The sequence below is a fragment of the Drosophila suzukii genome, chromosome 2R, assembly GCF_043229965.1.
Source record: "Drosophila suzukii chromosome 2R, CBGP_Dsuzu_IsoJpt1.0, whole genome shotgun sequence".
NCBI classification, from domain to species: domain Eukaryota; kingdom Metazoa; phylum Arthropoda; class Insecta; order Diptera; family Drosophilidae; genus Drosophila; species Drosophila suzukii.
In genome coordinates this window covers 18,161,019-18,387,458 of record NC_092081.1, presented here as the reverse complement: position 1 = coordinate 18,387,458, position 226,440 = coordinate 18,161,019, and the positions used below count along the sequence as shown (strand labels likewise).

General features: G+C 40.8%; 25 protein-coding genes, 1 long non-coding RNA gene and 1 pseudogene across 56 annotated transcripts; 13 read left to right on the top strand and 14 right to left on the bottom strand.

Moving 5' to 3' along the window:
• The first annotated feature begins 3,631 nt into the window (after positions 1–3,631).
• LOC136116662 (uncharacterized) lies at positions 3,632–4,262 on the top strand. Its single transcript, XR_010653704.2, has 2 exons — positions 3,632–3,770; positions 3,833–4,262. It is a non-coding gene; the product is annotated as an uncharacterized lncRNA (long non-coding RNA).
• An 8,930-nt stretch (positions 4,263–13,192) lies between these two features.
• retn (retained) lies at positions 13,193–38,298 on the top strand. Of its 2 annotated transcripts, none has more exons than XM_017074589.3 (11): positions 13,193–13,864; positions 24,772–24,938; positions 25,003–25,153; positions 25,673–26,033; positions 26,098–26,213; positions 30,687–30,759; positions 34,229–34,412; positions 34,764–34,911; positions 34,990–35,489; positions 36,085–36,713; positions 36,964–38,298. In XM_017074589.3, the coding sequence occupies exons 1-11, from the start codon at positions 13,778–13,780 to the stop codon at positions 37,299–37,301; spliced, it is 2,754 nt and encodes a 917-aa protein (XP_016930078.2). In that variant the 5' UTR covers positions 13,193–13,777; the 3' UTR covers positions 37,302–38,298. The 2 variants fall into 2 exon arrangements, with proteins under 2 accessions (XP_016930078.2, XP_016930080.2); XM_017074591.3 differs by having other exon boundaries at positions 13,194–13,864; positions 26,113–26,213.
• Positions 38,299–43,580: 5,282 nt separating this feature from the next.
• On the top strand, positions 43,581–66,104 carry Pde8 (phosphodiesterase 8). Of its 10 annotated transcripts, none has more exons than XM_017073836.4 (20): positions 43,581–44,031; positions 44,533–44,669; positions 49,472–50,137; positions 50,196–50,280; positions 57,213–57,328; positions 59,295–59,351; positions 59,432–59,637; positions 59,777–59,836; positions 59,896–59,950; positions 60,031–60,129; positions 60,267–60,377; positions 60,456–60,625; positions 60,705–60,915; positions 61,892–62,032; positions 62,095–62,193; positions 62,251–62,499; positions 62,571–62,793; positions 63,370–63,527; positions 63,593–63,863; positions 63,923–66,104. In XM_017073836.4, the coding sequence occupies exons 3-20, from the start codon at positions 49,862–49,864 to the stop codon at positions 64,063–64,065; spliced, it is 2,730 nt and encodes a 909-aa protein (XP_016929325.2). In that variant the 5' UTR covers positions 43,581–44,031; positions 44,533–44,669; positions 49,472–49,861; the 3' UTR covers positions 64,066–66,104. The 10 variants fall into 10 exon arrangements, with proteins under 10 accessions (XP_016929325.2, XP_036669456.2, XP_016929323.2 ...); XM_036813561.3 differs by having other exon boundaries at positions 43,583–43,878; positions 61,865–62,032; XM_017073834.4 differs by having other exon boundaries at positions 43,583–43,885; positions 61,865–62,032.
• A 997-nt stretch (positions 66,105–67,101) lies between these two features.
• On the top strand, positions 67,102–68,442 carry St1 (Sulfotransferase 1). 2 transcript variants are annotated; one of them, XM_017072443.4, is made up of 3 exons: positions 67,102–67,519; positions 67,575–68,105; positions 68,164–68,442. In XM_017072443.4, the coding sequence occupies exons 1-3, from the start codon at positions 67,185–67,187 to the stop codon at positions 68,327–68,329; spliced, it is 1,032 nt and encodes a 343-aa protein (XP_016927932.2). In that variant the 5' UTR covers positions 67,102–67,184; the 3' UTR covers positions 68,330–68,442. The 2 variants fall into 2 exon arrangements, with proteins under 2 accessions (XP_016927932.2, XP_016927931.2); XM_017072442.4 differs by having other exon boundaries at positions 67,170–67,519; positions 68,179–68,442.
• Positions 68,443–68,895: 453 nt separating this feature from the next.
• Positions 68,896–70,143, top strand: LOC108008751 (sulfotransferase 1E1-like). The gene is made up of 4 exons (XM_017072649.4): positions 68,896–69,191; positions 69,251–69,708; positions 69,766–69,838; positions 69,894–70,143. The coding sequence occupies exons 1-4, from the start codon at positions 68,923–68,925 to the stop codon at positions 70,033–70,035; spliced, it is 942 nt and encodes a 313-aa protein (XP_016928138.2). The 5' UTR covers positions 68,896–68,922; the 3' UTR covers positions 70,036–70,143.
• Positions 70,144–70,528: 385 nt separating this feature from the next.
• LOC108010154 (sulfotransferase 1E1-like) lies at positions 70,529–76,227 on the top strand (annotated as a pseudogene).
• l(2)efl (lethal (2) essential for life) lies at positions 72,627–73,543 on the bottom strand. Its single transcript, XM_017074987.4, has 3 exons — positions 73,489–73,543; positions 72,987–73,374; positions 72,627–72,910 (listed from the first exon to the last, which is right to left on the bottom strand). Exons 2-3 carry the CDS (start codon positions 73,372–73,374, stop codon positions 72,735–72,737), a joined length of 564 nt encoding a protein of 187 aa, XP_016930476.2. The 5' UTR covers positions 73,489–73,543; the 3' UTR covers positions 72,627–72,734.
• A 719-nt stretch (positions 76,228–76,946) lies between the features above and the next one.
• On the top strand, positions 76,947–79,969 carry Pal2 (Peptidyl-alpha-hydroxyglycine-alpha-amidating lyase 2). Its single transcript, XM_017073821.4, has 6 exons — positions 76,947–77,524; positions 78,076–78,274; positions 78,336–78,449; positions 78,509–78,596; positions 78,919–79,018; positions 79,077–79,969. The coding sequence occupies exons 1-6, from the start codon at positions 77,100–77,102 to the stop codon at positions 79,378–79,380; spliced, it is 1,230 nt and encodes a 409-aa protein (XP_016929310.1). The 5' UTR covers positions 76,947–77,099; the 3' UTR covers positions 79,381–79,969.
• Positions 79,665–87,294, bottom strand: LOC108009452 (uncharacterized). The gene is made up of 8 exons (XM_017073820.4): positions 87,129–87,294; positions 86,654–87,067; positions 85,900–86,599; positions 84,744–85,717; positions 82,191–83,045; positions 81,936–82,130; positions 80,911–81,771; positions 79,665–80,854 (listed from the first exon to the last, which is right to left on the bottom strand). The coding sequence occupies exons 1-8, from the start codon at positions 87,174–87,176 to the stop codon at positions 80,225–80,227; spliced, it is 4,677 nt and encodes a 1,558-aa protein (XP_016929309.2). The 5' UTR covers positions 87,177–87,294; the 3' UTR covers positions 79,665–80,224.
• angel (protein) lies at positions 83,320–84,670 on the top strand. Its single transcript, XM_017073822.4, has one exon. It carries the CDS (start codon positions 83,449–83,451, stop codon positions 84,511–84,513), a length of 1,065 nt encoding a protein of 354 aa, XP_016929311.2. The 5' UTR covers positions 83,320–83,448; the 3' UTR covers positions 84,514–84,670.
• Positions 87,295–87,984: 690 nt separating the features above from the next.
• Positions 87,985–89,110, top strand: mRpL43 (mitochondrial ribosomal protein L43). Its single transcript, XM_017072581.4, has 3 exons — positions 87,985–88,220; positions 88,287–88,393; positions 88,711–89,110. Exons 1-3 carry the CDS (start codon positions 88,084–88,086, stop codon positions 89,043–89,045), a joined length of 579 nt encoding a protein of 192 aa, XP_016928070.2. The 5' UTR covers positions 87,985–88,083; the 3' UTR covers positions 89,046–89,110.
• A 593-nt stretch (positions 89,111–89,703) lies between these two features.
• On the top strand, positions 89,704–116,552 carry nahoda (DOMON-like domain-containing protein nahoda). Of its 2 annotated transcripts, XR_001767458.4 has the most exons (12): positions 89,704–90,383; positions 98,929–99,316; positions 109,204–109,274; positions 109,536–109,633; positions 110,109–111,430; positions 111,498–111,902; positions 112,432–113,004; positions 113,069–113,285; positions 113,352–113,572; positions 113,633–113,802; positions 114,037–114,360; positions 114,967–115,108. XR_001767458.4 is itself a non-coding variant. In XM_017074108.4 (11 exons), exons 2-11 carry the CDS (start codon positions 99,121–99,123, stop codon positions 115,615–115,617), a joined length of 3,924 nt encoding a protein of 1,307 aa, XP_016929597.3. In that variant the 5' UTR covers positions 89,705–90,383; positions 98,929–99,120; the 3' UTR covers positions 115,618–116,552. The 2 variants fall into 2 exon arrangements, 1 of the variants encoding a protein (XP_016929597.3); XM_017074108.4 differs by lacking the exon at positions 114,037–114,360 and having other exon boundaries at positions 89,705–90,383; positions 114,967–116,552.
• A 164-nt stretch (positions 116,553–116,716) lies between these two features.
• On the bottom strand, positions 116,717–118,899 carry LOC108009774 (uncharacterized). The gene is made up of 7 exons (XM_017074404.4): positions 118,579–118,899; positions 118,479–118,524; positions 118,273–118,421; positions 117,680–118,216; positions 117,412–117,460; positions 117,226–117,350; positions 116,717–117,171 (listed from the first exon to the last, which is right to left on the bottom strand). The coding sequence occupies exons 1-7, from the start codon at positions 118,784–118,786 to the stop codon at positions 116,786–116,788; spliced, it is 1,500 nt and encodes a 499-aa protein (XP_016929893.2). The 5' UTR covers positions 118,787–118,899; the 3' UTR covers positions 116,717–116,785.
• Positions 118,900–118,935: 36 nt separating this feature from the next.
• Positions 118,936–124,637, bottom strand: Nup214 (nuclear pore complex protein Nup214). Its single transcript, XM_017074403.4, has 8 exons — positions 124,490–124,637; positions 124,296–124,434; positions 122,519–124,236; positions 122,278–122,459; positions 121,875–122,216; positions 120,659–121,818; positions 119,122–120,595; positions 118,936–119,054 (listed from the first exon to the last, which is right to left on the bottom strand). Exons 1-8 carry the CDS (start codon positions 124,523–124,525, stop codon positions 119,030–119,032), a joined length of 5,076 nt encoding a protein of 1,691 aa, XP_016929892.2. The 5' UTR covers positions 124,526–124,637; the 3' UTR covers positions 118,936–119,029.
• Positions 124,638–125,612: 975 nt separating this feature from the next.
• ReepA (Receptor expression enhancing protein A) lies at positions 125,613–134,301 on the top strand. Of its 14 annotated transcripts, none has more exons than XM_017074293.4 (9): positions 125,613–126,008; positions 126,085–126,135; positions 128,437–128,509; positions 128,983–129,180; positions 129,248–129,361; positions 131,680–131,954; positions 132,484–132,610; positions 132,677–133,532; positions 133,777–134,301. In XM_017074293.4, exons 2-8 carry the CDS (start codon positions 126,104–126,106, stop codon positions 133,529–133,531), a joined length of 1,674 nt encoding a protein of 557 aa, XP_016929782.2. In that variant the 5' UTR covers positions 125,613–126,008; positions 126,085–126,103; the 3' UTR covers position 133,532; positions 133,777–134,301. The 14 variants fall into 14 exon arrangements, with proteins under 14 accessions (XP_016929782.2, XP_016929784.2, XP_016929783.2 ...); XM_017074295.4 differs by having other exon boundaries at positions 125,613–126,021; positions 132,680–133,421; XM_017074294.4 differs by having other exon boundaries at positions 125,614–126,021; positions 132,680–133,532.
• A 111-nt stretch (positions 134,302–134,412) lies between these two features.
• Positions 134,413–137,282, bottom strand: LOC108008568 (uridine phosphorylase 1). Of its 2 annotated transcripts, none has more exons than XM_036813764.3 (4): positions 136,589–137,282; positions 135,702–135,901; positions 134,851–135,534; positions 134,413–134,690 (listed from the first exon to the last, which is right to left on the bottom strand). In XM_036813764.3, exons 1-4 carry the CDS (start codon positions 136,593–136,595, stop codon positions 134,496–134,498), a joined length of 1,086 nt encoding a protein of 361 aa, XP_036669659.2. In that variant the 5' UTR covers positions 136,596–137,282; the 3' UTR covers positions 134,413–134,495. The 2 variants fall into 2 exon arrangements, with proteins under 2 accessions (XP_036669659.2, XP_016927927.1); XM_017072438.4 differs by lacking the exon at positions 136,589–137,282 and adding an exon at positions 135,967–136,122.
• A 155-nt stretch (positions 137,283–137,437) lies between these two features.
• On the bottom strand, positions 137,438–139,669 carry CNBP (CCHC-type zinc finger nucleic acid binding protein). Its single transcript, XM_017071993.4, has one exon. It carries the CDS (start codon positions 139,436–139,438, stop codon positions 138,935–138,937), a length of 504 nt encoding a protein of 167 aa, XP_016927482.2. The 5' UTR covers positions 139,439–139,669; the 3' UTR covers positions 137,438–138,934.
• Positions 139,670–140,688: 1,019 nt separating this feature from the next.
• Positions 140,689–142,125, top strand: LOC108010149 (PRADC1-like protein). Its single transcript, XM_017074984.4, has 2 exons — positions 140,689–141,069; positions 141,615–142,125. Exons 1-2 carry the CDS (start codon positions 140,774–140,776, stop codon positions 141,907–141,909), a joined length of 591 nt encoding a protein of 196 aa, XP_016930473.1. The 5' UTR covers positions 140,689–140,773; the 3' UTR covers positions 141,910–142,125.
• On the bottom strand, positions 142,110–144,668 carry GrlHz (Gustatory receptor-like Holozoa). Its single transcript, XM_017074983.4, has 4 exons — positions 144,519–144,668; positions 144,187–144,240; positions 143,973–144,130; positions 142,110–143,186 (listed from the first exon to the last, which is right to left on the bottom strand). Exons 1-4 carry the CDS (start codon positions 144,633–144,635, stop codon positions 142,172–142,174), a joined length of 1,344 nt encoding a protein of 447 aa, XP_016930472.1. The 5' UTR covers positions 144,636–144,668; the 3' UTR covers positions 142,110–142,171.
• LOC108008749 (serine protease grass) lies at positions 144,530–149,215 on the top strand. Of its 3 annotated transcripts, XM_070994579.1 has the most exons (8): positions 145,667–145,690; positions 147,304–147,506; positions 147,565–147,610; positions 147,683–147,804; positions 147,859–148,383; positions 148,493–148,541; positions 148,600–148,733; positions 148,793–149,215. In XM_070994579.1, exons 2-8 carry the CDS (start codon positions 147,335–147,337, stop codon positions 149,173–149,175), a joined length of 1,431 nt encoding a protein of 476 aa, XP_070850680.1. In that variant the 5' UTR covers positions 145,667–145,690; positions 147,304–147,334; the 3' UTR covers positions 149,176–149,215. The 3 variants fall into 3 exon arrangements, with proteins under 3 accessions (XP_070850682.1, XP_070850680.1, XP_070850681.1); XM_070994581.1 differs by lacking the exons at positions 145,667–145,690; positions 147,859–148,383 and adding an exon at positions 144,530–144,664; XM_070994580.1 differs by lacking the exon at positions 145,667–145,690 and having other exon boundaries at positions 147,341–147,506.
• A 41,992-nt stretch (positions 149,216–191,207) lies between these two features.
• Positions 191,208–193,299, bottom strand: LOC108008202 (serine protease 1). Its single transcript, XM_070994575.1, has 2 exons — positions 192,115–193,299; positions 191,208–191,871 (listed from the first exon to the last, which is right to left on the bottom strand). The coding sequence occupies exons 1-2, from the start codon at positions 193,292–193,294 to the stop codon at positions 191,681–191,683; spliced, it is 1,371 nt and encodes a 456-aa protein (XP_070850676.1). The 5' UTR covers positions 193,295–193,299; the 3' UTR covers positions 191,208–191,680.
• Positions 193,300–194,012: 713 nt separating this feature from the next.
• On the bottom strand, positions 194,013–194,976 carry LOC108008768 (trypsin delta-like). Its single transcript, XM_017072665.4, has one exon. The coding sequence runs from the start codon at positions 194,944–194,946 to the stop codon at positions 194,116–194,118; it is 831 nt and encodes a 276-aa protein (XP_016928154.3). The 5' UTR covers positions 194,947–194,976; the 3' UTR covers positions 194,013–194,115.
• Positions 194,977–195,400: 424 nt separating this feature from the next.
• On the bottom strand, positions 195,401–196,153 carry LOC108018558 (trypsin-1-like). Its single transcript, XM_017086111.3, has one exon. The coding sequence runs from the start codon at positions 196,151–196,153 to the stop codon at positions 195,401–195,403; it is 753 nt and encodes a 250-aa protein (XP_016941600.3).
• Positions 196,154–196,903: 750 nt separating this feature from the next.
• On the bottom strand, positions 196,904–197,653 carry LOC118876902 (hypodermin-A-like). The gene has a single exon (XM_036813050.2). The coding sequence runs from the start codon at positions 197,651–197,653 to the stop codon at positions 196,904–196,906; it is 750 nt and encodes a 249-aa protein (XP_036668945.2).
• A 479-nt stretch (positions 197,654–198,132) lies between these two features.
• On the bottom strand, positions 198,133–198,903 carry LOC108008522 (trypsin iota-like). The gene has a single exon (XM_017072392.4). It carries the CDS (start codon positions 198,901–198,903, stop codon positions 198,133–198,135), a length of 771 nt encoding a protein of 256 aa, XP_016927881.2.
• Positions 198,904–199,007: 104 nt separating this feature from the next.
• Positions 199,008–199,942, bottom strand: LOC108008521 (trypsin delta). Its single transcript, XM_017072391.4, has one exon. It carries the CDS (start codon positions 199,918–199,920, stop codon positions 199,117–199,119), a length of 804 nt encoding a protein of 267 aa, XP_016927880.2. The 5' UTR covers positions 199,921–199,942; the 3' UTR covers positions 199,008–199,116.
• An 8,927-nt stretch (positions 199,943–208,869) lies between these two features.
• LOC108010203 (uncharacterized) lies at positions 208,870–214,674 on the bottom strand. Of its 3 annotated transcripts, none has more exons than XM_017075046.4 (6): positions 214,508–214,674; positions 211,811–211,937; positions 211,324–211,468; positions 210,520–210,819; positions 210,016–210,130; positions 208,870–209,960 (listed from the first exon to the last, which is right to left on the bottom strand). In XM_017075046.4, exons 2-6 carry the CDS (start codon positions 211,860–211,862, stop codon positions 209,817–209,819), a joined length of 756 nt encoding a protein of 251 aa, XP_016930535.2. In that variant the 5' UTR covers positions 211,863–211,937; positions 214,508–214,674; the 3' UTR covers positions 208,870–209,816. The 3 variants fall into 3 exon arrangements, with proteins under 3 accessions (XP_016930535.2, XP_036669318.1, XP_036669317.1); XM_036813423.3 differs by having other exon boundaries at positions 214,621–214,639; XM_036813422.3 differs by lacking the exon at positions 214,508–214,674 and adding an exon at positions 214,469–214,487.
• Between the last annotated feature and the right edge of the window lie 11,766 nt (positions 214,675–226,440).

The following is a 226,440-nucleotide window of genomic DNA, read 5'->3' as shown; positions in this document are numbered from 1 at the left end:
GATAAGCTGGTCAAAAACAGAAATTCATAAAGAATATTTTTGTAAATTTAATAATTAAATATAATTTATACGAATAAATCATTTGTGCATTATAAATATACTTGTTTATTAAATATATATTAATTAAATTGGCATATGGGAATATCAGCTTTATAATCAGCACTTCAAAGTGTATTAAAAAAAGTGTAGGTCACTTAATTTCCATATGTTAGGGCACATTTTCATTAAAATAAATTATATTTCTTATAGTTTTTAGAAAAAATGTACAAACTATTCCAACAGTAAATCGATTAACTGAAGTCGAACTAGTTTTATTGACAATAGAGAGTTGGAATACCTCGAATTTCTTATCGGTTGACATACTTTAGTTAGAGTTAGGTTCAGTTAATTTTAACGCTCTTTTTGACTATTTAATGTTGGTTACTTTGGTTTGGTTTTAAAAGAGACCGTGCTCAAAAAACTCCTTACGCCTCCCCGGAATCACTGCAAATTGTATGTTGAATTGTGCAATCGTATTTTCCCAGGCCCCAGTAATTGTTGTGCACACACCCACGCCTCCCTTTACCCCTTTTTTCGGTGTGAGATGATTTCACGCAGTGCTAATTAATTGCCCAACAATCGAAGCGTTTGGAATGCAGCCCAAAAGAGTCTAAAGAGCGTGGGAACTGGCCGAAAAGTGAATGAAAAGGCGGCTCAAATCGGGCAGAGGAAGTGGAAGTGGAAGTTGTCGCCTCAGTTTGGACAAGCCGAAAGAGTTTTCACACCTGTTTGCGGGCCAATTGATTTCACCTTTTCCTATCAACTCGAATAAACTAGGAAACCTGGAGAGCTGAGAACCAAGATCGAGATTCGAGTGGAGGCAGCAAATTCAATTAGTAATAAACAAGACCTTGATATATGGTATGGATTTGGATGCCATATCGCTTGAGGCAGAATCGATCGAGGTGGTAAGTCCCGATTCCAGGATCCCGATTTGCAATCCACACACATGTGTGTGACTATAAAATTTATTAAAGCCCAGGGGCTGGACAGCAAATCAGATGCGTGGGCACTTTTCTCGCCCCGCATTTAGGTTTTTGCACTTTTGCAGTTGCGGTTGCAATTCAGTCGGAGCCTAATAAAGCAATTCAGGGAAATCATTTGGGAGGCCATTTGAAGTGCGCCTATTAAATGCGGCAAGAAATCACAGCCGGGGCGCAACAAGCTGTAAACTTGTTGCAGATCAAAAAAAAATGCTGCAGAGATTCGCACACTGGAACAGGGTGGCGGTACGTTGGAGGTCGGATTATTAGCAATTGTTTCTCAAATTAACAGATGCCTTAAAATAAAAATTTACGTGGCTCAACGATGAGAATATATCTTATTTTGAATCATTTTTAGTTTATCATTATTATAATTTTTGTGTTAGTAAAGTCTATAATATAATAAACAATATAAAGTCTACTTTTCTGAATAAGAATTTATAAGAGAATTCAAGCTTTATACCCTTTAAGTTTAATTGTGGTGACAAAACCTCTATCTTTCGCAACAAAATAAGATTATAAAACTTTAACTTTAATAAAAACGTTTTTCTTTATATTGTACTGAATAATTTTAGGGGGCGGGTACCTAACTTAAAATCAAAGACCTAATTAAATTTTACTCTGTTTCGGTGAAGTTATAAAATAATATAACACAAGGCATTCATACATTTTGTTAAATATTTCTTAATTTAAAATATACAATTTTTAAACAAATATCAAGATATAATTTATTTTGGGTTTCCATTATGGGCTTCGCTATTGATTTGACCATCGCTGTTTATAAATATTGAAAAGGGAGCGGCAATGGCAAAGGGCGAGGCACCAACGCAGCGTAAAGAGATCAAAATGAACTCATTTGGAGAGCCGGAGAGGTAGAATCGGTGGGCAGAGGCCCAAAGACCCGGGTCCCTGGAGTTGGCAGCTCCCCTCTCTGCGATCCTCGCTCCTCGATCCTCAATCCTTGGAGCAGTCTTCCGACTCCGAGTGCCCTGTGAGTCTGTGTAAATCATTGGGGGGCGTATAACGCAGCTCTTTGCTCTTCATTTGTTGTATTTTATGCGTACATGTTCGCGGAAAAGTCGTAAAATTATTAAAAATCGTTTAAGTATTTCGGCATCTTTCATCGCTGCCACAGCGGAAGCAAAATGCCGAATCTTCCCCTCTCCAGATTCTTCGGAGAGAGAGAGGGGGAGACCAAGAGTCGCGTCTACAACATTGTTTTCCACAATCATTCCACTGCTCCACCCAAAAATCCCCCAGCCATCGACTTTCCCCTGCCGCCTCTTAGTCTGCCAAACTGTGCGGGTGTCAAGTGATCGATGTGGTGTAGAAATTCTAGATGGGTGATACGAGGGGAATACTCAGAAGAAAAGGGCAACCGTCCCGCCCTCCGGCTTGTTAAATACATGTTATTAATGCTGTTATAAATCGATTTTCCCACTCTGACCCACTCTGATGTGTTCTAGTTCTGCTTCCCACAGATCCTATGCATTATCTAATGATTCTATAAATGTGTGTTAATTGATGATATTAGGGCCTTTGGGGCTAAATATGGTAAGAACCCGATGGTGTGTGGAACGATCTGACTAAATTATTTATTATACTTTACAGTTTGATGATGTTTTGTACCTATCTGTCAGCTTATTATTTATATTTTTGGATCAGAAGTTAAATTTGGTGAACTTGAAACTAGAAACTGTACTTCTTCTCTGTACTTTCTCCTGACTTTGCGAGACCTTAGACCATGCTCTATTATATTATTAAATAATAATTTATTCATTTTATTTCTCTATTATATAATTCTCATTTCTAACCTGGAAAAGGCAAGCGAAATGCGAGCTGTTGGCAACCCTGGGAATATCAAATGGCGATTTCTAGTCGCAAATTACCATGGAGTGAACTCTGTACCCGGTTGCTCGGTAGGTTACTTGATGGGCGAACAGTTTTGCGGTTTTTCGCCAGCATTTCAACCTCAGACACACTCGTCCACACACTCATCTACAGATCCATATGCGGTGTGTGGTGTATGCATAAACACGCTCGTACGTTTTAATATTTAGTGTTAATATGTTGACGGATTTCTGGTCATAAAAAATTTTGTGTGGAACGGTCCACGTCGTCATCCTTCGCCTTCTCCCCAGCCTCTCTCTCTTTTTCTCTGCCGCCTTCTCACTCGCTCCCACCGCCGCCTTACAGCCACTTGGCTATAATTTTCTTTAATGATGAAAGTTGGGCTCGAGTCGAACTCGAAGTTGAAGCTACAGAGAGAAGAAAATGTGCAATTATCTTATAAAAATAGCCTGTTTAATGCTAACAAATTGATTATCATTTACGTCAATATAATTATTAAAGAGCCATCTTGAACTATAAATTCAAATAATATTATTCTGTAAACTATGGGAACTTGACCACACTCTCTGCTAGCCATATGGTCACACTGCGTCGTTCGGCAGGTACAGTTGAACCAAACTATGTACGTTAAATCTGCTTCGTAATTAGACCCTAGAATATTTTAAAAAGTCATTATGGCATGTCACAAATATGAACTACATCGATAAGATCTTGCATTAAGCAATAAAAGTTTTCCAGTGTTTTCCTTTGTGTAGAACCGAAGTCGAACTCGGACGCCGAGCCTTGGGAGTTCATTAACATAACAAACATTGTGATGTTTTGGGGCCTGACTTGGGCCGAGCTTGAGTTAAAGTTAAAGCTAAAGCTAAAGTTGGGGCTGCAGCCAGAGTTGGGGAGGTGGAGCCTACGCATTATAACAATAGTACGAAACCTATTAACGACAACAATTTTAACTGCAGCTCCGACGAATACGAATGGCGACGGCATCTGCGACTGCGAATATAGCCGAGGAATAACTGAGGCTGGGAGTTGGGAGTCCGATTCGCTGCGCATCGCTGCATTTCATATTTCGCAAACGGCACGCACATGAAATGACATAAATTATGTGGCAATCAATTATCGAACTGATGATCGCGGGCAAAAGCGTTTACGGCAGCAGTTTAAGCTGGGCTTTACAAGGGGCGAGTTTTGGAGGGGGCTTGGATCCCCATCTCCATCTCCGGACCTATTTGCAATCGATCAGCCTCAGTGGCAAGAGCTATGGGCTGCTGTCCAAGTCCAACCCACCTTAAAACTCTCACCAGCAGCCAGCCTTTAACTCACATTAAAACAAAAAATCAAGAAAAAATAAACTCCGTTTTTGCTGCCTTTGTTTTTGTTACATTGTAACCTGAGCATGTGCTTGTGCATTTTTAAGCATAAAACATAAAGAGGAACGAACCAACGAAAAAGCTGCAAATACATCATGCATATTCATAGCCCAGTATGATTTTCCATTTGACAAAAAGTACAGCAAGCGCAATCGACCATTGAAAGAATAGTGGGCCAGGCCTCAAGGAAATCTTAGAAAAAAACTTTAAAGTAAAAATATATAAATAAAGTTATTGGGGCTTGAAGAAAAACCAAGTTTTCTGCATTTCAATACTCTCCTACCACTATATGTCCTACCACTAAAAATATTAAAAAATTGTCTTAAAATATCTTAGCATTTCATAAAGAAACCATCGTTCTTCCATACCAAAAATGTATTGATGAATACTTTTAAACACCTTTATAGGAGATTTAGGAATCCACAGGAAACCACTGAGCTATTAGAAACTGGTACACTTTTGGGTAATTATTTCAATTTTGGGAAATAGCCTGGAGATGTCTTCGCAAGCAACAGAGTTCATTATGTTTTCAGAACTCCAATAAATTTGTCAACGTTTTAAGTTTACCGATGCCAGCTAAGCTCATTCCTTTCTAACTTTCTCAGATCATGAATTGTGCAAGAAATCCTGACTGACTGACATTCGTTAATTTGAATTCTTTTTTCGGGAAGATTTGCTTTTTCGAGAAAGGGTTTTTTAGGTACCAAACTAAGCTCGGTTCCACGGTGCACATAATTTAGTGCATGAGTTTTTCAGCCAACCGTCTGCCTTCTTCTAGCCCCCTCTCGCTCTACGACTAGCCCCGTCTCACTTGCTCTTCGGCCTCCGAATGGATCGTATCAAGAGGTTCGGTTCGATGGATGGATGTAAAAAGTTATTCGCAGTTCGTTGCTGTCTATTATTTATTGCCGTTGAAACGACGACGTTTATTATAATTCGCATTTCGAAGTCTTCTGATTTTCGGTCTTTTTGTTGCCTTATTTTGCAGCTATTGTTGTTGTTGCTGGGGCCGAAGTTGGACTAAGGCGGCCATTTTCAACTGCAACATTTTAATATGCGGTTGTAAATTTAATACGCCCCGTTGTCCATAAACACATAAACACATATCAATAAGTGTAAAGGGGCAGACGGACTGAAACTTGAAGTATTTTTAGTTCGCCATTGTAGTTTTTGCAATTAATTGCTTTGTACATTAATTAAGAGACTGACTTACTGGCTGTGCAGCCATGACGGTTGGCGACACGAAAGGTCAAAGGCCGCTAATAGGCGTTAGACAAGTTAATTTAAATATCAGTCTGGGCAGATGTGCTATAAGCAGAACCACATAGCAGATGCAACCAACCAAATAAAATGGCAAAAATAGCATCTCAAATGGATTGGGGGCATTAAGGCTAATCGATGCTCATTATGCAAGCCTGGCAATACAACAGTTGAGAAACCAATTTAGAATTGTAGATAGGTGCAAAATAAAATGGCATAAAAATAATATACCTCTTACATTTGAAAAATAAATTATGAGACATGGATTAAAATCCCATGCTTAGAATATTTGGTATTAAGATAAATAAATCAAACTGGATTAAATACCAAAATACCAGAACATTCTCCTTTCTTAAAAACAATAGACATCAAAAACCGGTTCTGTGATATTTATATATATTTTAATATATACCCTTAAGTAAAAACAACAAATGATAGGCAATAAATCAAGCTAAGATTAGTAGCCTTCAAATTAATCTTTTTAAAGCAAAAATTAAAAAAAAAAACATTTCTGATAAATATATAAAATCATTAGTAGATTCATTTTGATACATAGAACATTGCTTTGAATTCTTAGCTACAAAATCTGTTGTTGTTCCATTCGGAAAATTCAAAACATTATGCGATATGTAGCGATTTATAAAAGTCACCGAAATTAAATGTGGAACTTGGAATGGACAGCAGCAACTGTTGGATTGTTTGATGTTATGCTATATGGGGATTTGATTTCAGATGCTTTTATTCAGCTGGAGAAAATTCTTAGTTTTTTGTGGGTGGACTTCCTGTTTCTCGCCGAGATAGATTGTGGAATGGATTAACGGTTGGATGGATATAGATAGATATTTGCAAAATATCTAAAGCCTTTTGTGTGGGCGCCGCAAAGTGTCAGCCGCCCATCAGATGAATTAATCAACGTGTGTCGCTGGCGCTGTCGTCAATCTTGTGTTTTTTTTCCCTCTAGGTCTCACCCGATTTGAATGGATCTCCGCCTGGCTAATTTATTTATTTATTTCGGTTTAGTTTTCGGTGCTTTTCTGCTTGTTTGCCTTGCGAATGGACGTCAACAGCTGGACTTGTTCGCATTCGATTCAATTTAAAATCTGATTTCCACTTCCACTCCCACCGCGTCCCCTATCGAAATAGTTTCGGCTCCTCACATGACAATGTGCGCCGTGATGAGGGTGTGTGCGTCACTCGAATCGATAGCACAACGTGGCGTATGCGCGATGTTTGCCCACGAATCCAATCCAAATACTTGGCCACTGCACAGAAGACCCGCAAGTGAGCGGGCATTATTATTGTTATTATATTTATATTGTCATTTGTCTTCGGCCAGCCCGATAAAAGCACAAACACTAAATATTCTAGGTAGAAGCGATGGTAAATGAACCCGCGACAATTCAATGTCATTATTGATGTCATGTGAGCATTGCTTTTGTGGACTTATGCTTTTATAATCGCCAATGTCTTTTGTCTTCGCTGGGGATAATGAAATTATTCTATACTTTGTTTAGTAAGTAAAGCAATATAAGAAATTATGTATTTCAATGGGTTCCCTTAAGAATATATTCAACAACCATGTTCTGATAGATAAACCAAATTCTTTCTCCTAACTGACTTGAAATACCAACTTATTAGAAGTCGATTTTTCTTTTTGTCCAAAATTTGGAATCAAAACATTTTTAAAATATTATCTAGTCTGGATACAGGAGAATCTTCTTTGATTTTTCTTAAACCTTAAGCTTATTTTGACCATATTTTTGTATTTTCTTAGCAAACTTTTAAAGACTCAGCCGAGGAATTAGTAAATTTAATGACCTTACTCCTTAAGATTTCTCACGAATCAAAAGTCAAGAATTGTGAGCAAAAAGAACGCAGAGTGGGAGAGAAAATAAGAATAAAAACAAAGCAAAATCAATCCCCATAATCCAATTTGGTTTATTGTGTGTTGGGCCAAATTAACCGCGAAAGATGTGTATGTAGCCGTAGCCAGACATATGTGGGAATATATATCTCTATAATTTATTGCATTTCAGCCCAGATCCGCTTCAATCAAATCTTTTATGTCAGAGATTAACGATTAAAGTCATTAGCAGTTAAGATCGAGATCAGTCAAACAGTTGATGTGTCCTACCAGTCAGTGGGAGCCAGATCTGAATGCTTATATACTATATAGCCGTATGGGCCATATGAGCGGATGGCATTTGTATAGCCAGACAAAAGGCAATACAGTTCATTCTTTTATCGCTTTTGGCATTTTTAATGCGATGTCTGAGGTTGCGGGCCTGAGGTAAATCTCGATGTTGGATGCCGAATGTTGAATGTTGAATGTCGGAGGCATCGTCATCGCCTTCAGTTGGGTTTATTGTTTCCCCACTCGGGGCAGGACGAATACGAATATTAAAAGGGCAGAGTTATAAAACATTAGCGCATATTAATCATTTTTCTTAGCCCGCTCTCTTGTACAGAAATTCCATTTATTCGTTTCCATTTCCCGCCGCAGATCTTGATGAGTTGCAGTCGCTCCAGAGCGAAATTCAATTAAAGTTTTTGATGTAACCATTCCGGGAATAAGTTGGGGAGGTGGTGGCCCTGTCTCTGTGTTCTGGTTCCGTTCGGTGGTTCGTGTTAGGCAGCGAGAACTGTCAAAATATTGACAGCGGCATCCGTTATGCTTTTTGCCCAAATTGATATTCTATTTTGGAACGCTGCCGCTCCCAGGCTCCTCCGACTTCATTAAAAATCGTGCCCCGAAATCGGGGGAAAAAAAAATCTAAATAAATATGATGGGTATGTGGCCGAGTTAATGATGTTAGTGAGACTCCGCATAATGGAGACACTCTTTTCCCCCTTTGACAAGCTCCTGACAGTTAGCTGCAGTTTATGAATGAATGTTGTGCGCCTCGTTTTTCGCCGATTACTTCTAACTGTCTATTTGTGGATCTCCATATCCACTTCCACCAGCTCGGAGCTTTGACTTTGGCCAAATTATTAATGAATCCAAACCGAACCGGTCCCCCAGCCAAAGAGTCTGTGAAGCTACGATCGGAATTCAATCCCATCGGATCCATAATATAACTAAGTATCATCAATTATCGCCGCCGCTCGTCGGTTCATTCATATTCAGCCCGCGACGATCGTTGGATGTTGATCTGGTCAATCAATTTGGCTTTAACCCAGGCTCGTTCTCCATCCCTACCTCTTTTTTTCTAGCCCGGACTCTGGGGTCTTGAGTTTTCAGTCTTGAGTCTATGCCCAGGGGCTAGGGGAACCGATCGACCGACAGGTAACGATTGTTGGTTCAACAGCTGAAAATCGCTTTCTCACACATCGATCGCTTGGTGGATTGACAAATTGCATTCCCTGGATTAATGATCGCCTAAATGGCATTTAATTAATTGATCTGCTGACCCCTCACCCTGTGTTGAAACTGTAAATTGCCGGTAAATTATATATAATTATATTCGCATTTTTTATCTACTCGGCCAGAGGGATGGGGGTATGCAGTTAAATTTGGATGATCTACATTCACAGCGGGAATTAATTTATGCAGTCAATTAATTAGTCATTAATTGTCTTTGTGTTTTTAAATATTTAATGATCGTCGGAAAAATGTTACTAGGTATCTTCTTAAAACAAGTAAATGGAATGGACAATACTTTCTTTTATAGTAATTAAATTTAAATGGTTCTTCATACCAAAAGATTTAATATTCCATAAATTTACATGATACAAAGTATTGATGAATTATTTATTAACCAATTATTAAGCAAACCACACTAGATTTAATTTATTACACGCCTTCGAGCATGTATTATTTTTTTTATGACGGTAATATTCATATTTCAAGCAAAACAGATGACTATTAAACACAAATCTATTGCCAATATATATTATAAGACGTATTTCCGATACTAGATATATTGTGAAAGTTAATTCCCCAAACTACCCGTCTATTTTTCGTCAGGTTGATTCCAGAGTTCTTTCGTAGGTAACCAAGTCAATATTATTATATAGGTTTCCATTCCGGCTATTGATCCAGCCGCAACACTTAGTCAGCGTATCGAGTTCCTTAAATATCATGGCCCGGGTTTACTGTGAAGTTCACACAAGCGAACAGATAAAAAACTAGAGGAACGGAACGGGGAAAATATTTATGTCAAATGTGTAATTCCCAAATCACTTAATACTCATCAACTAATGAGGCCTAAAAGCTTCGAGCGACGACGGATGTGTTGGACAATAACAACTTCAACTAATATCCATATATCTTTCGGTTCCATGTCTGTTTGTGTGGCGGTTTCTCTATCTCATTTATTTATTTTGAAATTGTTGCGAGTACGTATTTAATTTTTTGTATTCCCGTTCCCGTTCCCCCATTTCTTCCCTTTCCCCTCTCCAGCTAGCGTCTTTTTTCGGCTAAAACACAAAATGCAGGAAATGGACGTGTTGACAAATAAACGATGTTCCCCGTCCAATATTTGCCAATATGTGTATCCATGAATTAAACACAAATTTCACTTACAGGTATGTACGTTGTTAGAAAATCAAATAGGGCTTTAGAGCTTAGGGGGAAAAAGTGGAAAGTTTATAATGACAAATTCGTGCAAAATGTGACTTTTTCACGTTGGATTTTAATGATATATTCCAGGAAACGAGTATTTTTATGGTGGATTCCTGCATTACTTGAAATTAAATATATTCCTTAAATATTTTTAGCCCAACTCCCCTTAGATCGCACCCGTACCTCTTCCAAACATTTTGCCCCACGAATTTGACGTCGTCTCATTAGTCACATTTAAAATTGTATTTAATTACTTTCTCACTTCATCATCAGTCAAGTCGGTGGGTCGGACGACGCCTCGTCATTGGCGTTTCTCTTCTTCTTCCGCTGGGCGGCTGCCAGGGGGTGTTCTTGGTAGGGTAGCCTACCCTACAGATACTCAGATACAGATACAGATACATATATAGAGAGATACATGCCACAGCGTTCGCCGCTTGTTTGTTTCACAGACAAGTCGGGGAAAATTGATATACTCTGGTGCACGCAGAAAAACATACCAGAATAACCGTTTAACAAAGCCTTAAAAATTATAAGTTTGAAATAAAATTATCCAAAGATAGCTCTAAGAAATCCAAAGATAGCTCATCAGGACCCAAAGTAAAAAGCTGGACAGAACTTTTCAACTTGGAATTACCTTCTCTTCGTGATTTTATTTTATGCTTTCAATAATAGATTGTTTTTCTGATTGAATGGCATTTAAAACAGGTATTTGAAATGGTGAAATGCAAGTGATACATTCCTTTAAACAAAAATATTTTATAAACATTAAATATAACATTTTCAAAGAACTCCCCGATTTTCTCTCTGTGTTGGGATCCACTTCCGCAGCTCTTTCTTTCACTTTTGCCGCTGCCGGCGTCGCTGCCTTTCATCAATTTCAAATTAGTGAAAATCGAGAAACGGAAATTATTTACTATCTGGATGGGTGGGTGGATGTGGATGTCTGTTGGATGGGTGGCAGCAACAATCTATCCATCCATCTATCTACCGCCTTGGCCATTACAAGTGCAATTTATCTCGCAAATCATTAATCAAACCCACCGTTTGTTTTCCCCACCCACTGCCAACCTACGCCACCTCCTTTCACCCCCTATTTACCAATTGTTTTCCGCCTGTTTTTGTGTATTTATAGGCGAAAAATTTGAAATAGCACGAAGTAAACTTGGCCCCTCCCATTCGATTGGGAAAATCAACAGAAGTAACACACGACGATTCGGCAAATAAAAAGGGCGGCGCTGTTCAATTGAACCGCGTATAAAACATCATTGAAATGTGCGGCAGTGAGCCAATACAAGTGGGCAAAACTAAACACTAAGCTACAAAAATTTGGAGATAAATAGTGCTTTAAAGTACAGTTGCGAAAATAATAGTAAAAGTTTTACTGCGGCTATTTTGATTGGCGATTGAATACATTTTGTATTTTTTGTTTAAGTAAGACTATTCAAAGTAGAATCAAAAATCCCATTTAATATTCGGCTTAAAATCATGTAATGTTATTTTTTACAATTCCATATTCGTCCGCTCATTAAAATGGTAGTGGCACCATTAGTATCTTAAAAAATGTTAGACAATATTTTTAGGCAGCTTTTTGGGAGTTCTTATCGTTTCTGATGTTGTACAATAGGGAAATCGTTTTAAATTGGGGAGGTAACGTGCTAAATATTTTAGTTACAACTGATTTAATTAAACTCCAAAACAAGTAAAGCTAGATGAAACGACTTTCCAAACCGTTTCAATTTCTTTAGTTTCGAGTATCAATTATAGTTTGGAAAATTTAACAAATCGCATTGACATCTATTGAAATACTTTCTTTAGTGATTCTAAAGAAGAAATTATTAGGAACTTTATAAGAATTTAAGTCTTGCTCAAACGGTAAATTACTATATATACCTGTTAGAATGGCTTGAACCCTGTTACCAACTTTGTGAAGCAGTGTATCAACGTTTTCTCTCCGCAATCGACGGATACAGATACATGAGCACACCTTTGCCCCAGGTGTGTGAGTGTGCGTGTGTATCGAAACGAGCGAATAAGAAGGCGGCGTATTGTATTGCGGACGCTCTCACACACACATAAACCGGGCATTGCATAGATTGCGATTACAATTTTAATTTAATTGACCACCTCCCCGCCACCACCATTCCAATTGGGAATCGGCCATCTGATTGGCTGGGCGATTGAAGAGAGAGAACGAGTTCCGGTGGAGAGCGGGGTTGCTCATCCGCCCCACCCCCACCGCCTCAGTTCCATCGTTCCGCGAGAGCAGGCAAATGAGATAGAGAGACTGTGTGAGAGGAATTGTTTAATACTCTTCCAAAGGGTATGATCTGTTTTCCGGTTTGTTGAAACAATTGAAGTCCTATTAATAGAAATCAACCAATGAATATTTACTCTAAATTTAGATTTCCATTTGATTAAGATTTTGAATAAATTTTAGTTTAAATTGCTTTGACTTAACAAATTTATTTTATTAAAAAATAGAGTAATTGATTGAACAAATTTTTTTAATTGGAGGAAAGAACACCATTAGTTTATATTAATTGAAACATCAATATCGGACATCTATCGTACTGAATTTGTAAATCCCAAAACACTCCATAAACTTTCTTCTAACTTATTTACTATTATTAAAGCACTTTCTTATGGAGGCTAGCAAAAAAGTAGTTCTTTGACTAACCAATATATAATCTCAAAAATATATTCCAAATACAAAGTCCCTTCAGCTAAAATTTTCGTCCTCCTGTAATATCGTCGAAAATAAAAATTATTTCTGTCTTTTATTTTAAAGATCTAAAAAAAATTTTAATTTTATCTTTTTCGTAAAGGATTTGGAAACAATTTAAAATACCACATATCTACAATAACATAACCAATATAAGTTTTAAAAAAAAAAAAATTTAACAGTATACAACATGCATTGACAAAAATATTATATTGATACCAAGTAGGTGTTTTATTTTATCCGATTTCCGAAATACCTGTTTTTCACCATCGATGAGCTGAGAGATTTCGAGTCTGAAAGAGGAAAGGGGGTGGTGTTCCATTCCGTTCCATTCCCAATTGGATGGCTCTCTCGGCAGAGGTTGGCAGAGCTGCGCTGCCCAAGTATATAGTTTCTTGTTTGGATTCAGATCGATTTGGACTACGGAGTGGACGAGACCGAGACTCTATGCCCAATTTGAGTTCCGTGAGCGTCGATCGTGCGGTCGCATAACGGCTTTTCAAATGGACACATAACTTTTAATTAAATACCATCAGCCAAGTGGATTAATAACAATCGTGTCCTGTGTGTGTGTGAATGTGGTAATAAAAACTCTTGGTGTAAGATTAAAGTGAGAAAATAAACCCTCAGATAGAGCTTATCGCATTAAGCAACCGCAAATAATTGCAAATTCGCAGCTAAACAAACAGAAAGGCATAAAATCCAAGTTAACGGTTCTTGAGCGCAATCTCCTTTTCGCCAACAAGAATAAAGAATTATGTGTGATAGGGTAAGACGATCCTAAGATCATAAGAGATAACGGTTCGCGCGTACCAAAAATCAAATGCAAGCCGCAAAATTAATGCCGTTTGGAAGCTAAAAACACAACAAAAGTGAGCTGTGCTAAGATAATACATAACTAAGGAATTATATCGCGGGTGATTACCGATCCCAAGATCGCTTGTCAACCGGAATATTCGCTATATTTGTGGTATTCGTAATATTCGTAATGCAACTGCGAGTGCACCCTACTATGGACTGTAGCGGTCGTTCAACCAGCAATATTGAACGAGATTCTGATCTGGGAGACGATTTGGTAAGAAAAACTATATAAACACCATATTATAGATATAGAGCAACAAAGAATTCTCCACTTCCTTATTCTGATATCAATTAAATTTAATAAAAAATTGATTCTTGAATATCAGTTACTAATATGTTTTCTCATATATTATAATAGAATACTTTTTCCCTCTGGCTATCACGATCCATCAAAGTATTTCTCAATCAAAGTTTACTTGTCATGGTGATTAGTAACCAATATGGCATTTATAGCAATTTCTATCATAAGTTTAATTGGCATAATTGCATCAATAAAATTTTAACAATCGACAAGTATCCAATAAAGTTAATAATTCACTACCAATTTGTAAAGTACTGATATGATATAATGATGAATAAATATAAATAGTTGTTAAAAATTTAACTATGATAAATTTACGTAATTGTTTATTGTCCCTCTTCTGATGATTTTTACAACCATCATCTTCTAATGAAAAAAATATTTTCCTATAATTTTTTTTAGACACGCCCCAAGGTGTGTATTTCACCAAATGAAATTTGTCAAGCATCAAAATTAATAATGTATTCAACCTTTCATCTAGCCATTATATATAGAATTTGATTTGTTTTCCACTCGACCATGCGGTAATTTGAGTAACTAATGCATCAATATCCATTTGCCACGCGAAAAATATTATTTAGTCTTCTAGGATGGAAAAGTGTGACAACTGAAGGGAAAAAGATATACCAGATGCTATAAATCTATCTATAAGAAAACAGGGGTACAAAAATAATACTGATTTGCCGACGGCACGTGAAAGAAATCTTTGCCATCAACAAATGACGCAAAACTTTTTATGCCATCATGATCTCTTGTTTGGGTAGCAACTTATACTTAAGTTTTTGTTTTACTTTTTTGTGATTGAAACCAAAAGCAATACCTGCAATTGGACTCACATTGTTTGCAGATGATTCAAAACGTAATTATAATGTTAAAAAAATATGTTGATTCAATAGAGGCTGGGAGAAAGGGAATACGAAATCGGGGGGAAGATGATATTTTGGCGTTTCTGTTTGCCAGAGAGCCGTTAAAAGGTGACATGCTAAATGGTCGCATACAAGACGGTTATTATACAGACCCACTCACATATATACTCACACGTTGATCGAGCTAAGTGCATAACATACTCATAAACACAAATAGATTCATCTGTTTCGGGGACCGAGATCTTGGGATCCCAAGATCCCGTTCACAATTTCCACCGATTGAAAGATCTCTTTCAATTCAAGCTCTTTGATGGCGTTCATATGTAAATAAATTGTTCAAATATTTGCATTATTTGTTAGTACCTTAAATGAATATTAAATGGGTTTTATAGCCTTTTAGGCCTTTCGGCCATTCGCTTTCAGGTATATGTGGGTATATAGGTATGCAGCTTCATCGCATCTTCTTCAATTCAATAAAACTCTTGTTAGTTTTTTTTTTCAGCCCCTTTGTTTTTCTTTCATTTTTATTATTGTTAATAGACATTGCCGGCTCGATCAACAATGAGCCAGACTTTATACACTCACTGCCGGCCGGCTATTTACATAATTTTTAATAGCCTCGCTTTTGGCCAAGAAGACGGGCCGGGATGGTCTGTGCAAACAATCTCGGAACTCAGATCCATGCGTCATTCGTCATCTCAGTGATCAAACCTCGATGTTATTCCCTTCTTGGCTGGTGTTAATTGAAGGGTTCCTCAATTGAATGTCCGCATGTGGGTGCTGTTTAATTAACCCCACAAAGCCGACATGCTGGTGTCATTCGCACATCCGATCCGAATCGCGTTTCTATTCAAATCAAATCCTGCGGCCACTCGCTCGGATTTTCGACTCAAAAGTCACGATTAAACAATAATGTGGGCTGTCAAAAAGTCATAAATTCTCGAATGAAACCAAGTCGTGCCCAACGGTCCATGCCCCATGGACGATGCCCAGCATCGTCGTCATCCGAGCGGCACTTTAATTACTTGGGTTAAACGCAGAGTTTAAAATTATTGCCGAATTGCTGTCTGTAATTTTTGAATCGTTTTTAAATTAAATCAAGCCCGCGAACATGACTTGGGACAATTGAAAATCGCTCGCTGGCTTTCGATTCTTGATATTGGATTCTTGATTCTACGCGAAAGGGGATTCATTTACTGACCACTGCACGTGCTCCGGGCAGAGTTCCCACATTAAATCACATGGGTCTCGTTTTGGTTTGGGGGAAACCCCCCGAAATCTCAGTGGTTGTTAACGGCTTGAGTGGTGTTTGCTGGTGTTTGCACTGATTCACACTTTGGCTGGATTTTGGGCGGCATTTTCCATATTTCTTTATGACCATTTTTATGTGGTAGCCCGTAAGTTGGGAAAAGTTATTAATTTAATTATGGGATTTGGGAGGAAAATTTAATTTTATAGAGCTTGTTGAGTGGGTTTCATTTTTTTTTTAAATAGTTAAACGTTTAAGATATTTAAAAGCGATTACACTCGATTACTGTAGGATCAAAATTTATATTTAGACTGTAAGTAACTTCTATAGAACCATATTTTGTTGCTGTTTAATCAAAATAATAATAAAATTATGTAGTATAATTTTCTTTATTTTTAAGATATAAATATTCATATATTTTCAACTTATCTGGTGAAATATGAAACGAAATATAAAGAAAATATATAGCCCCCATTAATTTTGGGTGCTTAAATATGTTGTTTTCAAAATGATTTACCTGGTTCTGAGCAGGTTAACTGTTTCACACTTGGTTGATTGGAAAACGAGCCACAGTGGGCTGCTCACACCCTCTTCGGGCCCCCCTTCGAGACCCTTCCCCTGCGCCCCTGGCCGAAGAAATCATTTGGGTCGGACGGGCAGCGGCACCTGTTATAATTTGTTTGGCTTCTTGTACGCTGACAGGCAACGATTTTTATTAAATTCTTTCTGGGGGCTCTTTCTGCTCTTCTTCTTGCATAACCATATAGCAGGGGAAATATTTGATTAAGTATCTAGTGGGGGCCTTTGGGGGATGACATGTCCCTGACTCTCTCCCCTCCCATTTTTTATTTTTTTTTTTATTTTTCTTGTGGCGCTTTCAACCGCAATGACAAACGAAATTTGTTTTGCTTTTAGTTTCTTTGCGAGGCGCGAACTTGAAACTGGCCAAAAGGGGGGATTTGTCACGTCACTTGTATATATATTTAAAAAAAAAAATTGAATTTACTACAAATGCAATTTACGGCATACAAAACTGCATGGCGACAAATGTCAGAAAAACACATATAAAAACAAAACAAAAATTAAAACAGCGCAATAGCAGCAGAAAGAGCTCGTAAAAAATATGATTATTATTGGTACTATTACAGTTCGCGCTTTTCGTATTGTTTTTAATGAATTTATGAATTATTTTGCCAACCATAGCTAATAAAACTGTTAATTGGATTTTTCCAGTACAGCTGCCGATTGCGAAAAAGGGGCAAGAAAAACGAATTGCGAATCGCAAAACAAAATGTGAATTTGCGAGGGCACGAATTGCGAATTTCTGAAGGGGAAGAGGTTTGTGGGGTGTGTGTGTGGTGGAGTGGATAAAAAGTGTATTTATCATCGCGCTAATAAAAAGTTTGCCGTCTCTTTTATACCATATATCGCTCTCCCTCTTGCTAAATACAAACAAAAATGGGCGTGCCAAATGGCCAAGGAGAAAATCGCGTAAGCCTCAACAAATTGAATAACCATACTGGCAAACAAAAAGCTTAATTTAACACTAAAAACATCCTTGTTTAATGTTTGCCTGTTTTCCTTAATTCACACCTGAACACCCCTGGAATTTGTGTATAATGAAGCCAAACAAAAGCAACTGAAATCAATACGTAATTATTATCGATTCTTAAACGAAGTCTTTTTGTGGAATATCAGAAAATTAAATCATACAAATTGGCTGTTGTTCAAAAGGTAAAAGAATAAGCAATTAATATAGGTATGGTTGAAAAGTATTGGTTGCTAATGTGTACGAAGATTCATCTATACGATACCATAAAATTGCCTCTACCTTAGATCATTTTATAAATTTATTTCATTATATTGATCGATTTTCTTAGAGAAAAGTGAAGATAAGGGCTTATTTGATTCAATTATTATGTAAACTTAAATTTGAAAACAAGATACATTTCAAGATATAAGATATTTCGTTTTTTAAATGATTTACTTTCAAAATTGCAGTAATATTTTCTTTCAAAATTCTTTGGCATTAAAATAAGTACCAAATATTACTATTCAGAATAAAATAACAACACTCCCAATTGTTTTTCGCAAAAATCTATCAAAACCCAATATTTTTAGGAGACCTTTTTACCCCGATAACATGTTCTCTGAATCGTGGACCCATCACAAGCGAACTATTGTGCTTAGTAACATTCCCTGATTAACAATGGTGGAAAGTGCGGTCTTAGAAAACTTTCTTTATGTGGCGACACCCAGTCATAAAACAGAGATATATTTCGGGCAGGCGACTGTAACAAGCCTCGGTGCCCCCGCCAAGCCCTCCTCCGTTGGGATCCAATAAAGTGGGCTCTTTGGAGTCCAGACAGTCCGTCAAAAGACGAAGAGACCAAGAGGCCAAAAGACAGGCGGACTTGCAGGCTGGCCAGGGCAATAAAATAATGCAGTTTTTAATTATTGCCGCCTGCAATCGAAGCTAGACGCAGTGAATCCACCCCGGAGAAGGAAAAGGAGACGGAGGGCAGACCAAGCTCTGGAGCTCCGAGAAGTGCGACTTGGACTTGGTCTTCCAGTAAAAACTCCAGACCCAGACGCAATGGGCGTAGGCAGTTAGTGGCAGGAGGAGCAATTGTTCCTTACAGAGCATTAAAAAAAATGGTTGAAAAACTTTTTGATAAACTTTACTGTTCTTTAATTAGTTAGCAATTAGCAATTTCCAATTCTTTTTTTTAATATAAAAAAAAATTTCCTTTTGATGAATATACAAAATTATGAAGTTGTGATTACTGACAAATTGGAAAGGTTATTCAAATAGAATCCAAGTCTTATATTCCTTTACATTTTGTGTATGATTTTTTAATACTATCATTATTATGTTTTCTTGTTTGTTTGGCTTGCTGATCCCCTTCAAAAAATAATATTTTAGCCGCCCCCAATTGAAAATCCTGGCTACGCCCTTGGCAGACGTAGAACCCAGCCCAACTATTGCCGTTTAACCGTTGCGTTTTTCTCCTCTCTCCCCTGTTGTTTTTGTTGTCGTTTTTTTAACCGGTTTCGTTTTTTGTATTTTTTATTGTTTACGCGAAATTTTTCGTCTGCCCGCCGCGCTCATTTTACATGGGCGTGCGTGCCAAAAGGGATAAGGGGGTGTTATGGCCAGGGGGGTGGTGTACGTATGTATAATGTACAGCCAGCGCCATTATGTTTTGCCTGTGTATTTCTGTGTGTGTGTGTGTGTGTTTGTTGGCCCGTTTTTGTTGTTTCCATTTTTATATTTTATTCGCTTTATTTTTTCCGCTTCGACGCTTGGCGAGCGAATGAAATCGCGTTTGTACGCACACACACACTCGACCATTAAGGCGGCGTATCTGTGTGAGTGCGCGCGGGCATGTAGTACATGGATATGTATCTTTCAGATACGTTTTGCATTTTAATTTTATTTCCATGCTCTCGTTGCCCGAAGACCACGTTGCACATGTTTTTGTCCCTTTTTACACATTTTATTTTCAACTTTTTCCATTTTTTTTTTGCCGCTGGCTTGCAGTTCTTACCATCGCAATATTCTGCTGCAGTTGCATCGCGTTGAAATACATAATTCGCCACGGGGTGGATGCGTAAATGGGCAATTTTTATTTATATATATTTATTCAGTTATAAGATCCCAGCACATGTGCCTGGCGAAAACAGAAAAACTGAAAGGAGAGACCAGCTTAAGGGGTTGATTGGTATATAAAAAAGAACTCTTTGATGGCTTGTTAACGGTTCGGTTTTAAATAAATAATAATGGCTTAGAATCTTGAATCTGGCTTGTAGTCCAATTAGCAGATTTGTCTATGGATTAAATCCTTATATAGAGGTTCATCCCAGATCGCGCTTAATCTCCCGCAGACGTAAAACCCCGGGGGCAAGATGGAATGTATCTCTGAGGGGCATCATGTCATCCAAGATTATGATTTTGACAGATATGAAGATATGACATATGGATGCCTAGGAAACTATTTTTATAGAAGAGATATCTGTCAGCACATGTGCGTAACCTTACACTTTGGTCTGCCTGCAATTAATGTGTTAACTTAAAAGTTACTAAGAGGGTTCTAATTTTAATGATTAAATATTTGAAATAATTTATTAATCTTTATAATACTTAATTACATGAATACGACTTTATTTATAGGTATAACTTCTTTAAGATATCGGAGCATTTTTAAGGTTCTAAAAAGATATATTTTACTTAAAAACCATTTAAAGCTAGTACATATTTTTCAGAATAATTAAATAAAGTTTTTGATCACATAATAGGTATATTGTTTTTTAACCTATAACTTACTAAAGAGTATTCCTGTGAATATCTTTCCCTCATTTTACCTTGTTTTTAAAAATAGTTCAAACAATATGCACAATTACTCGTCTCAAGATTTGAATAAAGACGAACGTAATATACTTAAGACGCCAGTACGCCCCGAACTGATCCTCAAATGAGGGTCCCGGCGAACCCACTTGAGTCATAAGGACATTAGGCGAGTTCGGGCTAAAAAAAGGAAGAAGAACAACAGAAAAGCAAGGAAATTCAGTTGTAAAACCGGCGACTCGAGCCACAGATACAGATACAAATGCGGATACACATGCTCGCCGGCTCGTAATCTTAATCCTTCACACAATAAACGCCCCTTAGATGGGCTGCTGTATATGTACTTCATAGGATTCTCTCTTCTGGTAGCAATATCCTGATCCTGTTTGCCGGCAGCGCCCTTCACAGCTTCGTTTCAGGATTGTCGCATTATGGGTTTTCGAGCGGTCGCAGCGGTTCGTCCCTTTGTTTTAAATTAGCACGGCATGTTGCACATACGACCTCCGTCCGTTTGTCCGTCCATCTGTCCGTCCGCTTGTCCGTTTGTCCGTATCTGAAACCCTCAAAAACTGCCAGCAATTTCCTACAAATTTGTCATTGACAAAACATATCGTACAGCGAATAGAAATTAGGTAAATTGCATTTGTGGTTCTCAGTACTCAATGCAATGATAATAAATTTAGATAAATTATTTCCAGCTACTTCTATCGAAAATGTAATGTCAACACTAATTAGCGATAAAAAAAAGGGGATGAGGGGTGAAAACTGTCTGTGGCAAATAAATTAAATATTTTACCTATACAGGCCACTCAGATAGTTGCCTCCGTCTGCGTCTGCGGTGCATTGAAAGCTATTAAAGTAAATTGCACAGGTGCTGCCCCCTCAAAACCCCACAGACCCATACCCATATCCATTTGTTTTGTTTCAGTTTTGAAGTAGTATCTCTCTATCGCACATATGTACGTCGGAGTTTTCCTCATTGTCTGTGGGTCTAATTGCGATTTAATGTCTTGCCTTAGCAGTTGCAGTCTTCGGTTTTTAGCCAGCGATAACAGTAGCGTTTTATCAACGCAGAAATTAATGGAACTAGCGTGTCCCCCGACCAGGTGGGTTCCTATATAGCCACATCAGTATATATGTATATATGGCGGATAGTACACCTCCATTAGTCGAGTTTTTCTGACTGTGCGGGTGTTTTTCCCGCCATCCATTTCCATTGGATGTGACTTAATGCCTTCCAAGTGGAACACCTTATCGCTTCATGGTGATTTATGCGACGCCTATTACGACTATATAATTTTCCCGGAAGCTCTCCCGATATTCCTATGAAATTCCATATCTGAAAGAGGCATCGTTGTGGTGATTTTGATGCATTTCTTTCTATTGGAACCCTATTTCCAGGTATTTAAATTGGATCTCTAATTAAAAAATTCTCTTAAAGAAAACTTCGTTAATAAAGTTCAGAAATCTTGGTAACAGCTTTTTAATACTGTTTTAATGTACTTTAACGTTTACGAACTTTAAAAATAAAGTTGCGTTAATAAATAAGCGATTTTCCGGATATTTTGGTAAATGGTACTTGGCTTTATTTTCCGTATTAATGATACCCGATAATGGTTTTTATAATTAAAAGACCGACTTTCATACGTAAACCCCTTCAAAAACGAATGGTTTCTTCGGCTTTAAAATTCTCCCATAATTCCCAGAAGCCTACTTTGTTACCTTTTTAATGAATATTTTAAATAAATTGCATGTGTACGCTCTTTGAGCAGCCAATTGCACTTCCATCTGCCGATCCACTTGCAGAGGCAACATTAAAGCGGCACAAATTCGTTGTGCATTAATTAGACATTTTATAGGTGCAAGTTGGTATGGCCTGCATGCCGTTTTCCGTTGGCTGTTGGTTGTTGGATGTTGGCCATTGGCGGAGCACAGACCACAATTCTGTTTGGGCCTGGTCAACAGCCGACCGCAACTGAATCGCCGAGGTCCAGAGGAGCATGCACATACTCTTGGGTACATATATACATATATGGCTGGGCCCGAGCATCTGCCTGTATTTCGCATGGCTTCGATAAGTTACATTAATTTGATATACACACACTGGCAAATATAAGCCAAGTAACCGCCAAGTTGAGTTAACTAACCAACCAAGCCGGGTTAAGTCGAGTTCAGCTACCAAGATGCGAGGGGTGATCAATAAGCTTTGGGTTCCTTGAAAAATGTATTTAAAGAACTTTTTAAAATGAATAAATTTATTTAAAATGTAATATATTTTAGGTGTTATGTCGAGTTCAATAAACAAACTATTTTTATTTCTAAGTTTTTAAAGCAGTGGTCATCAGCAGAAAAAGGAATGGAGGCCTGCGGGATAGAATCACAGTGCATTTCTGTTATAAGGTGACCACTCTTGTAAAGCATTTTAAATAATATGCATTTATTGACTTAAAATCTTAAGAATATTACCCTAACTAACTTAAATTTATCAAAATTATTGACATCTTTTATGATATTTTCCGCACTTCAAAAATAAAATATTCCAAATTCCGCGTTAAAAAACCATTCCGATTTTGAAAGCCATTTTTTAGTGACCTGACAACATCACCATAATTATTTCGACCGCAACTGTGTGTGGAAAGGCACATGCAACATTTTCGCCATAGAAGCGGTATGCATTCGCGCCAACTTCAAAGAATTCCGGGAACTCGGTTTCTCTCTGGTCGAGGCATTGTCTATGCCTTGGTTTTGGTTGCATTTATGATTATGCCAAAGCGACACCAGTGTGGTACTGGTACACTAGTGTACCACTAGTACCAGTACCAGCAAAGAGCCAGGCGATAAATGTTGAACACACTCGCAGATCCAGCAAACATATATGCACACACTATATAAGACTGGCTTACTTTGTTTGGACCCCGGGTTGCTCCATCTCCACCTCCTTCTCCTGCTCCCCCGATGGTTGTGTTTAAATTGAAAATTCCCGATTTGCACACAGTCACAGATGCGCTTAATTTGCACCTCTCCAAATGCATAAAAACCAAGAAGCCGTGATGGAGTTGCATTGGAGTTTTACTGGAGTTGGAGAGCTGGCCACGGAGCACCATGGGTGAAGCTAAAGACCCAGTCGCAGTTGGTGACTTCAACACTCTCGGCCATGCGTGGCGGACTTCTTGGCAAAGAGTCACGGCTGGCAGAGATGGGTCTGCCGGCCAGGAGCGGAGCTGCAGGAATCCTCCCCCCTTGGAACCCCCTTGAGGGAACCCTCCAAAACGGCCCTGGAGTGCCAACGACTGATTGCCGTTTTGTGGGTCTGCCATTGTTAATTTATTAAGTGGTTACCTTTGTTGTCACCCCGCCGGAGGAAGTGGCTTTCAGTTGCTTTAGTTGCTTTCAATTGAAATTGCGCGGCGTGGCTTGGTTAATGTGGCTCTTAGCTCTCGGCACATGCCATAAACCAGAATCGAGGGGCCTGTGAGTCAGCCAGATGATCCCCAGCTAGACCAATGACCACTGCCCACGCGGTGTGATCCCAGGAAGATTCGAGTGTCTTAACATCGATTCTGATTGTGATTCTGATTCCGATTTGCCGCTTGACAAAGTATCTAAATTAACGCTAGCCCAGCAGGCCGCTTGTTGACATAAGCGCCGCCATTAATTCCCCATCAACTCTAAGGGGTTTCTTTGTTTTTCGTTTGGAGTGCACAGGAAGAAATTTAATACTAAAATTACATTAGTAATAATAATATTTTTATATTTTTTGATTCCAACAAAAGTTCAATCACTAAGTTAGCAGATGAGGTTAAAGTATAGGCCTAAGGTCTTAAAAACTTAGAAATGTTCTGTATTTTCCGATTTCGTTAGCAGGATGTAAATAAGCAATTTTTTAACTGTACACTAATAACAAAAAATTATTTTAAAAATTATTTTCTTAATATGAAAGTACACAAATTTAAGTTCTTTAAATCGAGATGAAGTTTGCAAGACAACTTTCGCTTCGTCATCTCTATTGTCATCACTATTTCATGATCGCTTCGCTTAGGAAATCTAACTCGAGAGCACTTTCGTCTTGATTTCAGGAATGTTTCTTCTAATTATCATATTAAGAACTTTTGGGCTTGGCTTTCCTCCGTTCTTAACTTTTCTGAGTGCAGATAAGCTTTGAACAGTCATGTTTATAATTTCCTAAACTGAAAAATCTGAAGGTTGTTGTTAAGAGCTATATCTGTTCCAAGGATTAGTAATTCGATTTCATAAGTTAAAAAAACCAACGTTAATTTTTAAGACGTTTCTTTGATTGCTCTCATTACTTAAAATACTTATCTAATTTCCAAACTATCTGTTTTTTTTCCCGGTGCAGTCACATGGTGATCGAACGGACGACGAGATGCGCGACTGCGACTCCGTGGATGGGGAGCACCATCAGCTGAGCGCCAAGGCGGCGATTGCGGCCCGCTTAAGTCACACAGTTTCCGGCGGAGGAGGGAACTTCGCCAGTCCCGAGCCACAGACCGAGTTGCCCCTGAGGTGAGTGACTGCTCCTGATTAATGTCCTCGATGCGGAGGTGCAATAATCCCCATTTTCTCACAGCCATCACCATCAACTGCCGCCAAATCATCCGCTCAACGCTCTGGGCAGCTTCATGGGCATCGGCGGTCTACACAGCATTCCAAATCTGCAGCACAGCGACGTGCTCGAGAAGCTCAAGATGCAGGTGCGCGACATGAAGGTGGGACTGATGGTGAGTGTCTATAATACAGTGTAATATATGATATGATAATACTAGCTTTAAAAAACATTAGACAAAAATATCTTTTAAAAGAAAATAGTCCAGCCTACTATAGTTTTGATTGATATATAGTTTAAAACATTACATTTTTTGATGAGATCATATATATATATCATATCAATATAGCGCTTTTTTATTATAGAAATTTTTCTTGTATTTTTTTTAGATACTTCTAATTTTACAAATCAAAAAAAATGGATTTAGTGTTAATAGATAGTCCTGGTACTTCAAATTAGTGCCTTAAAATGATTTATATAAAACCGATTTATCCTTGTATTTGTTGTAACAGATATGTGGTTTGAACATATTAATGACTTGATATTAAGTTATTGCTTGGGAAAAAACTTAAAAATTATTCAAGACTTGATTTACTTTAAAAACTGAAAATGTACAGAGAGTATGTGAGTTATAACTCCAAATTGTAAAGTTGTTTGAAAAAAACCCCTGATAAATCTGCTATTTTAACCGCAGGAACAGGATTACGCGGCTGCAGCTCATGCGGCGGCTTTTGGGGCCAATATGCTGCCCACGACCATCAGCTCGGGATTCCCGCTGCCCCACAATTCGGTGGCTGCGGCGGCGGCGGCTGCCTCCTTTGGCCACGTGACCTCGGCGCCCAGTGGTGGAAACGGGAACGGGAGCAGCTACAACGGGGGAACCACCACCACGCCCAGCTCCAATCCGGCCGCAACCAATGGAGGTGGCAGCAGCGGACCAGGAGGAACCGGAGGATCCGGCGGAGGTGGAGGTGGAGGAGGAGGTGGAGGTGGAGGAGCAGGTGCCCACCAGTTCTCGTTTGCATCCCCCACAGCAGCGCCGAGCGGCAAAGAAGGTTGGTATCTAATCTATCGCGTGGCAGCCGGCGATCCATTTGTGTTGTTAACTGTTGCACTCAGCCCGCCACTTTGCAGCCAATTCCGCATCCAACTCGTCGACGTCCAGCGAGGCCTCCAATTCATCGCAGCAGAATAATGGATGGAGCTTTGAAGAGCAGTTCAAACAAGTCAGACAGGTTAGTAGAGTTACTGGAGGAGGAGTAGAGGGGGTCCGGGTTCGAGTCCAGGTCCAGTCAATTGAAATCGACAAAACTGTGTGTAAACAAGATGCAGGCAAGCTATCAATTAACGACTAATAGCCAGTCGCAGTCCATTGGGAGAGCATCTTAACCCATTCCCATTCCTTAACCATACCCAATCCCAATCCCAATCCCACCTGGCCAAAGGGGCTCGAAACCAGTTGGAAGATGCTGCAGATCTCGTTTCGGATCGGCACGGTTTATGTTAGTGCCGCCTTGAGGCGTTCCAGGCGATACGATAGTTCCGGTTTGCAATTGAGCAATTAATGAAGCCCCTTTTCCAGGGCGTTAATATGGTGAGAAAATGCGATGGCTATGGGTAGCATCCCCCGGCATGTGAGGTCCAGATGCGATGACCAAGAGCAATTAGTAGGCCCAAAATCCCAATCCCCTCGCATTTTCGTATTTCTCGAGAGCAGTGCACAATTTTAGTTTGGTCCGGTCATTAAATGTGGTTGCCAAAATCGAGATACAGATACATATGCGCACTGTGTGAACCTCGACAGCTTTTGGCTCGGGTTTTTGGTCTGGTTTGGTTTGGTTTCGTTTGACTCGTCTCGCTTGGGTCATAAAAACCGAATTTCGATTAACTTTAAATGCTCTCACTCCCTTTCGGCCAGCGAGCTATCCATCAAACGGAGCCCGCATTCTCTATGCACTATAAAAACTTTGACCCTCGCAATGCAATGCAAAAGATACTTATGTATCTCGCGGCTGTGGCTATGTATCTGTAACTTCACGCTTAACACCTTCGCTTACACCGTGTGCGGGGCTCTTGAATGATGATGATGTGCTTGCAGAAACCGGCTGGGAAGGTATACCTATATATATATATACCTATATCTCCCCTTATTCCACCTCCAACTTGCTGTTTTTTCTGTAGGTGTCGAATAAATCCCTCGCCGCACATTCAAAATGGCTGTTTCGCTCTTTCATTAATTGTGGAAACGAGACGAAACGTTAATTATGTTAATTGAAGCGATAGCTGCGACTATGAAAAAGGCCATTTTGAAAGAGTATCGCACAGATACGTTCATTCATTCGCCGGCTACTCAGCCACTCAGCCATTTGCCTTTCCTTTCCCCAAATTCAAATACAAATACAAAAACGCTCTGATTTTAGTTCTCAGTCTTGGCCATCAGTCAGATAGTCAGCCAGTCACCCAGTCAGCCATCCATCCATCTATCTATCTATCTTTATATCCATCCATCCGCAGACGAAGACAACAAGTAAAACAAAAATATTATTTTTGGTACATTTCGCTGCTCATTTCTTGTATTATATAGTTTCTTTCTGCGGCTGCTCTGCTCTCATTAATCAATGTCAATTATCTGTACGTACTGAATAATTATGTTTAATTATAGACCCCAAAGCATTTTCCAATAATATTCTATATTTTATTTCTTTGTACTTAATTCCTAAGGCAGAAAATGTATAGATGTAGACTTGCTGAAGAATTCAATTGTGGGGATTGTGCAATTTGCTTTCAATCCAAAGTTTTTTTTGGCGCGTGTTTTGCCTTTTGCAATTAGCTGTTCGACAATTCACTTAGTCATCGTTGGGCTAACGTTCTAAATTCTTTTGAATGGCTAGGGAAAAATACAAAGTAAGAATTTGAGATTTTTATAAATTTGGTTTACCATACTGAAAGCATAAAACATAATTAATAACGTGCTCAATACCTTTAAGAAGTTTATTTTTAATTTGCAATACTTCTGGATTTTCCAACCTATAGATCCGAAAATCCGAAATAACATATTCATTAATATTTTATTTAGATACGAGCTAAAAGAAAATACAGTTTTTTTGTAAACTTAATAAACGTTAATAATTATCTAAAATGCCAAACCTTTGATGATAGACATGTAAACCAATTTCTTTATAATTTGTGTTGCGTCTGCAATTTAAAGTATTGTCAAATTGAAGCCTCAGCACTATCAAGATTTAATTATTATGAGAAGTCAGAGTGATAAATAAATTTTAATTGGCATTTATTCACTGTAAATTGTGAAACTTCATTAGCAGACGAATTCTCCAGAAAATTGTAAGAGCCAACAAATGGAATAAAATATAAAACACATCGAAACGGAAAGTCTGTTCAACACGTTTTTCGAGTAATGAGTGTGAAATTCTTGAATAAATATGCCGGCAACCTGCAGATGTGAATGTATCTGTATCTACGAGTTGCTTCTGCATTCGGCTCGAAAGATGATGTGTGAGTGCTGGCGGTCGAATTATGCACTCGATACGGCAGGATAACACTTAGGGACCAAAGGTCCTGCAACGGGATCTCTGTCCATATAAATTTTAATGTCCACTGCAGACCTTTTTGCATCCATATGCCAAGGCATCTGTATCTGTATCTGATAGTTATAAATTACACCCACACCCCGCACCGACACAGAAGCGAGGGCAGGCAAAAGGAATTGATCTGGCGAAAATGCATCGGGAGAATTCCCAGAATCAAGGATTCAAATTTCAAGCACCCAGGCAGCGGATTTGTTGGGCACCAAGACTAGGCGACAAATAAGTGAGATTATTTTTATAACCCGAACCCCGAACCCGGAATCCAGAATTCCGAACCCGAAAAACATGTGTGTGTGCTCAGGCAGCATCTTCGATAGTTATAAAAACGATTATGATTGGTCTACAAAAACCCTGTTAGGGGATAGAATTCCTGTTTCTCTGTTTTATAACTTTATTGCTACGGATTTGGGAGAGATATTGGTAGCGCTTAACGGTTTTGCGGCTGCTGTGATGCAAGTTAGGGATCGGAAAATCGGGAGAGATATTGGAAAATGAGAGGCAGGCACAGGTTTGCAACCCTTGTGTGTAAGCGGGACTTCATTTTATGATTATTAATACCGAATACCCCAGACAGGCAGGCAATATCGCACACAGATACAACACATATGTGTGCCTGTGTGAGTGGCTATTCAAATGTGTGCGTGTGGCAGCGGCAGCGACGCAGGCAGCATTTCGATCCAGACTCCTGCCACATATTTAGTTGATAAACGACCTTTGATGGCGTTGCATCGTCGCGTTGATCAATGAGATAAAACCGAAGAAATTGGGTTTTTTGTGCATCAAAAACAAGTGATATTTAGTTTTCAAATATACAAAAATCGGAGCTCAACAAGTGCTAACATGCTTATTTCCGAAGATCAAATACAGGAGGTACAGCCCCTATAAAGTGCAATCAGTGAAAAACAACAAAGCCTTTGAGGAACCAAACCAATCCAGTTGAATTTCAATTAATTTATTTTGTGTTTGGCTCAACCCCGAGCGGTATAAAGCCATATACATAAGGAGTTTTTTTTTCGCAATGCTCCTATAGCTCTTGTGGGCGTCGAGCATCATAAAAAATATCCCCAGCCCAGCCAGTTTGGGAAAGAAGCCGGCAGGAGGACTCCGTCTCCGTCCTAAGTCGAGGCTTCGAGTCTGACTTGGTTTTAAATCATTTATGCGAGGAGGTGGGGAGGCGAAAGGAGCTGGAGAAGGAGGCAGTTCATCATTCGCATTGACTTAGAATGTGCACCACGGATGGTATAGGGCTTTGGGTCTGGGTCTCCAACTTCACAACTCCAGCTCGGCGCGTTCGTTTCTTTCTTTTTGCAGTAGGCGGAAAGTATGATGAATTCCGAATTTGATGAGTTCACTCCGATGTTGTCATTAATTCTGAACATACTCGTACTCAAGTTGTGACTCGGGTTTTTCCTGCAAGACTTGGTTCCTGGTGGCAAAGGTCAAAGCATGAGCCGCAGGAAAACCGCAGCAGATAGCGATGATAAATAATAATGTATAGATGGCAGATACATATGTATCTATGTATCTCCCCCTGCCCCCTTCCCATCGTGTGTATATTTCTGGCCCTATCTTTATCACCTAATTATCCATTGTACGACTCACGCTCATTGAGTGCTTCACACTTTTACGAAAACCCAAAAGGAGCAGGGTTGGAGGTTAGGTCAGGGGATTGGTTCTCTATCAACCCCCAGCAAACAATGGGAAAACATTGAAGGGAGGGTTTGAAAGCGAGGTGGAACGAGCTAACACGCGTCTATTGTTGGCCCAACAAAAGGCCAGAAGTGAGCCAAAACTCCATTTTGTGCCAAACCATTGGCCAAAAGAGTCAAGTTGTAGGTTCTTTTGTTAGATTGTTTTGTTATTATTGCACCCTAATATGATTATAATAGCTCGTTTTGTGTGTTATCTTAGATATGATTGAAATAAGACTTTGAAAGAGTACGAAATTGAAATCGAAATGGTCTCTTAAAATATAAAACTATATTGTTTTGATATTTCCAATTCTTTAATTAGGTAGAAAGTTCTATAAAGATGTCAAAAACCTCTATAAGATTTGGAACTTAACAGAATTTCTTATTAAATCTATATTTCTTCTAATTTTAGCTCTATGAAATCAATGATGACCCCAAACGCAAAGAGTTCCTGGACGATTTGTTCTCGTTTATGCAAAAGCGCGGTAAGTTGCATCTTGCATTGAAGTTTTTCAAGGGGTTACCAGGGGTGGAGGTGGAGGGGGGGGGGGTCTATTGGGGGCCATATCTCGAATCTCGAATTTGCATATCCCTGGCCCAGATGACGGATTGCTGACTCAGCCAGCCAAGTGTTTTTGGGCTCACTCAAATTATGTTAATTGAATAAATTTCTCGGCACTTTGACGTTTAATTTTGAGGAGTGCGAGGGGGCCAAAAGGGGGAGCCATTAAAATATGCAGAAATTCTGGTGAAAAGGAAACCGAGGGACTGAGAAACCGGGAGAAGTAGAGAAATCATTTTGGTGGCTGACTTTTTGTCATTTTGTCACTTCAAATTACTGTCACACTCACACACGAGCAAAGGGGGTACCATATGCATATTGGTACTTAAGTTTTAGAGGCGACTTGCAGCGGCAATCGGAGCAAATGCCTATTTATACATGCGAGTATGCTTTCCTGCACTTTTGTCATTAATTATGGGCATTACCAAATGCGAGGGAAATCGGTGGCGTGCACCCAATACTACTAATGCCTGCCGTGACTGTACTTTTCCCAATAAATTACACTTCCTGTTGGCATTCCAAGTGCAATCATTAAGCGTCCTGTGGAACCCTTTAAATGTTGGGTGGAGTGTGTTTGCCACCATTGCCTGAAGGCCAACTTGAGAGGGCATTAAATTTGTTTGTATTTGCACAAGTCATAATCCTGAAGAATTGTAGGACCTATACTGTTGACCCACGGCAAACCTTTATAGAGGGAAAATTGTGTAAAAGCTTAACTAAATTTAACTACATTAAGAAATGTTTAAAAATTATGATATCAAGCAAATTTTTGGGTACGCTTAACATTAATTCTTTTAAAATTTAAATTGTTTTGATCAGATTGGTAAACAAAATTACAATTAAGAATTTTTTTGTATAAGTACACTTTTTTAGGAATGGTTATATGTAAAGTCTTCATACCTTTACAAATATATACTTTCAACTGCATAGATTTTATTTTGTTCTTGAAATGATTTCTGAATACCTTACCTTAATTCCTTGAATCACGAAATATTTAAACGATTCTAAAAATTTTAGCGCTTAGGAAAATATATATTTCTGTAGGAATTTCGCGAACCAATGTGAAAAAAGTGAGAAAAGAAAGAATAATTTCGCAAGCCAAATACATGTTTGTTTCATGCATTGTTTATTTATTTTATGTAATTCCGTATAAGTTTCATACAAAGTATATTAAAAATCTATGCTTTGAATAAACACACTTACACATCTATAGATGCGTAGAACATCTCTGGGGCTTGACAACTTAATGGATTTTAATCTGTCACATGCGTTCAAGTTTTGACATATGCATGCTCACCCGTCGCGGTCACTGTAAAGGGGGGGGACAGGGCAGGGGCGGAGGTGCAGGATGGGGAAAGGGGGTCGCCTGGGGGAGACTGTCTAAAGTGTCGTCCGCCATGAGAGAAGAAAGCACCGAAAAATGCGACTCGGGCCAAAAGTATTCCGTGTCCATATGTCTATAACCGAATGATATTGTACAATTGTACAACTAACTAACGGAAATTATGCCATACATATTTCTATATATATATATATATTTAGAGGTGTATAAAATAAATGTGGATCGCTTGCCGTGAGATGTTTGTGCAGCGAAGAGCGGCGCAATTCTTAATTAAAAGACGTCAATCACTTATCAACGCGGTCGCTATTTTCGTAAATATTTCCCAGTGCTCAACGCCCGGGCACATCCACCATCTGAGATCTGAGATTCGGTATCCAACGAGATCTGTGAAGCCCGGGGAGATCTGGGCCCCCGGACCAAATACGACTCCCTCCTGTGCTGGTGGCGTTATGATTTCAGACTCGATCAAGTTTCTTTTAATTTCCATTAAAAACGCCTGACAACTAGGAAAACAAATGCAGCCGAATAAATAAATAGATGTGCGCCCCCAAAAAGAGTTCAGACTGAAAGCAAACCTAAAAAAAATGTAAAAAGCTGCCAAGAAAAATAATAATAATAAGTCGTCAGTCGGCATGTGCGTGTCGGGAGGAGTAGCGATCGGTTCAGATATTCCAATATTGCCGATATTCAGATAGGATTGCACCGGGAGCCTTGGGCCCTGGATTTCGATCCGAGTTTAATGATCGATTCGAGTGACGGGCAGCCCGAGTTGATCATTAAATTGCCTTTGATTATGTGCGTCCTCCCCAGTTTTTTGTTTGTGGCTCGTGCAGCGATCGATTTGGATCCAATCTTTTTTTGCTCTTTGCACATTATAGTGCACACAAATATCCCGACTGGCAGTTGTTCATTTATTTTGTCTTATTCCTTTTTGATACGAGCATCACCTCGCCACTCAATTTGTTTATATGCATAAAAAACAAACGTATTTTCATTCAATCAACACGTCCATCAAAGAGTTTGATTGATTCCTTTCGGGCTCATAAAACACAAGGAAAAAGAAACCGAAAGTCGATCGATCGATCGATGGATCGTTGGATCCATGGGGCAGCAACAGGCATTCGGTGATTTGGTATATGGTATTTGGTATTTGGATCGTAAAAAAGAAAGGAGGCCGGGCAGCATTATACAAATTCGAATTACACACGTACAGAGCCAGCAATTATGCAGGTTGATCTGTTTTTTATACCTTTTCGTTTTGGGCCCTAAACGAAATGAAAAGAGTTGGGGATTTTAAGTGCTAAATGCGAAGGGGGTGCTTTAGTTGAAGGATGATATATTATTATGGAAAATTGGTATTTAAAAGCATGTGATTAGGTCCTTAAGTGGACGAAACTTTCTATACTATTTGATCTTGTCCTTAAACTTATCAATATTTATCTTCAAACTTATTAATTTGAAAAGAACCTATAACTTAACTTATTGACCAGGTATTATTAGTGATTTTTGTCTTGATATATAGAACTCCATTAAAGTTTCTTTCGGTGTGCAATAAAAAGAGGAAAAGCGTTCCAACGGCACGTGAAAATTTGAATAATACAATTTCAATAGCAAATAGAGGCAAATGCCAATGTGTATGATGATGATTAGCTGCCATAAACAGATCAACATATGTACAAACATGTGTATATGGCAGAGTACAGTAGTGTGTGTTTCGAATCGGGCAACAATTAGGATTTATTTCAGTTTTTATCGGCTTCGGTCTGCACTTTTCAGCTGCTACCGGGGCTACAAGTGTTAATTGCTTCGTGATCGATGAGTGGGAGTGGGATCGTTGGTACTGCTGCAAGCGGGGGAATCTCTGCACTCTTTGGGCAAGATAAATCTGTTTTATGGATCTTTAAATCGTGTTTTGCTTGTTGGTGCATTTAACGAGCTGGATGGAAAACATTGCCAAGTGCAAGAACAAGTTTCACAGCGCAAACAACTGAATTGGTATTCGAATGTGTAGTGTAGTAAACCCTATTTCCAATCTATCTATATATTGCAGGTACGCCGATCAATCGGCTGCCGATTATGGCCAAATCGGTGCTGGATCTCTACGAGCTGTATAATCTGGTGATTGCCCGCGGCGGTTTGGTGGATGTTATCAACAAGAAGCTGTGGCAGGAGATCATCAAGGGGCTGCATCTGCCGTCGAGCATCACCAGTGCCGCCTTCACCCTGCGCACCCAGTAAGTGGATATACCCCTCAATCCCTTCGATCCCATCCTATCCACCGGTGGTTACCTGCCACGTTGAGCTATGTCCAAGGCAAACACAAACACCATCAGCAATGCAAGATGCGGGGCAAACAGAAACCGAAACGGACAATCAAACATTGCAGCGATCAAGCAACAATCGATCAGTGATTCTCTCTCTCTGTGGGATCGTGATTTGTTTGCCTGTCGCTTTCGTATTTACACGATAATTCAACTTAAACAGGACATCAACGTGGAGTTTACCCTGGTGCATCTCCCTGGGCAGCAAAGACATCGCATGTTTGCCGCGCTTATTAATAATTTTATGCATCTCGCATCTTGCAGATACATGAAGTATCTGTACCCGTACGAGTGCGAGAAGAAGAACCTCAGCACGCCGGCGGAGCTGCAGGCGGCCATCGATGGTAATCGCCGGGAAGGACGACGCTCCAGCTACGGGCAATACGAGGCCATGCACAGTCAGATGCCAATGGTAAGCACTCAGGATTTTTAAGATCTTTTATAGGTCAAGCAATACCTGGTACTCATGTTCGTATCTCCCCCGCCATAGACGCCCATTTCGCGACCCTCTCTGCCGGGTGGCATGCAACAAATGTCGCCTCTGGCTTTGGTCACCCATGCCGCCGTGGCCAACAATCAGCAGGCAATCAACAATGCCGCCGCCGCAGCAGCCCATCATCGCCTGATGGGTGCTCCGGCCTTTGGTCAGATGCCCAATCTGGTCAAGCAGGAGATCGAGAGCCGGATGATGGAGTATCTGCAGCTGATCCAGGCCAAGAAGGAGCAGGGTATGCCCTCCGTGCTGGGTGGCGCCCATCCCCATCAGCAGCAGCAACAGCAGCATCAGCAGCAGCAACACCAGCAGCAGCAGCAACATCAGCAGCAACAGTCGCACCAGCAGCAGCAACATCACCTGCAGCAGCAGCGACAGCGATCCCAAAGCCCCGATCTGAGCAAGCACGAGGCACTCAGTGCTCAGGTGGCACTGTGGCACATGTACCACAACAACAACAGCCCACCGGGTTCGGCTCACACATCGCCGCAGCAACGGTAAGTCCAAACATTGATTCAAGTCTGATTGCGATCACTGGCAGATTTGCAAATGACGATTGCCAAATGTTTTCATTAGCCATAAGTGGGATTGAACCCCCTCCAACTGGTTTTCACTTTTGCTTTCCTCTGTGCTTAAAATGCGTTAAGAAAATAGTATTTTTTTTTTTTTTTTATTTATAATACTAAAAGATTGTCTGTTGATCATTATCCCTTAATATTAGAAAATATAAACTTAGAAAATAGTACTTTTTATTGATTTATCTTTATATTACTAAAAGATTGGCTACTGATCATTATCCCTTAATATCCCTAAATGAAATGTTAATTTTTTAATCAACAAGAAATCAAGACAACCTCGGTAATCCGAAGCATATATACCCTTGCAGCTTAAACCATATCATGCTAATAAAATCATGTGTTAATAATGATACCCATAGACCCTCTGCAAGGGTAAAAATCCGCCATCTAGACACCTGGCGCCATCTACCTCTCAAAGTTGCTGAGAAGAGCTGTTAAAGCGCCCTCTGCTTAATATGAAAACTATTCAGCAAAGACTCTAACCATTACCGTTTCTCTCCACTCTCCATCACAGCGAAGCCCTGAACCTATCCGATTCGCCGCCAAATCTCACAAATATCAAAAGGGAACGCGAACGGGAGCCCACGCCGGAGCCCGTGGACCAGGACGACCAGCCCCACCAGCCGCCTCCAGCCAAGCGTGTGGGCAGTGGCCTCCTGCCACCCGGCTTTCCCGCCAACTTCTACCTGAATCCCCACAACATGGCCGCCGTGGCAGCTGCAGCGGGATTCCACCATCCATCGATGGGCCACCAGCAGGATGCCGCCTCCGAGGGCGAACCGGAGGACGACTACGCCCACGCCGAGCACAATACCACGGGAAACTCGTCCTCCATGAACGATGACAGCGAGCCGCAGCAGATGAACGGACATCACCACCACCACCACCAGAGCCACCAGCTGGACAAGTCCGACGACTCGGCCATCGAGAACTCGCCCACCACCTCCACCACCACCACCGGTGGCTCGGTGGGTCATCGCCACAGCTCACCCGTTTCCACCAAGAAGAAGGGCGGCGGTAAGCCCCAGAGCGGCGGAAAGGATCTGCCGGCCGAGGACAAGGATACGCCCTCCACTGGCAAGCTCAATCCCCTCGAGACACTGAGCCTGCTGTCCGGCATGCAGTTTCAAGTGGCAAGGAATGGTGAGTTAATTGGGAAGAATTCGAAGGGGGATGGGGAAGGATTTAAAGGATTTATCCTAGACATGTGTAGGGACTATGCAATTTTATTTTGTATTTATCTAAAATCACAAAAGGGACTTTTTTTATTGGAAAAGTATTTATAATCAGAATTCACTTAAGGATTTATCCCAGAAATGTGTAGAGATTATTGCAAATTAAAATATTTTTTAAATATTTAAACACATTAATTTAAAAACCTTATCCTTTCCAGGAACTGGCGATAACGGCGAACCGCAGTTGATTGTGAATCTGGAGCTCAATGGCGTCAAGTACTCGGGCGTGCTGGTGGCCAATGTGCCGCTGTCCCAGGGGGAAACAAGGACGAGCTCACCCTGCCACGCAGAAGCACCCGCCAACGAGGAGGAGCACGACGAGGAGGAGCCGCCAAAGGCCGCTGAAGAGGATTCGGAGTCCCATCGATCGCCGGTCAAGCAGGAGAACGAGGAGGCCGACCAGGACATGGAGGCCAGCGAGGTCCTTGTGAACGGAGGGGCTACGGCGGGGGCTGGTGCTGCTGTCCCCTTGCTCAAGGATGCCGTGGTCAGCTAGAGAGGAGGATAACCGGACGGCAAGGAAAGGATAGGAATACCAAAGTCATATTTTTCAGAAAAATACAAAAGCAGTTCAACTCACAACACACAAGCACAGAGATGCCGAACCCAAATGTACATACACACGCGTGCGGCAGGAGCACAGGACAAGGAGCACAGGAGCAGGAGCAGGAGCAGGAAGGATGTGGCCATTGTGGAGGCAAGGACAAGAAAAGCGCATTAGGCGCATCGATGTCCACACATACCTATAATATGCAGCATTCATTCAGCACCCGTCCCCCAACCGAAACGCCGCCAGTAGAGGATCATACAAGAATATATATAGCCTATATATGGGATACATGTGTGCTCTATTTCCACATTTGCATAAAAGACAAGCCAGCGAGCGTGCAGTTATCGATAGCCATTACTTACATAAGCGAGTGCATCACTTCGGATACATACAAATATACAACCAATATACCCGTATATATATGATATATGAATTAGGTTACGAGTCCCACAAAACCAATTTGTTTTTAGCGTGAAATCTGTTTTATCCTCCTACGAACTTTTCCCTTTTTTTGTGTTAGGCTGCAAGGCTTCTGTACATATCAATCAATACTTAGCTCGTAGACCATATTTACTATATATTATATACTATATATATTATCGGAACCTAGTCTGTAAGAACACATTCACACATCAGCAAGCATACACACACCGCTAACACACTTGCATATCCATTATGACCGCATCGTAGACATATTTTAGACATAAAATCAACACAAGTAATAAGCATAAATGTATCTGTCGTAAAATTAAATTGCGCTTTTGGCACCCACACACGATTTCGAATTCGATTTCCAGCCGCAATTTCAACATAACAACATAATAATTACTCCAAAGCCAAGTGGATGGAAAGTGGCGAGCCACAACAACAAATTGATGAGCATATTCTAAGCATAAGCGTTCAATTTATTGAGTAATAATAAATCTATTTAATTTTAGTTTAATACGCATTCGAATCTTTGATGGCCCCTGGCTAATTAACGAACTTGGTCGGGGGCATGTACATATAGTAATTCCTTAGGGCTGAGAATAAGTGCCCGGGCAAACAGTATAAAAAGCACTTAAACCGGAAAACCATATATTTTGGTTTTTCTTCTTCGTGTTGTAAAACGAAAACATATTCTTGGCCCTGCCTTTGTTTTTCTGTTGTCTTTCGAGCCGCCCCCAAAAAAAATTTGACATGGCGAAAAAGTCATAAACACACAGAAGGGGCCGTAGATTATCATTATCATCATTGGAGGCAGCCCGCAAAATGCACACCAAACAAAGTGATGAAAAGCAAATGTTGTTGGAAACAATGGATGCGTGAAATTGTTCGCACCCGGAGGGCTGCGTTTAGCTTACCTTTCCCCACTTTCCCCCGGTTTTTCCCAGCCTTTCCTCGGGAATCCTGGCCAGGTGAGGTCGAGTGCTAACTACATTAATGCATAATGTGGTGGCTGGGCTGCGCCGTGGAAGGATGTGAAGGGAGCAGGATTCGGACCCATCAGCCTAATGACTTGCGTACACCGGACGCAGCCTGGCCGAAGGACCTTGATAAGTGGCAAATGCGTTTAGGGCCTTGGCCATAAACTGCTAAAGCTGGAAAGGGCTGTACGTAGACACGCCTGGAGCTTAACTTCCTGGTATTCCAAATCCAAGGCTACTGCTAAAAGTCGCCCAAAACTACTTAAATTATGAAGATGCATTTAAGCCTGTTTGACTAAAACACATTTAAAGTGCAGCACTTTAAACAACAATCAAATTGTCTCAATATGCAATGAAGGATGGAATATTAGACAGTAAGTTTGTAAGTTGTGGGCCTTATTTATGACCAATTTGGCGTTACTAAATCTTTAAATAAATTTTCATAGTTCTACCAAATTTAAGGGTGATAATAAGATTATCTTAGGCGTTACTAAAGCTTTCATTACAATTTCTTAGTTCTATTAAATTTACCAAATTCAAGGGTGATAATGAGATTATCTTGTTCTTCCCCCAATGACCATATCCAGGCTTTAATCACTAACATCAATCAGAAATCATGCGAATTTCATCCCTATTTTACCCGACTATCCCCTTACATAAAATTGAATATCAAGGACCTAATTAGTTTAATGCGCCTGGGTACAGATTGAATTTAATCTTATTCTAAGCCTAATCTTCGAGTAAATCCCAAGTCCAAAAAGCAACATAAACAGGTAGAAAGATTCTTGTTATCTCATTGGTAGCACAAAGCAAGGTAAATATCCTTAGTGCCATTGTATTGGCCCTATATTGAGTCAATTTGGTTTGGCATTTCAATAATTTTGATTAAGCATGCGTTCAGGTTGCACTCGGTATTACGGTTCCAATTAGTCGTCACATTTGTCACATACTGCGGTCATTCTGGGGTCCAGTTTCACTTAATTGCTTTTGCAGTTGCAAATTAATTAACCTGAATGGAAATAATAATGCCTGCTGTTAGCCCTTGGTTCAAAGCCACAATAAATAACGAAAAAATCAAAAATAAATTATTCAAAGGAAACCGTTCACGTGTTGAATGTGCTCAAATTGACCAACTAATCAGGTCCAAGGTCCGGCCTCCTGCTCATAAATCGTTTGTATTCTGGACCAGGGGTATTTTATATTTGCTGCCTGACAAAGAAAAGAATGAAAAACATTACAGAAATTAGCCGAAAAGAATGGCAGGAAGTCGTCGCTGACGCCAGGGAAATATATTTGTGTGCGGGCCCCAGAATTCTGCTGTTCAAGCTCAAATTAAAGGCCAATAATACAGTAATAAAGTCGGCAGCCAATCGACCTATGGACCACCTAAGCCAAGCCAAATCGAATCACCCAGACGCACGCACAAACGCACCTTGACAGGCCGCGCTTAAAAGTATTTATAAATTTTATATAATGTGCTCCCAGCGAGCGAGATACATCGCCATCCCCTGCGAGATGTACAGACGAGGTCAATAAAGTAGTTCCGAGGTCCTGTAACCAAGTGTGTTTTTGGGGCCAATGGGAGCTTTATCGAACTATCGATACGTTTAAGGGATCATTATATAAACAATTTTTTAAGATATAGAACCAAACATTTTAATTTTAAGCTTTAATAATCGTGCTTTTTAAAGGGGTTATTACAATAAAATAATTTTACTACGAGTTTTTGGAATCAATAATAATATTATCATTTTGTTTTGATATATTCTAAATACCATGAAATATTCTGAATTTATTGAGAGTAAAAACTTGTGTTCTTCAAATTGTATAAAGATACCTTTTAATAAAATTCCTTTTTTGCATACTTAAATATTTTATGACATTCTATAATCAACATTTTCGGATATCTAAACTTTGTACAAAAGATAGTAATTTAGTTAGTAGTACCACCGCACCGCCAATAAATAAGCCAAACCAATATAAAATAAACCAAACAACTTATTTATAAGCTTAGAGTTCCTATTATCCCGCCCTGCACTGTATATATGAGGTATGTACTGTACATAAAGTACGACGGCTTGCCCTTTTTGGCGTCGAGCGGGAAGTAACCTCTATTATTTACCAATACAAACTAAGCTTTAAAAAGAAATGTAAAATTACCCGAAGCGCCAGCTGGTTGGAGCGGGGGCTAGATGGTATAGGGGGTTCCTTGGCTCCAGACAAACATGTGTATAATGTGTTTAATACAACAATTGTGTGGCTTTTTAGTACGCCGCGTGCTGTGAGTGTGTGTGTGTGTAGGCCCTTGCGTATCTGTGTCTCACAAGCAACAGTTGTTTTTAGCGGGATTTTGAGGAGCATAAAAGCTGTTTTTGCAGCAGCGACGCCTGCGCCTTGGAGCGGTATGTTGCCTACTTTTGCGGGCTGGCCAGGTGATTGTGGCCATTCATCCCCCTGGATGAAGCTCCCCACCCTTGTCGGGGCGAGCTTTTGGTATCTCAACATTTGGCGGGCATGCAACAAGCGTGTTGTATCCGTATCTCTGTGTGTCTGTATCTGTATCCGTGTATCTGTATCTGTGTATCTGTGTATCCGTACACACATATTTGCTCAGCCTCAGCTGCGACTCCTGCTCAACATAAGCGCTCGGCTAAAAAGCACGAGGATGCGGAACGAAACGAGCCACACTCGACTTATGTACCATTTCGCACACTTGAGAGTTTTTAGTTCGGTTTCGGCAGAATTGATAGATACACGCAGCTCTCGCACCGCGCACAGCCAAATCCATATAGATATAGATACACATACCGATTTCGTCCCGCTTTGCTGGCCCAAAACCAAAATCAACTGGCCTGCGTTTCTCTATCTAGTGCCATCGGCCATCGGTTAAAGCCAGAAGCTGAAGAGCCGCACGCTTCCAGTGGGAAAACATTTCGCCAGTGAATGCACGTTGATTTTTTTTATCGGTCCGCAATTGTGATTTACCATACATACAGCACAGGGCACGGAAAATTAACCACCGAACTGGAGTGAACTGAAACGGAAATCCGAGGCGAATTAAACTTGGTTTTTTTTTCCCGGAGATTCAACGCAACTTGAGGCTTTGTTATAGGCAGGTAAAACACTATACCCCTCATCGAACTTAAAGCTGTGTGTATATTCCGGCAAGTACCAGGAATCCAAGTGCAAACAATGGTGTTTCCATATACGATGCTTTCACAGAAATCCCGACGGTTGGCCATTAGTTTCTGGTTCCTGGCTAATTGATAGAGGCGACTGGTGCTGACTGATAGGGGCACTTGGCCAGGACGAAAGCAAATGCAATTACAATTACCCCAAAAGAACAAAGAGGGAAGCAAAAATCCCATTGCTCATATAAGCTCATCAAGAAGTGCTCATGTGTACGTGCGATTGTGTTTGTGTGACTTTGCCGGGGGCTCATTCTTTCTATGAAGCTGAATTCTGGGATTCTGGGTTCCCCGATTGCGTGCAGACTCCATCTGGTGTACAAGCATTCGCCCGGGGGTTTTGGGGTCGGTCAAAGCCGTTAATGGAACGTCCAAAACGGCGATCCTTCGTTCTGTCAATTTGCCTGGGAGCCCGAATCCCCCATCTCCTCGACTGGAAAGTACCACCTTCAATATCCCATATTTGTTTGCTCCTAAAGCTGGGAGTAAGTGGTGAATGAGTGACTCACGGGCTCGCGATTTATTTGGGTCAGCTTATCTTACGATGCTATAAATGATTCATTGGCTTCCGTTTTTATATTTTAGTCCAGCCAGTCGTAATCTGCAATGTTCTGTAAACAATTGTTTGGGGACTAATTTGCCTTAATGATGTTATAATTTCAGTCATTAAGGGAAGCGGAATCGCGAAATGAAGCTCTTTAGTTTACAGCATAGTTAATTGAAATAATGACTTTGGAATAACCATTAAAAGAGCAACCAGAAAATAACAATTTTGCAACTTTAATCGAAAAACCATTTTAAAAAACATTAAAAGAAATGATGTTCAAAGGAAACGTAATAAACAAAACGGAATCGAGAAAGGGTGCTATCAGATTTACAGCTTAGTTAATTGAAATAAAGTTTTTGTAATGACAATTTAAAGTGCAATAAATAAATTTTACCTTTTTACACTTTAAAATTAGGAGATACTTTTGAATTATCAAAAGATAATATTTGAAAATATTTCGTTTGAAACCTTCAAGACTTGCTTTTTAAAAACGTATCTTCCTTTTCTGTGAATAACTGTATTCAAACTTTACTAAATTCATTTTGTTTTTATCATATCAAAAATAAACTAATTGTTTAATCATCAATCTCGAAATATGTATAATTTTTGAAAGAATCTTCTCGTTTAAAAAAACTTTTTTCAAATAAGAAAATAAGTCTTAATCGACTTAAAATATAGGAATTTTTCCTTGGTGACTCAAGGTCTGTAAAGCCATATTTGTTTTTGCAAGATAATAAAGTTTATGAAAGTGCGGAGCTTATATTTATGCTGGTCGCTTTCCAAAAAGTATCTTTGAAGTCGATCTATCGTTAGTCACGCGCTCAGCTCCAGTGAAGAGAGAGCTCGCTCTCCATGGGGCTCTCTCGCCGCTTTGATTTCTTTTCTTTGGGGCCCGCGGCTCCGGCTCTTCGCTCTCCGGGGCTCTCGGGGCCTCTCCGCTCCGCGATTCTGTGGCGACTTCTGATTCTTTCGGGTCGGATCGTACTGCCTGCCAAGTTCAGATACAGATACTAGTACTCGCACTCGCACTCGTACTTCTCCTCGACTGTCGCTTGTCGCTCGTTCGCTGAATTTTTGTATCTCAGAGATTGTTTTAGTTTTAGTTTTCCTTCCACATTTGATTCTTCTGTGTGTTCGCGTTCTTCTGGCCTCTGGGCCTGCCTTCATTGCCATTGTTTCTGTTTCGGTTCTGTCTCTGTTGAATTTCGTATCGTATCGTATCGTATCGCTGAGCGAGAAATCAGTTTGACGTTTTGCTTTGACAAGCAACCGTCGTCGATCGGGGGATCGTGGATCGCGGATCGCCGCTGAATCTCGTGAATCTTGGGCGTTCTTTTCTCGCCGTCGCCGGTCGTGTTTTCTGAGCAGAATTTCCACTGGCCGTAAGCGGTAGTATACCACCCAAAAGTTGCCCGAGTCCAAGTTGCACCACCCGCTGACCAGCGGCGCACCCGAAAAATATTTAGTTATCTCCGTGGCCGCAATAATCGACAATCATATTCCCCCGATTCCCCCGATTTGTGATCAATATATAGGTACTAGTGTGTGTGTTGTGTGTGGTGTGCCATATATTGGGGGTGCGTGTGTATTGTTCAGATTGAGTGTTGGCAGCAGCAGCGGCCGTAAATGTGAGCCAATTGTATCTGAGAGATACAGATACGTTGGCGGTGTTATCGCCGCTACTGCTGCTCCTACTGTCGTGACCGCGCTATTGTTATTATTTTTAATGCATTGAATTTGAGTTTTGCAGTTTACAATTCGGTGTATCCATATAATATATATATATATAATATATGTGGTCGATATATAGAGTCGCGATTGTACATATTTTGTTGTACAATATCTTGTGCGTCAACAACAACATCCGTTCTATGAACGTGACCCCCGCGCATTAAAATAAATTCTAATTTGTGGAAGAAAAGAGCAGCGACGAAAATGTTTTGTTATTGTTGTTGCCATTGCGATGGGGCAATATTTATTATGAGTGCGTGTGTCTGCCCATTGTGTTCATGTGTATTTGTTTAATTTATATCTAGAATCTAGAGTCTAGAGACTGATATAAATATTAAAATAAAAAAGAGAAGAAGAAGGAATACGTACACGTATATAAAATATCAGAAGCAACAGGCGGCGAGGCAACAACTACCAGCTAAACGACAAATTTTTGGTTTCGGTACGTCAACAGATAATGTATTGTATATGTACTTAAGTTGGACATACATTTTTCGGGGGCATTCGCTTAATTTGCGGCCATTCTCTGCCTACACGGGTTTACACAGGCCCAAAAGATACAAATCAGTGGGTGATGGGCGCTCCCCGTCAAGGAATACATATATCCTTAAACCCCCAAGCAAAATACACTAGCCACCTTGGAAGTGTCAACGTCTGGTCTTTGCCCTCCAAAAAAGATCATAAAATTAAATGAAACGAAGCAAAATAAAATTGAAATGGAAATTTTCATGCATCTGGCGTCGCGAAAACATTTTGCAGTTTCAAATTTTTAATTTAACTAACTCACCTGACTGACGACTGACGACGACTGACTTCTTATAGGCGCGACGGAGGCACATAAAAATCGCTTAAAATGTTGTGGGGGGCTGCAGGTGAGCAATGATGCCCATATTGGCCATAAACAATGTGAAAAATATCATTTCGTACTTATAAACAAGCGGCGATAAGTTTGCAAATTGCGTTCGCATTTCGCTTTTCGTGTTTTGCATTTTGCATTTCGACGCTGCCAAACTTGAAAACTTTTTTTATACATTTTTTTTTTGTTCGTCGCTTGCTAGTTTTTATTTCGGCCATATCCCGCGTGGACTGACCCATTTCGTCGATTATCTAATGGCTGTTGACTATATATACACACTCGCATATACGTAGATTTCTTTTCGTTTTCACTATCTATGCGATAGGCTGTCGCCCAATCAGTTGGCTGGCTTAATTAATTCTCGATTTTAACTGTTTATTAAAATGGATTGTTGGCGCTGGCAGAGGTGCCTGCCATTGTTAACAGCAAATAAATCCGAGCTGCTCGCGTGCATACTGATTGGGAGTTTCCAAAAGGTACGCCTGAAATGTTTATTATTACTGGGGTTATGCAATGCCACCCACTTTCGCCTCCCACTCCCCCCGAACCACCCACCCGAAGACTCGTAACCCCAAAAGTGCCATAGAGTCTGCAGTTCGTCCAACTTTATGCTCAATGTTTGCAATGTGCCATTTGATTATATGTACTTGTATTGTCAACTGGGGCAATCATCTATACAGCTGTAGTGCCTTCTCTTTCGTTTACGAGCACTCGGTCTCCTTCTAATCTTCCAGGTTGCGACACTAACACTACTTTTTCCCTGCTCACCCATCCCATCTCCATTTTGTTATATCTCACTTGAGATCGGCATTTGAAATGCAAATATCCAACTGAAGCAAACTCTTTGAAACAGCCGGAAAAGTCCCCATAGATATTGTAAGCAGTCGTGATACATATATATCCTCCCGTATACCTATGTATGTTGGGGCGCTCTTTCATGTTCATGTTATTAATTAGGCGGGGTCCAACCTTCCGCCTGTAAGCGATTAGTAGCTGTTCCATTGTGAGGCCCCAAGGCCCCCGATCTCGAGGATGCTACGGCCATATAGCGGACACTTGTGACGCACGTTCTGAACATGAAATTCATCGCAAGACCACCGGCAAGGTTGTCCATGCTTGGAGGACACACACGAGATAATAATGGGCCATTACGTTCTATATGGATCTACCCCATCGCTGCCCTTTTTGGAAAGAGAAGTCCATAGTCGCAAAACGTTTCATTGTTGCCACAGTTTTTAATTCGTTTTTAGTGGGTTCTGATATATATTTTAGAAAAATGTAATCTCATTTCAAATATATTGATATGATATAACATTTTAAAACCATTTTTGATCAATTTCACGTAAATTTTAAATTTTGGTAAAACAAATTACTAAGAATTAGAAAACCTACAATGATTTATTCCATATCTTAAAACATTTAATTCAAGCCCTCAGTTGAAAAACTAATAAAAGGGTGAAGTGTGTATTTTTTGTTGCCGCATTTCCTAATTAACTTACAACTGATTTTCTAGCTGTTTATTTTGGGAAGCAGTCTTGAATTATGGCAGGCCGTAAACTTAAATACTCCATTTCAACACCTGACTTCAAGTCAAATTAGGCACTTGTAATGGATCTCCGTAGACTATACATTATTCGCCAATTGTTTATAGTAGGCGATCGGATTCCGATTCCAATTCTGATACCGATTTGGATCAGTGTGTGCATGAAAAGTAAACAGAAAGCCGATGCCGAGTGATCGGCAGCTGCAAAACATCAGCAGGCAAAAACTATTAGATACAAAATTGCTCGAATGCGCTGCCCCATGTTCCATAGTCATCTTTATTTTTTGGTCTCGGCCAGCTTTCCTATATGGCCCGGCTCCGGCTGCCAAATACCAACGTTCTCGAGTACATATTGGTAGGAAATTCTATTAGGGGGCCTCTCGCACACAGGCGTCCTGATGATGCTATTATCCGAGTACCCACAAGCACCTGCATACTAATAGCTTCGGGCTCGGGCCAAACATCCGTGACTGGCTGCATCTAATGAGTTGACGTTCGGGGACTGGGTACTATGAATTGGGGACAGGGAACCGGGAAAAGGGACCGCTAATAGAATTTGGCACTCCTTGGCACTCGAGCTTTTAGTTGCATACCGAGAGGCGCCGAGGCGCCGCACAGGAACTCGAGGCCCCGATTATACGGCATGGCCTGGCAACGGGGCGGCTGAGCAATTGCAACTCGGCCTCCTTCTCGTTCTAAACAAATTATGTTACGTCCACAGCCTTCGTTATTTATTTGAAAACTTAAATGATGCCGAGTGTACGGCAAAAGGCATTACTTGTTCATTTTAATATGGTCGGGCTAAAAATAATTTGTTTAAATCAACAAACACACCATAGACTGATGTGTGTACGCGAAGCTGATTCTCGACATCTCTATTGTAGTGTTCTCATTGCTGGGAATGTGGATGAGTTTGCTTGGAGCTGAATCAGAATCTGCACGGAGAGAAAAAAGCTTATGGGAAAGCCGAGACTCAAAATAAATGTGGCCTTAGTTTACAAAGTAATTTGGACTTTGTTTCAAGAGCAAGGTCACACTAAACGCGGCTTAAGGAGTTTAGGGCAGTTACTTAAAATAAACTGGGCTACAAATTTTCAAATCAAATATTCTTATATAGCAAATTACCCCTTCACATAAAAAATTCCGAATGGATGACCAATTTCAGTGATATATCTCTCTCTGTACTTATGTTGCGCTTCTGTTCTTCCTCTCGCCCGTCTTCCTGTGTCTTCTGTTGTGACGCCTTTTGTCTTTGGACCCAACAATGCAAACGGATTCAGACAGTGGGACGACAACAAGTGTCCTTATGGATGAGGATGTGTTTATGTACGAATGCAGATGAAAGACAGCCCTTCCCTTTAGCAAGTCAATCAACGTCGCCGGGGATAAGGACTATCTTTTCCGCCGCACATCCCCCCTCTGGAATTGTTTTTCCTTCCCCAGAGAAGGGACATAAGACATTTCACTCGCAGGAGCCGAGCTCCAATTGCCACTTGAAGTGGGTACGACTTTCGGTGACTAATCTGAAGTGTTCCCATAGACCGTGCTCCCTAGTCCCCACTCCCTACTCCGCTCTCCATATCAGTTGATTTGCTTCTTTCGCTTTCGTTCGAGTTTTATCTAAATATTTAAAATTGGTTAGCAAGACACGAGCGAGCGACAGAGGCTTTTATATTTGCCTGCCCCAAGATAAAGCCAACTGACAGCCGGAATGAGAACAACAACAAGGCGACATCGACATCCCAAAGCTGTATTATATATGACACCCTCAAATCCCCACAAGTCAATTGTTTGATACGTGCCACCGAGGGTTCAGACTATCAAGTTCCGCCAACTTTCGGGACGCGAACTTAATATGGCAGGCAGGAGTCGAACTGAAACGCAAATATAACTCTGACTGAGCATTATTCATATGCAGCGAGTTGGTCACGTTCAAGGGCCCCTGTTTTATTTTTTGTACTTTCCGTACTTCTTCTTCTTCTTCTTTTGCCTTGGCTCCAATAATCATTGCCAATATTTGGGCTTTTATGAATTTATAACAACCGCCAAGAGTATTTGACAATTGTGCGGGTGCTCTGTCCATATTCGATGAGAGTTTCAATGAAACGCCTCTTGAATGGGGGGACTCGAAAATGGCTTTCGTAATCGAGTTAAAATACCAGATATGCACTGCACTCGTCATTTATCACTTTGGCTTATCAATGTCAATTAAACTAGTTTAACTAATTAAGCTGGGAATTATCAAAAAAAGAAAGAAAGAGCGGGAAAGCGAAAAGTTAATGTAGGTCAGTGCTAGCTAAATTACTGTGTTTGAGAGATGGGTTTAATAAGATTCTTTAATTACGGTTGCTGGTTCTCTTTGAGCATATTTAAAAGTTATCTACCCGGAGAAAAATGACTTTACCTAAATTTTAGGAGTTATCTTTAGAAAAATCACCTTAAAATGGAATCAAATCTCATTTAGGGTAAAATGAAACTTATAAACCATTTTAGGTACATTATCTTACAACTGTTGAAGTAAGAGTTCCTAAAATTTGGGTAACGCCAGATATTGAGTGTTTTCTGGGTGTAATATAGTACAGAGCAAATGTTCTTAAAGTATTTATGAGTTATTGTTATAAGTTAGTAAAAGGGATTTTATTATTTTTTATTACAAAACAGACTTATATTACTATCACTAAATTCAGCTTCTTATATAAGACAAGGGGTTATAAAATGATAGGAAATGCTAGTTTTAATAATAAATCTAACCCTTAACGACATGCAAATTATTCTAAAAAAAAGCAATTGCGCTTACCCGGTATTTCAATTAACCAAACCCCCACTTTCCGTTCCCCTTTTGCAGCTCTGCGGATCATGTGACCAGTATCTCTGCTGGCCATCAGTCAATCAATCAGCGGACCGCAGCCCAAAAATGTTTCAATTATGTTATCGCCAGCAACAACGACATCGTCCAGAATCGAAACCATCGAATCAGAAGCCAAGCCAAAACCAGAGCAGCAGAAACCACAAGGAGGCAGCAGCACTGCCAAGGTCGTCGGTGGAGCGAGATTAAGTTGTGCAATCCCGGGAATCCTAGTCCTCCATAGACCACAATCGGAACGAGAAAAGGAACAGGAACAGGAAGAGGAACTGGAAACGAAACTAAAACCAAAATCACAAGGCAACCGAGAGCAATTTAGCATAGCAACCGCAAGGGAATTAGCCAGGCCAGGATCAGAAGCAGGACTTCGCCATGGGCTGCTCGCCAAGTACCCTGCCCGCCCCCTCCTCCGCCTCCGCCGCTGGCCAGACGGGCGAACGAGGATCCCTTCCGCTGGACGCCTCTGAAAAGGATGAGAGTCGGCTGTTCTGCATCAAATTGCGGCGCAGTCGCCTCCGTCGCTGCAGCTGCGGGAACGTGACCTTGCAGCCACCCAGTGACGGAAATGGAAGCACGGCGGGGGATAACCTGTGTGGCCAGGTGCTCCTCAATCCGCTGCAGACCAAAAGCGAGGCCGACTACGAAAAGGTAACCAAATCCGCAGGGCCACCGTTCAGCTCAAGGAACTTTGTTTGTCTTCCACCAGCTGAGCACCGGCAAAAAGGACTCGATTGTAACGGTGGCCGCCCTGGGCAACTTTACACACAGCGTGGTGCGACGGGCCACTGGCAGTAAGTAATCCCCAAGTATTTACCATCCCCCCAAAACTTTAAGATCTCCGCAGTGGTAAAATGATACGAAAAGGGTCCACATCCTTTAATTCCTCCATAGAGTTATGCTTTCCCAATAACCACCAATTAAAGTTAGGATAAAAACAATATTAGAACTTAATATATTTGAGATAAATTTAAATTTCTAGACTGACAGTACTCAAAACATTCATGTCTAACCAAACTTCAGTAATTTTGATAGCTTTAATAAAAGTCTGAAATATCTAGATCTACGAATTTCGGTTTCCTTAAAATCAAATGTTTCCATATAATCCTATGCCTACTTATAACACCATGATAACTCATGATAGTTTCGTATGAATCAGTGAATCATAAAATTAAACGATCATATTTTTTCCGGTGCTTTATGGAAACATGATCCCTATTGGCAGCATCATTTACCTAATACCCTTTAATGTGAGGCATCGCTTAGGTTTCGTTTACCTTCATCACTCAATATCGGCTAACAATAGTGATAGGTGATAAGGAAGGCCTGCGATTGAGGAACTCGGCTTCTGTTTCTGCTTCTTCTAATCTGAAGTGAGGCTACTCCACTGTCAAGAGCTTCCGCTATGTTGGCTGATAGTACTCGTAGTGCCACTTATCAATGGGAATCTCAGATTTAGTTGCACGTTTCCTTTTCTTCGGATTTTCCGAAGATTTACGATGCTCCAAATTCGAGCCAATCAACTCAAGTGGCTGCCATAACTTAGGCTAGATAAAGCGGGATTAAAATTTATTAGCGAGTTATAGGGTATTAGTAGAAAGTTTACTTTTAGAATACCTACAGAATTTTGGTTAAGAAAACCTTGATATAATTTTATTAGGAAATGTTGAAGTAATGACATCTATACTTAGTTAAAATCAAATAGGTTGAGTGTGCATTTAATCCCAGAAGAATCCTATTAGAGTGCTGAGATAAGGAAATTTTAGATTATACTATAGGTTTTCCGTTGAGTAAACAATTGGAGAATGGATTAGCTGGGTATAGGAAACAAATTGTCAAGTTTCAGGGCGAAAAAGTTCCAACTAGTATATAATGTATTGTATAATCTTCTGTATAGGGTATTCGTAGTGCCTGGTGATCCCCGCTTTTGACCAGGTAACCCGATCCCCGACTCAGAAGAGTCAGCTGGCGCTTGTCGGAGATCCAAAGCGCAGCTGTTTTGTGTCTCCGTCCAATTAACAGTTCCCCGCTCTCCGCCCCACTCTCTCTCGCGCTCTCCCACCCTCTCTTTGGAGCTCTGGGGAGCGTGAGTGAGCATCGGTGAAACTTGATCGCGCTCAGTTTGCTGATCGGATTGGAAGGGCGGATGAGTGGGGCCGTGGGTGGGGTGGCAAAATGAGAGAGTCAGAGAGCAAGCTTCGTTTATCGCCAAAGCTCCCGCTCTCTGTCGGTGTTGCGGCAACAGCTGCTCGCCATTTATGGAGTCATTTGTTGTAGATTCTTTCGCCGCGTCGGTCGCTCAGTCGCAGTTGCAGTCGCCGTCGACGTCGCTGCAACACATGTGAATCCCAGTGTGTGTGCCATATAGAATCGGAATCGGAATCGGTATTACCATCCACTGATAGATAGTAACACGCTCCATGCAAATCCCAAAAAAATCGAAAAAATGAAGAGCTTGCCAGCTGCAAACTGGTAGCCACGAAACGCCATCTAATGATTTTGGCCAAGTCGTGCCTATAACACGCTATATCGCACACAACATATAGCATATAACATATAACCCAGGGCCAACCAGTCGTCGATCCAAAGCGATTGCAATTAAAAAACGCATAGAGCCAACTGGAAATCATGTACGCGCTGAAATTCGTTGGCTGCATTCGCCTCAGGTGGAAAAAAACAGCTTAGCGTGCTCTAAAATACAAAAAAAAAATATAATCGAAATACAACAAAAGTGTACATAGCCGCGCACGAAAAAAAAGTGTTAAAAATCAAAACAAACTTCACAACTAAGTGTGCCAACAACCGCAGCAGAAACAACAAGTGTAGCGAGTAGCGATCTCTGGATAGATTTTGTTTTTCATTAGATTTACGTATGTGCAAGATACAGATACGCAGATACACGGAGAGTCCCTTAATTCAGAACCCATTGAGTTACACACGGGGGGTTATGAACACCCAAATCGTACGCACTGTGAAAAAAATGCCAATTAATATGCAAAAATTCACATGACAATATCTGGTTTTGTGCCAGTCACACAGCCAGCAGCCGTATAAGAACAGAAGGAGAGCGAGATCGAGATCGAGATACGAGTATTACCAACTCACAGCACTCTTAAATTTTGGTTTTGATCAGGCCCCACATTTTAATTCAGCGATCGCAGTCTCTCACGATCAGCTAGTCTCTTTCTCGAAAACCCCAGCCCCGAACCCCGGTAAACAATGGAACACCCACGGAATGGCGCCAAAACATCAATCAAAGCCAAAGAAAACAAACTGAACGATCACTCGACTCGACGCTACTCGATTCATTATAGGCGGCTAATCCCACGCGTCAAAGTTCTGCAGTTTATCAGTATTCCCACTACCCATTGCCTCCCACCCCTCATAAATTGGGAAATTGAGCGATGACGGCTGTGTAGTCACCACAATATTTGCTATTCGCCAGTGCGATTCTCGGAGGTCTTACACAAATTACGTTCAGTTTAGCCACGTGAAGAGCTCTATGGGGAAGATTAGATTACCGCTGGATACTCCCTATCGATGTGGGTCTACTACCCCTACTTATTTTGGCTATATGTCCAGCTATCGCCAAGAAGATCGGGGCCAGATAACTAGCTAGCTGGCCAATTTGATTCCAGGGCCGTTCTAGCCATTCTAGCCATTCCAAGCCCCCAGATGTAGATTGTGCACGCGTTCGCCTATCTGTATCTGTATCTGTATCTGCATCTGGCCGAGAGTACCTGTATCTGTATCTGTATCCGAACCTGTGCCGTATCTCAGCCAACGCACACAGGCTAAACATCTGAATACTATGAGCAAACCTGCCTGATATTATCTTATCACAAATTAATTGGTCGCCATGACAACGGCCAAAGGCGCAAAAGGCCCCAAAACCAAAAGCCCAATGAGATCGGCCAGTGAGACTGGCCAGGAGCCCCTAATCCGCTCTTTGTATTTAAGCCAAATTCGCTGAGGGTTCATTTAGGGGGGGTTGAGAGGGGGCTTCGATGGAAATGCACCTGCCTTTATAAGGCTAAGCGCCTTATGTACGCCCCGAAAAGTATCTCACGGATTGAAATGGCGACAGCCCACTAGACCGTTAGTTTTAGCCGCAGCGCACACTCGCAGTCACCATCGCCACCGCCATCGCAGTCGCTGCCCATTTCTACGCGCCACTGGCAGTTTGAAAATCCGTGCGAGAATTATCATCTGGCAAACAGTTTTTCATACCGGATTAGAACGGACGTCGGGCTCCGCGTTTTATTTCCCTTATTCCCTATTTTGTACTTGTGCCAATTTCAGTTTTGCGCCACATCGATCGAGTGAAAAGTATCCCCCAATATATTAATATTTAATGAGCCCGCGTTCTTCCGCATTTGTGTGTGACTTTGTACTATGAGCAGCAGTTTGAGCCCAGTTAGTAAGTAACTTGGGCTGTCTAAGAGCTAAGAAAGTGTGTTAGTTATGGTTCCAGTTTTTTAAGGGGTCCCCCGAGTCATCCAAAGAGACGTCAGCGGCTGCTGGCCGCCGTTTATCTAAACAATTTATCGATTTTCGTTTAGATTACAACGCGTGTGCCCCTGCCTCCCAATCCGCTCCACTTTACTCCCAGGCTGCTCCAAAAAAAAAAAATATAACACAAACGATAAGATACACCCGACCCATTTGAATAAGCGCAAATATACTGTCCCCACTGGCGGTATATATACACTGATAAAAACATAATGTAGTAAATTTAAAGATTTTGTATTCTAATTACACATTTTATCCCTTTTTATAATATGATGTTAATTTAAAAATCCTTTTTAATGACTTAAGATCTTAAAAGTAAATATGACTAACATTGTACCTTATTTTTTCTAACCCAATTTAAACATTTTCAATTTAGATGATAGGTTTTTGTTTTTTATTCCAATATTTAATACAAAATTTTAAGTTCCATATTTAGTATTCCATTTTTATCAGTGTATATATACACTTAGATCTCGTACTGCTCCCCTAGGTATATAGGCCCACTCGAGGGGTACGGGTTCGGGTGCGGGTACTTACTTTCCGTACTTTCCCTGGCTAGTTTTTGTTTATGCCCCACTCGGGCTATTTATATTAAGTGTGCTGTGCACACATGCTGCCGTATCTTGTGCGCTATATGAACCACATATCCATGTATACATATATGTATATGCATGTGGGGCAGTTTATCATTACGCACTAATTGTGTGAAATCAATGCCGCAGCCAGATAAACAAACTATTGCACATAAATGACAATTAACATAATGCCACGAAAGTAATCCAAATTTGTGTGACTTCATTCGCAAAAAATACAGCAAAAACAAAGAAAAGGAACCTAATAACAAGGAAAAACAAAAGCGGAAATAAATAAAGAAAAGCGAAAAGCACAAACAAAATGATAATTTCCAGCCAGCCGAATTTGGCTGGATCGGCGACGACCACGATTACGACCACGACCACCAGTAGTGCCCACATGGGCCAGGAAAGTGTGCCCAGCACTTGCAACTGTGGGGGTGTGGGCGTGGGCGTGGGAGTGGGCGTGGCCCCTGCTCTGGGGACCAGACAATCCCCATCTCCAAGCCCAGAGACAAGCACATCGAAAACACCAGCATCTAGCAGGGATTCATTAACGCGTCCGGCCTCCGAGTCCGAGCTAAATGTGGGTAAGGTTCCTCCTCCTCCTCCTCCTCATTTTCCTTATGGGGTTTTCCCCGTTTAAGGAAAACTCTTCTGGGGCTCAAATTGAGTTTGATGATGTGGTTAACATGAGTGTCCCAAAAATGATGCCCTACCAGCTGGGGCTTTTGGCAATTAAAAATCAGTCTCAAAGTTTTCTTCATCAACTATATAGCATCTCTAATTAAAGTTGCCTGCCAAATGAATTTCCACCTGTTTGGTCAGCTACCTAACTTCAATTTAAAAGTTAAGCTTTCTAGTGGCACAAAATGGAAAAAATTATAAGCAAATTTCAGGGGATAAAACTGAATTCAAATGAAACATTCAAGAGGTGGAAAATAAAAATAAAGAAGATTCTATGGAATAAATTAAGCTGAGTGAGAATTAAATATCATGCTGGAAAAAGTTGGAATTAATTAAAACAGTTTCCACAAAATTTAATTCATCTGAATGAAGCAAAAAATGAAAATACTACAAAAACTGATTCAGTAGAATTAAATAAAGCTGCAGACAAATCGTTGGAAAATGCTAGAGGAAAATTATACAAAATACTTTTTGCAACTTTTTAGAATGAATGTGAATGTCTAGGAAATGTCAATAATTAATGTCCAGTTTTATTAGGCAAAATTGAACCAACAAATTTTTGGCACATTAAAGTTATATTTCATTTTAATATACATACCATATGGACATTTCCTATCAAATTAAAGAAAGAACAAAACCCAAAATGACTTGTTGATAACTTTAATTTGCTTGCCGGGAATCCGCACAAAAGCCTCGAACAAATTTCGTTACACAGAAAGTTTGTTTGGTCAATCATTTGGGGTCTTAAAAATTGTTTGGGCCTAAGCATACATAACTTGCGAGAAGCCACAGAATTTTAATTTCCCCCAAAACTTTGCGAAAGGAATTTTACTTTGCGAATGCCTGAGAAGGTATGGCAAACTCCAATATGGATTGAAATTTTCTGCAAAGATGTGTATAAGTAAACATAATAAGCAGGCAGATAGGTACTTCAATGGATTTTAGGGATTCTCAAAGGTTAAACAGAATGAACTATTGGTTTAACCTGTAATTTCATCTTTCCCATCATTTGGAAAGCTAGTTACCATGGCTTCCATTTGCGGAGGATTTTTGTTTTAGCCTGCTTGCCACAGCACAAAATAAAGTGGGATGTGATGCCAAAGTCCCGACCTGTTTCTCATTAAGTGAAATACAATTTGTGCGGCTTAGTTCCTCCGGGGGTTCCGCTCTTAGTGCCTTCGTTGACAGATAGGAGACCCAAAAACGGGGGCTTCCGCCCCCAAGGACCTTTGTACCCTTTCGCAGGCACATGCGTGTGTGCCCGTTTATAAAGTGTTTCTCAAATGCCAACGTTTATAATTAAATAAAACGTGCAACAAGAGGAATTAATGTGCGTGCGTGTCCCTGCCAGAGTGTTGGTATACGTATATGTATTGGTACACTGATAAAAATAGTAGTTACTCCAAAACTTTAAATATTTTTTGAATTTAAATTTTATCTTTTAAAGATAAGTATAGAAATAATAAATGGACCAGTTATAGTTAATTGAAAAATGTTTATCTTTTAAGGGCATTACAAAACAAGTTTATTACTCATACGTACTGTTGCCTTTGACAAAATATATTTTTTTCATGTAGGGGGCCTCAAATGAGAGAAAATTCCGTTTTGTCAAATTAGGACCTTAGTTTTTCAAACAAGAACTATAGCTAGCTATCAAAAAATTCGAAATTGCTTACAAGTCGTATGAATAATTTTCAGAAAACTATGGACCGCCCTTACCCTCATTTATTTTTACTATTCCATATTTTGTTCAGTGTATAAGGGATTGTGTGTGTGTGTGAGTTTGTGTGGTGACCATTCATTTTGATTGTGGGCGTGCTGTTGACAGCCACGAAGTATGCAACGCCCTGCGAGCCCTTGGAACGCCCAGAAATGTAGCATACTTTTCAGAGAATTTTCCCCCGCCTCTAAACGATTTTCCCCCTTTCTTGTACTTTTCCGCATTTTTCTCACAGGCACAGGCACATCGGGCACCAGTTCATCCGGCGGCGGGAACAGCCGTCCAGGTCACCGCAAATCATCGCTCGCCCTCGCCCTCACCCCGGAAGATGAGCCGATGGATGTCTACCAGGTGAGTAGTCGGCCACCCCGGGCCCAATCCCTATAGCCACTATGACCACAATTCGAGGGGGAACCGAACTGAACCACATGGTTGTTACGTCTTTTGATAAGGCATATTATCTTATCACAGGCGGCATAGTTTATAGAGAGCGCTGCGCTTTTCGGTTTACATTCGGCTTTAAATAGCCGCTCACCCATACAGGCCTCATGTTTTGCCTATAAACAATACGCTACCAGAGAAATCAAATCAATTAACATTGAAGGTGGGAAATCAAAAGGCAAAGAAAGAGATTATGCCCACGAATCGATCGACGCGACTCAGTCCGTTCCGTTTTGCTGTCCGGAGTAGTTTCGACCACAAAACCTGTGAATTGTTCAGAACCGATTCGGTTCCGTAGATACCGATCGAGATACAGATAGAGATAGACAGAGATCTCGATCGAGATTGTCGCATTAGTTGGGAGACGGCGTGGAAAAGTTGGAAATGCCACTCGCGAGGCGTTTCTATTCGTGTGCTCGTCTAGCTTATGCAAACAACTTGTTATTGATCTAAGACATTGGACCTCAAGTGGCGAGTGTAATTGTCGCTGTTGTCATTGTTATTGCGATACGGATTTCGGTGCGGATTGGTTCACTTCACGCTCTCTCTTTGAGTGGCCGAGTGTTGTTTTAATTATAAAACAGAATGCGCAATTGTTTGCCAAAATTCAGTAAAGTCTTTCGCCGCAAATCCTCCGCGAAGTCCTCATCGGCGGGCCGTGAGAATCCGTCCAGCGATCCGGACTCCGACGCGGAGCCCTATACCATATCCGATCGCGGTGGCGATAACCGTAATGAAAGAACCATACCACCTCCAGATGACGATAGCAGCCGGCTGATAAGCTCTGCTCATTTGGATTTCTCTATGGATTTGAATTTGAATTCGAATGGAGGCGGCGGCATTCGTCCAAAGAGCGAGGGTTCCTGCCCGGAAATGAAAGTGGAAACGATTGCGTCGACGACGACCACAGAGACTGCTGCTCCAACTCCTGGGCCAGTGGCCATTTCCCTGCCATTTGTGGGACGGAATTCGTGTAAAACGCCCGAGGAAATGGAGCTGGAATACGAGGCCAATGTGGAGGCCGAAGGTCGTGACATAATGACCCCCCTGCGCCGCAATACCAGACCATTGAGTGTGGCCTTCAGTGGTGGCGGTGGCAGTGGAGGACGCACTTCTCTGCAGCCGGAAATAGTCGAGGCCATACGCAGCCTGGACGTCCCAGCTCTGATGCTCAACAATCTGAGCCTGGAGGACAGGGAGCGGAGTCACCTGGTGGAGGAGGAGTCCCCCTCCTATGACCCCGATAACGCAGTAGTCCTTCGTCGCAAGGTCAACTGCCTGGAGCGCAAATCACACAGTCTCTACGAGCGACGATTGCCCAAGGTGCCGAAACTCCATCTCTTGGTGGCTGGAAAAAAACAATCAACGGAGGAGGAGGAGTTCAGGATTTTTCAGGTAGCTAGGTAGCATTCAGCTTTTCCCGGGACTTTCCAACTTTTCCCAGCTTGTCTCCATCAATCTGGCGCCTTAGCCCAAGTCTTATGTACGTCGTGATACATTTCCGATTACATTTTCATTCCTCTGATTGACACTGAGCTTCAGCTTCTGCGAACCAACCCACCTTCTGCGGATTTAATGTGTTCTCGTATTATAAATCTGCAGCACACGAGCGTGTGGCGCACATAAGTCAGAATCAGCAGCGAGCAATTTTATTTTAATTTATCATCATTTAAGCGACACGAACGACACACACGCACTGTAGCTCCAAGGATGGGTGAACAGATGTACAGGGAAACGAAGCCGGGTTAAGCCCTCTTATTTTGACGACAAAGCCAGAGGAGCTGCAGACTTATATTAAATTTTACACCTTGTCTCACCTGCTCTGACATCGCCCCCCCCCCTCGTTTTTTTCTTCTTTTTTTATATCCTGATGCAGCGAAATCTCATGGACCTGAAGTATCCAACCGTACTACCACCGAATCCCCCACTTAAGGTAAGCCCTCTTTGGACCACTTTGAACATGGGGCAATTCAATCAGTGCAATGGCTTTGAACCCCCCCACCCACACTATAGGCCCTCCTGGTTTTCCACAAATCGGACAGCATCTGCGAGGCGGTCACCGCGGCCTGCCAGCGCCACCAGCTGGACGTAACGCTGGTCAAGTCCAAGGAGGAGGCATTGGACACCCTGCAGAAGTCGTATGCCACCGCCCAGTGCTACCACCTAATCATAATTGATGCGCGTTCTACCAAGAACCTGGATGCGGAGCATATTGCAAGGTAAGGGTAAGGTTGAAATGAGTTTCGGGTCGTGTCTTTTTGGGTTCGCCCAACTTACCAAACTTAACGAAACTTTTTACAAACTTTTCCATTTTCATAAACTTTTCACTTTGCTATAAAACTTGCCTCTTCCCCACAGAACCATACGTCACACACACGGCCACCATTTAACGACAATAATTGCAGTCTGCAAGAAGAGGTGAGTAGCTGGGGCGGCAGTCATTTTCCGCTAACGACTTACGACGACTACTTTTGCAGTTTCTTCGAAAAGGATGATGTGCTAATTGCTCTATTGGACGCTGGCGTTAATAGAGTAAGTTTCCTTTAATTGCCCCATCACGGGCGAAGGGAAAACAGATGCTACAACATTGCCACATCTTGGGTATTCCACAGTGCGTAGCTGAGACGACCAACCTGGCCATGTGCAGTGTGGAACTGAAGCAGATACTGCACTCCATCATCCGGCCGCACAATGTCATGTCCACTCAACAGGTAATCGAGTTAATGTCCCTGGGCGCCCTTCGCAACTGCAAATTAATTCAATTAAATGGAAGCGCTGCCCGGCAGGCCAATGAAATTGCAAACCCGCTCAGTGACCCAAACCTCTCTGTTGTCGATCCCATCCCCAGGCCCTCTACACGGCACTCCATCGGCTAAAGGAGGTGGTCCTCATCACGGACGACTTGCTGAGGATTCAGTACGCCAACCGTGCCACCGAGAGGCTGCTCAACATGCGGCTGGTAAGTGGGAACGTGGGTAGTGGGTCCGGGGATTGTTTGCCATTGCGGCATTAATGAGATTTCCGCGTTGGACAACAGGACGAGATCATTAGCAAGCAGCTGGAGGACATATTCGTGTCGGACCTGTCCACCATCAGTGAGCAGTGTAAGAACATCAAGGAGTTCGACGGCATCCTGACGGTGCGCAGGAAGAGCCAGGAGGGTATCCCCATGCACGTGCGAGTGGTGCCAGTGGCCTGCATAGGAAGGTGAGTGACTAAAAGCAAACGCGAACGTCCATCCCCCCCCCTTAAAACCCTTCTTAATTGGCAATTTTCGTCCCAACAGCGCACCCACGCATCTGATTTTCAACTTTGATGTGCCCGGCGGCCAGATGGATTTCATAGCCACGCTGCCGCAGCCCAAGGAGGCGCCTCGGGGCTCGCTGCACTCGGTGCGGAGGTGCAGCTTCGATGTTCGCTCCATCGCTTCGGACGGATTGCGAAGGACCAGTTTGGCCAAGTTGACATCGCTGCCGCTGGAGGCCCCCATCACTAAAGTATGACTCTGCCTCACATTTGGGTTGTGGCTGCAGCACGTTGCAAGTTTGGGAAGGGCTTTTGGGGAATGCCTAAATTGCTAAATTGTCGTCCGTGCCTGTGCCGTGTGTCCTGGTCCGTGGTGTGGTGTGTGTGTGTGTGTCCTGGTGTCCTGTCATGCCCCGTAGCATATGCAGCAACAGCAACAGCAGCAGTAGCAGCAGCAACTGCAGCAGCGACAGCAATAACATTAGCAACAATATTTGCACAAGCACTTGCACAGACACAGACCATCACCACACACGCACATAAACGACACAGGCACCGACACACAGTGAAAAGCGCTGGGAAAATGCATTTTCCGGCTTGGAGTGGTGCTAACTTTGACTATCGCTATTTCGAGATGCAAAGAACGGCAGTCACTCTGCTTTTAATCATCCAATTAGGCACTCACATTTCTGTAATCTACTTAAAAGCATCTAGAGCAGATGGCGCCCAAACAGGGACCCCTAATGAGTTGCGACGCTAATTAATGATTTGCAACCTCCAAGCCGGAATAGTGCATTCTGGCTAAAAACGACCAAATGTGGGTCAATTTTAACCAACATTGCTCCACTGTTCATTCGAGCTCCTAATTCGTCATATACTTAACCCCAACTAATCCCAAATTCAACAGTAACAGCACATCTAAACCAACATGTTTATTCTCTTTTTATCTCTTAATTGTTATGTTCTCTTTTTTACTTTTATGTTTTGTGTACTCGAACAATGAACCAACTCATAAAAAATATTACCAAAAAAAAATAATGTACCAAACTGTTCGTTCGCACGTTCGCTCGCTCGCTCGAATTGCTCGCTGTGCGTCGCTAACCAAAATATATAAAAAAAAATTTAAAAAATGTACAAAACTCAAAACCAACAAACACAACCGAAAAACAAAAAATTCAAAACTGCGCACTCGCACATTAGATAATCAATTTACTATCACAAGTACAGGAGAATTGTTCGGCCGATGAGGCGCGTCTCATAGACAAGGTCTTGGAGTTCCTGAAGCGCGAGGGACTCTACAGTCCGCAAATGAAGGAGATACGAACGGATGATCCCATAGCCACCGATCTGATTGGTGCCCTGCTAACGGTGACTTAGAGAGCCCTACTAAAAATTCTTGTTTTTAAATATTAATTATAATATATTTTCAGGGACCCAGCGTGTACTCATCGCGCCGCAGCTCGAATGACTCCATCATACGCACTGGCAGCTCTACAAGAACTGCCACTATAGTGCCCGCCAAAATGAAGGTGGTTACTTCTTTGATTACCCATTATGATATAACACTAATTACATTTAAATTGCAGTCCAATCCCATCATTATGGAACTACTTGACGAATCTCTCAGCTGGGACTTTGATATTTTCAAATTGGAGGAGATCACCGACTACCATCCGCTGCTCTATCTGGGCATGGAAATGTTCCGCCGCTTCGACGTCTTTGCCACCTTGAACATCGATGAGAACGTTTGTAAGGCCTGGTTGGCCGTAATTGAGGCCCACTACCGCAAGGGCAACACATATCACAACAGCACCCATGCCGCGGATGTCATGCAGGTGGGTTATTTTACTACTGACCTTTCTTCCGGTATTATCTCGTAATATTCTGAACCACTTGTTACCCCTAGGCCACTGGCGCTTTCATCACCCAGTTGACCAACAAGGATATGCATGTGATGGATCGCATGGAAGAGGCGACTGCTCTAATTGCCGCCGCTGCCCACGATGTGGATCATCCGGGCCGCTCATCCGCCTTCTTGTGCAACTCTAACGACGCCCTGGCTGTACTGTATAATGATCTGACAGTGCTAGAGAACCATCATGCGGCCATTACCTTTAAGCTAACTCTGGGTGAGTAGAAAGAGAAAGGCATATTCTATATCAACGTTAAAAAAGAGTAATCCATGAAAAGATACACATATATTTTTAAGAAAAGTTTGAGTTAAGGCAACGTTGAATTATGAAATACATTTCTTAGACATTTAAAGCAACTTGAAGTTAGAGAAGTTCTAATTATGGAAGTTATACTTACTATACTCTCAAAGTCCGTTTAAATAACTTTTATGTCAAATTTGGTTATTGAAACTAGTATCCCAATCTCATGAGTCAGCCAAGATCGATTTATTCTCAAATTCTTAAATTAATGAGCAAGTACTTTCGGTTTCAAGACTATTTTCTTCTAGAAAAACAAAGTCAAAATATTTTCATCTCTAATTAAAGATCGCTTCATATCGAAAAACAAACTTAAAAGTTCTTTAGCTTTAACTTTAAGAACATTTCTTCTCAATAATTATTGAGAACAATCATTCTAATGAACAATGTTTCTTCTATTTTGCCTTAAATTAAAAATATTCAAATCTGTTAGCGAATAAAATATTTTTAAGTTTCTACCCCACTTATAATCTTGTTTATCGCATCTTCTTTTAGGCGACGATAAGATCAACATTTTCAAGAACCTGGACAAGGAGACGTACAAGTCGGCCCGCAGCACCATCATCGACATGATTCTGGCCACCGAGATGACTCGCCACTTCGAGCACCTGGCCAAGTTCGTGAGTGTTTTCGGAGGCGAGGAGCCGCGCGAGGTAAGACTGAATGCATACCTCCACATAGAATTAAAGATATAATAAAGATTTCAAATTCTCTACAGCACAATCCCCAGACGGATGAAGAGACGTCGATACTCATGCGCCGCATGCTGATCAAGGTGGCCGATGTGAGTAATCCCGCCCGGCCGATGCAATTCTGCATCGAGTGGGCCCGTCGCATCGCCGAGGAGTACTTCATGCAGACGGACGAGGAGAAGCAGCGCCATCTGCCGATCGTGATGCCGATGTTCGATCGGGCCACCTGCAGCATACCAAAGAGCCAGATCGGCTTTATCGAATACATCATACAGGACATGATGCACGCCTGGGAGAGTACGTTAGAATCTAGAGATCCCCCACAACCATATCTCATATCTAAAAATCCTTTGCAGGCTTTATAGACATGCCGCAGCTGATCACCTACATGCAGATCAACTACTCGCAGTGGAAGAAGTACGACGAGCAGGGCGTGAACACCCTGGCGGAGATCATGGCCAAGCAGCCGCCGGTGGGCAAGATGGCCAACTCCAAATAGCATACGGCCTTCCGGAGATTGTTCTCGGGTCTACTGAAGCCACTGCCGGCCCAGGCGCCGGGCACCTCCACGATTGGCGAGAACGAGATGGAGGACGTGCTCTAGTGACGGCGTCGAAGGTCCTGCGACGTCTGACTCCGGACCCGCAGTCTCTCGGCCTGATCCTCTCATCCCGGTTTGAAACCCATCTGCAAGAATCCGCTCCCTGGACTGCCCACACATATCCACATCTCTCAACGGACCAACGGACCAGGGGGGCGGTACTAAATGGTGTGCCAAGTGGTGTCACAAAAAGGCGGTATCATACATAAAAACAAAAACATAAAACACAACTAACTAAGGCAAACAAGTAAACAATTATTGGGCTGGACTCAAAATTAAATGTTTAAGATGCATCACAAGAAGCGAACTTTCTATTTCTATATAAATATACCATGTGAGTCTGTGTGTGCGTGAGTGTGTATGTCCCCATCCATCCCCTTATAAATGTGTATGTGTTTAGGCTAACAAAAGCAGACTAGCATGCTATGCTAGCAGGTTAGCAAGCTAGCATACTAGCAAGAAATCCCACAGCATATTGACCAGAATATATATATGGCGTGCGCTCAATTGTACCTGGCAACGGTATAACGTATAACAGTATAACGGTTCTGGTAACGCTATAGCGATATTACCAAAACCAAGTGTTACAAGCATGTAGTTCTCTCCCATCATGAAGACAATCTCTGTTGAATACTGCAAAGCCAAGTAAATATAGTATAATTGCTGTCCAAGTCGGAATCGTTGGTATCGGAATCGAAATCGGATTTGGGTTCGGAACGAGTACAAGGCCATAGCTAGACGAAGACTATATACATACACATAATGCGTGCGAGATCACGAGATTGAGAGACAAGCACTAAATATAAACTACTATCACTATCGACTAGCTAACAACAACTACAAGTAAAACTGAAACAAACTAATTCGAATCCACTCTTGAGACATATGAAATCCTATGGGGCCCCTTTTACTACCTAATTATCTAGTTACCTATTTTCCTAACTGAAGAAAAACGCGAAACGATGAGCTATCCTAATTAATACTATTAATGTTGTTTAGCTTTCTAAGCATACGGTATGAGAAATCAAACTAAACGCAAATGTTTAACAATTAAGTGAAATCCTTTTTGAAATCTTTTTATCTAATTGACTGAACAAATTACATTTACATATATAAACCAGATCTATTAATACGAATTGATAATACGTTCTTGTTATAACAAAAAAAAAAAAAAGAAAGAAAATGAAATGAAATGGAAAAGCAAAATAATATATACAATATACAATTTATACAACTTTTACGAAGCATATTATATATTTATATATGTCATACGATATCGGCATTCATTCACAGAGTTACAGTAATTTGTATGTGTTACCAAGGTGTTAAATCCCGTGCTTCAGAATGTTTTGATAGAAATTATATACACGTATACAAGTCCCTTGAGATCGACCTCCTGAACTGTGTAGCCAAGTCGCTGGCCTGGAATATCTAGAAAATCCCCACTCCCTAGAGGGTCGACCTTTGACCCAGCCAATCCGCTCAACCCGACCAACCACACAATCCACCCACCAACCCACATTTTCCGAACCCACACTTCACATCACCACTCTGATCACATTAAAACAGAAAAGAAAACCAAAACTGAGCGATAGGAGAATATAAATGTATATGCATATTCAGTGTTGTTAATATGTGTGTGTTTCAATTGTATGTATTGGATTAAATCGCGTAAATTACAAACAAGCAAAACTGGAATATAAGAAAACAAAATAATACGTGTTATGAAGAATATATGTATACATAAAATATATATACATAGATACGGTACTACTATATGTATGTTTCTGAACACAAAAATGATAAATCTTTACATACAACTATGTATATTTGTTACATCTGTTTGCTCCTTGCAGGTTAAGGATTATAAATGTTAAGATTTAGTCAAATTTATTGTAAAAACAAAAAACAAACACAAACAAGAAACAAAAACAAAATGCAAATAATACAAATAAAAATCCAACAAAATGGAAATTATCTACAAAAACGAAGCAAATGCGGGGGATTGGGTCAAGGTTGAAATGGAATCCTATCCCAACATGGTTGGAATGGCAAACTGTATATCAGAATCTATCTTCGATCGTAAAGCACCATTAATATTTCAGTCACTCATTTTGGCCATAATAAACGATTCTTATAGCTCGAGCCCAACCCTCTGTGAATTTTAACAACCTGTTTTACTGGCATTCTGCCATCTTAACGACTGCCCAAAAACGGTGGGCTTAATTTCACCTGGCCGTCTCAATCAAAAGGTAAACAAAACAAACGATCGTTTCCAGCCCAAAAACTTTCTTTCGGCGGTCCCAACAAAGAAAGTCTTTTGGTCTTCAGTCTTACAGCACGATCGATTCATGCAGCCCAGAAATGGTGTCGCATATGGACGCAAACGAGTCCGGTTATGCGTTAATTGCATAATGTCGCCTTGTATTTCAGCGATGACAGCGTGAAACTGGTATAATCATTAAAGTATATCTTAAAAATATATAAATAATATTTATGTGTCGACCGCTGTTGTACACTGTACTTGTGACGGTATAGAACGAGCAGTGCAATAAATTTGCTTAATGGAAAACTGACAACCCCTCACTTAAATTTAGATTATAATGAGCTCCCTACTGACACCTCCCCCATAAATAACTTAATTGCCAAAAATAATATTCGTTTTAATAGAACTCTAGATCGCTTTTACTTACAATAGTTGTTGTGGACATACATTTTAAACTATTTTTCTGTTTTAAGAGTATTTTTATAGAACGTGAAATTGGAAAAAAACCATTCTCTATATAACATTATTCATTAGTTAAAATAATAATTGGTTAATAATTTATTTCTCCTTACTGTTTTTTCCTACCCAAAGATCGTGTCACGCTGGTATCTCCAAGCTGAGAAAAGACCCGAGATTCTGCTGCCGATCGCTGGGTCTTTCTCAAGCAGCGTTTAATGCGGTTTCAACTGCCGAACCGATCAGTTCGATCGATCGTTTTGTTAAGAGTTTTTTGGTTACCCCAAAACCGAAGATGCCCCAGTCGAGTTTCTTTGCCAAGAGCGTGCCCTTCGAGCAGATCGACAAGTTGGCCATCAGTGGAGGCTACTCCTCGATCTTTGCCAGCAGTAAGCCAGCGGTTCCTGTGGTCGGGAATTGGGAGCAGCGCTTCTGCCGCCTGGCGGATACCTTCCAACCGGTCCTGGATAGGGTGTACGATTTCGAGGTTCGGGAGGATGATGTTTGGATTGTTACCCTGCCGAAATGCGGCACCACCTGGATGCAGGAGCTGGCCTGGTTGGTGGTCAATAAGTGTGACTTTGAGACGGCCAAGAGTGTGGATCTCACGCTGAGATCGCCCTTTCTGGAGTGGGTTACTGGACTAATAACTAAAGTGCATAAAACTAATTCAAGTCCTCCCCAGATTCAATGGAGTGGTGCCCAACGTACCACATGACACCATTGAAGCAGCAAATGCCCTACCCTCACCGCGTTTGATCAAATCCCATCTGCCCGCCTGGATGCTGCCCAGGCAGATCTGGAGCAAGAGGCCCAAGATCATCTATGTGTATCGTAATCCCAAGGATGCAGCCATCTCGTACTTCCACCACTGGCGTGGAATGGTGGGATACCAGGGCACCAAGTCGGACTTCATGCACTCCTTCATCGATGGTTATGTGAATTTCACGCCTTGCTGGCCGCATGTCCTGGACTTTTGGCAGCTGCGCCATGAGCCCAACATCTTTTTCACCAGCTACGAAAGGATGAAGGGACAATTGGGACAGGTTATAACAGAGGTGGCTCAATTCCTGGATCGCGAAGTCACTGAGGAGCAGATCCAACAGATGACCCAGCACCTATCATTCGAGAGCATGCGCGACAATCCCGCCTGCAATCATGTCAAGGAGTTCGAGAGCATGAAGGCAGCTGCTGGAAGGGATGTGGAGGAGTTCAGGTAGGTCTAAAGATAGCAAACCCAACGCCAAAGGACTCTCCAGGAGCTGGCTAATCAGCACTTCCTCCCACAGGTTCGTTCGCCGCGGAGTCGTTGGAAGTCACAAGGATGAGCTCACCGCCGACATCATCAGGGAATTCGATCTCTGGTCTGACATCAATCTCAGGGATTACAAATTGAACATGGATGACTTTGCCAACTACAGCAAATTCGCTTCCGCGTAATTCTCTCTAAGTAGTTTCGGTATAACATATCTTGGGTAATCTTTGTTAATAGTCTGTAAGCTGGGGTGATATATGTATAATAAATAATTGCTTTCATTATATACTATATGCAATTTAATGGTTTTATAAGTGAATTGTTTACATTCCTGGGGTTATCAGCACATTAAGTGGTTTATTACACCATTATCAGCAGCTACTCCAAAAGACTTGTAACATTGTAAATATCTATGCCAATGAGGCATGGGAGCGACCATTATTTTTCATTCTTATCTTGTACTATTTGTATATATAAATTATTGTCCCCGAACAAACAAAACCTGTTGATAGTATTTTTTCAGAGATTTCGGCCAACTTTGTTGCCCTATATCTTTCTCTGCTTGTTTACGTTTCCATTATCAACAGAAATGAGCGAAGCGTCCAATTAAAATGAAATCAAATTAAAACCAACAATAGCCACTGAGCTGAGCAACCTTATCAGAAAAGTGCGTAAGAGAAAGTCGCGCAAGGCAGAGAGACCTATTTATGTATCTCTTAAATACATTCCCAAATAAATTTGAATTTCAACCACGATACAAATTCAGTAGACTTCAGCCATGGAACGTGTTCAGGTCACCCCGCGGAGTTTTCCCACAAACCTCATAGATAAAGACTGGGTGAACCGCAAACATTTGTATAAAATTAACTCAGATCACTTTCTTAGTTTGGTGCATGACATGAAACTTAGAGACGATGATGTTTGGGTAGTAACTCTGCCAAAATGTGGAACCACCTGGATGCAAGAGTTATCGTGGCTGCTGCTCAATAATTTCGATTTTGCGGGGGCATTGGCCAAGGATCAAGAGCTACGAAGTCCATATCTTGAGTAGGTGTATCAGAATGAATTCTTAAGATACCTTAAAAGATGTACATCTCTTACTTAAGGTTTGGTTTCGCTTTACTTGAGGATGTGCAACAATCTTTCGGGCCTATCGAGGAATTGAAATCTCCGCGACTGATCAAATCGCACCTTCCCCTGGCTCTACTTCCCTCAAAACTTTGGGAGGGAAAGCACAAAGTGATCTATGTGTTCCGGAATCCCCTAGATCACTGGGTATCTCGATATTATCACGGTGTGACATTTGGTGCTTATTACGGCAAAACTTTACATCAGTATTTTGATGAGGTCATAGCCTCTGATGATTTTGCAACGGAGATTATTGAACACGCACATGAATTCTACCTACTGAGAAACGAGCCATGGGTCTTCTATACTAGTTTTGAGAGAATGAAGAAAGATCTGCGAGGAGTGATCAATGAAGTCTCCAGATTTCTAAACAAACCCGTTGACGAACAACAAATGGAGAAACTGCTCAAGCATTTGTCTTTCGAAGAAATGAAGAGTTAGTAAATTATAATCCAAAACAATTTTTATGTATTTAATCAAAATTGTATTTCAGAGAATCCAACAACGAATCATCTGTGGGAGTTGGCTCAAATCAAACACATAAATGCTCGGAAGGAGCAGCACCCGTAAGAAAAACTAATATTATTTTCTGAGACACGAGTAACATACAACAATTTGCAGATTTGTGCGACGTGGAAATGTTAATGGCTATAAGGATGAGTTGACGCCCGAACAAATTGAGAGGGCCAACATCAGTATACAAAGGATTCTCGCGAAGAAATCCGTGACAATGGACGAACTACTGCTCCAGAATGATCCTTAAAATAAAGATGAGACTAGAAGTACAAAGCACCGTAGGAAGCACTGCTAAGCTGAATGAATTAAAGTTTATAAACAAAACAATAAATGTGCTTTGCTTTTCTTATTAATATGATCATGATCTATTTTAATGTGGATAAAGGTATAATTGCAAACATATTTAAGGAATTACGTGTGGTATAAACAGATATATTAATTTAAAATATTATTATTCTTCAATATTGCTAAAAATCTTTACTTTAAACAAATTTGAAACATTTAGATTAGAAACCTTATTTTCATATAAGAATAGCTGCCATGGACAATAAATAAAAGCGTCCCGCTTAATAGAACAATTGAATTTTTGGTCAGCACTAGCAGCCAAGTTGATAGATATTCGTTCAAACCATAAAACCGTTATATCTTAAGATTTCTAAATAAGGAAAAAGCGCAAACAAACTTGCACTCTATCTTATCTATCTTATAAAAAATACCTACTATATGCTGATTTAACTGCTAGTCAGAAAACCGCAACCATGGAACGCGTTCGGATCACACCACGGAGTTACCCCACAAACCTTATAGCTAAGGACTGGGCAAATCGGAAACATTTTCATTTGGAAAAAATGAAAGGATTTATAAATTTAGTCCATGACTTGGATATTCGAGAGGATGATGTGTGGGTAGTCACGCCTCCGAAATGTGGCACTACTTGGATGCAGGAATTATTGTGGCTGCTGATCAACAATTGCGATTTTGAGGGAGCGTTGACCAAAGATCAAGGTCTACGAAGTCCCTTTTTGGAGTTCGTAATTAATATTTCCATTTTATATTGGTATTAATATTTGGTTTTGGAATTCTAGGTTTGATTTCGTCTCTCATGGAAATTTGGAGGAATCATTAAAGCGTGTGCAGGAATGCAAATCACCACGACTTATAAAATCACATCTTCCCCTGGCCTTACTTCCAGCAAAACTTTGGGAAAGAAAAAACAAAGTTATCTATGTATTTCGTAATCCCCTAGATGCCTGGGTATCCAGATATTATCACGGTGTTACCTACGGTGCTTTTTATGGAAAGACACTGCATCAGTATTTCGATGACCTTTTGAGTAACGAAAACTATGCTTTGGAAACCATAGAACATGCCGCCGAATTTTACCAACTCCGAAATGAACCATGGGTTTTTTATACCAGTTTCGAAAGAATGAAAAAAGATCTGCGCGGTGTTATTAACGATGTTTCCAGATTTCTGAACACGACTGTTACCGATCTGCAAATGGAGAGACTTTTAAAGCACTTATCATTTGAAGAAATGAAAAGTTAGTTTTAAAAATTGGTTAGTATTTAACTTAGAAACCATTATAACCATTTTCTATTGCAGAAAATCCTACAACGTATCATTTGTGGGAAAAATCTCAAGAAAATGGCGAAAATGCTGGCAAAGTGGACTACAAGTAGGAAAATTAAACATATTCATATATATTGTTATACCCGTTACTCGTAGAGTAAAAGGGTATACTAGATTCGTCGGAAAGTATGTAACAGGCAGAAGGAAGCGTTTCCGACCCCATAAAGTATATATATTCTTGATCAGGATCACTAGCCGAGTCGATCTAGCCATGTCCGTCTGTCCGTCTGTCCGTCTGTCCGTCTGACCGTCTGTCCGTCTGTCCGTCTGTCCGTCTGTCTGTCCGTCCGGATGAACGCTGAGATATCGGAAACTATGAGAGCTAGGCTATTGAGATTTGGCGTACAGATTCCTGAGCTTCTTACGCAGCGCAAGTTTGTTTCAGTAGACTGCCACGCCCACTCTAACGCCCACAAACCGCCCAAAACTGTAACTCCTACAGTTTTGATGCTAGATAGAAAATTTTAACTGAAATGTATTGTTCTCATCAATACCTATCGATTGACCTAAAAAAAAGTTTGCCACGCCCACTTAAACGCCCACAAACCGCGAAAACCTGTGACGCCCACAATTTGCATGCTAGATAAAAAATTTTAACTGAAATGTATTGGTGTCGTCAATACCTATCGATTGATCCAAAAATAATTTTGCCACGCCCACTCTAACGCCCATAACGCTTAAATCTGTCTACCGCCGGTAGGTGGCGCATTTTAATTTCGCTTTGCTGCTTGCATATCTCCATTTCCCTTTGAGTAACGGGTACCTGATAGTCGATGTACTCGACTATAGCGTTCTTCCTTGTTTTCAATATAATTTTACTTCTGATTTTTCAGTTTCCTGCGGCGCGGTAAGGTCAATGGTTACAAGGACGAACTTTTGCCCGAGCATATTGAGAAGGCCCAGTTTTTAATGCAAAAGCAGCTTGAGAAAAACAATGTTACTATGGAAGAATTACTGCTGAAAAATAGTCCATAAAACACTTAAAACAAAATCTATGCGATAAGATTGTACTCCTTGTTAGAATCTAGAGCAACGATCGCCAAAAGAAATAAAAAATAACTTTCGTCTTTTTTTCTATTATTGTCCCACTGATATGTAGATCGTTCCTATGGAAGATTTATAAATTGAATTCGTAATTCTACAAAATAGTAGCAGAAAATATGAGGGGAATCAGCCAAGCTCTAATATTAAGATCCAAATAAACCGTTTATCTTTAGTTTCGTTTTAATTGATATAAAATTTGTAAAAATCCAATAGTTAAGGCACACGTAGACATAAACTAACTAACACTCGGGGTGGTAAAAAAATTCAGCCTTAGGCGGTGGAGGTCTCCACCTTCCTGGCATTGTCCTCCTTGGAGGAGGGACCAGTCTGTGTGATCTGCACGAGGCGTTCAGTCGAGGGAGGAGGCAGCGCCTTCATGGGCGCCTTGATGGTCAGCAGGCCATCGGAAGAGAGGGAGGATGTGACCGAGTCGGGGTTGACATCATCTATAAGACGGATTTTTATTAATAAAAATATTTTCTATAATATAATTAATATAATCTATAAGCCCTTCGAACTCACTTGGCAGCTGATAGCGTCTGGAGAACTGACGGGAGACATAGCCGTGCTCGTCCTGCTTCTCCTCGTGCTTTCCCTCCACGATGACGAACCTGTCCGCAATCTTGACGGTGATCTCGGAGGGTGAGAACTGCTGGACATCCAGAATCACCTCGAACTTCTCGCTATCGATGTTGAGGGTGGATCCGGACTCCTGCTTCTGCAGGCTGTTCTTCTGCCAGGGGCGCAGGTATCCCGATCGGAGCACAGTGGGTCGGGAGTTCCACACGGAGGACATGAGGTCATCCCTCCTCAATCCCTGGCCAAAATGCTGGTCCAAGAGGCGCGAGGTGCGCATTGGAAAGTCGATCTCATCCCACCAATCACGGAACATCAGGGGCACTACGGACATCTAATTTGGTTAAGAAACGAATTGTTGGTGAGCTAATCACTTCACATTTTAATTCACTTATTATTTTTTTTTTTTTATATATTTTTTCTTTAATGGATATATCCTTCTTCGTACCTTTCTTTTATTTTATACACTTAGTTTAACACGTCTTATTCGATTCGCGGCTGCTGCGATTTTGATGGAGCTCCCAGAGCATTCACACTGTTTTATACCCTCAACAGACTGTTTACATCTTCCACCATGGTCTAAAAATATGAAATTTATTTCCCATCTAAATTTAAACGAGCGTCATTCCCTCTATAGAGAACATACAGAATGTATATATGCCAAACACATATATTTGGTGCGAATCTACGAGAGATTTTAGCTTGTTTTGTTTGGCTTCCGTGGGTGTCGGAGATTTGGAGTCTTAGACACCGACTATCTCATGTTGACCCCAAAAATATTCAATATATTCCATCTTACTCACTACAGACAAGCCTTTTTCGGAGTTGGATTAATAGTGTTTCTGTTTGTTTGTTCCAGAACAACCCTAAATCTATATTGTATATGCCAAAAACAATACAAATTCCCTTAATTTGTATGCACTATGTATTTTGTATACATCTTAGAATGCCTGCAAAAAATGCGAAAACAAAATGTGTTTCTGGAAAATGCCAGAAGAAATTTTTAGATTCTACGCCCCCAAAGTTTGTGCTAGATATAAGAAATTTTTTAGATATTTCTACCTGTCGAAACTGTTGATTTGACGTGGCCAATATGAAAATACTTTGGCCACTAAATGACTTTATGAACTATTTTAAGCAGCTGCCACTTTTGTTTATTCTTTGTTTTTCCTCTGCTGAGTCATGTCGCGTGCGTTTTGAATCAGACGAATCCAAATATAATGACGTATCTCAGAAGGTTGACAGACAAAAGAATATTATTTGAAATTTATATCAGCAATTTAGTTGAGTTAGTATCGCATAAATTAACAAAATATTGTTGAGATGAGAGTGCAATGTACGTCCACATTTGTATAGATATATTAAAGTGTAAGGGTCTGGTTCAAGGCAATTAAAGCATACCTTAATAAATGTATTACAAAAAGTGCGTTTTATGCTCGGCGCGTTGCCTTCCAAGTGTATCACTCATACGTACTGTTGACTGGCATACGTGACGTATGAGTAACTTTTAATTTAAATTTAATTTGTAAGTTTTCAAAAATATTTTTACACACCCTTGTAAATATTTAAAAGTGAGATTACAATTATATATTTTAGACCACCCTAATGTACAGATAAACATCCAATTTTTGGTTCGCTCTGCTTATTTTTGACGCGCTTAGTTTATTCTCATAAAAACATTTTTATTTTCCGTTGCTCTAAGTTTCAAAATATTAAAATCAAGTGATTGAATAGCAATATTAATCAATATATCATGAAATACATAACGTTTTTATATTGTTGTTATTATTATGCTGCAAGTTGCTTTTTCTTCTCTCCCTAAAAATTCTAAAATACTGAATTGTTATATTTCCAAAATGCAATGTTATGGTAGTTTAACAATCTATCTCAATTCCGGTTTGTAAATTACTTAGGATGTACCCCCTGTATTTTCTTATGTACCCAGTGCAGCCACACAGTGAGGCAATTACCTCTCTAAATGGGCCAAAAGCTCACCAACACCACTGCAGCACAGATGTGCAATTGCAATCGCTGACTGTGTCTGTGTGAGTGAGTCTGCGAGTGTGAAAGTAGTGAAAGCTGAAAGCCGAGGGCGAACGGGGCCAATACTTATGCTTATGCAAGCCAGCCGAGATGCCGACGCCACCGCCCAGCAGGAATCACAAAAACAGAAAAACAGGCGTCATTCAAGGCAGGACATGCGGCACGTGAAGTGTTTACTGTACTTAAAAAGCGGAGGATAAATCAAGAGGTCAATAAAAAAAGCTATAAAATGGTAAGAGAGAAATACCTTAAAAATAACACACTTACCAGATTTTTTTGCCAGAGGTTTCGAAATTACCTAATAAAAGTGTCTAAAGGTATGCAGTGAAAAAATTCAAGAGTTCCATCAGACTTTTAAACATCATAATATGGATTTTTTTGAAACCCTCGCATAACTCGATTTGTAAATTGTTTTTTTTTCTACTTTACTACAGTCTGCCCCCCATGTGTTGCCCGTGACGTCACGACTGTTGCTTCTCCTGGTGACTTTGTTGTTTTGCCCACTGCAAGCGCATCTTTCGAAGCGAAGCTACTCGGATCAGAGTGTCCATGGCTATATGACCGAGGTCTCTATAAAAATTACAGGTGGTATATAGCAGGGATGAGCTAACCGAATTGGTTTTATATTACAGCGCACTTGCTGGTGGAACGAGGTGTGCAAGGAGGAGTTCCAAAGCCTTTTTCGCTGCAAGTGCCCCCAGTTCTCGTACTGCCGGTGAGTTTCCGTTTCCGGCTTAACCCCCACCCTTGTAGCAGCGATGGAAATTAAATAAGCATTTCCGGATTCGGTTTGTGTAATTGCTTTCGCATTTTCTCAGATCGCCGGGACGCTACTATAATGCCTACTGCTCAATGACGGACACCGGTTATATTTGGACCCAGCCGAACTGGGATTGGGGGGCGTAGGATGAAGATACCCCGGATAACGCCCCCGCCAAGCCCCCGCACCGCCAGCACAGCTCGCTGTGACGTCAAAGACACTGACTGCCGACTGTACGCTTACAAAACCCAAAATATGAGGGGTTCAGCCCAAAAGGAACCCCATATCGAGCCGAGTTTTCAGGCCCTATAATGTAATGGGGTTGAGTTCATCTCCCCAGTTGTTATCGCTCTTCGTGCTGAATAAATGGTATCGAAAGTCGTATTACTTTTCGCCTGCACTGTTCCCGCGGGACTGTTGGAAAATCAATAAAGGCTTTCCAATTCACGACGGCTTGTGGCAGGGCCACTGTGGAAATAAAGACAGAAAAATTAAGCTATTCATTTCTGCACTTTTCAGTAAAATTTATTTTTCATTATTCTTTCTAATATTCTATAAACTGAAGGATTATAGTATAAACAAAAACACAACGAACATCGGTAATGATTTGCATTCAATAAAATGGCTCTTCAATTAACAAGAAGAAGGTTGAAAACATGCCTTTGTATCAAAACCTATCAATATTTTATTTTTAAATTTATATATTATTATATTGATTTTAAATGGTTGAGGGCTAGGATAGAAACAGACAATGATAGTAGTAGAATCTTTAAGGACCCTACTTTTAATATCTTAACTACAGGAATTTTTTAGAGTATCCAAAAAATATATAAGCCTTAAGTCCAAACTTTTTTAAAATTTTACAAACCAACTTTTTTATAAAAGATATTTTTTTTAAATAAAAATGTTGTACCTCTTGCTTTATATACAAATAAATCCCCATTATCTTGAAACTTCTCAAATTCATTGCGAATATTTTTTTGGTTGTTTTTTTTTCCAAGTTTTTCCCACTGTTGCCCCTTCAATTTGTCCCACTGTGCAGGACAAAGGCGCAGGCGTCGCATTGAAAGCGAAAATCGAACAGCGTGGGAGTTCGCGTGCGAGTGTGTGTTTGGAGCAGAGTCAGTTAATCTATTGCCAGCTCAACATATAGACACCGCCAACAGATGTTGGCAGTGCGGAAAATCGAGTGAGCGCAGCCAGAAGCCAAATCCCAGTTGTTTTGGTGACGAAGAAAATCGCAGGACTTCCAGAAAATGTCGCGCATCCTGTTTGCGGCACTGCTGGCCATAAGTTTGGGCTATGTGGCGCCCAGTAGCAGCAGCAGCAGCAACCACCTGCCAGCGGGATTGGCCGTGGATCTGGGGCCAGGTGTGAACCTCAACGAGCGCTTCTTCGACCAGGTGCGGGCACTCATCAAGAGGAGGCTCCAGGAGAAGGTCCTGGCGAAGCCGGAGCAGCAGGAGCTGCCATTGCCCCTGGCGGAGGACGATGCGGTGGCCCTGCAGAACCAACGCAGCTACGACAATGTGCCCCTTCCGGCCGCCAGTGTTCCCACTCCAGTGCTCGTCGAGAACTGGCCCACCGAGCAGCACAGCTTCGGCCAGGTCACCGCCGTGGCCGTGGATCCACAGGGAAACCCCGTGGTTTTCCATCGCGCCGAACGCTACTGGGATGTAAAGTAGGTCAACAGCTGTCGCTGCCTGGTAACAAGTGTCTATCCCATATGTACACAGGAAAGGGGAAGCCAATCAGTCCAGAATCGAAATTTCATAGCCCAGATTTTTTTCAAACCTTCCCATTATATACACAAAACAAAAACCTCTTCCTTAATTTTAGAAACTCCGAGCTAATACCGACTTCATTCTACATTTTAGGAAAAATTGCATTACACTTAGTAAATCTTTTTTAATTGTTTTTAAATTATATAAAAAATTCCCATTAGCTCCTAAATGTTTAGATGGTCTAATGTCTAAATTGCTATTAATTAGTAATTCAATGAAAAAAAGTACATCGGACTTCCGAATTTAGAATATTTTGTGGTATACTTTTAGAACAATAAATAAGGGATTCCTGCTACATATTCGTACATTCTTTAAAGATCAGAAAAACAATTCCACCCGTAAATAGGAAAAAGAATAATCAACCTTGTTATTGTTTTAAGATCAGAAAAATAATTGCATCCGTAAAGAGGGTAAAGATAAATCAACCTTATCTCCACTAATTTTTCAGTACCTTCAACGAGAGCAATATATACTACCTAATCGAATACGGGCCCATAAAAGAAAACACGATATATGTGCTGGACGCGAAGACGGGAGCCATTAAGTCTGGATGGGGATCGAATATGTTCTACATGCCACACGGCATGACCATCGATTTACATGGGAATTACTGGATCACAGATGTGGCCATGCACCAGGCCTTTAAGGTTCGAAAATGCTAGATTCAATTACTAAAATCTCAAATGAAATCCCCGTTTTCCCCATCAGTTTAAGCCCTTTAGCAACAAACCACTACTCACCATTGGCAAGCGATTTAGGCCCGGATCATCCGTTAAGCACCTGTGCAAGCCCACATCCATTGCAGTGGCCACAACGGGGGAGGTAAGTGGTACCTGTTGAGTTATTTTGGTTCCCGAACTCACCGACCTCCCAACCCACAGTTCTTTATCGCTGATGGCTATTGCAATAGCCGAATACTGAAGTTCAACGCCGCTGGCAAGCTGTTACGTACGATTCCCCAGCCACCCGGTGCGTATACTTAATATTTATGAGTGGGTCATATATTGATTTTATTAAAAACGATTTTTGCTTTTATAACTTAAGCATTGCTTTTAAAAATAATTTCAATAAAATTTCTCAACTTTTTTACAAAATTTTGTATCATGCAAAAATTTTATCAGTATAAATAACTTGAAACCCAGTTCTAGAAACTTACCTAAAACATTTAAATATTAGACAACTTTTTCGTAAACTAATGACTATCACTAATAGTTAAAAGGTTATAAAAAAGGTTTTTATTGCTTTTATATTTATAAATAAGTTTTACATTTTCTAACCACTTCTTCTGCAGAATTCCTTTCGCTGCAGGTGCCCCATGCCATCACCTTGCTGGAACACCTGGATCTCTTGTGTATCGCAGATAGGGAAAACATGCGCGTAGTCTGTCCCAAGTGAGAAAATCCGAGTTATCAATATCTTCAAAAAATAATCATCAAATATCTTTGACAGAGCTGGCTTGATTTCCTCCCATGGCGAGGGTGAACCGGCGGCCACCATCCAGGAACCGGATTTGGGCCGCGTCTTTGGGGTCGCCAGCTATGGCGACATAGTGTTTGCCGTAAATGGACCCACCTCCATGCTGCCCGTGCGCGGATTCACCATCGATCCGCGCACCGAGACGATCATCGGGCACTGGGGAGAGTTCAAGAACCCGCACTCCATGGCGGTCAGCGTCAACGGATCGGCACTGTATGTGACCGAGATCGGGACTAACCACCAGACGAATCGAGTGTGGAAGTATGTGCTGGCCTGAGCCTAATCCAAGACCTGACCCGCACTGCGCTCCTGCATATCCCAAGACCCCTAGATCCCACTTAATTAGTTATCAGCAGAAACAGATGGACACACAGAACCAGAATCAGACGCCGAATCAGACACAGATAATACAGAACCTAAGCATAAGCAGAGCCCACCCCAAAGTACAGTTTAACGTGACTCGTGTCAGATCAATAGAGAATAGTAAGTGCTTAAGTAATGTACAAGTTAAGTATGTAAATTGCTTGAAAACAATACCACAACAAACATAACCTCAGACTCTTATGTTTTGCACTGTAATGAGCAAACGAAATAACGAAATTACAAAGCAGCTTAAATAGTACATATACTTAAATGTTATAGTTATGCGTAGGCACTAACTAGGCACGAATGTGAGGATGTGGGGACGTGAGCATGGATAACCGATTCCGATACCGCAGATAACCGGGGGCAACCAGCAGCGCATATAAACATACTTGTGTATCATATTGTAACCTATATCAAATATATAATCGTATCTGTATCTTATCAACTTATCGTAGCCCATGTAAATTATGAATGTAATAAACTGTTGTTGTTGTGATGAACACAGGGGTTCAGATGGTTCAGATCCAATGACTATTTCCCCAAAAGGCAAAGGAATGTTAATTAAATAATTTCTTAGACATAAGCAAACAACGAGTATATCTAGCCCTATTTTAGATTTGAGTCGAAAGTTTGCATGGCAAACACACTAATTTACAAATTTTGGAAATGTTTGGGCAAAACTTAAGTAATAGCAAATATAAATAGAAAACTTGAACACATATTAAAATAAAAATTTGTAGGGAATGCAGCTGCTGTCAGGTGGAACTTAGCCAATGCCTGGCGAAATCCAGAGCCTCATTCAAGTGCGACAGCCATTCTAGGAGCTCCGGTTGAGTATCGGCAGCAAAAAACACTCCCGCCTCATAATCAGATTCTTTTCCCTGCACTAAAAAGCTTCTGGCCCGGGCACAAAGATCTCGTGGAGCTGCATCTATCAAGGATTGTCCGCATCCTGGCAGCTCCAATGAGAAAAGGGGTGAGTCATCTCCCAGATTGTCTTCATGTTGCCAAACGGATAGCCGAACGCCATCTAGGCTGCACCATCGTCGATTCCAATGGTGTCTGTTCTTCGGGTCCTGAACATTTAGGTAGCCAGTGAAACGGCCCTTGGGCAGTCGCAAGTCCACTCTTCCAGTTATGGATATAGCCGGACCTAGGTTCGTGGATTTGGTGTGTGTACTTAAGGGCAGTTGCCAGGATCGTGAGCTGCGCAGGCAGATCTTATCGCTGGATCTTGATTCGCTGGCCACCAGTTGGAAGGGAGCCAAGTCCATGGCGCGCAGCTTAAAGGAAGCATGCAGACGAAAGCGGGAGATGATCTGATCGCCAACAGAACCCGCTGAAGAGCTCGAGTTGGCGGAACCTAAATTCCCACTGCCACGTCTCTGTAAGGTAACCACTTATTAGGGAACTGCTTGCTTGGAGAACTAAAGCTACTTACCAACGACTTGGCAGGCTCCAAGGCAAGCGTGGAAACCTTGCGCAGGCGTAACATGAAGATCTGGCAGCGCAGCTCCAAAGAATCCGCCTTATCCCCACTATAGAACTCCAAGCCACAGTCCCGAAAGAAGGCAGAGCCATTCTGGCACTCCACCGATTGGGTGGAGCGGATGCGTCCCCCGCACTCAAAGGTGCAGATGTAATGGTAGTTGAAGAACATATCCTGGCTGACATCGGCCCTCACAGGCAGTTCCATGGCATCAATCAGAAGGCACTGAGATTGCCTTCTGGCAGCCAAGGCATTGTCATTTAATTGGCAACCAAGGGGAGCTGACTTTCGCAGGCTGGAGAAGAGCAGAAGTCGCTCCGCCTCCACCATCTCCGCAGAGATCTCCAATTCAGGCATCTGACGACATATACTCACAGCCTGAGCCAACTGCTCATTGGGGTTAAGGGACTCGTTCAGCAAGGAGTCCAGGTTGAAGCTGGCATAGTAGCTACTGCTGTCCAGCTCCCCGTCTGTTTGATTAGATTGGTCCCTTGAAAGATTGAGACTCTGAGTCAGTCGCTGCTTCTCCGCCAGAAAGAAGTCCTTGCCCTTGCGATAAGACCGACGAAGGGCATTCTTCAGCAGGCGGTACCGGGCCAGAGTGCTGACCGACATCAACTGACTTTCACTGGGCATGGGCACCGTCTGCATGAGCTCACCCAAACTGCTGCTGTTGTGCAGGCCAGGATCCTCTGCCTTCAAAGCCTCCGCCTGCTGGGGAGTTGTGGGGCAACTGAAGCTGATATTCTGGCCAAATTGGCGCAGTGGCGTGGCTGGGCCATCGTTTATATCAATTGTAAGATTGCGCGAGGGCTGAAAAATCAATTATTACTCAGTTTCAACAACAAGCTTATATTTCAAATGCGTTTCAGAAAGCTTTGGATGAGTACAGTGTGATAGTGGCTATTTACAGAAGTTACAATGTCGGATGAAAGCGAAAGCCTTAACCTCTAGTGGGAGTCAACAAAAATCTCTACCTTGGTTGTAAACCGCTGGCTCTGCTTCTTTTTCGGCGTACTCTGGTTAGCCGGCTCCGGCTCAATTTGTCCAGAGCCATAATCATTGGTCGCAAAGGAGCTACTGCCCGCCTCACCCAAGCTGTAATCCGCGTAGAGCTCCTCGTTCCCTTCATTGGGCATGTCATACGAAACGGAATCCGCATTGGAAATGGTCTGTAATAACAGCTTTAATAATATATGGTATTAAACATAAGCTAATTCATAGCCACTTACATTGGGCACTTTTTCCAGTCGATCCAGCACCAGTTCACTACGACACAGATTGTCCAGGAAGATCTCGCTGCGCTGCAGAGAGAGTTCCGACCGAGAGAGATTGCGATTCTTCTTGGGCGGTGAATGCTGCTCACTGATATTGTTCAGGGATTGATGGGCGAGGGGTGGAGACGACTTCAGCATTGGCTGGCGAATCACTGAGGACTCTGTGGTCTGACTAGCTGAGCAGGAGGATTCAGTGCCACTCGGTTCCTCGGGTAGAGGCATGAATTGAAAGAAGTTCCCGTTCTTCAGGGATTCGTGCAGAAAGTGACCCAAAGCCACAGGATGATTGGGAGCAGATAATTGAGGTTTAATTGGCGGTTGCACAGGCTGGCTAGATCCATTATCCATTATCTGCGGTTGAATAACTGGTGGCATTATCGGCGGTTGGATAACTGGAGGCATTGGCGGTTGGATAACCGGAGGCACTATCTGCGGCTGAGTAGCTTGCCCCAGTGGCTTCATTTGAGGCGAGTTCTTCGGCGTCTTCTGCACCCGGGCGTACATGGCGCTGAGATCAGCGGGTGATGGCGATGGATCCGGCATGGTCTCACTTACATACGCCGTGGAGCTTTCCGTTGGAGTCGGAGTGTGATTTACAACCTGCGCTGCGGTCCTAACCTCGTGATGCGGACTCCCTCTGATCCGCAGGCAATCCTCCTCGATCTCCGAGTAAATAGGTTCGCTGTCGAGATCGCGCTGTAGACGGGTGGTGGCCACAGATGTGGTGGCCAGGCTGCTAGGTCCATCTGTGCAGTCGAAGCTCTGGGTCTGAAAATGACTACGCTCTAGGGGATCGGAGCGGGAGCAGTCCTGGAAATAAATAAAAATAATTATGTTTAATATGTATATTAATATAATATATATGTTTAAAACTATTTTTCGAATAATACTAAGACAAACTATTATTATTGTTTTTTTGTAATTAGTTTTGTAATAAAGATTAAAAAGTTTTAAGAAAATATAAAAAATATATAGGCTTTATATGTTCCGTAGCAATGTTTTGAATTTCGATAGTCCGAGTGCCCCATTGTTATCGATATCAGCTGCAGTGCAGCCCAGCGAAGGAGAGCGCAAAACAAACTACACAACAAGCGAAAACAGCTGACGGCACAGATTTCCCCTGAAAATTCGGACGCCATCCGAAAACCATTGAATACAGAGGCATTTCACGGGGACCAGAAGCGCGGGCACATGGCGAGGAGCACTTGATGAGATGTACAAGTCCCTGATCCGCACCATTAAACACCAGGCCAGGTCACAGATCATCGGGCGCAGCAGCAGCAGCCAAACAAAAGGCGCCAACGGAAAACGCAAGCAGAAGGGGGAGCAAATGGATTCACGCTACGATTTCAACAGGCGCTGGACGCCAGTGGGGGATCAGCCTCCAGGAGTGGACCTCCCAAAATTGTCCACCCTTAAACTGGTCTCGTACAACATCCTGGCCCAGGATCTGCTGCTGGAGCACCTCTTTCTATACGTGGGCATCCCGCAGGAGTTCCTCACCTGGCGTCGCCGCCAGCAGAATCTTTTAAGGGAGCTAATGAAACTCAATCCGGACATCCTGTGCCTGCAAGAGATGCAGTTCGATCACCTAGCACCACTTGTCCAAGGACTGCGCATGGGCAACGGCAAAAAGCTGGCCTATGTGTACAAAAAGAAGACGGGACACCGTACGGATGGATGCGCCATTGTCTACGACTCTTCCAAGTTCGAGTTACTGGACCAGCAAGCTGTGGAGCTGCATGACCAGGAAGTGGCTCTGCTCAATCGTGAGAATGTGGCCCTGTTTGCCAAGTTCCGATTCAAAAAGGAACCAGACGAACAGAAGGAGTTTGTGGTGGCCACCACGCATTTGCTGTACAACCCGAAACGGAGTGATGTGCGCTGCGCCCAGGTGGGCAGAATGCTCGAGCAGCTGACCTCCTTCTCCACGGACACACCCATCATCCTAACTGGAGACTTCAACAGCCAGCCCGACTCATCACCCATTGAACTGCTCATCGGAAAGGAGGGGGATGTGGAACCCGCAGCTAACCCAACGCCTCTGCGCTTCGAGGTCCTCGATCCGGGTGAAGGAACAGCCTCCACATACCAGGACGACTGGATCACTGTGGACTACATCCTGCGCTCGTTAGGATCGCGGAGCAAGCACAAGCTTCTGCCCATTAGTGTCTACTCACTGCCCTCGATCAACTGCTGCAGCAGAGTTGGCCAGATCCCCAACCACTACCTGGGTTCGGATCACTACGCTCTGGGCGCCATATTCACCGTTGTCTAGTTTTTAAGGTTATCACTCGGACTCATCAATAAAGATACGAAACATAAGATATTACTGGAACGTCTGAGAACTTTTAAAGTTTTGTCTGATTTTAAAAAACTTGAAAGATTTAAGCATTTGTTTAGTACTTTAAATAAATAAAACTAATCAAAGTACACTCCCCACTGCTACTTAATGACAAGCCTTCAGTTCTCCTTAAATATATAGCAAAAAATAAAAAGAAAACTCACCCGGAAGGTTCTTAGTGCTCGCTCATCACTGGCCTCCAACTTGGCGCGAATGCTGCTCAGCAGATAGCCCATCTTGGTGATGGTCACGTCCTGATCGAGGTCCTTGTGATACGAGCGATAGGTTGTGGGTGCCGCCTCCGTTTGGAAATCCAACTTGCGAGCTCTGTTGGCACGCGGCAGTTTCTTCGGAGGCGTCGGAGCCTTCACCTTGCGCTCGAAGTCAAAGTAGGGCTGCTCGCTGTCTAACTGCTGGCGTGTGGAAGTGGTCGTTCCCGAGGGCGTGGTCTGCATTGGTGAGTGATAGCTGCCCGGCGGCGACTGGGAATGCAGGTCCAGCTGCGAAGTAGAGGTCTGCACGCCAATTGTGCATTGTGTGGGAGTGGCTTTGATCTGCTCCTCCATCGGCTGCTCCTCTTGATTCGACTTTTTCGGGGACACAAAACGCAGGATCTTCTTTTTGGAGTTATTCAGGAAGTTCTTGGACTTCTTTCCAAGGCTTTTCGGTTTGGTTGCCTTCCAGGGAGACAGATTTCGCCACTGCTCACCCCAGATGAACTTCTGGCTGGCCTGACCACCAGTGGTGTTAACTCGACTTGGATACTTGATGGGCGTGTCCTTGTGAATCATATTGGAGGCAAGATTCTCGCTCATACTCCCGTCCACAGTGTCAAGGGAAACTTTTGGGACTACAGGCTGGGGTTGTGGCTTAAGCGGCTGCCATCCAATTGAAACTTGTGGTTCAGCCGGCGTTTTAAATGTGCTGGCCGACTTTCCCTGATAGTTGAGCATATCGGTGATTTTCGGCTCTGTCCAGCCAATAATAATATCCTTGCTGGGCGCACTCTTCCGACTGCTCTCCTGCCGTATATTCCGGGCGTAATTCGAACCCCGCTTGGACTCCACCACGCGCTCAATGTCGCTGAGCGAGGGGCAGGTGGGCAGATGCTTGTGACTCTTGGGCTTCTCCACCTCGGCTAAATGGTGAGATAAAACTCATGAGGTCGAGGAAAAACCAAAGTTTAAATAAATGAAACCGTAAGCCAAATTTTTAGAAACAAAACTTTTTATTTGGTAAATACATTTGATTTTTGGTAAAATTAATTTTGGATCTAATTCGTTTTGGTTACGGTTTCATTGTCTTGGGTTGGCTACTTACCCATGGGAAAAGATCTACGCTGACTGTCCTTTCTGCGCGAAGGTTCCACTCTACTAACGGGCACCTGGACGCCTCGCTTCCGCAGGAAGTCGTCCAACACTCGCTCTGCCTCGCGCACAGAGGGGTTCGTCGATGTAAGCGAAGATTGCGAGAGCTTGCCGTCTAGACTTTGAGAGCCACGTCGCGGTGGCTTCGGTGGCGGCAGCTGGCAGTCGCGTGCCTTGAAGCTGACTTGGCCCTGCGATAGTCGCTTTTGTAGAAGGCGTCCACCTCCTCCAGAACTGCGTCGCGAGCGGGAGCTCCTGCGACTGGAGGGCTCCGTGACCAGCAATTCCTTTTCCTGTTCCTCCTCCACAGCAGATTCCTGCTCGCTGATGTTGGACAGAACAGGAGCTGACGGCTTGTAGGCTATGGGTTCGTAGGACTGCATTTTGGTGGTTTCTCTCAGGGTTTGGGAGTTCCTATAACGACAGTTGGAGCCTGAAAGCTTTTGGCGATTTACGCGCACCTCGGACACCACACAGTTATCGTGAAGCTCCTGGATGATGTGAATAAGCGGCTCATCGTCGCCGCCCACGGCTCTCAGGCGACTGACAGCGGTTAGAGGAGTTTTGAAGCTGGATTTTACGTTGGCCGGTTCGCTTTCACGACGTTGCTGCGCCTGCTGTGGCTGGCTACCCAGATTGTTCTGCTTGGCGGGCTGAAAAATGGGCGTTTAATATGGCATCTGGAGTGGGTTGGGGGGTGGGCCTACCTTAGAGCTCTCGGAACGCCTGCTGCGCCTGGGCAACCGCACGTGCTGGTCACGTGGCGGCGCCGTGGAGCCGCAATCCCCGCTGTCGCTGGTGAAGCAGTAGCAGAAGCCATTCTGGCAGGGCTTGCCCTTGCGCTCCTGCTCCTTGTTGCAGCGATTCTGGTTGATTAGGTCCGCATCCGTGGACCTGCGGACGCGGGGAAGCTGCCTAGGCATGTTGTTCTCGCAGTCGCGACTCTGCGTGGACACCCTGCGAATGCGGCGTGCACGGAACTCGTCGATGCACTCCTGCAGACTGAAAGACGACGTGGAACCGGACTCGGCGGAATCCTCCTCCTCCTCCTCCTCTTCGTCCTCCTCCCCCTCTTCTTCGTCAACTAGAACGTGTTTCGAGAACTTTGAACCTGCAAAAGTCTAAACACCAAGCTTCAGTTTACAGAAATTGCAATTAAATATATGTAGATTTAATACTTACGGTGGCCATTTTGATGTCGACTTGTGGAGCTGATAAGACCAGCTGCATGTGCTCCACTTTTCCACGTTGCACACACTTTCTACTCCGGCTCTAGTTCGTGGTTTTCCAATCAAAACGACGCCTCGCCTGCATCTGCATTTTTGTTTTCCCTTTTGTGCCGCTTCTTCTCTATCAAAAACAACCCTGTCTTTTGTCAGAGATGAGCACTCCGCTAGGAAAATAGGAGACAGGTTAATAACATTAATAATGTTAGTATATTTCCTTTATTTTTCTTTTTAATTGGTATACTGGGTAAGAATTTAACAATTTAGCATATTAACAAACATTAAATATTTGAAATGACAATAAATACTGTTCCGTCGAGCTGATAAGTCGAGCCATCTTAGATATTTTACTTTATGTTACAGGATGCAGGAGACTTTCAAAAACGCGATATACAATTTAAGAAAAACTAAATAAATCTGCATTGTTACCGTGTGCCGTTCTAAAAAAAACTACTTAGAATTTTGACAGAATTTGTATACTTTTTATGCAAAGATTCATATCACCAATAAAAAAAGCCTTGGTCTTTTACTATGTACCCACATTGAAAAATATACATATATAATTTCCTATGCTTAGTTGTAAAAAACTTACCATTCTACAAGTAAGGGCTTCCAATAGATTCTTATATTAATAAGATTAAAATACAGCGACACAGATATAAACATAAGTTATGATTTATGTAATTCAATTAATAACATAGTTTCTATAATGACTTTTACTTTAAAATTCAATTTTTATAAATAAATGTATGGCTAAAGCTTAAAATTAAAGCTTAAAATTAGCTAACTTGGCATCTCTGGCATACGAGAAACAGCTGTCAGCTGTTTGCGGCATGAGGTTACGTCTTCTCTGATTACGAAAAGTCTTAAAAATTAGTTTTATACTATTTTGAATTAAAAATAAATACAAAATGTCGAACAGCCACTTGTTCCTGAAGTCCGGCTTTCCACGGGCTCCCCTACAAAATGGATTGGGACGCTATGTCTGCCAGCTGCAGAGGATTACTCTGAAGTTCTGCAAGAATAATGGATCCAGCAGAGGCATGCGGTATGGAAGATCATTTAATTTAAAAAGTAATATTACTATTTTGTAATATATTGAAAAACTCCACAGCGACTTCATCGAGAACCACTTGGTGGACTTTGCCAAGGAGAATCCCGGTATTGTGGTCTACGTAAAGCCCAGACGCCATCGCACACCAGTTTTGGTGGGGGAGTATTGTGAGTAAACACTGGGGTCTATTGAAGCCAGTTAATGCACAACTATAAATATATTTTATAGAAAATAATGTAGTTATCCAGAAGAAGGTTCTTAACCCCTGTCATAGGTATAAACTATTTATTCAAAAATAATTTTATTGGTATTAGACCAATACCAAACTATTTCTATGTTCAAATCAATCAAATCTGGTTCTATTCTTAATATTTAGGTCCATATTTTTGGGAAACACAGAAACCTCTTCTCGCTGAATGAGATTCGTACCCCATTAGATTATGAAAATAAAACTGATTACTATAAAAATGTGTATTATTTTCAGTGAACGGCGAGCGTGAGTGGATGAGCTGCAGGAACAGCACCCAAGAGGAGATCTCCAAGTGGATTGACCTACTGAAGACCCAAAATGGCAGCTCCAGCTCACTGCGTCTCCGCAAAATGTGGCATACGGATGTGCCCTCCATCCAGGGCCCGTGGACACCATTCTTGCTGCGCTCACCAGATGCCCAGGGCCAGGTATATCCAAGTGAAGATGCCTCCAAGCCGCTAGAGACACCACAAACCGCCACCGAGAAGCTCATCGAACTATTCCGGCAGCAGCAACTCGAAGGTGGCAATGAAGCCCACGAAGTTCTTAACAAGAAGAGAGCTGAGTAGTAGAAAATAACACTTTTTGGTAATTGTTGCTTTTATTTTAATAATTAAAATCGGAAAAACTGAAATTATGCCTTCTACGCTCTATAATTGCAAATTGAACATTAAATAGGGAGCTTTGTTAGATTTTTTAAATTAACATTTGAACCAAAAAGGGGCTTTCTCTTCCCTGTATAAATGGTGTAAAGATAAAGAAAGGTTCTTCGGGTACTACAAGAACAACAGACAATTATTGGAACGTTTTTTTAATATTTATGTCTTACTGTAATATCTGAAGTGTATTAATCTTTGAATTTTGATTAGGATTGTTCTGAATCTTACATAATAAGGACAGAAGTTGTTTATAATTGAATACGGTGTAATCAAGTTGTAGAAAAACTTCTTCCTCAAGGAATTTACAGGCATCCTAAGTAATGTCATACAGAACGGGTGTATTTCCATTCAGTTTTTAACCGATTGCGATTCCTGGGGAAGTCTTTTTTACAATAGGTTCACTTTTTCCAAAAGTTTTTTCTGTATTTAATACCCTTACCCAGATATCAGCCGTCTTAAGCCGCTCTGTCCGCGTTGCCAGATCCGGCGAGAAAGACCCCTAGAGAGAGCTTTGCGTAGAGCTTTCAGGTGAGACCCGAGCTCGCCTCACCTGCTAACCCGATCCGATCTTCAGTTTCGATCGAGACGCACTTGTGTGCGGACGTGTGGTGCGCTTGGTCCTGCGATTTCCGATTTCCTGCTGAGCTCTGCGGTGTCGTCGCATATTTCGTGCCTTCCGGAGCGTGGATCCCCTGGATTTTAGCGGTCGTTGTGCAAGTGCTCGGCAGTCACGTACAGCCGTTGCAACAAAAATTCGAAAAAGTATAAAAAACTGACGAACAACAACCGCCAGAAGTAACCAAATCAATGTGGCAAATAGTGTACTTTCGATGCGCGCTCGTTGATTGATTAACACATCACCTCCTACACCTATACCGAGTACTTGGTACTGTACTCAGTACTCATTAATTTGTACTCGCTTCCCTGTGGGTGCAATCCGCTGGAATTGTAAACTTCGCGGTGTGCATCATCAGCGGAGAACGTTAAAAAAAATAAGTTAAAAGTGCCGCGGTTGCATTGTTTTGACTTTGATCGTGTGTCGTGCTCCCCGCAATCCGACAACCGCCCCTTGTCCCATCGACGGAGCGCGTGCGTGTTGTAACTTTTGATTAGCTCCGGTCGGTCTTGGATTCGGATTCGGATTGGGACTAAGATTTGGATCTTCCAGTGCGCCTGCATTTTTCGTAACTTATCACCGCCCACATCTAGCTCTGGCATTCGCCATTGCAGCTCGTTCTCTTTCTTCAGGTAAGCCAGGTTTCCTTGGAGGAACCATAAATGAATACATTTTCAAAGAAATATTGGTTTTATACAAGTATACAATACTAGGTTTCTGCTTAAGAGAATTAGTGTTCTTCCAAGTTAAAAAACAGTTTGACTTCTCTATAGCGTCTGCAGTTTTTCATTAATCGTTGGCATGATCATTATCCAAGTTATTTTATTAGGAAAGAAATATAAATAAAGAAGTTTTAGTTATTCCAAGTTATTAAACAGGCTGAGTATTATGTTGGGTCTTGGGTATTCCACAAATCGTTAGCATAATCCTTGTCCATATTCGTCGCTGTTCTTCATAATTAGTTCCAAGATATAGGATTATTTTATATTTTAAAATTTAAATAGAAAATTAATAAGAAAAAATGCATAATTGCGTAAGTTTATACTTATTACAAAATATAAAATCCCAATAAAAATTTAGAAGACACATTCATATACTTCCAAAACAGATTGGAAATGTTTTAAAATTGAAATATCATTAAAAAATTATAATATTTTCTTGGCGTGTAATTTTGGCTTGGGTTTGTTACCTTGTACATACATATACCTAAGACGTGCAGGAAGACCAAGGAGAAGAAGCAGCAGGAATGCTCGCTGAATTGGCAATGCAAACGGGCGCTCAATTTAGGAATTCCCTGCACATGCCGCAGCGGAAGATGGAAAAAAGTGAAATTCGCCCCGAAACCTTTGTAATTATAGACACTCACCATACGATCCAATACGATACGCACAGACAGTACAGTGCCAGGCATAATTTATTGCATATTAACGTTTGGCAGCTGACAGCTGCTTTTGGGATTGTTCTCCGGAGATCGATGTGGGATGGGGCCGTCAGAATCGAGGCGAAGCTGTGGCAGATGAGATGAGATCACTTCTAAAAACCGAGCCCAGGCGAATCGGCCAAGAATGGCCAAAACGCAAAAATCGCGTATGCGCGTATGTAAGTCCATCAATCACAGGCGAATAAAAAGAAATGTCGAACTCGCTCTGAGTCACCTGTTTTCTAGGTATCTTCTTGGCTTTCATTAGTCTACCTTATCCAGCAGCGGAATCTAATTAATTCTTCTTTGTTTTCATCACCTCGATAACTGTTTGTCTCCATTCCATTTGAGCCGCTTTGGCTAATGGTTGACCCTCTAAGCCAATCAGGCAAAAATGTTAGGTGTAGGTAGGTGGTACATGGAAAAAAATCCGTAGACTCGCTTCTCCATTATTTAAAATATTTATTGTCTGCATTCAAAAAATATATGCGTATCTTAACGATATGCCTCAAAACACTTTGCTATTTTTTTTAATTAATCCAAAAACTACGCAGCTTTTCAGACTTTGGCATCCTCAACAGTCTATAAAATCCTCAACAGTCTACATATATAAAACTTTCAGAACTAGTGAAGTTTGTTTACCCAGAATTATTGCCATCTATTTTTTTTGCGCTACATGTTAACAGGTATTCTGTATTATAATAAACTTCTAGTATTTGACAAAATAATCCTCTTTTTATTGTAAGCTCTTATATTTTTAGATATTACTCTTAACTAATATAAAGAATATTATAATACCTTATGTGAAAAGAAACCATTGTAAATTGCGGACCTTTCCGACATTGATACTCACAAAAGTGATCTCCACTCATAGGTCATATATCATATATCTTTAATGATGTATTATTTTTCTGTGTACTATCGATTTGACCACCACAGTGCCGTGTCATGCCAAGATTAGACCGCCGGAGAAACAGAAGCCTAGGCAGAAGTGACCTTGAGGGTAATAACTCCCGCGACTCGCGGCTCTCTTAGTCATGCCCGGAATGCAGCCGAGCAGCATTGGCAGCTGCAAAGGCCAAAACCGGATGGCATCCACATCCACATCCACCAACATCTAACATCTAATGGCCAACACAGGCACATGGCTTTGTGTGTGAGGTTGTGGCAGGCTATGTCTACCCACACCATGCAGGGTTCTCTTATTTTTGGGGGCATTATAAAAGTATTTACTGCCACTCATCTAAAGCTCTATTATTAACATACTTACTGGCCAACGAATTCCAGCGTCTAATAATAAAAAAAATACCAATAAGCCCCGAAAAATAACAGCTTAAAACAAAAAGCCATCAAAATACAGAAACAACAAAAAAAGTGAGAATGCGCGAGGGCAAACGAAACCAGAATCAGAATCTCGGGACGGGTTTGTCTAATGGTCGATTCGGGGGGTTGGGGATGGTGTGGGGTCCGCTTGGCTAAACAAACTGGTTGGTAACATATACTCGGCACAGGTGGGGGGACCTTGGAGCGCATCTTGACTCTTCAGAAGTAATTTGAACTGTCAAAGTCGGACAAAAACCAATTTGTAATCTGTGCACTTGTTCAAAACGAACCTGAACAATTTCGGCCATACTATATATGATATATATGAGCCAGTTTTTATAGCGAATATTTCGCATTCGTTTGCCAAATTGAATTTTTAAATTGTTTTTATTATTTTGTTTACGCTGACCCATGTCGAGATGCTGCGCGTTCGTTGCCTAAGTCTTTTGTATTGGGCCCAAATGGATTGGCATTTCAGCCGCGTGCTTTTCAATGCCGCGAATATTTGTAAGCGGACCGTGTAAATGGACATTATCGTACATCGGATTACGCAAAAGACCGTAACAAAACCAAACAAACAGCTGGCTTTAATACACTTTGCAATGCGTAAGGCGTCCGTCGACTGACCTTAGATTTTTATGGTAATCGCTGGCCAATTGCTCTCAAAATTGAAAAAACTTGGCCAACACGCCCCAAATGACACACAAAGGCCTCTGCCAAAAACTTATTTGTTGCTTTGCGAAAGTTATTCTCTTGATTACAAACAAAAGAGGGTTAAAAAGCATTTGCCGTTAACGACTTTCGAGCAAATTTTGTAAAGATTTTATACGGGTACTTATGTAAAGACCAAGCAGGTTTCTGCAACTCATTAATAAATTAACAGGTGGATGCGATTACGATTGTGATTGTGATTGTGAGCCGGGAATGTCATTGCGATCGTCTGACGCCAATCGCCGAGATGATTTTGCACAAAAGTAGAGACGGTTTAAGAGAGGGGAGAACATCCCACAAATGATTTAATGTTTATAAATACGATTTACGCTTCGATCTGATCAATTTTTATGGCCATCGTAAAAACGTGAATGTACTTGCAGCTACTGCAAAAAAGGCCTGACGATTGGAAATACCCTGATTTAATAGTTTCAATGATTTTTAACTACCCTTATTTGTTTTCTTTTTATGAAGCGATATTAAAAAATACTTGTATCGCATTAAAATTAATAAAGCACGTAATATATTATAATGATAAATATTTAAATATACAAAATAAATAAACATTCGTCTTAAAATTACTTTAATTTAAAGTAGTTTGTTTTTTGACTATTGGATTTGAGTAGTTTTTTAAGTATACCAGTTTCTTGACTTGATGGTTTCAATGATTTTATAGTAACCTGTAATATATATATTTTTTATTAGGCAAAGGAAAGTAAAAATAATATATTTTCGTATAACATAAGACAACATTCATTTAGGATCTGATTAATTTACTTATAAAGTAAATCCACCTAAGTGAGGGGCATACAAAAGCAAACCTAATAAAGCTGTCAGTGGTTTTCCTGCTCCTCTCAACCCGTCAGCCTTCTAATACCAAAGGCCCACTCAGCCGAAACGGCCATCATTTAATCTCGGTGCCTGGCCGTATGAAATACGATCTTATAGGCAAAGTTTACTACAAGTACTTTGGATGGCTCTCGCCAGTTTAGAGATCAAGTTTAACGGCCATAAAGCGACAGCAAATAAACGCTTGTTTTGTTGTTTGTTCGCTTGTTTGCCGCGAGTTAACCCTTGGATTCACCCTGAACCCGTAGGTGACCCTCCTCCACCAAACCCGTGTAGCTCGTTCTTGTGAAAGTTGAAGAAATCAAGAGCCGAACAGTGAATTAATTTAATTTCGGAAATACTTATGCCGAAAGCGAAAGACCCTCTGGAGACAAACTGGCTGCACCAGTTCGACGGGATTACACGGTTCCACTATGCTAATCAGCGGAAATTATATTGTTGATATATATGTCAATATATCGGAAATGTGGGGGCCTGAGATACACTACATTTATAAAAGCCAAATATGCAATCATTTGTCAACTTAGTGATGGCTTAATTTTCATAATTGATAGAAAACCATCGAAAGTGTCGGATTTTTTGTGTGCTTTTGCTTTTCATTTAGTTGCATTCCGAGGCATCCAAGTCGAAATCGAAGGTGAATAGAAAACAAATAAAAGTCAATGAAAAACTTGGATTCCGTCGCGGCAACTTTCACTGCGAACCGAAGATGTCATCGAAGCTTTGATAAAAAACTCCCCAATGGAATGGATTAACGAGCATTATCACTTTTCACAGCCGGCACCTTCATCCGTCTATAAAATCTGAAAAGTATTATGAATGGATTATAAAATGGAAAATCAATAAATACATTTTTCGTACACTTAGCTCCACTTAGTTACCGTTCGCAATATTTTTTTCTCTGTGCACCCAAGTAATTATAATGAGCCAACTCGGCACACATGTTTGTCAATCACATATTATCGACGACTGACTCCCCGTCCAAGTTCGGTGGCGGATTCGTGGTGCGTGACATTAAAGTTGAGAAATTTCGCGCAAATAGAAATCCAAACACGAAATGTTTAAGGCAAACAGCGTACAAAAAGCAGCCATAGCACTCGCATAACCATCATGACGAGCTGATTTTCGCACCGCACAGCAGCCGTAAGATCTGTTTGGCTCCATTCGAGTAGCCAGTCACATGGACCGTTAAGAGCCGCTGGCCAAAATACACATATCACCCATACGCCGGGTGGTGCGAACAGTTCGTCAAAAAGCCGCGATTAGAAAGTCAGTTGGCTGCGCCAGCTTGCTAATCATTTTCTAGATAATTTCCGTTTTTATTAGGCCATAACTTTTGTATAATTTCCTTTTTTTTATTAGGCCATAACTTTTGTAAATATTTTATAAAATCGTCAGAATATCCCCTCATTAATGTTTACCTTAAATCATATTTGTAAGATTTTTCTAATTTAAAAAGAAAACCCGTTCATAATATTTTAGCTCCTTAAACCTTTATAAATATAGGTTGGAAACCTTTATGAAAATTTCTTATACCAAATGGATATAAATAAAAAAAATATTTTCGTAAGTCCCTAGTTCTGGAAAAAAAATAAGTTAAAAACTTCTGCGGGTTTTTAAAAAATAAGAGTTCCTAAAGAAAGATAAGCCTCAAAATCTCTATAACAACATAAAAAGGGAATTTATTCAAGCTTCTTGAAAATTTCTCTTATGGTAATAAATTCTGGAACCAATTTTCATGGATTTCTGCGACTTCTTGAAAAGAAATTAATTCAAAAATATTCCTTCAATCTTTGAGGGTTCTTGAAAAGATCAAACAAAATTCCCGAACCTTTGTTTTTACCTGTTGGCTTAAATGAATCTCTATGTTTCTCTTCCTTGTTGGCCTCTCCCTTAGCCGCTAAGTGGTTACACAATCGCCAATGGCAAATGGCCAACACGGTCTCATTTAAAATCAATTTCAGCTCTTTTACTTAACCATTTTGTACTTATCTGGCCGAATTGCTGGCTGCCATGTTATTCTCTAATTTGGCTGGCCGAAAATGGAGCGTTCGCGCATAATAATAATTCCACTGAAGTATTTTGGTCAAGAGTGTGCCACAGATCGGGCTCTAGTTTCGATTTTCGGGGCTTTTGGGAGCGGCCAAAGGCGATACACTTGCCGCCCCAGAGTCCGAGTTTTGGCCGGGTCCGATAGCATCGATTTATCGTCGATCCATTAATAGTTGACTATATTTTGTTTTGGGGCCAGTAACCGGTTTCCGGTGCCCAAACAGAAACCGACTCAGTCACAGATACACATAGCGATACAGATACATTTGCAGATACAAATGCTAGCGTATTTTGAAAATCGTATCTGAGGCCCAACATGAATGAGCTTTTCGAATATTTCGTAACCAGTTGGACTGCATTTTTTCCACTCGCTGTCGCCGTGAATCGAACATGAGTAGCGTGGCCAAATGTTTATGTCCGCAGCCACAGTTGGCCATAATCGATATGTCGTAGGAACCGAGTCAAGTGTTCTTTTCATTCGAATCGAGTTGCGTTGCGTTAAGTTGAGGACTTCAATTTAATGGCGTGTGAATTGCATTCGAATCCGTTTCGCTCATGGAATTCGCTCTACGTCCGAGCCAAGTTCGTTAATTACATCTCGGTTCTAATTAGTGGAAATGCAAAGCACTCGAGAGGCAATTCAATTAAAGTAATTGCTCACCTCACCTAAGACTCTTAAGTCAGCTTTAACTTCCACTCCAGGCCCGAACAGTTTTCCCTCAGTCAGTTGGGTAATGAAGCTCGGTTTTGGCCAACTCATGACAGTTGACTTGGCATCACGCAGGCCCATTCCAAAGAATGGAGCTCGGAGCCCGGAGTTTCCCACTTTTCTTGGCAGTTGCGTCTCCAGCTGGGCGCCATTAGTTTGCTTTTGCCCCAAATGTGGGCAGATTGGGTTGCACAAAAAAAAACAGATCACTTTCAACCGTAGTTAAAGTTTAAGCTTGTATATATTTTGGCTTACAACTTCTAAGTTTATAAGCTAGTTAAATAAAAAGTTCTCCTTAGATCCGTTTTCTCAATGTCATGTTAGAGTTATAGTTGTTATCTGTCATGAAAAGTTAACATGAAGCTACATTTTTCGAAAGACAAATTCGTTTCTTTAATTTGATGTTAATTACAGATCTTTAAAGTGCTTAAAAGTGCGTTACTTTACGACTTACGTCGAATTTCTCAATGTCATGTCAAGGTTCTAGTTAGCCATGTGTCAAAAAAGTTAACAAGGAGTTACATTTTTCCGAAAAAAATGGTTTTTCAAAGTACTTCTAATATTATGAACGACAAAGTTTTGAAACAATTTTACACTGTGATAAAAGTTAACATGACATTGTGAAATCAACGCTTAATCAAGTAAGAATATTACAAAACTTTGGTTTTTTTATGAACTTTAAACAAACAATAATTGGGTTATTCTAGCTTTAATATATATATGAAATGAAATTAATTATAGATTATGTTTTTAAATATTTTTTAAGTAATCTGACCGAAAACCTTATAAAGTAAAGAGTTAGGAACGTCTGGTTTTCCACTAAAATTTACTATATTTTTTCAAGGATAGACCTAAGTTAATCACCAGAAATTCATCAAAACACATTTATGTGTGCAATCCAATATCCAATTAAAATTTCGACCTATAGTTCTAGCCCAGTTGCGAAGACTGCTCCAGATACCTGTTTAATGCGACTCCATTTGCTTGTGTGGCTCGTCTTAATTAACATTTTTTACATGCTTCTCGATTTTGTTTTGCTTTGGCGACTTCAATGTCAGGCCAATGTGGTCGTCACAGTCACAGTCGATGTTGCTGATGCTGATGTTGTTACCATTGTTGCTTGCTCTCAATGCCAGACAGTTGTTGGCCAGGCCAGCCAAGTTGGTCTAGAGTCGGGTAATCAAAACCAAACGAGGCGGTCACCCAAAGCGTCAGCTGCCGCCTCGGAAGTTGCTGCCGCACCGTTATGGCTTATAAAAATGTTTTGTATATAGCTTTTATATATATAGATATTTCTGGGGGTCTGGCATTGGACAATGAGTCGGTGATTACTGGCTGCCCGCTGCTTACCTGAGATGTCTCTGAGAAAAGTGGAGCACAGCCGTTCCCATTTGCCCCCAAATCGTGGAGATTTTCGCCAATCAGCCAGCCAGCTCCAAAAACCAACTAACACCAATTGTCGTTGATTTATCTTGGGGCAAGAAAACAGAGATTTCATGCTGCATGCAATTTGCTTGTCAAAACTGTGGCACCATTTTCCAAAGCCAAAGAATTGGCCACATTTTTACGCCCATTTCAACGCCATTTGTTGTCGTTTAGGCCAGAGCAAAAAAAAAAAGAAATAAAACCCAGAGCAGGTAGCTTTGGGCCCCTGATTTATGTCGTTTCATTAGACAAGCTTTTTTTTGGCGGTCCAAAGTATCTCATAGATTTTTGGAGTTTGTCTGTTTGGGGGGCAGCTGTCATTGGCTTTGATTAGTTTGTTGAACGCGGCAAGGCCTTCGATTTCACTCAGCTGCGAAGGCGTCGGATTTATAGACACATGGTAATTCCGATCGAGCATTGAACCGCACTTCAGGAGGATCGCCTCCAAGTATTTGCCTGTCACACTGGAAATCTGTGAAAAAATAAAAGAGAAACGTGTGTCTATCTTTCGACACTTTCTGCAAAAAGAAACTCTAATGGAATTGTGGGAAATTTCCTTGTCATTGTTTGGCCAATGCAATAAATCATTTTCACAGATTCAGATAGTCTAGTACCAAGTCTCCCCAAAAATTATGCAATTCTTGGCCAATAAATATTTCTATAATTAATATTTTTTTCCCTCTTTCAGAGTCAACTATTCGTCAGCTGAGATGTGCGTCCAATTAATTATATAATTTCCAAACACCGCCGAAATCCCCGCTAAAAATCAATTGCACAAAAGAAGAGAAAGAGGCGCTTGAATAGACACGCCAAGCGGTGCTAATGCGAAAGAAAACTCCCCGACAATCGTCAGAAATTGTAAAGAAATAAATTATACAAAATGTCTATAAATAATACAAGACATTCGCCATTCGGACTCGGAAGCGCCCTGCTGCTGCTCGCCGCCTGGTGCTTCTGCCAACTTGGATACTTCGGATCGGAGGCCCATGTGGCCCTCACCTATCCACCTGCCCGCAAATACGATCTGGACTTTCTGGACAATGCGCGGACAAAGGCGCCATGTGGCATGCCCAAAGGTGAGTGTTCTTTGTTGGGAAGTGACCTGGATTTTCGGTAGCCTAATATACATAAAAAATACACCGATAAATATTAGTGGGTAAAACCTATCTAACTAAAAAAGTGTCACAAGTTTTAATCAACTTAAATTCCAACTACTTCAGTAGGAGGTAATATTTTGTCTCCAAATCAATAGGCATCCATTGTAACACTTGTGGTATATTCTTTATTTATTTATCAATTTAAAATGCTCATATTTTTTACGATATTCTGCGGGGAGAACTGTCTTCAGAAAAGTGACCTCGATTTTGGATAACCTAAAAGACTTGAAATAAATACTAATAAATAATAATAAATTCCGTTCTCATTGATTGTATTTGATAAAAAATCAAAATTGTTGTGGATGTTGTATTGTTTACTTCTTATCGTCTGTTGAATTTTGAAAAATAACTTTAGAGATGCTAATTGTCTTAAACATGTGAGTATATGATACAAATATTTGTATTATTCATTGACTAAAAATTCCATCATGTTTATAAAAGCCAATAATAACAAAAAAACAACAATTTTTGACTGAAAATTAGTATCAATTAGGTAAAAAATAATGATTAATCGCATGGAGCTGTTTTTTCACTTCACCAAAGCTAGTACAAACACATCTTTCGATGCATATTATTTTGTTTAATTAGGTAAAAATAATGGAACAATTGTTTAAATTAATTTATTCCCTTGCAAATGCATTTCTCTGATTTAATTCGTGGGAAATAGAAACACAGCTGCTGGAACAGGAGCAATAATTGGCCCAGCTCCAATGAAAATGCATGTCGCAATCGCCAATTGTTGGCCAACTTTGGTGGGTTTACTCAGCTCGTCTGCCAGGCACGCTTTGATTATAATATTATGGCTTATTACGGCTGGTTATGTGCGCTTTGTTTGCCGACTGTAATTGGTCAAGCACGTTCAATTCACACAAACATCCAGAGATACAGTGCGTTTCATAAGCTCAAATGAGAGTTGAAAGAGAAGCAGGAAGTGCTGGGCAGCACCCAGCGTAAATGATCGTTAAATTAGTAATATATAATTTTTTGAGGTTTTTCCTTAAATTAATTGGTCAAACAATAGAAGGCTAACGACGAAGATTAATTTTTTCTAAGTTGAGCTTGTTTCTCAAGATTATATTTTTTTAGAATTCTAGTATCAGTAGTTTTTTCAAGATTAATTATTAACATATAAAAGCTTTGAAAAATATTAGTTATTTTAGATTTTAAATACTTTTATTGCACCTTAATTAAACCGATGAAATATTTTATCTCATAAAGATCTTCAACAATACGTGACCATATTCAGAAGATTTGAATTATAACTATAATTCATAAGAACCTTGCGTAATTGGCTATTATAAAAAAAAAACACAAGAATCAAGAATCAAGAATCAAAATAAGTATACCCACAAAAATTGTAGTGAAATGCCATCCTAAATAAAAAAGCCACCATATACCATACCATACCATATCAATAATAGATCATTTAACCAAAAGAATATTGTTAATAGTAAATAAAAAAGCACAAGACTATATAGAAATACAGTCGATTGCACCTAAAATGTTAGTTAAATAAATTCAAGTCATATAAGCTAGCATATATCACACCATATATCATACACCAAAGCCTTGAATCTATGGAAATAAAATCGATTTGTGCCATTCAAGCGGGGCTGCTAATGACTTACACCTGCGAAACGCACTGCATGTTGTTTAAATGTATTCATAATTCAGAGACGTGCATTTTGCAGCTGAAACACTTTTGCTTTTGCACTCGCTTGCATAATATCATATGCATATGCTTATGCTCCGTTGTTATTGTTATGGTTATGTGTGTTATATGTGTGGCATCTTGCTCAATGCTACTTTTGTTATTGTTGTTAGTGCTGCCTCAACTGCAAAGTGTTACCAATTAATTTGCATATCGCGAGCGAGAGAAGCAACTCGACCGCCATTCACTTGTTCGCAGGTGAGTGGAGATCCACAGGCAAAGAAATTGGGTCATACAAAAAATTATGAGCATTTCGATTATGATATCCGTTGGATATATTGACTTATGGGTGCCTGGTAAAATGCACTTTCGAAAATGAATTAAAATAACACCTCTCGAGTTTTGACATTTGATTGCGCTGATTTCAAGAGGGGCTAAGGGTTTTTCATTTTTTGTGGGATAGTCCCCCCATCGATAATGTTTGCATATCAATTATAGACAGCCGACAATTGCCTTGAGATGGTTGGTAATTGGCAACTGGCAACTGGCAAGAGGCACACGTGTGCCGCATCAAAATGCCAAATCAATTTCCATGGATATGTCCATAAAGTACGTACCTACATATCGAGTATATATACATACCTATACCTATATCGATTGTACAACCCGTTGAACGACATTTTTGTGCGCAGCTCTTGCCCATATTTTTATTTTCATTTTCAATTTCGTTTGCAGTTTCATTTCGCTTTGTTTTGCCCGGTCTGTTGTTGGTTTTTTTTTAATTATATATACGCGCGCACATTGCGTATACGCAACGTGGGCAACGGTGGCACGTTTAACCCATTTTGGGGCATGACAACTTTTGCCGTTTTCTGTGCGCTGCAGCTTGCCAAACGCGTCTCGAGTTGGCCAAAAAGCCGCTCTGAGCCATGGCAACTGCAACTGCAACTGCGGCCTACTGGCTGCCTTGATGATGATGTATGCACCGCCACCGACGAGAGCCAAAGTGGAATGCCACATGCTGCAAGTGAAAAACTTTCACTTGTGCAGTGCATTACGCCACACAGAAGTCGCCGGGGGCAGAGCCGCGCGATTGGCGAGTGGAGTGTAAAATCAGGGGTTAAATATTACGAAAATGTTAGTTACTCTATCCATGGTCGTAGCCAGAATGCTTTGGATTTGGTTGGGTTCAAATTTAATAATAATTATTTCAAAATATTGCCAAATATATTAAACTATTTTAGACCTTTATAATTTAAAAATAGTTTTTGTTACGATTAAGATTTGTACAATGATGTAGTATAGGACTATACACAGAGAGTACATTGTTCTTGAATTGAGAACATTTGGTATAAATGTTATCAATATTAGAACGAAATATTGAGAAAAGAAAAGATAAAATTGGTTATTTAACAACTTTTTGATAAGTAAACTTTAGAATCATTTTCAACTCAGATGAGAACATCGGAATTTTCTGTGTAGGTTGGCTGAATGGTTTTAAACTTTTCTCAGAACTGGAACTTAAAACCTGGCATTTACTTACGCAAGCAGTTTTACCCTATAATAGACAATGCTTGCTAAAAGCACAAATGTCTAAAAATAGTACTCTAATAAATGCTACTATTTTAAATTTTTGAAATCCCTTAACTTTAATATATTTTAAGTTTTCTAATTTAATTTAATTTATTATTTAATTTAATTTATTAAATAGGCAACCTTTGGTCTGTTTTTTAGTCCGCCTATTTAACTTAAAATAGGTTTTAAAATCAAAATTTGCCTCTAGTGTATTTGTTGATGTACATGTTATAGATGGCTAAACTATGGATGCGGGAATATACGTTTTTGATAAACCTTTAATCGCGAACATTGTACCCCAACTACATCTATGATTTATTTGCAGATTGATCGCTGTTTACAGATGTATCTTTGTATCTGACAGTGACAGCCAAATGAGGCTGATGTTTATACCCGTTACTCGTAGAGTAAAAGGGTATACTAGATTCGTCGGAAAGTATGTAACAGGCAGAAGGAAGCGTTTCTGACCCCATAAAGTATATATATTCTTGATCAGGATCACTAGCCGAGTCGATCTAGCCATGTCCGTCTGTCCGTCTGTCCGTCTGTCTGTCCGTCCGGATGAACGCTGAGATCTCGGAAACTATGAGAGCTAGGCTATTGAGATTTGGCGTGCAGATTCCTGAGCTTCTTACGCAGCGCAAGTTTATTTCAGTAGAGTGCCACGCCCACTCTAACGCCCACAAACCGCCCAAAACTGTGGCTCCTACAGTTTTGATGCTAGAATAAAAATTTTAGCTGAAATGTAATGTTCTCATCAATACCTATCGATTGACCCAAAAAAAAGTTTGCCACGCCCACTTTAACGCCCACAAACCGCAAAAACTTGTGACGCCCACAATTTTCGTGCTAGATAAAAAATTTTAACTGAAATGTATTGGTCTCGTAAATACCTATCGATTGATCTAAAAAAAAATTTCCCACGCCCACTCTAACGCCCATAACGCTTTAATCTGTATACCGCCGGTAGGTGGCGCATTTTAATCTCGCTTTGCTGCTTGCATATCTCCATTTAGCTGAGTAACGGGTATCTGATAGTCGAGGTACTCGACTATAGCGTTCTTCCTTGTTTTTTCTTAGCTGCTTTGATGCTGCTGCCCTTTCTGTCATCTTGCAACTGGTTCACTGGGCCACAAAAACGCAGGGATTGGAAATGGGACTTCGAGGTACTTGAGTGACTGACTGACTGCTGACCTCTGCGCAGCATCTAGCATCTTGTTTGCATTGTGTTTGCCCCTCGTCTAATCCGTCTCAATTTGTTCGTGTTTGACACTCTTTTCCACAGCCTTTGTCTCAGTGCGGCCACACGATTTGTTTTGATTTGGCTTGGTTGCTGTTGTTTCCATGTTGTTTTTTATGGCCACAAAAAAGGCGACATGGCTCGTAATTGTCGGCTGGCGTGCTGAGCACACTGGAATGGAGGTCAAGTTGTGGTCGCCTCTTGTGTCACATGTCGGCAGATGGAGATGGTGATGAACATCGCTTGGGCAATCCAATGGGGTTGACAACACATGGGTTTTGATAATTAGAAGAGCAATCAGCTCAATGCTAATGTCAATTAGTCAGCCGCAATTGCATCGACCGACTTGGGCAATATTCAATAAGCGCTGCCAGAGATTTATCACCGCAGTTGTTGCTAGAAAAACCAAAAACCATTTATTATACACAAAAAAAAAATAAACTTATTAAGAACCATTCATCGCAATGTTGCTAGAAAAACCAAAAACCATTTATCATACACAAAAAAAATAAAGTAAGAGTTTAATATTCCTACGGTAAACTTATTAAGTACCATTTATACCATTGAATAATTTAAATTTGATATTGAGAAGTGGTATTTCTAGAATTTCCTCTCTTTAAAAATTCAACCAAAACGGAAAAAAAGAAAAAGAGTAAGATTGTGCAAAAAAATACTGTGGATAAAAGCGAGTCAAGATATACATCTTTTTTATCAGTGCATTGAAAACTGTCTGAAATGCCTGAAACTCATATTTTAGACCAAAATCTCCTGCCTTGGCTTTGCTAAATCCTGCAGCAAAATGTCGCATTGTGAGCCATTTGGAATATCAATGAGAGCGCCGGGTTTAAATGACATTTAAGCCGTCTACACGGACCTCGCTACGTATACGTAATATTGCCCGGGAATGCATAAGTAGCCAGCACCACAGGCACATGCACAGCACAGAACAAGCTCATATATCTATCGAAATGCATTGTATCTGCATCTTAGACCGCTTGGATCCATAAATACCAACCGGCAAGTGGATTGGTTGGGATTGGATCGGATCGGATCGGTCGGTGGCCCCCTAAGGGGCTGGTCGAGACAACGTCACGAGCAATTAACTAAAGCGAAACTCCTTGACCACAGCAGCAGTGGCTACACCACAGGGAATGCAAATAGCTCCACTGGAAAAAAAAAACAGAGTACTATTAAGGAATTTTTAAGTTTTTAAGTTCTCAATGGTTTGAATTTCCCTTCCATTCCTGAAAACTTACTTTTCTGTTTTAATTTTTTTAAAGCTTTTACTAAACACAATTCAAAATAAAATCCAATCCAGACAAACCAATGATTTGTTATAAAATAAAAATATTCCAAAGCAGTTATGGCATTATGACAGTGGTTAATTCTTGACTTAAGAAGCTTAAGCTTAATTTTAAAAATGCACGGCAACCTATACAATATCTTTAGGCTTATATGTTTTGATTTACTATATAAATTAGCATTTTAATCTAGTTTGGGATGACTTTTTTTCTGAATCCAGTAAGTAAATAGAAATTTGACCAAGTGTCATACGGCCTTAACAAAAATGGATTTAAAATAAGATACCAAAATCTCTAGAAATATCTGTGATATGTATAATTGTTGTTATATCAACAGATAGAAAAAATATTAAGATTATTGAATGTATTTTTAAGTCTCTGAGATTCTAAGAATTAAATGCTTAATTATGATTGGTGTCTATAGCAGGTGTCTTAGAAAAATCCCTAAAAAACCTATTAAAACGTAAGATTTTCTAGGGTTAAAACTCGCCACATACTGATGTTTTATTCTCCGTGCACCAGAAGTACCAAAGCACTGCAAGTATCGCAAATATCAAGAGCTGCCAAAGCTGGAAATACGTTAGCCACTTGGTCAGGCTAATTTGCTGCAGTGGCGGCGGTGTCGAACGGTGGCAACTGGCAGCCAGTGTAGGGTTGCCAAAGCGAAATTAATTTTATGGCACGTTACTTATTCCGCTCCACCCGCTACCTCCCTTTTCGACGCCCCTTTTCTTCCTCCGCCCCTGTTTTTGGCTGCAAGAAATGCTGAAATTTATTGCCCTCCACGGCGCATGCGCAACGCTTCGTTAGCCGAGGCAAAAATGCTGCCTGGAAGTGTATTTGTCAACCTTTTGCAGTGCACCCTGTACAGTGGTCTGTCTGTATGGCGGAAGTCTTTGTTAACGGCTACGTGAGAGGCGTCGACCATATTGGGCTGTCGGTTTTTTGTATTTTCTTTCGTTTTTGCACTCATGCAATTAGAATGCATGCAAGCGAACATTCTTCTATCAACAACTGCAAATTGCCTTGGGGAGGATGATGTAATGCCGCCCATTATTAAAATGCTTGCCAGGTTCTCCTCCACCCAAGTCTAGAGTTCCACAAAACTACTGTTCTTCAGCTATTTATAATGGCTAAGGTTTACACAGAGGATAGGGATCATGGGATACCTACATCATTTGAAAAATCTCTTTTTTACTTTATATCTGAACAAATTTACAACTTTTTACCGAACCCACCTTATGAGAAAATTCAACTCGATTACATGCGCACAACATTTTTGTAACAAGAAGAAATAGGATATAACACAAATAATGAAGTATAATAAAGTTTTGCCTATAAAAGTTTGTTATAATACTATTCAAAAGCCCAAAAAGTGAAACAAAATGCATAACTTTTTTTGAATAGTACCTAATGAAACAACGTTTGTAAGCTGATTTAATGAAAATTATATTTTGTGCAAGTAATTTAACGTTGATAAGCTTTTAGAAAATGCAATTTAATTTTTTAAAATTCCTCCATCAATAGCCATATTTAATCAACACTAAGCCGAAAATTCCCCCCGCCCTCGATCGATGGAATTCAGTTTATGATCAAATTAGCCAAGTTTCCAATCAATTATAAACCGATTTCACGCGCATCTCCGCCAGAGATGAGGCGACCAGCCAAGGTGACCCCGACGATTTTCGATTTGAATCCAGCGGGACGGACTTTCGAAATGGCCAGACATCGCTGGCGAGTTCAAGCTCAACCAGCACACAGATACAAAATTTTGAACAGCCTCCAAAAACAAAATGCAAAGGTGAACAACTTTCGCGGGCCTCATGCTCATGGGAAATATGACGGAGTAGAAGCAAAAACACGAAAAGGCGTACAAAATATTAACCAGACAAGTTCGACCGATCGGTCCAAGCCATGGGAAACCTACAAGAAAAAATGTGGAAAAAATCACCGAAAAAATACAGTAAAAACACCTGCTAATTTGGTGCATGGATTCAGATGCGATTCAGATTCGGATACAGGTTTACCGCCCCTTTTCGGACATAATTTGTATGTTGTTTCGATTTATTAATGGGAACACTTGATTTATCCACCGATAGTCGCTTAACCCATTTCTCGATCTGGTTTGGCGGCTTTCCGTTTCGAGTCAAAACAAAGCGAAATCTTATTAAATCATGGGAAGCTACACTGATAAAAAACTAGAGTGGTTTAAATAAATATCTTCATATTGTATATATCAAATTGCAAGATTTATTTTGAAAGGATTTTAATATAAGTTGAAAATATTGCATAAAAATGTTACGTCAATGATTCTATTCAACATTAATTCCTTAATTGATTATTTCCATATCTAAAGCAACACATTTTTATATGGAAATAGAGTAACTTACTATGTTTTTTAGCAGTGTACGTGTGTGTGTGGTCTGTGGCTCTGCGTCAGGTGCAATCAAATGTTAAGAATGCACTGATCCGCATTCGATTCAAACTGATTTCCATTTCCCAGTGGCCCAGAAAGCCAGCCAGGGAAGCCCATTTAATTTCCAGCTGAGTGGAGCTGATTTTCCTCTAATGATTGCGCAATAGAAATCAAAAGTTTTACCGCCAAGAATGAGCCTCTAGTGACCCACAACTGGTAATAGCTGGTTCCTATAGAAACCTATAGAACTTTGAAATACCCTGAAGACTTGGCTCTAAAGAAGCGGTGTATCTAATAGATATACCTTGGGTTTTTTTGTGCGGTATGAGTATAGCTAACATGTCCATCGCTTCGAATGTCAGCTTATGACCATATTGGGATGATCAAATGGCAGCTGCACGACCATTGAAATCGAATGATTCAAGTGGTTGGTCAGTGGTTTTTATGTTCCCAACTCGAATGACTTTGGCTAACTTGGCTGTGCGATCTCGTGCCAGCCGAGTAATCATAATTTTCAGCTTCCTTATTGGCCAAGACAAGACAGACGCGGGGACATCGGGAAAGTGACACTCCTCCTTTCGCTTTCGGAGATCCAACATCGCTATAAACGTTTAATGGCCTCAATTAGCGACTCGTTCGCCGTGTATTGGCTGCCAAACGATGTGCGAGCTGGCCATTGATAGCTCCTCTTGTCTGGACACGGCGAAAAAATATGATGATACTCAATCTTTGAGCACCTTCTAGAAAATGCAATACTTTTCTAGAAAAATATCAAGGTATTTTATTGGCTATAATAAATATAGCGTCATTTCTCTAAAATGCATCATCATGTATTAAAAAATATCTACACAAGAAATATAAAAGTTATAGACACCTATTTTGAATAGAGATATGGTATATTTAATATGAAAACCATTATGAAATACAATTATGATAAATATGGTCAAGTGATACCGGCATAAATTTCGTCGAAAAAGTCGGGGCAAACTAATAAAAGGCTCTACTGAACAACATCATCAGTCAAAGTTTCAGCAAGTGTCATTTGATTATAGGATCATATAGAAGGTTTTAAAATGATATTAATGGCATTCTTTAGTCCTTCAACTCACTTTCGGCATCAAAAGTAATCCAAACTAGTCCTTCAGTTGACAGTGTCTAAAAACAAAATACCATTTATAATGCTAATTTTCTAAAAATAAAGGATTGCTAGTGATTTTTGCTTGTGCAGCTGCATTGGGATCCCTGTCCCTCCATTCAGGTTGTAACTTTTTCACAGCTGGTCAGTGGAATTCAGCGAAGATTACCGCATGATTATGCAACAGACGAGTATGAAATTCGTCTGGGCAGGTTCACAAAGATGTTGGGGTTGGGTCTCAGCACATACATATAAATATCTATAGCTGTCATGCACAATTTGCCAAGGGGGAGTTGGGTATAGGTATCCAAGATGCAGGTGCACTCGATGCCATTCAATGCAGAACCAGTCCGATTCCAGACGGGGGAAACTGGATTTAATTATGCTCATGTGACTGGATCTGGGCAAATAAATAGATGGCCCTGGACTGGGCGACTGTCACATGTAATCACCGGCCCACTGATCACGCTCTGATTTCCTAATTCCAGGCTCCATCCGCACATCGCTGCTCTCCGGCACGCAGTTTAACGTCACCTGGCATTTGGCCTTTGCGCACAAGGTAAGACTGAATAGATCCATTGCAATGGGAGCAGATACGCCCCTTTTTTTTGGTGGGGGGTTCTTATCGCCAGGGGCTAATTAGCCGAGAATCCATTCTCGAGCGATTGCCTCACATGCACGCAGTCAAAGTCAAACCCTGCGACTAGAGATTCCCATGTTTCTGGCTTGGCTGCACGACATCGTCGCATCACAAGTTCTCAGTCATTGTTTTGGCATAACATAACCATAATCATAATCATCATAATCGCTTCTTTTCCAGGGCGGTTTTCGGTTGCAACTACTGGATGCCCTTGATCGACCTGTCTTGGACCTAACGCCCCATGTGAATAATTCCGAATTTGTGAGCACTGATGTCACGTGAGTTTTAAATTCTAAATTAACCCGGGAAATTTGGTTTATATGAATTAAAATCAAAGAGTATAGATATGTTTTTATATATTATATACTCTTGGTAAAATTTTGATTAGCTTTGTCAAATCGTAAAATTGTGTACAATAATTTTATTAAAACCGCGAATTCTTGAGATAAGTGCTGTTCGACAACTCAATTATACACAAAACCGCGAGTTCATAGCCAAAAAGAAAAAATGTATTTATGCAAACCAAGTATTCCGTATCATTGTAAACATAAGTTTTTTTTTGATAACGGAAGAATACAACGAACAGCGAATTCTTCAGAAAAAAAATTTACTTTAATAATAGGTACGACTGAAACGTTGTTGAAATTAAATTCATTATTCTTTAAATTAAAACAAATTGATTTGACAACCCTAGTCCTTCTTAGTGTTCATAATATTTTTACCATCTGTATTAAACATCTGTCATTTTTTTAGTGCCCAGTCCTATCAGGTGAAGATCCCAAACGACTTCGAGTGCTTCAACTGCACCCTCAGGCTGCTTCGCCAGGCGGATGAGTGGTCCACCAGCTATCGGTTTTGGTCCTGTGCCGATGTGGACATCAAGCTGCGCAAGGACTTCAAGGAGACCTGTTCCGGAAATGGCAAGTACTTCCCCTCGCGATGCAAGTGCGAAAAGAACTTCTACGGCCCGCAGTGCCAGTACAAGGACGAGTGCTCCGCGGACGCCGACTGCGGTGTCCAGGGCAAGTGCGTGGATCTGGGTGGAAGCTCGCTGCCCCGGCAGCAGTGCTACTGCAACTTTGGATGGTTTGGAATTGGATGCAACAAGCGATCGCCCTACAAGACGACCAGCCTCGACCTCTCCTCGTACTCGAAGAAGGAACTGTCGCCCGACTACCACGTCTACTGGAGGCTTCTTGAGGAGCAGAAGGAGATCGAGATGGTTCTGAGGGTCAACAGCACATCCTGGGTGGGATTCGGATGGAGGCCGCGTGGAATGACACCGGAGTGCAAGAACTTCCCGTTAGTAAGGGACATTGGGGATCTGACCACGACGTTGGAAGCCTCTGCTCCGGAACCCAAGAGCGAACCAGAACCTAAGAGCGAACCGGAGCCCAAGAGCGAACCGGAGCCCAAGAGCGAACCAGAACCCAAGAGCGAACCGGAGCCCAAGAGCGAACCGGAACCTAAGAGCGAACCGGAACCCAAAAGCGAACCAGAACCTAAGAGCGAACCGGAGCCAAAGAGCGAACCAGAACCTAAGAGCGAACCGGAGCCAAGGAGCGAACCAGAGCCCAAGAGCGAACCAGAGCCAAAGAGCGAACCGGAGCCCAAGAGCGAACCAGAGCCTAAGAGCGAACCAGAACCTAAAAGCGAACCGGAGCCCACTAGCGAACCAGAACCTAAGAGCGAACCGGAGCCCAAGAGCGAACCAGAGCCCAAGAGTGAACCAGAACCTAAGAGCGAACCGGAACCCACTAGCGAACCAGAACCTAAGAGCGAACCGGAACCCACTAGCGAACCGGAACCTAAGAGCGAACCGGAGCCCACTAGCGAACCGGAACCAAAGAGCGAACCGGAACCTAAGAGCGAACCAGAGCCCAAGAGCGAACCGGAACCCAAGAGCGAACCGGAACCCAAGAGCGAACCAGAGCCAAAGAGTGAACCGGAAACGCAGGGCGCCAAAACCAAAAGAGTTGCTGGGGACTTTGCCCAAAAGCAGGGCGTCTCCTCCGTTTCTACTAGTGTTTCCTATCGCGTCAGCACCAAGGCGGATCGTCAGCGCCGTGAGGCAGGTGAGGATCGATCATCCTAGTCCCATCCTGTCAAATTTTTATCCAATTCCCGTTTATTTCTTCACAGAGTCACCCAAATACCGACTCAATCCGTATACACCACGCCATGACTTCAACGGAATGGACTGCACGGACATCGTGATCGGAGCAGCTCGGGGATTGGCCAGCAGGGTGGGTGACTACTACAGCCGTGATAGATCCACGCCTCGCACCGATGAATTCTACGGCGGCAAATCAAATCTGGCTTTGGGCACCGGCTTCGAGGAGAACGGCGTTACCACGATCATCTTCCGTAAGAAACTGGTGGCCAATGAGCCTACCGACCACACCTTGGATGATGCCCTCACCCATGTCATTTGGGCCAAGGGACAGGAGACACAGTCCTCAACAGTCAAGAACTTCTATCAGCCGGATGAGGTGAAATACCATGGCGGTCAAATGCAACGAGGCGTAACCCAAATCAATTTCTTTGGTAAGTAATCTTCAAGTGGCATTCAATTTATTCATCCTGCCGGACCTACAAAGATATTTAAATGATAGACACCTCACCAAAAACTTATAAGATCAACAGTCTTAAAGGATCTTGGGTTTGTTTTTAGAGTTGAAGATATCTTGATAGTGATCCTTAGTTACTTTTTGGAGATGAAGACATCTTAAAATAGAATGTGATTTTGTTTCTAGGAATGATATTATTCTGAAATTGAGAAGAAAGTGGACTTGATTTTTCGAGACAAACGTAGTTTTACAAACGAAGAACCCTTCACTTGATTTTGAGAATTGTAGATTGAATATGTAAAAATCGAGAGATCCTTTTTCTTTGGGTGTATAATTATTTACAGCTGAGCTTCCATAACTCGAAAATCTTTAACTCAAGGTCTCTATAAATCGAACATGTTTTAATGGCAACTAAAATGATAAGATGGTGCCACCAGAATATCTTCAAAATAAGTAATCAGCATAATTTTACAACCTTTTTTCTCCAATATCTCTTATTTTAATAGAAAAAGAAAAGTCAGCAACAAGCACGGACCGTAATGACCTGGGCACCAATATCCTGGACAACGACTGCTTTGGCCACTGGAAGTATCCGTCTAGCTGCTCTCCCCAGGAGCACACCTGCGAGTACTACGCCAGCTGGGAGACGGTCGGAAAGGGTGACGAGATGCGTTGGCACATCGAGACGTCGAACACACAAACCTGGACGGGAATCGGCTTCAGCGATGACCAGAGGATGTCCCAGACCGATGCCATCATTGGATGGGTGGACAGTCGCAGCGGAAGACCCTTCCTGATGGACACCTGGGTGCTGGGCTATGCTCCGCCGAAGCTGGATGATCGCCAGGACATCTACAATGCCTCCGGACGCATCGAGAAGGGAGTGACCATTCTGGAGTTCAACCGCAAGCGAGTTAGCAATGACGAACAGGACCTGTCCTTCACGGACGACCACTGCCTGTACTTGTTCTTCCCGGTTCTCGGAGGTGCCTTCAATGTGGTGAACAAGAAGATCCGCAAGCACGAGCAAGTTCCTCCAATCTCTTCGCAACGTGTCTGCATCAAATCCTGCGGCAAGGGTAAGGGATCCTAAGAAGAAGGAAAGATAGAAAGCTAAACTTATTTTATTACACTTTCTAACAGAACTCGAGTCCGTTTTTGTGGGCACCAGCACTCCGGCTCCCAGCCGCCTGGTCTACGCAGTGGCCGTAAAGCTGATGAACCTGGGCGAGTCCTATGAAGCTCCAAAACCGGGAACTGTAGAGTTCAACAATCTGGCTGCCACTATATCAGATTCATTCAATGGCATTCTAAGTTCTCAGACTGGGTATTATAAAACCGAGATTCTTGGTTTTGAAAAGTACGTGAGCAAAACTAATTTTAGGTTTTTATAAATATTCTTAAAATTAAATTAATTATTTTTTAGGGAGGGCAGCACCATGGTGGCCAAGGTTCAGACCATGTTCGATAAGGGGGATGTGGAGAAGAAGCACGATTTGGAGACCAACGAGGTGGACAAAACTAGTGAGGCAGCAGCTCAGAAGAACGCCGAAAAGATCCGATCGGCTCTGAAGGATCAAATAGCCACAGGACGAGTGGGTTCTCTGACGGTGGATCCCCAATATCTGGACTTTGAGGCTTTGGAATGTAAGAATTCGAAAATGTAACATGTATTCTTCGGATAATCAGTATTTTCCCTTCTTTTAGACAAGAGCACCTCTGAGCCCAATGCCAAGGAGACTCTACTCTCCTTCTTCGATCTCTCCGAGACGCGATTGTACATCGTCCTGGGCTTAATTGCTGCCCTGGTCCTTATCGCCTTAATCCAGGCATTCTGCACCATTTGGAAATCATCCCGAAAGAGCAAAAATACCAAGGTAGGTTCAGAGTTTAGAACCCGATTGATTGGGTCAGCATAAGCTCAGCAGACACAGAGAAGACAGATCCTATCTTTCAAAATAAAGAAAGTAGGAATTATTATTTTCTGTAACATTTATAACACATTTCTTTGCAACAAGTTCCCTAATCGATTGAATTCCCCTCTGTGTCAGCGAAGCTTCTGTCACTCCTTTCTTATTAATCTTTCCCCATTGTACCCGTGTCGTTCAAAGCTGGTTTACGTAATACCCGAAGAGTGGCGCATGTACCAACAGCGACAGCACCAGCGCTACTATCAGCCCTCTAGCGATCTATAAGACTATAATCTACAAATCAAATTCAGATCAGATCAGTTATACTCTAGAGTATAGACAATCCCACTGCCCGATCCACCTGAAAACCGAGCATCAGCTACAACTGCCTTAAGCGCATTTACGATATAATCCAAAATACCGAACCCATCTTATAGTTAGTTTAAGTACCGGAAACCTCTTGACTATGTACTGTATCTGCATCTGCGTAGGTGCCGCGTTTATCAAAATTCTATAACTGAATGGGTAATTCAAAACTCTATATTTTCTGTTGTGGTATCTGTTGTGTATTAACCTTGTCACCTAACCTAAAAAATACAAAAAAACTCACTCTGGACGGTAATCTTTGATCTCTTTTCTCTCCCCTTCTCTTCTCTGACTGTCTCTTAACCTATTTCTGTGTTTCCAGTTCGTTCTAATATTCCACATCCATTCGAATTTCACGTAATTTGTGTGTGGTTTTTCCTGGCCAGTCAGCATTTGATATGTGCTACGTAAGACCCCAAAAAATTCTGGAACCTTTGGAACCTTTCTTACATAATTCTATATTATACCACTAGCTGTTTTTCCATCTTTATTAAACTTCACCGACTTTTAACATGACCTTTATTTTGGCCATATCTTACTGGTTTCATATGGATTTAAGATTCGGCTTAAACGCAGGCACAAGGCACATTTGCAGAACAGTAAAATACAAACAAAATATTATAGATATTATATTAAAGTAATGGTCCACCCAACAAATCCCAAAATATACCCACACCAAATGCTGACTGGCTGAGCACCAAAAACCAAAAAGAAAAACCAACGAAATTACCACTTAATCATGCTAAAATCTCCTTGTGCTTCCAGGAGAAACTCATCAAGAACTCACCCTGGAAGGAGTTCGCCTCGAACACCAACTACGCCTTTGATCCTTATGGCGAGACGGAGGAGAAGAACATCAGCAGCAGCACGGCGGGCAAGGAGAAGGCCCGCCACCGCCATCAGTCGACCACGAGTAGCCAGCAGACGACGCTGCCGATGTCCCATTCCCCGACCAGCAAGTCCCAGATGTACTACGAGAGTCCCAATGGCCAGGGCAAGAATGGAACCAACGGACGTGCCACTCAGGAGAGCAGTGTGGGCGGTGCAAATGGCGGAGGTGGAGCACCCTACTCCAGGAGTTCCTATGCGGAGCGAGCCTACTCCCTGCCCCGGCAGGCGCACCACTACCAGCAGAGCCCGGCCAGCATGCAGCCCTCGGGTTACTATACCCATGACCGGCGTGCCGCTCGCCAGGGCAGCCGGGACAGGGAGCGGGAGCGGGAGAGGGAGAGGGAGGAGGAGCGTCGCCATCGCCAGGATCGCGATCGGGACTCTGGCTATGATCGGTCGCGAGATGATCCGCGACAGAACGGTGGATCCGACACACCGGACTTCTACTTCATGCCCTCGCAGCGCAAGTATTCCGGGGAGGTGGTTCGCGTCTACGTGGACTACAACAAGGATCCGAAGCACTAAAGCTCAAAACACATCTGTCTATTTAACGCTCGTTTTAAGTTCTACCATTCTGTACTCCGTCCATCCGTTTGAAGTCCGTTTCAGGGCCACACAGAAAAAAAAAGGTTTAGCTTGGGGTCAATCTGATATTTTCGGCTTTCAAGATCACCCTTTTAGGGCCAATTTCTTAATGTCGTGTTAATTTTTGTCACTGAGCTAAGCTGCCGATTATCATTTTGTAATGAATATCAAATAATCTTAGCGAGAGCCAATAGTTTTGCTTGAACTACCTAGCTCTTTGAAGATTTTTCCTTCGTAATATTCACATTATATTGTTAAAATGAAATGGTCTTACCGAGCAGCTTAAGTTCATGTTAAGTTTCTCTGACAGAACCTTAACACACCACTGATAAACCGGCTCTTAAAGGTTATTTTTTATAACATCAACATGTTTCTTCGAACTCAGAGTACACTTTAATTTAACGTTTATCAAGCAATTCACATATTACAGAAATAAAATGTTATATTCTTCGGTAGAATGGTTTCCCACAAGTCCGAATCAATATGAAAAAATCCACTTGACCTCGATATAAGCCTCATCTGTGCCCTTTAGTTTCCCCTGAGCTCTCCTTAGTTTCGATTTTGCCATAACGCAGTTTCGCTGCAGCGGCGTTTCCAGGTGCGCAAGCTTTACCACAAAACGCACAATGCATGATTCCACAACTTAGTGAATTGTAAATATTTTGAATAGACATTAAAGCTCTTGCTACATGAAACAAAACAAAGCCACACACAAATCACACAGAATTATAAAGCAAACTTTGCAATTAGGTACGTGCATTCAGAATGTTTTCGCATTGTCTTATCTTAAATGTGCAAAGAAACATAGTCACTGTATTTAATCAAATTAAAGATACGCATTAAGTATACATAAATAAAGTTAAGTACATTAAAAACCCCACTGACTTTTTATATTTAATTAGAGGTGGGAAGCTACATATTATGCAGAAAACTGAAAATTTTTCTATTACCCATCATACTGGAATAATTTAAGACTTTTAACTTATCCTTAGGCCCTGCTAAGGAAAAAACATAACGTTTATACTTCAAAGCAGCCGTATTATTAATGTCCTTTCTAAAATTTATTTAATGTTTATTGCTGAAAGCACAATCGAGATGTTCGTTAAAATTAATAATACTTAATTATATTTGCGAACCACTCTGTTTGCCCCATAACGTTTGTAAAAACGTTTATTCCATTAGTTGAATAGCTGACAATACCGAGCAAAACGAACCGTTCCATATTTCCATGCATAATCCTTTTTCCCAATATGTCGCCAGGATTTCCGTATCTGTCACTTATTCCGCGAGGAGTTTCCACACAAAATTGATTCGGTCCGATTTGCCTCTGGATTCTGATTCTACAATCGTAGGGATGAACAACGTCGACGTTAAACTGAAAAATTCTAGGTACTCCATAGACAGGCACATAGTCGAATACAATAAAAGGTATAATAGAAACGGCCGCCTGCTGGTCTTTTAAATTCGCAAGCATACATATCGGTTTCACTCCATCTGCAAAATAGGAATTCTATGGTTCTATGCGTTTATGAAAACAAATGATTTTACCTGGGCGCGTTACCCGTCGATTAAGTTTTAGCAAAGCAATTCCATTGATGGCCGTAAAAAACTCTGGGTTCTTGAAGATTCCTGTAACTCTGTATGCTTCATGCCTTCCCCTCACAACAACTTGTCTATGTAATATTGTTAGCTCTTAGTTAATTAACTAACATGCAACGACTTACGACTACTTACAAGGAAGCAACATTTACTGGCCAGTCCCAGGGATTTGTTAAGACAAATTCTGAAATTATAGTGTTAGCAAGTGTTATCGTACATATCAATCGGATCTTTAACTTATTAATTTTAACTTGAGGTTTAAATATTGATTTTGCTAAATCTGATACTGACAACTGAAACTTGACACGAACTGAACTGGTGGTGCTCTAAACGCATTAGTTAGCTTACAGATTTTAACCTCAAGTTAACTTGAGATAAATAAAAGGAAATAACCGATACTAACGGTCTGTGATCATCACTCCCAGGGCCACAAAATTAGGTCCATAAATGTCTGCCAGTAAATTCGATGCTATGGTACTTCCACCGCAGTCTTTGTACAACCACTTTTGGGGCTGTAGGGCGATTGTATCGTCATCCGGAGTGTCATACTTCTTAATGGTAGCCTCAATCCAGTCCGCATAGCTTGTGACATCGGTATAAACTCCAATTCCACTACAAGTCCGCCCTCCAAAGCTCACGATCCCGAACTGAGCCTGACGACCGTATCTATCAACAGGGTTGATCAATGGACCACCAGAATCGCCCGAGCAGGTGTCTCCGTATAAGGAGCCAGCACATAACTGCTTGGAAATGACGTTCACACTCAGACTTTGTTCACACGTTTCTCGACGTAAATTGTCAACGAAGATGGTTTGAAGTATATCGCTATCCTGGCCGTCAAGTTTTGTTAGTCCCCAGCCAAGGGCTCTGAACCTGGCCATTCTGTCCACTTCGGCTCTAACATTTGTATCCAAAATTATGCAAATTGGTCGAATGCCAACTGCAAGATTAATAATTATAGTTAACCTCTCTCGAGTGGCCAATCCGTTTACATACAATCGTAGACCACGCTGCTGTCCAACTTAAGCAGGCCTATATCATTTCCCTGTTCAGGTAATCCATTGAACAAACGATGGTTTATTCCAGTTTCGACATTTTTTTGAACTGTTGGTTCAGTTTTGTTGTATGCTCCCAACCTCACATGTCTAATCCCGAAACAAATAAAATTCAGCATTAATAAAAATAATATGTATAGTACTTACAGGCGAACTTGACCATATATGCAATGGGCAGCAGTTAGCACAAAGCCTGAAAAACAATTCTATATTAGGAACCAATCTTGTTTTTTATAAAAATACGTACGTTTGTGTATCAGCGTGCCACCACAAAGAAATACATTACTTGAATTATATACGGCTGCCATCCAGGCAGAGTGTTGAAGAGTGGCATTTTGGCCTTTGAGGATTTTCGGTACAATTATATTTCCACACGGCTCCTCCAGAAACTGAGAGGACCCTAGGCGGCCTAGGAACCAAGCGAGCAAAAGAACCCAAGCTATATGTGTCTGCATCTTACGGCAAGTTTGAATGAAATAAATCCCACATTGGCGATTTCCGCAAGGGAGACCTTAAGTCACTCATTTTATGGAGGGGCTTATCAATTTATTACTCACAGTGCACAAAAATATGCAAATTGTTTTCAGATAAGACTACACAGGAATTTTTAAAATTTTGCAGATTTTAATGATGCTATATATTTTAAGTGGTAACCTTAACATCCTCTAAAACTGAACAAACAAAGTTACTTGAACAACTCAACGATAATTCATAAAGCTCGATCTGAAATGAAAAAGTTATTTATCGCTTAATGCTATGAAGTGAAAATAAAAATGCTGCATTGACTCACCCTCCGAATGCTGGTTTCTGGGTATTGGAGTTTCCGGTCTGGGCCAGATTTCCGAAGGAGAGGCCAGTCTCCTGGCCACCCAGTGTTTCAAAGATATTTCCTTGGGCCGGCTTGGGTGCAGCACCGAAGGCTGGAGGTGAGGCCACAGGGGTGGCCGCGCCGAATCCACCAAATCCCTTGGGACTGCCAAAGGTGGCTCCTCCCCCGAAGGTGGGACTCGCTCCGAAGGCCGGCGATCCAAAAACTGGCTTGGCTCCAAATCCGCCTGGTGCCGGCTGTTGTTGCGGCGTTTGAGGCGACCCAAAGCCCGACTGGGCCACTGATCCACCGCCGCCCTGGGCAAATCCTCCTCCGAAGGCACCCTGAGCAGGAGCTGTCTGCGAGAAGGAACCAAACCCGCCGGAGCTGCTGCCGCCACCAAAGATCGAGCCGCCAGAGACAGGCGAAGCTGTAGCTGGAGCAGGGGATCCAAAGATTGAACTTCCACCGCCCCCAAAAGCAGAAGCTTGCGGAGTGCCCACAGGATTGGAGAATATGTTTCCACCTGCTGCCGGTGATGCTGCCGCTGGCTGACCAAACACACTTTGGCCGAAGATTGAGGTACCTCCAGCAGCTGGGGCACCGACAGGACTCTGCGGATTGCTTCCCCCGAAAATAGAGCTCGATCCAAATGGTGAATTGGATCCACCGCCGAAAATAGATCCTCCGCCTTCGGCTGCAGGCGCCGGTTGTCCAAATACATTTGGCTTTGCAGCTTGGCCAAAGATGTTTCCGCCGGAGGCCGGTGCTGCAGTTGGGGGACTGCCGAACGGCGAAGGGTTACTAATGGCAGCCGACGCAAAGAGACCCGTGGGAGGGGCAGCTGGTGCTGCCGCAGCAGTGGGATTCGGAGGAGCAGCTCCAAAGACACTGGTCTCCGGCTTAGGTATGCTGCCGAAAATGTTTCCACTCGGAGCTGTAGTCTTTGCAGACGTTTGGAAGGGACTGACCACAGGAGCCGCTGTCGATGCTGCTGCTGCAAAGCCGCCTCCGAACACTGAGGTTGACGAGTTACTGGTTGTGGATGCGGTAGAGCTGGTGGCAACCAAAGGAGCAGCAGCAGCAGTAGTAGTTGGCGCAACTCCTGCGCTCAGGCTGCTAAAGGCGTTAGAGAAGGAGAAGGCGCTGCCAGGAACAGCGCTGCTGGATGTTGCTGTTGCGCTAGTTGTGGCTGGTGTCGCTGCCGGGGGAATGGCTGCTGGACTAGCTGCTGCAGTCGTGGTCACAGTTGCAGCTGGTGCTGCCGTTGTTGTGATGGGATCCGTTTTGACTGCAGTCTCCCCAACGGTTGTAGCAGCTGCTGTAGTCGTTGCAGGTTGAGTGATGCTGCCAAATAGTCCCATCGCGCCATCCCCAGCTCCTCCGCCAAACGAAAAGCTGCCAGAGCCCGAACCACTGCTCATACCTCCAAAAATTTTGGCTGGTTTGGTCGAATCTAAAAATAAAGATAACAAGATATGTAACTTATGTATTTACAGATTTGAAAATAAAAGTTTACCTGCTGGGGTGTTTGGCTTGCAAATGTTTACAGAGCCGAAAAGACCGCCAGTGGGATCTGAGTTGGTGGTCCCTCCGCTTGCCGTGCTTACAGGAGCGTTAGTTGAAGTGGTGGATGCAATTACAGGCGTTGGTTTGCTGGTGATCGAGGTGGTGCTGCTAGTCACGGTGGCTTCACTGGGTGTTGGTTTGGCCACAGCTGCCGAGAACATGCCAAAGGGAGCAGGTGAAGCGGAAGTGGCTGCTGCAGTGGTTGTGATGCTAGGAGCTTCCGATGTCGGAACGGCAGGGGCGGTTCCTCCGAAGCCAAGGGATGATCCCAATCCACCAAAGCTGAACGGAGAGCTGGAAGCACTTCCCACTGCTCCACCTGTGCCTGTAAAGCCTCCAAAGCCAAAGGATTTGCTAGCAGTGTCTGCCTTTGGTGTTTGTGGCGCTACTTTTGCTGCTTCCGGTCCAGCTTTCACTGGCTTGATTTCAAGTCCTGGTTTTTGCTCCTTAGGCTTAGCTGGCTCTGGAGCAGACTGTTCTTTTTCAATCGCTGGTTTCGGTACTGGAGCCGATTCCACCGCTGGCGATCCTCCGCCGAATGAGAGCGCCGATTTGGCACCACCACCACCAAAACTGAAGCTGGAACTACCGCTACTCAGACCGCCAAACATGGAGAGACCTGGCTTAGCAGCCTCGCCAGGAGTCACAGTATTTGTTGTAGGAGTCACAGTAGAGGTCTTCACAAACGGGCTGCTCTGGCTGAAGGAGAATGGCGTCGACACAGGGGTCGCCACAGGAAGGGGTTTTTCCGCAGCCACCGGCTTAGATGGCATCGGTTTTGGCAGCTGAGGAGCCACTGTCGGCAGATTCTGAGGTGTGGGAGCAGCCGCTGGTGCAGGAGGTGGAGCCACTGCTGCTTGGGTGTACTTGTTGGCCATCGCTGGCTTGGCGGCCGCCTTTTTAATCAGCTCCGCCCTGCGCTTGGTTTCCAAAATAACCTCCGACTTGAGTCCTACGCGATCCGGTCGCTGGGGACAAATAATATTGATCTTTTGCAGTTGGACAACCTTTCGGATCTTCTGCAGCCTCTGATGCGTAAGTTTGGCTGCATTGGAGTCCACAACCTGGCTAAGACTCATCGAGAGAATGGAGTCAGCCAGTGTTTCAACTCTACAGAAGAAATTTATGATTATATTTAAATCAGGGAGATGAAAACTCCTACTCACGCTTCGTTGGTGCGGGTGCGACTGTTTTCCTGGTCGAGAAGGGCGGCCTGAAGTAATCCGCGCTCCTTGAGCTTTGCTTTGATGTTGTTCTGCAGGATGCGCTGGTCAGAAGCGAGGTTTTGCAGTCTGGTCAGCCGCTGGTAGATGCCCTCCAAGCATGGCATGTGCATGCGGGACTTGGAGTTGCGACGCACCACATCCTGGAACTGCTCCCACTGCACATCGACATGCTGCTGGGCGAGACGCAGCTGAGCTTCATTGGCGGCCACGTAGCTCTGCAGGCGAGCCAGCATTCGGCGGCCAGCGGGATCGCAGGAGCTTGAGTTCATCAGACGCGTGATACTGAAATTAAAGAGGACTATAAATTGTGCTTCTATAGTACGTATAAGAATATGTCACGCACTCTGGTTTCCTGTAAATTTCTAGCTTGCCACGGCACTCGGCTACGATGGCATAGGCCTCATTCAGACCCTGCCGCAATCCCTGCACATCCAACTCAAACTCTACATCCTTGGCTTGTTCGTTCAGCTCCTGGAGGTCATCCAAGCGCTTGGCAAATACCCTTAAAGTTGATGGTGCTGCAATCTGCGGAATTCAGACCAAACGTTTTAAACAGAAACAAACAGAAAATAATGTTTACTTACGCCTTTGAGCAGCTCACTGGTCTGATCCTTCTGCTTTTGAATATCCTGGCTAAAGGCATCGATTTGCAGGGCAATCATGTCCTTGATAATAGGCTCCGTATCATCTGGCTTAAGGGTGCTCTCTATACTTGGAGGTGCAGCCGGTGGTGCTGCCTTCGAGGCCACCGGTGTGAACGTTGGAGGAACAGTGTACAGTGGTTTGTTTACAGGAGCTGGAGCAGCTGCAGGAGCAGCAGTTTCTGGAGCTGCGACGCGGGGCGCCACAGTAGAACCTGCTGGTTTGTTCGCTGCCATTCCGCCAAAGGCATTCGTTCCGGGTGCGGAGAACATTGAGCCCATTGCGGCAGTCGTCGCTGGCGCTCCAAATCCACCAAACGCAGTGGATGGCTTGGCTGGAGCGGTAGTTGGAGCTCCAAACGAAGGAGGAGCACCGCCAAAGGACAGCTGCGGAGCAGGAGGTTTGGCTGCAGTTGCACCAAAGCCTGAGAATAGCGATGGAGGCTTATCTTTCGAGGGAGCCGGCGTTGAAGTAACCGTATTCGGTGTGAAGGCGAACGATATGTCAGAGGGAGCAGACACCGCAGGAGTTTTGGGCGGCGGACTTGCCGCCACAGCCGGCAGCTCCTCCTCTTCATTGGGAAGTAGCGTGTTCAGCGGCCTGAACTGACCCGAAGTATCTGCCACTGGGGGAGGTGGCGAGCAAACAGACACCGCTGTCGGCAGCATGTTCAGGAAATTGAAGGAAAGCAGGGTTCCATCCGAGCCCAAAACGTGCACCATGGGCATGGTCTGCAGCTTTTGCTCATTAATGGTAAGCTGGTGCGTGGAGGATGTATCGTAGGCAAAGCCCAACGGGAAGGTCTCCTCCTGGTTGCTCTCACTTAGGGGCAGCTCAATGCGCGCCTCATCCAGCAAAGTGAACTGGTGCCAGGTTGGTGTATCGCCGGCCTCCAGGGTTCCCATGACGCCCACCTCCACGCCATTGGCCGAGACTACGAGCAGCAGATTCCACGGGGCCACATGGCTAAAGATGAACTGATGGTTGCGCGGACCGTTCAGGCTGTAGCAGATGTCGTAGTAGTTGATATAACTGGGTGCCCCGGCCTTCGGGGCATTGAGAATGTACAGCGAGGGATTGCAGTCCTCGCCGTGCTGCAGGAAGATCACCGCAAACTGGAACGTTGACAGCCATTGGATGGCGATGGTGTCGAAGGGGGCGTCATGGTTGTTCGGTGGGCACAACAGCGTCTTGGCGGGCGTCAGATCCGGCTTGAACTGCTGCACCTTGCCGGCGGGAAAGCCGAGAACGATCTGTTTACCCTTCGGCGACCAACAGCCGCACTTCACCTGCTGGCTCTTGTCCAGCGAATGCATTTCAAAGTTGCCGGCCTCTTTAAGAGCATACATGCCAAGGGCTCCGTTGCTCAGAACGACGGCCAGGCTGTTGGGCAGCACGGGATTCCAGAGTATCTGGACGGCGTGCACGTGGTCCTCGGCCGCCAGGCGGATGTTGTAAACAGGACGAATGTCCGGGGTCATGAAGGATTGCACTGAATAGATGCTGAGCAGGCTGGTGCCGTTCTGGGTGTGGTTCACGGCCAGCAGGTTGCCATCGGAGCTGCAGGCGATGTAGTTGGGAACACTGGGCAGTGGTACCAGTCGCGCCTGTGGCTGCTGTCCCGTGCTCTTGGCATTGGCCAGATCCTTGGCCACGATCACTGCAAGGGGATGGGGATTTGGTTTAATATATATGTACAAAGATGGACACCTAGATTACCTTTCAGTTCCGGCTGGTTGGGATTCCCCGCAAAGAGCAATCCCCGGCTGCTGGAGATCGCGAGCAATTTCACATTGCTGCGAAGGTCGCCGCATTTTTTGAACGCCACGAATTTGTCGTGCAATTTAAATTGAAAATCCTGTGACGAAATCATTGTAACTTTTGATGTATGATTCACATGTTACTTTGCTCACCTGTGTGTCCCTGCAGGCGGGTGCGTTTTGCGCCATTTTCGTCGTTTTTCGCTATTATTTTGCCTATTTCGCGCAGTTTGTTAAAATTTCAATTTGAGCAGTGGTATGGCTGCAAGTCAAGAACAGTAAAAACGCAGATAAACAAAAAGCGCGCCACTGTGCATACGGTCACTCTAGGGAAACTCACCACGGAACAGTTTCACCTCACCACAAACACTTCTTTTTGCTATATAGTTGGTTCAAAGTTTAAAAATCCATTATAGGATTAAATCAAAATAAGGTTTGCCAATAAATTGAAGTATTGAAGAGTTATGCTCTAAAATCTGAACTATATGCAGATCAAGAGTTACTTTTAATACCCCCTTCCCAAAAAGTCCATCCGTTCGAAACGGTTGGGATTTTTGAATGTGAAATGTGAAACTCCGTTTCCCACAAGGCACATCCGATAACAGCTGATCCGAAGACCTGTGGCTAATCAAGCCAAGCCTGTTGCTTCTGCGCCTTCCAATTTGTATGTTTCACTCTCTACTGTCAAGAACAAGAGCTCAGAGTTGCACCGAACAAACATCGCCTTTCTATCGCATAAAAGAGTCCGTCAAATTTGGATGGGGAACTAAATGGAAAATTTTCGGAACGGCAAAACCTTATGGACCATCCTTTCAACGGATGGTGGATGATGGGTGGGAAGATGCTATATAAGATGGCAAACTATATATACAAGATTAATGCTTTGAAAAATTAAAATATGTATTAACAAAGTTTGGTTATTTATAATTCAATTCTTTATTGTAAGTATTCGTTTTAAGTAAGTATTCCCTCACTTGAAATTAAAGTATGTAGACACTACATTGGAGAGCTCTTAAATTTTAGACAATTAAATTTGTATGGAACCTTTGACAATCAGAGCAGCAGAAACAAAAAAGGACACTTCAGTAATCTAAAGTTTTTTGGAATACCCCATCTGTTTCGAATAATGTGAAATAGTCTGGATGTGACCATATCGCTGTGGTATTTGGTATTCATCAGGTTGGTATTTTTTAGTATTTTCTGACACTTACGGTGGTTTGTGTGGTTTCAAACACTGTTGGCGCTTCGCCCCGTCGTTTCTCAACACGAAAAACACAGCAGCCAGCTTTGTTGTTGTTCATCTGTCTCTGTCTCGCAAGCGTTGCTTTTTTTTGCCTGGGAATTAAACAAAAGCGATTTGTTCGCGGGCAATGCATTCGCAAAAGTGGGCACAAAACATCGGTTGTTCCGAGTGAAAATGGAGATGCACAAAGCCATGTAGTTGAAACCGAGCTAGTGAGTCGCAAATTATCCAGTGGCGACGCAACAAGGTGCTAAAAATTGCGTAGCCAAATAATTTCGAAGTCCTGCTGCACAAATCGTAGTCACCCACAAAAAAATTATTAAAACCAAGTGAAATAGGTGAAGTTTAGATAGTTCGAAATTACCCGGAGTGTCGTCCAAAAAAAACAGAAACATATAGCACACGCGGAAATAGTCGAGGAATTTGCAGGTGATAATTAAGGGTGAGAAGGAAGAAAGGATAACGGAGTACACCTACGTAATACCCTGTATTTTTCTAACCCTAGAACCAATAAGACCTTCAAGATGATCAGCAGCCTGTTTTCGCGGCTCATAATGTGAGTAATCAGTGGTAATCGGTTACCCCAGAACCAGTAATCCCCAACTTCATGACCCCCGTAAGCGAGCAGAGCGTGAGTGCGAGTGAGAGCGCTGCAGCTGCTGACCCCCAAATATCAGAAAATTATACCAACTTTTCAAGCTCGGCCTTCAGAATCAAGAGAAAAAGCACCTACGAAAGTCAGAGTCGTCGATTCCAAATGGTGTGGGCGTCACGCTTCTGATTATTTGTGTATTTCCGTGGTTTCTCGATTGGTTGTTTGTTTATTAATCAGCTGTCGCCGTTGCGCCGCAAAGTACCGTTCACTTGTGACGGTGTGTGTGCGCGTAACCCTCAATTGAACTCCTAATTTGGAGTTTCCACTTTCCGAGGCTCCAAGTCCCCGGGTTTCCGAGGCCGTCGCACTCGTCTCGCCCGATTTGGGTGCAGAACATGTGCATATAGCCGCGATACGGGGCGACCCGGCGACTCTCTTTGTGACTCCATTGTTGTCAATATTTATAGATCGCGGTCGAATTGGCAAACCTAACGATTGCTCATACGCCACAGTGGCGGCCAAGTTGATAGCTGCACTTTATTGGGACATAGAATACAGTCTTCGTTCGACACAGTCAACTAATTAAGTGTAGTAAAGAAGTTATGGGTTTTACACTGTATATTATTCTAAAATACAGGTAAAGTTGGAGATAGAATACAGTCTTCGTTCGACACAGTCAACTAATTAAGTGTAGTAAACAAGTTATAGGTTTTACACTGTATATTATTCTAAAATACAGGTAAAGTAATTCGAACAAAATTTTAGATATCTTGTTAGTATTTCAAGTTTAGGTACTTAAAGATTTTAAAAGTTAGATATTTTTGTTACTAAAATTACAAAAATTTCGCCCTAATGCATCAGCATTTATATATACATATCTAAATGCAGATAAGTAATTAAACTACTTCAGAATACTTTTAAAAGTTGATAGCTGCACTTTATTGGGAGATAGAATACAGTCCTTGCTCGTTACAGTCAACTAATTGAGTATCGTAAATAAGTTATAGGATTTATTGGTATTCTATATATTACTATAAAGTAACGGGAAAGTATTTCGAAAAAAATTAGCGGTCTTTTATCAGTAGTTTCGAAAAGAAAAAATTTACTTACACAGAAAGATAATATAAAGTTAGATGTTTCTTTTACTAAAATTACAAAAATATCGCCCTAATGCGCAAGCATAAATATATATATTTAAATCCAGATGAGTCCTTTAAATACTTCAGAATATTTTTAAAATGACTAACTTCCTTTTTAAATCGGTATAATACTTAAAAATATTTTTTGAATTAATAATAGCCGTTATAAATCTGTAAATATAATTTAAAAGTTTTCCAACGAGTATATTATTAAAGACGGTAATATAATTTTAGTCAGAAAGTTGAGAAAAAAATTTAAAATAATTTTTAGTTATAAACGGACAGTTTTTACGTTGTATTAAATAAAATCTTTCGAATGCTTTTCTCACAATGTTTTCCAAATTTGAGCCCAAGAACAACATTAGAAGAATTCCCTTACATATTATTTTTGAAGATTTAAAGATCTGACTTTGAAGTGCTAGATTTCTAAACACATCTGTCGGTCGGAACTGCGGCACATTCCTCCGTGTAAACATTGCCACGGGCTGCCTCTCTATCGCCAGTTCTCTCTCGACCCGATCGCGGGTTTATTAATAGACCCCCCGCCTGAGCGTTAGACGCCGGATCTCCGATCTCTGATCTCCTCCGGCAGTCTCTGCTCGGCGTTCAAGCGGCCAGGAACAGCGATCTGCTATCTGCGCTGCGGGCAATGCATCCCCGTTGCCATGAGGCCCATCTATCAGCAGGAGCAGCCGCTCTTCTACCAGCGGCCAGCTAATCTCCGACGCCTACGTCATCCGCCGGGCACCGTCTACGGTCGCAGCTATTCGCTCGAGGATCAGCCGGAGGATGTGATCCCCGTCTATCCAAAGTTTATCTACGCCACACAGCAGCAGCAGCAGCAAAGGGCTCAGTATCCACTGTACCAGCTGGGCGACTCACTGAGCTCGCTGGAGAGTGATTTCCCCGAGAATGAGTACAGTGGAGCCTACATAGTTGAACCGAATGTTCCCCCCACGCCCAAAGTGGTCCAGAATCTCAATGCCCTAGGGCGACTCTTGGAGCTCCTGCAGCGCTGTCCTCTGCCGTGTCTCTCCTTCAACACCGCCTGCATCTGCTCGCTGATCGTCATATTTCTCGCACCGCGCACTTGTGCCCAGAGTTTACTGTTTCCCGCTTTCAGATTGTTCTGCGGCACCCTGTACCCGGCCTACGCCTCCTACAAGGCCGTCAGGACCAAGGATGTCAAGGAATATGTGAGTCTCTATATCGGAACTTACTTTAAAACCTAAAAAAATAATATCTCCCTTATAATCACTTATAACATCAAGTAATAATATCTCTTAATTTGTTTAATAGCAGACCATATATGTATAGTAATAATTAGCCTCCAAATTACATTAATATTTCAGATTTCATTCAAAATCATTGCTTTAAATTGTATTTTATTATTATAGAGTACTTAAATACATTTTTATAAGCTTAAAAACTTAATGTAATATTTACTCCGGTATAATAATTTATTATTCCATTTCATATTTCACTTAATGGGTATTTAATACCCCTCATCTGACCTAATTGGTCATCAATTTGTCAGATTTCATTTAAATGATGTGCTATAAATTGTTTTTTATTATGAGAACTTAAATACTTCAAGAAAAATATTAAAAATATGACCAAGATTCCCTTTTTACAATCATTTTATGCCTTTGTATGTATCTCTCTTTAGGTAAAATGGATGATGTACTGGATTGTCTTTGCATTTTTCACCTGCATCGAAACATTCACGGACATCTTCATCTCCTGGCTGCCGTTCTACTACGAGGTGAAGGTGGCCCTGGTCTTCTGGCTCCTCTCGCCGGCCACAAAGGGCAGTTCGACGTTGTATCGCAAATTCGTGCATCCCATGCTGACGCGCCACGAACAGGTGGGGCCTAAAATCTCAATTATACATTGTATCTCTCTGTACATCTAGAATTACTCTCTTTGTTTAGGAGATCGACGAGTACGTGAACCAGGCCAAAGAGCGGGGCTATTCGGCGGTCCTGCAGCTGGGCTCCAAGGGAGTCAACTATGCCACCAACGTCCTCATGCAGACGGCCATTAAGGTAATCCTCCCCACACCATCCACACACAGCCCCCACTGACACACTCCCCTCACCCAACCAACCAACCCATCCACCCACCATCTCGCACACTCACTCGACTCATTTGGCCATTTTTCGATCGCCTCCAGCGTCGTTGCATAAAATGAGCTTCAGCTGTTCTATATTCGAAACATTTTGCGCAACACTCTCGCGTGCTCATCTTGATCATCATCGCCAAACTGGTCAGCAAATCCGCAGCAGCTCCTCCACCAAGAGAATCATCATCATCACCGCCTGCATCATCAGCTCGCCTTCTCTTTACATTTACTTTTATTATTATTTAGTTTAAACGTCTAGAATTGAATGCTCTTTTGTGCCATTTGCGTGTTTCTTTCGATTTCGATTTAGTTTGTAGTGTGTTTCTCTTTGTGTAGCTAGATCACTATATACACTATAAGTGATATACGCCGAAAGATAAATCAACATGTTGAAACGATGTAATAAAAACAAAAACTGAACAAACCAAAACCATGCCAAAGATCCCAGATACCCGTCGCAATTCACAGCTGTTTGTAAACAATTCAGATGTGGGCCAAGACACTTGTGGGCAGCAATCGATTGTATAGAATCTGGAGGGCAGAGGTGCATTAGTTCATAAATAAATAATGCCCGTTGATGTAGGTCAAAAGAAAAGAATAAACGATCTGAAAGGTGCAAGTGATTATGATATATAGATTAATTTCAACATTCCAAATGGTTAGCTCACAGTGAGCTTACAAGTAAATCGAATTAATCATACGCTTTCTGGAAATCTTGAGCTTCGTTCTTTGGTAGCAGACAAAGGAATTCGTTCATATGTATTTTAAGGAAGATGGAAAGTTTATGTTCTTATAATACATTTGATACTCCTTTATCCCAGCTAACTAGATTTTTTACAAACAGTTGTTCCTCCTATTTCTGAACTTTTTTGTGACAGGAAGAGTGTCCTAATACTTGATACTTGAACTTGATTTGTTTGGTTGTTGAACCTGAATATATATATAGTATTCTATTACATATTTCAAAGAAACAAAGTGGTAGGTTTACTTATGAAGTATATAGCGAATTAATCATCAGAAAGGGAGCTGAGCTGATCTCCTTTGTTCCTAGACAAAGAAACTTGTTTTCCTTGGAAACAAAGACCAAATGTACTCTTTCAAGTAGGTATACCTACATTTGGGTCCTCAAATAGAGTCCATTGTGCGTTGTTTATTGCAAAGACATCTGCCGGCACTCCTTGGTTCCACATTTGCATTCCGCTGATTTCATTGTCCCCTTCCCAGTTGCCCAGTTGCACAATTCTAATTCCAATTCCGAATCGCCTCTAGGGTAGGGCATATAAATATAAATAGATAGATAGATACCGGGCATGAGACAATTCTTGAGCGTGTGTGTATGTGCCTCATTTGACCCAGCTGCAATTCATTTCAATTTGAGACTTTTGCGTTGCCTCTATTTTAATTAACTTTTTCGTTTCTTCACTTATGTTTCTTTGCATTTAACCAAACCACCAATCAAAAACAAAACGATCAAAATCCCAACTAAACGCACCTGCCTGCACCGCTCGATTGCAACTAACCCGCTAACTGCTAGACCTATGCGCTGACCACGGCTCCATCGGTCCACGGACGTGGCTTGCATAACTCCCATTCGGCGGACGAGCTGTCCCGGGGTCAGGACATGATGGACAGCACGGACAACTGGCTGCCGCGTGCCAGTTCCCTGAGCAGCATCGATAGCTACACGGAGAACATCTACGAGCCGAGGGGCGATACCAGGCGCCTGGTCATCCGTGAGGTTTCCGAGGAGGTGGAGCAAGAGGATGAGCCCATGGGTGACGCCGGAGCAGCCCGTCTGCGTGACTTGCCAGTCCGGAAGGCTCAGCCACGTCGAGCCGCCGGCACCGCCAGAACTGGAGGCAAACGTGGCCAGAGGAGCAATGATGCAGAAGCCACCGGCAGCTCTACCAATGTGATCCGTTCGCGCCGAAAGCTGCGCGATCCCACGCCCGATGTGGACGTGGAGACCTACTAGAGATGGCCACCATCCAACAACAGATACTCAGCGAACGATCGAATTTTAAGCACTCAGCGATACACTCACATGTCCACATCACCATAACCCTGTCGCCCACTTGCTGTTTTAATTTTTTCCAATCATGTATTATTGCTATGTTTACACCTAAGTTTTCGACTAGTTGTAGTTAAAATTAAATAACTCAAATGCCAACTCTTGTGCTCTACTCCACCAACCATGACCAATCACGACCATCTACTTGACATCATCTTTCTATCGTGAAGGGAGGTGGCAATCTGGTGCAGACGATCAAGCGGAGCTACAGCCTCAGCGATCTGAGCGAGCCCGATATGCATCGCACACAGGACGAAATGGACGCCGTGATGATGTCCTCGATGGCCTCGTCGGCGGTGGTCATGCGTTCGCCATCCACGGGTGCTCGTCTCCTGAGGCCAAGGAATCAGACGCCAGTGGGCAGATCCGGCAGCGGCACCCGCCACTCCACTGGCATGTATTTCACGGAGGTGGATGTGACCGCCAAGAATGCGGGCGATTTCAAGTGAGTGTCTGATCATAAATAGCAAACAAGAAGGTACCACAAAAATTCAGAGTTGTAGGGAAATCACTTATAATTAGTTACATTGATCAGAAAATCAATATTGTATGGTCATCTAAATGATCTTTATAGTTATAATTCAAACATTATTCAATATCATTTTATTTTTTTTTAATAGATAATTTAATGTCAACCAATATTTAAGCAAGGAAGAATATTTAAACCAGACACTTAAACAAAGAGTTTGTTACTTATATTGATAAGAAAAGTTTATAATATTTGAATATTTAATATTGGTTTTGAAGCAATTACTTTTTCACTAAGGGTTTACCATTTACATTGATCAAAACAGTTAATATTTTAATACTTCATATTATTTATGGTCCTAGAATTTTGAAATATAATTATAATATTTAAAGACAAAGATACGATAAAGACAAGATATATCTTTGTATCTTGACAATTATTTTTTTTGTGGTATTTCATAAGTATTATATTGGAATCTTATTGATTTGTTTCTTATCTACACCAGCTACAACATTCGCAGCCAGGATGACATCAGCTCCGGCTACTCGAGTGCCGAGCCCGTGAGCGGTCTTAGTCGCACCTCCTCCATGACGAATGCTTCCAAGGGTCGGGCCAAGTCCAAACGCAATGAGGTAGGGATCACTTGGGTATTTTTATCTGCGACTATCTTAACCCTTTTGGAGATTGGTGTTGGTTAGCAGTTGCTGGAAGAGATGAGGGACGAGGTCTACTTAGAGAACCAGCTGTACTTTCAAGGTGTGCGAGGGGAGAACTCGATTCCAGCGGCCCAAGAACTAAAGATTGTGGAGAGCTTTGAAAGAATCCCATTTCGGGAGCAGGAGGAGAATGATAACGCGGAGGATGAGGACTTCTTTGAGGCCATGCCTTTAATAGAGGAGGAGATAAATGAAGTGGAGTTGTCCAACCCAGAACCACAAAATAATTTTACACAAGAGGAGGAGTTTGAAGATGCATTATTCGAAGAACCAAATCAACTAGATTCAACCCAAGTGGATACCAAAAAAAACAATGATTTAAGCGGGGAGGTACATATAGAGAAGTTACAAAATCTGAGTACGAATGGATCCGCCGACACTACTGAACCGCACCAATGCAAACCATATGTCCAACCACCCATAGATCCCTTTTTATTGGTTTTGAGCACTTCCGCATCCGCACCAGATCCCTTTCTGCCCGAACGACAGCGTCCAATGTCGCCTCGTGAAATGCGGGCCACCCTGGAGGAGATTAAGCACAGCTTCCGCGCACAACTCGAACCAGAGCCCTCCATATCGAGCTCCCCGTCGCCCTCCTTGCGACCCAGGGCCAACCATGGCAAGGGGCGAGCTCCACCTCCGCCCCTGCCGCCGAAGAGGCACTCGTTGAGTCCACAACCGGACGCCATCAGCCAGACATCGACGGGCAGCGTGGAACGCAAGTCAGGTATCGGCCAACTGTTCAAGCATATCAAAGCTAATGTGCTGCGTAACAAAGCTAATCCCAGCCAGCGGCCAGAGGATGAGCAGGTGGCGGCCAGAGAGACGCAGATTTGAAGTAAGCCCAGCCGCAAGCCCGTTTTCGAAGCTCTCATCATCCCAGTGTTATGTTTCGCTCACCGCCGGGCGTTTTCAGCTCCGCCTTTAACTTCCATGGCCCCCAAAAATATGGCATTATCCTTTTGTACAATTTTGCTACAGTTACTAACACCCAGTTTTAAGGATTTGCAGCATGTTGTTTGAAATGTTCCTTGCAATGACTGTATTCTAATCTTTTGTTTTACTTCCTTGATTTATTGCAGGACAAATCCATGTCTGCTAGCTGCACCACCTTGCCCCGGTCGAGCAGCCGGAAATCGGAGAGATCCCAGGTGGGTGGGACTGCCACTGGTCAGGTGAAAATGCGCAACAAGTCGGAGAAGTAGTGGAGCACCGATCTTTGGCCATCCATCTTTATCAAGATATTGATTTTAGGTGGATGGAAAGTAAAATCCATAGAACCAGAACCTCATGTTTTAGTTTAAATTGTAACTTAATACGGATATATCGATACAGATTATGATAATATTAGCTATATATGCATATGCATTGTGTACTTTGTTTGTGATTCTATTAGAGCTCCAGGTGCACTACGTCCCTGGTCGCCATTGGTACTCATTTCGTGACTAGTTTAGCGTTAAGCGAGTCTCCTAGCCTCTGCCCAAAGGCTCTCCAACAGCTGTACTAACCAAAAATTAAACCCGAAGAAACCTATCAATTGTGTGTAGCATAAATTCCTAAAATTGTAATTGAGCATTAAATAAAAGAATCTATACCATTGAACTGAATACATGGAGGTGTCATTGATGATCAAAACTATTAAGGTTGTTAGAAGAAAGTTGGTAGTTAATTTAAGATACTTGCCAACCTACTTATAAGGAGTATGCAAAATATTATAAGACTTTTGAAGACTCGTTCAGAAAAACTTTCATTATATTTACTATCACGTCGAAACGAAATTTTTACTTAGGATACGGGATTATTATTCAGCTTCCTCTGCAGGTGCCTTTTGGGTGTCTCCAGCCGCTCCCTGAGAAGCTCTTTTATCGGTCTCATCCTCGGGTTCCTCCGACAAGTTGTCATTTTCGTTAAAGTAAAGAGTCTTGCGAATATATCGAGCCACCAACTCCTGAGGTCGTTTCTCCCACTTGGCCAAAATCTCATGAGGAGTTTTGATCTAGGTTGGATTAATTTTAAAATGCGAGGGAAAAGTTAAACACTATCACAAATATAAGGATAATAATTATGTAAAATTATGATATTTTTAACATGTTTAGATATGATATGATATGATATGATATGATAAGATATGATAGTCTGAATACATTTAAGCTCACCTGATCTCCATTGAGGCGATTTAGAATGGCCACGCAGACGACTGCTCCCCTGATGTTGGCCCGACTGGTGAGGGCGGCAAAGGCCAGACTCTCCATCTCGATGTTCTTCACCTGCTGGCTCTGCAGATGCTCCAAGTAGGTCTGTTTATTTTCAAGCGTGTATTCGCAAAAGGCGCCGTCTAATCGGGATTGGCCCTCGTAGAAATCGTGGGCACACAGTGTCCTCCCTATCACGGTATCGAAATTGTCCTTATCCGGATCGTGGCACATCTTGATTTCATCGGCCAGTCCCTCGTCCAGCTGACTAGCATGCTGGACACTGATACCGTGCACCAGGATCTCGTGGGCGGGATTCAGTCGCCCATCGACCGCTTCGGAGGAGATGACAACAGTTCCGGGATCGACGCCTATACCCCCACAGGTGCCAATCCTAATAAAGACGGGGTCCTTGCACTTGGCGTGGTACATCATCTTGATGAGCTCGTGTAGCAGGATGGAGATCGAGGGACAGCCCATTCCGTGGCTGGCGCAGAGCACGGGACCCACCTTGAACAGGGAGAATCGCTTGCCCGCCTCCGCCATGTCCCTTAGTTTGGTGGCCGCATTAATCTTCAGTCCGATCTCCTGCATCACGTAGTAGGCAAAGTTCTCCATCCGTCCCGGGGTTCCTCCCATGCAAACAAACTAGTAATACGCATACAAGATTTAGAAAGGTTAAAAAACGTGATACAATTTGGTACTGATAATAAGGAAGTCCCAACAATACGGTTTCAATTTTACAAAACTATTATAAATTCTTATGTTGAACTATGTTTATGATGGGTTATAACAAGAAAATAAATAGTACTTACCCGCACATCTCCGAAAACCTTTGGGAAGTCGGTGGTCTCTGTGTCAAGTCCCAGGTGATAAAGTATGTCGGGCTGCAGGCACTTCAGGCACGGATTCAGACCGCAGAGGGTACATTCCTTGGGCTCCTCGTCCTTTTTGCAGCCATCCCGCATCTGCCTGACCAACTTGGCGAGCGTCTTGCTCTGGGCATTGACGATAGCTATGGGATGCGGTCAGTATTACAAGGAGTCTCGGAAGGTATTTCTCCAAATATTGATTAGTTACCCTTTAGTTGGCCCACCTCATTGGCCAAACGACATGTGCAATCACTACAATTACTTTTGGGCATATTTATATTTTTTTTTTATTACAAATAAAATTTTGTAGGACGTACTTCCAGAAGCAGTTTTAGGTAAACTTCAAATTTGATAATAGAAACGTCAGAAACTTTCAAATTGATTAAAAACACGAGTTATAAATTTTTACAATGTGAATATTTTATATTATTTTATTGTTGTATTTTTTATTAAGAAACATATAGGAAGTATAATTTGTTTAAGCTGTTGTGATTATCTTTTTATTTCAAAATATTTTGGGAAAAAAATGTTAAAACATTTAAATGGTCAAATATAGTTTTGAGGTAAAAAAAACACTAAGAATATGTAATGGAATTTACTTTGGTCTTGCAAATATATTTGGTATGCCTAAACTTTGAGAACTTATAATTTTTGTCTGATTCTCATGGTAAACTGAAGATAAAAGATAGATAATTACGAGTTTAAGCCCTACTCTTAACATAAAAAGAATACGAGTGTCTGTTGTGATAAAATCAATATTTTAAATCTTGCAAACTTATCTTTACTTATGCCTCAGTTAATAGATAGTAAGGTTGCATCTCAGTATTTACCATCCATTGGGAAAAGCTGGCCGAAACATGTGATGAGTGTTTCCAGAACATCTGCACCACCCCTCGTAGGCCTAAGTAAGAGCAGCGATTATTTTATACGCCCCGCAATGAAATACAGTGAAACAGCGAAAAAGAGGTTAAACCGGCTTGCGAACCGCCGAAACAGCTTTTGCCAACCGCTCTTCTTCTTGCCATGCGGCTCCAGAGACTCGGAGTGCAGCTTTCGCGGAGTCTTCCCCCGCCCCTCCTCCTGCGCACCCAGCCATCGTGATCGTCACACATGCGCAGCAGCTGATGCGCGAGCGCTGACCTTGACCCTCAATTGGAGTCGCTGTGGACTGCCGACTTGTTGCCAAGTGCAGCCGGCGGAGTTGAAGTTGCCACCCCAACTCGACTCGCTCTCTCCGCTCCTCTCTTTTCCGCCGCCTTTTTCGCACAGCCATTTTTCACCATTAGCGGCGACTGTACTTTGCAGCACGATATATTCACTTAGCGTTTGTATGTATGCCTGTGCGGTGGTACGAAAACTGCAAAGAAAGCGGCATACACACATATGTTGAGTGAGAGCGGGAGAGAGCCCCCATCAGCTGCCCGCGCCATGTGTTCGCAGCTGCAATTGCCGGCAAACTGGTTGCGCGAGAGAGGGAGAAAGATAGAGAGTGATCGCTCTCTCCGGGTCAGAGGCGGCTGATCTCGAAACTTGCAAGGGGGTCGATAAGGGATTTTAAAAATAAACAAAGCAATAAAATTAATTTAATGATGTGTTGATTGACTTTTTTTACAAAACATTTTGAGGGGTGTTCTTGTTGCAAACCCCCCTTTCCCAAAAACATTACACATGCTTTGCAATTATTTTTTTTTGTCTCAAATCAGCAGCTCCAGCATTTTAATTTACAATTAAAAAACAATCACAGTGATATTTGAATTTTCATTTTCTTCATCGTACGTAGGTTTCGCATCTTTTGTGTCCCGTCCGTCCAACTGAACTGAAGGTGTGTGTGTGCCATTGTCTTCTTCTTCCCCCGGTGAGTGTTCTGAGTGCTGCTTGCTAGTCTTCTTCTTGTGGGCTGCCCTGCCGCTGCTTCTTCTTCAACCCGCTTAGCTCATCCTCTCCAGCGTTGCGTTCCGTTTTCATAGTCGTCGTCGTATGTCTACCATTGTTGATGTTCTCTTCTTGTTCTTTGTCTGCTTCTCTGTTCTTGTTTGCTGCCCCCTTTGGCTCCACAGCTATTCGCTATATAGCATGCTACCCCGCTCGAGAGATCTTGCCGGGCGTCTTGGATCATGATGGGTGTATATGGTATAGGTGTATACTAGTATGGTATGGATGACAATGGTAATGGTATGGGTGGCTTAGGGGTGGGTGGTGGTGGGATACTGGTTACTGGGTAGGCAGTCGTTCATCCTGTAGAATTCCCAAGGCTCGCCGGCAGCAGCTGGATGGAGTGGAGTGCAGTGGAGTGGTAACGTATGGTCTTCTCTTTTCGCCGCCTGATTCTTCGCATTTTCATTGGTTTTTTTTATCATTTTTATTTACGCTTTTTCTTTCGGTTGTTTCTGGCTGTGGAACTCCTAATAGGATCATTATCTTTATATAGTATTCTTTAAGGTATTTTTTGTTTTTTTATATAATCTTATATAGTTTCATTCCATTCGTTATAATGTAATTAGTAAATTCAAACACTTTTTGCAGCATAATCATATAGGTATAATTATAGTAAAGTGGTTTGCTTGGTGATTTCTCTTGTTGTTGCTGTTGCGGTTTAGTCTCATCTTACAAATTGGGTCGTCGTGTCTTCTTCTTCCTCTTCCTCATCCTCTCTACGTCGGCGTCATCTGCTCTCTCGGCTGCACAGCTGCCGTTGGCTATCGTCTTCAGGTTCTTCTCGTAGAGCCTTTCTACCTCTACTGATTCTTCTGGTGGCTTTCCCTTTCCCTTTTGGAAAGCCCAATTCTTCTGCATCTGCTTCTCTTCTCTCAGTTCTTGGGACGTTGGCACCGCGCTGCAGGCTCGGCTTTTGGAATCAGAGATGGTTTACTCGATGATTTTCTGGATTATAGATGTATATCGTCTGCGTGTGTTAATGGGTGTATGTGGTGTGAGTGGGTGGGTGTGGGGGCTTTTATATTTTTGGAGGGGTTGATCTTGACTTGGGTGCTGCTGCTGTTGTTGTTGCTGTTGGCTGGCATTTGTGAATGTTGTAGCAAATTGATTTTTCGTTTTTCATATTTTTTTTTCTTCTTCTCATCTTCTTCTGGTTGTTATTCGTGTGTTGAATTGTTACTCATTCCCTCCTTCGATGATTACATTTTTTTTTTTGAGGTGCCACTGGTGGTGGGTGGCGCCTAGTTCCGTCCTCCCTTCTCGTCGCACTCGCGCCTCAGATGTCCGCTCTTGCCGCAGCCGTAGCAAGTCTTGGAGGTCTCCGGGCAGTTCTTGGAGATGTGACCGGTGCGGTTGCACTTGTAGCACGACACATTGGCCGGTCCACGCTCGATTGCGGCCTCGGGGCAGTTGCGCACCCAGTGCCCGGTCTTGTTGCACCGATAGCAGGTCGGGTTGTCCGCCTGGGTGCAGTCCTTCGAGATGTGACCGATGCCGTTGCAGCGGTAGCAGCGCTCGGCCTCCTCGGGGCAGGCACGTGCGAAGTGCCCGAACTGGTTGCATTTGTAGCACTTCTCGCGGTTGCGACGCATGCCGCCTTCGCTGCCGCGCATACCGCCGCCACCACCACCACCGCCGCCGCCTCCTCCGCCGACGCCACCTGGTCCTCCGCCGCCGCCGAGACTGCAGTCCCGGGCAAAGTGGCCCGGCCGGTTGCACTTGTAGCACGTGGCAGACATCGACATCTTTGCTTCGCTTTTGGTTAGATTACGACTCGGGAATCCCTCTGGATCGAACGCTTCTTCTCTCAACTTCCTCGCACACTCACTGGTTCCACGGCCCTCGAGCACTACACACTGCTTGCGCTGGATGCGAAAAAACCACACAGACGAACAGGATCTCCGGCTTCCTCAGATTTCCTCGCCGTATTTTCGACGCCAAAAGTTAAAATGGCTGCCGCTGGGCGAACGAGTACCGAGTACAGATGGTATCGACTACTCGTCAGAGTTGCTTCGGTTGCGCTTCAATGCAACGCTGCTCCTCCACGCGGTGCACATTGGTTCGGGATGCGGCGACTACGGAACGAAATGTGGGACTGACTGGGCTGGGTGGGACTGCCACTTAGTACTACCTCTCGGCCTGCTTTCTTTTGGGGCATCCATATTCCGTTTTTCATCCGCATACTTAGTTTTCCGATACCCTTGTGAGGTCATCAATATTCCGGGGGCACTACATAACCCAATTTGGCTGCGTTTTTTCACCACGGCCTAAGCAGTGTGCCCGTAGTGATGGACCGCACTTATCGCACCAAGCGTTAGGGATATCCCCCGCAGAGAGGTTATCGGAGTAAATTTTTTTAAAGATATTTAAGAAACTCCGGTTAATACTTAAACATAAATATTTATTTAAGGCACGTCTACATTCATTAATCTTTAAAAATTACTACTTTTAGGCATCGATAACCGATTGGCCCATTAAGGGTATGCTTGAGAAAATGCCGCATACTAAATGGGGGTTTAAAGAAAAACAAAGTTATTTAATAGAAAACTAACAAATTACCTTTCCAAATAATGAAAAGGGGTGAACTTGTCAAGTATCTCTGTCAAAAGAACAGGAGTAGCAGCAAACATCAAATTATCGATTTATCCATTCAGGGTTAATTTCTAAAAAATAACACAAAAACGAAATAACAGACTTAAATTATTTTTTCTTTTGCTTAAAAATAATGCTTTGCCATTTAATAAAGTCTGAATGAAATGGTAGCAAAATAATCAACAAGAGGCCAATTATCGATTTTATCAGTAGGGGTGTTTCTTTAAAAAAAAAAATGTACAATTAAAGCACATACTTTGTAAAACAAATAGGAAAATCAAAAAAGGCTAAAAAGATTTTTAGTATTAAAAGCTCTTTCCTTGACAAGGAACTACTCGATACCTTTGATAGATCGATAGTATCGCCGCAGCGGCACCTTCGGCGGCCAGTCCACCACTAGCGCATAAGAATATTGAGGACCACCTGATATCGATTGTTTGTTTTTTTTTGCAATAAACATTTACATTAGTTATGCGTGCGTGGCCAAAATGCTAATCGTCTGGTTAGTGCTTGCCGCCACACTGAGCCGCTGCATCCGAGCCAGCACCACGATATCGATACCGATCACAACGCAGGACATAATAGCGGGAGACGTCTTTTTTGAAATCCTTTCGCCCTCGGACCTGGAGTACACGTACCGGCTGCGTCCGGCCAAGGACTTTGGATCCGCCTTCTCGGAGCGGCTGGAGGGCGTGCCGCTGGTGCTCACCGATCCGCCGGGCGCCTGCCAGGAGATCCGGAACGCCCGAGACCTCAATGGGGGCGTCGCACTCATCGATAGAGGGTGAGAACAGCTAGAATCAGCTAGAATCTTCGGTGACAAAAGGGGTTCAGTAGATGTAGCCCTTCCTAGGTTCTTCTTATCAGCAGCCACTAACTTACCTATACCAAGAAGCAATAACTTCAATTTACCTATCAGTAACAACAGAGTTACGCCTAATGCTTTTATCAGCAATGTCACCAATTGGTTACGTGCTACGAAGGTGTCACTAAGAAGTCTAAATCCAAGTCCATCAAGTCTCTAAAAACATCAAAAAGTTATCTATTGGATATTAGGTACGGACCAGGAAATCAGTTCTTTAGCGGAAAAAACATCAGTAAAATGCACCAAAGAAAAGATTTACCTAGTATCTGTCTAAGAAAGACAGTCCATTGGCAATAGTACGCTACGGATAAGTTTTTATGTTCGATAAACCATTAAAAATTTGATCCTAAATGATAATGTAGGAATGTAACGTTAACCTTAAAAGACCTTTATAAAACCCCTTTTTCCTTTGAAACCCTTCACTCCTTTTCACTTGGCAATTCTAATGGAATACCATTTTCCAGGGACTGCTCCTTCGTCACCAAGACGCTGCAGGCGGAGGCAGCGGGCGCCTTGGCTGCCATCATCACGGAGTACAACCCAGGCTCGCCCGAGTTTGAGCACTACATCGAGATGATACACGACAACTCCCACCGGGACGCCAACATACCGGCCGGCTTTCTGCTCGGGAAGAACGGCGTCATCATTCGGTCCACGCTGCAGCGACTGAAGAGGGTGCACGCCCTGATCAACATACCGGTTAACCTCACCTTCATCCCGCCCTCCAAGATCAACCATCCGCCGTGGTTGGGCTGGTGACGGGACAGGATTGCAGCCAGCAATGAGGACTTGTGTGGAGGAGGCACATACGATCTGAAACCAAAGTGCATACTCGTAGGCAGAGAAATCGAGACCGCAATTGAGACTAAACTTTAGAGTACCAATAAGTAGCTAATTCGTAGACGGAAGCCATAAACTGTAAATAAATTGCGTAGCAGCCAGGCAGTCGGGTCGCAAAGTTGTAAGCTAGACAAATACTATAATCTTTTATTATTATAGGCGAGTGCGTACGAGCTAGTGGTTATATTTTGCCCAGGGCGGTGAGATTCAGGCACATGCCCAGCGTAAGGATCACAATGACGACCACGAGGATGGCGAAGCAGAGGTAGTTCGGCTGGATGGGCATCCGGAAGAGTTTGGCAGACATGTCCAGCGAGGCGGCGAACAGCAGCGTCGAGTTGAGATCCTCCGCCGAGGTATTGTGGTAGACAAAAGGACGAACGCGAATCTGGTGTCCATTGGCTTGGGCATTCTGGCACACACGCGTCACCGAGGAGGCCACGAAAAAGGGCAGCAATCCCAGAAACAGCCACAGCATCACATTGGCAATGTTGAGCAGGACGAGCTTCAGGGCGCAGTAGTGAAAGTCAAAGTCTTTGAAGAGGTACACTAGGCCAGCGAAGGCGTACGCCAGATTCATCACAATCAGAAAGCATACTGGGATAGACACGTGCTGATTCAGCCGCTCCAGCAGCTTGCGGAATTCGAGCACTTCCCGCATCCAATCCAGCGAATCGATTGAGTGCATCAGTAGCTTGTGCGACAGCGTTTCCAGATGCATTCTCAGCAAATAACACTCAATATAGTAATTGCTCAGTATGATGATCTCCACAAGATCTTGAAGGAGTATGGTTAACAGCAAGCCCACACGCAGCCACATCTCCCAGTCGCTAAGGGCTTCTGCTAGCCAGGACACCTTGACGATCTGGCTGGGCTGCATCATCACCACGCAGCAGGCGTACCCAAAGAGCAAAATCAGCAGGGCCAGGGCAATGGCCAGAAAGAGCCACAGCATCCGGCAGAGCCTCTTCGGCTTGGCTGACATCAGGAACACTCGCTCGATGAGGTTCTGCAGCTGCTCGTGGTCGATCACCTTGCAGACCAACACTGCAGACACGAAAGCCATGAGGTTAAAGCCACTGGGCACTATGAATCCGAAGAGTAGTTCTCCTATGGTGTTGGGGGTAATTGCTCCTCCATCTGTCCCATTGCTAAAGGGTCGAATGTCCCGGTAGCTGGTGAAGCCACGATCGCCTCTGGAAAGGAAAAGTTGAGATATTCATTTATTATTTATACAAAGCTAACATAAATTATAAAACTGTAAGCTAACTTATAACTAGGAGCAATAGCAGTGAGGTCCTTTCGCTCGTCTAGAGTAACAATGATTTATTATGTCTGACAGTGGGATGTAAAAAGAATGGTAAAAAGTACTAATAGACCGTCAAAATCACATTGACTTGACAAAGATAATGAAAATTATAATCTTTTTTATGGATTTATAATATATTTTTTTTCGTATCCGAAAATAAAGAGATTTAAATTTCACATATATTTCATTAAGCTCGATTTTAAAATGGATCAATGAAAGTAATATCCCAAAAAGAAAACACACCCTTAAAAGATAATAGTAATAAACATGATTTGGGGATATTTACTATGTGCGATAAGCTGGTTAAATGATGATAGTTTATTTCTAAGTTTGAAATATTTATTTTATTTTATAGCTAAGCCATTTGATATTCCAAGTAAGAGAGGAATATGAAACTTTTTGATGACTGCTTCCTAAGCTATATTACTCAAACATGCCTATTTGCTTAGATCACAACTAATAATCCACATTAATGAGCTGTTTTTGTTTAAAGCTGGGAATGTTTTTTCCGAACTAATAAATCAATTGATAAAGAAACGTAGGTCTGTACATATGATCGTTTTTACGTTAAGTTTGCTTACATGATGCGATAAACAGACTTGAAATGGTTTTCTTTTTCACTGAATCACTTTCCCTTTTGTAGTATCAGTTAGGTCCAGAGTGTACCGCTCACCTGTATCCGCATATGTACCGCAAAAGGTATCCCACCAGCAGGACGAATAGCACCATCAGCGCCTGGACGTAGCTGCAGCAGGCCCGCACACTGCTCATATCGGTGGAGATGGGATTGAGGCCCACCAGCGTCAGGATGGCCACATATGGACGGAGGAACTGTTTGATTCGGGTGTTAGGTAATCAATTCGATGACCGATCATCACCACACCCACCTTCCGTTTGCAGTAATCCAAAAGGGCGGAGGTGGGCTCGTGCTCTCCCGGCTGCTGCAGTTCATCATTGGCATTCCCGTTCAGGCGATTGATGAAGCAAAAAGAGCTCTCCGCATTATGTCGATACATGATGGACAAAGAACGATGATGATGGGGAGGTATTTAGCGATATGGGGGCGGGTGGAAAGAAACAGTTATAATAACAGTTGATGAGGGGGATCTCATTCACAACAAAAACACATGGCGTGGGTGGGGAGAGTTGAGATCCGAGAGAGAGAGAAAGAGATCGATCGCGACCGGCGGTCTAGCCACAACTGAGGCCCCCAACTTACAAGCTCGTCGTGCAGCCAGGAGGATCCAATGGACGTCGCTCGGCTGCGGCTCCCGCTGCGACTGCTCCATGGATCCCGTTCTCTGTCGCGATTGCGATCCCCTTCGACGGCGCTCATCGAGTGCAACTGTAACGGTAACGGTAACGGTAAATTGACTAAATTGAAACTCGAGCCGCGAGAACAATAGCAATAAATGTGTGACGAAGCTTTCCTGCGTGAAGCTCTCTTTCCGAGCTTTGTGTTTGTCTTCTTCCCGACCGACCGCCCCCTCGTGCCCCCCTCCCCCCACCCCCCAGCACATCCCAAACCCAAACCCCTCCCCCCCTTATCAATCAATTTTATCTCGGGACCCAACGGGGATCGCGTTTCTCGAGTCTGCTGGGCACCTGTTACAGTTTAGATAGGAATCAGCCCTGTTATCGCCGAACACTATCTGCCGGTAGTGAAATTAGCATATATACATATGTATATGCTGAGATCCATATCGGACATGTGTAAACTCCCAATGGCATGTACCCCCCATTTGTAGATTGTATATGTAACGCTTCGTTGTTATCGCGTGTCTGGAGGGGCTTTTCTTTGTCACGCTTTCGTTGATCGGGCGTTTCTCTACTGCTGATCACTCTCTCTTTTGCTCTCCCAGGCCCCAATGGAGATGCTGATTATGCTTTCATTCTCCACGCAGAATCTCAAATGCACAGTGAAAAACATTTAGAAAATAAACCGTAAGCAATCTTTCGGAAGAACAAATTTTTTATATCATCTTTATTATATCATTGGTTTTACAAAAACATATTGATCTTAAAAAGTTACTTTAATATAAAAAACATAATTAATAACCCTGAAAACAATAGAATTAATATTTTTAGGAATTACCCACATTTTCATCTTACCATTTCTTTTATATGACATTATATTGTATTGACCCTTATTCAAACATAAGGTATACCTACCTAGAATATTTTTTGGTGCATGCATCCCCTGATAAGAGAACAATTAAGCTTGACATTGCAGGCTGAATATAATGGAGTGCTATTATTTGTGTAGGAAATTATTAAATAAAAGTCGGGGCTGTTTATTTCCTCGCTAAGTAAGAGGAAATACTGTGTAAAAAACTCGACATATATGATCTAGTATGTAAGCTGGCTAAAAACTTTTAAGAGTCATCTTTCGTGAGTTGTCATTATTATTTATTAATAATTTTTGTAAGGTTAAGTTGTAAATGAAATACTACCTTGACTCAACTGCACTTCTAAAATGTTTGCTTGTAAACTTAATAGTTTAATTACTTTAAGCCTCTTTTCAATTGTAGCTAGGTATTACACGATTATCATATTTAAAAAACATAATCTATTAGTAAATAGGATCAAATTTAAATGCTTTTATTTCCTTTTTTTCAATCCAGAAAACCCGATTTTTAAGCAAATTCAGTAATTGGCAGGCAGAGGGTTAAGTTAACACTCACTTGCTCTCCTGCCGCATCGGTAATAAAGTTACGAAATTTACGTCAAAGTAATTAAATGAAATTGAACGCAAGTCGAAAGCGGTTTTAACTTTTTGCCCACTTAAAATGCTGTTCGACGATTTGGCAATGAGGCCATGGACATGGACGGAGTCGGTTCCGGTTTTATTCCAGTTTCAGGTCCAGATCCATGACCAGGCCGCAGAAAGAAACCGCAGACAGAAGCCGCATGCTGTCGGGATGTGAGATACGAGTATCAGCTCCTGTCTGTCCAGTACCATCAACCCCATAATGCCCCCCCCCCCCTTTCGCACGCTCATGTAAATTAGCTGCGTTGTCAAATAATTCTGATTTGTTGTTGCTACACTGGCGTGCTAATAAAAACGAAGGGGAATGGAATCCAGACCCATCACCATCACCATACCCAAATACCCATCCCAATCCCCTTGTCAATATGTCAGCCTGACCAACGCTCGTCACTTGACAATGCCACTATCTCACTCTAACTAGGCGTGGGCCAGCGTTTTGTTTAAAAATCAAATCAAATATTACGAGAAAATTTCAATGCGGTCAAATGCATAGGAAATTTTATGCCCGCCGCAGCCGCAAAAACGCAAATGTTGACTCCACTCCGGCGGACAGCAGCTGGGAACCAGAACCAGTCGAGATGGAGCCGGGCGATACAGTTGCTCCCCATGCCGCACATCGTTCAGATACGGATACTGGTCATGGGTCGAGTCACCAGTCACAAATCGCTTTAAGTGCGATTTAAAGTGGCTTTTTGGCAATACGATGGGAACATTAAACATCGATAGCTTTTAAGCTAGATAAACATAAAGAGAAAATGTAAGGGATCAGAAGAAAACAAGGCAATATTTAATTTAAGTCATGCAATTAATTTAAACTATATAAGACCTAGTTATACTTTTTAGACCAAGGGAAAAAATTACTGCCAATCTTTTAAAAATAAAACCTTGCTTTGAAGTACGTTAAAAAAAAACCAAAGATACCATTTATATTATTTTCGCTCTATTTACTTTACTTTTTCCTTTTGTCCCCAACAAATTTCGAAATTTCGAAAGCTGTACCTAAAACTATTTTTGTATTGATAAGCATTATCATCAATTTAAAATGTACATATTTTTATACATTTTTTTAATCAGTATGCAGTATGAAATGATAAGAAAACTATTTTCTTCTATAAAATGTTTGGAATAACCTTAAATGTGATTAAATATTTTTATCGAAATTCGTTGGCTTACAATAGAACAGCCCATACAAAAAATGTTCATACTCCATTACTGATAAGAGTTTGTATCACAGTTTGTTTCATTTGAATTGTAACTTTCGGAAAATGAAGACTTCATTTGGATGGTTTTTTTTGCTCTTGAGCCACGTGAGTGCCTATCGCTTTCTAGAGGAATCTTGTGGAACTTGGCCTACATATAAACCCACCAATGTTGCCTGGTTGGCTAATATTTGGAATGACACACATTTTCAGTGTCACGGAACCCTGATTCACAGACGTTTGTATTTCCTGTGAGGAATACAAGATTAGTTATAGTAATGAAAAAATGTTTTTAGGTTTTGTTTTAACTGCTGCTCGTTGCATACATCTCCCTGGAATGAAGTAAGTATCAACTAGATAGATTTCCACCGATTTTAATAATAAATTTGGGCATTTCCCACATAATATTTACAGTATTGGCAGTCATGTGGAATTTGGATCAGCTAAATATAATGTCAGTATATTGGTGGCGCACAAGGATTATCTACAGAACGATATTGGCCTGCTGAAGTTGTCAAGAAACGTCGACTTCAATGGTATGTGAATGGTTTTATCGCTCAAAACCAGATATAAAAAGCAATTCTCCACAGCCTTCATTTATCCAATATGTATAATTTTGGATATGGAAAAAAGGAATTATGTAAGGAACACGAACACGTTTGGAACTACAGCCTCGAACCTTAACTATAATACTGCTCAAGTCATTAGGCTTAGACAGTTAAATCGTTATTTTTGTCAAATTCACTTAAATGCCAATTCGAATCAAATTTGTGCTACTAGTATCGCAAATCAAGTGTCCTGTTCTCTGGAGCTTGGAGGTCCCTTGACTCAATATATCTCTTTCGATAATTTGCCTCGTGAAGTTCAGCTTGGTATCCGAAGCGTTGGGGAAAATGGCTGTAATGAACCCAGAGTTTATACCGACCTCACAAATTATGTCAAATGGATTGAGGAAACTGTACAAAGATTAAGTACCAAAGAACAAAAGCCTGAGCAGATTCCAAGCCACGGAATATGGTTGTATGAAAACTGTAGTGGCAATATCTTATCATCGAAATTACGGGCTTTTATTTATGGACCTCAATTCAGGGCTCAGGGTTGGTTTATTACACACAGTACGTATATATACCATGGTATATTGGCGCATAATTAATATCTAAATATTAAATCCGATTCCGCTAATTTGTTATCTATTGGTAAGCAACCATTTATTTAATTTTTCAGGATTTGTCATCACAAATGCCCAAAACCTTCCCGAAGACGCTTCCTCATTGTAAGTAGTTAAAACGAGTTTAGAATAAGGTAATTAAATGAATCATTTATATCCACAGAGATGTGGGCTTGGCGGAAACCCCAAGGTCCTATGACGAATTCAGAGTCCTTTCTATATTCAAGCATCCAGAATTCTCTCAGTACTACAAAAATGATATAGCTTTGCTCAAACTGAATAGACCAGTGACTTTTGGTAACCTACATAAGTTTTGCACAATCTTAGCATTATATTAATATATTCTATTTTTGCAGACAAGATGAGTCCTGTATGCATGCTAGCCCTGAAAAATCACCAGGAACAGGCCGAATCTGCTTTGTTCCTTACTATATTTCACTACGCTCAAACTGAAAATCACATTACTATAGTTGAAAAAAATGTTACACTTATTGATCCCCTTCAATGCTCCAACAAAGTTAGAAACATAATAGACCAGAATCAAGTTTGTGTGCAAGCTTCCCAAGGAATGAGTTACGGAAATCCTGGAGACATACTGATCAAAAAGATAATGTATTTGGGAAAAGAATGGATCGTCCTGGTTGGTATTGTCAGTTATTCATCTAATGGCATACAAGTTTTTACAAATGTTATGAGACATACTGATTGGATAACCGAAATTGTTACCTCCAATCAATAACCAAACTATGCAAAATATACGAGTATACTTATATTACTGATATCATTGTCAATCATTTTGAGGTTGTGATTTTGGGAGCTTAAATAACGTTTACAACAAAAATAATTTTGGGTCACTTAGTTATCGGATTTGATAATACAATCTTGATATCTTCAACATTAAAATAAAATTCACTACAAATTTTTTACGAAAACATTCTACATTTCATAAGCACTTCTTCATTATAATGACATAATCTTAACCAGACAACGATACACGTGTTTTAATATCAATATCGGATTCTGCTATTTAATAGCTGGTTTAAACACTGTGTTTTATGCGCCATGTCCCCTTGGCCAGCGTGTCAACAAGAGATCAGAGATTGTGGGACGTGTCAAGTGTCCGAAATTCAATTAGACTTCATTAGCATTACCAGCCGGTGGCAGTCACCCACACAGCCCCCTTGTGGTTTCGTTTGTCTGTGTGCGTGAACAGATTCAAGCGTTTGCAGATTAGCATAAATGAGATCATTAAAATGCGCTTACGTTTGTGTGGGTGGTTGTTTTGGTGGGGTTTTAAGGGGCGCCGAGGGGCTCATGGGGTCAGCTGAGGTGCGGGGTCACGACTGCTACATTTCGCACGTTTCTCGGAGACTGACACCGCCTGCAAATTGCCCGGGTCCTGACTTCTGAGTATCTGAATCCTCGTTTTCGTCCTTGTTTACCCGCCTCTCCAAAGGTGTCACTGCTGCCGTCGGTTCGTGTCCCGGCTAGACGGACAAAATTGAAATTTGCATAATTATTGCAGCATCTTTTGGCTGTGATGTCCTTCTGTCCTTACCAACTTACCTACAAATAGTTTTCCCTCCGCCCAGCCATTCCTAATTTGCTCATTACGTTTAGTGTGATGAGGCAGTTAGGACAAAAAACAGAAGGATAGTCGGGCGAGAAGAAGAACTCCACATTAAATTTTGTTTTCACTAAGCTACAGGTTTTAATGTTAAAGTGGACAAATTTCCCACACCATTTGAGATTATAATATTCATTTTTAAAGACTTTCTTAATAATAATATATATCGATTTTTTTAAATATTTTTATTTAGATTTTTATAAAGGAGTATATATTTAATTAGTCAAATGAGTTTACTAAAAATGGTATATGTACACCTTTGCAGAAAAATTCTTGATTTTTAAAAACCTTTTATAAAAAAAAAATTTATATATAAATATTATTATTTGTATACTCCCTATTTAAAGTCTTTTACTCTAATTTGTTGAAATATTATATGATTTTTGAAATTTTTCTGTGGTAACATGTTGGAAAAATAAGAAAATAATTACAATAAATAAAATCAGCCCGTTCAGACGTGTTCTATTAATTATTTATAAAAACAAACAAAAAATACATTGGACCCCTCCAGTTTAAATAACACTTTTGTGCTATTTTAAGCTCGTATGTTAATTACCTGATGTCCCACATTCACTTTCACACTCTCATTCTTCTGCTAATTACGACATCGTTTATTTTGCTCACCAGTGCTTCATTGGGCTCATTTTGAATTCAGTCAGGTTAATTGGACTGTCATATACCTGTTGCTCTGCGAACTTTGTCCAGAACTGACCTTTCCACCGGAAGTTCGTGCACATGCATTTAAAATGCCACACGAGCTCATTGAGTTTTGGGGTCGTCGTACTGCTCCTACTTCTGTTCCTCATCCTGTTTCTACTCCTTCTTCTTCTCCTGAGTAGTAGTCGTCCCGTCAAACAAGCTAATTTTTGATGATATCCACTGGCGCCCGGGCAGGAGAAGAGGAAGGAAGGATGGGTGCTCTGGGGAGGGCACTAAAAGCCTGTCGCTGGCTGCAAATTGAATCAGTCGTCCAGTGCCTCGTCCATGGTCCACCATCCTTATGTGAGTGTGTGAGTTTTCGCCTGGGGCCAGTTTTGGTGTCCGGCGGGCGGCGTGCGCGCTCTCATGAAATGTGACCGCAATTGCGGTTCGTTAGCTGCATTTCAGCTAGTCCGCATCCATGTCAGGCGATGTGGATGTGATGCAGTGGCGCCACCAGGAGCTCTGCCCCACCTGCACGTGCTGCCGCCAAAAAAGCAACCCCAAAGAGGTGGTCAGTGGGTGGATGAGGTGGTGCTGGGTGGACCATAGCCCCCATGGCCAGCATGGCCAAAGCGCTGTGCTTAAGTGGTCCAAGCGACCGAAAGCACTTTGACCATGCGGTGGCAAAACCCCGACGGTCTGCCCCCAACACCCACACACTCCGTTTTAGCGGGTCTACACAGCAAAGAAACTGATCCTAATATTCTAAAAAAAACTAATTTATCTTTACTTACAAATAAAGCAATCCAATAAAGGTGATAGGTTATATGTAAGACATACATATTTTATTAAATGTAAATGTATATCAACTCAAAACAAATGGAATTTCTACCTTTGATACACATTTCATTAAATGTTTTTGTTAGTATTTATTTGTACTCACTTTTTTGGAGCCCCTTAAGCATGCTCTGATCCAACGCGGGGATATAGGATATATATATCGCCCCACTCGGGCTAAAAAGTACATGTAATATGTATTTTATTCCAAATTATTGATTTCTTTTTGATTAATTTTTTTTATAATCCCCCACATCCGAATTCTTGATCCGCCACTGCCCTAAGGAATATATCAATTAGAATATTATCTGCAAGCTAAGTGGAAAAAATATTATTATAATTAGAAACTTAATGTAATATTTATTGAGGGGCCTATATCAGATTTCTTACCATTTAGCCTAGATAACTACTTATGTTAGACGTTTTATTGAAAAAAGAGTTTTAAATAAATTCCCTATAAAATGTGTTTCATTATTTTATATATTTAATTTTTTAATAAATGATATACATTGGGCCTATAATTTAAAATAATCTATGGCACTAATTTTAAATTATAGCTCCAATGTTAAAAAGCTAAACTACCAAAATGATTTTAAACACTTGGAGATTTAGAGAGTCTTAAAACTTGTAATACACAACTTATTTCTAAAAAATTACTTGATATTATCTTATCCCTATGTAATAACAGATGTTTCCTTGTAGAAAAGTACCTAAAAAGTAAACCCCTTTCCTTTTCAAAATGCTTAGTTTTCCCTGTGCCACAAAAGCTTTAAAGCCCTGTGAGAGCATGGCCCCCAGTCAAATGCTCAACTGACTGGGATTATTTATGTTGAAAATATCAAACGCTTGAGGATTGCCCAGGCACTTAACGGCAATTAGCCTCAGGGCCACACACACACCTGTGGATTCCGTCCAGACTTTTCCCATCCATTGAGGGGGTGGAAACGGAGACTGCTCCACCTGCGTCCGCAATCACAGCTCAATGCTCCGGCCAACTCGACGGGATTTGCGCATCATCAAATGACCAACTTGAGGTAATTACCAACAAAGAGCAGGAGGCACGCACGAGGACATATCTGGGGCAATGTCCCATCCTTTCAGCTGGAGGTCTCCAGCCAACCCAATCTGTCCGGGCACGCAGGGAAAAAACTTCTGGCCTCCGTTTGGTGTCTCCTTTCAGCGTCGGACAAACGTGACAAGCATGCGGAATAAGCCAGGATGAAGGTGGAACCGGGGATGGAGGACCAGGACCCAGACCAAGACCAAGACGGAGCCCAGTTCAGAACCGTAGTTCCTCCGAAGGGAAGCTCAACAATTTAAACGGATCTCGTCCTGGATTTCAAGGATATGTCGCATTAACAATGCCCTGACCTACTGATGACTGCCAAATGAGTGGTTGGGAAAGGGAAAGGGGGTGGCAGTGGTAGTGGCAAGGGGGCAGGAGCACAAGCCACCCATGCCATCCATTTTTGTGGCACTGCTAGTGTGGGTCCTTTGGGGTGTGGGCTACGACTTTTGTTGCCAAACTAAATATTGTTAGGCAAAGTAAACGATGTTGTAGACTTTGGGCCAATGAGGGCTGTCAGGGGCGTAGGCGAGGGGGTACAAAGGTGTGGGTTAAGGGTCTTAACTTTTTATTAGAAATTTGGGAATATTTAAAAAGGTTTTTTAATGTTCTGGTTTAGTTGAACGCTTTTAAATACGGCTTACATTCTTATAAGCTTAAAAAATATTACAAACAAAAGATATAATAAATGTAAGATTGGCTTGTTAATATTTGCTATGCTTATAGTTTGAAAAAATATTTTATTTTCAATGAATTCAGTACCCATTTAGTTCTTCCAAGGTCAAAGAAATATTTGAATTTTTTTTGCAAAGTCACAGCACACAAAAGTAATAAAATTTGAACAATTTGTTGATAAATAATGTTGGAAACATATTTTGAGGTAAAAAGAAACGTTGTCTTGTTTATCCGCTACTGAAAATTATTCACCACACTTACTTTTTGCATACAAAATATTTATACTCTATACTAATTGACTTTATTACCCACAAATCTAAAAATATGTATTTAAATTAATGGGTCACAAGAATTAAAAGCCATTAATGTAAAATTTCTAAATGAGTCCCTAGCAACTCAAAGGAGCAACTGATAAAAAACCAGCTTCCTGATAATTCCCTCTACTCAATTTTCGCAGCTCCTGAAAGACGCCTTCGCATTTTCCCACCCCCCTTCAAAAGGAGGTCTCTGCTTTCGGCGTGCTTTTTCCAAGGACCTGGCCGAGTGCCTCACGTCTATTACCGTTAACCGAAACCCAATGCCATTGCGGCCATTCAAGTCGACATCCTATCAGGGCGGCAGCTCCTTTGGGGCACCTGCCCCCCCTCCCCCCTCCATTTTCCTTCTTCTATTGGAGATTTCCTTCCTCATTTTCCTGCCATTTTTTCTGTGTGTGTGTAGGTGGGTGCGTTTATTTTTCTGTTCCTTTTTCCCACCATTATGAAACTGAAGCCGGGAAATGTGGAGGATAGGATGATGCAGCCAGCCAGGAGAGGACGCACCTTGGATTCCCTGCAGCACACACACTCATATATATATATGCCAGGGGATATCCTGGCGGAGGGTCCTGAGTCCTAGCTCATTGTTGACGCAACTTGCTCATTAATTTTTTATGCTTAATGTGCGCTCATAATGATTTTTAAATTGAGTCTCCGATTTCACAGATTTGTTCGTGGCTTTCTACCTTCAACCTTCTGACTTTTGGACAGTAGACAGTAATGACGTCAGGAGCGGCTCATTAGTGGCCAATGTCGAATGCAAAAGTTTATTTCCATTCAATCGCTGAATCATTGATACGCCGTAGCCATTCGCTTATTTATTCATATTCATATTGGCAAGCAAATAGAGAAGGCGGCCGTGAGGATAAACAATGAGTTTACTGAATGCAGCGATTAAAATGCAATAAGCCCCCCCCCCCCCCCCCCATCACCACCACTGCAGCTGCTCAAATGTACGGGGACTCCTTTGCAGCTCATCGCATCACGCATACGCCACGTTGTCCAGTTGACCAGTTGGGAGGTCGAAAAGTGCCGAACGTTTTGTCCGGCTGACAAATTTAATTACTGCCCGGGTTGGTGGGGATCCGGGATATGGGCTCTGGACTCCCTGGGCCCTCTGCTGTTTGTCTCGTCACTGATATGGCCCAGACACATGAAGAGAGGTCCGCAGGTCCTTGCCGGGCTGCCCCGTTGTCCTTTCGAACGGACGAAGTCACTTCATTTGATGCGTCAATCAGCACAATCAAAAACTGCAGCCATGAAAATCAATTAAAAACCCGTTGACACACTGGCCCGGGCCAAGGATACCACACAGGGAGAAATGTTTTCAAATGAGTTGCATGTTTTTGGAGATTTTGTAGCATAACACTGTGAGTACCCAAGATTTGTGATTCCTACGCAAGGATTCTGAAGAAATGGACCGCAAGGTTGGAAAAATTATGTTCTTAGCCATTTTTGAATCGCAATTTAAGGCGAAAGGATTCCTTATTTTTTACTATTTTTCTTTCAAACCCATTATTTCAAATAATTTTAGAATTTTCTATAGTAGCCATTTGCAAAAGAAGGGAATTCTTTTTTTTCCTTGCCAGTAAAAGTATGCAACAATATATTTTGAGCAGAATACCTTAAGCTACCTCTCATTTAAAAGGATTTAATTTTAATTTAATTTAAATTTAATTAAAAAAAAATGGTATTATCAAATTATAAAATTATATTCAAGTTGAATTTGTATTTGAATTGTTCCTGAAACAAGTTTGCAAAAGGCGGGACACGGTCTGAACTTGTTTTGTAATATTTAAGAGTTAGCCTGATATTTTTTGATATTTTACCCAATTTGTTATGGTAAGTAAGTATTTTATTCAAATAAGAAATAATAGAACAACAGATATAATTTTCTATAGAAGTGGTTCCCTGCAAATACTTTGATAAGTATGGTATGATGATGAGTAATGGTATGATTATTTGTCGCCGTGCAGCATGTTATGTTTGAGTCCTGCGCCTGGTCCTGTGTCCTGGTCCTGTTTCCCGTACTCTGCGCCTGTTTCAGGACCTGCCCTTGGGTTGTGTGCATCCGTTGGCTGTCAACAACGTTGAACGTTTTGCAATTGACGCCGCCAGGATTAACATTTATATTTCAGCTGGCTAAAAGGGATCGAGTGTGGCGCCGATGGATGGGTGGACCCTATGTTATTTTTGCTTGTTTCATGCTCGTTACAATTCATTTGATATGCAAATGCTCTTTTGTAGCGGATATAAGTAACACATTCTCACACTCGTGCAAAACAAATCAAAGGCGGGCGATATGACTCGACTTTCCTCCCAGGATTTTGCCAACGCCCCTATCCCCGTTTCCGTTTCCTCGCTGATCGGTATCGGTTACACCGGTGACGTCAGCAGGTTGTTGCATAGTTAATTGGTGCGCCGCTGAGTTGCAAAAATCGGTAAAGAGAAAGGCAAACTGGCGAAAGGCTCGCCCACTTAATAAATGAAATGTCATTGAGGCATGCGGCAATCAGAGTCGCACAAAACTCAAATGAAAACACAATTCAACACGCAGCAAATGACATGGGTGGGGGTGTTGAGGGGGGAATGGGGGTTTGGGGGCATGTTCCCTACTAACTGACTGAAGTACGGGCGGACTGGGAGAATGACTGAATGACTGGATGACTGGTTGACTGACTGGCCAACTGACAGGGTCCGGCGAGCCCCGCTTTATCTGCCTCTTCAGGGTTTCGCACAGCCAAAAGCAGGGGCGTCGAGTTGGAGGGGTGGAAAGTCACACCCACTTGTCCACTTGTCATAGACACCACGCACCCGCTTTCCGCACAAGTAATTTTCCGGAAATCTTATCAAGAATACGAGATCATCCTGGAAATGCATAGGTTGAACTAGCTTTCTTAAAGAACTATGACCGTTTTCTCAAACGTTTTCTAAAAACAAGAATACCAAGGCTTATTAATGAGGTTTGAAATGGGTAGAATGTAAAATTGTTTCCGATATTGCTGCCCTTTCTTCCAAAACAAGGCAGACTCAAATAGAGTTATTGAACAAGAAATGTAAGATATACCAAAATTTTAATACTTCAACAAATTTGCATTGTCGCTCAAAATATTGCAAAGAGAACATCGGTTTTGGAAAAAATACATCGGTGTATTGTCATTTTCTAAAATATCGATGCTATCGATAGTGACATCGATGTTTTTGCATCTTTACTGAACTATTTTTGATGGAAGTTTCAATATCCTTAATTATATCCAAGTCTTCTTATAACTTACTTTATATGATAATCTTATCTCCAAAGTATATTTATTAGATCCCATTTTATTCATATAATAAGGGTATTTTGTTATTAAATTTGCAGTTTCGTTAAAACTGAGAACAATCGTTGCATTTTAAGGACCCTAACTGGAAATTTTTTAAGATCTTCCAAATGGTCTATAATGCTGCCTGATACCCTTTCGCATTTCACCAACCAGATTTAAAAGACTCCCTAAAAAAGCGAGCGATGCGTGTGCGACTGCACAAGTAAACTCCCTGCAACTCTGGTGCAACTGCTACTGTTGCTGTATCCTCTATATCTGTATGTGCTGGTACTGCTACGTCAGCTGCAACTGATGACATTGTCAGACATCAAGGCTGCTCTCCAGCTATGAAGGACCTAACGGGCCTGACAGTTACTCAGCGTCAGGACATCGGGATCCTTCTGCTGATGCACAGAAAAAGATGGACATAATTAAAAAAAATAAAATGGGATCTTAATTCAATAATGTATTTTATTAATGTACGCAGATAAAGAGATATATGATATAACACTTGCCAAACTATTATGTAAAATATTGTATAATGTTGGAACCCCAACTGTATCGGAATTTTTGAATAAAATTTCTATCCGGTACATATTTAAGTGTGACCAGAGATCGATGATATTATAAAGCTTTTTTCGATTATACAAAAATGATGTAAAGGGACATTCTAGTATTCAGAAAACTGTAGTACCCATTATTTTAAGACAAGGAAGTTTTAGAACACATATTGGTAAGATAGTTCAAAGACCATTTTCTCGTCTGCGTGTTAAACTAAAAGTGTGTTTTAAACTGTACATCGTTCTGTAGGTTGTCATACCAATTTCAGTTCTCTCAGTGATGTGTGGGATGTTGGTGGATGCCTCGGGCAAATTAAAACTTGGGCCACACTCTTGACACGTGCTTAGTTGGTGCTGCACTCGCCGTTGCACTTCCCCTCCGATTCTACCCTTTTTTCCACGCCCCTGTTACCCCTTTTTTTTGGCTTTGCATGTTTGCGGCTTCTGCGGGCTGAGTTTGCTCTGGTCAGCTTTTTATTTTCTCTGGTTCTATGACGCTTGCCATCCTTTTTTCTCCGGTTTTAGCTACTTTAATTTATGAGTTGGCATCACAAACTTCAACTGGCGTGCGAATGCATAAACTTGTTGCATACATTGAGGCGCCGCAGGTGAGGGAGTAAATTTTGTTAAATTTATGTGGCAGCTATAGACTTATTTATGAAGTTAAGTGGATCGCATTAATGGTAATTAGATTTATTGTAAAAATTGAAATTACGAATTTTGCCACTAGATTACACCCATTAATCAAAGATAAAAACAAATTTAGTCATTTGTGTTAATTTAATAATCCAGGGAAGAAGCCCTGACTATATTTTTAGTTAGCCATTGTAAAATTCAATACTACTTCAAAATGTATTTAACATTTAGGGCTTTGTTCGTAGTTCCCGTTTTGTTGTTGTCCAAAATGAAGTCATTTTTTTTATCGCCCAAAAACTAAGCTTAAAGTTGCAACTGTTGCACAAATTGGTGCTGCAGCTGCAACTAAATATTGTTATTATTTTAACTCACTTTTTTAAGTACATACGTTTGCTGGCTAGAAATTTAATCAAATAGTAATTTATAGCATGGAAAATTCTGCCAAATTGGCAACTATTTTCAGGTACTTTTTTGTTGGTCCACACACATGACATTGCATAATTTTTGGCATAATTTTTTTTAAACAAACTAGTGGGAGTTTTAAGCCCAGGTTTTCGGAGGTTGGCAGTGGGTGGATATGTTTTTGGATGTGCAGCAGTATAAACAATCCACTCAACCCACTTTGGCGGCGTTGTCTGCTCCTTTTTCAGCCTAACATGTTAGGCGTAAATGTTTTTTTTTCCCATTTTGCAACCAGCCAAAATAGAAGAGGGGGTAGTTGTCAACAAAAATATCACTTGTTTGCATGAAAAATCTCTGCTCGCGGGTTTCAAGAGGGGTGTCAGCGATACAACGAGCCAAAGCCTGGTAAAAAAAGCGTAAACCAGCAAACGCCAGCGGAATTGAGCAATTTTTATGAATAGCAATAGTCACAGAAAATAGAGGCTCACTGCATCCCTGTTTTATATGGCAAAAAGAGCCCTAGTTCATCTGTCTTGCTTGAAGTGGGTGGTAAAAAAAATATACAAAAAAGTGATGGGAAGGGGTTTGGGTGCTTGACAGTTTGACGCCCCGTAATTCATGCCATGATGAACGCCGACAGTAAAAACCTTTCTCCTTTTTTTTGGTACCCCCCACTCGCATGACATCTCACTTGACTTATGGAACAGCTGTTAGAGATTAGCATTTAACATGGGTTCCGCCGGCCATTTAAACCCTTCATCAGGCATTAAATGAGTTAAAATTGGTAACATTAAAAATAATAAAAAATGAACACATTTGTCGCTAATTCGATTTGTCTGTCGCAGGACAGAAATGGCGGTTGGCGATCGGAAAAAGTTTCCGCCGTTTTTTTCCCGGGACCGGGGCCATAATTTATTACCTCCAGTTGAGCCAACTTAATTATATACGTTTAATACAATTTACTGGAAAGCGAAAAATCGAAGCAAAGGGCAAAGGGATGTGGTGTGAGAGACGGCGAATTAAAAATAAAAATTGAAAAGACCAAAAAGTAAATGAAGCCGCAGCAGATGGCGCTTTGCAAAATTTGTCCGCCATTCATGAAAGTTAATAATTGAGTTGATTGAGCTATGTAATTACACCTGCACTTGATGGAATTTTCGTCTTGTTGTCGTAAACTATGAACCCAGTTGAACCTCACATGCAATCGATTCTAAAATCGATTAATAGATTTTATTGAATTATTAAGATGTATTAAAATATTTCTACACTTCGTCGGGCGTTAAGATAAAGACAAAAATCCGTTTCATCAACTTTTCATCTAGTTTTCAAGTTCCTAAATTTGCTTTGCCATTTTTCACAGTAATTACTTTAAAACGAAAGATTTCTTAATTGGCAAAAAAGTTATTTTAGTTCAGCATACAAACCGCTTTACCTAAATAATTTCGTATTAGGTGTTGAAACTATCATTATAATATTCCTTATCATAGTGGATTTTCGGTTATATATCTTTTTCAAGTGAATCCAATAAGGTACAACTATGTTTCTCCATTTTTGCAAATGGATTCGGTTTATTTATAAAATTTTGTACTTGCGGTAGAAATTTCAAAAAGGTATTTTTTCAGGAATGATTACGTATAGGCAAAGGTCTGCTCTAATTGTTGGTATAAAAGTCAGTAACAGTTTCGTTTAAGTTTCATGGATCTCGGCCTGAATATCTTTCTCTATCGCTTTTCCATTACCATTTCCAATTTTGAGTGCAGCTGCCCGTTCTACACTAATTTAATTAATTGAATTCATTTTGGCGCCGTTTTCGTCCGTGTGTGTAACGGCAAATTAACGATAGTACCGTGTGAGTTTGAGTGCATTTCGGTGCATTTTCGGTTTCGGTTTTTGAGGTTTTACCGGTTTCGGTTCTCTGCTCCTTTCTGAATTTAATACCCGGTATACGAAGATTACAAGGGTGTGTTTGGTTCCACCAATTGATTTATGACATACAGACTCTTAAGTTCTGAGCTTTTCTTAAAGTTTTTCTAGTCTTTAAACTTTTTCGATTGCTGTCATACAGCAATGACGTTACAACAATTTATTAATTTTAACAGGTTGCGATTTAGTTAGTTACATCACTAGAAATGCAAGTATATTATTGGTACACCATTCGTAAAGTAAGAGTTTTGTTTAATTAAAAGATTACTCCCTAAATTGACTTAAAAGTAAAAGTTGTGTTCTGTAATACTAGTGTGTTTTTAAGTAACGATAACTTTTCATGAGACAGATGACAACTCTGGTTTTCAACGATGTATGAAACAACTGATCGAAATTCAGCGACTGAACAATTCAGCAGTGTAGTCAATGCTCGAAAGCAGTCTGTATCATATTTATCAGATTTTTTAAACAAATTGACTTTTCAAAAATTAGGCACTTTAACAACCAGAGAGGTGTTGTATTGTTTAAAACCAGAGTTGTCACCTTATTTCATTAATAGGTCATGGCAAAGAGTGTACGAATTATTTACTTTAAGTCTAATCAATTAAAATATGTGCTTTTCTTAGCGTATTAGAATTTAAGTTTAAGTTTTTAGCTAATAATGAAAAATAATATTACAAATGTTTTAGTTCAGAAAAAGTTTGGAAGTCTAACCATGGTTGCAATATTCTGTTGAATTTTGAACAGCTCAGCAATTAAATATTTTAGGAAATTCCCAATCAATTGTTTAATGTTGAACCTTTCCAATCTTGTTTTATTTTGGATAACATTCAGTTACTTTTTTATTATTTAAAATAATTTCCTGTTAAGAATATTTTTCGAGAAAGAGCTAAAAAATCGATGAACTATCGACTCATTTTACAAATTGATTCACTTGTCATTTGTTAAGGGTGACCCGCAGTACCTTCTGATTCTCCCAGGGCTGCCGCTTAATCATCACTGGCTCGGGATATTTGAGGACATTAACTTTGGCTAGGAGTCTCCCAAGTTCCCAAGATTCGGTGTCTAATCGACTCTAATTCGATTTTCGCTGGCCCAATCAATTACGTTACCGAATTAATGTTTCAATTGAGTCGCAATTACGTCCGTCTACGGACCTAGCCCTGAAAATAATTGCAATCAATGGTCGGCAGCCAGACGACGCTGGGAAAATGCCTTTGTGGCATTTCAAATTAGCGCATCGCTGGCAACCGATGCCACCGATTCTACGGCATCCCGAAACTGGGTGGCAATTCAAATTCAGATTCAGATTCAGTTTCAGTTTCTGAAATATGCCAAATGGTTGGGAACAAATCTGCAGTTAGCCCGGCGTCATTTACAAACTGCTCGCTATCAGGCCGCAATTATGCAAGTGAGGGCGTGTCTTTGTTCGCGTAATTGTGCGCTCTTTCAACTAGAAAATGTTTCGGGCTAGCATAAACAAAAGGCCTTCGGGCCGTAGTTTTTGGGGTTCGAGTTTTAATTATCATATAACCGCACTTTACCAGCGGTCGCCACACATGCATATATCTATATATGGACGAGGATGTGCAATGTCAACTTGATTATAAATTCAATGGAGAGAGAGGCTTTGTTTTAGACACACTGAATAGATGTCGGGCTGCAGGCTCTTCTGAATTGGTTTCGCTCTGAAATGCGGAAATGAAATGCTGTCAATTAGCAGGAGATGTTCGGAGCATCGGGTTTCTTCCCAGCGATAACATGAGTCTCTATGCCCGTCAATCCAATCGATCCAAATGCTTCTCAATCGAAGATTGACGGCTGTCGCGGTTACCTGGTTGTGAAAACGATAGCCTATTCAGTTGCGTTTGGCTTCTATGGCTGTCCAAATTGGGGTTAGTGCAGGTTGCAATTTACTAAAATTGTTGCAAATAAGGTTTACTAAGGAGATTGGAAAATGCTGAATGGAGTTTGGTGAATAAGAGGTTTTAGTTCAGGTCATATATGTATCTAAGTCTAAGTCTAAAGGAATTGCTTAATAAAAAGTTATAGAACAAATATAAAATTAAATTATTTATTTCAATTATTATTCTTGTTCTTATTATTATTATTCACTTACTTTGTACTAATTCAACTTTTTTTTTGGTACTTGTGTAATTTAAACTTCATAAGTGACAGTTGTTTAAATGAAACAGTGTTGCACAACTTTTAAATGAGATACTTAGTGTTGCATCCGTTAATGTCTTTAATGTTGTGTAACATAAAATTGATGTGTATGTATTTTTGCGTTTTACATTCTTGCCAATCTTGTTCTTCGCAAAATAAATCCAGTCAGTCAGTCAATTTTATTATAATAGTGTTTGTAAGGTTAACTTTCGATATAACCTGTCGCCTAATCTGGAGTGAAAATTATATATTGTTCATATATTTTACATTTTACAAAAGAAGTATCACAAGCAGATGGCACAATTTTCAACCAAGATACAAACTATTATCCCATTGAACATTAATGTAACATTATATAAATCTCAAGTGAGATTCTGATATAAATTCTCCATTGACTGAGTGCAATCTTTGAGACCTTTGAGATTCTTTGTGCCGACTGAAATTTTGGCCCACACAAGCTCAGCTCAATTTGTGCCAACTGTTTTAATGCTTAATGCCATTCGCACACCTCGGGCCACCTCTTTAGCTCCTCTGCTCGTTTATGATTCGACTAATGAGCTTTGGGTACCTTTTGGCTTTTGTCATGGTCCTTTGACATGTGCTCTTCGACTCCCCAGCGTATCCTTTGTAAGCTCGAATTTGCATTTGGCCTGAGACGCAGGCTCAGTTGGAATTTGCAATGAGAATGAGAACTCTTGGCCAGGGGAAAAAGGGGAATACATATATGAATGTACAACTATGGGATATATGGGATCTGTGGGGTATGGAATGGGGAGCCTTAACCAACTGCTTGGCATGTGAACATTGTAGCCCTACTGCTGCCGCTGCGGCTGCAATTTATGAAGTTCAGCTCTAAATGCGCTTTTAACCTGCAGCAGGAGCATCCAGCTAGCTGCTTTTGTGGCATTGCAACGGCCCGAATGCCGCTTATTATTATGCGGAGCACGTGGCCGAAAACTAAACACACGACCACCACGAATCACCAGACGGCGTGCACTGCGAGAAAATCATCACAAAGCTTCAAGGATCTTCTTTGATTTGCATAAAAAAAGTATGTTCCCTAAATTTGTTTTGGCATTTTTAATGAAATATTGCATACATTTGGTAGTAGAGGCCAAAATGTTAAAAATAAAGTTTTTTTATAACCATAAAGTTCTGTTCCGATTTTTTTCTTTTAAGTAATTTTGTCGATTTCAATTTGTTTTTGAATCCGTTTTTTTTTGCTATTTTGAACATTTGTAGTCAGCAAAGTTTTATTTTCTGAAACGTTTGAAAAATATATAATTTATAAAGTAAGGCCGGAAAAAATTTCTACATCAACAATAAATTGTAAAATAAAACTTATGTTTTTTAAGGGAGCCAAGTTTGTTAGTTGAATTTAATATTTACCTAATTTGATTTTGAGTTGTTCAATCCAATACTTTTTATTAAAATACATATATACCACTAAATTTTGGTTGCCCTTTTTTAAATACCTAAGTAGTTTTTTTTTCTCAGTGCAGTTGCATAAATTGCTCACTCACACTCTCGCACTTCCGGCTCACACATCCAACTCACACAAATAAGTCTGGGCAAACATAAAATGTAACATGCGAGCGCCGCATGTGCCATGCACAATAAATACGCGATACCTCGGGAGGGGCGGTTGACTGGGAAAGGGGGCGTGGCACGAGGTGGTTACTGTCAAATGGCATGGTCAAGTAGTTTGGCTAAAAACTGCAAACTGCAGGGGCAGAGGGTCAGAGGGGAAAGTGACTGCCAGATCATGTTTCTTGGCACGCACCCCGATGCACATTAATATCAAACATGGCTTATGGCAATGAAAAGTGTGGCTTAAAAAGGGGGGGGGGGGGGGGGGAAGTGCTCGGAAGGGGTGAGGGTTGCCTCCTAAGAGGTCAAACTTTGACAAGGCTCAAAGCCACTAGAGTCAGCTATGGATACCATCTCATTGGCACAATTAAAACTAAACAACAAAAATGGCTAGCACCAGTGAGGCGTGAAAGTGTTTCAATCCCCGCCCCCCAAGGTTTTCCCCATTTTCCACTGCTTTTCCTGACTCTTGGAAGTATGCACAAATATTTTGACAAAGCAAATATTTATCAACTTTTGTGCTCTCCTGGCCTTTGGCTCTCTGCATCCAAAAGCAAAGTGATATGGTCCAACGTAATGGACATGATATGGGGGTGTTTACCCCCAATTTCTGTGCAAGAAATTCAAAGTCAAAGTTGTTTGCCCAGTTATATGGCAACTATATGAGCTAGTGGTTGAACAAAAAGGGCTATGACTGGCCTTTGGCCTTTAAGGGGTGTGAAGGTGAAGAGGCGACTCTATTTTCGACTATATATGGGTATATAGAAAGCTATAGTTGCTATAACAGTTGCACAAATGTGTGCTTAGCTAGTGTAGGGCGGGCAACTTTTGAGAGCACAAATATAAATATATCATTGGCCCTGTGCTTTTAACTTTTCAAAAGTGAAATCGGTAGATTTGTCTGGTATAGTTGCCCTCATTTGTAATTATAGTATCCCAAATAACACTGGAGAATAACAATGGAGGCTAAATAGTCTTAAGCCCGTTAAGAAATGTTTATTTTACCAACAGAAAATCCAAATCATTTTATTTATGTAAAAACGAAAGATATTTGAATAAATAATTTATTATAATAATATAAAACACAATGAATATAATAATATACAAGATAAGATATATAGATAATAAATTATAATCAAATTTGTCATTCCTGACAATGCATAATAAATTCTAACAAACGTAGTTTTTCCGCTCCTCTTTTCTTAAATTTTCAAGAACTCATCTTATCCATCTCCCTACTTCAAGGACAGATATCACAGTAAACGACTTAATTTATAACCTACGTCATACCTCTTATAGCACAAAAAATGTAGTTAAGAACCAAAATGTAGATTGTGATAACTATATATTAATATAAATTAAGTTGTTAGCCCTAACAGATCATAATATTCGTAGCTATTCCTATGTCTATTCTCCGAATTCTCTAGAACCCACATCATCCATCTTCCGAAGACAAATCTCCAAGTAAACGCCTTAATTTGCAGCGTACTTCATACTTCCTGCTGGACGCCTGAAACTAGCAATTTGCCCTCTGCTGTTGTTGTTGTTCTTACTGCGTTTTCAGAAGCTCTGAAGTGCTAAGGATGTTGCAGAAGGACGCAGGACGAAAAGGTTGGGGGAGATTTACCCCCCCGACTGGACGAGACGAGTGTGCGAAAACCCAATAACCCAGAGCTCAAGGTGACAATGATGCAGCGGGGCCAGAAAGTCATGGTGTCTGTCTCCTTCTCCGGATTTGTGTGCTTTTGTTGCCCGTTTGTTTGTTTGTCCTTGTTGCACGTTGTTTGTTGTTGCTCTTGTTGACTTATTATATTTTAAGGGAGAACAAAAGCTGAATACTGCTGCCTGCTGTTCTTCTGCTGGTTGTTGCCGTTTCGGTATTCTCATTGTTCAAAAACGGCAAGGGGTCAAAGGTGAGCGGTGTGGACCCAGAGTTGCAGTAAGCAATTCATTCCCGCTGTGTTCCGCCCACTATTTGTTTTCACTGATGTAGTGGCCTTAGCTCCTCCAGCCCCTTCAAGTGTCCAAGATTGCGTAAGTTCAAAGTCAGTTAGTGAGCTTTACGTAAAGTAAATCTCATGTGTGCAACCTGTATGCTACATTCTTTTTTAGGGTTTTGAAAAAAATATTGTTTTAGGCAGTTCCACAAATCAAAATAATTGAGTATTCAAATACTTGAACTGTATTTAAAGTTTAAAATAGTTCTAAATTACTACATAATGTTTTTATTCATAGAAAAAATTTCTTATAAAACAATACGATCCTATCTTAATATCTAATAAATGGTTTTTCAAATGTACCGTATTTTATTCTTGATTCTACTTACATAGTTTCTTAAATTTTCAAGTAAAAGTGTAAAACTATTATTATTAATATTTTAACAATTATTAAAATGAAATACATTACATTTTTATTTATCGTATTCATAGATTTTTAGCAACCGTAACTCAAGATCCAATATTCAAAACATATATAAGACATTCACAAATTTGTGTATGAACTAGATGATAAATTCCCTTTGAAAGTACCTATTTTTACAGTACAGGGTATTACTGCATCGCATATATCCCTAAATCCCTTTTCGAGGTCACACATGCCGCACAGGTAGTCTGCTGTTGGCAGGTTGCAGCTCGCAGTTGAATAAATTTGTACAATGTCACGGCAATTATGTAAAACAGCGCCATTAGTGCTAAGATTTTCACCTCGAGCGGACCTGACTGACTGACTGACTGACTGGTTGGCTGACTGAGTGACTGACTGCATGAGTAAGTGTGCGACTGACAGACCTTTGCTCGAATTTATGAGGCATGTGGCAAGGACAATGCAACCTGCAGCGTGTGTTTGCGCATGCTGACGATGTTGCCACAGCGGCTGAGCGGTGAATTATTTATGCCAACTTGACATTTACTTGGCCAGGAGGCTCTCTAAGCCCTGAGCCCTGAGCCCTGAGCTCAGAGCCTTGTCCTTTGCCTTGCATATTTTCCGGGCTTGAACACTTTTTAGAGCATACTTTCCTGCGCATTTCGTATTAATTGCTCTGGTGTTCAACTTTCAGCAGATTTCGCTGCTCAAATGCGTACAGCTTAACCTCGTAGAGCTTAGTTTCCATGGCTGCAACAATTTTTTAGAAAATCTTTTAGGTCTTAAATAAATTTAAGCACTTGAAAAATCAAACCACAAGGAAATCTCTTCAAGAATTTTTGCTGTTTGCTATTTTAAGCGGATTTCTCAATGCCAATTTAAGTTTTACTATTGAGTTGAATTGCTGTTTCGGAAAAGTGTAGTTTCTCCATATCAATAACCGAGTTTTCTACTATATTGTGTCTCTGTAAAGACATAAAGTTCGTAAAATTATCATCACAAAATCAACATCACTTTCTGACAGAAATCTAACTAGAACTTTAACATTGAGAAATCGGCACAACATTTTTATCTATCTAGCTCAAAACATTTTTTAAAAATGTGTGATTTTTAAAAATATTTACTAAATATTCAAAATCTTCTTTGTCTAAGTTTTTGTTTAAATTTTAATTCTATTTTTATAAGTTGCACGATATTTAAATATCTACCATAGACAGCTCTTATATACCCATTTATATTGGATTCTCATCACTGGCCCAAGATGAAGATGAGATGTGTCCGTCTCGGCCGCAATGCTTAAACACATTTTAAATATTCATAATTCAATTTTGACTTGGTTTTCCGCTCAACTTTTTGTGGCCAGTCAACTTGGTGTTGCTGCCGTTGCAAATATATATGTATTATACTCGTATATATATATAGTTGTAACTTATTTGCTGCCACCGTGGCTGTTGCAACTTGTTTGCTCCAGCTTGGCCGCCGAGTATCTTATTTTCTTTTTGGTGCGTTATTAATGAGCAAAAGTAGAAATGCAGGCCACAGAAACAGATAGAGGTTGCTGGTGGAACGGGGCTTGCAATGTGGTGTTGTGGAGGGCTCGAGAAGGGATTTGCCTCGCAAACACTGTAACTGAGCTACTGCACAAAATTGCTTTAGATTTGCGGAATCTCTAGTAGAAATATTGTGTAGTAGAAATAAGTAATCAAATAGGTTTTCAGGTTGAGGTTAGTGCAAGCCAAAGGTTTACCACAAAAGTATCTTAGTTCTTGTTTAATTATTTGGATATTCATTACATTGAAATATTGTAAAATTATACTGGGGATAGGGGGTTAAATTTAATAATTTACAAATTGGTATTAATAAATACATCAAAATACCTTCGAAAGCGGGTTTAAATAATCCAAATTATTAGACCAAGGAATATGTTTTTAAATACCAAGCTATTCATCATAGTTAAATCATTTAAGACTTGATTTTTGATGTGGGGATCTATAATTATCTCTTGATTTAGCAGGTGCTCAAGGACTTTACCTTATCAAGCCTGCAGGGCACTGGTTTACTCGCTAACGCTTTTTTACAACCAAAGCCACGGCCAGGGGCAGTCGACTGGCAAAAACAAAACAAAGCAAAGTAATAATTTCCGAAGTTTCTGACGCAGGCCCCATTTTCTCTTCATCCACTCTCTTCTGACCAAGTCTAGATGCACTTAAATATGTATATAGAATATTTTTAATATGGCCGCGCGGCCATTACTTTGTAAATATTAAAAAAAGAAATCTGCAAAACTCAAAGAAAAGTAGAGGGGAAAAAATTAAATAATACTTTAGGCGAAGAGTGCTTTTTTCGCCCCAGCAGGCGGCATGGAGGAAATTCAAAACTCATGATTTTGTCGTTTGACTTGCCACTGAATGGGGCATATCCATATTTATCTGCTAACTGAGCAGAAGCCAGCGTAAGCCTTTGCCCCCTCAGCAATAATAAGGATAATGCATGGCTCAGATTCCTTTGCAGTAGATGGGGCAACCCAGTATCCAAATAAATAGCTCAGCAAACTGAAGTTTGTCTCGAGTTGGGAGCACCTCAGCTATTCGCCAGCTCTATGAAAGTCCTATACCTGAGCTGCTTCTCGAGCTTCTCCCGGGGATTTATGTTGTGAAAAGTGAAACATAAGCACGCCGGATTGCAGCGACTTTGGCAAGTCAGACAGACACACCGAATAAAAAGCGCCACGTAAAATGGAAAGAAATACATATATATGTACATATGTGGTACTCGTACATAGGACGACACGTGCCATATTATGAGGCAGTGGCATAAGCATTGGACTAGCCCTAACCCCAGACTTTACCCAGCGATTCCAGCGATTCCAGCGAACCCAGAAGGAATCCCCACCGACGTGTGGCTGAAATGAGTTCAGCGAGAAATGTTTATATCCGTTGCAATTGCCGGCTGGGAGCTCGCACTCTCGGATCATAAATCGCTAAAAACTCGGCAAATATTGCGGAAAAGTGTGCGGAAAAGAGGTACAGAGCTGGGAAATCGACAATAAGCACAGGAAATGAGGCAAGGCGAGTACAGCTGTATAATACATCAAATATAAGCCATATCGGTAGGTATAGATAGGGGTGTATATAGCACCCATGTCGAACTGATCATAGATATCAACCATGCATTAGATAGATTAACAGAGATATCTAAAGGTGCTACTTTTATATATAGAAGCTTAATTTCAGTCAGGAAATTTATGAAAATTAAAGGAAATTATATGAGACATCCTTTTCCATTCCATGAAGAATATAATGTGGAATCCTCATGTAATTTTAATATGGATAAACAATTTTGATTAAAACTATAGACAATATTATTTATCAAAATTTTTAGTTCATTTCAATGGATTAAATAAAAAAAAAATTAAAAAAAAATATAATGTTGAATCCTTACTTAAACTATATATTATTATAATACGATTTTTCCAAATTTTGTTATCACCTGTTACTTTTGTTTGATTAATATTCTTCGAGGGTTGTAATGTGGAATCCTAATTTCAAACCTCTTTTAATATAGAAAACTTTCCTACAAACTTTGGCCACAATTTCAACTCATGTTAAATATTTACTTTGATTGTTGATCCGAAAAAAACTGATTACCTTTTGCAACTTTCATTACACCCACTTAACTCCAACTAAGCGTTAATATGCCTTAATTCCTTTCCCCAACTGCCAGAAAAATGTAAAAACATTTCTAATTGACTTCAAAATTAGTTTTTGCCTTGTTGCACAACAACAAATAAACCGCGCAAAGAAAAGATAGATGAAAATTAGGGAAAACGGGGGGAAAAACTATTGCTGGCCACCAGACCAGAGGCTTTGAAAAAGGTAACAGGGAAAATATTTATACGGGGCGAAAATTCTGCACACTCAACTGAACAACAAATAGTCGAGCAAAGCTCAGCAAACAAATAAACAACTAAATAAACATTTAAACTTTTTCTCCATTTGGAAAGAGCTGGGAAACTGGGAAAACGGGGGGCAGATGGATGCAACTAAGTGGAAAAAGCGTGCGTCCTGTCCGGTGGAAACTTTTGTTTGTTCTGTGAGCGAAAATCAAATGCACATAATTATGAACTTGAGGTGTGAAATTTAGCCCATCCCCAATCCCTGTCTAGGGGAATGTGTGGAATAGACCACCCCCTGCGGTTCCTTTGAGTTCCAATTCGGATTTAATTGGAATTGTTTCTGTTTTTGGGTCCTGCAAAAGATTTGACTTGGGCTCCCTAGCTGCTTTTTGGCAATTAAAGTGGCAAACTACTTTTTGATTTTATGATAGGTTTTTGAATTATTTCCAATTAGCTTTTTATTGTTGTTGGCAAATAAATGTTATGTACATAACAGTTATCATGTATCTAAATAAGAGCTATAAAACTGAACATAAAACGTTTATTTATTTTAGGGGGAGTTATTTATAGATAGGCATTGCAATTAGTCCTAACTTATTATATTGAAAGGTTCTATATTTTAATAGTGTTATAAGCGTGACTACGAAGTGAGAACAAAATCATTTAAAAATAGTCTCAAAGAGTGTAAGACCTAATATCTTCTAAAAACAAATATAAATACAGTATTTTGGTTTTGTTAATGAAATCTTCCCAGTTATTCTTGTATGTTAGTACCTAATATTAGTATTTTGACATATTATTTTCGATATAAAGGTGATTCGTTAAACTTAAATTTCTTAAACTCGAACTCCGTATCGAAGTCACGCATCTAACACCTTTAATATCAATTACTCATTTATGAGGAACATTTTCATTTGTACGTGGCAAGCGATAAAAGTTACCACTTGCCCCCAAAACCTCAATTTTGGCCCCCAACGGTAGGTGGATTGCAGTTGAAATCCTTAGCCCATTTTCGTTAATTTTGGCCAGCACATTTTTTAATTTCACAGCATTTTCGGGGTGCTTCCAGCATCCAGCTCCCTATCTACCCATCTCATCCATTTTTCCTTCCTTCGAGCTGGCTTCCCTAGATCTTTCCCTTCCTTGGCCATTACCGATTGGGTGCTGGACAACTCTAAACACGGCAATGGTCCAAAGGAGCAGCAGGACGAGTTCGGAGAGTCGGAGAGCTGGAGAGTCCGGAGTCGTGGCAACAAGAAATGCGGTTACAGTGTCCAAAGGCCGTCCTGGAATGCCATAAATTACGTTGTCGGCAGAGCGGCAAGGCGAGCGGCCAAGGGGGGCGTGGCAGTCTGGGGCCCATTTCGGATCCTTTGGGTCCAGTGCAATGTGCACTAGGAATACAGCGGGGTTCTAGGGGGTACGGGGACTGCAGACTGCGTTACGTTTTTGGCTCTAAATTAAATTTTTGCCAACGCCGAAAGAAGCTGCAAATTTTTGTGCTGCGCACTGCACTGATGCGGCATCGGAAGCGGAGAGCCATTAGTCCTGCGGAGTCCTGGAGGCCACCGTTGCCCCCCCTCCGTATCCTTGGTCTTCCCTCATCCTGGATTTGCTTTGTGGCCACCGCCTCATTATGGGCGTGTGTGCGTGCGTATCTGTGTGTGTGTGTGCAATTAGCAGCGCTTGTTAGCGGCAAAATGGCAAATGGCCAAGAGCCAAACTGATATGAGCCATCATAAAAGTCGTTGAAATTTACTTAATGCTGCTTAAGCCCTTCTTAAAAGTATCAGAGCTTTCTTAATTAAAAAATATATTTTAGCTATTGTTGGTGTAACATACCTGGTAATTAACAATGATTATATGATGGGTACCTAATATTTAAAGAAATGTTTTTATAATGTACAAGGGAAAACCTTTGTAACTTTTTTTTAGAAATTCTTATTCGAAAGCATTAACATTTAAAGTAGTGTTTAAATAACTTAGTATTTGCTTGAGAACTTTGAATTATTTATTATCTTTGCTACTGATACTATTTTTTCGAACCATAATCCCCTGGAATTTTTTCACAAGGCCCCTTAACTATTTTTATTGTCTCACAAAAACAATGCCAAGGAGGTTGGGGTCTTTGGGACAGGCTGACACGACCATCAACTGTTTGGACATGACAAGTTGGTGTGATATTTGCGACAACCTGTAGACCTCCTTTGTCTGAAACTGACATCCCCTTCCCCCTTTTCCTCTCCCTCCCCCTCCCATCACCCTTTGTTGTCCTGACAAAAAGCCGCACGTTATCCCTGCTAAGTGCAAAAGTGGATTGCAGTTGGGATGCGCTCCTGCAGGCAGGCTCCTGCTGGAAAAAATCCTGTGGCTTATATGAAATGAAGGGGACTTGCATTATACCCAGTAAAAAAGTCAAATAAAAGCAGGAAGTGTCATGTAAAAAAAATATATCCAGTGGTCAAGGAAATCTTTGGAAATTCTATGGCTTAAAAATCTTTTAAAATTGCCTTTTTGGCAGCCACAGGATATTATACATATGTCCTTTAACTTATGTATAGGATTTTTTTGTCATAAATGGATTTGGGATTTGTTCTTTATTATATATTGTATAGCCAGTTGCCAAAGAAATCTTTGCAATTTCAATGGCTTGGTAATCTAAATACAAGTTACTTGTTTTATGTTTGAGGGTTCATTTTTTTTTGTCATAAATGAATTTTGGAATTTTTAAAAACTTTTTTTATAGACTTTAGATGGGTATACCCGGAATTACCTCAGGGTTCATCCCTATCCAGACACTTGCAAATGAACTTTGGTTTGCCACCTTTCCTGCTGTGGGGAGAGTGCATACCAACATTATTAAATAGTTCAGCAGCAACAAACAAGTCTCGCCTGACAAGGCCATAAAAATGGCGAGAAGGACCTACTACAAATAAAAAAAAAGAGGGTAGAAAAGAAACAGGCAAAGTGCAGCTTAGAGCGCGATGAAGATGAAGGACTTGACTGGCTGAGTTATGATAGCCATAATGCTGCCCCCAAAGCGAGGATGTCAGCAGGCCAAGAGGTTCGTATATTTTGCCCAATCCCCCGATTTACTATATTTCGGTATAACATTTATTCGAAATAACGAACTGCAACTGCTGGAGACTGACCTGTGACCCGTCTTTAATTAGGCTAATTCCGCCATACGGCCATTTCTTTTGGGCCAAATAGGCTCAGCAGGCTCACGTAACCAGGCAACCAAGTATGCATTACAACCCACTTTCGAAACATTCCCCCCCGTTTGAACACAATGAAATTGAATTTAGTCTAAGGTACCCGTCACGTACTCTCTCCTGGATATGGTCGCCAAAAACTTTCTTTTTTCACAAATTATTTTCCTTCGTTTTGGCCCGTTTTTGAAGAAAACTTTGCTCGGCTGCCGAGAAAGTTTACTGCATAATAAAGAATAGAATAAAAGGAGGGAAAGCATAAGCAGGAGCGGCAGAACAAACAGAAAACCCCAAACAAAACACAAAAGCTGACAAAATGATGGCCCCAACTTCAAATCAAAATTCTGTGTATGATACATGTTTCGGGTTGGGGGGACTGAAAACTTTAAGGCATCTTTTTCGGCATCTAATTGGCTGCAATCGGAAAGTCATTGCGTATGCGTAATGTGCGACAAATCAAGCATACGCCATGCAAGCCAAGCGACCGTATACTTTGGTACTTTATATTTTAGCCATTGATTTCTCTCGGCTACATTTTTGGGTTCATTTTAATGGCAGGGGCTAGAACAAACAGCGAAATGCCGCAGCATCCGTTGAATTTGAACAATTTTTCTTTGGCCCGGGTAAATGAGAAAAAACTCCAGCGAAATAAAGGAATTGCATAAATTTTTCACTTATTTGGGCATTGGCATTGAATTTTCATATTCACACATATTTATCATTCATCTGTATGCGCATTTGTATATATATATATGTTAACAAACGATTCTCTTATGGGTTCTGCAATTTTTTCCCTACCCCCCACAAATGAATGAGTTTTAATTTAAGCATAATTGCTTTCTGCGGGTTTTTGTGTGCTCCCTTGTCTCTGATGCCGTTGACTTCATAGCCCTGGTAGCTTTATACCCTGGACCCATAAATATGGGTGGGGATGTGGGTAAAAAATGCCACCATTGTTGTTGAACAACATTTTTTCGTGTCGCTCGCGAAAAGTAAACAAATTCTGGTAGCAATAATAAATACATTAAATTTAAGAATGCCCTCTGTCCTAACAAAATAATATAGAAGGGGTTCAAAAAAATCATAATTTTAAATAAATAAAAATATTGTTGTTCAGCTACAATATAATAATTTTTTTATAAGTAGGAAAAAAGATATGAGCCGGAATCGTGACCACAATAAAATCACATGCGGAAAAAAACATTTCGAGATAATCACGTTTAAAGTTTTCTATAAAATGTTATATCTTGGTCTTCAATTCTATATACAAAAAGAAAACCTCTTTGGCAACCCTCGTAATCTGGTAAATAAACTTCCCTTTGAAATGTACTTACAACTCGGCATTCTGCATGATTAACAACTCCTTGCGGCTGCACTTCCTTGACCGGAGGAATGAAAATCAATATGAAGAATAATTACCAGAACAGACGAAGGGGTGAAAATCAAGTCTTTAACCCAGGGAAACTGCTGCAAATTGAAATAAATCCAGGGGCGTGCCAAAAGTTAAACCGGATCCCGAACTAAAACCAGACGGAAGACATTTGTCAGGGAGCAACACCGCAGACAGCGCAATTCCCAGTGCACTCGATGGTCTTAGCCGGGTGTGAAACTGGAACTGAAATGGAAACCGAAACCGAGGGCTTGGCCATAACCGAAACAATCATCATTTGGACACTTTTAATACTTTGCCAGCCATTCGCGCCATGGGGCCAAAAAAGAGGAGCTTCGAGCTCCAGAGATCTCCAGAGCTGGAACTTCAGTTTCGGGCCACTCCACTGTCACAGCTTAATTTGGAGCTGTTGTTGGCCAACTTTGCAGCTGCTCGAAATATCTCGCGGGATTGAAATTTATGCTCTCAAGAAGTTTTCAAATAAAAAAGGCAAACCCAAGCCCCCAATTCGCACTCAAACCGAGCGGAGAGCTCAACAGTGCGTGCTGATTAGTTTTTGTGGCTGATATGTGTCGCTCCGGCTTAAATGATAAAAAGTTGCCCCAACATGGGTCAAATGTTTTCGGTCGCTAATGAAGCAATGGAATAACCGATGTCGTGGGACTACAAAGTGGAAATTGGCGAAATTGAGGGAGTATCAAGAATAATAAATATACAAATGATAAGATGGAAATAGTACAAGACTTTTGTAGTTTTGGATTTTTTATTCAAGAACAAAAATATATTTGAGGGTTTTAATATAAGTTCAACGATATTTTTGAAATGGTTTTTAAAAGAGTACATTTTTTATTTAAGAGGGAACTTGTGCTAGCTATTAAGAAAGCCATTCTACATTTAAGCATTCTTGTTTTGAGAACGTGCGTGCTGGGATCAAGAATAAATTATTCTTAAAAACCGAAAAATGTTAAATTATATATGATTGATTCCATATCTAAATTCTTTAAGTGGTTTTAAATACTATATTCTGCTTCTAATACCAGTTTAATATATTTTTCCACCTAATATTTTCATGCCACCACATGTTGCTTCATGGCCACGCGGCAACATGGCATCCTTTTGCAACATGTTGCTGGCAGCCAGCCAACGAACATCAACAGCTGCAACAAACAACCGCCCACTAACCCAACCGCAATTTGTAAAATGTTGTGACAGTTAATTTTGACAAATTTGTCTGAAGTTTATCACTTATTGATGACACCAACGATAACAACAGCTACTATTTATGGGTTGCCAATCGAATTTTTAGGTTGCATAACTAATTATGAGGTTGCCGGCTAAATTAGTTTTCGAACCCGGTCGACCCTGTTAATTGTAAATGGCTGAAAGTGGCCACAAAAATTTAATTTTTATTTCAAACTCATCAGCTGTTGTTATTGCTGTTAATGCAGCTGCAACTGCAACTGCATTTTTGGTTTTTTGGTTTACTCGCCGGTCTATTTGAGGTTTTATTTGCTGCCAGAGTTACCATAAAGCCTGATTTTATTGGGCTCTCGCATGTGTTTGTTTCGGGTTTTGCCGGCGAGATTAAAAACTTTTCCCATTACGTAAAAATTAACAACTTTTTGTTGTAGCCACTGCCGTTTTGTTTAGTTTGCTGTTTCGGCCACTTCTTGACCGTAGCCATAGCGAAATGCACAAATTGTTGCACTCGCCATAGTTGCTGCCACTAAATTTTCTAAAATAAAGCAGTTTTTGCCCACTGGACGGCTGGCTGCCCTTGGCTTCATTGCAAACCTGCGGGGGGCGGGGGCGGTGGTAGATGGGGGCGTGGCAGTTGCAACAATTCGGCTCCATTTGACCAACAAGCATTGTTGATTGCCAATGCCTTTAACTAGGCCACTTTAAGACCAATGAATTTTTAAGAGAGTTAGGACTGCAGTCTTTTGAGTGTGTGGTAAGCACTGAACAGTCGATTCTAAAAGGTGTAAAGTTTAGAAGGGTTTGATTAGAAAAGAGTTTAACTAGGTTGTGGGTTTTTTATGGAACTGCAATTTTAGTTTTGGTTAAGTCATGTTAGAAAGGCAATAAAATATTTTTAAGAATGAAAGTGTTTCTGTGCTTATATTTTTAAGCCTTATCATAAACTTAGGATGTAAAAGTTTCTATACAAAAAAATAAATAAAACAATATAAATGTATTCATTTTAATAAATAACTAATAAAAATATAAGTTCAAAGAGATCTGTTGGGGATTGTAGGTCATTTTGTTTTCTCAGTGGAATTCAAAAGTTTAAAGGTTAAAAGGAAACTGTATCCTCAGGCTAAAGTCTTTTCAACTTTTTACCACATATAACTTTTCAAAATGAAATAAGCGTATGTTTATAAATTAATTTATAAATTTATTTGTATAAATAACATTCTTTTAAATTGTTTAAAATTAAATATTAGCAAAAATAATCCTAATTGGTGTATTATAAGTAATATTTTTTAACTAATACACTCAGGAGAAGAAAGGTGGTATAGATAAGCATCTTATTGCCCACTTCCTAGTTTCTGGTTAATTAGGTTCTTGAGCCCAAAGCAACTCTGTGTGTTGGGGGCACTTATCAATCAGAGTCGGTTACTGACTCATATAACTAATAACAATGGCTATTGTTGAAGTAATTTCCGTCGTTGTTAATTGACAGGTAGAACAGTCATAAGATTGCCACCGGACCTGGTTTGGTATCTTGAAATGTGCTGTAGAAAGCCGATGCCTTCGACCAATATCTCCATCAAGAATCTACCCAAACGGCTGTGTAATATTATGTTGCATACGCACAGGCGTCAGTCAATTTCACTTATGGCATGCTAACACTTTTCTCCTCCCCCAACCCTTTTGGCCAACAAATGTGCACTCTAAGCCAAATTCCGAAATGGTGAATGGTAAATGGTAAATGGTAAATGGTAAACAATGTGCAAATGCCTTTGCCGCCTGGCCTGTGAGTAAAATTAAAACAATAAACGATTCAAGTGGGTGGGTGAATGCAAGTCGAGCGATCTCCGTCTGGGCCGTAAAAGTTTTTGAATACCTCAATTTTAGCCGCAACAATGGGTGGGGTGATTTTCCATTTTCCGGGGGCTTTTCCCCCCTTGTGGCAGCCGGCGAAAAAGGGGTTGGTGGCAGAAGCTTGGTGGCTGGTCAACTAACATTTTACCTTTTAGGCAGCTCTCATGCATGAAATTGAAAGAGTAGCAATTGATTGAAAATTTGCCGTGAACCAGGCTTTTGCAGAATATGTACAAAAACAAGGCTGCAACGGCAAAATAAGGATAATGGCTGGTAGCACGAAAATTGCGGTTCACTTGATATTTTTGACGTAATTTGAATTTTTCGCAAAGGAAAATAAAAAATAAAACTGAAACGAGAAAAAAGGGAAGTTTCATTCGAGTAACAAAGGATAAATTGATAACGCAGCATTATTACGCATATGCCAAGGATATTTAGTATCCTCGCGGAAGGGGGCAAAAAAGGCGTAGGAGGCGTGGCTGGAAAGAGACAGATAAAGGAAATAAGCATTGCAGAGGTTCCAACCCACTTGGAGTCAACTAATCCTACTGGCAAACATTACGAAAATGTGGCAAAGAGCACAGCGCATTTTTGGCGCATTTCACTTTTCAGGATTATTTAGAATTTATGCATAAACAAGCAAAAGGACGTTACCCAAAGTCATTTGTTTAAGTCAGCCATGTGAGTGGAAAAGAAGGGGTTGGGAAGGGGTTGGGAAGGGTTTGGGGAGGGGTTGAGGAAGGGGACTAGAGCCAAGCCATTTATAGCCATCTCGTCTGCTGTCTCTCGGCTGTCAGGCTGCCTTTGTTCTGCCTTCATTTTTATTGCCACTAGCAAAACAATTTCACATTCGCCACTTACCCGGCGGAGAGTCAACTTGCAAATTGCCGAAACGCCCAGCGAAGTTTTCCCCATTTCCAGCCCGCTTCGCCTCCTTTTTTCGACTTCAAATTGGGCAGAAGGCCTACAAAATGTTGCAAGTCCTCATGCATAAAAGAAGAAACATCTTGAGACAATCCAAAGTCGGGAGTGCAACAAAAGTCCGAGGCTGACACTTGGCAGCGTCCTTGCCTTCTTTCCGGAAATGGTCATTAGCATTGGGATTGGAATGTGGATTGGCTTCTGCACTCTCACCTGGTCGTTTCGAGTGCCCAGCGGAAGGTCACAGTCAGAGTCACGTAGGGATGTTTATTAAATAATTTATCGGTGTGTTTTCACCTGGATTTGTGTGACACGGGCAATAGAGAGATATGTTCGCTTGAAGGGGTGAAGGTTGTCTTAAGGAAAAAAAGCTGTTATTTGTTTTAAAAAGAGTTCATGTAAAGACTACATTTGTAGGAATTTATAAATTTAACAAAGCATAACATGTAGATGTTGTGTTAGATACTGCCAATGTAAGTGCTTATCTTTATAGATTTTATTGTACACAAAGCCATACTACGTAATAAAAAGAAATCAACCCACAGTTGTTTTACAAGACAAACTGATTTTAACAAAATATTTGTTTTTTTATCATTTTATCAGAATTTGGTAAAGCAAAAATGATTTGTTTGGTTTTCTTTTTAATGTTACAGATCAAGTTCCTAAATTTTAATATTTTGGTAAGTAATAAAATAAGTAAACTTAAGGCTCTTAAAGTTTTCGATAAGTTCCTGACAAATAAATTTAGAAAAATTAAAATACGTTAACTAAAGATATGTTCTTGAAAAGTACCATGAACTTAACTTTATAACCTCCCTGGAACAATCAACACCGGTGTTTAAAGTACTGAGATAAAAGTTGTATTTGTCTTTCCCTGAAGTCCATTTAAATTGCATGTCATATTTAAATCGTTTTATGGAATTTGCCGGCTTGTCAATGTGTGATGGCAAAACCTCGATGCACCATCAATTTGAGAAGACAAATTCGGGGGAATTGCAAAGCAGGCCCACCCGGCCACGCCCCCCTACAAGCTGCACTAATTGACGGAGCCGGAAAGTTGGTTTCGTTTCAAGAGGGGGCTCCTCGGATGGTATCAGACATCAGGTCGGTTTGCCATTGTCATACATGGCGTATACGTCATATGGCAATTTTGTGAGTCGACCGAAACTATGAGTGCAATTGAAGTTACTTCTCGAGGATTGCAGCACTTGAATTGTCCTTTGGATGTTGACAAGCCAGCTGGCAGTCCGTTAGCTTGGTAGCGACATGGAAGAAGGGGTTAAGAAGGACCAAAAGAAGGATGGGCAGAGCTCTCTGTGACAGAAAGTTGCTGCAATTTTCGACTTGACTTGGCGGAGGAGTCAGGGAGTCACCAGTCAGGACTCGCTGGGTCTCGAGACTTCCCGAGTCCGCTCGCCGACAAGTTATTTTATTGATAAACTTTTTGCCGAGTGGCAAGCCAGGGAGAAAGCAGGGGAAAGGCAGAGGGAAAGCAGGGGCGGAATCGCTGATTCGCCCGCTTCGCCGTTTCGACTCTTTTGACGTTTTCTGCTTTCTGCTGCTGCCACTCGACGGCTTCTTCTGCTGTCTTCACATTGTTTGGCTTAAATGGCATTAAATCCTTTTAATGCTGGGCTGCCAGAGGGGCCCGGAAGCGGGCACTTTGGGGAAATCAATTGTGCTGATTGTCCTGCAATTGAGCTGCCACCCTATAGCTTCTCTTTTTTTTGTCGACTTTCCTCTGGCTGAGTATTTATTTTTTTTGCACCCCAACACTTGGGCACATTATCCTATCCGTATTCGGGCAGCTGAAGGCAAATTGAAAGATTTCTATGGCAAAACTGTTGCACGAACTCGCACAGAGTCTGCAACGGAATGCCAGAACATCTTCATTGCCATTTGATGGCCTGCGACTCGCAGAATCCTGGAATCCTTGAGGCCCCCGAGGGACCACCACCTGCAATGTGTGTACATGTCGGTATTCCCTTCGTTCATCGTCTTTATTGCCACTTTCGAGTTGCATGAAATTAAACCCCGTTTTACGAGCAGGAATGCAGGCCTTTGGCTGCTGCAATCTTGAATCTTTAAAGCCAATGCCGCATGGCATTGTGCGATTTTGCTGCCTTTTAATTATGGAAATGTGCGGCTGAAATGGAAAACCTTCGAGTGTTATTAATTACAAACAAAGCGAGAGAGCCTTGTCAAGGACTCGGCGCTAAGCCAAACCACTCAGCCGCACTGTTGCCCATTAGGCACCGCATCCAGGCAGCCAAGCAGCCGGGCTAAAATCCAAAAGGCTAAAAGGCGACTGCAACAAAAGGCCGCAGCCGAAATGCTGCAAATCTTTTAGTGAAAAATCTGGAAAAGCGTGCGGTCACGTGGCCGTTTCTCTTTTTCTCATTCCCTCGATAAGAAAACGCTTAGAAAAGCGTGACCACAGCAGCAGCATCAGTGAGTCCACCTGAATGGCCGCCACCTGCTCCATGCTCCATGCTCCATGTTCCATTCTCCATTTTCCATGGGCCATGGTAAAATTCAGGTGGATGCAGTACGACCACAGCCGCAAGATAAACTCCACAAAAGACTGGCGCCGGAGGAAAGCCAAGGAAAACGCAACTTTAGCGAATTCTGCGCTCTCTGCTAAGTTTTTAGTTTGTGTTTCTTTTTTAAGATTTATTTTTTCCCTTGCTCCTTTAACCGCTTCGCGTTGAATAAATCATCGTCTTCTATTTTTTTCGGCATGCCAGTCTTTTTTTCATTCTTTTGTCCGACTTTGTTTTTCCTGCTGCTCTGGTAGTCATAAAACAATTGACGTTAAATGTAGCTAAATGAAAACTCTGCCAGGAGATGGAGGCAGCAGCAGGAGCTGGAGAAGACTTTTGTCCATAAGCGATTTTCCAGCCGATTGAAAAGATTCTCAAACAGACTGCCAGTTGATTCTAAGTAGATTATCCGGGGGATCCAAATGGAAGTGCAAGTGAAGTGCGTTATTTACTCTTCTTCTGTGGGACAGGTAGTACCTCATTTCTACTTTCTCCATGCAAATAAATAATCCGCTTTCTTGTGGCTTATTCGACGAATAAAAGCTCAAGTGATGCACTCAATTCAAGACATCAAAAGTAATAAAATGCTTCTCAAATTTGTTCACACATTTAAAGCCATCTTTATTGAGCCTGACGAAACTTAAATCACTCTTGGCTATCTCCAATAAATGAAACTCAGCTTCCCATTAGTAATTAAATAGCTTAAAGCCATGTGAGAAAGATTTAATAACTTATATTGCCCTACTTACTTAAAAATGAATAATAAAATAAAATTCAATCACTAAATAATTTAATCTTTAAGCATTAGCCCAATTATATTTGATTTAATTTATAAAATTCTTTATTGAAACAGCTTATGCTTGAAACTCTCGTTGCCATTCCCAATATCTGAAGCCCATCTTCCTTTTTAGCCCCCCAAGAACTTTCATCGCCTTGCTTTATTTAAAATAGTTCCCTAATTTCTGCTGATGCATTTGGCTTTGATGTTTGTTGGCTTACAGAGAATATTCTAGGACTAATTAAGTTCTTGACTGGAAGGGCTTTGCAGACATTCAGTCTCAATCTCAGAGACGCTATTCACATTTAAGCCGGGCTACTCGACCCCCTTTGCTTAGCCTCAAAAGTGTTGCCTACTATTGGGCCCCACTGCGCATTAGTGCTACGCCTTGAACTTACTTGTACTCAAAGAAAGCGTCCTTCTTAACGCTGCTCGTTTTGATTTATGCCAAAAAATGGCTTGAAATTGCCCAGCACCTACTCCAGTTGCTCTATAAACACACACGTTAGTACAGACATCTCCAGTCTTTTAATTGACTTTAATTTCCAACACCCAAACAGATCTTGGAGCCGTCGAGCACGTCGTCCTTCAATGGCTTCACTTGGCCATTGTTTAGCCGCTTAAGGCCTTTTTGGGGAGTGAAGCTGTCAGGCGGGAGAGCGCTAAAATAAACATACGGTTGCCAAGTTAAACACAGCCACACATTACCACATACACGGGGAAAATATTTGGACGGAGAAATCGAGTACGGGATTGATGCAGGTCAGCTTAATCTGGCTTAAATGAGGCGCATGGCAAACACAGAATCAACCGAAAGGATTAATGTGGAAAATTAAACTTATAATTGTTTAACTTGATAACATTGAGCTTAAATAATTAAGAATTAAGGAGGTTTATACGAAATGTGTCTTGCTAATTAAGCTGGTGATTTTCATTTGTCCAAATTTATTAGATGGATGATTTGCTTTTGCATCATTGCTAAAGGCCATGCAACATTTGCTTGAATTCCGTATAGTTAACTGAATTTATTTAAAATAATTATGGCAGTTTTAAGCAGCTATGTTAATAGTGTATTTTTGATTTAATATAATAATTTAACTTTTTTTCTAAATTGACATGACTTTTTTGAATCAATCAATAAAGTTAATTAGTAAAAATTTAAGAATGTGTTCCTTAAGGAATGTGTTCTTAAAAATTGTATAGTAAAGTCTATAATTTTTGAAATTATTTTATTAGCCCTAAAGCTTTTAAATTTCTTAAAAACTTTATATCATCTTTAAATCATCTTTTTTTTTAACCGACGAAAATAGGAGGTTTTTCTCCGTGTATATCCCAAGCTGGCATGCATGGATGTAGATGTGCTGTGGCACTCACACACGGACACTTAAGTTGCCAACAAGTCAGTGCCGAAGCCTGTGCTCCTTGGTTTTTCCCCAGCCCTCACTCTTTTCCAGGGGAAAGGACCGTTAAGGCTACCGTTGCTGTGTCGCTGCTCAAATATTTACATTCCATTTAGGCGCCGGCCTGTCTGGGATGTCCTTCTGCCGCTGCCGCCGCTCTGCCGGTGTTCTGCTCTGCTGAGCTGCCTCGGCTCCTGTTGACTAAGGCACTTCATCTTCATTTCACAGTTATTTTCAACTTCATTTGCGCGGTAAATAGGTGAACAAATACGCTCACTCAGCCGTACCACCCACGGAGTCTCCTTCCCATCCCATTCTCATCACCTTCCCATCCACTTCCCATCACCTTCCCATCCCCTTCCTTATCCATTCTTTGGAAGGAGGAAGATCCTGATATCCCAGTTTGGCGGGCAGCACGCCGCCTTGGCATTAATATGTGCCCTCGTAACTGTGTCATGGTGTCGTTTAACTTATTAGCCTCCTTGGCTGGCACAGCCTCAACCGCAAGTCGGCCAGGTTCTGTGGCCTATTTGCATTAGCTTAAGCATTTTTCTCCTCTGGCCTTTAAGGGGGAATATTGACTTTGGCGTATACCTCGTTAACGACAAGTTAAAGGTTAGTTAGTAGTTAATTTTGATTGACATTAAATTTGATGAACTGAATTTGATGAGGTTTAGCTAAACATATTAGAAATAATAAATGAATACTTTAAGCTATAAGGAAGTGTAATATTATTAGACTCAATAAAGAATATCTTTTATTCCTGCTTTGTCCAAATGTTAGTTAACACGTTAGTTTTTTCATGTTTAACGCTCCTCAAAAACTATATAATTTAAATATATTAAACCAACTCTTTATATGTAACTGATATATAGTATAAATTTATAAAAAACGATGGCTTGGAAAAATGTTATGTTGTCATAATACATTCTTAGAATATTCTTATGTCCACGATATGATAGACATAAAGATGGGTTTTAAGTATTACATGTTTAGGTAATGGCTGTAAATGAAAGTAACACAGCTTATAAATTATTAAATTTTTCTTGGCTTAAAAAATAGCCGCTTTTGGAAGTGTGTGTGTTGCTTCGGTGGACCAATTACCTTAATGTAAGTTTTTCCGAACCTGTTTTTTTTATTTGTCCCCCGCGCTGATGGGGTTGACAAGTCGGGCGCAAAAAATGTCGGTTAGCCGAACCGAGAAAATTTCGCCAAGTGGCTGACGAGACGTTTACGGGGGGAGGGGGTGGGAAAGCGGAAAAGCGGAAAGGCAGGGGCGCAGATTAAATAATTCATTAAGGAAACTCGACTGTCGTCGGCACTGGCCCACATCTACTGCTTCTCCGCTTCTTCTTCGAGATGTTTTGATAAGCAAGGGGTAATTAAGCCCAGAGCTGCTAGCTGAGTGTTGGCCGTAAAATTTGTTGGCGGAAAGTTTGTTCGCGCATAGATGACATGAATTTAAATAGAAATTAAATTAAAATGAGTCGCTGGCAGCGCAGCGGCCGAAACAATCACGGCTTAAATTGTGCAACAAATTCACCAATAAGGGTAAAGAGAAAGGGAAAGGGGCAAGGGGCATGAGGCAAGGGGATGGATGAAGTCGGGGTCAGTTGGAAAAATATTTAATAGCTGTGCGAAATTGGCGCAGCTTGTAAACATGGCCAGAAAGCCAAGGCAACTGCAACTGTAACTGCAATTAAAAGGCAGCCTGATAATGCCCGGGTGTGCGTGAGTATCTGTGTGAGCATGCATTTATGTTGTGCACACAGATGCATATGCAGGTGCACTGAAAAAATAAAATGATATGCGTGGTAAAAGAGATTTTACGTTCTCACGTCAAGTTGATACTAAAATGTAACATTTTTATGCAATTTGACTATCTATAGTATTAATGTTACACCAATCAATACATACTCGTTTTGAGAAAAAAAAGTGTTGATTTTTAAATTTAAATAACTATTTAGTATTTCAAGAGTATTATGTTTAAAATAAGGTTGTTTGAACAAGTATTTCTGGTACAGTAATTTTTGAAACCATCTAGCTTTCTTTCAGAGAGTGCGGAAAAGAAATAATCATTTATCGGTTTTGACCTGAGAATATCAAATTGATTCTGACATTTTATCATCATTTTATTTTACACTGGCAGAGCTTCATATTTAGGATTTTCTTATTGTTGAAATTCTTTCAGTGCACCTGTACGTGCACTTCATATGCATGACAATGTCATGGCAACTTGTAAGGCAACACCACTTATCCTGCCCCGCCCCCTTTCTTCCTTTTCAGATTTATTGCAGCCGGAAAAGGGCCTCCGCTTCGGTGTGTTTGCCATTCAGCTTTCAGTTCTTTCCAATATATTTCGGAGATGGCCCATTGTTGGCCTTGGCACCACAATCCAACATTCCATGGCAGCCAAACCGCTGGAAGTAACTAAATTGCAACTGCATTCTCGGCTAGAGTTCCATTGTTGAGGCGTATTTACAATAAGAATTTATAATGTGCTGTTTGGGCATTGCTTGTTGCATTTTAGCTTGCTTGCGGCAAGTGTGCGAACTTAAATTCTTCCAATTCAACTATAGTGCAAATAGTGGCAAAATATTGACAAATTTAATGATTTTATGAATTTTTGATCCAAACCTAAATGTTAAAAATGTTAAAAATGTTAAAAATAAACCAAATCTGTCATACATACTTGCATCAATTTGTGCAGCTCCGAATAGGTTTTAGTAATTTTTATCAACCCCGAAACTCTTTTAAAAATTGTAATAATATTTACCATACCTGGTATATTGCGGTTTATAGACAGTATATAAAAATTATATCCACTGAGTTTAATAATTTAACAAACGGAACTCTTGATTTCTATATCAATTTTCTAAAACGACAAGGATATTCAAAACGTTTTGATGTATTAGTATGACATATTTGACAAATATGCTAGTCAGCTGTCAATGTAAGGTATTATATTTGAGATTAAAATATATCTCTTGAAGGCAAACATACATATTTAAATTCCATGTCCATTTAAAGCATAGACTGCATACAACTAAAGCCTGTATAATATTATTTTAAACAAATTAGTTATATGAGTTTATTTAATACCAACACAAATTTAAATTACTGGCTAATGTGTCGCTGCGGGTGGACTCATCAAAGTCAGAGTTAAAACAATAGCCAAATGCAGCGCGTAAAAATGCAGCTAATTAACGGAGCTCAACCGCATTGCCATGGCTTCCGTTTGACATGGTTTTGTCATTAGTTCCGACTCGAAAGCGAGTGCATTAAATGCTGCAAAAATAGGTAGCCTTTAAAGCCGGTCGTACCAAGCCAAACGGCATGCATTGATTTATTGCCAAACTGAGCCGCCGTTACCAACTCCCTTTTGGCCATGGACCTCGCTCAGCTGCTGGGGCGACGCTTTGCTCGCCGGTGCATGAATGTCACTGCCGGGCCAAATGGACAAGACAGCCAGAGGAAAACATCCGAACGAACATCCAAACCCACATCCAGCGAAAGGGTTAAATGGCACTGAACATTGGCCAAAAGGAGGGCAGCAACAAATAACAAACAGGAAGATGGAGAGCCGCAAAAAGTGTAGCAAAGAAATCAGCGCACGTTAGCAATTAATAATGGGGGAGAGATCCCAAAGTATTCCAAGTCTCTGGGTCTCCGGCCGGGATCCACAACCATTCGGCGGTCTGCGTACTGGGACCCCAAAAAAAGATGCCACCAAGAAGGGAATTGTAGTAAAGAAATGAATGTGGAAAGGAAAACTCCCTACAATAACGAACAATTACAAAGCCTGGTAGCTTAAGTCATTTGTTAAAGGAATTGACTAAGGTATTGACCTCTTAATGGAATTACATACATATGATACATATACATAGGGTGGTCTAATTAAACAAACCCTCGTCCTTTTGGTAAATTTTGGTATGCAAAATGTGTATAATTATGTCTTGTATCTTATCTTCTTTTAAGATTTGGTCGTTTTGCAAAGAACTCAAAGTTTTCTTAAAATTGAATCATACAACTAGTTAAAAATTACTAACTTTCCTAAAAATCATTCTTGCTTTTTGGACCTCTTTAAATTATTCTTCGAAAAAAAATAAATTTTTTATTGGAACCTACGCTACCTTATGAAGATGTATTTTTTTAACAAAGGCATAAGTGCGTCCTTGAAACCAATGAGAGGTCCTCAAAATGGAATTTTAATTTTTTTTCCATTAAAAATAGGTTAGGATTTCTTAAAGTCCATAAAATGCACTTTATAAGATTGTGTGAGTACGATCTTAAAAAGATATAGAACTTTCTAAATAATAAAGCTAGATACATTGAACATTTCCTTTGATGTATTTTATATTTAGTTGTTCTTAATGGTAGTACAGAACTTTTAAGGAAAAAACAATAATATTTATCCTAAAATTTTAATTAAATAAGCTTAAGAAGAATTGTTCCCAGTTTTCTCTTTACCATAAGCTTTAGTTTATTATGGCTGCCTGTGCCAATTTAAATGGCCATTAAAGCCGGGGTGCTGACAGTTGCATAATACAAAAAATTAAGTGCCACGTCCAACCAGCCACGCCCACTACCCCTCCCCCGCCCACACACACACACACACGCGCACACAGGGTTGTCATATGTAATTATTAATTTCTAAAAAGCCATTCAAAAATAATATAATTTGAAAATGCGCGCGACGACGTGCCGGACACCAAATGTCTCTGATTGTTCGGGATGGTCGAGGGGTTTCGGAGCGGAAAATGGAAATCGGCACGGGCAATGACCAACGGGCAGCGACTGCTCAGTTACAAATGTTGTTAGGATATTAATTTATGTGTGTGACAAAAACCCCTTTCCCTCCCCCCCCCGCCAACGCCCCTGGACAGGGCCAAATCAATATTCCCGCGGCGTAAAGAAATATGCCGAATGGCCAAAAAGGCATCCCGCTGACTCCACCCTTCGTCTATGTTTTGCATATGTTTTGATTTAAAAGCTCACGCACATACGGAACTAATCCTAATTTAAATGTTTTTGCCCCCTATTTAAGGAGGGAAATTTAATTGTTTCGTTGTTGGGCGGCAAACTACAAAAAAAAAAGAAGGGGAGAAAGAAAAGAGAATCGCTTTTACATAACAAATTCAATTAAATATCCTAGTGCATGAATTAAAAACATATTATACTTAATTGGAAAATGAAAATTTGGTTAAAATAATATGTGAATGGCGAAAAAAAAGAAAAAGAGTTTAAATATTTAATCGCCTGCATGCGGTTGCCACTGAACAATAAGAGCACATTATTTGAAAATAAAATAAAAAGCACTATTTAAACACTTCCATTATATGTGCACTAATTTCGGCTTTCAATGCTGAGTGCAAAATACAGTTAACATTTATTTTTCGCAATTCAATTCGCACTTACTTACATACTTCGGTCGACTTGCCATAAATTGTTGCAACGCTGCTCTGTTGGCCATAATAATTCTACTTTTCTCCCACAAATCACCGCAATTCCCAAAATAGTTTTCAAAGCGCGTCAACAAATTTATATTTGTGCGCGCCAAAAGCAAAAAGGCCAACAAAACCATTTTGTGCAAACAAGTTAAATCAAATATATGGCTTCGATTTGCTGCTCTCGGTCTTTTTGGTGTAATGGGTTTTGTTTTGTTGCCCGGCCAATTGCCAAACACCAAGTTCAACAGCAATTAAAATGGCCAAAAAAAAAAGAAGGAAGAAACGATGGATGCACACGAGGAGAATAAGGGAAATAAATGCATTTGACCAGCGGCAAGAGGAACATTTCGGCTGCTTATCTTCTAGTTGCTGCTAGTTAACAAACAACCCAGAAACACCAACAACTTCAACAACCTAACAACTACAAAAAGTCGCAGCGCGAAGGACAGCAACCCATGAAAACTTTGCTTTGCCCAAAAACAGAACATTCCGCTCGTCCAAGAAGCCATAAAAATGTTGCTCACGCGGCGGGGTGATGCTAAATGGGTGGACTGGAGCGTGAGATACAGTGAATCTTCGCCAGAATGGACGGAGGTTATACATTGATGTTGCTAGTAATTGATAGTCCCACACATAGAATAGTTGAGAGCGGAAAAACACCAAGATCACATGTTCTTAACTTCAAAATTCGCATTCCCACTTAATCAAGAAGAAACGTTCTTGAATTCAAGAAGACAGTACTCTTTACTCGTATTTTAACTCTAGTTAAATGAGGTATGGTACTCTTTTATTATTCCTAGTAATTGTTAGTCCCACACCTAGAATAATTGAGAGCGGAAAAGCACCTAGATCACATGTTCGTTACTTAAAAATTCGCATTCTCATTTAATCGAGAAAAAACGTTCTTAAATGTAAGAAGAAATAGCTCCTTACTCGTACTTTAAGGAATGGTCGAAGAGTATACATTTTTATTGCTAGTAATTGTTAGTCCCACACCTAAAATAATTGAGAGTGGAAAAGCACCAAGATCACATGTTCTTAACTTTTAAATTCGCATTCTCACTTAATCGAGGAGAAACGTTCTTGAATTCAAGAAGAAAGTGCTATTTACTCGTACTTCATCTCCAGTATAATGAGGTATGGTACTCAAAAACTTTTTGAAGTCCTTTAAAATCGCTGGTACCTTTTTCGCTTATAGAGTACTCACTGTCTGTCAGCGTTGGTGTGCGCACGTAAATCGCTGTAATAGAAACATTGCATTTTATTGCAGTTGTCTTCGTTCTCCCGGCTATCCTTTCCCCCCTTTTTTTTTGTCTTTCGGCCAATAACATTCTGATAAATGGTCAGAACGGCTTTCGTGTCGATGTCCTTGAGGCAGGAGCATCAGCATCGGCCATCTGCAGCAGCTGCCCACTCTTGCAGATATTTGTCTAAGCAGAGAGAACTTTTCAATTTGCACTAAAAGTATTTTCCTCTGCGAGGCAACCTGGCCCAAGTAAATCCCATGTCCCCAGATCTTGATTTTGTCAGCCCGAACGTGGCGAGCAGAACCTGAACGCGGTTGCACTTGCCACAAATGGATGCAGGCAGCTGCCAGGCAGCTTTATAAATGGTGTCAACCTAAGGGGACTCTTCATCACGACTTGCCATCCCACCAAGTCTCCAAGTTTTTATGCCTCAATTTATCTTCGGCTTTTTGTTGGCCGACCAAAAACTAAACTTTAATTAACTTAAGTATATGGGGGAACTGGAAATTTGATCGAGCACATTTGACTATTTTCTTAGAAAATTGCTCTGTTTCATGGGAGCGATTTACTACTACGGACCATATTTCCTTTTTGGTTTTTTTAAGAGTATCCCAACTTCATCATGCCGCATACCTTTCTTCAATTCTGTTTCTGTTTGACTTGACCAGCATGAATAATGCAAATGTCCAGGGGCTGTTGTAGTAGACATTTCCATGGACGTAGCCTTAGACACTCTGAGTGGAACCCAAGGATTGTGGTTTCGGGAGAAAAAAGCCAAACACATGAGGATAAATCGAGATAAGCTTCACTCTGAAAGTGAGCTTCACAGTTCTCCTTTTATTAAGGGTGTTAATTAGTATCATATAACTCATATACATATGTATTATGTCTTGTTTTCTGTTTGTTATTGGTGTGTAAATTTTATATAAATCAAACTGATTTGTTAGCTGAACTAAGCTTGGTTAGCATTTCATAACACTTCCGCTCACTAGGAAGTAAGCCTCGACTGGTTCTATGTATTACCCAATTTGAAATTAGTTACTAAAAATTACATACTTCTATGATTGTTACATACATTGTTAAACTTATAATGTGTGTAAAAGCTATTTATTAAACAATTTATGGATTTGTCTGGAGATAAAAGTTCAAATTTTTTAGCTTATATATTATATTAAGAACAAAATGTAAAATCATTAAGCCATTATGATAAAAGACAAAATAAAATGGAACACCAAAATATAATAAATGTTTTTGAATTATGGATCTAAAGGCTTTGGTGTCACTGGAATAGTACCTTCTTCATCGCTAGTGCTAACTATAGGATTTGTAGAGCTAGGGGAAGTTTCAGGAGTAGAAGTTGGTGAAAGATCAGTAGTAGTAGGTGTGTCAGAAGTTTCTGTGGAGCTGGAAACAGTGGAACTAGAAGTAGTTATAGGAGAAGAAGTAGGTGAAGGAGTAGAACTAGATGTGGTTTCTGTGGAGCTGGAAGCAGTAGAACTAGGAGTAGTTTTAGAAGTAGAAGTAGGGGTAGAAGTAGTTATCGGTGTACTTGGTGTCGTTTCTGGGGAGCTGGAAACTGTGGAACTAGAAGTAGTTATAGGAGAAGAAGTAGGTGAAGGAGTAGAACTAGGGGTAGTTTCTGTGGAGCTGGAAGCAGTGGAACTAGAAGTAGTTTTTGGAGTAGAAGTAGGGGAAGAAGTAGTTATCGGTGCTTTAGTTACACCTGTGGATATGGACACCGTGGAACTTGAAGTGCCAGAAGTAGTAGCTTTCGGAGTAGATGTAGGGGAAAGAGTCGTACTAGGTGTCTTAGTTGTACGGGTGGAACTGGAAATAGTGGTACTAGAGGATATTTCAGTACCAGAAGTGGTTTCAGGAACAGACGTAGGCGCAGAAGTAGTAGTAGGTGTATTAGTAGTAATTGTGGAACTTGAAACGGTGGAAATAGGAGTTATTTTTGGACTCGAAGTAGTTTCAGGAATGGATGTAGGTAAGGGTGTCGTCCTAGGCGTATCACTAGTAGAAATAATAGAACTAGATGTAGGAACTTGAGTGCTAACACTTGTACTATTAGACGGAGTTGTGGTAACATCGTCGGCCGTATTATCCTCTATCCAATTCTGGAACCAAATTACACTTGCGTAGACATCGGGCTTCTTTGAGCAACCGCCCTCGGATAGAATGCCCACGAGGTATCCATTTCTCACCAGCGGAGCTCCTGTGTCGTAGGAGCATCCTCCGGCGCCATACTGGGTGCAAAGGGTCAGGTACGAGATGCCATTATCCCAGAGACCGAACCAAACTCCCCGGTCCGCGGCGCACTGCTCCCGATTGTAGACGCTAACCCAGACCATCTGTAGATAGTCTGGAAGACTGCCAAAGCACCTGTCCCACCAGCTGCCCCACCAACTGGTAGATCCCCAGCCGGAAACCACACACCAGGAATAATCCACCGGTAGTTCCTGAGACAAGCCGATGGGACTCACTGTTTTCGAGGTCTTCAGCGGTTCGCACAGCTTCAGCAGGGCTAGATTGTTGTCGAAGCGCCAGTAATTGTATCCCCCATGACTGATGATATCGCAGACATCCACCAATGTTCCAGTGCCATCATAGTCCCTGGAATTGGTGTCCACACGCACTTGCACCGAACTGTAGTATTCCGAAACACACGAAGCCGCCGTAAGGATGAATTTTGGTTTTATGATGGCACCACTGCATATTGCCGTGCCGTCTATAATCACTTCCGCCTGGTAGGGTGCATCGGCAATGTCCACATAATAGCCTCCAATGATGCGGTTCTGGATCTCTGGATCACCAAAGGTAATCCTTGTTAAACCAGCCAGTAGAAGGGGAAGCACCAGCAAGATCATTTTAGTCAACTGAGTTTGTCACTGTTTTTGGAACTCTTTTTATAGGTAAACTCCCCCACTTCTTATCGGCAAAGTCATACCTCAAAATGAGTAATAGTTTTCTTACACTGCCAAAAATGAAATAGTAATGCAATTGCAATACAATAATAAGAACAAATATTTAAGTGTTGAATTCAGGGCTTCGCATTGCAATTAAATACAAAGACGTTAAGAAAAAGAAGTTCATACATAAATCAAAGTTTAAAGTCTTTTAATGAGAATTTAAAAGAGAATTATAAAACTTTGGAAGCACAATGTTTTTTTGTTCACTGTGTAAGTAGTTATTCTGTTCTTAGTTCTATCTTAGTAGGAAGTATTGCGTGTTACTTACTTTTATCAGAACTGCATAGTTTTAACAATTTTGAATAATTAAATAAATAAATTGGATTTTATTGTGCCCTTTTAAAAAGGTTTAACCGAGGTTAGTTTTCAACCTGTAGTTCTACATTACGTTAAGAACAACTATAAGTATATATTATTACACGTTACTTATAGAGTAAAAGGGTGTATTGTATTCGGATAGATTTATGAATCAGTTATAAGAAAGCGTTTCCGACACTATAAAGTATGTAAGTTCTTGATAATGATTACTAGCCAAGTCTATCTAGCCATTTCCGTCTCCAGTTTTTAATTAATAATTGGATTTTACTTTGGCCATTACCTGTAGCTTTACATGAAGCTGATGACAAGGATATATATTTATTGAAATATGTGCTTATTAAAAGAAAGGTTACAAATTAACATGAATTTATTAAAATATTTTACCCTCACTTAAGGCGTTGTTACTTTGAATTTTTGTCCAGCCAAGCCTTGAACTTGACGAGATTGGTATAGATTTCAGGTCGCTGGGAGCAGCCGCCCCTGGTTAGAATGCCGAGCAGTTTGACATCGTGGGTCAGGGGAGCTCCCAAGTCGAAGGCGCAGGATTCATTTCCGAACTTATCGGTGCAGAACAAGTCTTCTGTGATGTTTGTGTTGGGATTGGTTACTTTGGGAAAACTCGTTGCCGGCCACAAGCCGAGACACTTTTTGTGATTGTAAAACTTCACTACCGCCTTCAGCATCTTGTGAGCCAATTCATCAACGCACTTGGTCCAAAACATTGCCCACCATCGGAAGGATGCCCAGCCATGGGATACTGCCTTTGTGCCATCTGCTGGTAACTTGTTTACCACCTGGATAGTCTTGATCGTTTTGGAGGGCTTGAGCGGGCGGCACAACTTCAACATGGCCAAGTTATTGTGAATGGTGTGGGTGGAAAACTTCTCATGAACGATGATCTTGCAAACGGCGACTTCGGTAACTCCAGTGCTGCGATCAGTGCTCCCCAGGCGCACCTTTATCGCCTTGCTCATAAAACCATCCACACATTTGGCAGCCGTTAGTACGTGGTTCCAATTGTAGACAATCCCGGCGCACTTGGCCTTTTCCGTGATCGAAATTGATGCCGTCCATGGCGCTGTGTTTATATCCACGGGTGTACCACCAAGTGTATTATTGTTGCACTTAACCTTCTCCTCTTCTGGATCATCATAAACTGCAGGTTCGGGATCGGGATCGGAAAGTACGAGCAGGAATAACCCTAGAAGGAGTGGCACAGCTTTAAGCATCATTGTTTCGAATGAAATTGGTTACACCGAGGACAGTGGATTTTATAGTGCAAACCATAGAAAAATATTGCAAATGAATTTGTTATGCTGAACGGCTTAAAAATATTTTACGGTATAACACCGTACCCATTCAGTTTTAAAATGTCAATCTTAACTTAAACTTGAGTCTTTCATAAAGAACATATTTAAATATGTTTTCATTAGATGTAAAAGCTTTAAAACTTACTTAGACATTTTTGTACTTAACTATAAGTCTGAAACTTATTTAAAAAAAAAAATGGCAATGAGCGTGGTTTAGTATATAAATTTATACAATTTGTTGACAAGACTTTTTAAGTTATTTTGATTCAGTGTCATAAGCCCAAAAATGCTTCCAAATCGATCTTTGTAGTTTTCAAAAGTTGCAATTAATTTCATTTTATTGAAGTACATGCAAAGACTTTTAAAATGATATCCATTATATCTCCTTTGTATTGGCTTGCAGCCATTTTTTGTGATATAACACATTGACGAAGACATCGGGCTCCGTGGAACAATCCCCAAACGACAAAATGCCCGCCAGCTTGCCATCTACGACCAGTGGAGCACCTTTATGGAAGGAACATAACCTCTCCTTCTTCTCGGCGCAAAAGTTAAGATCCGTAACGCTGATGGTCGGAGCGGAAAGCCTTCGCTCAGCGGCACACGCCTTTAGATCGTACAGTTGCACAGCTTTCTTTCGTAAAGTAAGGGGGTCGCAATAATATACCGAGTTGTTATAGGATCCGTATCCAGAGATGAACGCCTCAGCCCCGTTTTTGGGCTGCTTGTCGATTATGCCGATTTCCTTGATAGTTTCAGAGGGGTCCAGAGGTTCGCAGAGCTTCAACAAGGCCAGATTGCTGCTCTGATTTGTTTTGCTGGACTGGGGATGGATTATTACTTGGCAAACTCCCGCAAAATCTCCATCGTACCGCCTACGATAGCCTACTCGCACCCCCAGATCAGATGGTACTTTGTCTCTGACGCAATCCGGGGCAGTTAGGATGTAGTTGGTGTTCAAAATAGCTCCGTTGCATATGCCAATTTTTTTAAATTGAACCATTGCCTGCCATGGGACATCCTCGGCCGCAGGTTGGTCGCCAGCCGACTCACACTCCTGCACCCGAATTTCTGGAACAGCCGACCAGGGCAGGATGACTAGACAAAGTACAAAAGCTGCTTGGAGCATTTTGGTTTTCTAAGTCCGTTATTGATAGGGTTCCACTATTTATAAGACCTTTCAACTGTGTCATGGTTAATTGATTGTTAATTTTTCTCACTTAAGCAATGCTTTGGCCTTTTCCGTGATCGAAATTGATGCCGTCCATGGCGCTGTGTTTATATCCACGGGTGTACCACCAAGTGTATTATTGTTGCACTTAACCTTCTCCTCTTCTGGATCATCACAAACTGCAGGTTCGGGATCGGGATCGGAAAGTACGAGCAGGAATAACCCTAGAAGGAGTGGCACAGTTTTTAGCATCATTATTGCGAATGAAATTGGCTACACCGAGTACTGTGGATTTTATAGTGCGAACCATAGAAAAATCTTAAAATTGAATTTGTTATGCTGAACGGCTTAAAAATATTTTACGGTATAACACCGTGCCCATTCAGTTTTAAAATGTCAATCTTAACTTAAACTTGAGTCTTTCATAAAGAACATATTAAAATATGTTTTCATTAGATGTAAAACCTTTAAAACTAACTTAGACATTTTTGTACTTGACTATAAGTCTGGAATTTATTTAAAAAAAAAAAAGGCAAATGAACGTGTTAGTATATAAATTCATACAATTTGTTGCCAAGACTTTTTAAGTTATTTTGATTCAGTGTCATAAGCCCAAAAGTGCTTCCAAATCGATCTTTGTAGTTTTTAAAAGTTGCAATTAGTTTCATTTTATTGAAGTACATGCAAAGACTTTTAAAATGATATCCATTATATCTTTGTATTGGCTTGCACCCATTTTTTGTGATATAACACATTGACGAAGACATCGGGCTCCGTGGAACAATCCCCAAACGACAAAATGCCCGCCAGCTTGCCATCTACGACCAGTGGAGCACCTTTATGGAAGGAACATAACCTCTCCTTCTTCTCGGCGCAAATGTTAAGATCCGTAACGCTGATGGTCGGAGCGGAAAGCTTTCGCTCAGCGGCACACGCCTTTAGATCGTACAGTTGCACAGCTTTCTTTCGTAAAGTAAGGGGGTAGCAATAATATACCGAGTTGTTATAGGATCCGTATCCAGAGATGAACGCCTCAGCCCCGTTTTTGGGCTGCTTGTCGATTATGCCGATTTTCCGGATAGTTTCAGAGGGGTCCAGAGGTTCGCAGAGCTTCAACAAGGCCAGATTGCTGCTCTGATTTGTTTTGCTGGACTGGTGATGGATTATTACTTCGCAAACTCCCGCAAAATCTCCATCGTACCGCCTACGATAGCCTACTCGCACCCTCAGATCAGATGGTACTTTGTCTCTGACGCAATCCGGGGCAGTTAGGATGTAGTTGGTGTTCAAAATAGCTCCGCTGCATATGCCAATTTTTTTAAATTGAACCATTGCCTGCCATGGGACATCCTCGGGCGCAGGTTGGTCGCCAGCCGACTCACACTCCTTCACCCGAACTTCTGGAACAGCCGACCAGGGCAGGATGACTAGACAAAGTACAAAAGCTGCTTGGAGCATTTTGGTTTTCTAAGTCCGTTATTGATAGGGTTCCACTATTTATAAGACCTTTCAACTGTGTCATGGTTAATTGATTGTTAATTTTTCTCACTTAAGCAATGCTCTCTGGTATGCTGTGTTCTTTCAAATTTAATTGAAACAACCAAGGAATAAATATTGTGTTTATAGCTTACATTATAGATATATATATTTATTAATGCAATAAAAAAAAACCAGTCAGTAAGCCCGAAAGACTCAAGCAAGTGCTGTAAGGGACTTACCACTTACGAGTACTATATGTCATGGGATATTCTCCTTTCACATATTCTATATCCTCGTCCCATAACTAAAGGTTCAGTAATAATACCAAATGGTGACGTTTAGCTGATTGAATAAACATTATACCGTTTATTAAAAATAATTATATGATGAATGTATATATTCTTAAGCAAATATATTTATTTAAGTTTACATGATTAAACGAATACAGCTTCTGGGCATTACTTGTCCTTTGTACTGGTTTCTATCCATTTTCTGTAATTGTACAAACTGGCATAGATTTCGGGCCTCCTAATGCAAGATCCGGCGGTTATTATGCCCGCCAGCTTGCCACCGATGACCAGAGGAGATCCCGCATCATAGGAGCAAGTGAATTCCAACTTCGCACTGCAAATGTTAACATCCGAAACACTCGTGGTGGTAAAAATCTTTTTTCCTATAGTGGCGCATTCCTTGATATCTTTGAGCTGGACATCAGTTTTTCGCAGGACCTTAGAATGCTCGGCCCAGCAGTCTTTTAAGTTATATCGCCACTTGGTGAGAGAACCCCATCCGGAAACTGAGCCTTTGGCACCCTTCTGGGGCTGCTTGTCGATTATCTCGATGGCCTTGACCTCGGCAGAGGTTTTAAGAGGTTCGCAGAGTTTCAGCAAGGAAAGATTGTCATCCCTAGGATACTTCGGGTTCCGCGTATGGATGATTTCATTGCAGACCCCAGCATTAGATCCCGAGTCTCGATCGGCTTTGCCAACGCGCACCTTGACAGTGGTTAAGCTAAGGTTTGTCAGGCAATTCCCAATGATTAGTACGAACTTTGGATTGATGATAGCGCCGCTGCACATGTGCTTATCATTAGACTGAATTGAAGCTATCCATGGCACTTCCTGGATCTTCGCTGGTTTTCCACGAGCGAAACACGTGCCATTCTTAGCCGCTTCAACAGTCGACCAGGATAGGATTATTAAAAGAAGTATTCCAGCTGGTTGTAGCATTTTTCTTTAATAAACCCGGTACTTCTTGATCACTCCTATATATATGTTCTTTCAAGGGTGACATTCGGAATTGATTTATAATTTTCCCCACCTATATTCAACGGTTGCGCAATGTTCTTCTTTATTTTGTGCTCTAACAAATTCAAGTCATTATATATGGTATGGTAATTAAGTTTTAAATCAAACGTGCTTTTTCATTTTAAATATTAAATATTACTGCTTAATGCTGCTGTCCAGCCAATCCGTGTTCTTAAGGACATTCGAAAAGACATCTGGTTTGATGGAACAGCCTGCCCTGGAAAGGATGCCCACTAGCTTATTGTCGACGACCAAGGGAGCCCCCATATCAAAGGAACAGGCTCCCGTGCGGGAAGACTTGGTACAGATGGTCAGGTCAGAGATTCCATCGTGAAGAAGAAATGGAAAGGTCCAGTCAGCAGCGCACTGCTCTTGGCTAAGTATTTTCACCTCGGTGCCGTGCAATTGGGCAGGCAAATTGGATAATATGTTCACAATCCCATCGAAAATACCGGCAGACCTCTTCTCTTGAAGCACATCAAGCCAACTTCCCGATCTGGAACCACAACCGGTTATATTGGCTCGGGAATTATCATCTGGCAACTTGTCGATTCTCTCGATGGGTTTTATTTCATCGGTGGCATTAATTAGCTCGCAGGTTTTTAATAAGGCCAAATTATTGTCGAAGCGCCAACTGGAATACTGGCTGTGGATTTTCACACTACAGATTCCTAGCTGCGATCCACCAGACCTACAACTGCTGGTACCCAATCTAACTTTTATATTTTTCACTTTATAACCATCCACACACTTGGCCGCTGTCAGGATATAGTTGTTTGAAACGAGGACTCCACCGCATTTCAGATAGGATCTGACCAGAATCGAGGCATACCACGGGGCATCCTTAATGTTCACTGTGTTGCCGTCTATGATCCTTTGATTTCCAAGAACCAAGCAAGGTAGGGCTAAAAAATTGAGTAGGATTAGTGATCGAAACATTTTCTTCGACTGACTTTAGTAAGAAATAGTTTCTTTTTTATATAGTCCATCATATCGTTTGGTATTTGGTTTTTATCTAACTTATAATTAAGGCTAAAAATTGTTTTCCCATATCTGCATATGAACAAATTTTCTATTGAAAAAATTTATATTTAAGTATTTAAAGAATCTTGATGAGTTTTGAATGAGGTAAGATAATTTAGACATGATGAACGGGGGACTTTTGTTGAGCCTAAACAGTTTGCAGTCCAGAAATTTCTTGAGAAACTCGTTGTTGCTTTCAAATGGAAGAGATTAGGGCCACTTGAAAATACCAAAATCATTTTACAATTGTGAAAATTAACAAAAACAGACTTGGTTAGTGTTATTTTAGTGGATTTCGGGTGGATAGACAAGATCGTGGAGTCAGAAAAATGGACGTTCCATATAATCCCTATTGACTTTTGTAATGATAAATCACCCACGACCAATCGATTGAACATAAACCCAAACAATTATTTATTCAATTGCCCTTTCATGCAATTGGTAATCTATATTCGCAAATTATACTGTATAATTTAAGCAACCGCATTGGTTCTTTTCGCTTAGAGCAGCTTTACTCCCATTCTCTGGATCGAGACAAAACCTCACCAGCCATTACACTAAGCCGCTTAAATTATTTGAATAATTCCCTGGCTATGCGAATAAAAAAATGGGTGACTGAAATATAGCTGGACATTTCCATCAAACGATATTTGCATGTATTTATGCAATTTTACATGAATGGAAATTTAAATCTGGGCAATGTTTAGCAAAATGTCGAAATAAATACTTTTATAACGAAGTTGGGTGGGTGGGAAAATGGTTGGAAATTGAGAGGCGATATCAGAGGCCAAGCTAACAAACATTGTGATGATTCGCCATGTCAAGTGGGGCGGTTTCGCGGGCCACGCGGGCGGATTAAAATAGATTACAACTGAATTATTTGATAATGCCCCGACAGATGCAACACATCGCATTGGTTTGCCCCGCCTCGCATTTAATTTTCATCAATGTGAAAATCATTTTTGGTTGTCGGGTTTTTTTATCACCTTTTTGTGGGGATTTTTTGCCTGCTTCAGCGGACGAAATCGTGTTTTCAATTTGCCTCGGGATCTAAGTTTTTTCCAGTCTGTGGTAAAAAATCATCTGGTGGGTGTTTTTTGTAATCAAATATCGTTTGGGCTTGTTTTTTTTTTAAGCCCTATTTAATTGATTTTATTTGTGTAAAATCAGGAAAGGCTTTTTGTTACATGAGGCTTGCCTTTCATTAATGGATTTGTTTCAAGGGTATTGATGTCTTGCCTTGTAGCGAATTTTTAAATGAATAAAGGATTTTACCTGAGGGTTGGATGTCTGAAAAATATAAAACTCTTAAAAATTGTTTTTTAGTTTCAGGACTATTTATTACAATTTTATTCCCCCACTCAAACTTGTCATTTTAAGGGCAACTTTTAAATGTAATTCCAATTTTCAGAATATGTTTGGATTTTAAATGGCCCTCAACATTTTTCCTGCATTTGTATTTGAAGTGCATTTGTATTTGTAATGTAATACCACCCAATTTACCATTTTATAAAATTTCTTTGATTTTGTTTTCGTTGGATCAATGATTATTTTAGTTTTGGCAGCATCGCTGATGCCATAGACATCCATCGATGGTCATTTGCAGCTCGATCCAGCTGCTCCTTCATAACAATCAGCCTTTGGCTCATACATAACCCAGTAAATCCTTTTTCAGCTGGATGGCATCGTTGCCAATTTTCACACCATCGACAATTACTCAAACCGTTGACAACAGCGAGGGGCGTCTGGTGGGCGAATGTCCTTGCTCCCCTTTCCCTGACCCGATTTTTCCCGGATGTTGTGAAAAATCCGCAGTCAGAGCTGGCCATTCGGAATCGAGGGAACCGGCAAAACAATCGTTGGCAAAAATATTTGCATGCACTCTGGGTGCACTTGTCTGCATAGCAATCGCTGTGTTGGGGGCCTCAGATGCTCCCTTGTTTCTACTGTTGCCATCGGCGTCGGCGCATTAAATATGCAACACCTATGACAGCAAGCCGCTTGACATTTAGATCCCGAAACCCCAAGCCCATTCCATTACACTATTACACCATTCCAGCAGTCAGCACTAAAGTTTCGCCTGCAATTTGCTGCTAAATTTGTCAAAAAACCCGAAAAACTTGGCCAGCGCAAAAATTATGACTTCCGCAATTGTTGGTGGAACAAAAGGGGAACCGGAACTAACGAAATGCCAAAGTGTGACCGACCCGAAACAGTTCAAAAGGCAACTGTTGCTCTTGAACCTTAGGAAAATCCAACCCCCCACCACACACACGGCAAAGTTTTCAAATAGAAAATGTTTAATTTCCCCAAAGACAACGTCGATGCTGCTGCGCTGCTGGCTTTTCCGAAAACGCAGCTAAGGAAACTTTCTTACATATTTTACAATAGATCTTCGTGTGGGTGTGTGCAACAGTGCAGCCGGGAAAGTTTCTCCTTTCTCCGGGGTGAAAAGTTAGCTAAGACAAACTCCCGAAAAACACTCCCCCCATCTGCGAGCATATACAACCCATACCATCCCCCATACCATACCATCCCATCCCTGGGCTGCCGGGTCGAACTTGTTAGTTTGCCATATAGCGTCGAAAATTATATTATTTTAAACTTTTCAAATGTCACCAGAGAGTCAGAAATTTCACCGAGCGGCAGTGACAAAGTCGCCTTCGTTGTGTTCGTTAATTAAACATGTTGTCCCAATGAAGCGCACAATAAATCGAAATGCATGGGAAATTGCTTGTTCGAAAAAAGTAAAATTGAAAATTAACTACATTATCTGATCGAACGGGGTAATTAAATGTGGCAGTCATTTGAGCTGGTCAATCAAACGCCTCCGAGTGGCATAAACGTTGTTACAAATGGCAAATAAAAGATTGCTTTCAATGCTGGTATGGGAATTTATGTAAAATCGCTTTTAATGTTTGCCTTTGAAAATATATTTTTCATTGTGATTTAGCATATTCAAAAAATATAATGGAATCTGATATTATTCTTGCGAACATTGTTAAATAACATATATAATATTGATTATTAATTAAATACAACAGATTTCTAGGGACTTATCAAAAAAATTAATTTCCGCCAGTAGATTTAAAGAAAGCTTCTTGAAATATTTTTAAAAATCAAAATCATATAATTTCAAAAATGTGTTTTTTTACAAGAGTAGTTAATTTTTAAAGTTAATAAAACTTTTTAATATTATTAATAGGTCTTAAATTTTTAATTCTTTGTTAGCTTGGGAGGACTTTCTTAATATTATCTAGAACTTTGATTAAATGATGATTTTTTTACCAGAAATATAATTTTAAAATATTCTATAAAAAGTCTCGAAACGGCAATAGTTTCCTGACTTATAAAAAACTAACTTTAGAGCCTTGAAAATATGTTTTGGCTGTTACCAACTTTACCTTAAGGATTTTATTTATGAAAGTTGATTGGTGCTCCAGGAGTTGCATATTGTCTGATTCCATTCAACTCCTTATCAATTTGTTCACTGTGCTGTTATTACCAAGTTTGACTTGCAGTCTCCGATTCAATTGAGAGTCGTTCTTATTCTCATTTCTCCCATGGAGCCCATTACAATCTAAAACTGTCGCAAAATGTTACAATGTGATCAAAGCGAAACTTCAGCAATGCCAGGGAAAAAGGCGACACACAATGGCGGTGCTGCCTCGCAGTTATGGAGCACAATCAAAGCAGCAGCAACATTGGCAACAGCAACATCAGCAACAGCAACATCAGCAACTGCAACACAAATTGCTGCTGCAGGCGGCGGCAGGGCTTCTTTCTGTTTGGAGAGTTCTGGATGACACCCCGGCATTTGCCACGCGACAACTAGCTGGAAGGCAGCCAGCCATCCGGGCGGCCAACAAGTGTTTAGCGTTTTGTTTTCAGTGCAATTAAAAAGCGCCTACACGCCTGACACGCCCCCTCAAGTGTTGGCAGTACTCGCAGTGTTGGCTGCTGTTGACAAACAGCGAAAGGCCACAAAAGACACAAAGGGGGCAGCGGAGTGTGGTGCGGAGGGGGTGTCGCTTTTTGGTTGCCATTCAACACTTGAGTTTTGTTTTTTAACAGGCACCACTGCCTCAGCGGCGCCTGGGGATATGCAGCACAAATGGCTGGCGTCAAGCATTGCGTATACGTAATGTGGCAGAGTAGCGTATACGCCACGTTGGCCAAAGAGCCGCAAAGAGGCTGCTGAACTCAGAGCCACTGAATTATGCTAATCCAACTGGCTTAATATGCTATAATTGCAGTTTTCAACAATTCCTTTAAAGTGGTAAGCTTTCAAAACCAAAAAAAAGAAGAAAATATCTGCCTTTGTGTTGATTTTAAAATAATTTAATAACTTTCGGTACAGACTAAGTCCGCCTATTCGATGCGGAAAACATTTTCCATGGCAAGGCCTAAATACGCTTGAATTATTCAAAGCATGTAACTGATGAAGCAGAAACGAGACGAGAACCAAAAACTAGAGCTCCAATTTCAATGTTTGAGTATTTTTGAGTGCTACGTGTTATAGATATGTGTTATGTGTATGCAGCCAGGCTGGCAGCATTTGCCACAAGTGCGTTCGGTACACTGATAAAAATTAGTGAGTAAACTATGAACCGTAAAATTCGATAAATATTTACGTTGAAGAAAGTAAAGGAAGCAAATAAAGTCGGTTTTTAAAACTAAACGCGTTTCATAAAGAACTTTTCATTTATTGGTTACTATATTTGGTTACTATACTAACGTTATAAAGCTAAATATTTTAAAAAGCTCAATATAAAATTTCGAAAAAAGGAGGTCAACAAAATTTAACACATATTTTAAGCAGCTATTGGACAATCTCACAAACGGTTAAAAGATCAGTATGACTTGTACTTCAGCTTTCAGTAAATTATTCAATGAAAGAAATGGAATCTTTTTTTTTATCAAAGATTTAATGTTTAATACCCACTTGGTAATAAATTAGTCAGGGTAAATCATTTTGACAGAGGGTATAAATATTTTGTGGCACCTTAAAAGCCAGTTATTGACTAGTTCCTTCGTGGTATCTACTTCTTATTTGAAATTCTTTGATTTCTCCCAGTGTGCTTTTGTGTGTGCGTGCGAGTGCATTGCCTATTATGCTACCAAATGAAAGTGGTAATAAATTGGACAAGATGTTGCCATAAACCACACCACGACAAGCCACAGCAGGCCTTTGCTAGACGGGCAGGCCCATCGACCATCGGCCAATGGCCATGGTTGTACGGCTATACAGCAGGAATTGCAAATGCAATGCATGCTGCAGTTGCAAGTTGCAACTTGGAGCAGCCAACATGATTATCATGTACGAAATGCATTCGTAGCCGGAGCCAGCTGGCCAACAGCTGACAAGGCTGGCCAACCACCCAACCCCCTTATTCACATCCACATCCATCCATCCACCCACCTGCACCACCTATCAACCACAAGCGCATTTATGGCCATCAGGATGTCCTGGCCGGAAAGGAAGGAAGGGAGGGGGGAAAGGGTTGGCCATGGAGATTCTGGGGGCAAGTTGGCCATTTAATCTCTCCAAGTGACTTGCAATCGAAATGGAAACGAAAATAACTCAAAGTGAATATGATGTGGGAGCAACAAAACGTAAATGCTTCTAAATGCTTAGAATTCGAAGAAGATGGCTTCCGATTTTCATTCGGAGCTCTTGAGCTTGGCTATGGCCATTAAATATTCCCAGTAGCCTAGCAGTAGGGTCAAAGCTGTAGTAGCAGAGCTCAACTTGAGTTTGATCTTAGCCCTGTTTATAGTTTCATAGCCATAGAATTATTTTGATTTCAGCTCAGCCCAATGGGGCGTAATAATCAGGTAATATGTTTGTTTGAATTTTGACTCCCTTATATTAATTAAAGTGATTTCATTAATTGTGTGGCTGAGCTGCTGGATAATGGGACCCTGATGCATTAAGTTTTATAATTAATTAATAAATACAAAAAAGCATGGGAAATATGTTTTCTATGCATTTACAGGTATATTGTGTTTTTTTAAGTAAAGAGTTTTACTTGGAAATATTTCAATAAATCTTCCCCTGTTTTTTTTTTGATTTTTGTGCCATGTGCTTTTTGTATTAAAATCGGAATAAATGGTTTGTTTTAAAATTATGTGAGTTTATTATTTTATTGGCTATATTTTTTTTGTTTGCTTCATTTTAATAATTCAATGCATCCTTTCATTTAAAAAAAACAGTTTCAACTTTGTGATTATTTTAATGAAAAATCGTTTGCTTGCAACATTCATTTGTTAATAGTTTTATATTTCAGTACCTATTGAGAATAAAATTATCCCTGGTTCTTTGTGTTTTCTTTCCGCTGTGATTTGATGTAAATGGAGAATTTAATACGCATACGCAGCGTTGTCCCAAGCAAAGCAGCCATCGTTAATACGCCACGTTGTCTCTGCTGCTGCTGTTGTTTAATATTTGTATTTCCCGACTATCGCAGCGGGCAAAACAATCAAGCCTCGACAAAGTTGTTGAAAACTTTTCATTCGCACTCCGTTGTTGCATGTGATGCGATAGGATTTTTATGTAAAACATAATTGCAGATTAGTCGCAGCGGAAATGGGCAAATAAAAGCAAAAGCGAACGGCCAAAAGGATGCAACAAAAGCTGGTAAAAATAGAAAACAAACAAAAAAATCAAAATGTAATCGTTCTGTTGCCGCTTAAAGAGGATTAAACATGAGTGAAAGAGCTGCCGGGATTGCGATTGGGATTGGGATTCCCATGGGGACGCAGGATGGTATGATATGTGGGTGGTTGGCAAGTGAATGAAAGCTGGATAAGGGAGTGCGATGATAAGCGGAAAACTAAAGGGCCACTCGACACTTCCCGTATGAATGCAGACTGCAACTGGCTGTCAATTTGTTTGCCATCCTGCCATTCCGCCTGCTACTGCAGTTTCAGCTACCCGAAGATATTTTCAATTAATTAAGAACCTAAAAAAACGTGGCCGGAAAGCCATCAGAAATGGCCAAAGGAAAACGCTCTCAAGATACAAAATATGACTTCAAATTAATACTGAGTGAGGTGCTCGATGGCAATGCATTTCGCCTATTTGCACAACAAATGAAGCTGAAAATGACCCCATCCAATCCAATGAAGGGGGGCCACCCGCCCACTCTAAATGGAAACGTAAATATTTAAGCTGCAATCGAGATACCTGGCTCCCAGCTCAGTCAGTCACTTCCCCTCTTAACTCGGTTATTGATTGGTTAAGCACTTGGCCCAGAGTCCAAAAAGGCCTCACATCGTCATCGTCTCTTATAAAATGCAATTCCGAGATCTGATTGCCGGAGATGTCAATGAATTTTTATTGAAAACGAAATGGATGCAGATGCCATCGGAGGGAAATATATTTTTAAGTTCAAAAGCAAATAATCTATTGCGAAATTAAATTTCAAAAGGATGAGAAGGTCTAAGCTCAACTCAATATTTATGCAATGCAAATTTGTAATAAAAATGGAAAGGCAATTTGGCCAGGCTGAACGAAAAATAAAATATAAAATAATTCTTGTCAGCATAAAATCGTTTTAGCTAAAGGGTAAAGGTCTCTAAAGGCAAGACTTCAAAACCAAACTGGTTACGTGCAATCAGGTATTCTATCGGCTTATGAGATGACTATTTTTGATATTGCCAAGCTGCTTGGACAAGCTCAACCAGTTAATCATTCAGATTTCATTGGCAAATCCAGGTGAAATCAATGTTTGACCGTGATTGCAAGTGTCAAACGCAAACTCAGCCGCTGGCCAAGTGCGATAACTGTAATTATTGCACCCAGGCCCCCGAATATCGCCCCCCCTTTGGCCCCACCTATGTCCTTGAGCCATGTGCCGACCTTATAAATTAGCTGCCAGGCGAGAAGTCAACCGTTGTCGGCGTCGTCGCCGCCGCTAGTCTAATGAACGCACCACATAAACATAAATTATGGCCAGCCCCAGTGTAGCAGGTCACCTCCCCTCTGGAGCCCCCATTTTCGCCATGGCAGCCGAACCCTTCTGGTTGGTAACCCCTTCCGTAACCCCTTCTCCAGCCCACTGGTAAACTGCGACCGGAGCTGGCATATTTGCGCAGCATACTTTTGGGCGCCGGACGGGAGCGTTGCATACTTTTTGGCTGCGCTCCGTTTTATCCTGCAGTAAAAAGTATTTTTGGCACGGCACTCTATACTCTCACTATCTGCGGGTATTGTACTAAACTTAGTCGTCAGTTAAGTTAAATATTTGTTAGTCAATATATATAGATATCGATATAGATATAGATTTGTTAGATAGTTCAATGTACCCATGACTGCTGAACCTTGACAACTATTTAAGTCTCAATAAATATGAGTTTAATATTTTTTCAAGCTTACCAAAAATTCTAATATAATTCAGGAATAAAGATCGAAAAGCTAAAAAGTTCCCTTTATTTATGTCTTGAAAAATTAACTAACTAAGACCAATTGGGGTTCTAATAACCAAAAACAGTATTTTTTACTTCCTTTTTCTCAGAATCCTTCTTTGTAGAACATATTCGGAGTTAGATCAAATAATACATAAAACATAAATGACACTAAACAGTTAAAAACAATACCAACATATTTTTTTTTATTCAAATAATAAAGAATTTTATTTTTTTACCCTACCCAATTCCAAATGAAAAATGTTTCCATCTTTAATATTGTACAACTTCTTTCTTTTTGTTAGTCAAAACAGTTAAATTTATTTAAAGCAAATTTTGTATTGCCCTTCCGAATCGCAGGGTATACCAGTTTCGTCGTCCAAAACTATCCCAACCTCCTTTCCCGTTCGTTTTCTCTTTTATTTCGCCACTCGTCTCACACTTTTTTTGCGTTAATTTATTTTCTCATTTTTTATTGTTTTTCCTTGCATATGCATGTGTGTGTTTTACTTAAAATAAATGTTACTCTTTAATCATAATATATATTCACAGTTTTTTGTAAGTAGGTGTGTGTGTGTTGGTGTGTAATTTTAAGTTAAACTAATATTTACTTTATATGTATACTTCCCAATTTGAATAGTATTAAAGGTATTTACAGTGAAATAAATATACGCTATCCACTAAATAAGTTAATAAATAATTTAAAATTCCTCATTCATAGAAATGCACTTTCAGTTTACGTAAAGTTATTGCCGATATGTGAACAAATCCTCTGGGGATTACTTCTTGTGCGTCTAAGGGTGTGATTTTTGCAAATATAATGGGATGGAGGTAATTCCAAATATTGCCTAGGGTTACGCAAAAGGGAGGTGGGGGTGGGGGGCGCTCTAGAACTTCAGCTAACAACGATTTGTGAAACTTAGTGGTATTGTATCTCTAAAATATGCCTACACTTAAAGCCTGGACAACTTGAACAAACTCAACGAAACTCTAGTATTGCACGATCGATTGGAAAGTAAGGCCAACAACAACTAACCTGCCTGCCACACTCAACACTGATTCTAACTAGCTAGCCTATATCCTTTATATAGTAACATACATATCCGTATATATATATACGATCTTAGCTTTGCCTGACACTGTTCTATATATATATAACTATATATATATATGCATACTGGTATACATAACGCACTTAACTTACTCCTTCGATCACTCGTGGATCAGGGTTTTTGTGGCCTAAATTGACTGCCAAAACGTATGCAACAGCGTGTGGAATTCTTTCGGTGTGATGATGGGGGAAACCTTAACTACATTTTCATCTCAACTCCTCTTTTGCAGTGCATATTTCCGACTTGGTAAGACTGGTTCTAGATTTTTGCACTTAGCTGTAGCTCTTCCATCTATCTGTTGCCTCTGCTGACCAGCAGTGTGATTAGTGTTCCTGTGAGGAGAAGGCTTAAGCTGCTCAGACCCGCTCGATGGGAGCTGTTATCCTCGCCATTCCGACAGTGACCCGGATGTCGGGTGAAGTCCTCGCAGTAGATCTGCAAAATACTGGTAATTACAATCTGTTAAGTTAGAGATTCGGTTTTGTATTACCTTGGTCAGGCTGTTGGCATACTTGTCCACTAGTTCACGAGTGAACTCAGCCGCCTCATTGCCGCACACCTTTCGTGCAGCATCTTCCGAGCAGTCCACTAGTTCACTGATGGAGCTAAAATAATATTTAAATAATAATAGAAAACCAGTTGATGAATAAAGTAGAAAGAAAAAACGGGTAATAGGGCACAGAACATGACACAAGAACAAATAAGGTATATGATTTAACAACTATTTAATAAATAACCCTCTGTTTAAAACAAAAAATTCTTCTCTTGTACAATTGACCATGGTCATTATTTAATGTTTTTTCTTAAATTTTACAAGGTGAGTTCAACATTATATAAAACAGCTTATATAAACTATACCTAGCGCTTTTCCTTTTCAGCAACTATAAAAGACTCTCTAATATTATTCAGTTTATTTTCCTGTACATAAGATTATTTTACAAATAGCTCTGTTCCTAGAAATAATTTCTGTTTTATGGCAATTTATTTTACTTACCAGCAAATGGTTTTTATGTTTTCATTGAAGGTGCCATTCTCGGAGTTCTCCTGATTCTTGTTGGGCTTGAGGAACACCATGGTGTCCTTGTAGCGATTGCCACACACCTCGAACTCGGTTTTGGCCTTCTGGGAGCAGGGAGCGTGCCTCAGGTACGCTTCCTGGAACGCCCCCTTGATGCACAGATCCCTGATGAACTGGTTGGTTCCGTGGTAGAGCTTGTTGAATTGGTTCCTCTGTTGAAGATCCATGCAACGGCGAGTGAAGCTCTGGATGCACCTTACTCCCTTGCGCAGCTCACTGGAAATATTCGATTGTTTCCAATGTTAAAGTGAAAGTGAAAAATGTAAATTGAATTTTTAAGCTACTTGAAAGCAATTTAAAAAAATATTAAATAATCTTTGATGCATTTAATTAAAGACTAACTAATTCTGATTAAAACCATAATTGTATTTATAAAATTGTTTTAAGCGTTTAAAATGTCGCATTTAACTATAATCAATCTATTAGTATTCTTGTAAATTCATAGAATAAATATTTTTTGAATTATTAATACCTATTTGCTTTCTGATTTAATAAATTTAAAAAATCTGTGAATTCTTTTTCTCATAGATTCGTAAATACAGATATCCGTAAGTTTCCAATTCTGGAACTTCACCAGCTAAATCCACTCTATAGAAAGACATTTGATAGGCAAAATCCCCAAATCGATCATACGAAAATATATATTTCTTGTGCTGAGCAGATTGCGATTGGGATTTGGCTACAGATCGACGGGGGAATTTCATTCGTGGAGCCACTTACTGACAAAGTTTGTCCAGTTCCTCCTTCTTGGCCGGTCCAATCGAGAAGTTCGACGATAAATGCAGCATATCAAGTGGTTCGGAGCACTTGGCGAACTCCTCCTGGCCGCATTCCTCCGAGTTGGCCAGCGAAACGAGTAGCAGGGCTGGAAATTCGAGAGCAGAGGGGGCAGAGTGGGTGAGTGGGTGGGTGTTGAGTGGGTGGTTGGGCGAGAGACAAATAAACAAACAAACAGAAACATTGAAATAGTGCTCAAGCTGAAAGCTAAAAGGCAATCTGAGACTCTTGGCCAGCAGCAGGAGCGCCAGCCAGTCAGTTGCAACAAAGTTGCAAATGTGCGTCAGGGGTAATAAAGTTGAACGTAAGTGAAATTGGCATTTCATAAATTTTTCGAACAACTTTTCTTAAGGGGGAATTCCGAGATATCGAGTCAGATTTTGGCTACAAGATAAACCAAAATCGGTTCACATTTCTATAATATACTCACCCGAGAAAATCAGCAGAGCCCATCTCCAGTTCCAGTTCCAAAATTGATGCATTTTCACACGTTCTTTCTCTTTCTGCTGCTTTTTTTGCAATTCAATAGTGCACTTAAGTGCTTGTAACTGGTTTGGCTGAAAAAATAAATTAATAAATCATACATCATACATCAATGGAAAAATACAACACAAAATCATGACAATTATAAAATGCAAATGCTGGTGGCAAATTATAGGCTTCAGCTGTTTGTATAGTTTGATACACTCGTATTTTCTTGTTTATGGCCCGATCAAGTCGCAGTAAAAGAAAATCTCTGCTGACAAATAAAAGCTGCAAAATAAAGCGCAAAAAAAATCACGACCAACCGAAACAAAAAATTGATCTAAAAATACTCGGATGTCTGCGATGAATAGAAAAGCGAAAGCAAAGCGTCAGAGGTTGTCTTGTTTTTATTTTGAGTGGGATTCTTTCTGTTTGACTTGGGGTTCCTTCTAATATTTTTTCCACCAATGGGTGCTTTTATTTCCCAATTATCGTTGCAAATGTGGCGTGGACAGGTCAAAGTATAGTTTGCGAAAACATTGTGTGGGTTTTGTCAAAGCAAAACAGTGGGACAAGTTCTTTCTAATTTAACATAATTGGGTCAAAGGTTTTTCAAACTATTTAATTACAACAGAATCTAGTTAATTAAAAATCCTTTGTTATTATTAGAATGTAAGTAAATACAAAATTTATAAAACAAACGATATTTTAGAGCTTTAAATATAGTAGCAATAATATTTGGCGGTCTTGATATACTGAAAAGTATTTATGAAGAAATTAATTTATTTAAAAAATAAATACTATTAAAATATTCACATGTATACCTGCGATCCAAAAACTAATTAAGTGTGAGCATCTCAGAAAAACCAAAGTCTTAACAAATTAACATGACAATTAACATGAAAATAAACATAATAAGTGGGTACGGAAGGTCAACAACCAAGTGTAGGTACCGTCTGGCTAGGTTAATTATAAAGAAAAGGTTTTATTTCAAACTTTTTATTCTTTTTGATGTGCTTACTTCTTTTTTTATCTATCTTTTCCCTTTAAGAATACTTTTTATCACCAATTTTTTCCCTGTGTACCCTTAACATGGGTTTTTCTAATATAAGCATGTTTATTTTAAATGAAATATTATGCTTTGAGCAAAAAATACATTAAATCATCGCAGAAAATCTGTAAAAGCACTGTCATTATTGGTATGTCCGAACTTCTCCTCTTTTTCTTCTCCCCCAATTTGCATGAAAAGCGAGAAACACAAGAGCAAATTAACAGAGAAAAACTGGTCCAAATCGATGTTGATTTTCATCCATCCATTTGACGAGGTAAATTGTTTATGCTTTTGATTATGTTTTGTGGCCATTTATGTTTTTATTGCAATAAGTAAATACAAATAAATATTGCGCATTCACAGTTCTCCGACAGATGCATTTAATGCCTATAAATAAACGATACGCAAATAAACAAAAAGCAAACACTTTTCAAAAGCCCCTCGACGATTTCTCGGCATTTGTTGACGTTCAAAATGATTGAAGGAAAATATGAGAATTGGTACAGGTCAGGGTTTTTTGCCAGATGAAAGCAACGAAAATGTGGGCCCAGCGAAAGGTTTTTGGCTGGAATTCATTAGGATTGCATAAAGCAAAAAAAAGAATGAGGATATATAGGAAATGACTTTATATTCAAATGTAAACATGTGCATAGTTTTGCACTTTTAATTAGTAAGTTGCAATCGCAATACCAGCGGGCAATACTCGAGCTATTGCACCTCTTTCGATTGATATCACCGCCAATTCGCGCCTGTTCTTTCTTATATGCAAAAGTGAGGGTTCTGCAGCTGTTTTCATGGGGCTATGGGCCGCTCAATTGAGCAACGAAAACAAAACACTTAACGGAGGAGGAAGAATAAAACACCCTGCACAAAGAACTGTAGATTTGCGCCTTTTCAAAGGAGAATTTAATAAACAACACAGAGAAAAAATTAAGAGAATTCAAAGCTGACAAAATATGGTAAGAAAAATAATTAAAATCAAAAAAAAATTTTGGAAAAAATATAAAATCCTAATTTTAAAGTTGTAAAAAAATTGTTTTAGAATTTGAATAAATTTTCCAATGAGTTAGGTTTTTGTTAAGTTTAAAAGACGTCATAAAAATTTCAAATCTTACAAATGCATTGCTTTAAAAAAATATTCCAAAAATTTAGTATTTTACTGCTTTTAGGAAATACTTTTTACAATTTTTACAATCTCTTCCAATCTTTATCCAAACTATATTTTAAAATATTTTGAAAAGAATCTTAACAAATATAATTTAAAGATTGTAATGATTTAAAAAATCAATATATCAAAATATATTTGTACTATTTTGATGCAATACTCGAGCAATATTCGCTTTAAAAACCGCCTAATTCGAAACAAAAAATGCACCGATCTCGAAATTTTTTCTCTGTGCGAATTTCGCCTTGAAAGCGGAAAGGGGGGCGTTTGAGGGGGCGTGTCGCGGCCTGCACGTGATGCAAGAATGCAGTCGGACGAGCCCCTCGCCTCGCGGTGGCGATCTTGCGTGCGAGATCGTCGCCCTGTGCAAAATCAAGAGCCGGTTTTTCTCCTTTGTTTATTTATACATTTTTCGAACTGCTTTTGGTCTTAATTCGGTTGATTACTTGGTCTGGAGCCGCCGAGCGAGACACTTTCGAATGACAACTGCAGCGGTACGACGAGCGGTACAGAGCGAACTCAAGATCGAGATCGGTATCGGGATCGAGGTGGAGCGGACCTGAGCGGAGCAAGCGCGCCGTGTTGTTGGCCGGGCGGGTGACAGAAGCGTACTGAACGGGCCCAGCTGAAAGGCAGAAGAAGCGGCGCCAGTCGGCCAGCGAATCGAATGGCATTGGCGAAGGCGAACCGAAAACGAGTGCCAAGTAACTGAAAAAGCCGAGCGGGCACGCGAGCAACATGTTGCCGGCGGGCAGCAACATGCGACGCGACGCCAGCAACTGCAACAACAGGTATTCGTAAAATCCACGCCGACCCAGTGCAAATGATAAGCGGTTCGCCTTCGAACAGGCGACTGATAGGCCAAACACCTAATCCGCTTCTTGGCTATTTGCCTTTCAATTAATTTAATAAGAAGGAAATGTTAAGATAAGATTATCTACTTGTCCGAGGAAATGGCGTGCAATCCCAATTTTTTTTTAAACCCTTTTAGGTTTACCAATTTCTGTCGTTTTGGGAAGTATTTCTTTGCATAGGACAACTAAATTAAGCTTTATAAAGGTGTAATTTAAACTGGTTCCATCATATCTGCATACTCAGTTTTCGTTTTTAATGCGTGGTATTTGTGAGATCGGGGCTTAAAAAACATAACAACATTAATGTTTTGATTAAAGATACCATCTGATAGGTTAAGACATAAACCGAAACCGCTTCTTGGCTATTTGCCTTTCAATTAATTTAATAAGAAGGAAACGGTAAGATAATATTATCTATTTGTCCGAGGAAATTGCGTGCAATTCCAATTTTTTTAAAACCCTTTTAAATTTGCAAATTACTTTTGTTTTGTATAATATTTGTTTACATAGAACAACCAAATTAGACTTTATAAAGGTGTAACATAAACTGGTTCCATCATATCTGCATACTCAGTTTTCGTTTCTAATGCGTAATATTCTGATATCGCGCCTTAAAAAACACAACAACATTAATGTTTTGATTAAAGATATCAACTGATAGGTTAAGAAATAAACCGAATCCTCTTCTTGGCTATATTTGCCTTTCAATTAATTAAATAAGAAATAAACGAGTTGCCATGATAAGATTATCTATTTGAACGAGGAAGTATTGTACAACCACACACTCTTTTCTTACACTGATAAAAAATTAAAAAATAAGGATAAATATAACGCATATTGAATTCAAAATATCGTTAAAAATATTTTAACTAAATATTATTCATTACAAAGTATGTTGAATTGCATGATTTCATTTTAAAATATTTAAATCAAGGTAGACAAATAAAATATTAAACAAATGATATATCAGTCATATTTTTATAAATATTAAGAACTTAATAAAAAGGAATTTTGAGTAAAAATCCAATTTAATAATCCTTAAACTAACTAATATTGTTTAACTTAAAATTTCCATATTCAAAACATTTAAATGGATTTACTATGTTTTTTGCCCTCCAAAGTTTGCCAATCATTTTTGTCGCTTTGCACAATATTTGATTATTTATGTTTGCCAAGTGACAATAGAACCAACAGCCAATAGCAGCAACAATCAACTTCAGGTTCAAGTGTACTCAATTTACACGTGTGTCCTTGCCTTTGTTTTTCCAGCCCATCACCACCCCATCCCGCTTTTGTTACTTCGATTTTTGTTTGCTATATGCCAATTTAGCGGTCTGTTTGCATATTTACTGTAAACACTGTCTAAATTAGGCGGAGATTTCCTTTCACCTCGGAGTCCTTGGATTTGTTTGCCTAAGGGGAATTCCAAATGGAGTTCCCCGAACCCAATCGCAGACATAACCATATATAGTTGGACACAATGAAGACACTATCAAGGGAGTGGACACCTGTTAGCTAGATTATTCAATTGCAATTCAAGACAAAGGAAATATATGTTGTGTTTTACAATGATTCTGGGTCAGCAGTCAATTAGAAAAACAATGAAATGAAGGGAAATTCATGCGAAAGGGACTGCCTGAAATTTAAAAGGTATTGAAACTATGCAGATGGGATTTTAATTAACACGACAAAACATTGCATAATTAATAATAAATATGATATTGAAAATTTACAAAAAAGGAATGTAATAATATAAGATTCTGCGTAAAATACAAAAAATGTTACTTTAATTGGCTTTTGTGTAAAGAAATGGATTTCTTGATTTCGTTGGAGTTTAAAATGTAATTAAAATGAACACTAAAGAACAGTAATAATTTCTGTGTGTTTCTGCTTAAACAACCAGTTTAGCTGTTACTGCAGAAAATGTTTAGCACCCACCTAATTAATCAATATTACCTAGATTTGTATAAACAAAACAAGTTGTTCAACTTGATTTAAGGCACTCGTAGATTAAATCGTCTGGCCATCTATAGATCAGATAAAGTCGTAATTCATTGAATTGGCCACTTCAGCAATGGGACTCATCTAACCAATCCAGTGTGAAGATAAGATAGTGCTTATTTTCACTTCGATAGGCGATTAAATGCGGAATGGTCATAATAAGCTAGCTTCCAATACGTCATTTCCGTTGCAATAAATTCCTTTTTATTTTAATTAAATTTAAGCAGTCTAGAGGATAATTTAAGTTATATATTATCATATTACCAAATCGACTTTCATTGATTTAAAAATTACGGCGTAGGAAAAACTTAAAAAAATGAAAAATAAGTGTTTGATGATTGTAACATTGTTAAATAATATTTTTAGTTAATATATCAAAACTAGAAAATTTAAAAAACCAATAAAAATACATTTATTTTGTCTCTAGACATTTTTAAAGCGATTTGGTTTTTATCCCAAGACTTGTAAATTCTCTGGGGGTTTGCATTTTATGTGCAATGTTTATAGCATATGAAGTTATATAAAAAACCTTTCCCCTCTTCCTAAAGTGGCTTGACTTTTATTTTAGTAGACCAATTAAATTGCGACTCAATTGGGAATATGCAAAGGCTGAAAAAAGGTAAACAACTTTAAGAGTGGCATGCCACACATTCACTGCTCTGTGGATTGCTGTACACTTCCAGTTTCGTTTTTGTGCTCCACTTTTGCATCCATAATTATCGAAACTTAACCCTTGGCAAGTGCAACAATCCCTCGTGTGTGCGAGTGTGTGTAAGTGTGTGTGCTGGGAGGTCATTACCACTGGCCAAATGCGTTTGGGTTAAGGATGAGAGGGGGGCGGAAGCCTGGCAAAGCTTTAAGCCATTGCTTATACGACAAACGAAAACAAAACTCAAGTTTATTTTATTTTACTCGGCTTCCATGGCTGGACTTGCCAAAGGAGCATGCTCCTTCTAGCCAACAGCCCAAACGGTCAACACCTACACTCACACATCGCACATGCACTGGGGAAAACTAGAAGCCTGTATGAAAATTAAAAAAAAAAATTTGCGATCTACACAGATTTTTTTTTGGAAATATGAAAGTAATCACTGATATTCGTTGAAAAATAAGTAATATATGTATTTTCATGTCTAAAAAATTAAAACAAATATTGAAAATAAGTTTATGGAATTGCAACCCCTTCTGACGAATTTTATTAACGAGATAATTTATACTCAGGGATGTCCTAAAAAATTGGAAATGAGTTTAAAACTTTTTAATCAAAATAAGCAAATAGAGCCTTTCGACAACGAAATCTAATGTATTTATAAGAATTTAATAAAAGAAATGTTTTTAAGCCCCCCTTAAAAAATTTATGTATACGCCACTGCTTTAAATAATAATACATTAAGTACATTTTTAATGTACAATAAAAATAATACGACACTTTTACGAAAAACTTTTGAAGTATACTAAAATATATGGTTTGAATTTCAAAAACATATCTAGGGATTTAAAAGAAAGTACAAAAACTTAGTTTATGTTTTTCTCTGTGCACCCACACACACATTTGGATATCGCGTATTAAGCACACCAGCAACAACAATAACCAGTGCGAGAATGGCAACAATAACAACGGTGAAAGTGGCTTGGTCAAAAGGAGAGAGAGTGGGTGAAAAGCGGGTGTCTAGTGGGTGGTAGAAGGGCGGCGGGCGAGGGTCGCGTGGCTTTTGTTCCTGCTTTTGCTGCTGCATTAGTTTGTGTTTGAACTTTGCAAGTTTTTGCCATCGTTGTTGGTGCTTTGCCTTGTTTTTGCTGTTTTTAGTGGAGCCGGGCAACTGTTGATGTTTACATTTAGCGCTTGGATTTATGAACTCCGCATGCGGGGCACGTAGCACTGGACAATTTAAAGTTTATCACCCACCCAAAATGCTTTTGGTAGGCCAAAATAGGGAAAACTCGCCAGAGGAATAGAGCCCTGCGAAAGGTCAAGGGGCAACTTCGGTTTCGGGACAAAGGACAAACTCCACTCCTGGCATTTGTTCTCTTCTTAAGTATTTACGCTTAGTTTATTTTTATTTGTTTAACGGCAATGAGTTCACAAAGGGCCAGTCTAGAAATTAGTGGAGAATTGGGCTTCGCTGTTAGAGGTCTGTTACCGAAATTGAGTGTTTAAGAATTTGGCAAGAAGGGATTAGTTTTGCCGTTTTATTTTAGGTATGATTGAAAAGTGTTTTTCTGAGGTGTCGCCGGTTTTCCAAAATTGCAAATCCATGTAAGGATTATAGTAGTATGAACTATCAAATTCAAATTCGCATCTTGTTAGCAATTTATTACTTGAAGTTGACTGCGATCAACTTCGATACTTAATATTTTGGCAGAATTTCCAGATTGTCCACTTTCAACAGGAAATACATCTAGATGCTATTAGATGCTAATTCGAATAATATTTGATATACATTAACACAGTGTAGTTATACCTACATATACATATCCATAGAAGAGTTACATCTAATTATCCTACTACAAGATCTTGGTAAAGAGATCATCCAGGTATGAGCCTAATTTCTCAGTTAAGCTTCTGTTTCTTTTAATTAACATTAAACTTAAATTAGTCTTTAATCTAAACGAGAATATTACGACGCCCTCTGTACGGTAAAAATCGAAAGCTCAACCTAATAAAGTCTACAGCTTACCAAACTTTTACGCTATATACCAAATTGGCGCCACTAAAAACGTATATTCTACATTTGAAAGTAAGATAAATGTAGAAACGCTGTAAAGTATTTTACTGCAGTGCTGCCATTTTGTCCGTTATCCGGAAAGAATTTCAAACATTCCCTCTCCGGAAATTCGTCCATTTTTCTCATTTCAATATTATTACGCATACTTTTAAATAAATTAACGTGGTTAAATGCTTACGCTAAGAAGATGAGTCAGGAACAGAAGATCATTACATAATTAAATTAGCTATTCAATGCATATATATGATATACGAAATGGATGGTATAAGTAAACAGTTAAAAGAATATACTTTTGTTTTGTTTTAGGTACTGTTTTAATTTTTGTTAATCCTTTTATCCACTTTTTTGGGTTGATCTGTCCTGTTTTATAGACTAGTTTGAAGTTTTTTGGCAGCATTGACAAGTTCAGTTCTGTTGTTATTGTGCCAATTAGTCACTTATGTACGAACTAGATATTAATTACGAGGACCTAATGAATACAACCTACTAATTTCCTAGTTTCGGCCGGAATCAAAGCGGCTATTCTACTAATTGTATGCACACGCTGAAATTAATTGTTGGATTTCCCCATCGTCGCCAGCATTATCAACAGGTTGACACTTTCAATTGACTTGTAGGTTGTTTTGGCTGATTATCTGCCTGCTTTGCGCTCCAGCTCCCCGTTTACCGCTCCCCACTCCCTGGCACACCAAACAAATTGAGCCGATTAGAACGTTAATTGTGGGGCGTAAATCTGGCCAAGTGCCGCCCCAGCCGCATCACAACATCCATCAGGCCGGGCCAAAAACGGGGCTAGCAAACCCCACTGCCTGTTCGGCCGTTTTGGCCAGGATTTACGAGCCACATTAGACCGGGCCACAGACTTCGACTTCTACTTCGACTGCAGAGTGGAGTTCGCCTGGCCGGTTGTTTTGGCCTGCTCATAAGCAAATTTGAGGCAACAAGTAGCCGAGTATCTCCATGGTTCCAGTTTTGGCCAGAGGCCCCTTTCGCCCCCTGCCACCCCGAAAATCCGACTTGCCACTGACAATGTTTACGGCCACGTTGACAGTTTAAATCGCTCTGTGCTCGTATATTTTGACGTTTTACAGCTCGTGTTTTCCCCAGCTGGAGATGGTGTGCGTTTGCATCTGTGTGTTGGCCGAATGGCCGTCACTTGTTAGCCTGGCCTGGAATTGTTTTTGGCCATTGCCTAGGCCCAGGCGCTAAACGTGAGAAAGAAGCCTTTGCCGCCGACGTTTTCTGGATCATTACGCGACCCGTCTATGGGTTAACAATGAGTTGAAGAGCATTCGGGCATTCGGCACTTGACTTGCCCACACAAAAGATACTTCGCAACAGGGGGAAATGGAGATTTTCGGTGGTGCACAAAGAGAAATGGGAGTTCAAAATGATAGTACTGATTTTTGAGATATGATAGCCGGTGTCTCAACCAATAAAGCAATCATAAGCTAACATTGAGTTCTTAAAGGATACATTCTTATTAACGTTGGTATTAAATCATTTTGCACTTTAAAAAATACTCAAATTGGGAACTGATAATAATTTATAATACAAATAAACAAAACAAGATACAACTTATAATGAATAAATATCTTCAAAAAATTAAAGGATTAAGGTTAAGTTCTAGTTAAATTTGTAAGTAAAATTACTGGAGATTAGTAAAGAGTAGATATTTTATAAGCTGTGGGTAACAATATAAGAATAAATAAAAAATACTTGGTTGTTAGAGTAAAGAATCCATTCTTTTAGTTACCAAAAAACGTATACACATATAGAACGGTTAAAAACTATATTACCAGAAAGTAAAAGTATACTTACCGTTTATTCAAAGAATCACAGTAGTTTTTTATTTACGAAAAAACTTCTTATAAAGAACCATACTTTTTTAGTGCAGACCAGGGGTTCGATGAATATACCTACAAGGCACTTCCGCCTTTTCTCAGTGCACAAATCTTCGGTGGCCTTCTTCGGGGCTGGACCGCGATTTAATCGCCACTGCCCAACAGAAACCCCGAAATATAAAGGAAAGACATTCGAGAAACACTTTTCGTGAACGGTAAAGTAGCATTGGAATATCTGTAGCACTTCACCAAAGTCCGCTACCATGGATATGGGCGCGAAAGAGACGGCACCACTGCCAAAGACAGAGACGGAGAGAGTGAAGTGCGTGGCAAGCACTCGATCAACAAAAGGCATCACTTGGATGTCGCCTCGAGTGGATGTGGATGTGGTTGTGAAGTGCTGAAATGAACTACAAATACGAAATACACAGAGCACCGGGCAACAATAGGGTGTAAATATTTACATTCTCTCTCCCTCTAGCAGGCCTCTCGCCGTCCCTCTCTATTTGGTAAATCAAATCAAATACCTGTCAGATTAGAGTGTTCAGCAGCCTCAGGTGATGGAGATGCCAGAACAGAAGGGAATGCCAAGTTTGTGGAGAAAAACTGGGTGAAGTGCCCAGATTCGAGGGGAAACGCAAATGGGAAGGCCAGCCAGATAGTGAGAGTCAAAGAACAGGTGGAATTATAAAGGCCAGATGTCAAAAACCCATGAAAAAGGCTAACAAAAGTTGGAAGTTCGTACATAGAATGCCGAGGTTTTAAATTATAGACAACATTTTTCATTCATTATTCAATTTTACTGATTTTAAGAAAATATATTCTTTACGAGTTAGAAATTTTTCGTAAATAAACAATATCTGAAATGCTAGGCGAATACTTCTTTGAGTACCTATAAATAATTTAATTTAAAAACTTACTGAATTGCCAATAAATACTATAAGATTTCATGATTCTCTTTTTCAATATTTTATTAATTATTAATGTTAAGCTGTTAAAAATCATCAGAGTCATAAAATATTAATACAAAATATTAAACGTGTTTTTAAACTTTTAATTCAAAGCCGAATTTCATTTGAAAACAAATCTACAAATTCAAAAAAAAATTAATAAGATATTATAAAAATCAATTCAATTGGCCATATCAAATAATTAAAGATGATTGGTAAAAGAAAATAAGTAAAAGTAATGCGGGACGAAAAATACCGGTAAAAATACCTAAAAACCATTATGCGTAACGCACTTTTTCCAATAAAATTTCTTTATCTACAGCTACTTACTTAGTCCCGCCTTATATGATTCTCCATTTTCCCAAGTAAATACCTTAGTCACACCTTCATCTTCACGCAATGTTTTTCCGCCCCTCCCCATTCGATACCCATTTGGCCTTCAATTAGTTCAACAAGATTCTGTACAAATTGTCTGGCAAACGAATTCATCGTCCATTTCATCATCTGCCCTGGTTCCTTAAACGACTCATTTACAATTCATCTATTAGTGCAGTCTGCAGTGAGTGCGCCCCATGTTCGTGTTCAACTTTTCACTGAATAATTAATTTATTTTAATTTGTTGGCGCACTCAGAGCAAACATTTCAGTTATGGCATCGATGTTTTTCCAATTATTGAATTGGTAGCTGGAAATTCTCATATTTCCCTTCAGCTGTTAACCCGTAACCTTTTTGTTCATTTTGTTCGCCCGTTGCCAAAGAGCAAAAGAAACGCTTGACAAGCGGCTGACAGCAGTTGCTGAACCCAAACGCCCAAATGGTCATCGATACTGAGATACTCGGATAGCCAGATACTCAGATACTCAGATACTCCGATATTCCGGGTCCAACGCGGTGTCTAGTCCCATTAATGAGTTCTTGTTGCTGCTGTGCTTGCTGATGTTGCTGCTGTGGCTCAAGTTGTTGCTGCTGCTGCTGTTGCTGTTGCTGCCGTTCTGGCTTCTACACAAAGTTCAAGCCAGCGACAACAACAAGTTCATTATTGCCAACTCATCACACGAGTGTGTGTGAGACCTAAGCTGGTACTTGGACACTGCCCATGGTTATTGTTGCCGCTGCAGAGAGAAAACTGTCTGGCAAATAGAATAATATAATAATAATGATATAATGAGACTACCGAATAAGTCATCTTAAATTTATAGAAGCATGCTAGGTTACTCTAATATATTTATCTTTTGACCATCAAATTTTAATAACAAAATAAAAAGCTTCATAAATATCTATTCTTGTAATCATTCGAACACTCATTATCTTTTTGAAATATGACTCCAATTTATATTTACAGAATAAAAAATCTTCAAAATCTTATATTGATTTTTTAAATAGGCAATCATCAAGGATTTCAAAACATATAGTTTAAGTAAGTAAGTAAGTATTGGGTTTATTAGTTAATTACTTTATTAATTATATATTATTAAGTTCCATCCAAATTCCCTATCTTTTTATTGAAACTTTATAACCTAATAACCTCATAAGTCCACTAAAAATCTTTTTGCTTGGTATAATTAATTTAAAAATATGAAATACATGTTTAAAATTCAAACTAAATTAATAAAACTTTAGTTAGTTAAATATTTTTGGATCTTAACTATCCTATGTTAAAACAAACTTATGTAACCAATCACACAAATACAAACTCCCCTTACTATAATTATTTAATTTCATTATTTTATAATTTTTATAAAATGTATTATATGTTTAACATTTAAATTAAGTTATTTATTTCCGTAAAAAAACTTCTCTCGGTGTTCTGCTGCTACCACCGCAGCGTTCTTGTTCCCAAGCCCAGAACCTACAACTAACCAACCGTCGACGGCGACGACGGCGGCTTTAACTGACAAGAAGCCGGATTATTAATCGACGTTTAATTAATTTATAACCAATTAAGCAGCAACATAATGCGGCAAGCGACAACAACGAGAACAGAAAAAAGCGGCGGTGGCAGTTGGCTACTGCCGCATTTTGGAGGGGGGTCTGCTGGTGGCAGGGGTGGAGATAGGAAGGGGTTCTTGAGCACCGGTAGAGGGGGTGGGTGGCTGCAGATCCCAGAGTGAGTGAGTCGTAAATGCCAAAACTCGTTCTAAGCTTTTTTGCCCCTGCAGTGCTCTGGACTACAAAAAAGAATTAGCCAGGTTTAAGTTTTTGCTGTTGGTCACCAGATCTCCGAGCTGGGGGATATATATATATATATATATTTATAGGGGGGCATTCAGAGTGCCGGACAAGAGGGGGTGGGCAAAAACCAATGTCACAATTTATGGCATTGTTGGGGCAACATGCACCTGCAGCAACAATGAAGCCGCAGCAGCACCAGCAGCAGCAGCGGCGGCAACAAATGCTGCCTGGCGGCATGTTCACTGATCAGTTGTGATTTCTTTTTGCTGCTCGCGGGAAATCCTTATAAGCAAAATATGTTAACGAAGCATGAAAAGCACAAAAATTAAATTAAATCCAATACTCGCGAGCGGGGCAAAAAAATTAGCCTACACCAGAGGCCTTTCTAAAAAGCAAAAACAATTGAGCAATCTCCCCCAGAGTCGCAGTCGCAAACGCAGCCGCAGTCGCGGAATCCACAGCCACCGATGGTTCCTATTAACACATTAGAAGACCACAAAGCCGGGCACCGCAGGAGTGCACCACTGCACCACATCCACATCCACATCCACATCGCACCGCTCAAATCACGCACCACCAGCCAGGCAGCCACGTCAAGGTTTTGCAGCTGTCAATAGCAACTCCCGCCGTTTGATCAAGTGAACCAAATTATTGTTTATATCCTTCAGAAAGACGGGGTAACTCAGATCCATTATGTGCCTTTGAGCGTTAGAAACTGCTTTGGTTCAGCTACAAAAATCAAGGGTAATTCGGAGCATTTTTACTAGGGAATACAAAGGGAAAAGATGGGATGAAGTAACTCATGCTTACAATAATATTTTGGGTTAGATATATTTTTTCTTTTAACAATTTGTTAGTAAAAATGGACTGTACCTACATTGAGTAACTATTTTCTATCGAAAATTATCAATCTGCATTATCAAATAATATCAAAAAATCTAATTAAAACTTTAAAATCCTAACAGCTTTCAAGTTTTTCTCTCTTTAAAAATAATCGTATGATTAATATATATTAAGTCAACAAATAAAAATTATTATCGTTAAATAAAACCTTAAGTTATCCCTCAGAAATCTAAACATAAGATTTCTTTGATTGATGGGTTTTCTTTATAATCATTTCAACACCCACTTACTTTCTTTGTTATTTATTTATAAGTAGTTTCATTCAAACATTGCGTAGAATTGTTTTCATCTTGATCAATTATTTATTTTTTTTCATCACACTTATTTTTATCACCTGTGGCGGAAATGTAAAAAGAGTTATATTGACGAACACCTTTTATATTATTTTTACAACACCTTCTATTATACATATTGTAAAACTATCATATATAATAAAAAGTATATTTTTCCAAATGAATTTACCTCCACTTAGCTATACCAGATACGAATCATTTGCACCTGTACCACTTTATTAGTATCCCTCACCCTTTTGGCCAGTGGGCAGTGATCACCCCTCTGAACTTTTACTTCCTGATCGGCCAAGCTAATTGTGTGTGCGTTTCGGTTATTAGGGTATATCAGTTTTGGCCAATTGGTCAATGATTCCCTGCGACTTGTGGCAAGTTGTGAGTGGAAGTTGCTCTGTTTTGCGGACGTTGCTGCTGCTGCTGATGTTGATGTTGCTGGCGCTGCAGTCGCCGTCTCAGTTAGCGCCAAGATTTATGTGATCCTTAAGATTTATTGGTTTACGGCATTGTTGTTGCAATAAAAAACAACAACATTCATAAATTATCATTAAACGTTTAAATGTGACGCAGCAGCTCTAGGGGCACGCCGCATGCTGCATGCTGCATGCTGCACGTTGCACGTAGCTAGTTGCTGGTTGCAAG

Coding starts and splice junctions, on each gene's coding strand:
- LOC108008768 (XM_017072665.4), bottom strand. CDS start 194,946: ATGATGCTTAAAGCTGTGCCACTCCTTCTAGGGTTATTCCTGCTCGTA.
- LOC108010149 (XM_017074984.4), top strand. CDS start 140,774: ATGCTAATCGTCTGGTTAGTGCTTGCCGCCACACTGAGCCGCTGCATC. Junction 141,070..141,614: donor GTCGCACTCATCGATAGAGG/GTGAGAACAGCT, acceptor ACCATTTTCCAG/GGACTGCTCCTTCGTCACCA.
- LOC108008522 (XM_017072392.4), bottom strand. CDS start 198,903: ATGCTACAACCAGCTGGAATACTTCTTTTAATAATCCTATCCTGGTCG.
- LOC108018558 (XM_017086111.3), bottom strand. CDS start 196,153: ATGCTCCAAGCAGCTTTTGTACTTTGTCTAGTCATCCTGCCCTGGTCG.
- nahoda (XM_017074108.4), top strand. CDS start 99,121: ATGTCTATAAATAATACAAGACATTCGCCATTCGGACTCGGAAGCGCC. Junction 111,903..112,431: donor AACCCAAATCAATTTCTTTG/GTAAGTAATCTT, acceptor TTATTTTAATAG/AAAAAGAAAAGTCAGCAACA. Junction 113,573..113,632: donor GGACTTTGAGGCTTTGGAAT/GTAAGAATTCGA, acceptor CCCTTCTTTTAG/ACAAGAGCACCTCTGAGCCC.
- LOC108010203 (XM_017075046.4), bottom strand. CDS start 211,862: ATGCATCAATTTTGGAACTGGAACTGGAGATGGGCTCTGCTGATTTTC. Junction 211,469..211,810: donor GGCTCTGCTGATTTTCTCGG/GTGAGTATATTA, acceptor TCGAATTTCCAG/CCCTGCTACTCGTTTCGCTG. Junction 210,820..211,323: donor GAACTGGACAAACTTTGTCA/GTAAGTGGCTCC, acceptor GAATATTTCCAG/TGAGCTGCGCAAGGGAGTAA.
- angel (XM_017073822.4), top strand. CDS start 83,449: ATGTACAAGTCCCTGATCCGCACCATTAAACACCAGGCCAGGTCACAG.
- Pde8 (XM_017073831.4), top strand. CDS start 58,004: ATGCGCAATTGTTTGCCAAAATTCAGTAAAGTCTTTCGCCGCAAATCC. Junction 62,500..62,570: donor ATGCCGCGGATGTCATGCAG/GTGGGTTATTTT, acceptor TGTTACCCCTAG/GCCACTGGCGCTTTCATCAC. Junction 63,528..63,592: donor GAGGCGAGGAGCCGCGCGAG/GTAAGACTGAAT, acceptor AATTCTCTACAG/CACAATCCCCAGACGGATGA.
- LOC108008202 (XM_070994575.1), bottom strand. CDS start 193,294: ATGATCTTGCTGGTGCTTCCCCTTCTACTGGCTGGTTTAACAAGGATT. Junction 191,872..192,114: donor ACCGATAACTACTTCTTCCC/CTACTTCTACTC, acceptor CTACTCCTTCAC/CTACTTCTTCTCCTATAACT.
- LOC108008749 (XM_070994579.1), top strand. CDS start 147,335: ATGAAGACTTCATTTGGATGGTTTTTTTTGCTCTTGAGCCACGTGAGT. Junction 147,507..147,564: donor CGGAACCCTGATTCACAGAC/GTTTGTATTTCC, acceptor AAATGTTTTTAG/GTTTTGTTTTAACTGCTGCT. Junction 148,384..148,492: donor GGGTTGGTTTATTACACACA/GTACGTATATAT, acceptor TTAATTTTTCAG/GATTTGTCATCACAAATGCC.
- retn (XM_017074589.3), top strand. CDS start 13,778: ATGCAACTGCGAGTGCACCCTACTATGGACTGTAGCGGTCGTTCAACC. Junction 25,154..25,672: donor ACATGAAGGTGGGACTGATG/GTGAGTGTCTAT, acceptor TTTTAACCGCAG/GAACAGGATTACGCGGCTGC. Junction 26,214..30,686: donor AGTTCAAACAAGTCAGACAG/GTTAGTAGAGTT, acceptor TTCTAATTTTAG/CTCTATGAAATCAATGATGA.
- LOC108009774 (XM_017074404.4), bottom strand. CDS start 118,786: ATGCAGACACATATAGCTTGGGTTCTTTTGCTCGCTTGGTTCCTAGGC. Junction 118,525..118,578: donor TGGCACGCTGATACACAAAC/GTACGTATTTTT, acceptor ATTGTTTTTCAG/GCTTTGTGCTAACTGCTGCC. Junction 118,217..118,272: donor CAGCAGCGTGGTCTACGATT/GTATGTAAACGG, acceptor TTAATCTTGCAG/TTGGCATTCGACCAATTTGC.
- CNBP (XM_017071993.4), bottom strand. CDS start 139,438: ATGTCGATGTCTGCCACGTGCTACAAGTGCAACCGGCCGGGCCACTTT.
- ReepA (XM_017074287.4), top strand. CDS start 127,979: ATGAGGCCCATCTATCAGCAGGAGCAGCCGCTCTTCTACCAGCGGCCA. Junction 128,510..128,982: donor CCAAGGATGTCAAGGAATAT/GTGAGTCTCTAT, acceptor ATCTCTCTTTAG/GTAAAATGGATGATGTACTG. Junction 131,955..132,483: donor AAGAATGCGGGCGATTTCAA/GTGAGTGTCTGA, acceptor TATCTACACCAG/CTACAACATTCGCAGCCAGG.
- LOC108009452 (XM_017073820.4), bottom strand. CDS start 87,176: ATGCAGCTGGTCTTATCAGCTCCACAAGTCGACATCAAAATGGCCACC. Junction 87,068..87,128: donor TCGACATCAAAATGGCCACC/GTAAGTATTAAA, acceptor CTTGGTGTTTAG/ACTTTTGCAGGTTCAAAGTT. Junction 82,131..82,190: donor GACTGGAAAAAGTGCCCAAT/GTAAGTGGCTAT, acceptor CTGTTATTACAG/ACCATTTCCAATGCGGATTC.
- LOC118876902 (XM_036813050.2), bottom strand. CDS start 197,653: ATGCTCCAAGCAGCTTTTGTACTTTGTCTAGTCATCCTGCCCTGGTCG.
- mRpL43 (XM_017072581.4), top strand. CDS start 88,084: ATGTCGAACAGCCACTTGTTCCTGAAGTCCGGCTTTCCACGGGCTCCC. Junction 88,221..88,286: donor GGATCCAGCAGAGGCATGCG/GTATGGAAGATC, acceptor AAAACTCCACAG/CGACTTCATCGAGAACCACT. Junction 88,394..88,710: donor AGTTTTGGTGGGGGAGTATT/GTGAGTAAACAC, acceptor TATTATTTTCAG/TGAACGGCGAGCGTGAGTGG.
- LOC108008521 (XM_017072391.4), bottom strand. CDS start 199,920: ATGTTTCGATCACTAATCCTACTCAATTTTTTAGCCCTACCTTGCTTG.
- LOC108008751 (XM_017072649.4), top strand. CDS start 68,923: ATGGAACGTGTTCAGGTCACCCCGCGGAGTTTTCCCACAAACCTCATA. Junction 69,192..69,250: donor CTACGAAGTCCATATCTTGA/GTAGGTGTATCA, acceptor CTCTTACTTAAG/GTTTGGTTTCGCTTTACTTG. Junction 69,709..69,765: donor GTCTTTCGAAGAAATGAAGA/GTTAGTAAATTA, acceptor ATTGTATTTCAG/AGAATCCAACAACGAATCAT.
- LOC108008568 (XM_017072438.4), bottom strand. CDS start 136,030: ATGCCCAAAAGTAATTGTAGTGATTGCACATGTCGTTTGGCCAATGAG. Junction 135,535..135,701: donor AGGTTTTCGGAGATGTGCGG/GTAAGTACTATT, acceptor GCGTATTACTAG/TTTGTTTGCATGGGAGGAAC. Junction 134,691..134,850: donor ATCGCCTCAATGGAGATCAG/GTGAGCTTAAAT, acceptor AATCCAACCTAG/ATCAAAACTCCTCATGAGAT.
- GrlHz (XM_017074983.4), bottom strand. CDS start 144,635: ATGAGCGCCGTCGAAGGGGATCGCAATCGCGACAGAGAACGGGATCCA. Junction 144,241..144,518: donor CCTGGCTGCACGACGAGCTT/GTAAGTTGGGGG, acceptor GATGAACTGCAG/CAGCCGGGAGAGCACGAGCC. Junction 144,131..144,186: donor TGGATTACTGCAAACGGAAG/GTGGGTGTGGTG, acceptor CGAATCAAACAG/TTCCTCCGTCCATATGTGGC.
- St1 (XM_017072443.4), top strand. CDS start 67,185: ATGCCCCAGTCGAGTTTCTTTGCCAAGAGCGTGCCCTTCGAGCAGATC. Junction 67,520..67,574: donor CTGAGATCGCCCTTTCTGGA/GTGGGTTACTGG, acceptor AGTCCTCCCCAG/ATTCAATGGAGTGGTGCCCA. Junction 68,106..68,163: donor AGGGATGTGGAGGAGTTCAG/GTAGGTCTAAAG, acceptor CTGGCTAATCAG/CACTTCCTCCCACAGGTTCG.
- Nup214 (XM_017074403.4), bottom strand. CDS start 124,525: ATGGCGCAAAACGCACCCGCCTGCAGGGACACACAG. Junction 124,237..124,295: donor CAACCAGCCGGAACTGAAAG/GTAATCTAGGTG, acceptor ATCCCCTTGCAG/TGATCGTGGCCAAGGATCTG. Junction 120,596..120,658: donor CAAGCCAAACACCCCAGCAG/GTAAACTTTTAT, acceptor CTTTATTTTTAG/ATTCGACCAAACCAGCCAAA.
- Pal2 (XM_017073821.4), top strand. CDS start 77,100: ATGTCGCGCATCCTGTTTGCGGCACTGCTGGCCATAAGTTTGGGCTAT. Junction 78,275..78,335: donor CCATGCACCAGGCCTTTAAG/GTTCGAAAATGC, acceptor TTTCCCCATCAG/TTTAAGCCCTTTAGCAACAA. Junction 78,450..78,508: donor CAGTGGCCACAACGGGGGAG/GTAAGTGGTACC, acceptor CCCAACCCACAG/TTCTTTATCGCTGATGGCTA.